Raw genomic sequence first — 283,517 nt, forward strand, 5'->3', positions numbered from 1 at the left:
CTCTAGGTTTGCCATGTACCTGGGCCGATTAAAGGCTACGTAAATTTACTATCATTCATTCTTTATGTATTTACATAGTAACGGGCCGGCCCACATTGTACAGTGGCCGGGAAATCTGGTGCTTCAGATGGCCAGCCGTGCTCTGCAGGGCAGTGTCTCTGTAGGCACACCACAACATACTTCTAGTGGATAATAAGTAATGATTGAGAGGGATTATCATTGACTTTATTCTAAACAAAAATTAAGGTGTAGGGGGTCATCTTTACCCTATACCCATAGGGTACTATTTGATTAATGCTAGAAGCGAAACTGGAGATCAACCAAACATGGGCCACTTTTCCTTTTTATTATTTTTATTGATGCTTTGTGTAAAGATTTGTTAGTTATTGGACTTCATAACATGTCACAGGTTCTCTTGTACAGTTATTACAGAGACAATTAAATAGCACTCCGCCATTTAAGCAGATTTAACACCAGGTAATTATAATTTTCTTAAATAAGAAATGACTGTTGAACACAAACCGTACAAAAATGTCCAATGATATTTTGGATATAACTGAAGTAGTCATTCTCCTCAGATACATGAATAGATTAGAACATGACCATGTTGATCTCATAAAATGGGAGCACAACATAAGTTTTAGAAAATGATCAACAACATTTTTAAGCCACAGTATATTCTGGGAATATAACTATAACGTAAAACATAGTGTTGCCTTGTAGTATTTTTGCATGATCCCAAGATGACAAGCATGTTACCCAGATTTTTGTGTAGGAATCTTTAGATCAAAATGATCTCACAGTCATCGTAGTCATAGTCTTCAGCAGAACATGCCATTGTTAAAGTTTAACATGGATGATTTCTGTTTGGACTGAAGACATGTAACTGTAACAAAAAATTCCATATGTATGGGAAAACAGAGGGAAACTGATTTTAAAAGCAGTTAGGTTTTCCTGCTATGCTGATCATACCAAATTTATGACAATACAGAAATTGTCATAATTTCTAAGAGTGATAGGAGCATGGTACAAACCTCAGGAACAAATAAATTACAGAGAAGATGAGACAAGACCCACATGCCAGAGTTCTGGCTCTGAAGATTTCACAGTGTTTGTGAGGCATCCATCCGTCAGGCTGATCTATGGGTTCAGAGACTCCTCATTTTTGCGTTCCAGATTTCTCGCACAGCGTGGACATGTGGTCGAGTTATCATAGTAGCAATCCCTGGGCAAGATGGCAAAATAAAAAACAAGAACAAAACTTAGAAAGAATGAATAAGGTACATGAATGCAAGTGCTTCTAGCTACACAAGCTTTCAGAAATGTGCAGTTTCATTCAGCAGCACAAGTACATTGTTGTTTACCTTAAATACTCAGAATTGTCACAAGGGTAACTGTAAGGGATAGTTCACCCAAAAATGAAAATTAGCCCATGATTTACTCACCCTGAAGCCATCCTAGGTGTATATGACATTCTTCTTTCAGACAAATACAATCAGCGTTATGTTAAAAAAGATTCCTGTCTCCTCCAAGCTTTATAATGAGAGTGAATGGCTGGAGGAAATTTGAAGACCAAACAAGTGCATCCATCCATCCAAAAGTAATCCATATGACTCCAGGGGGTTAAAAAAGGCCTTCTGAAGTGAAGCCATGCGTTTGTGTAAGGAAAAAACCCTTAAAAAACCCTATTTAAAACTTTATAAACTATAATCACTAGCTTCGGACAGACGGCCATCGATTTACGATGGAAGACTAACCCCTGACCCGACGCACAACGTAATGACAAACGCAGAAGCTCAGAGGAAAGAGCAAAACAAAACACCGGGCGCACTATCCATTTTGAAGTGAAATGTAGGAGGCCTTTATTAACACCCCGGAGCCGCGTGGAGTACTTTTATCATGGATGGATGCACTTTTTTGGGCTTCAAATTTTCTCCAGCCATTCACTCCCATTATAAAGCTTGGAAGAGCCAGGACAATTTTTAATATAACTCAGATTGTATTCGTCTGAAAGCAGAAAGGGTGAGTAAATCATGGGCTGATGTTCATTTTTGGGTGAACTAACCATTTAAGGGACATTTTCTCTTTCAGGTCAACTTCTGTCATAGCAAACCAACAGTGAAGACAATATCGCTGAGCAAGTTAGGAAGAATAAAATATGTTTATATCAATCTACCTTTAGGGCAAGGGTCTCCAACCCTTCTCCTGGAGAGCTACCGTCCTGCAGACTTCAGTTCTAACCCTGCTCCAACATTTCTACCTGTAATTTTCAAAGTAACCCTAAACATGTTGATTAGATGTTTCAGGTGTGTTTGATTGGGGTTGGAGCTAAACTCTGCAGGATAGTAGCTCTCCAGCAGCAGGATCACAGACTTCAAAGCTTTAGGGGATAAGCTATGGAAAGGCACAGACATTTGTAGGACTCTATCGCCCTCTTATTGAGATTTACAGTCAACACTGTAATATTAAAAAACATAACATTAAGTGTAAAGTAGCAGTTTATGGTGCCTGGGAAGTGACAGTTTGGCTTACTCTCTTCACACTTTTGTTTCTCAGAAAAAAAATTATACAGAGTGAGTACACGACACAAAGGTGAGCAAATTATGTAAATGATGATGTCATTTTATCACTGTAAAGCCACTTTGAATCTGTATTGTAAAAAGCGTTATATAAAGTCTAAAGGTGACTTGAACTTACTTGAAAGCATTTTCACTTTTGGGTGAATTGTCACCTAAAGAATGAACTTCTTCGATGCCTTCTGACTTCATCTTCTTTCTGATTATCACACATTGCTGTAGTCATACAGGTCTGTTTTACTTATTAAACTCAGAAAAGGATATGGTTCCCTCATCATAGGATCTCACGGTCATGACTTCACACTGCATGGCCACGAGCTATGAATGTTATTTTGACTAAATTAATCTTTATGGCTTTTATGGCCTCAAAATAATATCTTGTGGCCAAGAATATATAATCAAGTTCCCTTGAGTTAATATGATTAGCGAACCAAATCTATGCCTTTCCAGGCCCTATAACAGTGCATATGGAATGTGGTAATTGGAGATGTACTGTATCTGATGTGTTCAAAAGCAAACCTGTGGAAAACAGCGAAGCAGTCGTTACAGATGGAGGTGTGGCTGTCGAATGGGAAGAGAATGTCACCCTCTTTGCACAATTCACACATGAAGCCTTTGGCCTGGCATTTCTGATGGTATAAAAAAGAGAGAGTTCAGACAGAAATGCTGGCGTACACAGCAGAATTGATTTCACTTCAGAAGCTGCTCACTTTCAAGGGGTCATACCATGATAACATTTTTGTTTCAACTTTTGAGACATTTAATTCAGAATTAACTGAAATTGCTGGGGTAGATTGTTTTACAGAGCATAGGCACAGAAAACAAACAATTTCTAGCCATGAAATATGAACTGAACAAAATAGGAAAAAAGATTTTGTTTTTCACTGTAAAAATGTGTTCTAATTAATTTTGATGAATCAGGTCAGGATTTGTGTACTTCATCCACCCAGGTTATCCCCCAGTTTCACAGACAAGTCTTAAGTCTAGTCCCATACTAAATTGCATTTTTGAGCTGTTCTAACTTAAAGGGCCCTATTTTAACGATCGCATGGTCTAAAGCGCACGGCGCAAGTTCACTTAGGGCGTGTCCAAATCCACTTTTGCTAGTTTAACAACGGGAAAAAGTAAAAGGGTTGTCCCTATTCTCATAATGAGTAATGGGTGTGTTTTGGGATTTACGTGCGTTAAACCAATCAGAGTCTCATCTCCCATTCCCTTTAAATGTCAGTTGCGCTCGCCCCATGGCAGATTCGCTATTTACATGACGGAATTTGATAGTGGAAAGACCGAACGCGACTCCAGAGCCCAAATGGAACTGCTCGTGCGCGAGGTAAAAGTGATTGTCCAGACCATCTACGGGACAAGCCAGATTCCACCATATCTTTATGTACACAATAATAATATTTTACATTGTAATCCTTTTATTTTAAATATCTGGCATGCTTGTGTGCTGCTGTGCATCCCTGTGTGTTTAATAAGCAGAGTGTACGCGCGTTGTGGACTCGCCTATAGGCGCACATTACTAATGCGTTCATTAAATGGCAAAAAAAAAATTTGCACCATTGACTTTAGACCAGGTTTCAGTTGGTCAATGGCGCAGTCTATTTCTGTTGCCTCAAAATAGCAACACGCCAACAATGCACCAGAATACACCTCATTTTCAGACCAGCATGCCCATGGGCGCAAATGCATTTGCTATTTAAACAACGTGGCGCAGGATGTGAAAATGATAACTGCGTCAGACTGAAACTAGCAGAAAACACCTGCGTCGCACACTTGGCGCTGCATTGCGCCGGGTGTAAGATAGGGCCCAAAATATGTCAGTGCCATTGTTTTGTCTCAAGATGCACACCAGTAATTTTTTTTTTCTAAGGCACGTTTATAAAAGCTACTTAAATGTCCTAAGTGAACTAAGGCCTAATCCTGGCTTAATCTAAGCCCTGTCTGTGAAACCAGGCCTATATTATATAAATTATGCTGAACTCAACAGCATACCCACATTCTGTGTGTGAGCGCAGCAAAGAATTTCACACATGAAGATGGTATTTACAATACACCCAAGTCTTAAAGAAATGATTCTGTCATCATTTACCCTCATGTTGTTTCAAATCTGTTTTTTTTTTTTTTTTTTTATCTGTAGAACTGTTTATCTGTAGTAGTGTCCAAACAACACTGGACCCTCACTGGGAAAGAGGGGGAAAAAACAAGAACACATTTTTCAAAATATACTTTTTTGTGTCTAGCAAAAGACAGAAAGTCAGGTTTGGAACAACATGAGTGTGAGTACATGGTGACAGAATTTAAATTTGAACTAAACCTTTAAAGTTTTACAGTCTGTTTAATAACAGTTCACAGAGGTTGGTAACAAGATATGGTGTGAGAAACCTTGACTAATATTATCAAGTCATATCAGGTCACCTTTATTTATATAGCGCTTTATACAATACAGATTTTTTAAAAGCAGCTTCACAGTGATAGCATGAAAATAATACAACAAAGTTTGTTTCTAGAAGAAAATGGTGTCATCGTCCACCTTAAGTAAGGTAGATCAATAATATTGTTTAATATTAAATGTCCCCAACTAAACAAGCCAAAGCTACATTATAACTGGAACAAAATGATCTGACCCCTTTAAAGACTTTGAATAAACTTTGTTAGCTTTTTTTCTTCATTGTCTGTGCTTCTATGTTCAGAGCATCACCCACAAACTTACCTCACAGTCCAGTTTAATATGTTTGGCAAAAGTTGTGTGAATTTCAGTGAGGGAACAACTGAGATGCCCACTTGAGGTGTCAATCAGGTCCTGTAGGCTGTACATGTCATCATTCTCCACAAAGTGCTGACGGTCTTGAAGCTGTGACATAACAGTTATACCATCAGTTATTTAAAATTCCACCCTCTTTATCCTATTGCTAATTAATGATAAGTTATTTAGGGTTCAACATTTCAAATAATTCATATGCAAGATTACAGAAAAAATACAGATGTGAAACTATTCATTTTAGGGACCGTTCGGTATTTATGGAAAGGACCATTGGAGGAAAATAGGGGAGGGTCATGTCTTTTTATTCTTTGTTGAGGGGAGGGTCACCTAAACTTTTTTTAGTCTAGGGGGAGGGTCACCCAACTTTTGTATTCATGAAAACAGCAAGATTTTGTGGACCCCTTTAGAAAAAGTGCATCATGTCAGAACAGAATGCCAATGAAATGTTTACCCATCAAAGCTACCCATTAAAGCACGAGCAAATAATGAACTTTTGTGATTGCTAATAAGTGCAGTGTCCTCTGAGTGTAACTCTACCGCTGCATTAACATGTGATGTGAATGTACGTCGAGTTTTACAGTATTGGGACTGAAGCGCTAGAACGTACTCTGTTATAATCGTAACCTCGGTTCCCTGAGAGTTAGGGAACAAGTATTGCGTAGCTATACGCAGTGGGGAAACTCCTTTTCCTCGAAAAATTCTGAAGCCTAAAATGTAAAACGCATTTGCAGCTGTACAGCTAGCACAGTGAGTGTCTGGCTCACTCATTGGCTGTGCTGCGGCAACTGCACATCCAATGGCGCGGGCCATTTTATAATAAAAAATGAATGGTGTGCTTATGAACATTGACATGACATGTGGATAAGACCAGACACTTGTCGAGTCTAAATCATACAGAAAGGACCTTCGCCTGCAGGGAAGGTACCTCCATGTTATAGAATTTCACAAATGTGGAAGGTGAGGACCAATCGGCCGCCGCACAAACGTCCTGAATAGGAAACCCAGAGGACCAAGCCCAAGACGAGGCCATGCCTCTAGTTGAATGGGCTCTAGTACCAATAGGGCAGACCTGACCCACTGAGGTATATGCCAGAGATATAGCATCTACTATCCATCTGTACAGCCTTTGCTTCGTGACTGGAGATCCCTTGGATCGGCCACCGAAGAGGACAAAGAGCTGTTCTGATTGTCTAAAAGACGCAGAACACTCCAGATAGATTTTCAGTGCTCTAATGGGGCAGAGCAAATTAGCCTCCCCATTCTCTGAGGAAGGGGGAAGAGCTAATAATGTGATAACCTGTGCTCTAAACGGTGTTGAGAGCACTTTGGGTACATAGCCATGCCTGGGTCTGAGGGTGACTTTGGAGTCACCAACTCCAAATTCCAAACAAGAGGGGCTCACAGAGAGTGCCTACAGATCCCCCACTCGCTTGATAGAAGCCAGTGCCAGCAGGAGAGCAGACTTTAGCGAGAGTAGCTTGAGGTCAACCAACTGGAGCGGTTCAAAAGGTGGTCCCTTCAGGGCTCCAAGGACCGTGGAGAGGTCCCACGACGGCACGGATGGAGGCCTGGAGGGGTTCATCCTCCTGGGTCCCTTAATAAACCGTAAGACCAAGTCGTTTCTTCCTAGCGATTGGCCAGCCACCGGAGCATGATAATCTGCAATGGCTGCCACATGCACTTTGAGCGTGGACGGGGAGCGGCCCGCGTCCAACAGCTCTTGAAGGAAGGAGAGTACGACCGATACCTCGCATGACTCGGGTTCGAAGTGTTTGTCCGAGCACCAGTTGGAGAACACTGACCACTTCAGAGCATAGAGGCGCCTAGTAGACGGGGCCCTAGCCTCAGTGATTGTGTTCAGGACCTTCTCAGGGAGGTCCCCGGGTACCCGTTGAGGGGCCACACATGGAGGGCCCATAAGTCGGGTTGTGGATGCCATATCATCCCGTTCGCCCGCATGAGGAGATTTCTCCTCAGCGGGACCGGCCAGGGGACTCCTTCCATCATCTGAACCAGCTCTTGGAACCATGGTCTGGATTCCCAGAGGGGAGCCACTAGGAGGACTGGGCATCCATTCTCCATATCAGACGCACTGTCTGAGGGTTCAGGGACCACTCGCCTTGGGGAGTGTTGCCCCGTGACAGCATATCCGTACCCGTATTCCGAATGCCAGGGATATGCGCTGCTCTCAGAGAGCTCAGATTGGCTTGCGCCCAAATAAGGAGGTCTCTCGCCAGGGCGTACAGGCTGCCCAACCTGACACCATCCTGGCGGTTTATATATGACACCACTGACGTGTTGTCTGTGCGGACTAAGACCTGGTGTCCCGTGAGGTTTGGCAGAAATGCTTGAGGGCCTAACAAACTGCTTTTATTTCCAGACAGTTGATATGTAAGCTCTGCTCCGTGCTCGACCAGAGGCCGGAGACAGGCCTGCCCTCGTGCAGCACTCCCCAACCTCGGTTGGAGGCATCTGTGAAAACCACTTTCCATGCGGAATTCACCCCCATGATCACGCCTTTGTGGTACCAGTTCTGAGCCCGCCAAGGAATCAGGGTCCATAGACAACCATGATTCATGATGCGCAGGCTGCCTGACCACCATGCATGGGCAGGCACACGACGTTTGAGCCAGTGCTGCAGTGGGCGCATGCGCAGTAGTCCCATACGGAGTACTGACGATGCGGCTGCCATGAGACCAAGAAGTTTCTGAAACTTTTTCAGGGGTGAGCACTCGCCTGCCTTGAAGGAGGCTGCCAGCTATTGAATAGAGAGCGCGAGACCTGGTGTGGTCTCTTTAACTCGCCAGGTCCGCACGAGCATGAAGGTGGCGCGGCAAAAATGACCTCATTGCGGTGTGTATGTTTTTTTTGTAACAACGTGCGTGGCTCCGGATCCAAAGATGCACGACTTCGAGCCGAATCTGGCTGAGCATGTACGTCTCACCGCACTGGCACCCAGTTTGTGCGTCTTAAATTAGTTGCTTACATTTACAAAATGAGCCTATAGCAGACATAAGGCATTTTAATAAAAATAAAGGTCCATGTTTTATAAAATGTCCACGAAACGTAATGTAATGTTTAGTGAAATTAGAAAATATTTAAGAGATTATGGGATCAGTATCCCATCTAAAGTATTGTAGCCACGGATAAAAAAATAATAAGCGTGAATCAAAAATTTAAAAATGTAAAAATATATTGCACAAACTGAAAAAAATTATGCAAAATGATCAGAATAGCAAACAACGTGGTCACGGATCAAAATATAATAAGCGTGAATCAAGAAATAACAAGCATGAATAAAAACTTTAAATGCATTAAAAGTTATTTTGCACAAAACTTAAACTTATTGTCATGCTTTCTTAAAAAGTATGTTTTCCTTGGTTTTATTACTCTGTACTTTGTGCTCTCTTGCATTTTCTGCTCATATTTTACTCTTTTGTACGCTTGTGCTGTTTTTCTCTTCGCTCTTCTTTCTATGTTCTGCGCTTGCTTTCCCAAATGTTGCAGTTCGAGTTTCATGTAAATTATGGCGGACTTAAGTGTCACTATTGGTCCACTAGCTCTAGATTGACAGCTACTCCTCTAGCCAATCAATCGAAGAGGGGAGTTGACGTCACACCAATGCGACTCGTGGCTACTGATGCTTACTTATACAGGGGAAGACAACAGTTTAATTCAACTTTACAAAGACTTTCAAGCAGTAAAGCTATCTGAACTCTGGACATAAATAATTAAATTCATCTTTTTTGAGATAAATGAGAATGTTAATGTGCACACTGGTAATTGGTGTTAAACAATATTATGTTGACATATCATGATGTCAATATGCTAAGGCTGCTGTAAGTGAAACATCCTGCAGTTATGAAACGCTACAATTCTTTGCAAAAACTAAGTTAAAAACGGCCATTGTCTGAAGACTTTAGGACTTTGACCTGTCACCACTACGCATTGCCTACCTTTTTTATTTACTACGCCAAATTTGACAAAAGATTATTGAAAATTATTGTGTTACAGAGAAGATATACAGAAACAAGTTGGATTTAATATACAGTGATTTATTACATACTTATTGTGTTTATTTACATAGCTACATAATTGCATATTACTTTAGGATTAATGTTTTAAATATAGATTCAAATTTGAATACAGCAACATCTCCATCAGGGATAGGAAGCGTTGTTTCTGGATTGCCGCTGTCCTACAGAGTTTAGCGTCAACTCTGATAAAAACCTCACCTTTCTGTAGTATTAATTATCCTAAAGACGATGATTAGCTGGTTCAGGTGTGTTTGATTAGGATTGGAGGAGCTAAACTCTGCACCCAGGACCGACATTGCCCATCCTTGTTATTGATTAAATATGAAAGTAAACGGCTAGTAGGTGGTGGCAAGTTACTGTTTTTACGAGCGAGTTATTCGTTCAAACTTCTCGTTCAAATTGGCAATTCTTTGATGAAACACTGTTGTGTTGCTCAGAGAAGATCGACGCTCGTCCAGAGGTAAGTGCATTAGAGGTGAATGATGGATCATCAGACAGGCCCGACTGTGACAGATCGTCGTTAGGATGACGAATTTAATGATAACATATTGCCAGGTAGACTTATATACCGGCAACAGGTTGAGTTGCAGGCACACATGCAGTTTAAAGGTGTCCTGCCACGGAAAGATTTTTGCCAGCTGAGTTGATGGTCGTCTATAGGTAAGCATCAGTAGCCCCATTGGTGTGACGTCGACTCCCCTCTTCGATTGATTGGCTAGAGGAGGAGCTGTCAATCTAGAACTAGTGGACCAATGGTGTTGCTTAAGCCCACCCTAATTTACATGAAATTCGAACTGCAACATTTGTGAAAGCAAGCGCAGAACATAGAAAGAAAAGCGTAGAGAAAAACAGCACAAGCGTACAAAAGAGTAAAAGCGTATATAATGCTTTTAAATGTGTTTAAAGTTTTTATTCATGCTTGTTATTTCTTGATTCACGCTTATTATATTTTGATCCGTGACCACGTTGTTTGCTATTCTGATCATTTTGCATTATTTTTTTCAGTTTGTGCAATATATTTTTACGTGTGTTTTAAAATTTTTGATTCACGCTTATTATTTTTGATCCGTGGCTGCAATACTTTAGACAGGGTATTGATCCCATAAGAGATCGTTAATTTAGTTGTATAGCCTATATACATGTGACATTAGAACAAAATATGTGGATATAAAAACAAGTAATAATCTCAGGATTTACTGGATTTTACACGATTCTTTTTGTAGTGTGGTATTGGTGGTGATGTACTAAAATAAACACTGCCACGTGTGGACCTTCCTTCTTCTCACCGTTGATTCCTGATGGTTAAGAGGACAATTACTTGAGTCGCCCCTGTCTTTTCACAGAATAGTAAAACGGCGAGCGCGTCGAGTATAAACACCTCGTCCGTTTGGGGAGGTGCCCGCGCAGTCTGCGGAGACTCACGCTGAGGAGCAAAGCGAAAGTATAAACAAGGCTTAACCCTAACTCCTAAGTATATGTTGTTAATTATTATTACTCCTCAATTACTCTATACAAGGACACCTTAAAATAAAGTGTAACCTAAATTAACACCAATGTTATTTATAGAGCACAATTACATCAACAGCTGTTTACAATGTGCTGTACATAACATAGTATACAGATAAACACATACAAACAACCACTAATAGTCCTTGGTTTGAGGATCTCAGAGACTGATCAGTGTATAAACACAATGTACTGATGTTACTCAACCAGAATGTGTTTTTTGCCGCCAAGGTTATACCACCGCAGTTGCGACGGGAAATCCATTTCTGCTCTTGACCACCAAGTGGCGCTATAACTATAGATTTTCACATGTTATGGAGTGGACTATCACAACTTGTTTTCTCGAGTAGCAGACAACTGCACCATGTGAGTGATAGATTAGTTTTCTAATAGGCTACATGAATTAAGCTCTGCATGGGAGTATTAGGAGTGATAAGACAATAGCCTAGTAGGCAGCACTACAACATGTGGCTTCTCAAACCAACATCATAGTTAGGTCACAAAATGTAGCCTCTAGTTTAATATTTGTGACAAATAAAGACGTTTGAAAGGTACATGTGTTGTTTCATCTTTTACTCCCTTGCTGACGCATGCCGGGTCTCTCTCGTTTAGGTAATGAAATAAAACGTTTCAGGGAAGACACACTTCATACTATATTGTAGGCTAGATAATAATATTGTATATGCCTGCGCCTGGACGCGATGACAACGCAGTCCTGAAGTGTCAACTAGTCTTTCCCATGTGAAGACCTATGGAGTTTCCTTTGTGTCTTTTTTATTCAATCAAACATACTGCATTTGAGAGTAAAACTAATTATTTTGTAATTAAAAAAATTAAAAGATTGCAAAAAAGTCTTCTTAAGGCTCAAAAATAAAGAAGTAGATACAATTATTTGCAGTGCATGTAAATCTTTGAAAACCTTTATTTTACTTTTCATCACAAATGCACAAATTTTTGCTATCTTTTCTGCTGTCTCGTGCGGGTCTAAATCTTTTGCTTGCAAGTTGTAAAGTTCTGCTGTGTCTCAGTGGGCGGTCTCTACCAACCAGGATGGAAGACCCTTTTCTATTGGTCACCCTGGATCGAAGTGACAGGTTAACCACACACACTATGTTTCCCGCTGCTGCCGTGCAGATGACTGATTTAATATCACTGTGGCGAGCAGGACGAGGCCGGTGGCGTGATTACTGATGAGAGCGACACCTGTGTGACGCACCGGTCTCATGTCTCTCATGGAGGAGCGGAAGCATAAGAGGAGCGATGACAGTGAAGATGGAGAGAGGACAGGCCTGGAGTTTTGTGTTTTGTTTTATTATGTGTGACAGCAGTCGTCCGTGAGGGACTGCTGCCTTTACTTTCGTTTTGTATTTGTTCATTTATTAATTAAAGTATTTGAACGTTCGCCTCCTTCTTCCCACAATAACGAACTGTGTTACAGTCACAAACTCAGTGACAAGTGAACTGAATTATTCTCTTCTTATGCTCTCCCATTTAAATACTTGGCTAAACCAGTCTGTTAGTTTTACCGCAGAATAGATTTTATTAACCAACACAACAGCATAGCTAGCAGCCAGAGCCACCAATAGTAGCCTATACAAAAATTGGTTTAAAGTCAAGTCATCTTCATTTATATAGCGCTTTTAACAATGTTTTGTTCCAAAGCGGCTTTACATTGATAATAGGAAATTAAAGTAACAGAGATTGTTTTGGCTTTATAGCAGCTCTAGAATAAAGTTATTGTCCAGCTAAAGTTAGTTTTGATTGATTCACTTCCGTCGCAACGATCATGAGTTATTAACTTAGGGGCCGCTAACACAACACCGTTTTAACAGAAAACTCTTAAGTTCTTTCTGCGCAAACTTTAAAAACGCGAACCCGTGAGAACGCTGATGGCGTGCACATGCGTATTACGAGTTCAGTCTATAGTATGCGCGTTTGAATATACACTCACCTAAAGGATTATTAGGAACACCTGTTCAATTTCTCATTAATGCAATTATCTAATCAACCAATCACATGGTAGTTGCTTCAATGCATTTAGGGGTGTGGTCCTGGTCAAGACAATCTCCTGAACTCCAAACTGAATGTCAGAATGGGAAAGAAAGGTGATTTAAGCAATTTTGAGCGTGGCATGGTTGTTGGTGCCAGGCGGGCCGGTCTGAGTATTTCACAATCTGCTCAGTTATCGGGATTTTCACGCACAACCATTTCTAGGGTTTACAAAGAATGGTGTGAAAAGGGAAAAACATCCAGTATGCGGCAGTCCTGTGGGCGAAAATGCCTTGTTGATGCTAGAGGTCAGAGGAGAATGGGCCGACTGATTCAAGCTGATAGAAGAGCAACTTTGACTGAAATAACCACTCGTTACAACTGAGGTATGCAGCAAAGCATTTGTGAAGCCACAACACGCACAACCTTGAGGCGGATGGGCTACAACAGCAGAAGACCCCACCGGGTACCACTCATCTCCACTACAAATAGGAAAAAGAGGCTACAATTTGCACAAGCTCACCAAAATTGGACAGTTGAAGACTGGAAAAATGTTGCCTGATCTGATGAGTCTCAATTTCTGTTGAGACATTCAGATGGTAGAGTCAGAATTTGCCGTAAACAGAATGAGAACATGGATCCATCATGCCTTGTTACCACTGTGCAGGCTGGTGGTGGTGGTGTAATGGTGTGGGGGATGTTTTCTTGGCACACTTTAGGCCCCTTAGTGCCAATTGGGCATCGTTTAAATGCCACGGCCTACCTGAGCATTGTTTCTGACCATGTCCATCCCTTTATGACCACCATGTACCCATCCTCTGATGGCTACTTCCAGCAGGATAATGCACCATGTCACAAAGCTCGAATCATTTCAAATTGGTTTCTTGAACATGACAATGAGTTCACTGTACTAAAATGGCCCCCACAGTCACCAGATCTTAACCCAATAGAGCATCTTTGGGATGTGGTGGAATGGGAGTTTCGTGCCCTGGATGTGCATCCCACAAATCTCCATCAACTGCAAGATGCTATCCTATCAATATGGGCCAACATTTCTAAAGAATGCTTTCAGCACCTTGTTGAATCAATGCTACGTAGAATTAAGGCAGTTCTGAAGGCGAAAGGGGGTCAAACACAGTATTAGTATGGTGTTCCTAATAATCCTTTAGGTGAGTGTATGTGCGCAGATGTGAATATATGCACGCAGGTAGTCCTTTCCTACAAGCCAACCCTCAACAAACTACTTGTCTGGCCTTAAAATTTATAATACAGAATTTTTATTGCTTCCACGCAAACCGGAATTATCCCGACAACGCTTTATCTGTAGAGAGATAAAGGGATGGGAGGGAGGTCTTCACAGGGGAGAGACTAGTTGACACTTCAGGACTGCGTTGTCGTCGCGTCCAGGCGTATCCAGTTCCTTCATCAGATCTGGATACAGCCTAGATCCGGCGGACTGCGGTAAATCTCGGGATAAACAGAGAGACTAATATTAGCGTAGACGCCATTCTTCTTATGATGTAACGAGTACATCAGGATTTATGGGAAGTGTTCCCGGTTCCGGCTGACCTAAACTATGCAGCCTAACATTGAATTATAGAAGCCTATAATGTGTTATGTGTATGCTAGGTGTATGCAGCACTAAGATCGAGTAACACTAATAGCAAGATACAACCACGATCGGATGAGAAGAGCAAATCATTTGTAACTCTAATGAGAGCAGTCTCAGTACTATGGTATGGTCTAAATCCTGGCTGAAAATCCTCGCAGATATCATTTCTTTCTAAAAAGGAACATAGTTGTGAGGATACCGCCTTTTCTAGTATCTTTGACAGAAAATGTAGATTCGAGATCGGTCTGTAATTGACTAATTCTGTACGCTCAAGTTGCGTTTTTTTAACAAGCGGTTTAATCATAGCCAGCTTAAAAGTTTTTGGTACGTATCCTAATGACAAAGATGAATTAATGATATTAAGAAGAGGACCTATGACCTCTGGAAGCATCTCTTTCAGTAGCGTAGTCGGTATAGGGTCTAACATACATGATGTCGATTTAGATGATTTAACGAGTTTAGCGAATTCTTCCTCTCCTATAGCAATGAATTAATCAAATTTTTCCTTAGGGAGACTACAATGCACTCCCTGATGCGATACTGTAGTAGACGGTTGCATAGTTATAATTTTCTCCCTGATATTATCAATCTTATAAATGAAGAAGTTCATAAAGTTATTACTGCTTTGCTGCTTGGAAACTTCTGGGCTTCAAGCTTTGTTTTTCGTTAGTTTAGCCACTGTTTCAAATAAATACCTAGGGTTTTGTTTATTTTCTTCTAATAGGGTTGAAAAATAAGCAGATCTAGCAGCTTTTAGGGCCTCTCTGTAATGCAATAGAGCTTTCTTTCCATGAAATGCGAAATACCTCTAGTTTGGTTTTCTTCCAGTTGCGCTCCATTTTAAGCCAGTTATTTTTTATATATCAATATTGTTAGTAGGAAATATCAATTTACATTTCCAAACATTTCAAAATTAGTTGATGTAACAAATCTATAACATTCAGAAGCATTTATATGTAACTGTGTACTTAGTTTTTGACTAAATAAAAATAAGAGATAATTGATTACAAATTAAAATCACTTTTATTTCTTTACTTCAAGGTACACTATTTAACTTTTGGTGCTCTAGAGACATGCAGTTTTGTTAACAGGCAGATCGTGCACATGACATATAAACCAGCAGCTAACAGTAGCAAGTCACACTAAGCAACAGCCGGATTCTTTTCTGATAGTCAGCATTATTTAAATCTCTACTTAAGATTAAATATGAATATGAAAAAGTTTAAATGCACTTACATACAGTAACAGCAAAAAGTTAAAAACTGCAGGGAAAAATATCTAAAACCAGTCTTGCTAGATAAGTGCATGTAAAACAATTTAATCTATATATCATTAATAAAAGAAAACCTGTGAAGTAATTTATATTTATATTATGTATTTTATGTACCTATATTATCATTATAATTTTTAAGCCTAATATTGTTAAAAGTCAATGTAACTTCTCTTCTGCTGCAAGCAGAATGACGGGTCCGAGTAGTCTAATGAAATGATCCGGAAGTTATGGTAGATCAGACATGATTACCAAAACCTGACCCTTTGGCCCGACTTCACTGGTTTAGCCAACATTGAGTATTTAAATGGGAGAGCATAACGTGAATAATTCAGTTCATGATATTAGATCAGTAAAGGACCTGTTGCTCACCATGTTACAAGTTCGCACGCTCTTCTCTCAGACACAGCAGCGGAAAACGAAGTGGGCGTGGTCAACCTGTCACTTCGATCCAGGGTGACCAATAGAAAAGGGCCTTTCATCCTGGTTGGTAGAGACCGCCCACTGAGATACATCTTGAAAGTCCACCGTTAGTGCAACGTGAATATTCACATTTTTAATTGTCCATAACAACCCGAAAACTTGCCTGCTTGCCTTGCACATCTAACGTTAATTAATGGGCAGCCTCCTCCAATAGTACTGACAGCTGGGCTCAGCTTGCAGGTTCGCTTAGTGGCAAACATTTTTCATTTGATTGGTTCAAGCGCCACCCGCCCGAATTTAATTAAAATATTTTTTTTCGTCACGTCATCCACCCCAATCGCATCTTTAGAGTGTGTGTGTGTGTGTGTTGGCTCGACCCTCCCTCATGTTAATTGGTTGACATCGCGTGTATGATTGACAGGAACAGAATGTGAGGCTGATCAGACAGTCGTAACGAATGTGTGTGCGCCTTTAGGCTAAGCCTATGTAACGACAATGAAAAGAAACCAACCACAGACTAATTTTCTTCCAGAAAATTAATTCAAACTCTCTACTTCCTGCCGAACAAAACAGAAGATTTGTTCAGAACGTCAAATGATCCTCATCACTCTGGCTATTTAAAAGAGCCTCCCCCAACACTAACTAAATAGCTGGTCAATACTAAGCTTTGTTGCCAAAACGCTGACTGTTTAAGAGAAAGACAGAGACCAAGGTCTCACACAAGAGTCCTCACATTCCAGGGTCAAATCACCAATCCGGGGCCATAAAATCAGGCTCCAGCTGGTCTACGCTAACCAACGAAAACCCCCAACTTTTATGAGCCCAGCTAAAGGAAGAACTTGTCAATGGGAGGGGGTTTTTAAAAGACAAATTGGTTCAGAAATGACGCCACAGCATTCCTGACCCCTCCCCCGTTGAGACCTCTGAACGAACAAACAGAGTTCTTTCTCTCTAAAACCAGAAAACTGAGATTCTTCCTACAGTATACGTAAAACTCATTCAAGAACAATTTTCAATGGACTTATAAAAACATCATACATCATACTATGTGTTTCTACGATATATGTGTTCATTTAATATGCTTTAATCCCATGTAAGTCATTTAATGGTTATAACTGTTTGAATGAGAGTGTGTTGTGTTTCATATCAGTATGATCGTATGCTCGTGATTCAAAAGATGGCTTGAATGATATCGGTGTAATATGTTTTGATCTTCTTTTAATTAGAAATCATGTCTAAACTGTGGCCTCTGTCCTCTCTGCTTAAGAGCTAGAGAACACACCAACACCCCAGATAATGCATGATTTATGACTTTGCAAACAAAGCCAGTGTCTAATTGGTCTAATCTCTTCAGGAGGGGGGACAAACTTTTAGTTTAAAAACCTTAGACCCAAAAACTCTCTCTCTCTCTCTCTCTCTCGCTGCTCTCTCTCTCTCTCTCTCTCTCTCTGTGCTCTCGCTCTCTGCAAGAAAGGCTCTGCTATCACTCTCAAGAGAGATGGGCAGAAAAAGATGGAGATCTGAACCAGAGTAACCATGTAACTGAGGAGCAGACCAACCCAAATTAAGATCAGATGGGTTAGATTTATTCAAGCCATCTTACTACTCTCGTCTAAATTTTCTTTTCTTTTCTGAGTTATCATTTCCTTTATTTTCCGTTGTGAGTCTCGGTTCTAAGTTAAGTTTTGCGACAAGATTTCGAGCCACGTTTCTTCTGCAAAGCCAGCTTCAGACAAAGACTTTCAATTCATCCGCCAGCACAACACGTGACTGGAACGCCGCAGACCCAGGCACGAGGAGACAACCAACGAACGAACCCCTTTGACGCTGACCAAAGGAATTCCCAAAAGGAACGCAAAAGCAAAGACGCAAGTACCTCCAGACTAAAACTCAACTGGTGTATTCATATAACTTTAATAACCTGCCTAAAACGATAGAAGGGTTAATTTAATGTTTGATGGTTCGTTCAGGTCATGTCTAAGTGCATATGGAATCGTGAGATTTCATCCTTTCACTCTTAAACCCACTCTTTCCTCACTCTCTTCCTTTCTGCAACTCGTATGAATGTGTGTGTGTGTGTGTGTGTGTGTTTGTGTTAGACATTAGCGGTATGTGTTAGTATATAATCAATAAAGCATTGTTTGTATTTGAAAAGAGATTGCTTGTGTATCTGCTTACAAATTTATTGTCTTGAACTTCGATTTTAAGTTACCTATGCTTTTACCCTTAATATATTTTTTAATTTATTGTTAGCTGGGGATTATTCTTTCTTGGCCAGGAAGATATTATATTTCCTAGAGTTAATAATTGGTTATGCTTTCTGTTCGTAGGATGAACTGATAAAATGATCATACTATTGATTCTGCTACAGTAAATTATGAAAATAATTAAATTATTAATTATTGTTCATAATTCGTTATGAATAATAATTAATTATATTTATACGTGGGCGTATAAACGCTACACCTATATAATTATTTTTTTGTTGTTCTTTGAATGAGTCAATTATTTTAAATAAAATTTAAATCATTCATTATTTCATTATTACATAATGATGTAATTTCTATAGGCTATATTTTTAAAAATAGATTCGGCTCTTTGACACTGTTTTTGCTTTTAGATCAACAAATAATAGCCCAAAATGATTGTCTTGATAATGTCATGCATAAGACTTTTTTTTTTCCTGTCCTGGACTCGGTCTTGAATTGGACTCAACCTTTTAGGACTCGGTCTTGTCTTGGACTCAAACCTCTTTGGACTTGGTCTTGACTTGGACTTGACTAGTCCTGGTCTTGGACTTGTCTTGGACTCGACAAAGGTGGTCTTGACTACAGCCCTATTAATCACTTACGTGCAATAGGAGTCGGGCCTCCATGGCCTCCTTGCAGGTGATGAAATATGGCTTCATTAGCAAGATATCTTGACGTAATTTCTGCAGTGCAAGAATTATCAGAAAATTACTTTAGATTACTTTTTATTGAATGATGTTTATGTTCAGCAAATATTCTGCTCATATACGTCATAAATTAAACAAACAAATAGGTTTACAGCGTCATAATTTAAAAAAAGTTGCATGATTGAATTGTTGGTTACAGTCAAGAAAGTCAAAACCTCAGAACTTGAACAGGTGAAAAATCACTATTTTGAGGTGGGGTGGGGAGGTGTGGATATTTTACCAGTTGTTTTGTGGATACTCACTCTGATCTCCACCAGCTCCTCCACAAAGTTAAAGAGCAGAGGGTTGATCTCTTTCAGTCTGAGCACAGGCCTTGACATCATCAGAGCAAGATAGCGCATGGATGAACGACACACCTGAACACATCAATACACAAACCAAAATCAGAGGTTTTTACCAAACTGAAAAATAGCGAAAGGACAGCACTTTGGATGGATATGCACACACATACATATATATATATATATATATATGTGTGTACATAAATATGTACATATATATGAAGAGTTCAGATGCAAAAGCCTCTAAGTGCCATCTGAAATTTTCTTCTAGAATGATCATTTTTTATCAAGCTTGTATATTTAAATTCAGTAATTTCACTTTAATGGCAATGAAAATTACCTATTAATTGTCATTTAAGTGAAATTACTGAACTTTAATATATGAGCTTGATAAAAATGATCATTCTAGAAAAAAATTTCAGATGGCACTTAGAGGCTTTTGCATCTGAACTCTTCACATGTACATATATATATACAGTGCTATGCATAAGTTTAGACACCCATGCTAAAGTTGACTAAAAAGAGGAATAAAAAATCATCTTTTGGAAACTGAACTTAATGCCTTAATTAAAAAAATTAGGAAAAATCCAACCTTTAAGGACACCAATTTTCTTTGTGAATGAATAATGTATCGTAAATAAATAAATGTTCTTCCTTAAAATACAGGGTGCATAAGTCTGGAGTAATTTAACATAGGGGTGTCCAAACTTATGCACCCTGTATTTTAAGGAAGAACATTTATTTATTTACGATACATTATTCATTCACAAAGAAAATTGGTGTCCTTAAAGGTTGGATTTTTCCTAATTTTTTTAATTAAGGCATTAAGTTCAGTTTCCAAAAGATGATTTTTTATTCCTCTTTTTAGTCAACTTTAGTATGGGTGTCTAAACTTATGCATAGCACTGTGTATATATATATATATATATATATATATATATATATATATATATATATATATATATATATATATATATATATATATATCTGGCCATAGGCATGAGGCAATCACAGCTGTGCTTAAGTGTCTTAACACTTTTTTAAATCTTAAAAAAACCTTGTGTGCGTAACTACCTTCTTCTGCCATGGATTCAAATCTCAAGTTGACAGTCTCTGTTACTAATATGAAAATACAATCAGTGCCATATTAGTGTATTATTGAGATTATTAAAAGTATTATTAGATAGACAGACTAAGTGTGTGTGGTTTCAGTTTTAAGGGGCCGGCATGACAAACATCTTTGCATACATAACATAATTGCCGAGTGCAATTAAACTGTGCAAAATGAAAAAAAGTGCGATCACCTTCCTTTGTTATATAGCTTTCCTCAGTTACTAGGTCAAGTCATAAATTTGTAAAAAAAAAAAAAAAAAAAAATTTGTTTGCCATGTCTGCTAATGTAATATCTTTGTCATAGCATTCTTTCAACGGTTAAGGGGATTTCACATGATGGGTGTCAGTGCTGTTCAATGCATTAATCTCTATGAAGTGAAGCATCAGATTCAGCGTTATGTAACAATGTAACCTGCATTGAAGTCACTGAAAAATCAAGAAGGGTATAGCTGCAGCCTGGAGATCTCCAAAGTGGGAGCTACAAAACGGGGCTAGTCTAAAAATTCCACTGGTCTTGTCAATCAAATTGCTGATTTCCTACACAATGCTAAATACCAAACCCCAAACTATACCATACACCTCACCTTCTGCAAAATCTTGAGTCCCAGGACAAACTGTTTATATTGATCTGTAAATGTATCAATTCAGATGCAGCTTCTGAAAAAAACATGGCCCTGTAGCCTAAAACTTTGTGTAAGTTGAATCAAATAAAATATTTCTTTCTAAAGCTACTTTCTGTAATGTCTATATAATGCTTTTCTCATTTAACACAATGAATTCAAATTATCTTTTGGGGGTAATTTCTTAGCCAAATTTGATGTGCGATTAATTTGCGATTAATTCGATTAATTAATCGGCATATGTAATTATTTAGATTAAATAAAGTAATCGCTTGACAGCCCTAATTTAAGTATTATTTCATTAAATTGTCTGCATTTGGATCCTCTCTGTTATCTCTGAGTCTCTCCTCGTCAGAAATTATTTTATCACAAAAGAATAAATGATTAGCAAGATTTTAGAAAGGCTGCAAACAAGACACAGCTGGGAACAATCAGGAACTAATCAACAAGAAAAACTTGTTGAGGACTACAAAACATGGTGCAAAACAGGAAATAACATTAGTCCACACAAGACAAGGGGAAAACAAGACAGGAATCATTACAGATAATTGGTAATAAATACATAAATAAATTATCAATTATCTGAACTGAAACCCCTGAACTGTCGGCGCCACCCTGGAGGCTTCCTGTTCTCCTAAGCCACACCCTCGTCAGCCTCTACTGTTACAGTTTGTATTTATTTGTTCACTTTAGAGTTTGTTTTTGATCAGTTCTGCTCATGTCTGTTTCTAGGTTGGTTTTCAGTCTGTTAATTCTTCTTCTTCTTCTTTAGGGTTTATCGGCAGCTTGCATCCATTAATGTTGCACTACCGCCATCTTCCGGATTATTTTCCTTTCATGTCCATTTACATTATATTCTTCTCATCAGACCTGTTCTTGATAAAAAAAAGAAAATATTTCCTCTGCTTTGTTCATTCTCCCCACTTTGCAGTATTTCCCTCACTCCTGTCCCTATTATTCCAACTTTTCCTAACTCTTCTATCATATTTTTCCTCTGTTCTTCATATTGTCTACAACTCAACAACACATGCTCTATAGTTTCTGCAACCTGACAACAACCACAAAAACCAGTTGGATGCTTCCTTATAATGTATAGTGTGCTATTCAAATTACTATGACCTATCCTTAATCTTGTCATAACTATTTCTTCTTTTCTATTCCCTCCCCTGTTCTTCACAACCCCTACTTTATTTTGAATAGCATACAAATGTCTCCCTTTAGTTTCCCTGTCCCACTGATGTTGCCATTCTCTAATGGCTTCTTTCCATATTACACTTTTTCCTTCAGACTTTGACAACTTAATATTTACTTCAATATTCTCTTTTTTAACAGCTTGTTTAGCTAACTTGTCCACTCTCTCATTACCCACAATGCCAATATGAGCAGGAATCCACGTCAGTTGAATCTCATAGCATTTTTCCTTCATTCTTGTGTACATTATCAATATTGAATACAGTAAATCCTGATGGCTATTAGATGTACCAGTCATGAGACTGTATAAAGCTGACACTGAGTCACTTCCAATCAAAGCTTTTTTAATTTTGTTTTCCTCAATCCATTCTAGTGCCATCATAATAGCGTATAATTCAACTGCATACACACTCAGATCATTTGTTGTTCGTCTGCTTATCTCACCTCTTTGATTAAAAATGTAAACTGCAGATCCAGTCTTTCCTGTTTCTGGATCCTTTGATCCATCTGTATAAATCTGGACATACTCTTTATATTTAAAATCTATATTTCTATAAAATTCCGCTACCAGATCTGTACTATTACTTACTGCTTTGATTCGAAGTAACTTAAAATCAACTTCCATTGTTTCTAACTTCCATACCGGTGTATCAGGCCATGTTACAGTTGGGCAGAATGCCTTTTCATATACTCCCAATTCTCTCGCTGCCTCATCTCCTATCCACCCAAAACTGAACTTTTGTGCTCTCTCCCTTTCCCAATTACCTTGTAGTATTCTTTTAGTTGGATGACTATCTCCGTGTCCTTTTAGATTTACCCAATAATTTACTAGCAATTGTTTACGTCGAATGTTCAATGGCATTTCTCCCGCTTCCACCTGTAGAGCACACACTGGTGATGTTTTAACTGCTCCTAAACATAATCTCAGTGCTTTAGCCTGTATTACATCAAGCCTCCGAAGTACAGATTTGGTTGCTGATCCATATGCCACACTTCCATAATCCATCCTTGATCTTATTAAACTTACATATATATATTTCAGTGACTTATAGTCTGTTCCCCAATCTAGTCCTGTTAAACATCTCATTATATTTATTACTTTTTTACATTTGTCTTCTATACTCCTAATATGTTCTACCCATGTTCAGTCTGTTAATTGGCCCAGTTCTCTCCGTTTGTCACTGTGGTTTCTAATTGATTGTTAGTTCTGTTCAGGTGTGTCTTGGGAATTAGCTCCTCAGTTGCTGTTATTTAAGCTCTGTTTCTTTCAGTTCTTTGTCAGTTCTACGTTGCATTAAGTTGGTTGTTCTGTTCATGTTCCTGAGCATCTGTTTTGTGAAGTTTTGAGTTTGTTTTCTGAATAAAGCTGCTGCACTTAGATCCTGTTTCTCTGCTGCTACCAGCCTGTGACAAAAAAAAAAAAAAAAACTACAAAGGAAACATGGTGCAAAACAGGAAATAAAATAAAAGTTCATACAAGACAAGGGGAACACAAGACAGAAATCATGACAAGCCTATTAAGTATCTAATCTTTAAGTATTTGGTGCTGCGATGAACACCACTGTGAAAACAACAATCTGAAAGGCTGTTTAAAACATTTAAAGACTGTTCAGAAACAGAAAGTAGCATTGCTGCTTTGTTTACAGGGTTACCGGGGTAACGGCTGCATTTCTGCAGTTCCATAAGAGCCATCATCTGCCAGAGAGTGAATGTGCATTTTCATTCAGCACGTCTCCTTCACTCATTCCGCCATGCTTCTCGTCTGTGTTGGGCTTGTTTACATCAGAGTAAGCATGCCTTGATACAACAAAGAGCAGTGTTGTGCATTTTAACCGGTTGATGAGAAAAGTATTCTTAAAATGCCTTCTAAAAATCTGAATAATTCTTAATAAATAACTATTCACTGTATTTTGAAGTGCCTATGATAACAATAAAGTGCATTTTCATTATCGTGATATATCGTGATATATCGTTATATATCGTACTACCGTATATCTGCACATGTCTACAGCCTAACAGGTATTTTTTGTATTATTTGGTAGAATTCATTACTCATTTTAAACCCATTATTCATGCCTTTCCAAATAATTTATTTGGCTTTGGGTCTATATCTACTTAATATAGCAATGTGCTGTTAGCTTTGCAAAATGCTAAAGCAAACTCTATTGAAATCAATAGTGAGTCAAGTCTAAAATTTTCTGCCTTTGTAGAGTGTTCCATATTAGCCACTTATAATAGCCACTTTCCATTTCAGTCAAGATGCAGCCTTAGAAGGTAGCAACAAGATAACTCTAAGGGTGCTTCTCAATATCCCTCCTCATCTCCTCGCTCCTCCGTCCTCCATCCTATGACCCGGAAACCGTTCGAGCTCAGCCATCTTGAAGGATATCTCAATTCTCTAATTGCACTGCAAGGAGTCGAGGATCAAGGAGTGATGAGGCTTCTTAAGGAGTGATGAGCGAGGATACACAGGTGTACCCTATGCAGAAGAGTTTTATCGACTAAAACGTGACGCACGTATCAATTCTCCTCCCCCTTCACATCGGTCATAATCATTTTAATTTATAGTTTTGCAGTTTTGCAGTTTATATAAACCACACATCTCACATATTTCAACAGGGTACCTTGCTTTATTATTATTTATTATGAATTTCTTAAACAAACTTCAACAACATAAGGGCAGATCCTTTGAGCGCTGCTGATGACGCTGTGAAGTGACGCTCAAGTGATCAAGTATTCCAATGTATAAAAAAAAGCTTACATTCGATTCCTCTGTCCTCCTTTTCTTTCCTTGCAGCCTTCCCTCGCTTCCTACAGGGGGTGGAGCTGAGACGCGAGGAAAGGAAGCGAGGAAAGGTAACGAGGATGCACAAATAAGAATTGAGAAGCACCCTTGGATTCAGTATATTTTCCCACTAAGATTAAATGTTAGTGTACCTTACGGGGCTCAAACTCCCAGTTGTGTATGACTCTAGCTGGAACGATGGCTGTGTCATTCCAGTGGCAGCTGTTGCAGTAATACTGACCCGTATAATCACACTGTCGTGCCTCATTAGGAACACCCCCTACAAAACACAACACAGCACAACATTAGACTACTTCCTGTGCCAAAAGTAAAGTCTAAATATCAAAGTTATAACTCACAATTTTTTCCTATTCTAAAGCAATCATACAACCCTGAATCTAACACTTCTGACAACAACCACATAAAGAGTTCATCAAACAAAAAACTAAAAATATGTTTACATTCGTGTCGTCATCAGAGAAAAAGATAAATGGCAGAAAAACAAAAGAAGCCGTGATGCATGTTTGGAAAAAGCCTCACGCAAAGAGATGGGTGTCCGGCACTCAGCACATCTGTAGTCTTGCTTGTCCAAACCGACCTCAGGACAAATGCTGAGTTCATACTCAGACTGATGGCTGACCTTTGACCTCACACATGGTTTGTTGATAAGATTCATGCACTTGCTATGGCAACGGTAATAACAGCCTGGAATGAGAAATGGAAAGCAATTTATGATAGTTTTGAAACCAAATGTTAAGTTCTGTTCCCCATAATCACACAGTAAGATCTGAATCCATCCATTTATCCATTCTCCAAAATGCTTGTCCTATGTAGAGTTGCGGGGATGCTGTATGGCGTTAAATGTGTGCCTCAATCCTGAGCGAGTAATTGTAAGTTTTGAGCACAGAGAACTATATTTTGCAAGCACATTATATTTTGAACAGAAATTAACAAAAAACAAAAACGTTTGAGCAAAGAAAAAACGATTCCGTGCTCAATAAATGTATTTGCTTGTTTGCTATTATCCATATTAACGTGCAATAATAACCCCTCTCACGCAGTTTACTCAGGTGCTCTCTCACAAACTTATTCTCTGCGCTCCTGTCAAATCCCCCTCTCTCTCTCTCAACCTCTTAATTCTGTGCGCACTCAACTCTTGACAAACACGCTCGCTCAACTTGCAACAGCGTTACAAGTGTGCCACAAAATCAACCAATCGGAAAATTAAAGGTCAATTGTGATTGGCTGTTAGTCTCCAATCAAATCGCTAGTAGAACCAAAGCCCGTCTTGTAGAACTATCCATAGATATCCATATATCCATATATAATCCTTTATTATATGATATCTATGGAACTATCTACAGCATCCCGGAAGCTTACTAAAAAAAAATCGAATAAAATAACTGACTACAGCGAGACTAATGAATTAAAACACATTTTGGTAAGTATTTTTTTTTTTATTATTAACTTAAAAGTGCCTTGTTAGTTTTGTGTATTATAAATTATAATACACAAAAATAATAATTAAAATAATTATTATAATGGTGGTTTTCTTTAGATCACAGACATTACAGACATTAGCCTAGTATTTGGAGGGCAAATTTTGTTTAATTGTTCGGAAAACGTCTCGGTTACGTATGTAACCCTCGTTCCCTGAGTAGGGAACGGAGATGTTACGTCGGATGACGACGAATGGGGTTTCGCTTAGAAATCCTATCATCTTCGAGTATATAAAACGAGCCAATGGCAAAGAAATGCCATGGGTCTGCGGAATTTGCATAGCGTAACTCCGCCCCACGCAGGGGGTATATAAGGAAGTGCGCGAGCAACATGCAGATATGTCTTCGCTGAGGAGCCGAGACTGAATTCTTATTTGTGCATCCTCGTTACCTTTCCCCGACTGACTCGCGAATGTTTTAGGTGTCGCCCAGCCTGCAGCTCTGCAGATGTCTGTTAGCGAGGCGCCATGCGCTAGAGCCCAAGAGGATGCCACACTCTGGGTGGAGTGGGCCGTCACACCAAGGGGGCATGGTCGACCTTGCTGCTGGTATGCAAAAGCAATGGTGTCCACAATCCAGTGAGACAACCTTTGCTTGGAGAGAGCCTTTCCCTTCAGCTTCCCACCATGACAGACAAAGAGCTGGTCTGAGGTCCTGAAACACTGCGTCCTGTCAACGTAAGCACGGAGTGCGCGTACTGGACAGAGCAGTGTCAAGGCTGGGTCTGCCTCCTCCAAAGGCAGCGCTTGCAGGTTCACCACCTGGTCTTGAAAGGGTGTGGTGGGAACCTTGGGCACATATCCAGGCTGGGGTCTCAGGATCACGTGAGAGTTAGCCGGTCCGAATTCCAGGCACGCTTCGTCAACCGAAAATGCCTGCAGGTCCCCTACCCTCTTGATGGAGGCCAATGCAACCAGGAGCGCTGTCTTCATTGACAGGAACTTAAGCTCCACTGATTGCAGAGGCTCAAAGGGAGCACTCTGCAGGGCAGTTAAAACCACTGAGAGGTCCCAAGAGGGTACGAGGGGAGGACGAGAAGGATTCAGTCTCCTGGCTCCCCTCAGGAACCTGACGATCAGGTTTATATACTCGAAGATGATAGGATTTTTTAAGCGAAACCCCATTCGTAACTCGGAGTGACAACGAAAGGGAATGTCAGTTTTAAGAGTGAGGTAATTGTGTGAGGTGATTGACAGCTATATGTGACAGAGGAATATTATGACACTCCTCCAGAGATTCAGCTTATAATTTATAATGCTGTTGTGTTGTTTAACTTACAATATTATATCTCCTATTGTGACTAAAGTGGTGTGTTATTTAGGTGTTGCTGTTCTGATGACATTGTCTGCGGCTGTGCTAGCGTTAGAATGCTTGAAAAGGATAAGTCAAAATATAATTTAGTCACAATAGGAGATATAATATTGTAAGTTAAACAACAGAACAGCATTATAATACACAAAACTAACAAGGCACTTTTAAGTTAATAATAAAAAAAATACTTACCAAAATGTGTTTTAATCCATTAGTCTCGCTGTAGTCAGTTATTTTTTTCGATTTTTTTTTCAGTAAGCTTCCGGGATGCTGTAGATAGTTCCATAGATATCATATAATAAAGGATTATATATGGATATGGATATATATGGATAGTTCTACAAGACGGGCTTTGGTTCTACTAGCGATTTGATTGGAGACCAACAGCCAATCACAATTGACCTTTAATTTTCCGATTGGTTGATTTTGTGGCACACTTGTAAGGCTGTTGCAAGTTGAGCGAGCGTGTGTGTCAAGAGTTGAGCACGCACAGAATTAAAAGGTTGAGAGAGAGAGAGAGAGGGACTTGACAGGAGCGCAGAGAATAAGTTTGTGAGAGAGCACCTGAGTAAACTGCGTGAGAGGGGTTATTATTGCACGTTAATATGGATAATAGCAAACAAGCAAATACATTTATTGAGCACGGAATCGTTTTTTTTTTTTTTTTTCCTCCTTGAACTGCCACCTTACCGTGGTGGAGGGGTTTGAGTACCCGAATGAACCTAGGAGCTATGTTGTCTGGGGCTATATGCCCCTGGTAGGGTCTCCCAAGGCAAACAGGTCCTAGGCAACGGGTCAGACTAAGAGCGGTTCAAAACCCCTTATGATGCCCAAAAAAAGGAGGACCGTGACGTCGCCCGGTATGGCGCAGCCGGGGCCCCACCCTGGAGCCAGGCCCGGGGTTGGGGCTCGTATGCGAGCGCCTGGTGGTCGGGCCTCCCCCCATGGGGTCCGGCCGGGCTCAGCCCGAAGGAGTGACGTGGGGCTACCCTCCCGTGGACCCACCACCTGCAGGAGGGACCGTAAGGGGCCGGTGCAAAGTGGATCGGGCGGCAGTCGAAGGCGGGAGCCTAGACAACCCGATCCCTGGACGCGGAATCTAGCTCTAGGGACATGGAATGTCACCTCTCTGGCGGGGAAGGAGCCTGAGCTTGTGCGTGAGGTTCAGAGCACGGCTTGGGCTCTGGAACCACATTCCTCGAGAGAGGATGGACTCTTCACCACTCTGGAGTTGCCCATGGTGAGAGGCGGCGGGCTGGTGTGGGTTTGCTTATAGCCCCCCAGCTCAGCCGCCATGTGTTGGAGTTCACCCCGGTGAACGAGAGGGTCGCTTCCCTACGCCTTCGGGTCGGGGATATGTCTCTCACTGTCGTTTGTGCTTACGGGCCGAACGGCAGTGCAGAGTACCCGGCCTTCTTGGAGTCTCTGGGAGGGGTGCTGGAAAGTGCTCCGACTGGCGACTCCATCGTTTTACTGGGGGACTTCAACGCCCACGTGGGCAGCGACAGTGACACCTGGAGGGGCGTGATTGGGAGGAACAGCCCCCCTGATCTGAACCCGAGTGGTGTTCTGTTATTGGACTTCTGTGCTAGTTACAGCTTGTCCATAACGAACACCATGTTCAAGCATAAGGGTGTCCATCAGTGCACATGGCACCAGGACACCCTAGGCCGGAGGTCGATGATCGACTTTGTGGTCGTTTCATCTGACCTCCGGCCGTATGTCTTGGACACTCGGGCGAAGAGAGGGGCGGAGCTGTCAACTGATCACCACCTGGTGGTGAGTTGGATCCGATGGCGGGGGAGGAAGCTGGACAGACTCGGCAGACCCAAACGTACTGTGAGGGTCTGTTGGGAACGTTTGGCCGAATCTCCTGTCAGAGAGATCTTCAACTCCCACCTCCGGCAGAGCTTCGACCAGATCCCGAGGGAGTCTGGAGATATTGAGTCCGAGTGGACCATGTTCTCCACCTCCATTGTCAACGCGGCCACTCGGAGCTGTGGCCGTAAGGTCTCCGGTGCCTGTCGAGGCGGCAATCCCCGAACCCGGTGGTGGACACCGGAAGTAAGGGATGCCGTCAAGCTGAAGAAGGAGTCCTATCGGGCCTGGCTGGCTTGTGGGACTCCTGAGGCAGCTGATGGGTACCGACGGGCCAAGCGGACTGCAGCCCGGGTGGTTGTGGAGGCAAAAACTCGGGCCTGGGAGGAGTTCGGTGAGGCCATGGAGAAGGACTATCGGTCGGCCTCGAAGAGATTCTGGCAAACCGTCCGGCGCCTCAGGAGGGGGAAGCAGTGCCCTACCAACGCTGTTTACAGTGGAGGTGGGCAGCTGTTGACCTCGACTGGGGATATCACCGGACGGTGGAAGGAATACTTCGAGGATCTCCTCAATCCCGCCGTCACGTCTTCCATTGAGGAAGCAGAGGCTGAGGGCTCGGAGGCGGACTCGTCCGTCACCCAAGCTGAAGTCACCGAGGTAGTCAAGAAACTCCTCGGTGGCAAGGCACCGGGGGTGGATGAGATCCGCCCTGAGTACCTCAAGTCTCTGGATGTTGTGGGGCTGTCTTGGCTGACACGCCTCTGCAACATCGCGTGGCGGTTGGGGACAGTACCTTTGGACTGGCAGACCGGGGTGGTGGTCCCTCTTTTCAAGAAGGGGGATCGGAGGGTGTGCTCCAACTATAGGGGGATCACACTTCTCAGCCTCCCTGGGAAAGTCTATGCCAGGGTACTGGAGAGGAGAATCCGGCCGATAGTAGAACCTCGGATTCAGGAGGAATAGTGTGGTTTTCGTCCCGGTCGTGGAACAGTGGACCAGCTCTATACCCTCTACAGGGTGCTGGAGGGCTCATGGGAGTTTGCCCAACCAATCTACATGTGCTTTGTGGATTTGGAGAAGGCATTCGACTGTGTCCCTCGCGGCGGCCTGTGGAGGGTGCTCCGGGAGTATGGGGTCCGGGGCCCTTTGCTAAGGGCTATCCGGTCCCTGTACGACCGGAGCAGGAGCTTGGTTCGTATTGCCAGCAGTAAGTCAGACTTGTTCCCGGTGCGTGTTGGACTCCGGCAGGGCTGCCCTTTGTCGCCGGTTCTGTTCATAATTTTTATGGACAGAATTTCTAGGCGCAGCCAGGGGCCGGAGGGGGTCGGGTTTGGGGACCACACGATTTCATCTCTGCTCTTTGCGGATGATGTTGTCGTGTTGGCCTCATCAGACCAGGACCTCCAGCATGCACTGGGACGGTTTGCAGCCGAGTGTGAAGCGGCTGGGATGAAGATCAGCACCTCCAAGTCCGAGGCCATGGTTCTCAGTCGGAAAAGGGTGGTTTGCTCGCTTCAGGTTGGTGGAGAGCTCCTGCCTCAAGTGGAGGAGTTCAAGTATCTTGGGGTCTTGTTCAGGAGTGAGGGAAGGATGGAACGGGAGATTGACAGGCGGATTGGTGCAGCTTCTGCAGTAATGCGGTCCCTGTACCGGTCTGTCGTGGTAAAGAGGGAGCTGAGCCGCAAGGCGAAGCTCTCGATTTACCAGTCAATCTACGTTCCTACTCTCACCTATGGTCATGAGCTGTGGGTCATGACCGAAAGGACAAGATCCCGGATACAAGCGGCCGAAATGAGCTTTCTCCGCAGGGTGGCTGGGCGATCCCTTAGAGATAGGGTGAGAAGCTCGGTCACTCGGGAGGAGCTCAGAGTAGAGCCGCTGCTCCTCCACATCGAGAGGGGTCAGTTGAGGTGGCTCGGGCATCTTTTCCGGATGCCTCCTGGACGCCTTCCCGGGAAGGTGTTCCGGGCATGTCCCACCGGGAGGAGACCCCGGGGAAGACCTAGGACACGCTGGAGAGACTATGTCTCCCGGCTGGCCTGGGAACGCCTCGGGGTCCCCCCGGAAGAGCTGGAGGAAGTGTCTAGGGAGAGGGAAGTCTGGGCATCCCTGCTTAGACTGCTGCCCCCGCGACCCGGCCCCGGATAAGCGGTAGAAGATGGATGGATGGATGGAATCGTTTTTTCTTTGCTCAAACGAATTTTTTTTTGCGATTGTTAATTTCTGTTCAAAATATAATGTAATGTGCTTGCAAAATATAGTTCTCTGTGCTCAAAACTTACAATTACTCGCTCAGGATTGAGGCACACATATAACGCCATATGCTGAAGCCTATCCCAGAGTCTCGCAGCGAAGGCAGTAAGCAGTAAGATCTGAATGTGCTGAAGCAATTAAAATAATAATTCATCACAGCCCAGTGTCAGAATAAAAAGCCTGAAGTGTGAATTACTTCACTCAAGATTTGTCCAAGGTTTTGTGAACAGTGTACCACAAATCACACTAAGTAAATACACATGATTGAAACATCAAGGAATGGTCCACCCAAAAATGTCTCATCATTAAAAAAAGTCTCTCAGTATTTATACACCATCTTGCCTTTCCAAACCTGTGTGCTATTTTTTTTCCCAGTGGAACGCAAACATCAAAATGTTTGAAGAATGAAAACGCAATATGGCAATACACCATTTTTAAAATTCTAAATGTGATTTCTGGCAAGATACAAGGGGGAAAAGATAACGATTATGAGTAAACAATCATTTACATTTCTGTCTGTTCTTTGTAGAACACAAATAGCATCAGAAGGCTTAAAATATAGCGGACTAGTCATATGGACTACTTTCATATGGAGATATTTATGATAGTTCTATTGTACTTTATACTGGGAACTTTAAGCTGGAAAAGAGCTGTGGAATATTTTTTTCTTTTATGTTCTGGTTTGGAAAGATAGTATAAAATGACTGAGTCATGTGTCTTCTTCATAAAATTGTTTGCATTAGGTTCAGCTAAGATGGTCTGACCTGTGCAGGTATACCAGGTCTGAATGAGACCCCATATGATGGTGCTACACTTGTCACATGTCTGCTTCACACTCTTGCTCTTCTCCTTTGAGAAGCGATGTTCTAATAGAACCTGCAGGTTTGGCTCATCTTCCTCTGGGTCCTGTTCAAATCCAACACAACAGTAAAACACAGAATTACACAATTTATGTACTACTAGCCAATAGTTTGGACACACTTAATGAATTTATATTTCTCATTAACACAAACATGTTTTGATTGTGATAGGGTTGATGTGTGTAATGTCGTAAGCTTCAAATTGGATTGTTGTTATGACTTGCGCATACTGCAAAAAGTTCCCCGCTGTTGGCACATACTAACCACTCTCATACCACTGCTTCTTTTCTTTGTTTTAATAAGCAGACTTTTTATTTATCTATTTCAGGTCCCTTCCGGTAGATGACAGGCACACAAAGCTTTGTGCTGTGCTGCTAATCAAGTGGTAAAAAGGCCCTTCTTGCACCCAAAACAAGGCATCTGTGTATGAGAGTCCAAAGCAAGACATGGGACAACGTTGTCTTGCAATACTTTACATACGATGAATGAAAGGAGAATATTAGATTGACACGACAGTAACACTAGATTCAACAACAACAACAACAACAGTTCATTCCGTGCGTCATACGTCATTACGCCATTTCTACATCATTGCATATGCGTAGAACGTTACAGTTACGATTTTCAATCTGATCAAGTGTTTACATGTCCAATCGAATGGATTAGAAAATGTTTAAACCACCCCTTATAATCCAAATGAAAATTTAAATCGGATTTGACCCATTAATTCTGATTGACGTGGTTACATGTGACTTTTTGGTTACACTATATTTTAAGGTGTCATTGTTACAGTGTAATTATACATTTACTGTGTGTACTGTGTACTTACATGTACTGAGGAATATTAAGTGACTACATGTACTTACTATAGGGTTAGGGTAGGATTAAGATTTGGTTGAGGGTTAGTTGCATGTAATTATGCATAATTTACTGTTATTACTATGGTAAGTGCATGTAACATAGGTAACAAGGACACTGTAAAATAAAGTGTTACCGACTTTTTTATTCTGACTCTGCTACTAGTCCGATTACAAAATTGGATTATTAGGGTCCATATAAAGGCAGCTAATGTAACGTGTATAGTACCATATTAATGTATTTGCATATTTTTAGGATGCTTACATTGTATTATTGTAAAATAATAAGTATGTACAAAGTCATGTGTACATTACATTTTAATTAATGTTTACATTTTAATATGGTAGAGACAACAAACATTTTGCTCAACTTTAGTTTTGACTTGAACTTATTGACTGGTTATTTTTTAAATCAATATTCTGCGTGCAAACCTTTAGTTCCTGTAGTTTGAGCCGAAGGTGGATTAGTTTGACCACTGTGTCCTTCTGTTTCTCAGAATGTTCTGGCAGTTCCAGGATCAGTCTCTTGCACTCCTCTATTGCCTGTTTCAGCTGCTCTACATCAGACGGCACAAACGAACCCTGTGCAAACATCCACACACTTTAGTGCTTTAAAAAAATAGTATGATCAACTCTTTCTGAAACAATTACTTTATGAGAGGTTTCAAAACTTGAAGGAATAGTTTATCCAAAAATTTTAATTTTGTCACCATTTACCTTCATGTTGTCCCAATCCTGTATGACATAAAACAAAAGAAAGATATTGTGAAGAAAGTTTCACCTGTTTTGTCTATACAGTGAAAGAAGATTTAATATACTGTATTACTGCAGCGATCAATGCTAAAAGTTTTTTCTGCTGGCCCAATCTGTTATGACAACAACATTTTATAAACCAGTGAAATTTCCCAATTCTCGATTCTATTTTCTATACCACAACAAAAACTACTAAAAGTTGTAAAAAGACTAATAAAAAGTTCAAACATCATTAAAACAAGTAAACTAATAAAATTAGAACAAATAAATACATTATAAAAGATAGCAAAAACAAATACAACAGAACAGATATGTTATGTATCTGAAACGCAAGTATCAAACGCGAAACGCAAGTAACTTTGTGGGAGGATCTCAGACGCTGTTGCTATTATACCGGCGATAAATGACTCTTGCGCCCGATGCAAATCTAAAATGGGTTGGTCTGAAGTAGCTACATTACTCATAGGTGTGGATTGGGCGTAACGTGAAGTTAACCAATCAGAGCATCATCTCACATTCCCTTTAAGAGCAGGCGTGCTTGTTCCATGGCGGATTGCTATTATAACGGCGGATTTGCCAGGCGCACGCCAGGAGCGGTTCATAGCCGAGGAGACCGACGTTCTCGTCAGGGCCGTAAAACACAGAGAAGTGACATTGTATGGGGATGGGAGAAACCCACCCAAATAAGCTACGGTTAAACAGGCGTATAATAATTTGGGTAAATGTGTAAGCTAGATTTATGCCTATTTTTTCACATCTTCATGGACACCATAATGATTTTTCCTTGTAATTATGTATGGTTTGCAAAAATGTCAACTGCTGCGTTTGTGTAGATGAGAGAAGCAAAGTATATGCACGTTGTGCACACGCTACATTATGGCCAAGCATGCGCCCTTAAAATAGCATCTGAACGCCACTGAAAATGCGCCACTGACTTTAGACTAGGTTTTTCCTGGTCTGAGGCGGAATTGTTTTCTGGAACTGCAAAATAGCACCAGGGAACGTTCGCGCCGGAACACGCCTCCTCTTTTCGCTGAACCGCCCTCGGAGAGCAAGTTCATTCTACAAGTCTGCTGTGCGTAGGGTGCAAAATAGGAATGATGCATGCATCGGTGTATAAAGTCAATTGCGCTGGGTGCAAGATAGGGCCCTATAACTGTAATAATAGGGCCAAAACAGCAGAAACATTCTTCTATATATACAGTATATATAAAAACTTTTTTGCTCACCAGCCACTGTGGCTAGTGGTATTCCAAAGTTACTAGCCACTGTCATTTTCACTGGCCACAATTTTGACATCGATACCATAGGGGAAAACTGCCATACAGATATTTTTAATATTATCTCATAATTTGGAAGCCAGTATATTAGGCTACTGTCACGTTAAGACCTGACGCACGGACCCATTATACTGTTTTATCTAGCCAATAGGACTATACTTCTCTTTATGTGCACACACTTTTGGTGTGAGCACAAAATCTGCGGGAATGAGTAAAATTATGCTGAATACGCGCAATCCCACGGCAAAATTCAAGCCCTGTAACACCAACATCCGGAGGAAATGAAATGAGTGAGTATGGGGTGAAATGAGTGAGTGGGTTTGTGTGTCAGCTTGTAGTCGGAGAGATTAGAGAGCAAGAACGTGTGCAGCTGGTATTGTGTCTCCTGCAGAAGAGTTTCAGATATTTCAGTATCGTATCGGAAAATCTATATTTTTGATCAACCCGCCAAAGTGCCTGGTAGGAATGGGTTGGCAGGTGTTAATGTCAAGCCCTGTATATATAGCTCAAATTTAGAACCACATGGGGGTAAGTCAATTATAATAGAATTTAAATGTTTGGGTGAATTATTTGAAGTCAAGTTATTCTGAGTCAAGTGAAATGCTGTGCCTCAGAGGACCACAGTGTTACATACATAAACATATATAATAGAGATGCACCAATTGCAATATTTTGTACGTTTTTGCTAGAAGTACAGACTTTTGTCAATACCGATCTTATTTCTAAGAACTATAATTGACAGCATATACAAACAAAAACCTTTTCTTTAAAGGGGGGGTGAAATGCTATTTCATGCATACTGAGTTTTTTACACTGTTAAAGAGTTGGATTCCCATGCTAAACATGGACAAAGTTTCAAAAATTAAGTTGTATGTTTGATGGAGTATTTCTGTGGCAAAAATACTCCTTCCGGTTTGTCACAAGTTTTGGAAAGTTTTTTCGAGTATGGGCATGTGTGACGTCAGATGCGGCAGAATTTCCTTATACGGGTCCTAAGGGCACTTCTCCCGGAAGGGCACGTGCGCACCCGTAGACCAGAGCGAGAGAGCGAAAGCAGTACGCCCATCAAAGCGCTGTGCTCGCTGCAGTCACAGGACTATGTTTGTCCTCAGTACAGACTCTTATGGACAGCTTCATCTAATGCCAAGTTCACACTGAACGATTTTAGGCCCGATTTTCGCACGCCAACAGGTTTTGTGAGATTGCCGACAAATGCCAAAATCATAGGCAAATCGGTGCTCATGAACACGAGTGACAATAACGCAGTGTGAATGATCAAAGACGCAATCTGAGAGAATCGCCGACGAATTAAAACAAAAGAAAAGAAAAGAAAACAAAACTAGAAGTATTTCGCATTTCATGGAAAGAGAGCACAATTGCATACGGAGAGGCCTTAAAAGCTAGATCTGCTTATTTCTCAACCTTATTAGAAGAAAATAAACAAAACCCAAGGTATTTATTTGAAACAGTGGCTAAACGAACAAAAAATAAAGCTTCAAGCCCAGAAGTTTCCAAGCAGCACAGCAGTAATGACTTTATGAACTTCTTCACTTATTATTATTGGATTGATAATATCAGGGAGAAAATTATAACTATGCAACCGTCTACTACAGTATCACATCAGGCATTGCATTGTAGTCTCCTTAAGGAAAAATTTGATTCATTCATTGCTATAGGAGAGGAAGAATTTTCTAAACTCATTAAATCATCTAAATCGACAACATGTATGTTAGACCCTATACCGACTAAGCTACTGAAAGAGATCATAGATCCTCTTCTTAATATCATTAATTCATCTTTGTCATTAGGATACGTACCAAAAACTTTTAAGCTGGCTATGATTAAACCGCTTGTTAAAAAAACGCAACTTGAGCGTACAGAATTAGTCAATTACAGGCCGATCTCGAATCTACCTTTTCTGTCAAAGACACAAGAAAAGGCTAGCCTGGCAAGCCAGACCTACATCAAGATGTTAGGTCTGGCAACTCTCCATAGACACGGCTCAATCCGAGGGGCGGGATAAACGGCTGTCTTTCAAATTCCCTCTGCACGCAATAGGACAGCGCTTCAACCAACCAGTATGAGGTGCCGTCTAGGGCTTAAATCAAACTTCATTCACACACACATATATTAAACGCTTGCAAACACATATACTAAGTAGTCACACATACATATATACTGCTGAATGCTCAAACTAATACATATGAAATGCACAACGTCACACCTAAAGTCGCTCACGCACACACACGAGACGCGCAGAACTCTCCGCGCACATACTCATCTGAGACGCGAACACACACACACGCAAACTCAGATGAGTATGTGCGCGGAGAGTTCCACGCGTCTCATGTGTTAGTACTACTTAGTATATGTGTATGCAAGCGTTTCATATATGTGTGCGTGAATGAAGTTTGATTCAAGCCCTAGACGGCACCTCAGTGGAGCTAATGTTAGTTGATAGATTCAACTTTTGCCATATCTGGCCGGCAAAAAACTAATAACACATCTTCTTTTTTTAAGATTGACTTAGGTGCCGTTCTTTGCTCTTTTCTCAAAGAAAAACTTAACTCCAAGTCATAGACTGTAAAAAATATAACTTAACTCCAAGTCCTCCAGAGTCGCGGCCAAAGCCGATTCGAAAGACTGTTCTCCAGCAGCCGCCATTCTTTGTTTTCAAGTAGCAGGGGGAACCGTTGCAACTCTGTCGTCATTATGTCAAGCCCGCCCCGCCTACTCTATACACGATGTGATTGGCCTGACCCAATTTAGGTTTTTGCAGCTCTAAAGTCAACGGAGAGTTGCTAGACTACCCTGGCTGCAAAATACATTTTGCTGCCGCTAGGGTGCGTCTAGATTTCTAGGCTAAGAAAAGGCGGTATCCTCACAACTATGTTCCTTTTTAGAAAGAAATGATATCTGCGAGGATTTTCAATCAGGATTTAGACCGTACCATAGTACTGAGACAGCTCTCATTAGAGTCACCAATGATTTGCTCTTATCATCCGATCATGGTTGTATCTCTCTATTAGTGTTACTCAATCTTAGTGCTGCATTTGACACTATTGACCACAACATTCTTTTAAATAGACTCGGAAATTATGTTGGCATTAGTGGAATTGCATTAGCATGGTTTAAATCATACTTATCTGACCGTTATCAGTTTGTAGCAGTAAATGAAGAGATGTCTTATCGATCACAAGTTCAGTGTGGTGTACCACAAGGCTCAGTAATAGGACCGTTGCTGTTCACTCTGTACATGCTACCCTTGGGAGATATCATTAGGAAGCATGGCATTAGTTTTCACTGTTATGCTGATGATACTCAGCTCTATATTTCTGCACACCCTGACAAAACTTACCAAAATCACAAAATTAACGGAATGCATAGGTGATATAAAAAACTGGATGACTAGCAATTTCCTACTACTTATTTCTGAAAAAACAGAGATTCTAATTATTGGACAAAAAACTTCCTTACGTAATAACCTAGAATACTGTCTAACACTTGATGGCTGCTCTGTCAAGTCCTCGTCGTCGGTTAGGAACCTGGGTGTGCTCTTTGATACCAATCTTTCATTTGAATGTCACATGTCTAGTATCTGTAAAACCGCATTTTTCATCTTAAAAATATATCTAAATTATGTCATATGCTCTCAATGAAAAATGCAGAACAATTAGTTCATGCGTTCATGACATCAAGGCTAGATTATTGTAATGCAGTTATGAGTGGTTGCCCTGCACGCTTGATAAACAAACTACAGCTGGTCCAAAATGCAAAAGCTAGAGTTCTTACCAGAACCAGGAAGTATGACCATATTAGCCCGGTTCTGTCAACACTACATTGGCTCCCTATTAAACATCGTATACATTTTAAAATATTGCTGATTACTTACAAAGCACTAAATGGTTTAGCTCCCCAGTACTTGAGCAAGCTCTTAACGCATTATAGTCCTTCACGTCTATTGCAATCTCAAAATCAAATATCAAAATCGACGGCTGGCGGTAGATCCTTTTCCTATTTAGCACCAAAACTTTGGAACAATCCTCCTAACATTGTCCGGGAAGCAGACAAACTCTGTCAGTTCAAATTTAGACAAAAAACACATCTCTTTGGCCTAGCATACACATAACACATTATAGACTTCTATAATTTAATGTTAGACTGTATAGATTAGGTCAGCCGGAACTGAGAACACTCCCCATAAATCCTGATGTACTTATTACATCATAAGAAAGATGGCGTCTACGCTGATATTAGTCTCTCTGTTAATCCGAGGTTTACCGCTGTCCGCCAGATCCAGGCCGTATCCAGATCTGATGAGCCTGAGCCTGATGAAGGGCCTGAGCCTGGACACGATGACAATGCAGTCCTGAAGTGTCAACCAGTCCCACCCCTGTGAAGGCCTCCTTCCCTTCCCTTTACCTCAGTACAGATAAAATGTTGTTGGGATAATTCCGGTTCTCATGGCTATGCAGACGTGATAAAAAATTTCTGTATTATAAATTTTTAAGGTCAGACAAGTAGTTTATTGAGGGTTGATTTGTAAAGAAGGACTACATGCCTGCGCACATATATATTCAAATGTGCATACCTTTGGCCTGAACATGTGCGTTTTCACGGGTTTGCGTTTTTGAGGTTAGCGCAGAGATAACGGATAATCGTCTGCACCTTCTAACCTATTTCAGGGAGTGCATTCTCAAGACACCAGGCACTGTTTTGTGCGGATAGGCGGCTGGAACGCGTTAAGGGTTTTCCTGTTAAAACGGTGATGTCACACGTAGGAGGCAGCACAATCCTAGCAACCTGCGTACCTTTCTGGTTTCTTCTAGTACTTTATTCTCTTTTCCCATTGGTCTCTGGAATTGTCAGTCCTCTGTAAACAAAGCTGATTTCATTACATCTAATTCTAGTCATTCAGGTCTCAGCCTATTGGCCCTGACTGAGACCTGGACCAGACCAGAGGACACTGCCACACCTGCTGCCCTCTCCACTAACTTCACTTTCTCACACACCCCTCGTCTGACCGGAAGGGGTGGAGGTACTGGTCTTCTCATCTCAAACGATTGAAAATGTTATCCTTTACCACCTCATTTGAATCGCATTCAGTTACCATCACTAGGCCTATTAAAATCCATTTTGTAGTATCGTCCACCAGGTCAACTTGGCAGTTTCTTGGAGGAGCTTGATGTGCTACTCTCATAGGGCTGTGCGATATAGCAAAAAATATTATCACGATATAATGTTTCATTGTTCAATGTATCGTTCGTGTATCGATAATTATTGACATTTTTTATAACCTTTTTTTTTTAAAGACAAGTAGAAAAGTTTGAATTTAAACCAGTTTTTTTTATTTATCCACATTATTAAGGCAAACAACAAATTGTATTCAATTTAGCAGTCAAAAACAAAATAAAATGTAAACAAAAATATCTTCTTTATGTCTTATATTAAAATAAAAAAGTATGTGTTAAAGAAACTCTTGAACTTAAAATGTTACAAAATGTGTGCAATGTTAAAGTGTAACTGTAGAACAATCAAGGCAAACTTTGAGGTATCAACATCTGAAATAAGTAGGGGTGTAATGCTTCACAAAATTCACGGTTCAGTTCAGTTTGATATGACACAGTGGAGTTACGGTTGGGTACATTTTCGATACAGCAAAAAGAAAGAAATGCCAGAGAAATTTCCTTGATTTAAAAAATAAAAGACAAAATGTATTAAAAGAAAAAATATTTTTAAATAAATGTGAGTTTTCTTACATATTGAAACATTATAAATGGGGGTAATCTTTGAAGGATGAAAAAATAATGTTTTGGTCATCACATTAAAAAATAACATTTAAATTTGACAATATTTGAGTTTTGAAGTGCTGGAAAAAGATGTGTGACATACTTGAGAGCATTTTACTATTCCTGCCAAACTTCCATGGTTACAGTTAGTGTTACTACATTAAATCCATGGTGAATGTTGCTGATCTGTGGACTTAAAGCCTATAACTAGCTCATTCATGGCACAATGTTTCTCCTGGTTTCCACGTTAGCGGTGTTTGATCCGTTTGAAATTTTAATGTTTCTCACTAGATCTCACAGCAACACCAAAGAACTTTTCCTCTTCGGTCCCCCTACAAGTTGGAAGCGGAATTGTCCATTACCACTGTCGTAAACAAGGGGGTAATCCAGCACCCGGAAAGCGTACCTTCCCTGGGGGCCGCCATTGGTTAGCAAGCCATCACCTGCTGTTAGCATTCCATTGGCTCCCATTCATTTTGGCATCTCTTTGACAGCGAATAACTTTACATCTGAGGCGTTTAAAGACTCTATTTATCCACTGTTTATTTCTAAAGAAACACAACAATGTAAAAGACTCTATTTATCCATTGTTTATTTCTAAAGAAACACAACAATGTATAAAAGGCTCCATTACCTTGTATCTTACGTTATGGCCCCGTAGAAGCAGTTTTTGTAAAAATAGGCTAACGATTGCATCATAACCACGTGACTCTCTGTCGCACAGTAGAGAAATTACCGTACAGGAGGAGAAGCTTGCAGGCAATCAGGGGGACATGGAGGCATAAAGTCTGATAAAGTCAAGGGAGAAGCCCATAGAGAGTCATAAAGTTGCTCCTGCTCCTAGCTCATGGACAGCTCCTACTCACGCTCTCCGTCTCTGCAAGTTTCGGAAGGGAATGATTCAGATTTCTCTTGGCACAGCTACTAGAAGACTTACAACTGTCAGACAGGTTGCTCATGTCACATCTATGTCGTCAAGCTCAGTTTGAGGCTGCGCAGTATGCTCAGCCATCAGGAAGTGAGTGCTTCTAATAGATTTCACTTTTCTCCATTGAAGTCTACGGGGTCGCTGTGTCCATTTCTTAAACTGTCTATGGTCGTAAATAATTTAGCCTACCGCAGCCTACTGTTGCACGCACACTCGCTGTTTATCCAGCACCGGCTTTGGAATGAATGATGTTCACAGACAAGGTAGAGTATGTTGCATGATTTTATGAAAGTATGATGTATTGACACATCAGAAACAAAGAAAAACAAAATAATGACTATTGTAACCCTTGCCGTAAAGCAAGTCTGTAAAAGCAAATCTGTAGTTTCTTATGTCTCATTCGAACTACAGAAACGCTACCTGATCTGGCAAACTTGCATAGTGCGGTTATAGCAGATATAGGGCCACAAAGCGAATGCAGAAGTGCCTTTCCCCATTGCGACTTGATGAACCACTGAAACAATTTTGGAAACATTATTTTAAGGTAAAAAATATTCTTTAGTGTTGCTTTAACCCTCTGGGGTCTAAGGTGTTTTTGGGGTCCTTGAGATGTTCTGACATGCCCTGACATTTTTGCTTTTTTCAGTTGCTTATAAACATATTAATGGCAAAAAAAATTACACACTATTTAGCACAAACAGGGCTACCATGAAATGTGAGCAACAAGAATGTACATGTCTGCATTTTTGAGAGAATAATGTTTATGCGTGGTTATTGAAAAAACGTACTTGGTTACTTACGTAACCTCGGTTCCCTTAGAGATAAGGGAACGAGTACTGCGTTGCAAACGCTGTGGGAAAACTCCTTTTCTCGAGAATATTGAAGCCTTTATTTTAAAACGCATTGCATGCAGCACAGGCGAGAGAATCAAGCTCGCGTGAGCGAGCTGATAGGCTGTGCTGTGGGCAACTGCACGAACCAATGGCGGATCGGCAGAGGCGCGCGAACCAATCAGGGAGCTTGGCACACTGCCAGTGTCAAGCGCGCGAAACTGCACGTGACCAAAGCATATAAATATAGACAATATTCCGCCATTTGACAGATATAATCGACTGAAGCGAGAACACCTGACATAAGAGAGATTGCACGGCAAGGCAACGCAGTACTCGTTCCCTTATCTCTAAGGGAACCGAGGTTACGTAAGTAACCAAGTACGTTCCCTTACGAGAACGTTCTCTCGTACTGCGTTGCAAACGCTGTGGGAACGCTTATTTAAAACGCCGTGCAATTAATCTCTTATGGCCGCTCTGACTCACCAGAAGTTCCGGGAAGTTACAGAATAGCCAGGATAAAACGAGACCGCATTTCGGGCCCATAAAATATCCAATAATAAAGATCTGGGCCAAGGGCCAGATTAACTTCACCACAAGTCCAGTGACAACTGAGTGTCCAATTTCACAACTAGTCTGGGTCCACAGAGCCAAAGTCTAGAAGGAAAAATTGTGTCTGCAAAGCAGAGACATATAAGTTGAAAAAACTCACAAATGTGGACGGAGTGGACTTAGCCGGCCGCCACACAAATATCCTGTATAGGAACACTCACGTGTTCAGGTCTGAAGTCAGACTGAGTCCGCAGAGCCAGGTTCTGAACAGAAAAGAGCTCGTGCCTGCAGAGCAGGAACATCCAAGCTATAGAATCTAACAAATGTGGACGGAACGGACCAACCGGCCACCGCACAAATGTCCAGATAAGAACACTCATGTGTCTGAGTCCTAAAGTCAGCCTGGGTCCGCAAAGCCAGGGTTTAGACAGAAAGAACTCGTGCCTGCAGGGCAGGAACGTCTAGGTTATAGAATCTGACAAATGTTGACGGAACGGACCAGCCGGCCGCCGCACAAATGTCCTCGATAGGAACACCACTCGACCAGGCCCACGAAGAGGCGACACCTCTCGTGGAGTGAGCTCTAACACCTATGGGACAGGAAAGGCCCAGTGAAGTGTAAGCCAGAGCAATGGCGTCAACTATCCACCTGGACAGCGTGAGCTTAGTAACAGGAAGGCCCTTGGTTCGGCCCCCGAAACAAACAAAGAGCTGTTCAGACTGTCTGAAAGAGGCCGAACGCTCCAGATAAATTCTCAAAGCTCTGACGGGGCAAAGCGTGAGAGAATCACTGTCCTCTTCGGAGGAGGGAAGAGCTGACAGAGAAATAACCTGGGCTCTGAACGGAGTTGAGAGCACCTTAGGAATATATCCATGTCTTGGCCTAAGGATGACCTTGGAGTCATTAGGGCCAAACTCCAGACAGGAAGCGCTAGTAGAGAGCGCCTGCAAGTCCCCTACTCTTTTAACTGACGCCAGTGCCAGAAGCAGGGCGGTCTTCAGAGAGAGGGGCTTGAGATCTGCTGACTGAAGTGGTTCAAAGGGAGGTCCCCTAAGAGCCCGCAGGACCAGTGAAAGGTCCCAGGCCGGCACAGACGGTGGCCGAGGCGGGTTAAGCCTTCTGGCACCCTTAAGGAAACGAACTATAAGGTCGTTTTTACCTAAGGAGGCTCCGGCTACCAATACATGAAAAGCAGCGATGGCTGCTACGTACACTTTGAGAGTGGAGGGGGAGCGACCCGCGTCCAACATCTCCTGTAGAAAAGAAAGCACTTTTGGCACTTCACAAGTGTGTGGGTCGAGGTTTCGAGCTAAACACCAGCTGGAAAACACTGACCATTTTAGGAGATAGAGGCGTCTAGTAGACGGAGCTCTAGCCTCCATAATAGTGTTTAGGACACCTTCTGGGAGATCCTGGGGTACCCGTTGAGTGGCCATACATGTAGGGCCCACAAGTCGGGACGAGGATGCCAGGTTGTCCTGTCGGCCTGAGCCAGAAGGTCGCACCTCAGTGGAATTGGTCAGGGGTCTATTACAGACAGTTGCATCAACTCTGGGAACCAGATCTGGGTCCGCCAGAGAGGAGCCACCAAGAGGACCGCGCTTTTGGTGTTCCTGATCCGTTCGATGACCTGAGGGAGCATCGAGACCGGAGGAAACGCATAGAGAGGGAGGTTGGGCCAGTTGTGGGCCAACGCATCCCTGTTCTTTGAAAAGAATATTGGGCAGTGACAGTTGTCTTCTGAGGCGAAAAGATCTATTTCTGCCTTCCCGAAGATCTCCCAAAGCAGGAGAACCGTCTGAGGGTGGAGAGACCATTCCTCTGGGGGAACTCTGCCCCGAGAGAGCATGTCTGCTCCTGTGTTCAACGTGCCTGGCACGTGAGCTGCCCTGAGCGAGCGCAGGTTGGTGTGAGCCCATAGCAGGAGCTGCGTGGCTATGGCAAGCAGGTTGTGGGACCTGAGGCCGCCCTGGCGATTTATGTAGGAGACCACTGACATATTGTCCGTTCGGACCAGCACGTGGTGTCCAGCCAGGTGAGGGAGGAAGGTTTTTAGGGCTAGAAAAACTGCTCTCATTTCGAGGCAGTTGATGTGTAGGCGTTTCTCCGAGCTCGACCAGAGGCCGGAGGCAGGCCTGCCCTCGTACAGCGCTCCCCAACCTGAGTTGGAAGCGTCTGTTGAAATCACCCTCCTCTCTGAGACCACCCCCATGCTTACGCCCTGCTGGTACCAGCTGGCGTCTTTCCAAGGGGCCAGGGCTTGAACACAGCGCTGGTTCACCTTGATAACCAAGTGGCCTGAATGCCAGGCGTGGGGTGGCACCAGAGGTGCTAGCCACAGCTGAAGAGGACGCATACGCAGTAGGCCGAGTTGGAGTACTGATGATGCGGAGGCCATGAGGCCAAGGATCCTCTGGAACGTTCTGAGGGGTACACAAGAGCCCTCTGTGAACGATGCTGCGAGCTGCTGAATCGTTAGAGCACGGGCCGGTGTGGGCCATGCTCTCATAAGTACGGGGTCGAGAACTGTTCCCAGGAACGTGATACGTTGGCTGGGCAACAGAATACTCTTGGCAAAATTGACCTTGAGCCCTAGACATTCTAGATGTCTGAGGAGCCAGGCTCTGTGAGTATGTGACTCCGCCTCTGACTGGGTCAATATGAGCCAGTCGTCGAGGTAGTTCAGGATGCGCATTCCCCGCTGTCTCAGGGGGGAGAGAGCTGCATCCATGCACTTTGTGAAAGTACGAGGTGCCAGTGCCAGTCCAAATGATAGGACTGTGTACTGGTATGTCTGCCCCTCGAAGGCGAATCTCAAGAATGGCCTGTGGTGGGGGTTCACTTGAATGTGAAAGTAAGCGTCTTTTAGATCTATTGAGAAAAACCAGTCGCCTGGGCGAATTTGCACCAGGATGTGTCTGGTCGTGAGCATTCTGAACGGCCGTGACATGAGAGCCTTGTTCAGATGTCTCAGATCTAAAATGGGTCTCAGGCCGCCGTCTTTCTTTGGAACAAGAAAGTAACGGCTGTAAAAACCTGACTCGCTCTGAGAAAGGGGGATCTTTTCGATGGCCCCTTTGGCCAGCAGACTTAACACTTCAGTGCAGAGGACATGACTCAGTGTGCTCCTTACCGTGGCTTGTATAACCGCATGGAAACGCGGTGGTCTGCGGGCGAACTGAAGCGAGTAACCGCGCTTTATGATGTTCATTACCCATTCTGAAACTCTGGGGATAGCTTGCCAAGCTAGAGCCCGCAGAGACAGAGACATTATCATATCTGGAACGCCCAGTGTTGGGGGTTCGAACTGACATGTATGTGAGGGAGAAATTTTGCTCGATTTGTGCTTTTTGTGGGTCGCTGTTAAAACAGCGTTTGTGTGCAGGGGTGCGTGACAGGTGACGGGCCCATGTTCTGCATTTAATACTGCTCCAACCGCCTGAACTGAAGAGGGGGCTGAGAGTAGCACTCGAGCGATCTTCGGGGCTGGTCCGGCCGCGGCGGGACAATGACCCCTCTTTAAGCCGGTTAGGACGGCTTCTTGGGCTCGTGATCGAGCGTGAGCTTCGGCCGCGGGCCCTGGCGCTTAGGGAACGGGAACCGTTTTGCAGGCTTCATGCGCTGGCTAGTCTCAGCCACTGGGCGGGGCTGGAGGACTTGTGAAGCTACCCTCTCAGGTCGCAGCGTGCTCTTGGGGCGCCGTTGGACCGAACTAGAGCGTTTAGGGAGGAAATACTTCATGGCGCTGGAGGCTTTCTGAGCCTCAGTGAAGCGTTCGGCGAAGCCGCTGACAGATGGGCCAAAGAGACCAGATGCTGTGACCGGAGAATCGAGGAAGGCGGTTTTGTCTGCGTCCCTGATTTCGGTCAATGTCAGCCATAGGTGGCGCTCTAAAACTACTAGGCTGGCCATGTTGCGGCCCAGTGCTTGAGCGGTGGTCTTAGTGGCCCGTAGCGCAGATCTGTCGCACTTCTGAGGTCCTTAAAAGTGTCTGGGTCAGGGCCTGACTCATCCATGGAGCGGAGGAGCTTTGCCTGAAACACTTGGAGGGACGCCATGGCGTGGAGAGCAGAGGCGGCTTGACCGGCGGCAGCATAAGCGCGGCTGGCAATGGCCGAAGTAGTTCTGCACGGCTTAGATGGGTGCACAGTCTTAGACCTCCAACTTCCTGCAGTGGGAGGGCATAAGTGTGCAGCGACCGCTTCCTCCAGTGGGGGGAGACACACATAACCTTTTTCTTCAGCGCCGTCAACAGTGGAGGGCGTTGAAGAAGCAGATGAGCGCGTTCGCGCTGAAAAGGGCGCGCGCCAGCTTTTAGTGAGCTCTACGTGGACCTCAGGTAGAAATGGAGCGGCGCGCTGACGAGGGGCCTGTTGGCGCCCCGGCAGGTACCACTCGTCGAGGCGGCTTCTGGCAGGCTCAGCTGGAGAAAAACCAGTAGAGTCCCAGCTCGTTGACAGCGCGAGACATGACGCGGAAGAGTTCGACGTCGATGTTCGCTCGAGTGTCAGAAGGGTCTAACTGAGACGGGGGGAGGGGTCCGCGGAGCCCAACAATCCTCGTTCTCAGATGCCGCCACGGAACTGCGTCATGCATTAACATCAACAGATCCGTCAAAAGAGACGAATCCCGCCGCTTCAGACAAGGGGCGTTGGTCGCTCTGAGAGAACAGAACTGAGAATAGCGTGGGGGAAGCACGTGGAGAAAAGCCCAGCGTGCATCCGCTAAACTCACCGCGTTCAGGACGCCTCATGCGCCGCTTCTTCCTACGGGGCTCGCGGGGCGCCGAAGACGGAAGATGGGCGGGATAACTCACCGACGAAGCGAGAGCGAGTCTCGAGCGGAGAGTAGAAACAGGCATCCCGTCGCAGAGAAAGCAGCCGCCTATAGTGAGCGCTGACTCGGCGTGCTCAGACAGGCAGCACACAGAGTGTGTGTCTGTAAACACAAGCAGGGGAAACCCGCAGTATTCACAGATAGAGAGCGGCATTTGAATCAACACCGCGCGCTGTGAAAACAGCGAATTTGCTCTTTTAGGATAGAGAGAAAGAGAAAAAGGATACTCGTCGGATGCCACAGGGAAACGCTCAGCTGGCAGATGCCGGGATGCGAAGCTGTTCCACTGGACGGCTGTTCAACGACGAGCGGCTTCTTTATCCGGAGAAGATCAGCGACGAGGTGAGTCGAGCTGAAGGAGATAAAATCTGTCAAATGGCGGAATATTGTCTATATTTATATGCTTTGGTCACGTGCAGTTTCGCGCGCTTGACACTGGCAGTGTGCCAAGCTCCCTGATTGGTTCGCGCGCCTCTGCCGATCCGCCATTGGTTCGTGCAGTTGCCCACAGCACAGCCTATCAGCTCGCTCACGCGAGCTTGATGCTCTCGCCTGTGCTGCATGCAATGCGTTTTAAAATAAAGGCTTCAATATTCTCGAGAAAAGGAGTTTTCCCACAGCGTTTGCAACGCAGTACGAGAGAACGTTCTCGTAAGGGAACTAAAAACTAAAGTTTCTGAAATAAGGCCATAAAACACATTCTAAATATGTGCCAATAAGACTTTTGTCTAAAAGATGTCATCGCCTAGTGTTTTTTCTTCAAAATGAAGTGAAAATCACCCTGCCTTATCATTCACATAACACAATACATTGATTTGAATTTTGCAAAGCACTTTCTGTTTGGAAAGGCCATATGCGGAGTGGGCGTCAACGGTCATGTATATGTAGTGGTTCACACCTGAGGAGACAATGGGGCACGCATACTTAATTAGCCATTCATTCAGGTGTCACTGAGCCACAAGAATGCAAGAGCAACAGTTGGAAGCATCTCAATTCTTTTTTATTTTTCCTCATATTGTGCTTGCAATTTGGCCTATAATATCCAAGGAAAACATGTCTAGTAATTGTGCAGTTAATTCTCATACTGTATTTTCAGTTTTGGAATATTTATGTGCTTCCCAAATTTGTCAATAATAAAACACAATAAAAGTTATTTAAAGAAAAGGCTTATATTTACCTTTTAATAGTTTGTTTACATCTACCTTGTAAATATATTTTTTTATTAAAAAGGTTACAATTACAACAACAATTCAAGTGTAATCTTTCTTTGTAAAAACTAAAGTATACATTTTATCATACATATTTCAAAGTTAAGGATTTGATTGATTATTTGATAACTTTATTTTTGACAAAACATATTATATTTAACATAAGCAAATATTGGCAAACAAAAGCTTATTTGAGGTGGCAGATATTTTACATTAAAAATGTATAATCTATCCAAAACTAATCAACGAAATGTTGTCTTTCATATGTCTGTAACATAGGTCTTTCATTTTTATTATAAGAAATATAAATGTTAATTTGCAGTTTAAATCCAGGAAATTTGTTAATGAAAAAATTATTAAAAGTAAGATACAATTGATACAAAACGAAATTCGTTTTAAAGAAAGGATTTGTACTTTCTGTTTTGAGGTCTCTGTGAAAGTTTGAAAGTCTTTTAGTGATTTTTTTAGAGCGCTCGCGTCCATAATGGAGAACTGTCACGTAATATTGTTTTTTCCTCATAAATGCGAACACGAAAAATAAAAGACAAAAGACTTTTAAGTAAAACTTACTTCGCTCTTCAATATGCTGCCGTTCGTCGTCTGAGTTACAATCTTCCTCTGAGGAAAAGGTGCATTCTTCCTCGCCGTCCAGAATCATCTGAAGGGCTCTTTATTACCGGAGAAGCGTGTCATACTCAAAACGCGATGAACTATCAGTAAGTCTGATGAAGAAACTTTTTATGGCATTGATCAGGGGGCGGGTGCGCTGCATACTAGATCATCTAACGATTTACATGTGAATCGCGCCGGGGGCGGGGCGGCCGCAGCTGATTATAGAGATAATGAGGCAGAAGGAAAAACGGTACCTCTCCTTGCTTTCAAACGGATTACATGAGTTGAAAACATTTGTTTTTTATATAAATTACTTCATTACTTCAAAAGAGGAGATTTCAAGCTTCATAAAGACATATCTCACATGCCTGTGTGAGAAGTATTCGCTGAGTTATGATTCATTTTCGGACGCGTTTCAGAATGGACTACACGGAGAGAGAGAAGGCAGAACTCGCTTCGTGTTTATTTTTCTTTATTTGGCGAAAAGCACAACACTTTGTTTTTATTGTGAGTGTACACAAAAATAATACACACTTAACAGGATAGATTGATGTATAACACAAGCATATAAGATAAAAATGAATATTTTTATTTTATTATTTTTTTGTACTCATACGGAAAAAAACGAGCCTATCGCGCCGGCGCGATAGCCGACCTCAGGGGGTTAAGGTTACTTCAGTGGCGAATTCAAATGCTTTCTTTACTGGATCTCTTAGCGCTTTGTAGTAACAGTGTCGCTTGATCAAGATCAGCTCGCGCTGCACAGACAATGGTCCAAACTGAGCGTGAAGCACAAAATAATAGTAGGCTGGCGCAGTTTTCGTTCCACTTTCATTACGTTTGCCTTTTGATGTTGGGCAAGGTTGTGGTGGTCGCGCCATCTTTAACTTTGCAGTCCACTTACGAATCACAGATGAATGGAACGCACCTTTATTCATCATGATGTGGAGTGCGCAGTTCATGGTTGCATAGCAATGACAGACGCCACGGGAACGCAAGCGCTTTCCACGCGTTTTTAGACGCGATATGTGAACGGCCCCTAAGATCTACGGGCAATACGCACGCATTTTAATGAAAATATCGAGCGCTATATTGAACATTTTTTATATCGTTACCGGCAATGGTGTACCGTCGATAAATACCGATACCGTTTTATCGCCCAGCTCTATACTCTCATCCTTCCCTGAGGATGGTACTCCTCTCGCAGTTCTTGGAGACTTCAACATCCACCTAGAAAAGCCTCAGGCTGCTGATTTCCACACTCTGCTTGCCTCATTCGACCTCAAATGAGTATCTACTGCAGCTACTCACAAATCAGGCAACCAATTAGACCTTATTTACACGCGCTACTGCTCCACTGACCATACACTGGTCACTCTGCTGCACACCTCAGATCACTTCCTCCTCACTCTTAACTTCAACCTGCCTCAGAACACAACACACACTCCTCCACAGGTCACCTTTTGGAGAAACCTATGCTCACTCTCACTCTCTCTGCCTATCCTCTTTGGTCTCATCCACACTTCCTCCACCTGATCAGCTCTCAACACTAGACACTAACAGTGCAACTGATACTCTTTTCTCCACTATAACATCCTGCTTGGACAACTTCTGCCCCCTTTCCTCCAGGACAGCCCGCACCACCCCCTCTGGTCTGATGTTCTCCGCGAACATCATTCTAAACTCAGGGGTGCAGAGAGGAAGTGGCGCAAATCGAAAGATCCAACTGACCTTGGTCTTTATCAATCCCTCCTCTCTTCCTTCTCTGCTAATATCTCTACTGCTAAAATGACTTACTATAACAACAAAATAAATAAAAAAATGTGCATGCTTTTCAAAACCTTCACCTCTCTTCTCAACCCTCCTCCTCCTCTGACTGCCCTGCTCTCTGTAAATGAAGCTCTGAGACTGGTTCCAAATCCTCAGTTCTCATCCTGCTGGATCTGTTAACCACCAGATCCTCCTGTCAATTTTAAAGACGAAGGGCATCTCAGAAACCGCACTACAATGGTTCAAGTCTTACCTCTCAGGTAGGTCCTTTAGGGTATTGTGGAGGGGCGTGATGTCTAAGACCCAACATCTAGCTACTGGAGTGCCTCAGGGCTCAGTGCTTGGACCACTTCTCTTCTCCATCTACATGACATCACTAATATCTGTGATTCAGAAACATGGCTTTTCCTATCACTGCTACGCTGATGACACACAACTCTACCTTTCATTCCAGCCTGATGATCTGATGGTTGCTGCTCATATCTCAGCCTGCCTGACAGACATTTCTGGCTGGATGAAGGACCACCACCTTCAACTAAACCTTGCGAAGAAAGAGTTGCTTGTGGTCCCGGCCAACCCAACACGTCACCACAACTTCACCATTGAGCTAGACTCGTCATCCATAACTCCATCTAGGTCAGCCAGGAACATTGGATTTGTGATTGATGATCAATTGAACTTTACAGACCACACTGCCAGGTCCTCCAGATTTGCCTTATACAACATTATGAGGATCAGGCCCTTCCTATCAGAGCTTGCTACACAACTCCTTGTCCAAACACTTGTTCTATCCAGACTGGATTATTGTAATGCTCTCCTGGCAGGTCTTCCAGCTTGCACTATGAAACCTCTGCAACTGATCCAAAATGCTGCAGCTAGAGTAGTCTTTAACGAGCCGAAGAGAGCACACGCCACTCCTCTCCTCACGAAATTGCACTGGTTGCCAGTTGCCGCTCACATCAAATCCAAGTCACTGACTTTTGCCTACAGAACAACCACTGTCTCTGCTGTACCTACTAAACTCATTTACTCAGTACAACTCAAACTCAAACTCAGTACAACCCTACTAAACTCATTATTTCAGACTTACCTGCCATCCAGAAACTTGCTCTGCAAGTGAACGCCGTCTTGTGGTGCCATCTCAAAGAGGCACAAAATCTCTTTCTCTGACCTTTTTCTGGTCTGTTCCATGCTGGTGGAATGACCTGCCCAACTCAACCAGAGCTGCTGAGTCCGTGGCCCTTTTCAAGAAACGGCTAAAGACGCATCTTTTTCGGCAACACAATACATTAATACTAACACTTTATCTTCTATTCTATATCTATTATCTTTATTTAAAAAAAAAGTGTTAGATTATAGACATACTGTGTTAGATTAAACTGGGATGGGTTTGCACTTGCATATTGCTGTCCTATTGTTAGTTTAACTGATTCTATTGTTCTCATTTGTAAGTCGCTTTGGTATAAGCATCTGCTAAATGAATACATGTAAAAGTAAATGTGTACATATCATTTGCTAATATTAAATAGTTTTATGTATATATCAGCATTATAATGGCCATCTGCAGCATATAGATACTGCTAAGCCTATCTGCAAACAGTATCAGTCAGATCCTGCTTAAAGGAGACATATCATGCTTTTAAATTGTTCCTTTTTACATATAAATCATACATTTGTAGTCTATATAAAGCGGAACTGCAATGCTTGGGTCTGAATTCCTCATTATTATAGCTCCACAAGCCCCCTTTCTACTCCTTTTCTGATGTGCGTCTGAGAGCAACTCGTTTTGGTGCGGTCTCTTTAAATAAAATTGAGACACTTCATACCTCGCCCCCTCTCCAGGTTGCAGAGGTTCAACTCCACCCCGTTCGGCCATTTTTGTAGTCTGATAGCAGAGATAGGATTATCTAGCGGCACATAAACTTTTTATTCACACGTTATTAACAAAATGTCAACAACGGAAGACTTGTCCAGCCAGCCTTACATGTTCGAGCCAGAGTCGGAGCCGGAGCGAGATAAAAATGAAGACGACGAACCTGCAGAACAACGTCTTCATATGGATGTATCAGGTGTGTTACTGTATTTAACTGTTACACATGAAACTTTGGTCTTCCGACCTTTTACCACCGTGTCGATTTATTTTGATTAGTATGTGCGAGGGAGAGAGAGCAAGACAGCGTCTAGTTTGGAGACGGTGATGTCTTGTTTACACTTTCGCCTCTCTGAAGAGAGAGAGTGAGCGCGCGCGCGCGACCGGGTCTCTCTCTCTCTGCTCGTTCTTTTAGTCAAACATGCGCCACAAGCGCGGCAGTTCATCTACATTAGATGGTGTAATAAAGCGTGTGGGTTACTACATCCAACAACCGAACATTTTAACTTACCCTCTCGTAACTTCTGCATCCTTTAGCTTGGACTACAAAATTGCAGCGAGAAATAATAATGGCGGATTGCTCGAAGTGTTGGGCCGGAAGTCAATGTCCTTATTTGGCAGTTCCGCTGCAAATACTGTGACGTTATAGTTCAAAAAACGTCATAGATAACAGAAAAATCGGAACAGGTTGAAAAATATGACCAAAACAGAATATAAAGATATCAACGAAGCACCTGAAGAGAATAATTTCATCTTTTCTGTACTTCTAAACACTCCAAATATACAACAAAATGCATTTAAGGGCTAAAAAAGTGGATTTAGCATGATATGTCCCCTTTAAGCACAAATAAAAGCAATAAGTGCTTACCACAGGTCGAGAGAAGTGGTCTTCAGCCAAGCCCAGATCCATTGCACGGTCTGAACTCTGAGTTTTGGATTCAGAGGAAAAGATCTCCGACCTCACCTCTGTGGACACAGGATATTGATTCAGATCACACACATCTTTACTCTGAGCAAGAGCTCCTGTTTACAACGGTGTGCAAAAAAAAAAAAAATACTTGTACATAAAATAATGATTTGAGCTATTTGAGTTAAATTATTTTAAAATGTACCTGTGTATTATCTTTGTCATGTCTTTCCTTCTTAGCAATAAGAACGACTGACGACTTGAATTAAAATAAAATGAACCATTTACTATAATGAACTACTAAAATGAACTATTTTACAAGTTTCTGAACAGTATTACATGAGGATCATTCAGTGCATATTGAATCATTCACTCAATTCTAACAAAGCATTAAAGGAAAGTTAGGTAAAACTTCACTTAGCCAAAGTTAAAATGCATTATAATATTTGCAGATTCCTTGTTACATCTGAAATTGGTTGTTTGCCATGTGTTTTATTGCATTATACTTTCTAAAGGTGTGTTCAATTAATAGATACATAACATATTATAATATTCCATATAATATAAACTGATCAGTTTCATCTCCTCAGCATCCCAGATAACTTAGAAGAACTTGATATTGCGACAGAAACTTTTGACTCTCTCTTTTCCAGCACTTTAGACACAGTTGCTCCTTTGCGCTTAAAGAAGATTAAAGAAAATAGTCCAACGCCGTGGTACAACGAGCACACTCTGACCCTTAAGAGCGGCCAGAAAAATGGAGTGCAACTGGAAGAAATCAAAACTAGAGTTTTTTCACATTCATGGAAAGAGAGCACAATTGCATACAGAGAGGCCTTAAAAGCTGCTAGATCTGCTTATTTTTCAACCCTATTAGAAGAAAATAAACAAAACCCTAGTTATTTGAAACAGTGGCTAAATTAATGAAAAATAAAGCTTCAACCCCAGACGTTTCCATGCAGCACAGCAGTAATGTCTTTATGAACTTCTTTACTTACAAGATTGATAATATCAGGGTGAAAATTATAACTATGCAACCGTCTACAGTATCGCATCAGGCATTGCATTGTAGTCTTCTTGAGGAAAAATTTGATTCACTCATTGCTATAGGAGAGGAAGAATTTTCTAAACTCAAAATCATTAAATCATCTACATCAACAACATGTATATTAGACCCTATACAGACTAAGCTATTGAAAGAGATGTTTCCAGAGGTCATAGATCCTCTTCTTAATTGAATTTATTCATCTTTGTCATAAGGATACGTACCAAAAACTTTTAAGCTGGCTATGATTAAACCGCTTGTTAAAAAAACGCAACTTGATCCTACAGAATTAGTCAATTACAGGCCGATCTCGAATCTACTTTTTCTGTCAAAGATACTAGAAAAGGCAGTATCTTCACAACTATGTTCCTTTTTTAGAAATAAATGGTATCTGCAAGGATTTTCAGTCAGGATTTAGACTGTACCATAGTACTGAGACTGCTCTCGTTAGAGTCACAAATGATTTGCTCTTATCATCTGATCGTGGTTGTATCTCTCTATTAGTGTTACTCGATCTTAGTGCAGAATTTTATAATATTGACCACAACATTCTTTTAAATAGACTCGGAAATTATGTTGGCATTAGTAGAATTGCATTAGCATTGTTTAAATCATACTTATCTGACCGTTATCAGTTTGTAGCAGTAAATGAAAAGATGTATTATCGATCAAAAGTTCAGTATGGCATACCACAAGCCTCAGTACCAGGACTGTTGCTGTTCACTCTGTACATGCTACCCTTAGGAGATATCATTAGGAAGCATGGCATAAGTTTTCACTGTTATGCGGATGATACGCAGCTCTATATTTCTTGACGTCCAGAAGAAACTTACCAATTCAAAAAATGAATGGAATGCATAAAAAAAACTGGATGACTAGTAATTTTCTACTACTTAATTCTGAAAAAACAGAGATTCTAATTATTGGACAAAATACGTCCTCACGTAATAACCTAGAATACTGTCTTACACTTGATGGCTGCTCTGTCAAGTCTTTGTTGTCGGTTAGGAACCTGGGTTTGCTCTTTGATACCAATCTTTCATCTTTCATTTGAAAGTCACATGTCTAGTATCTGTAAAACTGCATTTTTCCATATTAAAAATATATCTAAATTACTTCATATGCTCTCAATGACAAATGTGGAACAATTAGTTCATGCGATCATGAAATCAAGGCTAGATTACTGTAATGGGTGATTGCCCTGCACGTTTAATAAACAAACTACAGCTGGTCCAAAATGCAGCAGTTTACCAGAATCAGGAAGTATGACCATATTAGCCCGGTTCTGTCAACACTGCATTGGCTCCCTATTAAACATCGTGCATTCCTATTTAGCACCAAAACTTGGAACAATCTTCCTAACATTGTCCGGGAAGCAGACTCACTCTGTCAGTTCAAATCTAGTCTAAAAACACATCTCTTTTACCCAGCATCCACATAACACATTATAGACTTCTATAATTCAATGTTAGGCTACATAGATTAGGTCAGCCGGAACCGGGAACACTTCCCATAAATCCTGATGTACTTGTTACATCATAAGAAGGATGGCATCTACACTAATATTTGTCTCTCTGTTTATCTCGAGGTCTGCCGGATACAGGCCGTATCCAGATCTGATGAAGGACCTGAATAGACACGACGACAACACAGCCCTGAACTGTCAACTAGTCTCTCCCCTGTGAAGGCCTCCTTCCCTCCCCTTTACCTCTGTACAGATAAAACGTTGTCGGGATAATTCCGGTTCACGTGGCTACACGGAAGCGATAAATTCTGTATTATAATTTTTTAAGGCCAGACAAGTCACTTGTTGAGGGTTGGTTTGTAAAGAAGGACTACACGCCTGTGCACATATATATTCAAACGAGCATACCTACAGACTAAACACATAATACACATGTGCATGCCGTCAGCATTCTCACAGGTTTGCGTTTATGAAGTTTGCGCAGAGATAATTATTATAATTTTTTTCAAGGCTTGTACCTTGGAACCTATTTCATGGTTTGCGTTCTTGAGCCACCAGGCAACTGCTTTGTGCAAATGAGCGGCTGGAGCGCATAGATGGGTGTCGTGTAAGAGGCCACTAAGTTAATAACTAATGATTGTTGCGACAGAAGTGAATCAATCAAAACTAACTTTAGCTGGACAACAACTTTATCCTAGAGCTGCTATAAAGCCAAAACAATCTCTGTTACTGTAATTTCCTGTCATCACGGTAAAGCTGCTTTGAAACAATATGTATTGTTAAAAGCGCTATATGAATGAAGGTGACTTGACTTGTTGGTTCCAGAATTATTTTTTCCATTCATTTCACCCATAGGGATTTAAAAAAAAAAGTATTTTTTTAAAGAGTTATAGACAATGAACCAAGCCAACCAGCTACAAGGGTGATCACAAAATTACAAACTTGATTTCAAGCAAAAAAGTATTTGAAAATCGAAAAAAGGTACAAATGGGTGTAAGTATTGTGCCAGTATAGTAATACGATACAGTATATCACGATAATGAACATGCACTATATTGTTATCGTGGGCACTCCAATATACCGTGAATAATCATTTATTACTACTTTCTCTTTTTTTTTTTTTACTCTTACTATTTTTAGAATGCATTTTAAGAATAATTTTACCATCAACAATTTTAAATGCACAACACCGCTGTATGCTGCGTCTAAGAGGCATGCGCACTCTTGTTTAAACAAACCCAACATGGATGAGCAAAGCATGGCGGAATGAGTTAAGGAGACGCGCTGAATGAAAATGCAGACTCTCTGATATCAGATGGCGCTGACGGAACAGCAGAAATGCAGCTGTTACCCCAGTAACCCCGTAAACAAAGCAGCTACGTTGCTTTCTGTTTCTGAACCGTAAATGTTTTAAACAGTCATTCAGATTTTTGTATTTGCAATGTTGTTCATTGCAGCACTTAAAGGTTGTATCAGGCCCCGGTTGTGAGGTTTTGCGCTCGTGCACGGCTGCCTATGACGACTGCTTTGAGTGTTGGTGAAACCAACTGTTTTTGTGTGCAGATTTCAGAGCCTAGGCTGCCTAAAGAGACACGTTTTTTTGATGCCATGCTTATGGGGCGGGCAGCTAGCGGATCATTAGGAAAGATTAGATGAATGTGATCATTTATGTTTGGGCCTGAAATCGCTGATACAACCTTTAAATACTTAAAGACTTTTATATTTTTTAAGATTTTTATATTTTAATCTGAACAAAAACATGCCCTAGATATTGATTGAAAATGTTGTGATTCTTTATTATTGTTCGGTAACACATTAAGGTTCCATTAGTTAACATTAGTCAATTCATTAGTTAACATCAAATCAAATCACTTTTATTGTCCATCAAAAACAGCACGTTCTGTGGGGAGTGAAATTCTTGAAAGCGAGCTTACTTGTGACAGTGCAGAAACATACTTGTAGACAACAATATATAAATGCAAATGCACAATATACAATTAGATATGCTCAATTTACTGTACATAGATTACAATTAGACATACTTTATAGATAACAGTACAAATTATACATAATATATAAACAATATACACAATAAATATAAGAAAAGTACAGATTATACATAAAATACACTTAAAAAATACACACAGGTACACATAATGCAGTATAGATGTGAATTGGATTGGGATTGGTGATAGCAGATAGATTATTGTATTAAAGTGCAATGTGTGCTACAGTAGAGTCCTGTATGTTGAACTGTGGTGTTGGAGTTAAAGGGTAACTCTCGCCAAAATTGAACCTAGGCTCTTTTTGTTAATCTACCCGAGTCAAACTTTTGTGTAAAAGCATAATTAGAATGGAAACGCCACTTTTAAGATTGACCGTATTTTTGTTTTAGGTCAAAATGCCTTTTGAATGGGAGTGCATGGGGCACGTCTATGATAGCATCAAAATCACTATTTTTAAAACACTAAGAAGGCTCGACACAAAATAAAACTGTGCTCGAAGTATCACCAGGGGCTCTACACATGAACTTGAGCATTGACTACATTGTTTGTGTACACAAAGTTTACTAAAAAGAAAGGTTTTGTACGACTCAATTTATCAGTTAGTGTTTCAGGTGGCTGGAATTTTGTCAGTCAAAAGTAGTTGATCTCCGAATGCAACGTAACATGAGGAGAGTAAAGATGGAAAGCTCCTAAAGCTTGTTTCCATATAAATTCACAGATAATTTTGTATCTAAGTTATCATGCTTTTCATTGAAATTACAAGTTCATGACATTTCCTCATATGGAGTCAGTTCATTACGTTGCATTCGGAGATCGACTTCTTTTGACTGACAAAATTCCAGTCACCGGAAACACTAACTGATAAAGTGAGTCGTACAAAACCTTTCTTTTTAGTGAAGTTTATGTACACCAGGGGTGTCAAACTCATTTTCACTGAGGGCCACTTCAGCATTATGGCTGCCCTCAAAGGGCCGGTTGTAACTGTAAGACTTTTAAAATGTTAATATAGTGTCTCTTTATTTGATTATTACTTATTTAAGTTACAAATATTGTATATGCATTTGGAGGGGTGTTTCTAGGTTTTAAAAACATCAGGGGATGAGCCCGAAACATCAGGGGCTGGGTAATAATGATTTGATACAGAGAATAATGTATTATTGTATATATGCAAGGGTAAACTGGCTCAAAAATTCAGCCCTGGCACTGTAGCCACACCAGCACACATTACCACACAGTCATGCTTATTCAAATGTGAGGTAGTTAGGGGGGTTCGGGGACATGCTCCCCCGAGAAAATTTGGATTTCTCGGACCTACATATGTGCATTTTAAGGTGTTTAAAGGCCAAAAAATTTGATAACAATAGCTTTAAAAGCATGTCAGTGGGCAGTAGCATAAATTATTTGTCAAGATAACAGATTCTTAAAAATGAGAATGAGGATAAATATTGCAATGAATGATCCACACTACAAAATGGAAATGCAGAATGTTTCTGCTTATTGTTGACAATACACAATCACATATTCCAAACAGGAATGGCCTTAAATGAGAAATCTTTCAAGGATTATTTTGCATAGATGTTACATTTCAATCGAACACCAGTGCAATCTTTTTGTGTCCAGAGGCAAATGAGCAATTTATATTAGCATTAAAGATTGGTTTCAGCAACTTGTTTCTTTCCTGAGTTAATCATTGTTTTTGGCACTAATCAGTTTTAAGTTCAATTGTTTACTCATAAAGACAGTCACTTGTCGCCACCTACTGGCTTAATGATGCAAGTGGCGCAAACACAGATAAGCGGAGTGATCCAAATGGTGCAAAGGTTAAGTATACAGTATATTAAAATATATTAAAATAATATAAAATATCAATATATTATTCTTCAATCAGTTCTATGCAGCAGAATCAGATTTAACAGATTTATTTTTTGACCAATTGTCAAAATAAAGTATAGTCCTACAAAGCTATTTTTAATCAAACCATGAGCAGAGCAGGGAGAGGACCAGTGAACGAGAGTAATTTTACCAGTGTTGCCCAGCACGGCTATACACACCATGACTATACACATGTTACAGCACAGTAGTGCTATTGCAAAAAGAAACAAGTCCAGAGAAATTTCATGTCGGCACGTTTTTTTTAGCGGACTTTGCCTTTCCGGTGAGCGTGAGCAGAGCTCGCAACACACACACACACACACACACACACACACACACACACACACGGAGGTTGCTTGCGGAACATTGAGCAGAACGCGCTGTGAACACGGAGCGGAGAGCACAGCGCACACACACAGCGGAACGCGCCTAGAAGTTATGCATCTTCGGAAGCGGACTCGCACGCAAAGTCATAAAACACGTTGAGCCAGTCAAACCATCGCCGAACACGGAGGGGCGCGGCGGCTTTTTAGTATCTTTCGGCCAAAAAACGAAAATGTTATTTTCGGCCGAAATTTTTCGGCAGCCTAAATTTCCATATGCTCTCGCGGGCCATATAAAATAACTTGGCGGGCCGGATTTGGCCCGCGGGCCTTGAGTTTGACACATGTGATGTACACAAACAATGTAGTCAATGCTCAGGTTCATGTATAGAGCCCCTGGTGATACTTCGAGCACAGTTTTATGTTGTGTCGAGCCTTCTTAGTGTTTTAAAAATAGCGATTTTGATGCTATCATAGAAGTCCCCCATGCACTCCATTTCAAAAGGCATTTTGACCTGAAACGAAAATACGGTCAATCTTAAAAGTGGGGTTTCCATTCGAATTATGCTTTAACATGAAAGTCTCGGGTAGATTAACAAAAAGAGCCTAGGTTCAATTTTGGCGAGAGTTACCCTTTAAAGTTCAGGGCATGGCATAGAATATAGTGGGGGCATGCTGTGTAAAGGTGTATCAGTTCTGGCTGTTCAGTAGCCTGATATCCTGAGGAAAAAAGCTGTCTCTCAGTCGGCTTGTGTGGGATTGGATGCTGCGAAGATGTATGCCTGAGGGCAGCAGAGCGACCAGTCTGTGGGATGGGTGACTGGAGTCACTAATGACCAGTGACTGGCCTTTCCTCATACACTGCCTGGTGTAGATGTTCTGGAGGGATGGAAGATCACGTCCTAGAACGTGGTGGGAAAACCCGCCAGGCATTTCCAAAACCAGGCAGTAATGCAGCCAGTCAGGACACTCAACAGTGCAGGTGTAAAATGATCTGAAGATGCTGGGGTTCATTCCAAACTTCCTCAGCAGTCTCAGGAAGAATAGGAGTTGATTTACCTTCTTCAGCATTGCATGTGTGTGAGCAGACCATGTGAGATCCTGAGTGATATGAACACAGAGGAACTTAAAGCTGTTTACCCGCTCCACAGGTGTCCTGTCGATGGTGATGGGGATGTGTTCTTTGCTCTGTCTCCTGAAATCCACCACCAGCTCCTTGGTCTTGTCGATGTCGAGTGAGGTGGTTCCCTGGCACCATTAGGTCAGAGTGCGCACCTCCTCTCTCCTCTCAACGTTGTCAGTGATCAGGCCAACCACCGTTGTGTCATCAGCGAATTTGAAGATGACGTTGGAGCTGTGTGTAGCTGCACAGTCTTGTGTGTACATGGAGTACATGAGTGGGCTAAGAACGCAGCGCTGAGGAGCACCAGTTACATGGTACTGCCCATTCTGATCACCTGACGTCTGCCTGACAGGAAGTCCAAGATCCAAATGCACAGAGCACAAGCTCAGGCCCAAAGCTTGGAGCTTCACAACGAGCTTGGCAGGTACTATGGTATTGAATGATGAACTGTAGTCCACAAACAGCATTCTCACATTAGTGTTCTTATTTTACAGGTGGGAGAGAGCAGTGTGAAGGGTAAAGGTAATAGCATCATCAGTGGGTAAACGGTAAACAAACTGAATGAAAAATACTTCTAAAGCATTTATTATCTTAGTTAATGTTAAGCTATTGCTCAATGTTAATGTACTAACATTAATGAGATTATTGTCAAGTGATACCTATTGTTGTTTATAATTCTATTGTTCTTTAATCTGTTTGAAACATTTGTTTACTTCATATATTTTTTTGAGTGTTGCTTTATTGTACTTATATGTTCAGTTATTTTTGTTATAAGAAAAAAGTTATTAAACCTGTCATTGTCACAGATTCTTAGTTTCATTATCATGGGCTTTGTTTATTTTCACCAGTTTCCTGTCTTCATTTGTTCAGTTTTCCCACCACTCTTTAGTTGTCATGTTAATTCATTACATTAGCACAGGTGTTTATCAATATTTCATTCATTTGGCTTGTACTTAAGTTGCAGTCTTTTCAGTGTTCTGTGGTCCGTTCTCATTAATGCATGAGTTGAATTATGTCTGTATTTGTTGATTACCTTCTGAGTTTGTTATTAAAGACTTTTAACCTCTTCTCTTCGTAATCGTCTGCTTTTACTTTTTTTTTTACAACTTTGCGTGACAGTTATAGTATAACAACACTTTTTTTGCAACTTATTTCAATATCGTGATTATACCGTATACCATGATAAAAGCTCCAGCAATTATTGCAACAAATTTTTATACTGTCACATTAGTTGCAAGACAGTGTACTTCTCGGCTTTAGTGAGGAAAAGAACTACAATCCAATGAAGTTTTGCAAAAAGCATAATCGAATTAAAAATATTGGAGAAATATGAAACTACTCATTTAAAAAGGTTGATTATATATATAAATCAAGTGCTTTGGCCAACGTGTGACTCCTCAGGTCCTACTAGCCCCGCTCTATGTGTGCCTCGAACCTGGGTCTGCATATGTTACAGCCCCCTTTAGTCTTACAGAATCTTGCAAGTGCTTTGGCCAAAGACACACAAAGCATCATCCCATTTTCATCAATTTGTCTTTCCGTGAAGCAATATCAGTGTTGCAAAAGCACACTTCTGTTTTGTGTGATTAACTGTCACAGTCACAGGGAATTCAGTATTCTGCTCTGTCCAGTGATTTACAGTACTGCAGCTGACGGCATGTGGTTTTTCTGCTTCTCTTGACGAATCTTGTTTTTATAATGGCTTCTGGTAGCTTTGGCTGCCTTTGGGAATACTTGGCTTAATCAGTTGTGTGGTCTTTCCTCTGTTCAGAATTTCAGAATCATAACTTCTGAGACCTTCCACTAATTTCTTAAGTGCATATTGAATCATTCACTCAGTTCTAACAAAGCATTATTAAAAAAATATTCTTACAGCTGAACAACATAATATCAAGTTTCAGTTATTATTATTTTAAAAAAAGATTATAAATGATATTATTATTTAGGAATGCACCAAAATGAAAATTCTTGGCTGAAGCCGAATTTCAAATGCAGTTTTTCAATTTTTTTCCATTTATCAAAATGTTTTTTACTATATTGTCTTGCTTTTCAAGGCAATTGTGGACTAATGGTTAGAGAGACTGCAGGTATTGAGAATCGAACAGAGGTGCCCTTGAGCAAGGCACCTAACCCCCAATTGCTCCCCGGGTACTGCAGTGAATGGCTGTCCAGTTCCCCGCTGCTCCGGTATGTTCACTACTAACTGCTCCTAATGTGTGTGCACTAACTTGGATGGGTAATAGGCAGAGGACAAATTATCAGAGTATGGGTTGCCATATTTGGCCTTTACATCACTTTCACTTCACTTTCAAAGAAAAAAAAAATCAATTACAAAACTACAATTTAAAAATATTAATTTAAAACTGAATATTTTTTTTAACATTCCAGCAGACATTATACCAAAGCACAATATAACTTAAAATAAATAAATTAGTCAAATAAAAATATTTTTTATTTGGCCATCCTTTTTGAGCCCCCTTCTTGAATAGCCTATATTAGGCCTATAACTGACTGCTGAAAGAATGTAACATACTCTGTACGCCTACAACAAAAAAGTGCATTAAAAAGTGCATTGAAAAGAGTGCAAAAAAGTGGATGAACCCACAGCAAATGAATAATTGTCCTAGACAGGAAAAGTGTCTAATTCTTCTTTATGAAATGTTGCTTCTCTGTTTTCTCACATGAAAGTTGGTTCCTCTTCTCATCGGTGACATGAGATGCAGCGCTAAACAGTCGGTGCCTGACTGTGCATGGAGCAGACAAGTACTTAGGACCGGAATTGTTAAATATTTAAAGATTGCAGTTTTTTTTGACAGTTGATCATTTCAAAACAATGATGCCTCAGAGATAATGAAATGGTTCAGCCACAGATGGAGTGGGTGTGCTGGGACTGAGGAGGAACTTTCCTTTTCTTTTTCAGAAACTTTAAAATGATTCCACACTGCCGACATGTTAGCTGCATTTATAAAGCATGCGCGTCTCTCACTCTACGCTGGTTGCTATATGAACGTGTCATCAAAAGCATCATTGTTCTGTCAAATTTATTTTCCTATTTTCGGCCAAATCACTTCGGTTGCCGAACATTCAGTGCATCCCTAATATTATTACGATTTTATATAGATTATTATTACTCTAATGAATTTACCAAAATCTTAAAGCTTCAGCTATTAAAATAGTCCATTACAATGTACAAAACAATCAAAATTAAGTATTCCAGAGAATAGGAATTAGTACACCAATATCATAGAGAGCCAAAGTACTGTGTGTATACGTATATAAGAGCTCTTCCTCAGGAGCTACGTCTACCAGGACATTTTCAGAGCACTTCATGCTTCCTTCATTTTCCAGTAGGATTTGCACCTGCCCACACTGCCAAAAGAACCAAAACCTGGTTCAATGACCATGGTATTACTGTGTAAACTGTGTGATTTCATAAGCTGTAAGCCATAATCATCAAAATTATAACAAATAAAGGCTTGAAATATCTCACTTTGCATGTAATGAGTCTATATAATATATTAGTTTCACCTGTTAAGTTGAATTCTTGAAATAAATCAACTTTTTGATGATATTCTAATTTTATGACCAGCACCTGTATATATATATATATATATATATATATATATATATATATATATATATATATATATATATATATATATATATATATATACATATATACAGTACTGTGCAAAAGTCTTAGGCATGTTAATATCCCCACCCCAAAAATGTCCCCAAAAATGGTTGTAAGTCAGTTATTTATATCTTTTGCTGTAGCCTGTCAGTAGGAAATATCAGTTTACATTTTCAAACATTCTTTTTGCCATTAATTGTAATAGTCCAGTGAGATTTCTGTATGCACAAGGAGTCTGACAACAGCTGGTATGATCTGATCTCACCATCATCGAGTCCGTCTGTGATTACATGAAGAAACAGAAAAAAATAAGACAAACTAAATCCAGAAGAACTGCGGGAACGTCTCCAAGATGCTTGAAGAAACCTTCCTGCAAAGCTACAGTACTGTGAAAAGTACTGGCACTTGTGTTAAAATGCTGTAAAGTGAGAATGCTTTCAAAAATAAAATCACAAATTGAATTTATTTATGATTTAACTTCTATTAACTAATTCAAATCAATATATGATGTAACGACCCTTTGCATTTAAAACGGCTTTTGTCCAGGTACACTTGCGCATAGTTTTTCAGGTAGCTTTGCAGGAAGGTTTCTTCAAATCTCACTGGATTATTACAATTAATGGCAAAAAGAATGTTTGGAAATGTAAACTGATATTTCCTACTGACACGCTACAGCAAAAGATATAAAGAACTGACTTACAACCATTTTTGGGGACATTTTTGGGGTGGGGATATTAACATGCCAAAGACTTTTGCACAGTACTGTATATATATATATATATATGTAAGGAATAATTGACGACAGGCCGTTGAATTATTAGAAAAATAATGCACACCCGAGGTGGTAATGCGGTCACGACGCGAAGCGGAGTGGCCGTTCACCTCGGGTGTGCATTATTTTTCTAATAATTCAACGGCCTGAAGTCAATTATTCCGCTTATACTACAGTTACCACACCTCGAAACATTGTTCAGATTATGTATTTCAAGACGTTTGTAAAGTTTTTGTCATTAAAACGCTCTTGTATGTAGGACTAATTTATTACGCATCTAATCCAAAGCCACCGTTGCTAATTCCAAAACGTCATTTTAGAGTTAGTAACGGAGGTCTGAGCCACTGATAGCAGACTAATGCTGGAGACACACGACTAGCTGACACATTCTCTGACTGTTTTCATCGCAGCATATTTTAAACACCGACTTTGAACCGCTTTGAACACAGACTGAACGCGCTGAACACGCGTTTGGGCATGATCAGTCATACGTATCAAATTACATTCATAACCGGCCTTAAAGTGTGTCCCCAGTTATTAATGCAATTATTAGAGAGAGAGATGTTGCAATAATGAGACAGAAAAGCATGTGCATCAATATTATTATTTATTTATTAATTCAATTCCTTGTAATTAATTCGAATTCATTCTTTTTTTTTCTATTATTGACAGATGACAGTAGACTAGCCAAATAAATGAAACACAAAGCCCTTTTAACAAGTAGGCCTATCAATAATTATTTATTTGTTATATTATCTGCAATAATAATCCGTGCTGCAGGACTATCCATTTATTTAGCCTATATTCAGTTTAATTTTCTATTGATTAGCCTATAGATAGGACTATATACTTTATTTATTCAAATTAAACTGCATGTTTCCATTGATTGTGAAGCTAGACACTGAAAATTCCAGATCAAGCGCATGCGGCTAAATGTTTTTTCTTGTTATGAATTGTATCCTATTTTCCGTTATTACCGTTAACTACGCGAAGTGATATGAAACTGTAATGCGGTCAAGACCTGCCTGGAACTACTTTAGCTGTGCGTTTCCCTGAAAATAATGCACACCTTAGAACGTTCGTCAACCAATCAGATTCAAGCATTCAACGGCCCAGCAGTATAAATATATATATTAGTGGTGGGCCGTTATCGGCGTTAACGCAGACAAAATATCGCCGTTAATCTATTCCCCAAGTTGGGTTGGGAGATGGCTCTACTACACAAGCTATGATGACGCAATCTACCCGCGGCCGCGAGGTAAACCCGGCTGCAACGCATATTCGTCGTCATCTTAAGTAAACACGGCTGAAACTGAAAGCTGCAACATCCATTATTTGGACTTGGTTCGGCCGACAAAACAGCAGCAAACTATTCGAGTGTGTGGGGTAACGGTTCGGTAAGTTTACACACGACTAATCCGTTCTACCACCTCAAATTCAAAACGAAACATGATATCACTGAATACCAGCGCGCGCGTATTATTCTCATTCCAATATATCTTAGTGGTGTACACTACTACAATTCTTAAAATCGGGCGTAGACAGAGATTATGTGCTACGTAGCACATAATCTCTGTCTACGCCCGTTTTTAAGAATCTTTTAAGATCTTTAAGAATTGTTGTTGTGTTTCTTTTTAACTGAAAAGACATCAGTTAGACAATATTATAACTTTAAATTTGGGGTTTCATAAGCTCAAAGCTATAATAAACATTAGACCTACTTAAGATCTCTGCAGCTAGTGTACTTAAATTTTATTTATCTGCAAAATTATGTTGTATACTTACAGTTTTGCACAATATATGTTCTCAAAACTACATATACCCTTTAAAAAAATACATTTAGCAGTTGTTTAGCAGGATCTGTGTAACCTGTTCTGAAATGGTTTTATTATAATATTGTATATCATTATCGCAAGAGGCTGCAATGTATATCACAATATAGATTTTAGGCCATATCGCCCATCCCTAATTGATAGCCTATAGTAGTTGATAATAACATAGGCCTATGTTGCCTACGGACAGTAACAATACAGGAGTAACCTTTTACAGTCTATGAGTAGAACAGCTTTCTCAAGCAGTTTGTGATGCATTTTGGAAACAGGAGATGAGCCCCTGGTCTAATGCGCCACCTGGCTTGAGAAACCCGTTCTCAAAGACTTACTTTTATAGTCATTATTTGGGAAGCACACATATTCTGAATGCCTTCGGCAGAATTCAAATGAGCCATTTTAATCTAGATTAATCTAGATTAATTTCAAAATTAATCTAGATTAATCTAGATTAAAAAAATTAATCTATGCCCACCTCTAATATAAATATATATATATATATATATATATATATATATATACACATACATATATATACATACATATATATATATATATATATATATACATATATATACATATATATATATATATATATATATATATATATATATATATATATACACACATATACATATATACATATACATATATACATAAACATATTAATATATACATATACATATACATACATACATACATATACATATATACACATATATACACATACATATACATATACATATATACTATGGGGGGCCAAACAGTTTGGGAATAATTCTCTGTAAATCCGAATATATAGTTAAAACTCTGAATATATAATTGTAAATCCTGAATACATAAATGTAACCCTGTCACAGTGTCTGGTTTGTGTCTCGTTTTCACGGTGTCCTTCAGATTGACTACAATTCCCAGCATTCTGTCTGTCACTTATCACTGTTCATTACACTCAGCTGTTGCCCGTAATCATTGTCCCAGCTGTTCATTGTTAGTCCTGTTAGATCTGTGTGTATTTATTCTCTGCCTGTTTCTGTAGGTGTACGGAGTCGTTAATTTGTGTCACCACACTTCTTGTCTGTTTATACCTGTTCTTGTTTGGATTGCTTCTCTGGATTTTTGACCTCTGCATGGATTACAATGATGTTGGATTGCCCTCTTAATAAATTACTGCGCTTGGATTTTCCTGCTTCCCGTGTGCATCCGTGACAGAACGACTCAGTCACCATAAATCCAGCGGTAATTTTCATTTTTTATTACTTTTTGTAGGATCTCGTCCCCAGTTACTATGTGGATTCCACGTAGCGAACTTTCTCCCGCAGAGAGAGAGAAGGGCATCTCTTTACTAGAGTATTTTTCTAGATGTGCACAAAGGCATGAGGAAATCAGGATAGCTGAAGCGTCACCACGGGTCTCATCGAGCACTGGGACTTCGTCGATGGTTTCGTCCAGTTCAGAGACGGTACACATCCGTCAGAAGGGAAGAAGGAGGAGGAGACCTGCGTCGGCCCAGTCAGAGACTGTCCGTGTCCCGTCTGCCCAGCCGGAGACTGTCCGTGTCCCGTCTGCCCAGCCGGAGACTGTCCACGTCACGTCTGCCCAGTCAGAGACTGTTCACATTCCGTCTGCCCAGCCGGAGACTGTCCACGTCACGTCTGCCCAGTCAGAGACTGTTCACATTCCGTTTGCCCAGTCAGAGACAGATCAAGAGATGCCCATTCGTGTGGCTGCCAAGGCTATGATGGATTATTTGGAGCGTCTGACTCTGATCCTGGACATGCCAGTGTCCGTTCCTGAGCCGGAGCCAGTGTCCGTTCCTGAGCCGGAGCCAGTGTCTGTTCCTGAGCCGGAGCCAGTGTCCGTTCCTGAGCCGGAGCCAGTGTCCGAACCTGAGCCGGTGGTGTCTGTTCCTGAACCTGAGCCGGTGGCGTCTGTTCCTGAACCTGAGCCAGTGGCGTCTGTTCCTGAGCCGGTGGTATCTGTTCCTAAACCGGTGGTGTCTGGGCCGGTGGCGTCTGTTCCAGTTCCTGAACCTGAGCCGGTGGTGTCTGTTCCTGAGCCGGTGGTATCTGTTCCTAAACCGGTGGTGTCTGAGCCGGTGGCGTCTGTTCCAGTTCCTGAACCTGAGCCGGTGGTGTCTGTTCCTGAGCCGGTGGTATCTGTTCCTAAACCGGTGGTGTCTGAGCCGGTGGCGTCTGTTCCTGAGCCGGTGGTGTCTGTTCCAGTTCCTGAGCCGGTGGTGTCTGTTCCAGTTCCTGAGCCGCCGGCGGTGTCTGTTCCTGAACCTGAGCCGGTGGTGTCTGTTCCTGAGCCGGTGGTATCTGTTCCTAAACCGGTGGTGTCTGAGCCGGTGGCGTCTGTTCCTGAGCCGGTGGCGTCTGTTCCAGTTCCTGAGCCGCCGGTGGTGTCTGTTCCAGTTCCTGAGCCGCCGGTGGTGTCTGTTCCAGTTCCTGAGCCGCCGGTGGTGTCTGTTCCAGTTCCTGAGCCGCCGGTGGTGTCTGTTCCAGTTCCTGAGCCTGCGCCGGTGGTGTCTGTTCCTGAGCCGGTGGTGTCTGTTCCTGAGCCGGTGGTGTCTGTTCCAGTTCCTGAGCCGCCGGTGGTGTCTGTTCCTGAGCCGGTGGTGTCTGTTCCTGAACCTGAGCCGGTGGTGTCTGTTCCTGAGCCGGTGGTGTCTGTTCCTGAACCTGAGCCGGTGGTGTCTGTTCCTGAGCCTGCGCCGGTGGTGTCTGTTCCTGAGCTGGTGGTGTCTGTTCCAGTTCCTGCGTCGGTGGGTTCTGTTCCAGTTCCTACGCCGGTGGTGTCTGTTCCAGTTCCTGCGCTGGTGGTGTCTGTTCCAGTTTCTGTGCCGCCGTGGCCGCCCGAGGGGTCGTCTCCGCCTTGGCCGCCCGAAGGACCTGACCCGTCCCGGTCGCCTGCACAGCCGGATCCGCCGTGGCCGCCCGAGGGGTCGTCTCCGCCGTGGCCGCCCGAGGGGTCGTCTCCGCCGTGGCCGCCCGAGGGGTCGTCTCCGCCGTGGCCGCCCGAGGGGTCGTTTCCGCCGTGGCCGCCCGAGGAGTCGTCTCCGCCTTGGCCGCCCGAAGGACCTACCCCGTCCCGGTCGCCTGTACAGCTGGATCCGCCCTGGCCGCCCGAGGGAAAGTCTCCGCCCTGGCCGCAAGATGAACTGTCACTCCCTGTCCCCGTTTCCCTCCATGGACCTGGCCCACCTTCCCTCCCCCTGATCCTCCACCATTCCACCTCCCTCCTGAACTCTTGTGTTGTGTTTTAGTGTTGTCATGGAGCGTCTGGTAGCCGCTCCGTAGAGGGGGGGTTATGTCACAGTGTCTGGTTTGTGTCTCGTTTTCACGGTGTCCTTCAGATTGACTACAATTCCCAGCATTCTGTCTGTCACTTATCACTGTTCATTACACTCAGCTGTTGCCCGTAATCATTGTCCCAGCTGTTCATTGTTAGTCCTGTTAGATCTGTGTGTATTTATTCTCTGCCTGTTTCTGTAGGTGTACGGAGTCGTTAATTTGTGTCACCACACTTCTTGTCTGTTTATACCTGTTCTTGTTTGGATTGCTTCTCTGGATTTTTGACCTCTGCATGGATTACAATGATGTTGGATTGACCTCTTAATAAATTACTGCGCTTGGATTTTCCTGCTTCCCGTGTGCATCCGTGACAAACCCTGAATATATAGTTATAACTCTGAATATATAAATGTAAATCTGAATATATAAATGTAAATCACGAATATATAGTTAAAACTCTGAATATATACATGTAAATCCTGAATATATAGTTAAAACTCTGAATATATAAATGTAATTCATATAGTTATAACTCTGAATATATAAATGTAATTCTGAATATATAGTTATAACTCTGAATATATAAATGTAATTCTGAATATATAGTTATAACTCTGAATATATAAATGTAAATCCTGAATATATAGTTATAACTCTGAATATATAAATGTAAATCCTGAATATATAGTTATAACTCTGAATATATAGTTGTAAATCCCGAATATATATTTAAAACTCTGAATATATAAATGTTAATCTCAAATATATAGTTATAAATGTAAATCCTAAATATATAGTTAAAACTCTGAATATATAAATGTAATTCTGAATATATAGTTATAACTCTGAATATATAAATGTAAATCCTGAATATATAGTTATAACTCTGAATATATAAATGTAAATCCTGAATATATAGTTATAACTCTGAATATATAGTTGTAAATCCCGAATATATAGTTATAACTCTGAATATATTAATGTAAATCCTGAATATATAGTTATAACTCAGCATGTGAGCTCCGCTCAATATTCCGCTCTATGCCAGTGCGCTCCACTCAATCGCTCACGGCCCAAGCGCTCAAATCCCGGTCCGACATGAAATCTCAGTGTAATGTAGGCTACTGTACTATAGCCTTTGTTGATTATTTTTAAGGCATTGTTGGGGGCATTTACCATTTTGCATAGGTGGCCTCAGCACATTGTTTGTGTGATAATAGGCCATTCTTTAAACTTTATTAGTTTCAGAAAGATTCTCGCGGATACAGAGACAGTTGAAACAAAGGCAGATCTTTATTTTACAAAGCACAAGGTTTTGGTGCTATTGTAAATGTACACAAATAAAAGTAGACCCTTTGTAGTTGTCTTACACACTAATCTGTATGGCCAAAAATTGACGGAGTTTCTTCCGCTGTCATTAAAGAAAAATCCATCAGAACGTGCTGGCGCGTTCGTTGTACAGGGTTAGAGAAAAGCTTATTTAGTTTCATATTTATGTTTAAACTAGATGTACCGCATGGCGGTACAAAATATGACCGCCGCTCAGGCCTGCACTGGCTTTCCACAAAAATAAATGACGTGGAGCAATTTGGCTGTATTGCGTGTTTATGTATATAAGTTGTATATTTTAAAAGACTGTCTGGAGTATTCCTGTGGATCATGGATAATTTAGAGTTTTGTAATTATTTGCCATTACTATTTAAGTTTTATATCAAAAGTCATTAGTTTAGACACTTAACATCCATAATGTGAAAACGTCACATCCATAACAGTGGTTTTCCCTACATAATGTATTACAAAAATGAGTTTCAAAAACACACATTGTGTTCAAGCAAGTCTTTTTCATGCTACATCGGCAGTTTGTTTAATAATTCACAGAGTTTGTAGGACACTTGTAAAGTGTGTGTATTTCATGTTATGTCCATAACGCTGATAAAATGTATTCATAGGATGTAAAATATTTTTACATCCTATGTATATTTTCTTTGCACGTAGAAGAGACCCGAGGCCCAGAGAGAAGGAAATGAAAAGTGGAATAAAGTCGTTATTTTTGTTTGTTTTTGCGCACAAAAAGTATTCTCATCGCTTTATAAACTTAAGATTGAGCCACTGGAGTCACTTGGACTATATTAACGATGTCTTTAATACATTTTCTGGGCCAGCAAGTTTCAGTCCCTTAGAAGCCTATGGAGGAGTTAGACAACTCTCAGATTTAATCAAAAATATCTTAATTTGTGTTCCGAAGATGAACGAATGTCTTACGGGGTTGGAACAACATAGGGGTGAGTAATTACTGACAGAATTTTAATTTTTGGGTGAACTATCCCTTTAACGTTAATAAGTGTTTCCCGAAACGTTCTTAGTTAAGAATACCTTCTGTAAGTCATTCGTTCGTATGGTTAGTCTGGAGCACTCTTAGCTATACCTTATCACTATTGACAGTTCATTGCGATAGTGGCCACCACTGTTTCTTTACATCTCAGTCTATACGAATATATTTCTGCTAATTGAAGTGTTTTCATGCAAAGAACATTGTCATTACACTGATGTGATTTTATGTTGTTATTAATTATATTATCCAAAGTTTTATCAACTGGCAAACCGTTAGGCAGTAGATTAGCTATAGGAGTATGTTTAACCTCTTAAACTCTGAGACCATTTTGAGGGATTTCCGTCTGGATTTGGCCTACCCAAATTGAAAAGCTTCAAATACCCACATACAGTGGTCTAAATACACAATTTTGGTGTCATTTTAAAGGAAACCCTTTGAAGTTTCATAAACCACTGCTAATAGTGATAAACATGCAAGCAGGGCCGGTGCGCGGCGTGCCTATAGGCGAACTAGGCAGCCGCCTAGGGCGGCAAGAACATTTATATATTCAGAGTTTTAACTATTATATTCGGGATTTACATTTATATATTCAGAGTTTTAATTATATATTCGGGATTTACATTTATATATTCAGAGTTTTAACTATATATTCGGGATTTACATTTATATATTCAGATTTACATTTATATATTCAGAGTTACAACTATATATTCAGGGTTACATTTATATATTCAGGATAGGGCTGGGCGATATGGGCAAAAAAAAAATATCACGATCCTTTTTTTATATCAGTCGATATCGATAATTATCACGATAAAAGTCAAATCTTTATTTCTTTCAAGTTTAAAGGCAGATTTTTGCTCCAAAGTAAAAGCGTTAACTGTGGTTTTAAACTACTCTTTATTGTCAGAACATATCATGACAAACACTTGCCAAACAGGTGATCATTTCACAAATCTGAGGTAGAACATTCAAACATTTGTCATTTTTCCTTAACAAAATAAATATATTTATTGGACAATTTCTTAGTTTCTGCATGTGCTAATTTTTTTTTTTTTTTTTTTTTGGTAAAATGTAACATTCTGACTGTTTGAGTTTTATTAAACTTAACTATTGGTTATCCAGTATCATGCATTTAGATCATGACAACCACAGATGAAACCAGGCATAGCCTGTAGCACCTCACTATCATGGCAAAGTGTAACTTTATGGTTTCTATGGTATTTGTATGAAAAAAGTAGCCTAAATACATTATTAAATACTGTAATTATATTCCATTAGTCCTTTAATACATTGTCTACATTAATAATATAATACAATTTAATATGTATATCCCAGATTTCATGGTGCAGTTGATATTACTAGGCTAACATTACGTTACAGTAAATCCATGGTAAATGATGGGAATTTGTAGACGGAAAAGCCTTCAGACTGTATCAAAGAGTATAGAAGTAACAAGAGGCGAAACTCAATAGAACGTTCCATTGCAACAAACTCACCCATGCGCAGAGCTGCAGCTCCGCCATCTTGGACTGAACGCAACACCGCTGTCATAGGATTGAACTATACCGGTTCAAATTCAAAAGCGGTTAAATGAACTAAAAAGTAGTTTCTAGTTTTTAATATCTCTAGAGCAGACATCCCATGTCTCCCGGAAGATCCGGGAGTCTCCCGCATATTTATAGCGGCTCCCTGATGCCCGCAAATTAGCTAAAATCACCCGGAATCTAGAGCGAGCGAGCAAGAGCGCGCAGCTCCAAACCTAGCAGTAACGTTAGAGCACACGGCAGAAAGGGTGAGGGAGCGAGATATCAACATATCAACCTAAAATGTGGAACACAACTTGTTCAGATTTTTTGCTTTCATTTTCTTGCAGTTCTAGAGTAAAATATATTTTGTAATATATATATATATATATATATATATATATATATATTATATAAAATATAAATAATTATATTTTAAAATTTGTACATTTTAATAAACTCAAACTTATATAACTTTTTTCTGTTTCACTTTCATAATTTATTTCACTTCAACAATAATCTGACAAATTAAAACAAGACCAACCATAGTATTAACGTTACAACCATACTAACGTTACAACCATTTAAGTTTGGATAGTGATTTTCATGTTTAAGCGAAAAAAAGGTGACAGTTAAAGGGTTAGTGATAACAATGAATTAATAAAGCGGTCATTTGCCAGGTTAGGTGTTCATATATCTCTGAAAGTATGCGATTTAAAAAGCCCATTTCGAGTCTTGACAATTTCGACCAAATACATAACGTTAGCAAACTGTTACTGCGGTTATGGGATAGCTTACATTAACGTTACAGCACCTGTTATCGTTGACGTTAGCTCACTTTAAAGTTAATAAAACCTTTTCTACTTTACCTCTCTGGATCTTTTGGGGAATCTATGAAATGCTAGTAGATTGGTTGTACACTGGTAGTTGTTGCAGTTGATGGCAGAACACTGTTTTCTTTGTTTGCAATTATTTTCAGACATAATGTTAATGCTGTACAGTAGTTGTGCTACCAGTAAAGCCGTTGGTTCAGTCCAAAATGGCGGCCGCGCTACCGAAGCGCCACCTAGTGGCTGTTGTCAAAACTGCAACGGAGTTTCGCCTCTTGTTACTTCTATACTCTTTGACTGTATCGCTGCACACAGTGTTTCTCCAGTTTGTCAGCGCTGTTTCATCTGCCTTTAAACTGGTTTAAATCACGGAGACATTTGTGTTCTTCGCTGAACTCAAGCGCTTCTCACTGGATTTCGTGACCGAGACCGATCAGTAAACGCATCTGCACTAGTGAGCTCGCGCTCGCGCTGCCGTTTGGACTTTGAGCCGAGCGGATAAACGGTCCATGTGGCGCGCGGTTCAAATGAGTTTCGTTCCGCTTTTGGCGCATAAACATTATCGAACATTTATCGACCTCTTGATATCGTTTTATCGAGAAAAATTATATCGCGATAATTATCGTTATCGTTTTATCGCCCAGCCCTAATTCAGGATTTACAATTATATATTCAGAGTTTTAACTATATATTCGGATTTACATGGAATTATTTCCTGTTTGGCCCCCCAATATATACATATACACACACACATACATATATATATATATATATATATATATATATATATATATATATATATATATATATATATATATATGTAACCAGAATGAGTATGCTATGCCTTTAAGTGGGCAGGTGAGGCGATAGGGCCGGTGAGAAATATTTTCTGAACCACAGTGTTACCAATCAGGTTATTCACTATATCTGTGAAGGATTGTATCTGTCATTTTAATAAAGTATCAACTTTTTGTACTCCGGCTTCTAGTTCATTTATTTGAACTGCCTGTGTTAAAATCATCATTGTTAGGGTCCCCCATCCCAGAAAGTGGGGGTGGCGTAGTCAATTTGGTCGACACAATCTAATAGCCACCAAGTCTAGGTCACATAAGCCCCTTTCACACAGCGCATTGAACCCGGGAAATTGCCGGCAATTTGCCGGAACGCCTTCTGTGTGAACGCAAACACGACCCGGGTTTAATGCCGGGATCGATGCCGGGTTGGGGACCTAGTAACATTGCCGTGTTCAGTCCCGGGACGCGCGCTGTGTGAACAAAAGCCGTAATAATGCCGTGTCGTAGTGATGACGCTGAAGCCGGGATCATTCGCCAGCTGTGAAACGGTACGAAATGCGCAATTTTATGATCGAATCAGAGAAATAAATGCACAAGCGTGGTTTCTCGAGAGAGAAATCGCAGCTCATAAGCAAACTGAAGACACTGCTGAGACATTACAAGTCACATCGATGTCACGTGTCTTTCCGGGACATACACGGGTTGTGTGTGAACGCGCTCTCTGATCCTGGAAAATCACTGGCAGTGTGAATGAACCAAAATCAAATGAACCCGGGTCAAATCCCGGGTCACTTTATCCGTGTATTTTCCGGAATCTCTGTGTGAAAGGGGCTATATATATACAAACATGATGAACACTGCCAGAGCCCTACAAAATGACATCCAGCAGGCCACTGGTGTGAATGTCTCTGACCAAACAATCAGAAACAGACTTCATGAGGGTGGTCTGAGGGCCCGACGTCCTCTAGTGGGCCCTGTGCTCACTGCCCAGCACCAGGGAGCTCGATTGGCATTTCCCATTGAACACCAGAATTGGCAGGTCCGCCACTGGTGCCCTGTGGTTTTCACAAATGAGAGCAGGTTCACCCTGAGCACGTGACAGACAGGAAAGGGTCTGGAGAAGCCGTGGAGAATGTTATGCTACCTGTAACATCGTTCAGCATGACCGGTTTGGTGGTGGGTCAGTGATGGTCTGGGGAGGCATATCCATGGAGGGACGCACAGACCTCTGCAGGCTAGACAATGGCACCCTGACTGCCATTAGGTATCGGGATGAAATCCTTGGATCCATTGTCAGACCCTATGCTGGTGCAGTGGATCCTGGGTTCCTCCTGGTGCACAACAATGCCTGGCCTCATGTGGCAAGAGCATGCAGGCAGTTCCTGGAGGATGAAGGAATGATACCATTAAGGGGCCACCACGCTCACCTGACCTACATCCAATAGAACACCTCTGGGACATTGTGTTTCGGTCCATCTGACATCACCTGGTTGCGCCTCAGACTGTCCAGGAGCTCAGTGATGCGCTGGTCCAGATCTGGGAGGAAATACCCCAGCACACCATCCGTCATCTCATTAGTTGTCAGGCATGCATACAAGCATGTGGGGGCCATACAAACTACTGAGTACCATTTTGAGTTGCTGCAATGAAATTTCAGCAAAATTGACAAGCCTGCTGCATAATTTTTTCACTTAAATTTCCGGGGTGTCTTTGAATTCAATCCTCTGTAGGTTGATCATTTTCATTTCCATCAAATGATGTGGCATCCTTTCGTTCATAACACATTTTTGTTCATAACACATTACCCAGTCCATATTAGTATAGATATCCAGCATGATATTTTTCCCCATTGAGATCTGATGTGTTTTCAAAGTGTTCCTTTATTTTTTTTGAGTAGTATATATATATATATATATATATATATATATATATACATATATACATACACACACATACACACACACATGCATACATATATATATATATATATATATACACACATACATATATACATACATACATATATACATACACACATATATACATACATACATATATACATATATATATATATATATATATATATATATATATACATATATACATACATACATATATACATACACACATATATACATACATACATATATACATATATATATATATATATATATATATATATATATATATATATATATATATATATATATACATACACACATATATATATATAGGGTGACCAGATTTCTCATTGAGGAATACGGGACAGATACAGAACCCACAGACCCACAACACTTACTGCACACATACCAGTATTTACACTTAATAATATTGTTAGCTATGTAAAAAAATAAATGTAGACTTACATGAAATTGCAGATCAGTGGGAACAAGATGGTGCAACAGCATCATCATGTACTGTTGCCGTTTTGTATTTTTCACTGGAACCAATTTTTGCCAGTGTGCGCTTGTCTTTCAAGAGTTTATCATAAAATGCGGAGCAGTCCAGTCCGAAATTAATTCGTACGAAAAGCATTGCCTTCATTGTTGTTACACTCAGTCGAGATTTTTCATCTGTCCATGATGCATTCATTAATGAGAACACGCGCTCCACAGGTGCAGATGTACCAGGCAGGCATAAAACAAACTCCACAGCCAAAGATAAGACTGCAAAGTTGAGTGACTTGCTCCCCATCTCACTAAATACGTCTGTCCATCTTTCAGACACAGCCACCTTGTTTTTGTTCCACTCAGTGATGTGACAAGTGACAATGTTTTTGGCACAGGCCCACTCATCAAAGAGCATGGTTTCGTCAACTGATGTGAGAGCAGGTATTCTTGAGTAGAATTTGCTGAGGCTGCTCTGAATGTCTCTCCATTCTGGAACACTTCTCAGTAGGACCCACTCTAGTTCTTTTGTATTCTCCAGTGAGCAGCTCCAATTATCAAGGTAATCCACTGATGCTGAGTAAAAGCTTCTCACTGCACAATAAAAATCATCAGCTTTTATGTCACCAGCTTCAACAAGCGTGTCTAACTGTGTTTTGATGTCAGAGGGAATAAATGATTCCTCCAGCCTGGCCTGCAAGACATTTCTCAGATCATATATGTGCAAAGCCACTTCTGTGGCAGATATATTGTCTTGCTCTACTGTCTCCAGTGCACGATGGAAAGCTGCAGTTTGCTTAAGTGCAAATCCAAGCCAAAGTTTTGTGCAAGGGTTGCTGAATGTGTCTCTTAGAAACTTTGGGCACTTTTCCTGAGAAAGAAAGTATGCACGTAGACCATCAAAAAGGTGCAGAATTCGTTCAAGAGATGGACCAAGAGAGAGGAAACGTGTGCTACCATGCTGCAGTAATTTCTGATAGTCCAGCTGTACAAAGTCACAAAACTCCTTGAGCTCCTTTACGCGCACTGTATAGATATGAAAGTATTTGTATACCTTCACAGCAAAACAGTCCAAGTCAATCGGTAAGCAATCCACTGCTGTTTGCAGGGTATTGTGGATGATGTGTGCACTACAGCCAATGCCCAGAATATCCCTTCCTAGCTGCATTTGCAGCTTTCTCCAGATGTTGCCTTTACCAGCTCTTTTAACACCGCCAAAGTTTGTGTTAGTGTTATCAGCACAAAGTGCAACTATTTTCTGAGCTAGGCCATGTTTTTCAATGACATGGGAAATGTAGGCAGTTTGCAAATCTGATGTCTCACCTGGCAGAGATGAAAATTCTATTATCTTGACCTTTACTCCCTCTAGTGGCTTGAAGTATCGCACAAGCACAGGGAACAATTTAATGTCTTTGTGGTTGGATGCATCCACAGTTAATGTGACAAATGAGCACTTGTCCAAATCATGCTGCACTTCTTCCTCTGACAAAGGACCAAGAACGTTGCATATTATAGCCTCAGATTTAGTGCGAGCTGAAGAAAATTTCGGATCATACAATTTCTTAATCAATTTTGCAGTGCAGTCAGCTGACCGAAAACTATGGCCATGAATAACAGAATGGTATGCAAAAAGTCCTTCACTTGCATGTACTTTATCAGATTCGCAACTTTGCTTCACAAAAAATTCGCTGACACTTGGAGTAGCACACTTACTTGTAGCAGCGTCCATGTGCTTTTTTGTGTGCATATGCTGCGTAATGTCGGCTCGGCCTCCGTGAGCAATGGAAAAGCGAGCCCCGCAAATGTCGCATCTTAATTTGCTCGCCTCTGATTGTGACTCTCTTTTGAGAAATTTAAACTCTTTCTGAAGATCATCGTTAAATGTACAGGAACGCTTCTTTGACATCTTTGCACTTGAATGAGTCAATTAAGCTTATCCGTGGTCTCGTCTCGTATACATTACACTTAACTGTGACGTCGGATTCCGCCTTCACTCAAGTTCAGATTGATTGAGGGAATTGTGATTGGATGGAATTGTCCTTCTGCCTTCTCTTATTGGATGGAATTTGTTTTCCCCTCTAAAATATGCTATGAGGTGATTTGCTAGTTTTATTAGGCTATTCCAAATACGCATGCTATCACTCAGAAGAAAAAAAATAAAAAAAAAAATATATATATATATATTAACAATGAAATACGGGACAAAACATGCTTTTTTCATAATAAGTCGGGACACTAAAATTAGAGTTGAAATACGGGACTGTCCCGGGAAAAACGGGACGTCTGGTCACCCTATATATATATATATTTGATGAAATCTGAGAGCTGGATCACTTCTCCATAGGCTGCTAGGTGACCGAAACTTGCTGGCCCAGAAAAGTTATTAAAGAGATCGTTAATATAGTCCAAGTGACTACAGTGGCTCAATCTTAAGTATATCACGCGACGAGAATACTTTTTGTGTGCAAAAACAAACAAAAATAACGACTTTATTCCACTATTCATTTCCTCCTCTCTGGGCTACTGGAGTTTACTTATGTAATTGTTGCATTAGGCTATGAAGTAATAAATGTTTATTGATAAGATCTAGCCTAGCTATTTCATGTCTTTTCATTTACAGTAGCATGAACCACGAGTAGTCGAGTAACGTTAACTCGAGTATTGTTTTGATAAGAAATCGACCAGTAGTAGTCGTGCAACCCCTATTAGAGGAGTGTTGTTGTTATTGTACAAATTGGGGTCTAACCTCCTGAGGAGAGGCCTTAAGGAATTGAATTTGTCAAATAAATGAATTACATTTTTCTTTGCGTTTGTGTGTGTGATATAGCCTATATGAGTTCGAGTCCGGTGTGCGACCCCTTTAATGCTGTAATTTTGCAGCAGGCATGGATGTTCAGGCTTATCATGAAATTTGTTCAGATGTCACGGCCTGTATCTTGCACTTTTAATTCCTTTCAAGACCTCTATATTTATAGTTCAAAAGTAACATTCAAAAACTACCATTCAAATTGCAATTTGTTGCATGAAATGTAAACACTTTGTTTTTAGCAGTTTTAGTGTTCATTTTTTAATGATTCCCAAACAAATGTACTGGTGCCTGTTACAATTTTTTTTTTTTTTTTATGTGCAATGTTAAGTCAGCACTTTTATATGCAGTTTTAGCACTGTTGTATTAGGGATTCACTCAATTCCACTCAACTCAGCACTTCTGTTTTTAACATTAATGGAGTTTTAAGGATTCACAAACAAATGTTCTGTGGCCCATTGCCACATAAGGGCAATGTTGATATGTTGGATATTTATGTGGCCAATTGTATAATGTAAGTTTTAACATTTCTACAGAAAGGGTGTTGTACCCACAAAGAAACTGACTGTTAATTAAACATGTTCGCTATTTAAAAAAAAAAAAAAAAAATTGATGCAGCTATTAAAGATAAGATTAAAACAAAGTCATTTCTGTGTGTATTTGAAAGACGTTTAACAACCTCTCATACTGTCAATTAAATACTGCTGTATATGTTTAACTAGTAGATTAAGCTGAATAATTTTGAACACTCAAAATAAATAAATAAATAAATAAATAATTTAAGTAGAAGTAACAATTAAATGGGGTGGAATTATAAAAAAATTTATACTAATGAAACTAAATAAAATTGATTAAGTTCAACTAAATGTGTTGAGTAGAAGTAACAATTAAATAGGGGTGGAATTACTAATTTTTTTTATACTAACGTAACTAAATAAAATTGATTAAGTTTAATTGATTTTACCTACATTTAAACAAATGCATTGAGTGCAACCAAAAAATTGATTGAATTCAACGAATCATTTTTTTCAGTGTATTTCATAGAGCTAATTTGCTACAACTGTAAACAGAAAGCAAACAAAACTAATAATAATAGTAATAAATAACACCAGGAGCTTTAAATAATAGAATCTATCATGTTTATAATACACTGTGTCAGTTTGTCAGCACAGATTATATATATAAAAAAAAACATACTGCAGAGTAGAGAAATGTTCCATTATGAATATATAGGGTTCTGTTTTGACTAACCTGCATAGATGTCACAGAACAGCATTTTGCCACATACACCTGTTTAGAGACGTTACTGAGAATTTCAAATATTCCAACTCAAGAGCGAGACTGAGTCTTTGTGTGTTTTTGTAAATTTGCATATTTGCTGCTTTATCTAGGAAGTGATACAACAGTCACCACTTCTGTCTTCTGGTTCCAATTCACTGTTCCCTCTCACAGTTTCACATCCCTTTACAACTGATTGTCTCAAAGGCATTTTGTTTAAGTGACCTGGCTGGCAAACATCCATTTTGTCATTCTTTTACATTTTCTGAATAAAATATGATAACCATATATACAGTGCCTTGCGAAAGTATTCATATCCCTTTATTTATTTTTTCACATTTTGTTATGTTGCAGACTAAACTGCTTTAAAGTGTCATAAAACCCTCCTGTTTTAGCCTGGTCATTCACACCTCAGCTTTGAAAAAGACTAAATAAATAAATAAAGCTGTGGAAAAGTAGGAGTGTAGAGGGTGAGACGAGGGGAGAATGAATATTAAAATATAAGCAGAGAAAAAAGAGAAAAAAAACAACAGAGTTGGGGGAATAAAGAATAAAGTTACTTTTACTTTTTTGTAGGGTGCAAAATTCTGGGCATTTTCAAGGCTGGAAACTTTCCATGGGAATTAATTTGAATAAACTGGGAATTATCCCAGCATAATCTTGGTAAAAACAACCAGATTTAATGCAATTTCAGTTGAATTTCTACCCTGCACATTCTTCAATCCCATGCACACAGCACACTACTTACTGCAGTGCTATTGATGCCACACTACCTACATGCACTGTGCATTCCTCCATAACATGAATAACATGCACATTCATGCAAAAACCGCAATATTTTGAAATGTTATTACAATTTAAAATATTGGTTTTCTATTTTAATATACTTTAAAATATAATTTATTTCTGTAATGCAAAACTGAATTTTCATCAGCCATTATACAGTCGTCAGTGTCGCAGGATCCTTCAGATATCATTCTAATATGTGGATTTATTATCAATGTTGGAAACAGTTGTGCTGCTTAATATATTATTTTATTAATAACCTGTGATACTTTTTTCAGGATTCTTTGATGGGTCACACTTTAGATTAGGGTCCAATTCTCACTATTTATTAACTATTAGCTATGATTTTTGCCTCAATAAATTCATAATTACTGCTTATTAATAGTTAGTAAGGCAGTTGTTAAGTTTAGGTATTATAGGGTAGGAATTGGGAAGGATTAAGGGATGTAGAACATAGTCATCCAGAATGAGGCATTAATATGTGCTTTATAAGTACTAATAAACAGCTAATATCCTAGTAATATACATGCTAATAAGCAACTAGTTAATAGTGAGAATTGGACCCTAAACTAAAGTGTTACCCTTTAATAAACAAAAAGTTAATAATTAACAATTTATTTAAAAATAAAAATCTTTTGTAACAATTTACACTAACATTCAATAGTTTTTTTTTAAAGAAATTAATACTTTTATTCAGCAAGGATGTGTTAGTGATAAAAAGTGATAGTAAAGACTTACATTGTTTTGTTTTTTTTAAATATTGACAAGAATTAGTTAGTTATGTTAATTAGTTATGCTGATGATACTCAGCTCTATATTTCTTCACGCCCTGACAAAACTTACCAATTCACAAAATTAACGGAATGCATAGCTGATATAAAAAACTGGATGACTAGTAATTTCCTACTACTTAATTCTGAAAAAAAAAACAGAGATTCTAATTATTGGACAAAAAACTTCCTCACGTAATAACCTAGAATACTGTCTAACACTTGATGGCTGCTCTGTCAAGTCTTCGACGTCAGTTAGGAACCTGGGTGTGCTCTTTGATACCAATCTTTCATTTGAAAGTCACGTGTCTATTATCTGTAAAACCGCATTTTTCCATCTAAAATACGTCATATGCTCTCATTGACAAATGCGGAACAATTAGTTCATGCGTTCATGACATCAAGGCTAGATTATTGTAATGCTATTATGAGTGGCACTAAATGGTTTAGCTCCGCAGTAGTTGAGCGAGCTCTTAACGCATTATAGTCCTTCACGTCTATTGCGATCTCAAAATTCCGGCCAGTTGATAATACCTAGAATATCAAAATTGACAGCCGGCGGTAGATCCTTTTACTATTTAGCACCAAAACTTTGGAACAGTCTTCCTAACATTGTCCGGGAAGCAGACACACTCTGTCAGTTCAAAGCTAGACTAAAAACACATCTCTTTAACCTAGCATATACACATAACACATTATAGACTTCTATAATTCAATGTTAGGCTGCATAGGTCAGCTGGAACCGGGAACACTTCCCATAAATCCTGATGTACTCGTTACATCATAAGAAGAATGGCGTCTACGCTAATATTAGTCTCTCTGTTTATCCGAGGTTTACCGCAGTCAGCCGTATCCAGATCCGATGAAGGACCTGTACCTGGACATGATGACAACGCAGTCCTGAAGTCTCATCCAGTCTCTCCCTGTTTCCTGAAGTTAGCTGGACCCCGGCCGTATCCAGATCAGATGGTGGACCTGCACCTGGACCCATCCATGATGCATCCCTGAAGTGCCAGCCTCTTCAGCCCTGACTTCTGACCTGTAATGCTGCCTGGATCATAATTATACACTGTTCGCTCGTTGGCCAGAGGAGAACTAGCCCCAGACTGAGCTTGGGTTCTCCCAAGGTTTTTTTCTCCATTCTGTCACCTGATGGAGATTTGGTTCCTTGCCACTGTTGCCTTGGTTTTTGGCTTGCTTAGTTGGGGACATTTAATATTCAACAATATTATTGATCTGCCCAGGGTTCGTACAGATTCTGTAAAATGAAATTCCAGGACTTTCAAGGACTTTTCAAGCACTACTTTTTTGGATTTCAAGGACTTCAATCAGCACTTATCAAACAATATCTTTATTTTATTTTTTTACTCAAATTACATATGATATCTAATGTTTCACGTCATAGAGATCAATCCATTGACCAGCGCTGTCAGGCATGGGAAAATCACCTTAACCATTGAAAGGATATTGAAATAGATTTTTTTCCTATGAAAATATGATTGACCTGAAGAATGAAAGTTGTATTATATACGTATCATATACTTAATATCATGCTCATAGCCATGCGAAATAGCTCTATATCTCAGACGGGCTGCAGCGTTAATTTAGCGTGAAACGATTGTATTTTTTCAACAACAAATTTTTTTTAATTAGGGATGCACCGATACCACTTTTTGCAGAACGAGTCCGATACCCATACTTTCATTTTTGGTACTCGCCAATACCAAGTACCGATACCGATACCTGAATTGTCATTGCATTTGTAATTTTCAAATGTAGTAGATGAGCCAAAAGAATATAAATCATATTAGTTGGCTTAATTTGTTCATCAAATATATATTTATTTCAGTTATTTTCATGCTTAATTAAGCCTGCTAAAATGCATTGTATGAGCTTCTGTTACTGTTACTGTCACTGTTCATTCTATTGCTCTATCATATTTTATCTTTTATTTAATAGCACAGCACATATTTAGAGCTGATTCAGCAGGGCTCAGTGCTGAGGATTGGGTCAGTGGTACAAATGTTTAGATACCAGTGAAATATCAATTATTTAATCCAATTTTTATACAACAAAAACTACCAGCCTAATTAATATGAACTTAAAACATTATTAAAGACAAGCAGTCAGTAACAAAATAAGAACAAATAATCGAATTACAAATAGGACAAATAAATACAATAGAACAAAGAAAGGCTACAAATGAAATAAACAGTGTTTTTAGAGTTTTTCGGGTAGATCAAACAGGTACAGAAATTTGAATAAAGTCATCAAATGTGAAAAAAATGCATGCTCATTACTGTATAAATTAAATATAGATGGATATTTTTGTTTTTAATTATATTTTTATTTTAAGTTGAAAAGGGTAGCCTATTTAGTCAAGAGCAGTGAGTAATTTATTTGTCCTTTGTTTGATTAACATTAAAACACAGCAGCAGGTTTATTAGACTGCTGCTCTTTTAAGACCAAACGCATGGACCCCAATTGAACATGGCGACGTTCACTTGAGATATAACCGACTTTGTTTTCTGGCATACTCATCACGACGGGCGTTTTTACATAAACTTGTGTGAATTCGTCCGTTCAAGCGCAAGACGTGAAAGACAATTCAATTCAATATTCGCGCGCTGTCTATCAAGACGTTGGTTTGAGGGGCACGCGCTTCGGATGTTTGCGTTCATTGAACTTCTTGACCGGCAAACATCCTGTAATAATGTAGGTGTGATGCCCAGTAAATTGTGATCACATTTGTGGTAATCTTTGTAATTTTATAAAGAAATGTTTTTGAACTTTGTTCAGGGGTAATTAACCTGTTTCTACCCTTTATTTGCACTAATATATTTTATATAGAAATCAGGAGTAATTGTGGAGTTTGTCAGCAGGGGGCAGTGTGGCGCTTATTGTGCTTCCGCGGCGTTACGTCAGTTTGTCACCGCTTTGCGGTCTTTCTCTTTCTCTCTGCTGAGCGAGATGAGAAACGGACGCAGACTTTGCCCTGTGTCATTTATTTCTCCTGTTTCAGAGCGAGAGCATATAAGCCGTTTACATGATACCAGCCGGTACCTGTAACAGTTTATTGGGGGCTCGTCCGGGATCACTCCCACCTTGTAGCCGGAAGCTGATCCAGTGATACTGCAACCTCGGACCAAAAGTGACCTGATGCAACCAGCGAGCTGCAGCCAGTGAAAGAAATCAACAAATAACACCGATCCTGTCTACTAATGAAGAGGTTACCGGTAATGAAAAACGAATGATGACTGTGCAGTGCTGAAATCACCACTCGTCAAGAACAGCGTGTGAATTGTAATCCTGGACTTTGGTGACCAAGTGCGTGGAATTGGGAAGCAGTTATGGTGGATAGTGAGAGGAAAAGGTTGGTGTGGGACATCAAAAAGACCCTGCTCACTCTTTCCGTAGATGAACTGTTCCAGATTGCCAAGTCAGTGGGTGCAGTGCCAGGAACGGATGAGTCTCGCGTCAATCCTACAGATGAGGAGGGTTGTTTTGAGTACATTTGCAGTTTCATGTCCAGTGGGCCTTTACTAGAGTTAGAGGATTCTGGGATGGCACATCTATTAAACCTAAGGGAGGTAATCGACAGGTTAGTCAATTGAGGTTAGTCAGGGTCGTACTTCACAAGTTGCAGTAGCAATTGATGTATCGGGCAGTGGGGATGATGTAAGTCATGTTAATGATAATGTTAACCCAACTGATGAAAGTGATGCTACTGATTTTGGGATTGCTAGTGCAACCCACATGACACACTCTACGGCTAGTGACACACATGATACAGAGCTGCAGAAAATGCTTACTAGTTATGAGGAGCTGAGTAAGAAAATTATGCAGTACAAACACACACCCACTCCACAGTCTGTACCTCAGTCATCTGTAAAGATAGGACTCACCACACAGAGTAGTAATGTAGCAGGTACCAGAGGTTCAAGTGAACACTCAACACCATTAACACATGACAAGTTGCTCTCCTTAAGAGAGTTGTCTTACCTTCATCGCAGGGAACTGAAGATCCAGGGGGGTCAGATTGGGGACCAGGGGTCAGATCTCAGCTATAACAGTGTCTGTCGGCAGATGGAAGACGGTTTAAAGGAACAGTTCAGTGATGCAGAGGTTGTAAGAGCCGTCCTCAAAGTCATCAAGCCAGGAACTTTTAAAGACATGTTGATGAATAAGGATGATCTGACTGTAGAAGAGCTAAAAGCCTTCCTTCACTCCCACCTGGGTGAGCAAAGTAACACCGAGCTGTTCCAGGAGCTCATGTGCACCAAACAAAAAGAGAATGAGACACCCCAACAGTTCCTGTACAGAGCCATAGGACTTAGGCAGAAGATCATGCTGTCCTCCAAACATGCTGACACAGATGTCAAGTACAGTGCAAGCACAGTGCAGGATGTGTTTCTCCACACCGTGTATCAGGGCCTAGGTCATAAACATGATGATGTCCGCAGAGAGCTGAAGCCATTGCTTGTGGACACTAGAGTATCGGATGAGGCAATCTTAAAACAGATGAAGAAAGTGATGTGTGATGAAAGTGAAAGGCAGCGAAGGCTGGGTCCCGCCACCCGCCAAAAACTAACAAATGTGCACAGTGCTCAGTCTGAAGTCAACGCTGCACAGTGTCCTAGTGTAAAGGAGAAGGTGCCAAAAACAGATGTGATCCAGCAGTTAACGGAAAAACTTGAACAGCTTACAAGTACGGTTGAGTTCATGAGACAATCAATGCAGACACAGGTGGCAGGACAGTTCAACCACAATGGGAAAGGCAGAGGAGACCACATGAGAGAGAAACCATATGGCTGTGACAAGTGTGTGGAGCAAAATCGTCCCGACTGCCCTCACTGTTTCCTCTGTGGTGAAGAAGGCCACCGGGCAGTGGGCTGTTTAAAAAGACCACCACGTCAGGGAAACTGGAGCCGGTCCCTGCCGAGGGACAAACAGTGACCAGGTCTCAGCAACCGTCCCAACCTGACACTTGTCATACTGATCCACCAAAAGACTCAAACACTCAAACAAAAGACAAAATAACAGAAAAGAGACAGAAACAACCAAACAAGACAACCAATCCATTCACTCATGACTTACCTCACAGCAAAAGGGAATGCCTAGCCAAACTCATTGGAAGGAGAGCTCTCACCCATTGTAACCTAAATGGATAAGCAGTCAGTGATCTGCTAGACACTGGGGCTCAAGTCAATATGATTGATAGAGACTGGAAGAGTAAATATCTACCTGACACTCCTGTTAGACCACTCAGTGACGAAGACGAGTTGCGGGTGTATGCAGTGAACGGTGAAGTCCTCCCGTTTGATGGCTGGGTTGCTCTTACAGTCAATTTGATGGGGAATGAAGACCCTAATCTGTCAATCACTGTGCCTTTTCTTGTCAGCAGTCTCGCTCTGGAGAGACCACTGCTAGGTTTCAACGTGCTGGAAGAGATGATACAAGAACAACCGGAAAAGCTGATTTCAACCCTCGTCATCCTACTCTGTAATGCCTTGTGTATACCAGCAGAGAAGGCAGAGCTAATGGTAAGCTTCATCCAAGCCAGCAAACCCTCTGTGCAGTGCGGGCGCCTACGGACAGGCAGACAGGACATTATCTCAGCAGGTCAGGTAGCCTGGGTCAAGTGCCAACTTCCTCCTCACATGAGTACATCTGACACAGTCTTCGTATTTGAGCCTGATGACAACAATGTGCAAGTGACAGAACTGGACATGGGTGAAGGTCTGTTGGAGGTACAAAATCCAAGAAAACCCTATGTAGCTGTACCCGTGGGTAACAACACTAAACATACAGTAACTCTGCCGAGAAAAACAGCACTTGGTAGCATCCACTGCGTTGAAAAAGTGACCGCCATAGACTCACCTGAAACACCCAAGCCCACAGTGACTGTCAACAGTGCTGTATCAACACCTGTGGATGCCCGTCCATCGTCATGGCAACCTTCCATCGACCTCAGTGAGACCTTGACGAGACACAAAGGGAAAAAGTCAACAAAATGCTGTGTGAAGAAGCCGGAGCTTTCGCACGTGACAGCAACGATATTGGATGTTTACCAAGCCTACAAATGTCGATCACCCTCACAGATGAAATCCCTATACAGAGAGCATACTCAGCAGTCCCGAAGCCACTATTTAAAGAGGTAAAGGAATACGTGCAGGAGTTGCTGATGAAAGGATGGATAGTCAAGTCCAAGTCCCCATATGCTGCCCCAGTTGTCTGTGTTAGGAAGAAAGATGGCAGCCTGCGGCTTTGTATTGATTATCGCCTCCTGAACAAAAAGACTGTACCTGATCGACATCCGGTGCCCAGAATACAAGACCTGACAGATACACTGGGGGGCTATAACTGGTTTAGCATCCTCGACCAGGGAAAAGCTTACCATCAGGGTTTCATCGCTGAGGGTTCACGTCACTTGACTGCCTTCATCACCCCGTGGGGCCTCTACGAATGGGTCCGTATCCCATTCGGACTCTCAAACGCCCCAGCAGCATTCCAATGGAGCATGGAGGAGGTGCTAGGCACACTCAGGGATGAATGCTGCATCCCATATCTGGATGATGTGCTCTGTTATGCCAGAACATTCGATGAGCATGTGGAGGCTCTCCGTAAAGTACTCCAGACTCTTCAACAACACGGAGTAAAACTGAGGCCTGAAAAATGTGAACTGTTCAGACAAGAAGTCAGGTACGTCGGGTGCCTTGTGTCAGCTGATGGTGTCAAGATAGACCCAAGGGACTTTGAAGCAGTCAAAACCTTGACAAGCAAGACACCACAGACAGTTGGTGAGGTAAGGAAACTGACGGGTTTCTTAGGATATTATCGCTCATACATCCAGGATTTTTCCAGGATCGCAAAGCCAATCTATGAATTGCTCCAAATCAAGCCAGGGAAAGCCCAGATTCCAAAATGTGGGAAAACCACCAAACGCCCACAGCTGCCTTCCCGAGAGCCTGTTGACTGGACTCCTCAACATCAGGAAGCCTTAGAGCAACTGGTAGATCTCCTTATAACTCCACCTGTTTTAGCCTATCCTGACTTCAACCTACCTTTCACGCTGCATACAGACGACTCAGACCAGGGCCTGGGGGCTGTCCTCTATCAACGCCAGAATGGAAAGCTGAGAGTCATTGGCTATGGCTCGAGGACTTTGACACCGGCTGAACGTAACTATCACCTGCACAGTGGAAAACTGGAGTTCCTCGCACTGAAATGGGCTGTGTGTGAAAAGTTCCGGGACTACCTGTACTACGCTCCCCATTTCACTGTGTACACAGACAACAACCCCCTGACCTATATCATGAGTACAGCAAAACTCAACGCTGTTGGTCATCGGTGGGTGGGAGAACTATCAGACTTCCGGTTCGACATAAGGTATAGGCCTGGAAAATCAAATGGAGATGCATATGAGGTGGTTTGTACAGAGGAGCTCTCGAACGAGGCAGTACGTGCTACATGGGATGGGAGTCAGGCAGCAGAACGGAAGGGTGTGGCCTGGGTTGCAGCACTTAACATGCGTTCCCCGGATCCTCCGCAACCTCATTGTCACCTGCCAACTATCAGCCATGATGATCTTGTTAAAGCTCAAAGAGAGGATCAAGCAATAGGCAAGATTATTAAATTAAAGGAGTCAAACACAAAACTGACGGATGACATACGCCAAACTGTAAAGTGGAGCCACCCGAAAGCTGTTGCATGAGTGGAGTAAGTTGCACCTTGAAGATGGTCTCCTGTACAGAAGGACGACCCAGCACAAGCAGTTAGTCCTCCTTCTGAAACACAGGTCAATAGCTCTGAAGTACCTACACAATGAGATGGGTCATGTAGGCACAGAAAGAGTACTCCATCTTGCTCGGGAAAGGTTTTACTGGCCCTTTATGGCGAAAGAAATTGAAGACCATGTCACCCGAAGATGTCCCTGTATCAGATCTAAGAAACCCACAACACACACTCGAGCTCCTATGGGCAGTATCACATCTAATTTCCCTTTAAAGCTTGTGTGTATTGATTACTTGCATCTGGAAACCAGTTGTGGAGGATATGAATATATCCTAGTAGTAATTGACCACTTCACTAGATTTGCTCAGGCATACCCCACGAAGAACAAGAGCGGGAAAACAGCTGCTGAGCGCATCTTCAATGATTTCATAACCCGGTTGGGATATCCCTCCAAACTACATCATGACCAGGGTCGTGAATTTGAGAACAAACTGTTCCAATCATTGCAGCATTTATCAGGGGTTGGCCACTCGCGGACATCGCCCTACCACCCACAAGGCAACCCAGCTGAGCGGTTGAAACGCACCATCCTCCAGATGTTAAGAACATTGACCGATAGTGAGAAACTATGGTGGAAGGACCACCTCCCACGTTATACACGCATATAATTGCACCAGACATGAATCCACCGGCTACTCACCGTTTTTCCTCCTCTACGGCCGTCACCCACATCTCCCAGTCGACTTGCTGTTTGGACTGGTTGGAGAAAGGGAACCATACTCACCAAGAGGATTTGCAGAGAAATGGGCTGAAAAGATGACAGAAGCCTACCGCATTGCTAGCGAGAATAGTAGAAAGTCCAGTGCAAGGGGAAAAGTGACGTATGACAAGAAGACAAGAGGGGTGGGACTGCAACCAGGGGACAGAGTTCTGGTCCGTAACCTTAGTGAACGTGGAGGACCAGGGAAACTAAGGGCGTACTGGGAGAAGACTATATACATAGTCGAACGTCAACGTTGTCTGCCCTGAAACTGGAAACAAACAGAAAAGCAGGACACTGCACCGTAATCTCCTGTTGCTGGTGAACGACTTACCGGTTGATGATACTCCATCTGACACCAGACCGATCCCTGAGAAGAAAACACATAACAGACAAAACCAAGACAGAATGACAGACACTCAAATACAAGCAGACACAAGTGAGGATAGTGAAAATTATTCAGATGATGATTCTGGCTCGGGATACTGGTTAAGGAGACCAATCGTAAGGACAGAGGAAAGACCTGCTAACTACCAGGAGCAACGCACCAGGTATCCAGAGATTCGGGGGTCAGGACCGACATCTGTAAGAAGAGAAAGTCATACTGTACCTGAACACTTACAAAATCCTACTGAGACAAGACACAACGGTGATGAAAACCTACCTTTATGCACTGAACCTGTGGAGGAAGAAGAAAACAATGGACACCAAGACTCTGACTCAGAAGTTCGACCGTTGACCCCTCCTGTAGAAAACACTCAGTCAGACGTTAGAAGGTCCGCTCATGAGAGAAGGCCACGCCGTTTCCTCACTTATGAGTCATTAGGTGAAGCATCAGTTCAGGCACACCCCACAGTTAATTCAATGACTGGTTACACAGCACCTTATGTACCTGTCATAGAAGCATCTCTTCACACTACACCTGCGCACTCAATCTTTCCATACATACCGCCTTATTGTATGCCATATCCGTATCCACTCCATTACCCTCAGACACCATACTTACCATATCCTTACCAAGCTCCAGCCACATACATTCCACCTACTTTGCTTGTTCATTGAATAGAGATTTGAGAATCAAAGTTAAGAGTTAAAAGGGTTAAACAGTTTTGAGATAAAGGTTTTTGGAAATGTCAGAAGCCATTTTTTTTTTGTCAGGGAGCGTGTGATGCCCAGTAAATTGTGATCACATTTGTGGTAAACTTTGTAATTTTATAAAGAAATGTTTTTGAACTTTGTTCAGGGGTAATTAACCTGTTTCTACCATTTATTTGCACTAATATATTTTATATAGAAATCAGGAGTAATTGAATTATTTTTTTTTTTAGATATATTAAAAAAGGTTTAGATGTCTGAGTGAAAATGTAATTATCATTAAAATTATTACTGTAATTGCCCTATAGTAAGCTTTATAGCCATTTCTGTCAAGATCATATTTTTAAAACACAGCTGAGCTGTGACGTCAGAAGAGGGAGACGTGCAAAAAAAGTTCTATTCAAGTATGGAGAGTTTTGAGTCTGAGGAGATCCAAAATCCCGCTCAAACCTACGATGGCCCACAGCCATACAATTTTGAGTCTCCCAGGAGTGAGACAGATGAGGAGCCAAACAGAAATTTAAATAATTCCTATCGAAGAAACATAAATATCTGGTGTGAAGAGAACCAGTGGAGAGTTAGTCAGGTGTCTTGGTAAGTATAGGCATAACTTAGAGGTGGAACGGTACATGTATTCGTATTGAACCAAAACGGTACGGGCGTTACGGTTCGGTGCATGAATATACACGGAGAAAACACTGTATAAAAATAAATAAAACTCGCTGCAAATTAATTAATGCAGAACTACTGTTAGATACGCGGGTTATTTAGGGACACCTAATCTGTAGCTCCGCCTTAGCTCTGAAGCTCCGTGGCTATAATGAACAGGCTGCGATGTCAAGATTGCAATGCTGGAATAGAGAAAGAGAGAAAGAGAAAGAGAGAGAGAGAGAGAGAGAGAGAGAGAGAGAGAGAGAGAGAGAGAGAGAGAGAGAGGGGCGCGGGCGCGATCGAACAGTGGAAACATAAAAACATACTCGGGCTGTTTACACCTGGCCACTTCATGCGTTTTCTCAGATGGGATAGCTATCCGATCGTGAAAAGACCAGGTGTAAATGCCCTCCGAAATGCATTCAAGACGGATTTGAATCCGATCGCTCAAGCCACTTCAGGAGGAGATCTGAGACGCATTCCAGACGAAACTGGACAAGAGTAGATGCATCTGGTTGTTGAAACCACATATGTAAATTGTACTCCTCCCAAAAATGCTTAAAAAAATAAACGTGTGAGAGCGTGTGATAGGCTATATGTAATGTTATAGCCAGATATGACGACGCTACTGGAACACGCATCACCGCAGATAAGAAGCTGAGCATCTATTCATTAAGACAACGTGCAAACTAAAGCAAATCAAAGTGAAAGTAAGTCACAGACGCTTAACACACAATCATCATCATTAAAAGTAAAGAAATGAAATGATCTTACCAGGGCTGTTGCCGCTGTCTCTTATTGCGGTCTTTGATTTTGAAATATTAGCTGATGATCAATAAAATGCAGCTCATATCTGTTGCTTTCGGTGATGTGCACTCCATTAAATCTGCATATAGCGTGGGAATTGAAGATCGGATTTAAATCCGTTTCGCAAAAAAACAAACATTTCTGTGACCAGGTGTAAATGGAATCGTTTTGATAAATCAGATAGTTATCCGATCTGAAAAAACGCATGAAGTGGCCAGGCCAGGTGTAAACAGTTCATACAGGACATAATTCAAACTGCAAAGCAGGAGACACACAGACACTCCCAGTCCCAGGCACACACACAGGTACGCGTTCAGACCGGGAAAACAGAGGAAACACTGGGGACAGTCATATAGACATCTGACCGATCTGACAGATAACAGCTGTGGTAGCCTACAACTCAGCTCCTACATTTTTCTCAGCGACCTGGGGAGACGTCTCCCTCTTATGACGTCAAGCGATTCGTTTGGGGGGAGGAGCAGTTTTAAGTGAGTACTGAAAATAACGAACTTTTTCATCTTATATTCTGCCTTTAGGTATTGAAAAACATACAAAACAATACATCAACTTGTAAAACGTGTATTTCCCCTAACTATTTTGTGTTAATCTAAAAAAAAAAAATTACCTGACATACACACTTAAAAGCCACCAGACTACTTTGACAAAAACAGTAATTTTTCATCTTTGTTATTGTGACTTTTGCATTTTAAACGGTTAGGAACTAATAAAACTAACCGACCAAAGCAGTGGTAGACCAGCAACTCTCGTCTTCTGTGAGGTAAAAGTTTTTGTCAATGGAACCTAGTGGCTTTAAAGGGATAGTTCACTTCAAAATGAAAATTCTGTCATCATATACTCACCCTCAAGTTGTTTCAAACCTGTATGAATTTCTCCTGAACACAAAGGAAGATATTTTGAAGAATGTCAGTAACCAAACAGTTAACTGGAGCCATTGACTTCCATAGTATTTTTTTTCCTACTATGCTCAGCTCAGGAGCTGGACCTTCATATTGTTTTTTCTTTTTATTGTTTGCTTATTTGCTGTTGAACATCTATTTTCTTTATCATTTAACCCCTAGACGTAAAATAAATATTTTGTTGAATATAATTTTGGACTCTGATCCCTTTATTTTGTTACTTCCTTGAGCCGGAATGTAACAATAGCATACAATTAAACTGATATTAATTGATCTAAAATACTTTAAGCAGCTGCCTCCATCCACAACAGTACAGCTTCTGTGTCAGTAACTCAATAAAACCCCACTTCAAATATCTGAACTATCCCTTTAATACATAGATACAGAAAGACAAAAATGATGTGGCAGAAGCACCATGTATGGCACATACCTCAACTGCTGGACCCAGTTTGCAGGTACATGATAAGCTGTTTTTTGTCGCGTTCATTTCATCAGGTGGAAAGCACTAATTGCTAATGGGGGTGTTCCCTTTCGTAGTCACTCCGAGTTACGTCGGATGACGACGAATGGGGTTTCGCTTAGAAAGCCTATCACCTTCGAGTATATAAAACGAGCCAATGGCAATGAAATGCCATGGGTCTGCGGAATTTGCATAGCGTAACTCTGCCCCACCCTGGGGGTATATAAGGAAGTGCGCTGGCAACATGCAGATATGTTTTCGCTTCGGAGCCAAGTTGATGTACTTCACTCCACAGCCAATCCTGAGATTCATCACTCCTTCTCTTCGAGACGAGCCTCTCCCCAAGTGTTGGTGTGACAGCGAGTTCCAGCGAGTGCACATTCCCTGCTTATCTGTGCAGTGATTTGCCAGTGTTTGTGTGTTCTCTCCCTGGTCGCTTCAACATTTGAGGAGAAATCTCCTTTCTAAAAGAGCTTGCACGCGGCACGTCTTTTTAAAGATGCCTCGCCCGTGCACTTCTGGTTGCGGTCTATTCATTTCTGACTCTGATGGGCACAATCGCTGTCTTGTGTGTCTGGGTATTGAGCACGCTAAGGCAGCGTTTGTGGATGAGTCATGTTCCCATTGCGGGAACATACCCATCGCACGGTTGCGGTCGAGACTCAATGACCTTCATGGTAGAGTCCCCTCATCCGCACCCCGATCTACGAGCTCCACAAGAGCTGGTACTTCGGCTGGCGGCCAGGGTGACCTGAGGGTTACGGTGTGGAACAAAGCGCCGACTATTCCACGCTCCACACCTCCGTCTAGCACTGTGCAACCCGTGAGTGTTCCGAATGAGCCCGCTGTACAGTCCTCTGACGCGGGTCTCATTCGGTGCTCCAGAGGAAGATGTGATGTCGATCGCTGCATCACAAGGTGGGCAGGAGTCCTTGGGAAGTGACGATTCAGCTGTGCTGCCACCTTCGGGTGTTCCAGCATTGCCCGAGTCTGATCCCGAGATGACGACCATGCTTTCCCGGGCAGCCGCGGCCATCGGTCTTGAGTGGTCCCCGCCACCTGGTCCGGTGCGCTCGCGGCTGGACGATTGGTTTTTGGGCGCGGCCGCTGATCCTCGTCAGCGTCCAACCCCAATGCCTTTCTTCCCGGATGTGCATGAGGAGGTCACGAGGTCCTGGAAGGCACCCTTGTCTTCCCGTGATCGCTCGGCGACCTCCTCCGCCTTGCCTCCTCTCGGTCAGGCGGCTGCCAAAGGGTACACTGGGGTTCCCCAGGTTGAACGCTCTGTGGCCATGCAATTGTGTCCCCAGGGTGCTTCTTCCCGTGGCGACCCTAAGCACCCCTCCAAAGTCTGTAGGTTCTCCTCCACCCTTGTGGTGAAGGCCTATAGAGCTGCGGGGCTGGCGGCCTCCTCACTGCATGCCATGGCAACACTCCAGGTCTACCAGGCCCAGATGTTGCGTGACATGCACGAGGAGAGGACTGACCCAGGGCTCTTTGACGAGCTGCGCGCCGCCACCGACCTTGCTCTCCGAGCAACGAAGGTGACCGCACGCTCCCTGGGTCAGGTGATGTCCACTTGTGTGGTCCAGGAGAGACATCTGTGGCATAACCTGGCCGATATGCGGGAGGCCAAGCGAACCCGTTTCCTCGACACCCCCATATCCCAGGCTGGCCTCTTCGGCGGGGCGGTCGAGGAATTTGCCCAGCAGTTCTCGACCGCCCAGAAGCAGACTGAGGCTCTCAAGCATGTCCTGCCCCGACGGCCCGCTGCTGCCTCCACCCAGCCGTGGGCACAGGTGCCTCAGTTTGCTCGCCGCCGAGGGCGCCCTCCTGCGGCTCCCGCCCCTCCCGCATGGCCCCAGCAGCAGCCTCCATCTGGGTTGCGTCGTGGAGGAAGCCGCAGGAAGGCGCCACAGCCCTCTCCCGCCCAGTGCCCCGCTAAACGCCATGCAAAGCGGCGCTCCTGAGACGGGCTGCTCAGAGATGGCACTGAGTTCTTTTCAGGAGACGGTAGCAGGGCCGCTCCTTCCCCCGGTGGAGGGCCGGGGGAGAATCCTTGGTTTTCCCACTCCCGCTGCTCGTCCCTCGACGGGCAGCACCCTATTGTGGTTAAAGAAAGAATTCACTCTCCCATCTCTGAGCACACAGAGCTCTCGGATGACAGTGCGCGCCGCTCACAAGCCTCGCGTCTCTCATCCCCCTCTGTCGCCAGCCCCCTGCCAGAGCACGCCCCGGTGGGACGCTGGTCCTACCCTGGCCTCCTCTGGCAGGACGTGGTTAATGACCGTGCCCCCGCACCGGGCCGCTATGCCACCCACGCCTGGGCCAGTCATTCTGCTTCGCTGCACCACCGAGGGTACGTCTGTGGTCCGCATGACCCCGCTGGTACAGTTCCTGGAAGCCTGGTTAGAGCTTCCCAGGCTGTCCCGCTGGGTCGCGAGGACGATCAGGCTCGGCTACGCGATTCAGTTCGCGCGGTCTCCTCCCCACTTCAGGGGAGTCCGCTTCACTATGGTCGGTAGCAATGCCCCTGTCATGAGAGCGGAGGTCGCTACCTTACTGGCGAAGGGTGTAATCAAGACTGTCCCTCCAGCCGAAATGAAGTCCGGCTTCTACAGCCCCTACTTCATTGTACCGAAGAAATCCGGTGGATTACGACCGATCCTGGATTTGCGCGTCTTGAACCGCTCCCTTCACAGGATGCCGTTCAAGATGCTCATGGCCAAACGCATTTTCGAATGCATAAGGCCGCAGGATTGGTTTGCAGCGATCGACCTGAAGGGCGCCTACTTCCATGTCTCCATTCTTCCTCGACACAGACCGTTCCTACGGTTTGCTTTCGAGGGGCAGGCATACCAGTACACAGTTCTCCCTTTCGGGCTAGCCCTGTCTCCTCGCGTCTTCACGAAGGTCGTCGAGGCAGCCCTTGTTCCTCTTCGGGAACACGGGGTTCGCATCCTGAACCATCTCGACGACTGGCTGATCCTAGCTCACTCTCGAGACCAGGTTTGCGAACACAGGGACCTAGTGCTCCGGCACCTAGCTCGTCTGGGCCTTTGGGTCAACTGGGAGAAGAGCAAACTCTGCCCCGTACAGAGGATCTCTTTTCTCGGTATGGAAATCGACTCGGTCGCCATGTGCGCACAGCCTACGAGCGAGCGCGCACAGTCACTGCTGACTTGCCTTCGTCAGTTCGAGGGCAGGAGTGCGGTTCAACTGAAACTATTTCAGAGGCTCCTGAGGCTCCTGGATTGCTTCATATGAGACCGCTTCAGCTTTGGCTTCGCGATTGAGTCCCGAGGTGGGCATGGCATCACGGCACGCTCCGAGTTCCAGTGACTCCGACCTGCTGTCAGACCTTCACCCGGTGGTCGAACCTCAGTTTTCTTTGGGCCAGAGTGCCCTTGGAACGAGTTTCCAGGCATGTTGTGGTCTCAACAGATGCCTCCACCACGGGTTGGGGCGCCATGTGCCTGGACAGGACCCCAGCGCCTTTGGCATGTCAATTGCCTCGAGTTGTTGGCTGTGCGTCTTGCCCTGCACCGCTTCCGTGCGTTGCTCAGGGGTCAACACGTACTAGTCCGATCAGACAATACCGCGACTGTAGCGTACATCAACCGCCAAGGTGGTCTGCACTCCCGCCGTATGTCACAACTCGCCCGCCACCTCCTCATATGGAGTCAGAAGCATCTGAGGTCGCTTCGAGCCATTTATATCCCGGGAGACCTGAACCAGGTGGCCGACGAGCTGTCTCGGCTTCGGCCTCTCGCTGGAGAATGGAGACTCCATCCCCAGACGGTTCAGCTGATTGGGGATCAGTTCGGGGATGCACAGGTAGACCTGTTTGCCTCCCACGACTCGTCCCACTGCGACCTGTTTTATTCCCTGACCGAGGGCACGCTCGGCACGGATGCACTGGCGCACTCCTGGCCGCGGGGCCTCCGCAAGTATGCGTTTCACCCAGTGAGCCTTCTTGCGCAGACCTTGCGCAAGATCAGGGAGGACGAGGAGCAGGTCATTTTGGTTGCCCCGTATTGGCCCAACCGCACCTGGTTCCCAGAACTTATACTCCTCGCGACAGCACCTCCCTGGCCAATTCCTCTGAGGAAGGACCTTCTTTCTCAGGGACGGGGCACCTTGTGGCACCCTCGTCCCGATCTTTGGAACCTCCACGTGTGGCTCCTGGACGGGACGAGGTAGGTTTGAGTACCCTACCACCAGCGGTGGTGGCTACCATCACTTCCGCTAGAGCATCGTCCATGAGACATGCCTATGCGTTGAAGTGGAACCTCTTCGTCAACTGGTGTTCTTCTAAACATCAAGAACCCACGAAATGCCCGATCAGTGTCGTGCTTTCCTTCCTGCAAGAAGGGTTGGAGCGTAGGCTGTCTCCCTCCACCCTGAAAGTGTATGTTGCCGCCATTGCCGCACATCACGACGCAGTTGATGGTAAGTCTCTGGGAAAGCACGACCTGATCATCAGGTTCCTGAGAGGAGCGAGGAGACAATCCTCCTCGCCCTCCTCTCGTTCCCTCTTGGGACCTCTCAGTGGTTTAAACTGCCCTGCAGAGTGCTCCCTTTGAGCCTCTGCAATCAGTGGAGCTTAAGTTCCTGTCAATGAAGACAGCGCTCCTGGTTGCATTGGCCTCCATCAAGAGGGTAGGGGACCTGCAGGCATTTTCGGTTGACGAAGCGTGCCTGGAATTCGGGCCGGCTAACTCTCACGTGATCCTGAGACCCCGGCCTGGATATGTGCCCAAGGTTCCTACCACTCCCTTTCGAGACCAGGTAGTGAACCTGCAAGCGCTGCCCTTGGAGGAGGCAGACCCAGCCTTGGCACTGCTCTGTCCAGTACGCGCACTCCGTGCTTACGTCGACAGAACGCAGTGTTTCAGGACCTCAGACCAGCTCTTTGTCTGTTATGGTGGGAAGCTGAAGGGAAAGGCTCTCTCCAAGCAAAGGTTGTCTCACTGGATAGTGGACGCAATTGCTTTGGCTTACCAGCAGCAAGGTCGACAGTGCCCCCTAGGTGTGAAGGCTCACTCCACCCGGAGTGTGGCCTCCTCTTGGGCTCTAGCGCATGGCGCCTCGCTAACAGACATCTGCAGAGCTGCAGGCTGGGCGACACCTAACACATTCGCGAGATTCTACAATCTCCGAGTGGAGCCAGTTTCTTCTCATGTACTCGCTTCAACTAGCCGGTACTAGATTCTGCTCAGGTGTCTTCGCTTGCTCGCCATTCCTCTCCACGGACTGGATACATGCGATATTCTCCTCAGGTGAGCCTAATAAGCCCTGAGTTCCTCCAGCACTGTTGACGTCAACGGCAGAGTTATGCCACCGGCAGCTTTCGCGCTTGGCTAGGTGCTTCCATGTGCATGGTTCCCCCTCTGGGCGACCCCCACATGTGTATTCCACTGTAAACCTCTCTGAGCATGTGTCTTTCCCTTGGCAAGCCACCTTGCCACCCCTGGGGTTGAAATATTCCACCTGCAGCTGGACACCCCAGTGATACTCCATATGCAGCCCCCCGGGGTCATATGTGTATTCCAAGTCCCCCTCTTCAGGTTGGGCATGATTGCATATTTCCACTGAGATATGCTTCCCAGTGTACCTTGGTATTCCTGTGTTAAGTAGGAGTCCTTCGTCTGTGCCAGTCTCACGACAGGGAGCTCAGACGTACGCAGGGCACTGGAAGACAGTCGAGTTGGCGTGATTACACTGGGAACCCCATTCGTCGCCATCCGACGTAACTCGGAGTGACTACGAAAGGGAACGTCCCGTTACGTCTCCCTGCCACTTCCGCTGTACCGCTGGAACGCCTGAGTTCAGTCTTTCGTTCAGCGCACTTCCTTATATACCCCCAGGGTGGGGCGGAGTTACGCTATGCAAATTCCGCAGACCCATGGCATTTCATTGCCATTGGCTCGTTTTATATACTCGAAGGTGATAGGCTTTCTAAGCGAAACCCTATTCGTCGTCATCCGACGTAACGTCTCCGTTCCCTACTCAGGGAACGAGGGTTACATACGTAACCGAGACGTTTTCAGAGCACCCCTGTTTCACAGGTAACAGTCTGTCTCCAGAACACCCCCCTTGTTTTCACTTTTGGATTAGCCCAACCCACTGGAGAAGAGACAGATTGAAGAAAGTAGGCTACTAGAAGGTTTGCTGAATACTATTTATTTAATTGTCAGAGCGTTTAATTTATAGTCAGTCCTCTTCTATCATGCCAACAAAGACGTCGACAGCGTGGCAGCATTTCTTTAAAAATAGTAAACAGGGAAAAAGTCGAATGCAAATTTATATTTGATTATATAAATTTATACACGCGCAGGTGCACGTGATGCAACGCTGTCAGAAATTTCAGGACTTCAGTCGACCAAGATTTTCTTTTGTTGATTACAGCCCTACTGTTTTGTCTGTCTGTCTTCTTGTTAGTTTCTTGTGAGTAGGCTAACATACATTCTTCTGTGCTTTTTAAATGCTGTATGCAGTCTTCCAGAACACAGCTGCCTGTGGATGACCGTTCTGTCTGTCTGGTAAGTTATATTCACTAATAACAGAAGTATACTATTAAGTGGGACCAGGGAACTTCTGCAAATAGAAATCTGAGATAAATAGGAAGATAACAAAATTATTTTAGTTGTCCCCTTTGAACCCTAACACGACTATTTCATAACAAGCTTTTGGTAATATGACCCAATGTGATACCAAAATATGTTCTTAGGATATTCCGCAGGCAATCGGGGACCGCTGCAACAAGGTCACAGCAGCTAAATATACAAACGATCTGACGCATGGTCTGTACACCACTGCATTCATGGCATCTCACAGTGTGACTGGGCTTGGGTCATCATGCAAGGGGGAGACACTTAAGAAATTAAGGTAACCAGGTATTTTGCAAAGCAGGTGTGGGTATGTGTTGCCCTTACTGTTACTCTTTCACTATCAATAGTTTGTCATTGTATCTGTAATATCTGTGTCTGTATATGTACCTGTTTGTACTTTATGTCTATGTATCTATCTGTAACGTGTCTGTTCTCCTTTCCTTTCCTTCTTTTCTCTCTTTAGGTGAAGTTAAATCTGTCTTCCCAGAAAAGTCGGATGCTGAAATTAAGGGATTCATTCGCCAGAAGTTGTCAAATCCGGCCAAGATCATAAAAAGACAATCATGCTAAATCTATGGAAAAAATAAAATAAAATGGGAAAAACATTTTGGCGTTGCGTTGCCGTGCCGTTGGCGGAGCAACATATATTCACTTATGTGCTGATTTCCAGCAAAAGACAGACATCTGATCCAGTTGTACTTACATGAATAGGGTCTTTTATCACTGGGAACGCTCCACGTTTTAATAGCAAACGATCTGCAAATCCAGCGTCGACCTGGGCCTTGTTAATAAAACGTTCGTCACTGAAATGACCACACACAACCGCACTTGCAACACTCCTCCCAATACCGGAAAAACAAACTGCATCCACTGTTCCTGTAACGCTGGGTTCTTTCGGAAGCTGAACACGGTAAGCTTTCCCTCACATCCAAAAACACACTTTGAAGAGAAATTCTTGAACAAATCCTATGCAGTGCTGCCGATGATTTCCTGTTGAAGCGCCTTGATGTGCGCGGTCTCGCTCTCCTCTGGTCGAAGTGTGCGCGGGCGAGCTTTTCCGAGAGAAATGCTCATATAAGGAGTTCCACTCTGGTCTACGTCATTAGATCCACGATCGAAAAAAAACCAGGCGAAACTTGTACCAACCCGGAAGTAAGATTTTCGGCACATAAAATCTCCGTTATTCATCCAAAATATTTTTTTAAAACTTTGGCCATGTTTAGCATGAGAATCCATCTCTTTAACACTGTAAACAACTCTGAATACATGAAACACCATTGTACCCCCCCCTTTAATAATTCAAACACTTTTCAAGCACCTCTTCAAAAATATGGCTGTTTTCAAGGGTTTTCCAGGACTTAAATTTCAATAAGTCAAATTCAATACTTCAAGCACTTTAAGCACCTTGTACAAACATTGTCTGCCTTACTTAGGGTGGACGATGACGCAGTTTTCTGCTAGAAACAAACTTTGTTGTATTATTTTCATGTTATCAATGTGAAGCTGCTTTTATACAATCTGTATTGTAAAAAGCGCTATATAAATAAAGGTGACTTGACTTGCTTGACTTGTTTTTGATAGTATTATAATGATTGATTTTGAATAAATTATGTTCATTTGAACTTTTTATTCATCAGTAAATTCCTGAAAAAAGTACCACAGGTTCCAAAAAATTAAGCACAATAAGCAGCACAATGTTTTCAACATTGATTACTGAGTATCGAATCAGCATTAGAATGATTTCTGAAGGATCATGTGAATCTGAAATAACACATGCACAACAATTTCTGCTATAAAAATACATTTTACATTTTTAATAAATATAATTAATTGGAAAATCTATCAATATGCACAAAACAATTACTAACATGTCCGCTTACGACAAAACAAAATGTTTGTATGACACAGTTTATTTTCCAAAATTTCCAATTAATTCCCATAAATTCTCATACATTTCCGTAAATTCCTGTTATGTTTCCAACTTGTAATATATCCAAAATTCCCCAGATTAAGTTGCCATGGAAATTTTCCACCCCTCTGCAACCCTACTTTTTTGCCCATTATTTTTTGAATTTTTGGTCTACATTATTGTCTTCTGTATATCAGAATAATCCATCTTGTCATCGCATTCATGATCAAACGTACCGCTGTATCAGTGTCGTTATTTGCACATATATATTTCAGTTAAAGACATGATGAAATATGTGCACATACATAGTGCTGGTTCATGTTTGGAGAAGGAGAGTATCTGAAATATGTCACTCGAAACACGCTTGCTCTGGTCCGGAAATGAACTGTGATCTGCATTGCCAGTATTGTTAAAATCATCAAGACTTTCTGTGCATATGCCGCTCTCATGTGCGCACACAAATTAAATATTCTAAGAGTCTTATTTTCCATGTGTTGGTAGCCAAACTCCTGAACTGACCTCTAATGCAAACACCACTTTTGTGTTACTGTACTGAGGAAACATACACTTACTTTGCATGTCCATATGCAAAGCTGAACCAGCAGAGATGAACGAACAGACTAGTGCCGAACCAGTCTTGTCACATTTGAATTTTCTGCTGTAATGTGATCTCATGTGTAAAACAGCGCAGTGATTGGATTAAATGAGCCTATTCTCATAAATAATATGTAGAAACTAATGATGTAGACATGTACTCTCCAGCCACAGCAGCCAATCACCACACCAAATTAATGCATATACCTCACTTGTTGTGACGTTTCAACTTTGATTTTTAAACCGGAAGAATGAAATAGCTCAGAAAAACAGAGAAAATAAAAACCACTTTTCCCTTAATAATAAACATTATGAGTGTTATTGTTATTTTCATTGACATGAACTACATATCTGTTAACATCTCAAAAAAAATTGTTTAAATGCCTTTTTTTCCACATCAATTTTCACTCCATACACCAGGCATCCTCATATCCTCGCTATATCCTCTAATATTTGTATCTAGGGCCAAATGTTCTAGGGCCATTCATGCCCTTAAAGGAACACTCCACCGTTTTTTCATATTAAACTATGTTATTCCCTTAACTAAGACGAGTTGATACATATCTCTCTCGTCTCAGTGCGTGCACTCAATCGCTCTGGCGCGCGGCGACACTTTGATAGCACTTAGCTTAGCCCAGTTCATTCATTAGGGACCAAACAGAGATGAAGTTAGAAGCGACCAAACACCTCCACGTTTTCCCTATTTAAATACAGTTACACGAGTAGTTACATGAGTATGGTGACACAAAATAAAACGTGGCGCTTTTCTAAGCGGGTAAAAAGGATAACTATAATGTATGGCGGAATAGCACTTGGGAGCACTTCGACTCGGCGCAGTAATATCATCACTCCTGAAAAATCCTCTCCCCCTCTCCCTCTCACTTCTGTCATTAGAACCAACGTGACTTTTTACTGCGCTGAGTCGAAGTGCTCCCAAGTGCTATTCCGACATACATTATAGTTATCCTTTTTACCCACTTAGAAAAGCACCAGATTTGAGAGCGATTGATTGCACGCACTGAGACAAGAGAGGTATGTATCAACTCGTCTTAGTTAAGGGAATAACATAATTTAATATGAAAAAAACGGTGGAGACGGTGGAGAAAAACGGTGCTTTAACCTTTAAAGCATTGCTTGGTGGCAAATAAACACTCTTATTTAAAGGGGTCATATAATGGTACATGCACTTTTACAAGTTGATTGTACTGAAATGTGTGTTGGCAGTGCCTGTACACAACCATCATAAAATGATAAAAATCCATCCAGTGTTTTTTTTTTAATCTTCTTATATGTTTCCCCCTCTCCTGAATCAAGCTGTTTGATTTTGTGACGTCACAAAATCGACGCCCCTCCCACAATGGTTGATTGACAGCAGCGTTTCAACACAGACCCGCCCTCGCGCCGTCGTGAGCGAGCTGTCAATCATAGCCCGCGCCGACCGGCGCGTTCATTACTGATAGATAGCTGGAGCACTGAGTAGAATGGCGTCTAAGCGATTGTGGTGTTCTTGGGTGTAATAAGGAATACAGCAGTCATTTTGATGTTCCTAAATCCGAACCACTGAAGACGCAGTGGCTGAGTTTGTTTTCGAAGGGAATTCCCCACGATCAACGTCAATGCTTTCATGTTTGCGCGAATCATTTCACCAGGCTGTTTTACAAATGAGGGTCGGTATAAAGCTGGTTTTACTAAGAAGCTGCTCCTGAAAAAAGGATCTGTACCAACTATTCGTGTTCCTGTACCCCCAGAAGAAGTGAGTGAGTGTAACGTTTTATTAACCTTTATATTAATCTTTGCAAATCGCTTGCTGCACGCTTCACGATGAATGTGGCTATTTTTACACTCAGGGTACATTATGGCTTGTTTTCTATGTACGACGTTCTCAATATAATTCATAATCCCATGTTTATAATAAACAACGCGTTATGGATATGGTGTTATTGTGTTAGAAACGGTGCACACACAGAACAGAGGGGCGGGGTGAGCAAAGCTCATTATCATTTAAAGAGATACTCCACCGTTTTTTCATATTAAACTATGTTATTCCCTTAACTAAGACGAGTTGATACATACCTCTCTCGTCTCAGTGCGTGCACTAAATCGCTCTGTCTTGTGGCGAAACTTTGTTAGCACTTAGCTTAGCCCAGTTCATTCAATATGGGCCAAGCAGAGAAGCTACCAAACACCTCCACGTTTTCCCTATTTAAATACATTTACTCGCGTAGTGTAACTCGACCTATGACGGTGACACAAAACAAAACAGTGCGCTTTTCTAAGCGTGTAAAATGGATAACTATATTGTATGGCGGAATACCATAGCAAGTGCTTGGAAGCACTTCGACTTCGGCGCAGTAATATCTTCACTAGAGGGAGCGGGGGCCGGTGAAAGGATTTTTCACGAGTGAAGATATTACTGCGCCAAGTCGAAGTGCTTCCAAGCACTTGCTATGGTATTCCGCCATACAATATAGTTATCCATTTTACACGCTTAGAAAAGCGCAACGTTTTGTTTTGTGTCACCGTCCTAGGTCGAGTTACACTACGCGAGTAACTGTATTTAAATAGGGAAAACGTGGAGGTGTTTGGTAGCTTCTCTGCTTGGCCCATATTGAATGAACTGGGCTAAGCTAAGTGCTAACAAAGTTTCGCCGCAAGACAGAGCGATTTAGTGCACGCACTGAGACGAGAGGGGTATGTGTCAACTCGTCTTAGTTAAGGGAATAACATAGTTTAATATGAAAAAACGGTGGAGTATCCCTTTAAAGACCCATGCACTTAAACGGCGTGCTGAAAACAGAGCTGTTTTTGACCAGGGAAAATGAGTGTTTTCTTACAATACTAATGAGAATTTTTAATTAAAGTATATTACAAACTTTTAATTTAGACCCTAAAGAATCATATTAGCTTGTACAAAAATGACATTATATGACCCCTTTAAAAATAAAAATACATAAAATTACCACTATAACCAGTAGTTGACAGAGGAGCACTTTGTGAGTTATTAGCCATTTCCACTTCCTAATATTTTTTTTTTTTTCACAGGTTTTGCTTTTGAATTTATATTTAGACATTAAGAAAACACAATTATAAAATATCAAATCATCAAGAAATACATTTTTGTCCAAGTTTGACTCTTTTGGTACTGAAGTATGAAGTAGGAAAAGTCACAAAATCTCATGAAAAACAAAACGTAAAGAGCGCTCCTTTAATCACTGAAGCTGTCGGTCAGTTCAGTATGATACTATAGAAACACTACCAAATCAGGTTCTGGTGCCACCATCTGTAGAACTTAGTGGCACTGGTGCTACTGCTCTCAAATGTTAGTCTGGAGCCCTGTTGTTTGATAAACACCATAACAGATACAAAAATCAGAATTGATATTTGAAAACATGTTTAATTTTTGGCTTCCTTTCTTTGTGACAAGCGGATGCCAGAAGCTGTTTTGAAAACAGGGGTAACCGCTGTATTTCTGCTGTTCCATAAGCACCACCTACTCCACCTCCCTACTTTATTTAGCCTGTCTGCCATTTTAGTTCAGACCAATGCGAATATCAGACCGAATATTCATACAGCATATTGTGAAGTATGTGAATCTTCATTACTGGAACATATATATATATATATATATATATATATATATATATATATATATATATATATATATATATATATATATATATATATATATATATATATATATATACATTACTGAATACTGGCACGTCTAAGACTTTTTTTAGACATTTTTCAGGTTTTTGTCCCCATACAAAAATGTAATATATGGCCATATATGTACTTATATTTTAAATAGCATGACATATATCTCTACATATATTTGACTTATCTGAGAACACAATATATGCCTGCAACATATATCTATATATATATTTCACTTATCTGAGAACACAATATATGCCTACAACATATATCTATACATATATTTCACTTATCTGAGAACACAATATATGACTGCAACATATATCTACATATATTTGACTTATCTGAGAACACAATATATGACTGCAAGTCTGCAACATATATCTCTACATATATTTGACTTATCTGAGAACACAATATATGCCTGTAACATATATCTATACATATATTTGACTTATCTGAGAACACAATATATGCCTGCAACATATATCTATACATATATTTGACTTATCTGAGAACACAATATATGCCTGCAACATATATCTAAACATATATTTGACTTATCTGAGAACAAAATATATGACTGCAACATATATCTATACATATATTTGACTTATCTGAGAACACAATATATGACTGCAACATATATCTATACATATATTTCACTTATCTGAGAACACAATGTATGCCTGCAACATATATCTATACATATATTTCACTTATCTGAGAACACAATATATGCCTGCAACATATATCAATACATATATTTCACTTATCTGAGAACACAATATATGCCTGCAACATATGTGAACATTTATGTGTCCAAACATGTGAAGAAAATATTTGAGTTCATCCATATATGATACCATATATCTGCATATATTACAGTATAGTATTGGTTTCTCGCATATATGGACAACATTAATTATAAATATGTGACATACATATTTGTTTTCAACATATTTAATAAATGTATGTAAACAAACACTGTAACCCTTTACTGTAAATTTACAACGAATTTCTTACAGAATTGTACTGTATTTCCATAATACAGTATTAAGCTGTACCTTTTACAGAACAGCTGTAAATATACAGCACATTTCTGTTTTCGTCCTGATAAATTCGTTACCATCATACTGACTGAAAAGGCATTGCATTGTGGGATTGATTTCTTTCGCGCTCAATTCAGCTCAAAAATGTGACGCGTCATGCGAGCAGACAGTAACGTTAGGCAGCTACAACAGGCAAACTCGTTTTGTCAGCGGGATTCAACTGAACAAATAATCATTCCTGTTATCAAGATAAACAATGTCTGCGAACCTGTGAGCAATTTTAAAGCTTTTTTGAGGTTCGGTTCGGTTCGTGTTTCAAACATTAGCTGCCTGTGACGCAGCAGAAAATGGACGACGTTAAAAAAGGGGGGGTGAAATGCTCATTTTCACTCAATCTCCTGTTAATCTTGAGTACCTATAGAGTAGTATTGCATCCTTCATATCTCCAAAACGTCTTTAGTTTTATTATATTTATAAGTTAAAGATTGGCTGTACCGAGTCTTTCCGGAAAAAACCGAGCGGCTGGGGGCGGGCCGTGTGGGCGGTGTGCTATAGCTGTGCTAACTGATCTAACAACAACACAGAGAGACATTTGAAGTAGTTTACTCACCGTGACTGCTCGATCCTTAAGCATTAGACGATCTGCAAATAAGTCGATCTGGGCTTTGTTTATAAAACAATCATCGTCGAAATGCAGGGAACAAAGAGTCGTGCACAACCTCCGTTGATGCTTCGAAAAAACAAACTCCATCCACTATTACAATATGCAGATAGGAGCAAAAAACAGACTTAGACCCTTTGACCTCACATACACAAAACTAATAATGTCAAGTCAAGTCAAGTCAAGTCAAGTTTATTTATATAGCGCTTTTCACAACACAGGTTGTATCAAAGCAGCTTCACAGTAATAAATTAGAACAATACATCAATGTTTGTTTCTAGTGGAACGTCTACGTTCGGTAATGCTGATCAATAGTATCGTTGATTGATTAATTTAATTAAATATCCCCAAATATCCCCAACTGAGCAAGCCAAAGGCAACAGTGGCAAGGAACCGAAAAACTCCATCAGGTGACCTAATGGAGAAAAAAAAAACCTTGGGAGAACCCGGGCTCAGTCGGGGGCCAGTTCTCCTCTGGCGTTTATGAACTAGAGGTCGGATTTAACTGTAGGATTAAAAGTATTATATGAATGCCTGGCTGAAGAGATGCGTCTTTAATCTAGTTTTAAACTGGGAGAGCGAGTCTGAGCAACGAACAGTATCCGGAAGACTATTCCAGAGTTTTGGTGCTAAATGTGAAAATGCTCTCCCTCCTTTGGTGGACCTAGATATCCTAGGTATGACCAAAAGCCTCGAATTTAGTGACCTTAAAGAGCGCGATGGATTATAGGGCGATAGAAGATCGGTTAAATAGACTGGAGCTAAGCCGTTTAGGGCTTTATAAGTCAGTAGCAATACCTTGTAATTAATACGGGACTTTATAGGTAACCAATGTAGGGATGATAAAATCGGTGTTATATGATCATATTTTCTTGATCTAGTTAGAACTCTAGCGGCGGCATTTTGGACTAACTGTAGCTTGTTTATTAAGGATGCAGGACAACCGGCTAATAACGCATTACAGTAATCTAGTCTCGAGGTCATGAATGCATGAACTAACTTTTCTGCGTCAGAAACTGATAGCATATTACGTAGCTTAGCAATGTTTCTAAGGTGGAAAAAGGCTGTTCTTGTAACATATGAAATATGATTTTCAAAAGACAGGTTGCAGTCTAATATAACACCCAGGTCTTTTACTGTAGAGGATGAAGTAACAGGACATCCTACTATGTTAAAGTTGTATTGTGAGAGGTTTTGTGGGTGGTTTTTTGAACCGATAAGTAGTACCTCTGTCTTGTCTGGATTTAATAAAAGAAAATTATGCGTCATCCAATCTTTTATATCTTTAACACACTCTGTCAATTTGGATAATTTAGCGTTTTCATCTGGCCGTGATGAAATATAGATTTGAGTGTCATCAGCATAACAATGGAAACTAATTCCATGTTTCCTTATAATATTTCCAAGTGGTAGCATATATATTGAGAATAATAGAGGGCCTAACACAGATCCCTGCGGCACTCCATAGTTTACTGGAGTTATGATAGATTTTTCTCCATTTAAATAAACAAAATGGTAGCGGTCAGATAAATACGATCTAAACCAGCTTAATGCTTGTCCTTGAACACCAGTATAATTTTGTAGTCGATCTAAGAGTATTGTATGATCTATAGTATCGAACGCAGCACTAAGATCAAGTAAAACTAATATTGAGATACAGCCTTGGTCAGAAGCTAAAAGTAAATCATTTGTGATTTTAACGAGCGCAGTTTCAGTGCTATGATGCGGCCTGAATCCAGACTGAAACTTTTCATAGGTGTCATTTTCTTGTAAGAAAGAGCCCAGTTGAGCGGACACAACTTTTTCTAGTATTTTAGACATAAAAGGTAGATTTGAAATGGGTCTATAATTTACTAGATTATTCGGATCTAATTGTGGTTTCTTAATGAGAGGTTTTATAACTGCCAGTTTAAATGTTTTTGGAACATAACCTAAAGATAAAGACGAGTTAATAATATTGAGGAGAGGCTCTTCCACTACAGGTAACACTTCTTTCAATAGTTTAGTTGGTATGGGATCTAATAAACATGTTGTTGTTTTAGAGGAAATGATAAATTTATTTAACTCTTTTTGTTCTATAGTTGAAAAGCACTGTAATTGTTCTTGCGGCGTGATAATTGAGGCTGAATTATAAGGCGCGATTGAGGATTGAACGTTTACAATTGTGGTTCTGATGTTTTCTATTTTCTCAGTGAAGAACTTCATGAAATCATTACTACTAAACTGTAATGGAATACTTTGTTCAGGAGACATCTGTTTATTTGTTAGTCTCGCCACGGTGTTAAATAAGAACTTAGGATTGTTATGGTTGTTTTCTAATAGTTTGCGTAGATGCTCAGCCCTGGCCGCTTTTAGGGCCTTTTTATAACGTGACATACTGTCTTTCCATGCGATTCTAAAGACCTCTAAGTTGGTTTGTTTCCATTTACGCTCTAAATTACGGGTTTCTCTCTTTAGAACACGCGTAGTACTGTTGTACCATGGTGCTTTACTTTTCTCTCTGACCTTTTTTAATCTAATGGGCGCAACAATATCCAATGATCCAGAGAGAATGGTGCTCATAGTGCTAGTTAATTCCTCAAGTTCATCTGTTTGTTTGGGTTCACTGAGCAGCTGAGACAGATCCGATAAGCTGTTTGAAAAATTATCTATGGTGGATGGAAGGATTGTTCTGCCTAATCGATAACGCGGCGCAGCATGATATATTACAGGAGTACGTAATATGCAAGTTACCATGTAATGGTCAGTGACATCGTCACTTTGTGGAATGATATCTATATCGGTTGGATCGGTTCCATGTGATATAATTAAATCGAGTGTATGATTAAATCGATGAGTCGGTCCGGTAATGTTTTGCTTGACCCCAAAGGAGTTTAATAAATCTGTAAACGCAGCCCCTAACGCATCATTTTGATTATCTACATATATTAAAGTCTCCAACAATTAATGCTTTATCGAAGTTAACTAATAGGTCTGAGAGAAAATCTGCAAACTCTTTTAGGAAATCAGCGTAAGGCCCAGGCGGTCTATATACGGTAGCCAAGGCTAGAGATAATAGGGATGTTTTTCGAACATCTAAGAGCGTAACATTTAGTACAAGTACTTCAAATGAAATAAACTTATAACCCGTTTTCTGAGTAACATTGAGAAAATCTCTATAGATTGTTGCAACACCGCCGCCACGACCATTCAGACGGGGCTCGTGCTTATAGGAGTATCCTGCTGGAGTAGACTCATTTAAACCAAAATAATCATTTGGTTTAAGCCAGGTTTCAGTAAGGCAAAGTACATCGAAGCTATTATCTGTGACTATTTCATTTACAATAACTGCCTTAGGTGTGAGTGATCTAATGTTTAGAAGACCTAGCTTTAAAAATTGTTTTTGATTACCAATAGCAACATTTTCTGGTTTAATAACAATTAGATTTTTTCTAGATCCTGCAGTAGATTTATGATTTGATCTCACTAAACGAGGAATAGACACAGTTTCTATGCAATGTTCTACACTATTTATATCAGTTAAATTGGTGCAGCAGAGACTATGATTTGGACTTTTGTTTACTAGTCAAAAGGTATTTAACATTTTGGAGATGTTATCTGACAGAAGATCCGATCCGAATCTGCTTGGGTGTAAGCCATCAGCACGGTAAAGCCTAGGACGCTCCCAAAACAGATTCCAATTATTTACAAAGAGAAGTTTCTGCTCATTGCACCATGACATTAACCATCCATTAAGCGCAAATAATCTACTAAACTTTTCATGACCTAGTCGATACGTGGGAAGCGGTCCTGACACAATAATCGTTATATCAGGCGATGTGCTGCGTACCGTATCGATCAGATTCCTGAAGTCTTTCTTCAAAACCTCCGTTTGGCGCAGTCTGATGTCGGCCCCTCCCGCGTGCAGGACAACGGTTCCGACGCGCTCGTTCAGAATCTCGGGAACGTGAGCAGCGATTTCAGAAACACGAGCACCAGGAAAGCAGTGACTATGCACCTTACTTTTATTTAACGTAACGTGTACGTGTCGAACGATGGAATCGCCGATGATCACAGCATCGCGTTCTGTTTCGCGAAGAGGGGAGAAGCGGTTTTGTGTGGATATCTCGAAAACCGGGAGGGTCGGAGAGAGTTTTCTTGGTCTAGACCTGACTCGCGACTTCCGCTGCGGAAAAATCCAGGCTTCGTGATGGCATGTTGGAGCCGGAGTGAACGAGACCATGACTGATCGCGACCTCGACGTTCGGGACCGATGTTGAGGAACGCACGGAGTAGACGAGGTCGGAGTCAGCGGGTTAGTAACATTAATCTCTGATTTGTGTGCCTCGGCACGTGATGTTTCGAGAGCCAAACGCCGGTCTATCAGCTCGGCTTTTCTTACTAAAAGGTCGTGGATCTGTTTCTCAACAGCTTCCAGCTCAGACTGCACCGCGTGCAGCTCAAATGTGTCCTCACCTGCACCAAAAGGTAGACTACTTACATTTGATATATTCGCCATTTTAACAGATGGACAGTAAGTTAAGTTAGCAACGACGCTACCAGTGGTGCTATCAATATTAATACTAATTTATGGCTTAAGTCTTGGATATAATCCGTCTTTTCAGTGGTACGGGTGTAGAGTAGACGCACGATAGGCGAAAAAATGTTTGTTTGTAACTTAAATGAGTGCGGAGAAGACGCGTTCAGCCGTGATCCACGGACGTAACCTATAAGAGTATCCAGCGTTGGATCACAAGGCTTGAGACGCGTCTGCTCAACAATCCGCGTTATAACTATGAGGTGAGGAAAAGTAGAAAATGTTCGTTGTAAGTGAGTTTAACCCTCTGGGGACCAAAAACGCGCCGGCGCGTTTTGCTCGTTTTTTTTTTTAGCAATGAAAAATAAACACAAAATGCTCTGTTAATTTTGATCTTTAGTTTTTGTGTTATACATCAATCGATCCTGTTCAGTTTCTATTTTTTTTCTGTATATTCAAAATAAAAATAAAGTGTTTTGCTTTTTGACAAATAAAGAAACTTTAACATGATGCGATTTCTGCCTTCTCTCTATCCGTAAACTCCCATTTGAAACGCGTTCGAAAATGATCTATAACTCCGCGAAAATTCAGTCAAACAGGCAAACAGACCCACGGGCATAAAGCTTGAGATCGCATCTGTTAAATGAAGTCATTTATATAAAAAACAAATATTATCAGCTTCTGTAATCTGTATAAAAAGAGAGCGACTCCAGTCGACCTCATTACGAGCTAATTCACAGTAATGTGACACGCCCACGGAGAGCGCGTGCTATTCAAACGCAAATTCTGAGAACTATTGAAGATCTGTGAAACGCCCACATCAGCTGTAAACAAAGCGCGTCGCGATCGAGTGAGGCATAATATAGCCTACCTTATGGAGAAAAGATTCCTCAGAACAGTGCTGATATGAGGAACAATATATCCTGATATGAGGAGCAGATCCCGCTGAGGAGTGAGGTAGGCTGTTTTCTTTTCTCACGTGTGGAATAACGTTATGGAATAACGTTAGTGTAGGCCTATGCAAACCGCAAAAAGATGAATCGCATTTCTATAATATGACTCGCCTTTCTGTGAGATGAATGAAGGGTACATATTTGTAAAGACTGTTTAGCCTAAATATAAATCGCGCGTCTGTGTGTGAAAGAATAAACTGCTTTGCTATAGCCTACTGAGATGAGTAAAAATCGACTAGAATATGTTGAAATAAAATGTATTTGTACAAGCAACGTATTAAACTGCAAATTAGCATTTATATGCCCTAATATTTCATAAAAACAACGCTACAGTCAGTCACTTGTTGACTAGATTTGGGTACAGTTTTTAGGCTACTGTAAAATATACTGCCACATAAAATAAGCTTTTGTTTAGCAATTTCTGCTCATATCTAACGTTATATATATATATATATATATATATATATATATATATATATATATATTTGTCAAAAATAAAGTCATAGACTAAGATGTTAGATGTTCCAATGCGGCTATATTCAAACTAATGAATACATATGATAAAATGTAGGCCTATAATCTTTTTTTCGTTTTCTTTTTTACAAAGAAAGAGTACACTTGAAATATTGTTGAAATTGTAATTATTGTTGTAATTGTAACATTTTTAATAAAATAGCAAAACATATTTACAAGAGAGATGTAAGCAAAATCTTAAATGGTCAATATAAGTCTTCTTCTAAATACATCCTTTGTCCTTGTATTGTGGCTCAGTCAGTGTCACACCTGAAAGGATGGCTCATTAGGCAGAGTCATTATGCAGAGTGGGTGTGAACTACTCCTCCCCCTCGCATATTGGCTTTCCAAGCAAAACCTGTTTTACACCATTTAAATCAATGTATTTTTTTTGTGAACGATAAAGCAAGACTATTTTCATATAATTTTGAAGCTAGAACTCAAAGGGACCACATCCATTGGTCAAAAGTCTTGTGGACACATATTTAATATGTGTTTTGTGGTCTTAATTCAGCAACTTTCATTTTTATTTTTTCCAATAACCACGCATAAACATTATTCTCTTAAAAATACAAACATCTACATACAAGTTGCTTGCATATTATGGTAGCCCTGTTTGTGCTATATAGAGTGAATTTACACCTTTGTCATTAACATGTTTATAAATAACTGAAAAAAGCACAAATGTCAAGGCATGTCAGAACTTCTCAAGGGCCCCAAAAACACCTTGGTCCCCAGAGGGTTAAAGAGAAATCAAGAATTATAAATCAATCGATGGAGCTCCAAAGACAACAACGCGCTCAGACGCGACGCATGCGCATTCGAAACAGGAAGCTATAATTCCTATAATGTGAGTTATAATGTAATGAGTGCCACCTACCTTTGTATGTTTGGCTAGAACGAAAAGTAATCTCAGAAGTTCAAGTAAACCTTACACATTCAGAAAAGTATATTGAAGTAACCAGTACATTGAACTGTAGATCATTGTTGCATGTGCAAGTTCAGTACAAATCACCAGTTAGCTTTGCACATCTCGCACTCTACGGATCATCTGAGAAAGGTCATCAACTCTTTGAAGTGGATCTGTGTAAAATCCCAGTGACTATTCCCTTAACGCTGGGTTCTTTGGGAATCTGTGCAGGGTTGTCTTGCCCTGCCAACCAAAAACCCACTTCTTTGGTGACATTGACTTCCCTAAAAGCCGAGCATAGCGCTTTGAGGTAACGTACTGCTTTCGCTCTCTTCTCTCTCTGGTCTGCGAGTGCGCGCGCGGCCGCGGAGAAGTGCCCTTAGGACCCATATAAGGAAATTCCGCTCTATCTTACGTAAGACAGAGCCATACTCGAAAAAAACTTTCCGAAACTTGTGACAAACCGGAAGGAGTATTTTTGGAACAAAAATACTCCTTCAAACGTACAACTTAACTTTTGAAACTTTGTCCATGTTTAACATGGGAATCCAACTCTTTAACAGTGTAAAAAACTCAGTATGCATGAAACAGCAATTCACCCCCCCTTTAACGGTAGCAGCTACCTGAAGACGGATGGAAGAATTTGTCATTGAATAATCTAACCTGCGCGTGACGATAAGTGGGATTTAGAGTTTGAGAAGATGGAGAATTGTTCAACTGAGTGATACGGTAAGCCAATATATAAGGTTTTTTTTTTTTTTTTTTTGCGTTCTCATTTCTACATTGTTTTCACGTATTTGGTTTGATTTTGCGAACGCGGTTTACTACCGTGGCCGCGCAAGCAATTCACTGACTCTGTTCCACCTGTTTACCAAGTAACGTTAACTTCGACATTTCATATAATAGGCAACCTTTACCATGCTATTTGCATGACGTGCATTTGATATATATTTTTTTCGTTTTAGGCTTTGATGGCCATTGTTAATGTAAGTGCTTTTAAGTAGTGTTACAGTAGTCTATGTGGTAAAAAAAAAAAATGCTGTCAAATTCTGTCAGTTCTGTGATCGTGCTTTTGAATCGTTGTCAGAATTTTGCTAATGCTGTTTTCAAATGTAGTAGGCCTATTCCTGATTGCCATCCCATGGTCCTACAACTACTCCCTAATTCAAAGAAGTTAGACGGTGTTATCCTTCAAGCAGATAAGTAGAGATTATTCAGCAAATCTCATTAATTTGTAATATGTTTTATGTTTTGGTTCTGTTGATCAAGGTTGTGCTGTCCTTTTAAAAAATTGTTTCAGGAATTTGCATCGCTGATGTCCAGCAATCTACATTTGCCAGAAAGTCCACGACTTATTTCCTGGTATGTAAACATTAAAGGGGTAGATGAAACCTAAAATGAAAAGCCATCATTTACTCACCCCACTGTAAAATATGTTTTTCTTAATTAGTGTTTTTATTTTGTTTCCAGTCCAGATATCTACAATTCTTACATGAAGAAGCATTTAATAGACACGTAAAAATTGTCTTGTTTTCTGAAAGAATAAGTCAAAATTAAGTGAGTTTATGCTTAAAACAAACAAAATTATATGCCAGTGCATTTTAGCATTCTAACCAATTTTAATTTTTAGTTGAAAAATTTAATTCATAGAACTATAAATAGACAACTACATCGAACCACAGTGGAACCCACAGTAGTTATTTTAATTATTATTATTATTATTTATTTTTTATTTTTTATTCCATTACAGGTCAATCATTAAGCAACCAGTGCTGGATATTAAGTTTGGAAGGTCAAGGTGTGTGTGAAGGATCACAGCCTCTTCATCACTGGCCTGGCAGCGCTGTTTGCCTCCTCCTATAACTTCAGCTTGCAGTACCAGGAAGAGGCAGCACCTTGAGTTTGTTCAGAGGTTAGTCATTGGCATATTTGCCATTCATATATATATATATATATATATATATATATATATATATATATATATATATATATATATTAAACTGAATTGTGTCACTAACCTTGACTTGACAGTATTTATTATGTTGATTACTGGTATGAACAATATGGCCCTGGTTTCCATACAGGGCTTGGCTTAACATCCTTGATGTGTCATACAAGTGCCCAGCCAATGTGAGTGATTCCTTCAGAGTGAACACGGGTGAATCTGACTGCAGTAGATGTGAAAGATATCTTGTTGAAATATCTACAAATGTCCATATATAGGTGAAAATGCCCCTTGAAATCAATTTAAGGTGGCAAATATTACCCCTTAATAAAAAATGTTAATTTCTGTCACTGCTCTAAACTGACCACTGCATAGAATATGAAAAATATGTTAGAAATTATTAGAAATTATTTCTGTCACAAAGGTTTGGGCTGGATTCTAGCAGTGTGTGCTCTATATAAACGGAGAGTCTAAAAACTGCCTTTCCACTGATACTCTGATGGCACCGGATGAGGGCATGATATTGTTAATGAGCTGGGTGATGAGTAGACAAAAGTTGTAGAATAAAACTTTAAATCTGGCAACCCCACTTCCAAAAATTTTGTTAGTTGACAGTGTGCATGTAAACAGACACATTAAGTTGATGTATTTTACCAGGGCAGAAAAAATATCAGTTATTGATCACAACATCCAACATTGCATTTTTTTTTTTTTTTCACAACATCCAACATTGCATTTTTTTTTCATGTTGTTCAGTTTTAGACAGCTTTTGTGCTGTCTCTCTTTGTCAAAATATATACACTCAGTTAATAATATTTAATTGTTGTTTTTTTCTGCCTTTTAGACGCTTTCTTGACATCAATCCTGAACGTGGATCAAAAACAAAGAAAGGACAAGTAACTTCAAAGAAAACTGGCCAAGTTGTGCAAAACAAGAACACCACTGTAAGCCTACAGGTGTCCTCACTTCTGCGAAACCTTGCAGACTTTGAATGGGATTTCGTTTGCACTTTTATGGAAAAAAGAAACAGCATTTCACTGTCGTTATAAAGCTTGGAAGAGCCAGGACATTTTTTAATAGAACTCTGATTGTATTCGTCTGAAAGAATAATGTCATATATGCCTAGGATGACTTGAGGGTGAGTAAATCATGTGCTAATTTAAATTTTTGGGTGAACTATTCCTTTAATTAAGTGCTAACTGTTACCTGTTTGTTGTTAAGTGTTAAAATTGCATTTTGTGTTTAAAAAGTAATTCAGCCAACATGTTCACAGATGGCATTTTAACTAAATAAATGTTTTAAAACCCAGAAAATGTTGTTTTCTTTTTCCTAGTGTGACTACTCTTATGAAACCTTAAAGTATAATATTTTAATTATGTAATAATAAAAGCAGTATTCCCTGTAAAAATACAATTTATTGCTGTCTACAAGTTTAATAATTTAAAATGTGGTATATACTGTATTTGGTAATTACAGTGGAGTACTGTAAATGCTGTTTACTGTAGTAGTAGTGTTGTAAAAATACAGTATGTGGATGGCAACCCAGCTGCCAGTATTTAACTGTAAATTTACAGTGAAAAGTTTTACAGTGTACATGCATGCGATACTGATGCATTTTTAAAGCTGTGGCTTATGGTACTTTGTGGATGTATTTGTCAAAAATGACAAAGAAAACACTGCATTATTGTATTAAAATACTATATTTGGTATTCACACAATAGACAAAATCTCCAACTATAGGCATTTAATTTCAAGGCATTCAGATATAAGATTTGTATCCCTAATATGTGAAAGTATGTACTATAGAAATAAGTACATATATGCATGTATACATATATGCGTCATATATGCATGTATACATATATGCGTCATATATGCATGTATACATATATGCGTCTTACATATATTTCACATTTATGTACATATACGGGAAAATATATGGCACTTACATGAAAACGGCCATTTTTGATATATTTTGAAATATATGTTTCATATATGTATATGTGTTTTACATATATGAATTTTGCATATATTCTCATATATGCAGCAGACATACATGGGCACTAACATTATATATGTAATTTACATATATTGACATATATTACATTTCTGTATGGGTCATTGAAATACTATTGTGTAGAACTAAGTATCTCCCTTGCAAACATCCCAAGCCTCCATTACTAATTCTAAAGTGTTATTTAAAACTAGTAATAAAGGCTTGAGCCACTGACATGTAGTTATTGAAAAAAAACATAGATATTAAGGGCCCTATTTTAACGTTTTAAGCGCATGGTCTAAAGCGTAGGGCGCAAGTGCACTTAGAATCCACTTTTGCTAGTTTGACAGTGGAAAAAAATGATCGGCTTTGAAAAGGGTTGTCCCTATTTTCTTAATGAGCAATGGGTGTGTTTTGGGCGTAATGTGAAACAAACCAACCAGAGTGTCATCTCCCATTCCCTTTAAAAGCCAGTTGTGCTTGCGCCATGGCAGATTCGCTATTTACATGGCGGAATTTGCAAGCGGAAAGAACGAGTCTGCAGAGAGCAAACGGATCTGTTCGTGCGCGAGGTTAAAGCGCACAAGCATCTACGGGATAAGCCGGATTACACCATATCTTTATATACACAATATTAATATTTTACATTGTAATCCTTTTATTTTTAATGTTTGGCATGTTTGTGTGCTGCTGCGCATGTATGTGTGTGTGTGTGTTTAATAAGCAGAGTGTGCACGCGTTTGTGTAACCGCCAATAGGCGCACATTACTAACATGCTCTTTAAATAACAAAAAAAAAAGCTGCGCCATTGACTTTAGACCAGTTTTCAGTTGGTCAATGGCGCAGTCTATTTCAGTTGCCTCAAAATAGCAACGCGCCAACAATGCGCCTGAACACCAGCGTTTTCAGACCAGCACGCCCATGAGCGCACAGATGGGGGCAAATGCATTTGCTATTTAAACAACATGGCGCAGGACTTGAAAAAGACAACTGCGTCGTACTGAAACTTGCAAAAACCACTTGCATCAAGCTTTGGCGCTGCATTGCCATTTGGCGCTGCATTCCCTGTATGATAGGGAAATTGTCATTTTTATCCTGTTGTTTGCCATATTTATTTACCTAGTCAGTGTTATTGTGTTTTGCTGTGGTAGGCTACAAGAGCGTACATTGTGTGACTCACAACTATCTCATTCACAACACAAGAAATGTCCTTCTCTGTAAAAACTGTATAATATACAGTGTATATTGACATGTACCTTCAGAAGAGGAGGAGTGCATATTTAATGTAAAAGTTGACACACCATGTTTAGGAAGATTCTTTCCCTCAGTGCTGCTGTCGTTCTCTCCCCTGTCAAATGGGTTGACAAGACCCTGACGAAAGCGAGCAAGTCTTTCATTATATTCCATGACACTGGTTACATCTGTAGAAGACAGACACATAATCAATGTCACATAATACACCTAAAGGGATAGCTCAAAAATGAAAATGCTGTAGTCATTTCATGTCACATCTTACTCTCTTTTTAGATTCTAGTAAAGAACAAACTTTCTGCTCTTTGAGAAATACGTATATGTAGGCTTGGGCTTATGATAGCGAGGATGTGCGCTAAAATCAAGAGAGAAGGTGCACTAAAATAGATTTTTTTATACTCTGATATCATGTGTATAAATAGTGCAATCTCTATATGGGACAGGTGATTGATGACACACACACACACACACACACACACACACCCAAGGATCAGATGTATGAAAGAAGACCCGGAGTCAGAATCTATATCTATCTATCTATCTATCTATCTATCTATCTATCTATCTATCTATCTATCTATCTATCTATCTATCTATCTATCTATCTATCTATCTATCTATCTATCTATCTATCTATCTATCTATCTATCTATCTATCTATCCATCTATCTATCTATAAATTACAGAAACGTCTGTCTGTCTGTGTGTGTGTGTGTGTGTCTGTTATTCGCATTGTAAGACTGAAAATACTGGTTGGGGCCCTGATCTGAGACAAAAGGGCCTTGCTGGCTAATTAGCATTCGACCTCCCCATACAGCCTGACTTCCTCCAAGAAACAACAAAGAACTCACAAAAGAACATAGTTTAATGTAAATGTTTATGATTGACTGGTATGTTTTTGGTGTCATTTGAAATGTCTCAAAGTGAGTGGTACAGATATCTCATATCCAGATAGATAAAATAAAAGGTAATAAGGTTTAGAGAAGTTTAGAGAAAACTGGTTAAGCCATTTGAGGGTGGTCTTCCCCATCCCCCATGTCACCTGGGCAAACAGTATAAAGGAAGGTGTGCTTGCTCTATCTGGTCTCTTGTACTTGACTGGTGAGAAACGGAATAGGTGGTAGCTCTCTCTCTCTCTCTCTCTCTCTCTTTCTTTCTTTCTTTCTCTTTCTCTCTCCCTATCTCAGGTACAAGTTGGGTAAGATTCTTTGGTGTAACCAATGTATAACCATGTTCTAGATATTTGAATTGATTGTGGAATTAATTTCTGATATCTGAAACATTAAAATGTTACATTCGATTATTCTAACGGATCTTGACATTGTTCATTTAATGGCTAAAAGGAATAGTCAAATATTCACTCACCTTTAGTGAGGCACAGATATTATTAAAACCTTTCATTTATGGAGTCAGATGAATTAACGAGAGAATACAAAACTAAATGTATTGTAAATTTAACCAACCAAATACTTTGCATGGGTAAGGACAGAGCACGTGATAACCTTCCCTGTGTTATTGGTGAACCGGCAATTGGACCAATTTCACGGGCCTTACAGCATATCTCTCGAACCGTTAGTCTGATGGATTCCAAACTTGACAGGTGTCTTGCTACGGGCACGAGTAAGTGCAGTGCCAAGTTTGGCGTTGTTTGGATTAGAAATGCAAAAGATATTGTTAAATATATCGGTAAAAGAAACACTTAGAAGGTTGTGGTTTGAAAATAAACATTCTGAAATTAGAGGGTTGTGGTTTAAAAATAAACACTATTTACTTCTGAATATATTTTATTCATGGCCATCATTTGTAGTAGCCTATTCGCAAACTGTTTGCTCAAGCGTAGCATTTTTCCAGAGTTCACTGTGTAGCCTGCTCCCTGAATCGTCGCACTTATTCATTTGTGTATGTTAACTGAATCTCTAACGCCCGTACACATACTCCGTTTGCAGTGCATATGCGGTGCGTATTTTTTTCCGTACCCATGTTAACAGGTTAGAACTTTCAAACTGCACACGGATGCAGTCCGTCGATCCGTTCTAGTTGCGGTGCGTATACAGCTGTGCAGTACGGTGACCGGGAGGGGACATGTTCGGTTCACTTATTTTTGTCGTGGCCACAACATATAAACTCGTGGGAACGTGATATTAAGTCGTAGGAACGTCATAATATCTCGTGGGAACGTCATATTAAGTCGTGGCCACGAGATCATTTTGTTGAGGTAACGACATCATGTCGTGGCCACGCGATGCAAAGTCGTGGCCTCGAGATCATATGTTGAGGGAACGATATATTTTTCTCGTGGCCACGAGATCATTTTGTTGAGGTAACGACATCATTATGTCGTGGCCACGCGTTGAGGGAGCCACAGCGGCCAATACTGTAACCATACCATAGACTGGGCTACAGCAGAGATGGAGATGACAGAAGAAATAACATTTTACTTTAAATTAGGAATGTCATATAAAGATATAGTGCGGTCTTTGGCATTAAGACATGGGTACGTTATAAAGATAAGCGCATTCTTAGACTTTTTTTGTCGCACGCATATTTAGGGACCGTCTCAAAATTACATGCGACATTGGCATAAACGTTTCTAACTTCAATAGCATTTGAAGACAATGACTTACAGTCATAAAACCAATTGTACATTGTTCACCCAGGTCTCATGTATGATGCACACCTTTTAGATTTTTAATATTTATTACAATAAACTGCTAACTCATATGCAAATATTGTAGGCCTATTTCACATACTGTATGGGATCATACACAAAATATGACAATATTTAAAGCTCAATATCATTTGAAGACAATGACTTAGTCATAAAACCAACTGTATATTGTTCATATAGGTCTCATGTATGATGCACACCTTTAATATTTTTGATATTTATGACAATAAACTGCTAAATCATATGCAAATATTGCTATGAATTTCACTACTGTATGGGATCATATACAGAATATGACAATATTTAAAGCTCAATAGCATTTGAAGACAGTGACTTACAGTCATAAAACCAACTGTACATTGTTCATATAGGTCTCATGTATGATGCACACCTTTAATATTTTTGATATGTATGACAGTAAACTGCTAAATCATATGCAAATAATGCTATGTATTTCACTACTGTGTGGGATCATATATAGAATATGACCACATTTAAAGGTCAATAGCATTTGAAGACAATGACTTACAGTCATAAAACCAACTGTACATTGTTCATCTAGGTGTCAGGTATGTGGCAGTAGTGAAATATGCCAACAATATTTGCATATGATTTAGCAGTTTGTTGACATAAAAATCTAAAAGGTGTGCATCATACATGAGACCTGGGTGAACAGTGTACAGTTGGTTTTATGACTGTAAGTCGTTGTCTTCAAATGCTATTGAAGTTAGAAATGTTTATGCCAATGTCGCATGTAATTTTGAGACGGTCCCTGAATATGCGTGCGACAAAGTCTAAGAATGCGCTTCATGTGTCTTTCACTTATAACGTACCCATGTCTTAATGCCAAAGACCGCACTATATCTTTATATGACATTCTTAATTTAAAGTAAAATGTTATTTCTTCTGTCATCTCCATCTCTGCTGTAGCCCAGTCTATGGTACGGTTACAGTATTGGCCGCTGTGGCTCCCTCAACGCGTGGCCACGACATAATGATGTCGTAACCTCAACAAAATGATCTCGTGGCCACGAGAAAAATATATCGTGCCCTCAACATATGATCTCGAGGCCACGACTTTGCATCGCGTGGCCACGACATAATGATGTCGTTACCTCAACAAAATGATCTCGTGGCCACGACTTAATATGACGTTCCCACGAGATATTATGACGTTCCCACGACTTAATATCACGTTCCCACGAGTTTATATGTTGTGGCCACGACAAAAATAAGTGAACCGAACATGTCCCCTCCCGGTCACCGTAGTGCAGCGATCGTTTCTGCACCGAGTCTATTTTTGCTGTGCTGCAAACGCTGAATTAAAGTGACAGCGCATGTTTTGTGGTTAAAATTAACACAGATTGACATGAAAATGTAGTAATTTCACCATAAATGCGTTTAATTAAATAACATGTAGTAATCTCACCATAAATTTATTTAATTAAATACTAATTTTTTTCACAGTCATCTTTTTACTTTAAAGGGATAGTTCACCCAAAAATGAAAATTCTGTCAGTAATTACTCACCCTCATGTTGTTCCAACCCCGTAAGACCTTCGTTCATCTTCGGAACACAAATTAAGATATTTTTGATTAAATCTGAGAGTTGTCTAACTCCTCCATAGGCTTCTAAGGGACCGAAACTTACTGGCCCAGAAAATGTATTAAAGACATCGTTAATATAGTCCAAGTGACTCCAGTGGCTCAATCTTAAGTTTATCAAGCGACGAAAATACTTTTTGTGCGCAAAAACAAACAAAAATAACGACTTTATTCCACTTTTCATTTCCTTCTCTCTGGGCCTCGGGTCTTTGCACGTAGTGTAAAGACAACTCTCAGATTTAATCAAAAATATCTTAATTTGTGTTCCGAAGATGAACGAAGGTCTTACGGGGTTGGAACAACATGAGGGTGAGTAATTACTGACAGAATTTTCATTTTTGGGTGAACTAACCATTTAAGACCAGGGTAAAGCAAGGAAAACTACAATTTACCTCAACAAGGCGACATAATGAACAGCACTTGTCCCATTCGTGGAGGTGGAAAAACAAGTTCTTCGTGACATGCAAGATCTATTGTACTAAAATTTAAATGCAAAAGAAAAGGCATGAGAGTCGGCTGTTTTTGTCAATTTTAAGTTTTAATTTAAAATGTTTGTGATTTTAATATAAGTACATGATTAAATATTTGACCACTGGCTTGAGCAACTTAATATAAGTAGAAGTAATGCATGGAATAATAGCCCTACGTTGTTTAAATTGTGTTTAAACGTGCAAACGTCCATTAAAGAGTGTACATGTGTACAAAGAGAATCGCAATGCTGACAAACTTTTTTTTTTTTTAATAAAAGTTGCAGCATAACTTCTGGATTTGAAATAAAAATATTAAGTATGTTTGTGGTACAGCTGCGGATCAGTTATTCACTGCAAACGCAGCATATGTGAAAGCACTATAGCGCGCGCTGCTCCTGCTCCTGCACCGCATACGCACCGCATACGCACTACAACGCTACGCCGCTACGCTGTTTACTTCTGAATATTATATCTATCTATAAATTACAGGAAGGTCTTTCTGTCTGTGTGTGTGTGTGTGTGTGTGTCTGTGTTATTCGCACATCTCTCGAACCGTTAGTCCGATGGATTTCAAACTTGACAGGTGTCTTGCTACGGGCACGAGTAAGTGCAGTGCCAAGTTTGACGTTGTTTGGATTAGAAATGCAAAAGATATCCTCAAATATATCGGTAAAAGAAGCACACATTGGCTTTTGCCGCTCTAGCCGCTGGCAACTCCCTCTCTCACACTGCACACTGAGTGAGCACAGTGCAGGACCAGAGACAGAGAGGGTCGAAGAAAGCAGCGGAGCATAAGTAGCGTTTTCTCGGAGTTCACTGTGTAGCCTGCTCCCTGAATCGTTGCGCTTATTCATTTGTGGATGTTAACTGAATCTGGAAGTCAGCTACACTGTTATTTATTTCTGAATATTAGATTTTATTCTGGTGCACTTAACATTATCGCTACTGTGTAGGTCTAATAGTAGCCTATGCTATTCACAAACTAAACATATCCTATTTAATGCGTTCACAGTCTCTTTCACGGCCATCATTTGTAGTAGTCTATTCACAAACTGTTTGCTCAAGCGTAGCGTTTTCTTGGAGTTCACTGTGTAGCTTGCTCCCTCAATCGCTCAGTAGTTAAATTTTCCATATTTATTGTATGTCATTATGTCAGTATCAGTATTTGCTTTCTACCATGCACAAATAAAAATGTCACTGAACTTTTGCTGTGTAATTGTAACAATGAGCACTCAAACATACCAAACCAACAATTACTAAAAACACACACAAAAACTGATTTTGCACTAATTTGCACTAGTTATAATAAATTGAAGAAAAGTTTTACTGAAGATAGTTTGCAGTTTCATCAGCAGAAGTCAGCTTCAAGACTCACACAGGAGTTCATAGGTTACAGTTACAAAGATCACAGCAGTTATACCCTACACCAAGGTCTAAGCTAGAATGCAGTTTCTGATTGGCAAAGAAATAGATAAACATAGTAATTTTCCACACATATACAGATAGACGGAAGCATATCTCCATCGATTAGGCAGCTGACACTCGGACCCTGAAGTTAGGCATGTCGTGACCTTCCTGGTCGCAGATTCGGGTTGCTGGGTGCCAGCATGTCCCGAACAACAACCAATCTCCAATAATGCCAGTGGTTCCTTAACCTGTAACCAAGAAGACTAACACACATACCGACACGCAGCTTTTCCAAGGTTGGAGTTGACCAGGCTCTAACTATAAACAAGAGCATCCTCTCAAAACATCAAGATAATGCGTTCTTTCTCTAAAGGAGAGCTACACTGGAAAGTAAGGCTTTAACAAAGAAATGGTCCCTTAAACTATTGACTTCAATTACCCCTATATGTTTGAACGCATTGAAGACCTCTCTCAAACACAAAACAAGTCCCTATTTTATTTCTGGAAGCCGGGCTAAATAAGCAAGCACTGTTACTGCATTCAGATATCAAATATAGACATTAAAGAATACATGAAAAGAACATTTCAGTAATCACACTGGTAACTTCTATAACAAAGTAAAATCTCACAAGCTTAGAGAAGTCATTCAACTCGTGATATTTAGAAGGAAAATTATTGATTAATACCTTGATTATAATCACTCATTACATACACATTGAAGCAGCAGTGGATTCCAATCCACCCCCTTCAACATCAATGTAAAAAAAAAAACACTAAAAAAACAGCAACAAAAACAAAAAACTATTTAAATACCAACCACTCTTTGCTCTACTTGGTGATATATAGTTATATCAACCTGAAGGCTTAACAAGCAATAACATCCAGGTAAACAAAAACACCTGAAACTATGGGTGGACGATTAGTTATTTTTATTGAACTTTGTTATTAAAATAAGAACAAAGAGGCAAATTACAAACAATAGGGCAAATACAACAAACAAACAAATAAAACAAAGATACAAATACAATAAAGGGTGTTTTAAGCTTTTCAGGTAGGCCTACATTAGATCTATTTAACAGCAACATTCATGTAAGAAACTATACAGAAACTGAATAATCAAATGTAAAAATAAAACACTGCATAGTCTTCACATTAAATAAATATACATTGATTCATGTTAAAGCTACAAAAGTTATTCAGTCATGAGCAGTGAGTGATTTTCTCTTTTTGTTTGAAAGACAGCAGCAGGTATGCAGTATCAGGCTGCTGTCACTTTAAGACCTAATGCACGGATCCTATTGACACACATCCAAATTCTTTCCTAACCGTTTACGTTCACTTAAGACATAACCGACTGTATTACACTACCGCCAAGACAGGCACTTTGACATAACTGTCTGTGTGTGTATTTGACCGTTGAAGTGCAATAAGCTGTGAAAGAGAACTGAATTCAGGATTGCACGCTGTCCGAAAGGCGGCTTTCTGTGTGCTTCAGATGCGTGTCAGACAGCGCGAGTACCGCAATGTGTTGTCTTCCGCAGCTTATTGTGCTTAAAGGGGTGGTTGATTATGATTTAACTTTTCTAACTTTATAATAATAATAATAATAATACATTTTATTTATAATGCGCTTTTCTAAAACCCAAAGCGCTAATTCCGTCCACGGAACACGATTTATAGATTATCAAGACAGAATATGCTAATCAATGACTAGAAGATAACTACACATAAGATACATAAATTCATCAACTAACCAATCAGAAATGTTGTCTACATGTTGTCACTTCTTCTTGACTCCGGGTGTGAACATAAAAGGCTAAAAGTGTTTGGAATGTTCAGTGCATGTCTGTGTGAGTGCAAGCTGTTGTAGCTCCACCCTCTGTGCCTAGAGCAGCAGCTCATTTGCATTTAACCCTTTAACAGACACAAAAACGGTGCGTTTTTGCTCACCATCAAAAAGTGACAATTTTAACATGCTATATAAAAATATCTGTGGGGTGTTTTGAGCTAAAACTTAACATACACACTCTGGGGACATCAAAGACTTATTTTACATCTTGTGAAAAGGGCATTATACCACCCTTTAATAACTATTTTTAACACCAGTAATGCCGAGTTCACACTGCACGATTTTCAAAGTAGTCGGGTCACTGTTCTTTTCACACTGCACGACTATCTGGGGTAACATTCAGTTGCTGCTGTGTTCACACTGCACGATGGATTGGCGACAGGGGGTTTCACACTGCATGACTTTACAAAAGAAAGAACTTCTGTCTGGTCTGCAAACTACGTTTCACAACCAAACACACGCGAGAGAAGTGATAAGGAAATAACGCAAGATTACATGTGTAATGAAGTGACGTTGGATAAATGCATTGTTATGACTGTCGTGTGTGGGGGGGAGGGATTTGAGGGAAGAGTGGGTTGAGTTAAGTGATTGTTCGCACCTGACCACTGATGAGCGTGAAGGAGCAGGAGCTTTGGAACAGTGATTATCGTGAGTTTCAAGGAGAGGAGAGCCATTAAAAGAAGAGCACAGCGAAGGGTGGGGAACTGAGAAGGGGTGTGCTGTTGCTAACGCCGAGCTGCACTCAAGGTTGGGGGGTGGGTGCCGTTCGCATGCTACTTAGGGCTGCCGGCGGCGCCGATAGCTTAATGGGCTAACCTGTTGATAAGGCCGGGTGTAGTAGTGTGTGGGCGGCGCGGCTTCTCAGGAAGGGGTGCTCTGTTTCCGCTATAGTTCGGAGGCCTCACGAGCGCTGGACTGGTGTCTGCCTTCTCCCTTTGCCAACCAGCGCCAAAGACTAGACCCCGGGGAGGGTTTCGCATCCCGGGAGAGTTAAGTGTTGAACATTTTGTGTGTGTGTGTGTGTGTGTGTGTGTGTCATTTTAAACCTGGCAGTATAGCCATTTCATGATGGGGTGGGAGGGTTATGATGAACTGGATTCTTATGTAGTAGTCTGATGGCGTCTTGGGTGTGAAGTTTACATGCATTGTGAACGTGTGCAGTGTCCTACGGGTGTGCTATAGCTTTTGCCTATTTATTGCGTGTGCGCTAGCTTTTGTATGGCCTATTTATTGCGGTGTTCTCTGTGTAGCATGCTCCATCGTGGTGTTGTTCGCCCAGGCTGATTAGCATTTGTGTTTGGGACTTCAAGAACCTGACCCAGTCTGACATGTTTGGTAACTGCATGAATTATATTAAATAAAGATTATTGTTTCTACCTCTGTGGTGCTGCTTGCTCTGTAGAGTAGATTCCTCTAGCCGCAACAATCTGACCTCACCTTCTAGGTTTATTACACATGTGCGTAAGACCGAAGTTCTCGCGCGAGACTGGAATTGTTATTAAAAATGATAGCCTGCAAGAAGATTGCGATCCAAATTTTCTGTGCGCTAATTTGCAGCAAAAAGGAGAAAAAGAAAAAACAGATTATGCAGGAGGAAATGGTTGGGTAGACAAGGGGAGCAAGATTGTGTGTTCTGCAAAGAGAGTTGGGGGTAAATAAATTATTTTGCAATGTGCTGCTGTTGCTGCTGGTCAAGCAAATGTTTGTGCTTTGTTTCTGTTTGATATAATTGTAAATATATCTATTAAAATACTGATATTCTGGTCAATAACTCCTCCTGAACTCCCGCTGCCCTGTATCTTGCTCTTTCATTGGCTGTAGGACACGTGCCTAGTCTATTCTCTGACATATGCGTCAACCTAAAACTTTTACTTTTCTGAACTTTTTGAAGTAGCCTATTAAAATCATTAATATATATATATATATATATATATATATATATATATATACACTCACCTAAAGGATTATTAGGAACACCTGTTCAATTTCTCATTAATGCAATTATCTAATCAACCAATCACATGGCAGTTGCTTCAATGCATTTAGGGGTGTGGTCCTGGTCAAGACAATCTCCTGAACTCCAAACTAAATGTCAGAATGGGAAAGAAAGGTGATTTAAGCAATTTTCAGCGTGGCATGGTTGTTGGTGCCAGACGGGCCGGTCAGAGTATTTCACAATCTGCTCAGTTACTGGGATTTTCACGCACAACCATTTCTAGGGTTTACAAAGAATGGTGTGAAAAGGGAAAAACATCCAGTATGCGGCAGTCCTGTGGGCGAAAATGCCTTGTTGATGCTAGAGGTCAGAGGAGAATGGGCCGACTGATTCAAGCTGATAGAAGAGCAACTTTAACTGAAATAACCACTCGTTACAACCGAGGTATGCAGCAAAGCATTTGTGAAGCCACAACACGCACAACCTTGAGGCGGATGGGCTACAACAGCAGAAGACCCCACCGGGTACCACTCATCTCCACTACAAATAGGAAAAAGAGGCTACAATTTGCACAAGCTCACCAAAATTGGACAGTTGAAGACTGGAAAAATGTTGCCTGGTCTGATGAGTCTCGATTTCTGTTGAGACATTCACATGGTAGAGTCAGAATTTGGCGTAAACAGAATGAGAACATGGATCCATCATGCCTTGTTACCACTGTGCAGGCTGCTGGTGGTGGTGTAATGGTGTGGGGGATGTTTTCTTGGCACACTTTAGGCCCCTTAGTGCCAATTGGGCATCGTTTAAATGCCACAGCCTACCTGAGCATTGTTTCTGACCATGTCCATCCCTTTATGACCACCATGTACCCATCCTCTGATGGCTACTTCCAGCAGGATAATGCACCATGTCACAAAGCTCGAATCATTTCAAATTGGTTTCTTGAACATGACAATGAGTTCACTGTACTAAAATGGCCCCACAGTCACCAGATCTCAACCCAATAGAGCATCTTTGGAATGTGGTGGAATGGGAGCTTCGTGCCCTGGATGTGCATCCCTCAAATCTCCATCAACTGCAAGATATGGGCCAACATTTCTAAAGAATAGGGATGGGACGATTACCGGTTTTACGATTAACCACGATAAAATGTCCTGACGGTTAGTATTATCGTTTCAAATTTAATTATCATAACAACCGTGTTTGATTATAGTGATTTTGAAACTCGCGATAAATCCTGTCCAGCCAGAATCAGTTTGACGCATGCGCGCGCATGCAACATTGTTTTTTGCACGAGAAGACATGGCGGAAGGCAGTGACAGCGCACGGGAGATTTTTCAACCATCCAAGAGGACAAAATCTGAGGGGTGGTCGTATTTTGGATATTACAAGAGCCCTGACGGCAATTTAATCGAGGATGGGCACCCTGTCTGCAGATCTTGCAAGAGGAAAATCGCTGCAAAAGGGGGAAATACGTCGAATCTGCTAAGTCATCTTCGTGACAACCACCCACTCTTATATAGCGAATGCAAGGTAAGTTAACTTTTACCTCAGTACCAAAGCTAACTTGGGCAAATAATTGGACAAAAAATAATGATTCGAGATTAAATATTATTTCATTATCTCACCTGTGATTTAACGCAAAGCTTCCGCGAAGAAAAGGTTTACAGCAAGTGGCTTTGAGCCATAATGAACAAACATGTTCAAACTATTAAGGGTGATATTTAAGGGATAATGTATTGTATTAATTCACAATAAACCTTTTTTTTTTACCACAGAAATAATTTCAGGGACATATTGAATTGTGATAAATGTTTTTAAATCTTACCGGTTTCTAAATCCATTAAGTTATGCACGTTACAGTGAGTGTACAAAACAATCGTTGAGACAATATGATCACTTCAACATTATTATAGTATTATTAAATTACTCTGATTTGATTTTCAATACAATCAAAAACTGAGACGCAAGACATACATCTGAATGAAACCAGAGATCGCGCCCGCGGTGATTCTAGACATGCAGGCGCGCTGTGTTATAATGTGTTGCTATTTATATATAACGGTCATTTTAAGTATTCTCTGTGTGTGTGTGTGTGTGTGTGTGTGTGTGTGTGTGTGTGTGTGTGTTTGTGTGTGTGTGTGTGTTTGTGTGTGTGTGTGTGTGTGTGTGTGTGTGTGTGTGTGTGTGTGTGTGCGCGTGAGAGAAATTTATTTATTATTATTATTATTGATATTAATAATAATATTCGGTCATGCACACACATATGCATAGTGAGTTAATAATATTATCATTAATGATAAGAATACATTTGCTATTTCTTTGTTTACAGAGTGGGCGTGCAGCAGGCAAACCCAGTGATGCTTCTGGTCCCTCGACTCCCTCCTCATCTACAGTTGTGACACAGACACTTGAACAAGCATTTAAAAGGCAGACTGCTTATGCACCCACATCAAAAAATGCACAAGACCTCACTGCAGTCATTTCATATTTCATTGCAAAGGACATGATGCCATTTCAAATTATTAAGAGGCCTGGTTTTCTGCGGCTGATGAAAGTTGCTGTACCACACTACAAAGTGCCATCACGAAAATATTTTTCCAAAACTGAAATACCAAACTTGTACAACCAGGTCAAAGCTGCTGTTGTAAAAAAATTAGCTCAAGGAACATGGTTTGCTGCAACTACTGACCTCTGGACTAGTGAAAGCGGTGGTGGTCAACCCTACATAAGCGTCACTATCCATTACCTCACCCCAGTCTGGCAACTGGAATCAAACTGCCTCGAAACTCAGATCTTCCCAGAAGATCACTCAGCTCAAAACATCAGCGAGTTTTTTGAGAACATGCTGGAAGAATGGGGGATCAACAAAAAAGACCTGGTCTGCATAACCACAGACAATGCAACAAACATGATAAAGGCTTTTGAAGATTTTTCAGAAGTGTGGCTTGGGTGCTTTGGCCATAATTTGAACCTGGCCATTTCAAAGGCTTTGAAAATTCAGAGAGTTGAAAAAGCAGTCAAGGCCTGCCGTCATCTGGTCCAGGGCTTTTCACGGAGTTGGAAGAGAAGGCGAGAACTGAGGGAAAAACAAGCTGCCCTCAACATGCCACAGAAGGCTCTAATTCATGATGTGGTGACTCGATGGGGATCTACACACAAGATGGTTGAGCGTTTTCTTAGTCAGCAGCAACCAGTCTGTGCAACACTGGCTGGAGAAAGAGGAACATGGCATCTAATGCCCAAGGATACCGAAATAACTGTCATGGAGCAACTGTGCCAGCTCCTCGAACCTCTGAGCAAGTTAACAGATGCACTTGCCTCAGAAACATGAGTAACGCTGTCAGCAATCAAGCCTGTCCTGGACCACATTAATTCTGATGTTTTGGAGGAAAAGGACACAGATACATCCCTGACCAAGGAGATGAAAAATTTAATGAGAGAAGACCTCAAAAGCAGATACTCAGAGAAGGCTAAGAGAGTCATGAACATGGCTTGTTTCATTGACCCCCGCTTCAAAAGGAGCGCTTTAGATGAGTCTGAGGTAGAGCCCGACCGATAGATCGGCAGGCCGATATTATCGGCCGATATTAGGCATTTTCCTAACTATCGGTATCGGCATTTATAACGGCCGATAAATTAATATTTAAAAAAATGCAGCGTGCAGTGATTTCTGTAAGGATGGCGCTGCCAAAAAAAGCACCTAAAAGCTGTTACAAAGAACTGGCAAAAGTGGCAAAAAAATAACAGCCGCGTCCAGTGTAGACACAGTGTTAAAGCTCATTCTGCTACGTTACAACATCAAGCAATATTCCAATAATTTATGTAATTATAACACTTTATATAGGGCCATTTTGCATTAAAAGTAGCCAGATGGAGACGCGACACGTTCAGAATTAATACACTTTTAGTAAACTACAGAACAGCGCGAGCGGGGAGCGGGAAGCGGCGCACCTCACGCGGGCAGAGAAGGCGTCCGAGAACGGACACTGTTAGTGATATAAAAAACGCACACACAGGTCTGTTAAATTAAGCAATACTTAAGGTAGTCTAATATTTTTCTGACTAACAAAATTACTGACACAGTAAAGGGTAGATTTAAATAAAGAAAAACGAAATTTAAATAAAGAAATTAAACGAAAATTAAATCAAGAAAAACGAAATTTAAATCAAGAAAAACGAAATTTAAATAAAGAAACGAAATTTAAATAAAGAAACGAAATTTAAATAAAGAAACGAAATTTAAATAAAGAAATTAAACGAAATTTAAATAAAGAAATTAAACGAAATTTAAATAAAGAAAAACGAAATTATGTTAAATTAAAAAACGAGATTAATTTAGATTGATAATAACAGGCAAAAAGTCTAATACATTTTGTTTCTATTATTCTATTTTCCACAATGTCAAAGCAACACAGCTTAATCCAAAACACAAGCTCAGGCATGCACTTCGGTCCATACAAACTCCGCTGTTCTGCGCTCTTGCCAGAGAAGACTTGCGCGTCGGTTCTATTTCTGGCATGCACGCGTTTTCCGCGTGGCTCAAGCCGCGCCTGAGAGACGCGTGTCTCACGCAAGCAGTGTGCAAACTCCAACCTGTTAACATGGGAGCCGAAATAAAAACGGCCATGCCACGCAGTCAGTGTGTCGCCGGCCTTATTTAAGCGCGAATGAGAACCGTTTCGCGGGGGATCCCAGATGTGAAAAAAAACAACAACAAATATTCGAATGTCAAATTTTCAAATCAAATACCAACCCACCGAACGAATATTCGGGTCCAGCCCTGTAGCCTAGTTTCACGTTTAGTACATTTTGCTTACTACTTATTTAAAATAGTATAAAACTACTGTACATATATGTAATTATAAACGTTTTCATTATATTATTAATTTTACTTTACTAAAAAGATCTGAGTTCTTCCTCCACTAAATTAAGATTAAAAATAGAAGAGTATTTAGAATATAATATAAAATGCAATGCAAACTAGTTTGGTTACAGCTCAAATTCTCATTCTATCATTCACCCTGCCTCCATTACATATCTTTGTCACACAAGTGTTTAATCACCACATTTGAGTTATCATTGCAAAACGTTTATATATTTATTCTGTTTATACTGTGTATTCTATATACAGTACCCATCAAAAGTTTGTACACACCAATTGGAAAGTGTGTCCAAACTTACTGTACTATAATACACATAAATAGTATTGCTACTGTATTATAATATACACACAAATAATATCGGCCGATATATCGGTATCTGGCTTTTTTTTATCGGCATCGGCGTCCAAAAATCCATATCGGTCGGGCTCTAGGAGGCTTCAAAAATTTAAACTGACTGTGTCCAGGAAGCTGTGAAGCTGGCTGCACAAGTCAGGGAAGAACCACAAAGCACCTCCACCAGCAGCAGCACCTCCACCAGCAGCATCGGAGGGGAAAGGCCTAGCCGGGTTGCTGAGTAGGATTACTTCAACAAGGCAGCAAAGAGGTGAAGAGGGTCAGATTCCAACCACTCTAGAAGACAGTGTGAAAGGAGAAATCAAAGTCTACCTGTCTCTGCCCCCAATTCCAGCAGAAGAGGATCCACTGGTGTGGTGGAGGAGCCATGCATCAGAGCTGCCTCACCTTGCCAGGGTTGCCAGGAAGCTTTTGTGCATCCCAGCAACCAGCGTGCCATCAGAGAGAGTGTTCAGCGCCAGCGGGCATATTGTCTCTCCTCAAAGAGCACTTCTTAAACCAGACAAAGTAAATATGCCATTTTGCATTTCAATCTCAAGTGAACGAAGATGCATATATAACACTATGTTAGGTCAACTGCACTTTTTTCTTTAGAAGAAGAGAACAAACATACAACCAATCATTGCTGTTCATTTGATTTGTTTACATATGGTTGTATTGTTGTTACATGATGCACAGATTGCTTTACTTGTGTTGTTTTTATGTGTGCATTTGATGTTCTTATTTAAGGTACTGTTCATTAAAACCTGCACTAGGAAAACTTATACCTCTCAGGGCTCTATGTTAATGTTAATTTAATGTTCATGCTTAAAAAAGTTCATATAGCTGCTAATTGTATTTGTTGTTTGTTGATTTTCAAAAAATAAAACTTGTTCAAATGTTTTCAGCGTGTGTATCAGTTCTTTTCGAACATTTCCATCTTATTTTAACAAAACCGTGATAATATTGATAATCGTGATAACTTTGGTCACTATAATCGTGATATGAAATTTTCATATCGTCCCATCCCTACTAAAGAATGCTTTCAGCACCTTGTTGAGTCAATGCCACGTAGAATTAAGGCAGTTCTGAAGGCGAAAGGGGGTCAAACACAGTATTAGTATGGTGCTCCTAATAATCCTTTAGGTGAGTGTATATATCGCTATATTTACATTTACAATTTTCGATAATTTCTAAATATCTATCTATCTATCTATCTATCTATATATGAGAGAGAGAGAGAGAGAGAGAGAGAGAGAGAAACGGTACAACAGGGCTAAAGGAGCACCGGGGTAAAATGTGCATTTGACTTTATTCTCTTTTAAACCTCTAGATGGAACAGAAATCCCGCTCAGCACTTTTCTTAACCGCTTTTGATGATGCATATGGAAATTTGGCTGATCCTTGATGCGATCGCGGACAGCAACGCAAAGTTGATTCTGCGCTAATTTGATCTAATATTTATTGTTTTTTAAAATGTTGTAGACTTATGTAGCAAATGAGAACCGATCAAATTATGGACTATATTTTGAGACAAAGGTCTTGTTAATGATTTTCAAAGTATTCCATTTGCGGTAAAAGGCGCCCCTGCTGTTGGGGCGAAAGGCACAATAATTAACATGATAATAAATAGCTGGCTGACTTTTCCATTTGTTGACATGACATGGCATTCAGATTGTAATTATCATATATCAAGTTGGGTGTCCTTTAGTGATAATCACCATATTTATAATGAAATACATCATATTTAAAATTTAAAATATTATTATATAAAATATATAAATTATAATAAAACATATTTATTTGTTACTACTGTAAAGCTATATTCAATTATTATGGGATCTCTTAATGCTTTTAGAACCTTTGTTTCTTTAAACAATTTTATTTCTGTATTTTTAAAATGTAAAATTAAAAACAATTGCAGCGCTCCAAACAGAAAAAAAGTTCTTGTACTGCAGGTCCTTGTACTACAGGTGCGTAGAGCCAATGATATATTGAAGATTGAACAAAAAAGGTGGTAGGCCACACACTGATCCACTCAAGACTAAAAGTCTAAAAAAAAAAAAAAAAAAATATATATATATATATATATATATATATATATTTTTTTTTTTTTTTTTTTTTTTTTTTTTTTGCAACTGATAAAATAATGCAATTGATAAAATAAAAAATATTTTTGTAGACTTTTAGTCTTGAGTGGATCAGTGTGTGGCCAACCACCTTTTTTGTTCATTCTTCTGTATTTTTAAAATGAACATTTTAATAACAGTATTTCCATTGAATAAAAATGTATTATTTTATTTATCAAAATAAACCAAAAATAGTACAAACTTTGCTAAAAGTGATTGTTTTGAACAGGTATTAACTTAGACATTTAAAACATTCATTTATTTGTATCAATACTTTGTGAGCCTTTTACCTCATGTGTGGGGTAAAGGGCCCACCTTGCCACCTCATTCATTTATACGATTTTTAAACAAACAAACCACTTTTATGATTTATTTTTACACAAAATCTGTTGCTCCATCAATGTTTAATAAAAAAAAAAAACATTCTGCATTCATACACTATGGGAGGAGTGAAAAGCACATTTTTCTTAAGGTGTCCCATTGTCCCCTATAATTTGTCTTTGTTAAAATTTACTTAAAATTTATGGAAAACCCGTCTTTGTAGGGAAATTAAATTACTGGTACTTTGGGTGTCTTGTTCATCATATGTGTCAGGACCATAACCAGTACATGGTGAGATGCAAGTAGCTAATATTTAATTTTTGACAACTGTAATGATAGAAATGTAAAAAAAGACAAGAAACGTTATGCGTTTTCAACCTATTGAAAATTCAATATTTCCTATTCCCCCTGTGGTGAAAATCAAGCTTTTAATGTTGGTGTGAGTGAGTGGAGACAGGGCTAATATATTCATACAACCGCGTAAATGAGGCACATTGTGAGTGAGTATGAGTGTAACATGAATCTTAAAATTCAAGCTATTTTAACCATGACAAAAAAAAATTAAATGTCATTTTGGTGATCAAAGATTACTTTTAAGGGATAACATTTAAATAAACTTTAAGACATATGTGTTTTATACATGTATAGAGTGTATTAGAAAGAGTGAATGTGTGTATATTTTAAAATAAAATATTCTTTTAAAGTTAGTCAAATAGTTTAAATTCATGTTCGGGTGGAGTATCCATAGAAATTGCATGTGATATGAACTTTACGAATAGATCAGATATAAACTTAACAAATATCTCTAAAACTGAACAGGCAACCACACTACCCTTGCTTCAAACCTGTAGCAAAATTACACCAACGTATCAATTTTCAGGACTTTAGGTTAGCATGCATATCCCATAACATGTGAGCACAGTAAAAAGGGAACAATACTGTATTTGAACTATCAACCAGGCTGAAACAGCTAAAAATCAAAAAATGCATTCTTCCAAATATTCTTGAGACAGGTCCAAACAAAACAATTTATGAATATTATGCCTATATTGAAAACAAGAAAATATTTGAATATTGAATATTTGAAAATATTGACTAAGATTTGTACATTCACATGTATCCAAGGTACAAGGAAAATATGTAGCCTAAGAAATGATTATTAAATAAGGAAAGTATTTCACTCCCATTATACATGATGACTTTTAGTTCTCAGTTTACTGTGATGTTCATGAATGTTCATGTTTTATGCAATGACAGCAGGATGCGATCTGAATGACAGTTGGCGACATTCTCTAAATCAACAAAATAAATTATATATTTCTACTGAAACTGTAATATCATGCAGTCAATTAATATCAGCATGAGCTGCATCATCATCATCATTTACCAGACACAACTGAAAATAACACTGACAGTGTTCAGCTTGACATCAGTACAAAATAGTCAAATTGATGAAGAATAAATGTTTGTGTAATACACAGTTTATATGGCGACAGCCAAAAACAAGAAATGTAGCCAGCGTGCTAACCGCTTGGCATCACATCTTGATAAAAATGTGTGATATTGTTTATCTTACGCTTTACACAGCTTCAGCAGCGCATCTTCGTCATCTTCATCATCATCACAAATAACAGGCTGATAAATAATCAATGGCAGCTGTCATTTTTTCCTTCGATATGTTCTCTAGTAGCTTGTGTGTTGTCGTTGTGATGCTTGCTTGTTCAATGCGAATGTGATTGTAGCGACCTCTACATGATGGGAGAAACGAAGCTTTTCAAAGCTTTGAATAGCCGCAAAATGATTCACTCTCGAAGTGTTCGAACACCACACGCTGGTGACGCCTGCTGGTCAAAACAGTGCAACCAAAAAAATCATGCCAAACATGCAAGAAAACAGCTTTTGGCTGCAACATCCATGGACGTGCAGAGAGTTCCTCAGGAGCAGGGCTCAAACGTAAAAAAGGGGTATACACACAATATAAAAGTACCAGTCAAAAGTTTGGACACATTACTGAATTTATTATTTTTGAAAAAAATGACCTTATGCTCATCAAGCCTGCATTTATTTGATAAAAAACAAAAAACAAAAAAAAAAACAGTTTAAACAGTCAATACAATTTAAAATAATGGTTTTCTATTTTAGCTTACTTATAACCTTTGATACTTTTTTAAGGATTCTTTGATGAATAAAAGGTTAAAAAAGAACAGCATTTATTTAAAATATAAATAGTTTGTACCAATATACACTACCGTTCAAAAGTTTGGGGTCAGTAATTTTCTTTTCTTTTTTTTCTGTTTTTGTTGAAAGAAATTCATACTTTTTATTCAGCAAGATGAAAAGTAATAGTAAAGACTTATAAAATAATTTCTATTTTAATTAAATGCTGTTCTTTTTATTTTTTATTTATCAATGAATCCTGAAAAAAGTATCACAGGTTCCAAAAAAAATATGAAGCAGCAACTGTTTCCAACATTGATAATAAAACAGTATATTTGAATGATTTCTGAAGAATCGTGTGATACTGAAAACTGGAGTACTGATGCTGAAATTTCAGCTTCGCATCACAGAATTAAATTATATTTTAAAGTATATTAAAATAGAGAATCATTGTTGGCACCGATAGCCTCAAGGGCAGCGGACACCGACATATAGCGCCGCTGCATTTTCATTTTAAAACAAATAACTTTTGCTATGGTTACGCCTACTGTCCACACTACTCCGGAGTTTTCGACCCTCGAAAACGGAGACTTTTGAAAACGCTACAGACCCCGTCAGTCAAGACCGAAGCAAGACACGCAACCAGTGCAACCTGTTGAGACTCCTCACGGACCCTTTCAGAAGGTTGCAGTGGATATCATGGGACTGTTTGAGAAAGGGAGGTATGATTGTCATTTTGCCATATGTTTGGTGGATTACTTAGCAAATGGCCTGAAGTTGTGTTTGCCACTGATGTCACTGCTACAATCCCAACCCTTTAGTTTAAACGTGCGCATGTGAAATACCTTTACAGTAGTTCTTTTGTGATTGTCTTATGTTTGTTCTGAGAATAGACATGATTTTTTTGTCCTCACTGGAATTCCTACATAACTTGTAATATTATAAAACAACATTCGGACACATAATAAATACTACATTAAGACGATTCTAAGATGGCATTCTATACGTTTGTCATGTGTACAAGTCTGTCAATCATCATTAGAGAGTTATCCTCAGGCTGAATTATGCAAGGACATTAGAATTCTACCAAAAGTGTGTCCGATGTGTTCAGCGATTAGGATATAGCTTACAAAATGTTTATCATAAACTAGTGCTAAGACCCAGAATCTGCCCTACATAAGTTTATGGCCAGGAGTTTTGATCGCTACTGCCATCCAAATTGCTTTCATTGCCGCAGCAGTGTTATCTCCTCTGCTCTTGAAAGTTATGCTATGCTGACACACACAGATATCAACAATCAGCACATGAATCTCAACAACAGAGACAATCAACAAAATATTCAGATAAACAGATCAACTCTGAACATCACAAAAAATCTACTAAATGTCACAACAAAAACAACAGCAAAAAAAAAAAAAAAAGCAAATATTTAGAATTAAACAAAATAATAGGACAAAATTCAGATGCATAATTTATTCATGCTGCAATGCATGCTGGGAGTTTTGTACTATGCTGGTACCCAGAATGCATTGCAGCATGGCACTTTTGATTGTCACCATTGTTGAGATTCATACACTGATTATTGATGTCTGTGTGTGTCTGCATGTCATTGTAGATCATTTTTTTGTGCTCATGTTTGTTAAAGTCTTCTTACTAATTGTCATAATGCTGTTGGGTTTCCTGTTGCAATAACACAGGGTTGGTAACCTAAATATATTAATGCACAAAACAATTGTTAGATTCAAATGACATCAGGCTGACAAAAGATGTAATAATACAAGATAAGAGCCCAACTAATGGAAACACTAATCACCATTATATCGACTTCAAATTAAACATTAGAGTTAAACCTTTGTTAATTCTCAATAACAGCTTCTGTGGATGTCTAAAAGAAATAAAGTCAATCTGGTTAGTAATAAGTTAAGCTGGTAATGCTGTTTGTGGAGTTGTTTAATCGTCCTCTGCTGAGATCTTGAGAGATTTAATGTCTTCTTTTATTTTCAGCTGATTTCATATAAGGCTGTGGCTGGAAGTCAGTTGTTGTTCTTGTTGGCTTATTAAGGCGGAGATCACTCCAAATTTAATATACACAGATTTTGCGGCTCAGATGTCCAGTTATGGTTTATTTCTTTGCTTTTGGCTGACATGTGGCATTGCTATAGCCTGCTTGTGGCCCAGATCTGGCAAACAGGAGTGAGCCACCCAAGGGCCATCATTTCACGCTGCATGTGGGCCAGATCAACATTCTACATATGCCAGATGTGGGCCAGATCTGGGACGTCACAATGTTGCTATGTGGGTTCATGGCCACAGAAGTGTTATCGCCTCAGCACCTACAGGAGCTCCGTTTCTCTGTCGAACTTGCTTTCACTGCCGCAGCAGTGTTATCTCCTCCACTCCTTGCAGGAGTTTTGTTTCTCCTTCCAGCTTGCTTGTTGGATAGTTGGAAAGCAAGTTGATTTCACTGCCATAGAAGTGTCATCTTCTCCGCTCCCGCAGGGGCCCCGTTTCTCCTTCCAACTTGCTTTTTACTGTCACAGCAGTGTTATCTCCTCCACTCCTGCAGGAGCTTTGTTTCTCCGTCCAACTTACTTGTTGGATAGTTGTAAAGCAAAGTTGTAAAGCAATTTGCCTCCACTGCCACAGCAGTGTTATCTTCTCCACTCCCGCAGGAGCTCTGTTTCTCTATCCAGCTGGCTTTCACAGCCATAGCAGTGATATCTCCCCCACTCCCGCAGGAGCTCCATTTCTCTGTGTAACCTCACCTTCACTGCCACAGCAGTGCTATCTCATCCTGTAGTTGTAAGCTTTCATTTGATTTCATCCACCTCACAGGTGTGGCATATCAAGATACTGATTAGACAGCATGATTACTGCACAGGTGTGCCTTAGGCTGGCCACAATAAAAGGACACTCTAAAATGTGCAGTTTTATCACACAGCACAATGCCACAGATGTCGCAAGTTTTGAGGGAGCGTGCAATTGGCATGCTGACTGCAGGAATGTCCACCAGAGCTGTTGCCCATGAATTGAATGTTCATTTCTCTACCTTAAGCCGTCTCCAAAGGCGTTTCAGAGAATTTGGCAGTACATCAAACCGGCCTCACATCCGCAGACCACGTGTAACCACACCAGCCCAGGACCTCCACATCTAGCATCTTCACCTCCAAGATCATCTGAGACCAGCTACCCGGACAGCTGCTGCAACAATCGGTTTGCATAACCAAAGAATTTCTGCACAAACTGTCAGAAACCGTCTCAGGGAAGCTCATCTGCATGCTCGTTGTCCTCATCGGGGTCTCGACCTGACTGCAGTTCGTTGTCGTAAACGACTTGAGTGGGCAAATGCTCACATTTGATGGCGTCTGGCACTTTGGAGAGGTGTTTTCTTCACAGATGAATCCCGTTTTACACTGTACAGGGCAGATGGCTGACAGCGTGTATGGCGTCATGTGGGTGAGCGATTTGCTGATGTCAATGTTGTGGATCAAGTGGCCCATGGTGGCGGTGGGGTTATGGTATGGGCAGGCATATGTTATGGACAATGAACACATGTGCATTTTATTGATGGCATTTTGAATGCACAGAGATACCTTGACGAGATCCTGAGGCCCATTGTTGTGCCATTCATCCATGACCATCACCTCATGTTGCAGCATGATAATGCACGGCCCCATGTTGCAAGGATATGTACACAATTCCTGGAAGCTGAAAACATCCCAGTTCTTGCATGGCCAGCATAGTTACTAGACATGTCACCCATTGAGCATGTTTGGGATGCTCTGGATCAGCGTATACGACAGCGTGTTCCAGGTCCTGCCAATAACCAGCAACTTCGCACAGCCATTGAAGAGGAGTGGACCAACATTCCACAGGCCAAAATCAACAACCTGATCAACTCTATGCGAAGGAGATGTGTTGCACCGCGTTAGGCAAATTGTGGTCACACCAGATACTGTCTGGTACTGACTGATTTTCGATGGATTATCTCGGCAAAGGAGAAGTGCTCACTAACACAGATTTAGACAGATTTGTGAACAATATTTGAGAGAAATAGGCCTTTTGTGTACATAGAAAAGTCTTAGATCTTTGAGTTCAGCTCATGAAAAATGGGGGCAAAAAAAGTGTTGTGTTTATAATTTTGTTCAGTGTATTATAGTTTTATGATATTTTCATACCCATTTCAGCTAAAATGTTGCACAAGTGCATACAATACGAATATTTACAAGAAATAAAAAAACAATTCTTGATAGGTGTGGATGCATAGCTAACTGATAAATCTGTATAATGTCTTACCTTGTTTTTACACAAATTGTTTTGCTATATTTTATTTTAAAATTTGGTTGTATTTACATATTTGTATATTTACAGTAGGCATAATTGGTCGGGGAATAAGACATTGCCTATGTACATGCACCATGATTGAACATGATTTCACCAAATGCAACATGTTCCTGGATCAACATGTTTGATCTTTTTAAACAACTATAAAAGATCGTTCTCGATTTTCTCCCGGCTTTCTGCACTGGCGTCAGGCGCAATCGGAAGAGTCAATGAACACACTCGCTAGATCGGAAATCCAACATGAAAACACAATCCAACATCCAACACAATCTAACAATATCCAACATAGCCCATTAAGGCCAATTGAGGTTCCTAACTGCAACGATATATATAGTCTAATTTAGTATGGAAGCTACTGGTTTACCGGATTTATTTTACCAATGTCAAGTTAAGTCATCTTTATTTATATAAGCACTTTATACAATACAGATTGTTTCAAAACAGTTTTACATTGATAACAGGTTCATGAGTTCACACTCACTGTACATATATTTAGATAGAATAGGCTAAAGCTTTATGCGTATTTGGCGTGTTGTCCGGGGGGAGGGCTCCGAGCTCAGAATTTGGCGCGAACCCAGAGTACCCCCCCCCCCTATTAAATATACTGAAAAATATATGAAATAATATATTGCATTAATATAATGTGTTACATATTACAATATATTGAATAATGCATAAGGAATTGTCGCTTTTCATACACTGAACAATATATTTACACAGTAAAATGTAATTAGTTGAGTGAACTTCAAAGTCGTAAGTTTCTAATCTAAAAACACACAAAAGGGTGTTGGGACACTAACAGATCTCTCAAGATCTCAGCAGAGGAGGGTTAAACAACAAAAACAACATTACCAGCTTCACTTATAAGTTATTACTAACAGTTTGACTTTATTTCTGTCATACGTCTACAGAAGTTCTTATTGAGAATTAACAGAGGTTTAGATGTTGATGATTTATTAAAATAATATAATTTTACAGTCACCATTATGGTGGTCAGTGTTTGCTTTAGTTGGGCTCTTGACTCTTGACTTTATAACATTAATTTTTCTCTGGCTGCTTTAACTGTGTTGTTTACAAGACACAATCGTTATGGCAAAAAAGCCAAGAGAAATTCTGGGGAAAATCTGTTGGGTATTTATTGATGATGTTATCTTCGATACTTATACTGAGTCACAGATCACATCCCAATATCTATCACTGTATTTAAACTATTTCACCATAATTGTTATTTAAACAAAATATCAAGTGTTGTGATAATCAGATAATTTTTTATGCTGCAATGCTTTCTGGGAGCCACCATAGGATAAAACTCATCCATGGGTCCCATCATGCAATTGCAGCATGAAGCATGTCACCATTGTTGAGATTCATATGCTAATTCTTGATGTCTGTGTGTGACTAAATACAGCTGAAGTTTAAAATGTTTTGTGCACAATGTGTTTTTAAAAAACATCTGACTACCACAAAAACATTTAATATCTTCTTATAGTTTCACCGTGTTTATAATTTTTCAATGCATTTAATGATCACCATTAAATGCCTTGATGCATGCATTTGGGATGAGATTGGGATACACTTGGGATAATATTTTTGGTCCAAAATATTCAATGGTGATTATGGCATCATCAGTAAATAACCATCAGAGTATACCAAGCGTTTCTCTTAGCTTTTTTAGCAATAACAACAGTGTTTTAAAACACAGTTACAGCAGCCAGAAAAAAACTAAAGTTATAAAGTCAAGAGTCAAGAGTCCAACTAATGCAAACACTAATCTCTATCATGGTGACTGTAAAATTATATTCTTTTCAATAAATCCTCAACAACTAAACCTCTGTTGATTCTCAATAAGAACTTCTAGATATCTGACAGAAATAAAGTCATTCTGGTTAGTAATAAGTGAAGTTGGTAATGCTGTTTTTGTTGTTTAATCCTCTGCTGAGATCTTGAGTGTAACGCTCAGGGTGGATGATGGAGGCAAACAGGTGGATGCTAATAAATCCAAAGGTTTAATATTCAAAAGGCAAAATACAAAGAACAGGAACGACACAGTGAGCTGATGCTCAACTACATCCCTGCATGTAATGCCTCATGCATCACCGGCCAAACTGGCTAGTAAGTTTTTATTAACACCCGCCAAAATGAATTTTAACCCGCATTTGGCGGGTTGGCGGGTGTTAATTTAGAACCCTGTGCAGCAGTTCTCGGATCACCAGTACAGAACCGAGAACTGTTTCTTTCGGACACGTTCGATATGGAGAACCGACGAGCTGGAGAGACTGCGCATGCGTGATAGCACCGCCTCTGAACCAGGCTCTGAACCGAACTTTCTTTTGGCCAGCTGATGCTGTGCTGTTACATGAGCACGGGTGAACCAAGGACTGAATGAGGGGTCGAATTTGGCGAAATGTAAGTTTATTTAATTACAAACAAAATAAAAATGATGAAGACCAGTTTATTAACTTTAGATCTTTAAGACATGTAAAACATCCGCGTTTGCGCATCGCCTTAGGCCTACTACAGGGTTCATTTTCAAAACATAAATGTAATAAACTTATCCAAAATGATTATGACGATGCGTACTATTATTTAACTTAAGTTATGATTACAAATACCTTTTTTGAATGAATATTTATCCGCCGGGATGATAGAATGGACGTCATTACGTGATGACGTAAAAGAACTGGTGAACCGGTTTTTTGAACCGGTTCATTGAAACGAAAGGCTATATTGTTCGACTTCATGCAGCTCTGCGCAGACCGATCGGCGGCTGACTTGAAGCAGTGCATGCCGGTTAGAAATTTTGTCCAACTTGATACAGCGCCGACGCCACGTGACTGTGACGTATGCCATCAAAGTACCGCGAGAGCAATTTGAGAGTAGCCGGAGAACTCTCAAGAGCGGCTGCACGAGGGCTGATGACGACACAGCTGTTCCACGATTGGCCGGATTCACCGCATGACAACGATCACGTGTGTTTCGTGTTTATTCGAAACACCTTTAGTTCCTCTAAAGCTCTCAAATCAGCAGAGGTGGGAGTAAGTCACACATGTGCAAGTCACAAGTAAGTCTCAAGTCTTAACCTTCAAGTCTCAAGCAAGTCCAAGTCAATTTTGTGAAAAGCAAGTCAAGTCAAGTCAAGTCACTGCTTTATGTCAAGCAAGTCAAGTCAAGTCGTAGCTTGGGTCACAAGTCACTAGCAAGTCATACAAACGTTTGATGATTTCACAGAATTTATATATTAAAATAAGTTAAAACCATAAGTTGTGGACTGTTTTATTTGCAACATTTTTTTAAATATGCATTTCCACATACAGCTGAGTGGTTAAAAATCTAAAAAAAGAAATTAAATTTCAAACTACATAGCCTAAAATGTAAATGTAACTGAAATTAGGCCAACATTAAAGCATGAAAAATAAATATGCCTCAAACATTGCAGTAGACCATTAAAAGATATTAAACAATTCACAATTCAAGTATAATGGTTTCTATGCCACCAAATGGCATTCTTCAAACTGGCATCCCATTTACACATCCTTAACAACAAGTTAGATCTTTCCTTTTTAACAAAAGAATAACAAGAAAAAAACAGTAATAATTGAATTGACACAAAACTTGAGTGATTTATTAATATTTGTGAATGATGTGTGTGCATGTGTATGAGTGAAAGGTGTATTGGTTGCATGTCCATGGTTGTGTTTGACTTTGTGTGTGTGTGTGTGTGTGTGTGTGTGTGTGTGTGTGTGTGTGTGTGTGTGTGTGTGTGTGTGTGTGTGTGTGTGTGTGTGTGTGTGTGTGTGTGTGTGAGAGAGAGAGAGAGAGAGAGAGAGAGAGGTGATTTGATTGAGTGTGATTGATTCATTAATATTTGTGAGTGAATGTGTGTGCGTGTGTATGAGTGAAGAGTGTATTGTTTGTTTGCATGTGTGCATGGTTGTGCTTGCAAGTTTGAATTTTTGTTTTGTTTATTTGTGTATGCATGGTTCGGTTCGAAAGTCTGTATGTTTTTTTTTTTCTTTGTGTGTAGGTGTCTTTTTACAATCTTTTATGTGCATACCCAAAAACTATCCAATTATTAGACACTGTACACATGATATTATGCTACTAAAAGAACGAATCCGGCGCAAAATGAACCTGGGGTGTAATAACACATGGGAACCGAGTTGACCGTTCTCTGGGATTTGTTTTCATGATAATCGAATGAAAAGAGTTTTATCTCTAAAAACTGATTAGCTTATAACGCTAGTATATAGGGCATAGAGTAAGTAAAAAGAAATCGCTAGTTAATACCACTAACAAGGCTCAAAATAGCCCCACACTAATACGGTAGCATAATGAGGGTGCTTGTTAGTGGTATTAACTAGCGATTTCTTTTTACTTACTCTATGCCCTATATACTAGCGTTATAAGCTAATCAGTTTTTAGAGATAAAACTCTTTACATTCGATTATCATGAAAACAAATCCCAGAGAACGGTAGACTTTGTACCAATGTGTTATTAATTATTATTAAATTAGCCTACAGTTAAACATTTTTTATATTTCTTTTAACATTCAAATCAACCCTGGGATAGCAGACTATATTGGTAGCATATAACTAGACAGTACAAAGGGATGTATGCAGGTAAGAAAAACTGGAATATGGCATATTTTAACATATTTTAACCGATTTTAATTTTCAAGAAATGTTTTGTTTTTCACTGTGCTTTTGTATGTAAGGGATTATTCAGATCATAAAAAAATCATTAATCCAAGGCACTCGAATATTATTAAAAATATATATTGAAAGCCTTTATTTCATCATGGCTTCAATATTTTAAAATCAGGTGACAATTAGCTACTTGCACACCTATGCGTTGCGGCTAATGAGCCTTCGTCAGGGTGTGTGACCAGGGTCCGAAATTAACTTTTTGGCTCACCTGCCACGGGGACTGGTAGATGAAAAAATCCACCAGCCAAGCATATTTTTTACCGGCCAAAATAATAAACAGCCTTTTTTTTTTTGTCACATATACATTCATTCAAGTACTTTTAATTGAGATTATAAGGTAGGCAAATTATGTTGAATACAAACGTAAAAAATTGTCCAGAGCAAAATTTGAAATGTATAATAAAAAAATAAAAAAACTATATATATTGATCAAAATATATGAAATATTACTATCATTGGGGTAAAATAATTATTATTATTTTTTTTTGTCAGTTTTGTTTCCTGACTCATGTGGAAGGGAAGGCAGAACGTCCTCGGTTAAGTTACTTACACTGAAAAAAACTACTTGTAAGATTTACTTAATAAAATCCTCGTAACAATTTGCACAAGTATATTTTAAGTAAATTTTACTGCTATAATATCAAGTACAACTTACGTGTCATTATCAAGTAAAATCTACTTAGTATTGAACGTAACGCTCATGAAGAAATTAAGTAAAAATTACCTATTTACATTTCATTTAGAAGCAATATTTATTTAAAGTAATTAAGTAAAGTTCATTTATTGTTTTATAATTAGGAAGCTTGCTTTTATGAAATTATTAAGTAAATCTTACCATTTAATGAAGTAAATAAGTAGATTTTATTTAAGTTTTTTTGTTTTCATTTACTTAGTTTTATGAAATAATAATACTCCCTATAATTATGTAAAAATTGCTAATTTCTTTTTTATAAATAATCATTAACATAAATAAATGAACATTTTCTCTATATTTTTCACAAATCACACAATTAAAATACAATTAAACAGTTTATTTCAGTCATCAAAAAATGTTCTTCATACAAAAATGGACATTCACAGTCATCTCTTGACACAGGTGCATTCAGTAAAACTTCAGAATTATACTGTAACCCTTGTTTTAAACATAAAAATGTATTTAAAAAAAAATGAAGCAAAACATTCAACATTCAAAACAGCACTCTGAAATAGTGAACTTTAAAGAATACCATTACAACTTTAATGTATTAAAACATCAACAGCTGAATGTTTAAACAGTTCTATCATACCATAGCATTTAATACAACTTCATCTTCAATCTTTGAACTTTTGGGTAAAGATTAAAGGAGAACTCTGGTCAATTTTAACATTAAGCTAATTTTTTTTGTACATTTGGAGTGCTGTCAGTACAGAGAACAACGACAAAAATCGGTGTTGCCTACACCATGTTATCCTCTTTTTAAAATTTGCACCCTGTTGACTTCAATGGGGCAAGTTTTATACCTGCTTTTAGCCTCTTAACATCCTTGATGTGTCATTACAAGTGCACCAGTCATGTGAGTGATTCCTTCAGAGTGAACGTGGGTGAATCTGACTGCAGTAGATGTGAAAGATATGGATAAAAGTGATGTTAATTCAGCCAGCGCACATACCTGTATTTACTTCCCGTTTTCGGTCGAAGTCCATAGTAATCGATTGTCGAGTTCTCCACTGTTGCTGAGTTTCCTATGATCTACTGCAGTCAGATTCACCCGTGTTCACTCTGAAGGAATCACTCACATGACTGGTGCACTTGTAATGACACATCAAGGATGTTAAGAGGCTAAAAGCAGGTTTAAAACTCGCCCCATTGAAGTCAACAGGGTGCAAATTTTAAAAAGAGGATAACACGGTGTAGGCAACACGTATTTTTGTCGTTGTTCTCTGTATTGACAGCACTCCAAATTTACAAAAAAATTAGCTCAATGTTAAAATTGACCAGAGTTCTCCTTTAAGAAGGATGGATGCATCAATTGGATCTTCTCCATCAGCACCATGGACGAACAGTATTTGAATGATGTGCTGAGTGATGTCACTGCAGCTGTCCTCCTGCATACAGTTTAGAAGAAAAAATATAATTATTTTGAGAAACAAAAATAGAAAGTGACTTTATTATCACAACAGAATGAACACTACACATACTAAAAAAAGACCATATGGTTTCCATTATGTTAACCCTTTGATGCTACGATTAAACCGGTGTGATTATATAGTGCATTTCAGGCATTTAAATAACACCTAAGTACAGTTACCACACACATTGTGTAGGTAACTATAAAGTTTACTCTCTTTTTTTTTCTCCCACTTCACTGGCCTCTTACTTTAACGTATTTTGGGAGAAGTGGATGAATTTACGCGTTGTAAATCTTATCCAACAGATCCTATTCTCTAAATTCCAGTGCATAGGGCCTAAGTTACTAACATGGCGATGCCCAGTAACATGATTAAGTTACTTGGTCCATGATTGCCACCAATTATCTCTACGATCAACTTAGCGCACGATGCTTTTAGAAACGCAGCCCTGCTTATTTTGAGACCTCATTTATGCACGATTTAGTGCGATTGAAAAATTGTAGCTTTATGTGTAGACCTTCCTGGGCAATATTCATTAAGAAAATTCAAACTTTTCCATAGTCAACAGTATAACGTTAACGTAAGTTACAGCAGGAAAGCGGTTAATTTTAAGGCCTTATTTTAGCAAGCTAATGTTAGCAGTTACAACAGTATCCAATCAGTTTGAACTTTTTACACGAAAAACAGTGCTTTGTGAAACTATAAAACTATGGAAAACTTTTCCGATTAAATATCCGTTAACTAATGAAGGCAGTGAAATGTAAGGGTTATAACGTTAATGTACTATGGATAACGTTAACCCAGACCCGTTACACTAATATGAGGTCATGTTATAAGATGAGCATTAATGTTTATTGAGTCAAGTAAACAAGAATCATCAATCAAAATCCACACAGACCCATGTTTTATTAAATGTAAAAGTACAGAAAGACAAACTTACCTCAAACACGACAAAAAGCAGCCACGCAGCAGCTCGTCAATCCATCTGACCCAAAGTGGCAGTTAGACTGTCTTGTCCAAACACGCATGTGCGGATTCAAACGCGCAATATTTTTCGATTAAAATTTACTTAAAATTACTATGTTTATGTGAAGTGACTATAAAATGTTTAAATATTACAAGCAAATATATAATAAGATTTACTCTTTCCAACCAGTTAATTTATTACATGAATTAAATGTGTAGATATTTAAAATTTTACTTAGAAAATTCTAGTTCTCATTGAATTTTAATTTTATAAAGTAAAAATTATGATGGTTAATTTAATATATATTACTATACCAAAAAGTTCGTTTTTACAGTGTACGTAACCTCGGTTCCATGAGAGATAAGGGAACGAGTATTGCGTTGCAAACGCTATGAGAAAACTAATTTTATCGAGAAAAGAACGGCCAAAATGTAACTTAAAGCAGAAGCAGCCTGGCCAGCGGCGGAGTAAGCACGATCCGCGAGTGCTGAAGACGCTCTGCACGGCTTTTTTGGGGCGACCGCTTCTTCCAGTGGCGGCAGCTTCACATATCCTTTTTCCTCAGCGCCGTCAACAGATAGAGCGTTAACTGTACGTACACACCACCGCCGACTTGAGCTGCAAAGAAGCTCTGTCAAAAAGTACAGGAAAGCTTGACGCTTGTCCGCTCTGAATAGTGAGTGCGCGCACGCGGCCGGGGCTCATTCACTCGCGCGCGCTCTCTCTCTCTCTCTCTCTGCTCGGAGGCAGAAGAGCGCGTGCGCGCTGACAATTTTATTATTTTGGTATGAACATTCACCCGCCACTGTGGCGGATAGCCTTTTGAGATATACTCGCCAAACGGAAAATCTACCCGCATTTGGCGCTTGGCGGGTGTTAATTTCGGACCCTGTGTGTGACCAAAGCCCCTTTCACACAGAGATTCCGGAAAATACACGGATAAAGTGACCCGAGATTTGACTCGGGTTAGTTTGATAGTGCTTTTTACAATAGCCTACAGATTGTTTCAAAGCAGCTTAACAGGAAAATAATGCAACAAAGTTTGTTTCAGCTGTAGCCTACAGCAGATCCAGAAGAAAATAGCTTCATTGCTTAAGCGTTGATTCATTTCTGTTGTAAAAAAGTTAATTATTAATTTAGTTATTTATCTATATAGCAGCTCTGGAGAAAACAATGATGTCATCGTACAGCTCAGTTCAAAGGATGTATTCCAGAAAGCTGGGTTAATTTACCATCAGATTAACCCTGAACTCTGGGTTGATTAACCCAAAACCTGCTTACTCGGGGTATGTCGGTTCCAAAACACCTGTGTCGAGTTAGTTTAATCAACCTACTGCTAATAACCTTGAGTTAAAGGAGAACTCCGGTCAATTTTAACATTGAGCTCATTTTTTTGTAAATTTGGAGTGCTGTCAATACAGAGAACAACGACAAAAATCGGTGTTGCCTACCATGTTATCCTCTTTTGGATAACATGGTTACCTATGATCACGCGCGTGAACTCGACAATCGATTACTATGGACTTCGACCGAAAACAGGAAGAAAATACAGGTATGTGCGCTGGCTGAATAAACATTATTTTTATTAATATCTTTAACATCTACTGCAGTCAGATTCACCCGTGATCACTCTGAAGGAATCACTCACATTAGATGTGCACTTGTAATGACACATCAAGGATGTTAAGAGGCTAAAAGCAGGTTTAAAACTTGCCCCATTTAAGTCAACAGGGTGCAAATTTTAAAAAGAGGATAACATGGTGTAGGCAACACCGATTTTTGTCGTTGTTCTCTGTATTGACAGCACTCCAAATTTACAAAAAAATGAGCTCAATGTTAAAATTGACCGGAGTTCTCCTTTAATGCGCGCGCACGGCGAACATATAAGGCATTTTCAATGGAACGGTGAATTCAGGAGTCACCATGGAAACTAAGGGTGAAAAGTTACGTGCCGCGTACTTCTCCGAAGCGGAGTTAGAAGTTTTAATGTTGGCTTATCAGGAGTTCAAGCCCATTATAATGAAAAAAAGCAATACAGCTGCATATGCGAGGGAAAGACAATTGGCTTGGCAAAAAATAACTGACAGAGTAAATGCGTAAGTTTTTTAGTATTATTACATTTTAAATATGCTTGCCTTTCTTTTGTTAATTTGCAAAGTTGAACAATTGTCTTTTTGAGCATGTGGCATGACTCGACAAGCATTTACTTTTCTCTACATCAGTTTCGTAAGAATACAGAGCAATGTATATTGACAAGAAATATTTAGGCCTCTTGTTTTATAAGGTGTAATCCTTCTGGAGCCAAAAGAACTCTTTCCCAAGTCAAAATGAAACACAAAAACATTCTCCAAAAAGGTAATATTTTATTTTAACTGTTGTAAGATCAATGTCTTAAGTTACTTTTACAGTATTCTTCCTATATAGCTAATAGAAAGAAGGCTGAGGCCCGTCTAACTGGCGGGGGTCCACCTCCACCTCCTCTCACCCCATCTGAGGAGTTGGCTCTTTCACTTAATAAAGGTCACCCTGTGGTCGATGGTATTCCAGAGGGCACTTCGTCAGACTTTGCTACCTCCCACAACAACTCAAGTGACTTGGTACAATGTAGGTATACCATATTAGTATTTATGATTATTTAATCATACGTTTGGACAAAACGAGCATTAACTCTTGTCATTAGGAAGAAGGCTAAATGCATTCCAAATGCAGTCATTGTTTCACTTGTGCATTATGCATACATATTCTATTTTACAGCATATGCTGTATACAGTAATCTGTTTTTTTTTTTTTATTCTTGCATGTTCCTAATGCCTTTATTCAGTGTCTGTCATACTTTAGTAATTTACACATTGAGTATCTTTTTTTCTTGCAGTTTCTGATGGTTGCTGTATTATTGGATCCTCCTGAAACCACACAGTCTGTCACAATTGTTAGTGATGCATTTTAAGAACCAGTTGCTTTTAGATCTTTCACTTTGTCTGCCAGACAAAGTAACCTTGCATATTTCCACTCTAGGATGATGATGAAGAGACCACATCTGCTGTGACTGAGTTAGAAAGTGCTGGGAGACCCACAGAGGTATGATGCATATACTGGACAATGCATAGCTTTTTAGATGGAGTGAAAAATGTCATTTGTCCTGTGACAGAATCTAGCTGGGGATGTACATGCAGATGAGGGTCCATCTACCGCTACACATAATCTTAGCAGTGTAAGAACTTGTCCCTGGTTCTCCTTATTTACATAATGTTACTATGTGGCAGATTTTCTTCTTTAACCATCTTATTTACTTTGCCTTCCTAGTTGTCTGCAAAGGAGCTGTATAAGGTCCATCTATTAAAGGTTGTCTAAGCGATGTCAGGCCAAAACATTTTTTGTCACATACAGCAAACATCTCCTCACTATCCGCTAGCTGCCTGTCCCCTGAACACACTGTAAAAAAACGCGGTCTCTGTAGACACCACAGGCTCCACAAACGGCAATAAAAACAAACTGTGCTCACCCGCACCACGAAACATAACAAACAGAGCTCCAGCCAATAACCGACAAGAAGTGTTTGGAGGGTGGGGTTTGCGCGTTTGCGGGGTTAGTGCGCGTGCACATGAGGTGGGTGTGTGGAGGAGAGAGATGAAGAGGGAAGTTTGAATTATGGCCGACACACGACCAAAGAGACGACGTTCCGATGAACAGAACAACTTGCAAGAGGGACAAGGATAAGGAACGCGCGAAGACCCGAATTTACATCGGAAAAACCTTTGAAATGTGGCGAGACCTCCGCCGGCAGTAGGGATTAGCTACTATCCGACATTCAGTTGCTCTGTTTTTGCAGAACAGGTAAATCCACTTTTCTTTCTAAACTGACGTTCATGTTCGCCAAACCAACACAAGGATGTAATTAGCTAGATTTATGCAGTCAGCGTTAACTTTGGTGAATACAACATGTATGTTTCTAGCAGCGACCAATCTCTATTGTAAATGATCAAGCAAATTCACAGTAGGGCGACAATTTGTGTAAGTTAAGGGTTGTTTTCACCCACGGTTTGTCGTGAATTTGAATGTTCATTGATAGGCTATTGACAACTTTGACTAAATTGGTTTACAACGCCGCCGTTGTTTATGCTCACTGGGAAACGCGAAGCTAACGTTATCTTGCTATCATTGCGTCCTTGTATGGGAGCTATTTATAACCTCAGGTGGCAAAACGATTTTAAGATAATGTTTCTCTTTTTCTGCATTCTGTTCTGCAATAGGCTATATAAAAGCATTTATCTAACTTGGCGACATTACACATTGAATGAAGTATCAGTAAAACTTAACTTTGTAGTGACTATTTTGACTTTCCTTTAGCAGCTATGCCGGAAGGGAGGGGAGGAGGGAGGAGACGGGATGAGGAGGAGGGAGGGTCTAGCCAGCCTCCGTTTTATTTGACAATAATTCGAATGTCAACAAGAAGAAACGTCTCCCGGGATCGCTTAGACAACCTTTAAGGCAAATTAAAAAAAAAACTGACATGGACATGGACCTTATACAGCTTCAGCTAGAGAAAAGGCTGGCCATTAAAAAGGCCCAACTTGAAATAGAACTACTGGAGCATCGCCTTAAGGTGAGAATAATATGTGAACATGAATCTGTTCTTTTTTTGTATTTGTGTGTGTGTGTGTGTGTGTGTGTGTGTGTGTGTGTAAATACAAATCTGTCATGTCTCTTTTATTTCAGGATATGAAGAAATCAAACACATTAAATAAAGTGATTTTGCCATAGAAGTGTCCTGTAATGTTTGAGGTGTTTTGTAAATGTAATAAAGACTACAAGCATTTGTCTAACAAAACGTACCCTGTTGAAATTTGTTGCACAGAGATGACTCTCTAAATATTCTGGCATGTACAGACCCAGGCCATTTTGCCTCAACATTAGTGATGAGGTGGGTTGCATCACATATTACCTGTGGAGAACAATACGTTTATTATTTGTAACACCAATATTAAGGAGCCAAAATATAGCTATTACCTGCACATTGATGCTATGCACAGACTTCCTATTAACATAGTCTCCCTCATTGATAGATGGAGCTTTAATAGGAATGCGGATGCCAGCAATGCACCCAATCACATTTGGGAACCCTGAAATTAAGATTAATTACAAGTTTAAGAAGTCTGTGAAGCCTTTACGTGTGTGTGTGCAGTCAAAATAAACCTATTAAGAAATGTCATTTAATTGAAGTAGATGACAGAATTTCGGAGAACAAACCTGCCACCCTGTGGAATTCTTCTTTAATAAAGTGCACAGGTTTATGGCCAGGGAACTGCACAAAAGTGTGTAGAAACCATTTCAGTGCCATGCATACTGTACGAACGGCTCTACACACTGTTGCTTTCCCACATGCTCTGCATCGCCCACATTGTAGAGAAAACTCCCCGTAGCAAAAAAGCGCAGAGCAATACAAAGAATTACAAAGAATGACCCGCGGTTTGTCACGTTTTAGATGTGTGGTTTTAGTAGGTTTGTTAAATAAATTAACGACTCCCTAGAAAAACGATAGCGCTCCTGCAAATATTCGTTAGAATAAGAAAAGACATCGATACGTGGTCTTATCACCCTCTCACGACGAAAAAACCCCCGTATAATCTGTGCCTCTACGTCCACAAGATCCTCATCAAAAGGGCACGCCATGCTCGGAAACCTCTCTGAAACAAACTAACCCTGCAACATAACCTGCTCCGGAGCAGGTTATCCTCAGAGAGTCAGTTGTTACTTACATAACCCGAAAGTTACCTCCGTTTTTGGAACCGAAAGCAGAGGTTATCCGCTTACTTACTCCTAAACTTACCCGGGTAAGTCACATAACCTGCTTTCTGGAATACACCCCAGTTCTCATACAACAGTGTCAGTAGTCAGATCAATAATATTGTTGAATATTACAGTTTTTCTGAATTGCTAAAAACACATTTCTTGAAACCATCACTCACTTTCTCAAAACCTTAAACACAAAACCAAATTTTCAAACTACATTCAGAGACTCTTTCTGGCAAAAAGAAACAACTGCCTCAACTATTTTATCTGTGCTCGAAATCAAACAATGCTTTCAGATCATACACAGCGAGTGTATACAGGTGCTGGTCATAAAATTAGAATATCATCAAAAAATGTATTTATTACAGTAATTCCGTTAAAAAAGTGAAACTTGTATATTATATAGACTCATTACATGCAAAGTGAGATATCTCAAGCCTTTATTTGTTAAAATGTTGATTATTATGGCTTACAGCTTATGAAAACCACAAAATCAAAATCTCAGAAAATTAGAATATTACATGAAATCACACAGTAATTACACAGTGATACCATGGTCATTGAACCAGGTTTTGGTTCTTTTGGCAGTGTGGGCAGATGCAAATCCTGCTGGAAAATGAAGGAAGCATGAAGTGCTCTGAAAATGTCCTGGTAGACGGCTGCGTTGACTCTGGATTTAATAAAGCACAGTGGACCAAAGTCCTCTTTTCTGATGAGAGCAAATTTTGCATCTCATTTGAAAACCAAGGTCCCAGAGTCTGGAGGAAGAATGGAGAGGCACACAATCCAAGATGCTTGAAGTCCAGTGTGAAGTTTCCACAGTCTGTGTTGGTTTGGGGAGCCATGTCATCGGCTGGTGTTGGTCCACTGTGCTGTCCACTCAACGCAGCCGTCTACCAGGACATTTCCAGAGCACTTCATGCTTCCTTCAGCAGACAAGCTTTATGGAGATGCTGACTTCATTTTCCAGCAGGATTTGCACCTGCCCACACTGCCAAAATAACCAAAACCTGGTTCAATGACCATGGTATCACTGTGTAATTACTGTGTGATTTCATGTAATCTAATTTTCTGAGATTTTGATTTTGTGGTTTTCACAAGCTGTAAGCCATAATCATCAAAATTATAACAAATAAAGGCTTGAGATATCTCACTTTGCATGTAATGAGTCTATATAATAAACAAGTTTCACATTTTTAACGGAATTACTGAAATAAATCAACTTTTTGATGATATTCTAATTTTATGACCAGCACCTGTATATAAACACTAAGTATCAAGACACTATGGAGAACACAGAATCCAAAGCATGCAGTTACAGAAAAAGTATATGTAAACAAATTTTGCAATTACGAAAAAAAGTATAGTAATGACAACTTACTATGAGAATGAGAAGGTGAATTAATTTTATACTGTATGCACTGCAAGTATAGTTTTGTAATGAATATTGTACAGTATTGAATGTCTGTATATTCAGCACTTACATACTGTGAAAAAACAGTTACCCAACTGCAAAGGTTACAGTAAAAAAACTCTAAATGAAAAGCATGTTACAGTACAATCAGAAGAGTTGTGCAACTGCAAAATCAAGAGAGTTTGATTTTGCTTCAGCATCATGTCTTCATGTTGGGTCTGGCTGGAGGACTTTGTCCACTTTACAGACAATGTCATCTCTGCAGGCAAAGGGAAAACCCCTAATGCCAGATCCAGCCTCGACAACATTCTCCAGACCTTGCTCTTTCTCATCCTCTTCCTCCTTGTTCACCTCCTCATCCTCTTCACCACCTCTTACTCATACTCTTCCTCCTCTCCCTCTTATATTGTTTCCATCCATTGTTGGTATCAACATTCAAAATTTTGAGTCAATTTTGGCACTCTGAACTGACTTGTATTATGTACAGTTGGTTTGGTCACATCATTAGAAATAAGTGTGAACAATTTTGAGTCGTATGTATGTAAACGATGACAACTGTGTTGTAGTTGTGTTTAACTTTTGCCTGCTTGTGTTTAGCGTTTTGAAACATAAGTGCATCACAGTGCAAAATGTGTTTTAGTGAGTGAGAATGTGTTTAGAGTTTTGCAAAAAGAGTGCATGAGATTTGCAGACTGTTTTAACTACCTGAACTTGTTTAATGTTTTACAGAAAGAGTGATTTATTCAACAAATTGGTTTAGGCTATTGAGAATTTGGTTCAGAGAATGGGGTTTAAAGTTTTAGCAATTCAGAAAAACTGTAAGTGTCCCAAATTAAGCAAGCCAGAGGTGACAGTAGCAAGAAACCTAAACTCCATCAGGTGACAGAATGGAGAAGAAAAAAAAAAACCTTCAGAAACCAGGCTCAGTCGGGGGGCCAGTTCTCCTCTGGCCAACAAACGAACAGTGTATGATTATGATTCAGAATGCATTACAGGTCAGAAGTCAGATTGGATCGCACAATATTGCACGATCAGATTGAATCGCACATTATCACAATGTCCTCTAGATATGCATGTTCATTCATAGGTTTCATATGAATTAATGAAATAAGTCTTTTTTTATAGAAAGTGTGCATCCCTAAGTCTTTCTATGCATGGCCTGATCCAAAGTGAGTCCAGAGAAAAGCTTACCAGCCGTATCAGATGGTAACCAAAGGCCTGGTTGTATAAAATCCCTGTCAACTCTTATTTTGAATTATTCTGTGACATCACATGTGGGCGGAGTCGGGGACATGAACGAACAAGTTTAAATCTGCCGCTGTTACGACATCATTGTTTGTTTGATGTGTGTGCGTTCTTGACAACGTAAGTTTCCATCAATATACTTTAGATGAACATGTATGTGTATAAGTAGACATATGTATGTTTATTCAATGCTATTGTTGTTTTGTCGTTATATTTATGCATAGTGTAGCGATCGGAGAAAATGACAGACTCGCTTTATAGTCCCAAGGCTCTTTTATTAACGTGAGCACCTGTGTGGCCGATGCTCTTGCCTCACATCACACACAAGCGTGAACACCAATCTTCCGGAACTTCCTCGTGAACAACCCCGCCCAGCATAACTGCGCAGGCTCGTTCATCAGAAGAACAGCCCACGCCTTAAAGTCCCACAAAACCAGAACACATAAAAGAAAAATACATGCATCAAGATTGCACCTGATATTGAACATAAATAGTCTTTAGACTTGCTACACTGCTCCCCCTTCACAAAGTTCCTCGACCTCGAGGGAACAAACAAAGTCCCTAAACCGTCTTGGCGGCCTTCTGACACGCTGAGGCCGCAGTTGCCCTTTCTGTGTAACTGAAACCGGGCTATATGAATGCGAGGTTTGCAGCTCAAGAGCTGGTGTGGCTGTATGTGGGTCTGCCAGAGGACTGGAAGTGCTCGCCTGGGGTCCTGGTCCACCCTCTGGGGTAGGCACAACTGTAGAGGTGGCCGGTGTTTGGGCTGTAGCGGCACCTCCTCTATAAGGTGCCAATCTGTCTCGGTGCACAGCCACCTTCCTACCCCTCGGAGGCAACTGAACTCGGTAAACCACTTCTCCGATTCTCTCCAGAACACTGCATGGTCCAATCCACTTGGAATCCAGTTTAGGGCACCTGCCCTTCTTTCTCTGAGGGCTGTATACCCACACCAGCTCTCCTGCTGTGAAATGCCACCCTTTTGATTTCAGGTCATAATTTCGCTTCTGCCGAGTCCCCGCTTTTAACAACTGCTTCCTTGCAAAATTATGAGCGGCTTCCAAGGAGTCCTGAAGCTTCCTAGCATACTCAGGGCCCGGGGGCACAGCAGGCGCATCAGGTGGCCTCCCAAAAGCCATTTCCCCAGGTGTTCTGATCTCCCGCCCCAACATCAAAAGGGCGGGTGTGCAAGAGGTTGAGTCCTGCACAGCGGATCGGCACGCCATTTGGATAAATGGCAAGTGCGTATCCCAATCTCGCTGATGCTTGGCAGACACAATGGCCAGCTGTTCCGCCAGTGTCCTGTTAAACCTCTCAACGAGGCCATCACTTTGGGGATGCAAAGGGGTGGTTCTTGTTTTGTGAATCCCTAATTTCTCACACATCAGGGAGAAGACACGTGACTCAAAATTTCGGCCTTGATCGCTGTGTATGGATTCAGCAACCCCGAACCGACTGAACATGCCATCCACCAACGCGTTCACCACTGTCTCGGCTTCTTGGTCAGGTAGTGCGTAAGCTTCTGGCCATTTAGTGAAATAATCCATAGCCGTCAGCACAAACCTGTTACCCCTCTCCGAACATGGAAAAGGACCCATTACATCCACCCCCACTCTCTCCATTGGGCCTCCTACGGGGAACTGTTGTAAGGGAGCGAGGGACTGGCCAGACGGGCCCTTGCGGGCAGTGCAACCATCACACCGCCGACAAAAATCCTCCACATCTCTCCTCACAAGCCCCCAGTAAAAACTCTTTCTGACACGTTTGAGTGTTTTTGAAACCCCAAAGTGTCCAGACCCCACCATCCCGTGGGCAGCCCTTATAACCCCCTCCCGCAGCGACATGGGTACCACCACCTGCCACCCCCCCCCCCCCCGTAGCAGGGTCTTTCCACTCTCTCTCTAACACCCCGTCTTGCAGACGCAGTTCTTTGAATTTTGTCCATAAGTTTTTCGTGGACAAAGAGAGAATGGCCACTTCCTCCCACAGAGGTCGCTTTTGTGTTTGGACCCATTGGATTACAGGCTGCAGGTCCGCATCTTCCTCTTGCAGCCGCCTCCAGTCTTCTACTCCCACTGTCCCCACCATCAGACACGCTGGCGTATCGCCAAGCTTGCAAACCACAGAAGCCCCACTGGCATCCGGGTCCTCCAGCTCTCTTTCCCTGGCTTCTCTTTTATCACAGTAGCGACACCCGTCAGCAAAGCATGGTCGACGAGAAAGAGCGTCTGCATTTGTATGGCCTGACCCTGGTCGGTGGACTACTCTCATATTGTATGCCTGGAGTTCCTCAATCCAGCGTGCTAGCTGACCCTCTGGCTCTTTGAATGACATTAGCCATTGGAGAGCTGAATGATCAGTACGTACAGTGAAAGGTAGCCCGCACAGGTAATACTTAAAGTGTCGGACTGCAAACAGCACCGCAACAAGTTCCCGTCTGGTGACACAGTATCTGCGTTCGGCCTTATTGAAAACTTTACTGAAGTAGGCCACAACTCGCTCTCCCCCAACCCCTGCCTGAGAGAGAACCGCCCCCATGCCCACATTGCTGGCGTCCGTGTCAAGAATGAAGGGCAGTGCGAGGTCAGGGGGAACCAGTACAGGGGCTGTGACCAGAGCATGTTTCAGGGCGTCAAAAGAGTTTTGACACTCCTCAGTCCAAGCAAAGCTCTTGTCCTTCTTCAGCAGGCGGAAAAGTGGGTCTGCGATGCTGGAAAAACCCTGCACGAACCTCCTGTAATATGAGGCCAACCCTAAAAAACTTTTGACCTGCTGTGAGGTTGTAGGAGTGGGCCAGCTGCTTACCGCCTGCACCTTCTCTTCCATCGGGCCAATCCCTTGGCCCCCCAGCTTGTGCCCCAAAAACGTCACCTCCCTCCTAAACAAATGACATTTCTCTGGGTGCAGTTTCAAGCCAGACTCGCTTATGCGAACCAGCACACGCCGGAGTGCCTCCAACGAGGTCTGAAATGAACTGCCATGGACCAGGATGTCATCCAGGTACACCAGACACTCTGACCGCGGAATACCCGATAACACCCTGTCCATTAACCTGGCAAAAGTGGCTGGTGCATTGCAAAGGCCAAAGCAGAGCACCCTGAACTGCCATAGCCCCCTGCTCGTACAAAAAGCAGTTTTCGGTCTAGCATCGGGAGAAAGTGGTACCTGCCAGTAACCAGTGCGCAGGTCCAGTGAAGTGAACCATGACGACCCGGTTACGAGGTCCAATGACTCATCCACACGAGGGATAGGGTATGAGTCCTTCCTAGTGACCTCATTAAGGCGCCTATAGTCAACGCAAAACCTCCACTGCCCCCCCTTCTTAGGAACCATGACCACCGGTGCGGCCCACGCGCTCTCGGACGGCTCAAAAATCCCAGCTCGCTGCATGTCTAACAAGGCCTTATCAGCAGCGTCCTGGCGGGCAAAAGGGAGCCTCCGGGGCCGCAGCCTAATGGGCATGGCATCACCAGTCTCAATTTCGTGCTGCACCAGGTGTGTTCGCCCCACATCTCCTTCCCCAAATGCAAAACAATGTTGGAAATCAACCAACAAATCCCACAACTGCCCCCGCTGACTCTCATCCAAGCCCTCACAATTCTTCAGCCACAACTCCTTCAAAGCAACCAACACCTTTCCCTCCTCAACAGCCCGAAATGGAATGCCGGTTGCCTGCTCATACCTGCTGGGGAGGTTCGAGGATGGCTCTAAAGGTGACTGTGTGGCCGCCCCAGGGAAGAGGTCAGCTGGGGTGTTGGGTAAGGGGGTGGAGTAAACATCTACCTGTGGTGGACTGACGACAGCGCTGGGGTGGGTTCGCGAGTGCAGTGTGTGGTGCTCCAAACTAGTGTCCTCAGGTGCAGCTGCTGCATCCAGCAGACCTGTAAAAGACATATCAACATTCCTTTCAGTGGACATGACAACCTCAGGACCCCCTTCAAAACGGAGCAGGCCATCTCTCAGGTCTAACTGGCAACCTGCACTTCTAAGGAAGTCCAGACCAAGAATACAAGGGTCCTGAACTGCAGCCACCCACACTGAATGACGTAATGTCTTTCCCCCTACAGTCAGCCCCACCACGCCTTTACCCTTCATTGGCGCCAGTTCACCTGTCACTGTGCGTAGACGGACAGTGGTGGGTTCCAGACTGGCATTGACAGGAACTACCTCCGGTCTTATAACTGTCACAGTTGATCCCGTATCCACCAATGCTAAACATGGAACCCCCTCCACCAAAATTGGCACATGACAAAAATCACTAACACATGTCCGTCCCACCACAATCACAGACTCCTTTGGCTCACATTCACCCTTCCCCAACAGTCCTTGATCATTTTCCCTCTGTCCATCTCTTGAGACTCCTGCTGGTGATGACTCATATTGGGGATGAGTGCTGGGGGTCCGCATGGCCCCGATCATGCGGACCCCGTCCCATTTCCCTGGTTACTGGCCAGTTTAGGACACTGACGAACTAAATGTCCAGTCTGCCCACACCCCCAACAAATCCTCGGTCGTGTGCGGGGACGTTGATCAGGTTGCAGCGCCACAGCGCGGATTAATTCAGTAATCTCAGAAACCCAGGCTGGCCTTTCGCTTAGCACCTCCCCCACGTCAGCAGACCTTACTGGCACAGATGTGCGCTGTCTCTCGTCCGGCACGCACATTCCCCAGACAATCTCCCTCTCCAAAGCCATCTCCAAAGCATCCTGCAGGGTTTGAGGGTGGGCTAGTTGTGTCTGTCTACGGAGCTCCACAGGGGTAAGGGCCTGTATGAATTGGTCTCTCGCAAGCTCCCCTTGAACTGACGGTGGCATGTGGGCATATGCTCGCCGAGTCAAATTTTCAATATCATTAGCCAGGACTCTCAGTTGCTCCCCTGGCTGCCTGCGTCTATTACTCAGTTCAGAACGCAGGAGCCCTGGCTGCTCAAATTGCCCAAAACGCCGTCTCAGTGCCCCGACAAGTGCATTATAATTGTGTCTATCTTCAGGGATAAGCAGTAACAAACAGTTCAGAGCATCATCAGTGAGACACATAGCCAATTCAAGAGCTTTGCGGTCCTCTGGCCAGTTTGCAGCATGAGCCAACAGTTCAAATTGTGCATGAAAAGCTTCCCAATCCGCTTTACCTGAGAATTTGGGGGTCTTTACTGCCACTGTAGCCGCGGCAGCGCGGGCGCCGCCATGTTCATTCACGTTGGAAACCAGCGCCGCTCCGTGGGCGCCGCCATGTTTGTTTACGTCCGAAGACAGCGCGGTTCCGTGGGCGCCGCCATGTCTGTTTATGTCCGAAGACAGCGCGGTTCTGTGGGCGCCGTCATGTCTGTTTACATCGGCAACCAGCGCGGTTCCGTGGGCGCCGCCATGTTTGTTTGTTGAACTCGTGAAAGTTCGGCGATACTCGGCGGCACTCGGCTCCGGCAACGAAAGCCCGGCGTCTGCAGCCATTCTCCTAGTAGCCTCCCTCACACGAGCCTTGTGTGATTCCAGAAAGTCTTCCTCTGTTGCGAATTGATCGGAGGCCCATGCTGAAGCGCCTACAGCCTCACGAAACATTCGGCTTGCTTCTGGCTCAGACTTAATCTTTTCTTTAGTCTGCTTCCGCATCGCGTTTCAGGGACACTAACGAGAGCAATCTCGTATACTAACTGGATTCAAACAGTTCACTTCTGACACCAGTGTAGCGATCGGAGAAAATGACAGACTCGCTTTATAGTCCCAAGGCTCTTTTATTAACGTGAGCACCTGTGTGGCCGATGCTCTTGCCTCACATCACACACAACCGTGAACACCAATCTTCCGGAACTTCCTCGTGAACAACCCCTGCCCAGCATAACTGCGCAGGCTCGTTCATCAGAAGAACAGCCCACGCCTTAAAGTCCCACAAAACCAGAACACATAAAAGAAAAATACATGCATCAAGATTGCACCTGATATTGAACATAAATAGTCTTTAGACTTGCTACAATATGCTAAGAAGATAGTTTCGATTAACAGACATTGACAAATAGACGATCACGTTCTGTGTTTATTGCAGATGCATATATTAACCATACTGATATTGATCGCTGGAATATTTGTTTGATGTTATCATTTATTATTCTATTTACAATTTGAGGGTATTTTTAAGTGATTTATCACGAGTAGGCCCATTTGATCTTGTTTAGCACCAAATCTGGTGGCTTTGTTCTGTTACTGGAGCAAGAGCTCCGCCTAGTGGTTATTAGTTTAATTTCATTTAATATTGCAATTCCCAATTCAGTGTTTCTTTATTACTGCAATATATATATTTGCCAGCATTGTATTTAAATATTTGATACTTTATTTAATTTATTTATTGTTATTCATTTATTTCAGAAACCACACACAATCACACATAAACCTACAAACTACTTGTGGATTTATTGGAATAAATCAATGCTTGGGAACTGGAGCTGTCATGAACTATTTTGCTTACAAACCTTCTGATCGAGGTTGAGGATTAGATGTTTACAAACCAGTACATCTATGCACATACATCTTTAACACTGGTCCTGCCTGTTAGCTGCAGTTTTAGGGGATGTTTCACAGAACTCTAATACAGTTTTGTTGGGAGAGAGTTCGCTGAATTATTCATTAAATATAATTCAATGTAACGAATAATTGTGTGTCTGATTGGTCCAGACAGATGTGGAAATTGGAGTATACCCAGGCCTTTAATCTAAGGTGTACTTAACACATTGAACAACCCTCTACAATGAGAGTAAATCACTCGTATGTGACTAAATATTCACTCTGGGCAACTAAATAATGTCCATCATTAGCTATTGGCTAATACATTCTTAGATTTTACTCACCAGTGTGTGTGTGTGTGTGTGTGTTAGAGGCTAAGTATAAGTAAAGCAAAGATTTATTTTCACTCGCTGAACACTGAGCGCTTGAGAGTTTCACTCTCCGTCAAGCCATCTGTACTATTTCAATTCACCTCAATGGATGTACAGCGTACCTGTATTTGACATACCGTAAACTCTTTTGTGCAGACGCATGACTCGTCGTCGCTTTGCTGAGAGAGCTGTTTCTCACACACATGCAGAGAGAGAGAGAGAGAGAGAGAGAGAGAGAGAGAGAGAGAGAGAGAGAGAGAGAGAGAGAGAGAGAGAGAGAGAGAGAGAGAGAGATACTGATCCAGTATCCCAGATCCGCTGATGAGGACCCAAGAGAGTAACACGCTCTTATCCTGACTGACTCAAATGGGAAATATGTCAGTGAGAAACTTCTATTACCAAACACGAGAGCCAAGAAAATCTTGAAAATACCCAAACACAAGAAGTGCTTTTCAAATCCTGTCTGAGAGAAACCTCAATGAAAACTATAAGAACATCATAATCCACACAGAGGCTAAAATAAATCTGACCACACTGCCACCACGCACTGATGTGCCATTCACGTGATCCATGGAAATAATGCGGAACTCTCCAGAAGTTGCACACTTATTCCTAATGTTCATCTCGCCCATCACAAAGACATACAGCCTCATCATATGTATAAGTGTCTTATGTATCATATGTATCTTCAAGTGCTTGTAAGCACTTCGAATTGGCGCAGTAATATCTTCACTAGAGGGAGCGGGGGCCAGTGAGAGGATTTTTCACGAGTGAAGATATTACTGCACCAAGTCGAAGTGCTTCCAAGCACTTGCTATGGTATTCCGCCATACAATATAGTTATCCATTTTACACGCTTAGAAAAGCACAACGTTTTGTTTTGTGTCACCGTCCTAGGTCGAGTTACACTACGCGAGTAACTATTTAAATAGGGAAAACGTGGAGGTGTTTGGTAGCTTCTCTGCTTGGCCCATATTGAATGAACTGGGCTAAGCTAAGTGCTAACAAAGTTTCGCCGCAAGACAGAGCGATTTAGTGCACGCACTGAGACGAGAGAGGTATGTATCAACTCGTCTTAGTTAAGGGAATAACATAGTTTAATATGAAAAAACGGTGGAGTATCCCTTTAATGATAGCCACACATGTGGCTCACATCTCTCTCTTCAATGAGCTGGCGCGTATGTGACGTCAGCACCCATCGACGCAATTCTTTATTACTTTCGTCAATCAGCGAAAACAAAATAATAATAAAAAAAAAATTATGTCTGAACATTTCATGCATTAGGCAAGGAAAAATATAAAATCAAAACAAACCAAAAAAATAATACATGAAAAATACATCAAAACACAGCCTCAATTAATTGGGTGGGTTACAACAACATCATCCGCAAAGAGCAGAGACGAAATCGTGTTGTCCCCAAACCTGACACCCTCCGGCCCCTGGCTGCGCCTAGAAATTCTGTCCATAAAAATTATGAACCACTTTCAGCATAGCTTAGCATAGATCATTGAATCGGACAGGGCCATTAGCATCTCTCTCAAAAAAATGACCAAAGAGTTTAGATATTTTTCCTATTTAAAACTTGACTCTTCTGTAGTTACATCGTGTACTAAGACTGATGGAAAATGAAAAGTTGCGATTTTCTAGGTTGATATGGCTAGGAATTATACTCTCATTCATGCGTAATAATCAAGAAACTTTGCTGCCGTACCATGAGTCCAGCAGACGTAATGATATGACGCAGCGCCTGAAAATAGCCCCCAGCTCAGTAACATCCAACGTGACCGGGACTAAGTTTGTCTAACCCAGAGCCGTGGTCTAACCTATTAGACCTATTTTCAGGCGCTGCGTCATATCATTACGCCTGCTGGACTCATGGTACGGCAGCAAAGTTTCTTGATTATTACGCAGGAATGAGAGTAACTTATAGTTCCTAGCCATATCAGCTTAGAAAATCGCAACTTTACATTTTCCGTCGGTCTTAGTACACGATGTAACTACAGAAGAGTCAAGTTTTAAATTGGAAAAATATCGAAACTCTTTGGTCAATTTTTTTGAGAGAGATGCTAATGGTCCTGTCCGATTCAATGATCTATGCTAAGCTATGCTAAAAGTGGTGCCGCCAGACCCGGAGATCGGCTGAATGGATTCGAAAACGGTAAAACTCAACTGTTTAACTCTGGGGGAGTTGTAAAATGAGCCTATTTCCAAAAATAGTGGAGTATCCCTTTAAGCAGTTTCCCCGCCGAACACGAGCCCAGCTCGTGCAAGAGATCCAGCACCACTACCGTGGAAACGGGAGACCAGAGACCGGTTGATTACTCTTGAATTGCTTTTAAATGTTTAACTTTTGATTTTAAAGTGTGTGTTAAACAAGTTTAAATGTAGGCAGTATATGTTAAAACGAAAATAAAATATATGCTGTATTAAGAAATGTTCTCATCTGAAATAAAGGAAGATATCAGCCAGATGATTACGTTAATAATGTTTTGTTTTTTTTACAGTAAGTTTGATTTGAGTCAGAAGTATGTGGTAATTCTTTATTAATTACTAATGGGTTCCCTATATTTTCATTTTAAAACACTGTTTTCAGGTTATAAGTAGCCTAATTCCTGGATAATTATTTATTAATTACTAATGGGTTCCCTATATTTTCACTTTGGAATACTGTTTCAGGTTCTAATCAGGTTCCTGCAGAATTATTTGATAATGATTTATTAATTACTATAATAAGTTCTCTATATTTTCAGTTTCCCTCAGTCGTTGCCTCAAATACATGAGTTTACTCAATGGCATTCTATGCTGAGGAAAACAGACACACACAGTACTGTATTTAAAATATAAAAACTAATCTGAGGTTAGTTATGGCAAGGCACTTGGGTGGGGTTCCTTCCTGAAGTTGATTTCTTACAGAACACACTCATAAAACCACACAGGCAAAAACCTCTTTAACATTTAGATGTATTTGTTAAAATTGTATTTTCATAATACTACTATTAATAACATTAGTAAATAAGCAAGATCACAACTCAATGTAGTTTTGTAGACTGTAGAATGTAGACTGTTCATTAGTTACTTCTTAGTTATTTTTCTTGAACCTTAATTAGTAGATAATTAGTATAGTTCTTCAGGAGGTATGACAGAATTCATTAGTTATTGATTAACTAACTGTTACTTAACACAGTCATAAAATTCTATAACATACTGATTAGTTAACACATCTTCCTTAGTAGTTAACAGTAGTGAAGAAGTAGTTAATGAAGAATTACCTATTAGTTCTTCAATAATTCCTTATTAGTTATGCAGTAAGTAAGAAACAGTATTCTAAAGTGTTACCAACATCATCTGCTCCAGACTAAGGACATAACCTGCATTATACACACACACAGACACACATTACAGAAAAACATATCCATGAAATAATTTAAAATCAGTTGTTGGAATATACAGGGTCTGCACTCTTCTACTTTTGGTAATAAGACTGCAGACCAAGATCTACTCAGCAGTGTAACAGATATGAACATCTGTATCTTTCATGAGACATGGTGTCGTAGTAATAAGACTTTACATTGTCCAATAGGATACAAGGAAATTGTTGTTCTCTAATTAAACACTAATTTTAGGCCGAGACTTAGGTGGAATAATTATATGGCACAAAGACAATTTGGAACATTCAATTAAAATTTGGCTTGAGGTGAAATCCGTCATAATCACAGTCTAATCTTTACCTCTGTGCAATCTATATTCCACCTCATGACTCTCCCTATTACGAAGAGCAAAGCTTTCCAAAATTACAGACTGACATCTTACACTTTCAGTCCAGAGGAAATATCCTAATATGCAGAGACTTAAATGCCAGAACAGGGAGAGAAATTGATTATGTAAATATTGTAGATAATGACCACATATTCAATGACAACACGTTTTCATTCCTCATCAAATATCACACCAAGAAACAGCTACGATAATTCAGTGAACATGAATGGAAAACAAATGTTAAAACATTAGAGATACATTAGGTAGATTCACTTACTGCTCCAGATTAGGAACCAGTGTGGTTGATTGTTCAATAACAGATATTGATCCAAACTTTATTAATGCCTTCACAGTCAGACCTCAGCTCCCGATTTCTGATCACTGCCAAACTGGCCTTTATCAGAAAACCGCCATGTGAAAGAACTAAAACTTGTCCACTCAAGTCTGAAAAACTGTTTCCTTTGAAACCTAAACTCAAATGGAATCAATCCAGCTTGGATCAATTCAAAGAAAACATGAATAGTCCTACTAGGGTAAACGTACCTATTAAGCTCACCAAAATCTACATTGAGACATTTTTAGTGCACAATATATTGGTTTTAGTACAATAAGTTATTTTAAAATAAAATATTAATCTCTCACACTATAATATTTCATTTTATTTTAAATGACAAAAGTATTTCAATTAAGATGTACATCATTAAATATAAAAAGTCTGGCTGTGCTTAATGGGTACGTTTTGTACCCTTTAAGCACACCCCTGTTCCCAATAAGCTCACAGCAAGTTTTATTAAAAATTCTTGTTTATTTTAAACAACCTTTTTAAGGAATAATTGAAAAAAAGTTTTATTTGAAGGTAAAGAGTCAATCACAAAAAAACAGAACACTAAAATCAAGCAACAAGGCATTCAATTTGATCAGGTAGCCTATCCTATTCATAGTGACGTGTCATTCAAACTCATTGCAACATCTAGACTAGTCCACGTTCAGCTATGTAACCCATATTGAAAAATCAAATAACAAAACAAACCAATGTGCTCCTTAAAGGGATACTCCACTTTTTTTGTAAATAGGCTCATTTTACAACTCCCCCAGAGTTAAACAGTTGAGTTTTACCGTTTTCGAATCCATTCAGCCGATCTCCGGGTCTGGCGGTACCACTTTTAGCATAGCTTAGCATAGATCATTGAATCGGACAAGACCATTAGCATCTCTCTCAAAAAAAAGACCAAAGAGTTTCGATAATTTTCCTATTTAAAACTTGACTCTTCTGTAGTATCATGTAATAAGACCGACGGAAAATGTAAAGTTGCAATTTTCTAGGCTGATATGGCTAGGAACTATACTCTCAAAATCGCACCTTTTCATTTTTCGTCGGGCTTAGTACATGATGTAACTACAGAAGAGTCAAGTTTTAAATAGGAAAAATATCTAAACTCTTTGGATTTTTTTTTTTTTGAGAGAGATGCTAATGGTCTTGTCCGATTCAATGATCTATGCTAAGCTATGCTAAAAGTGGTACCGCCAAACCCGGAGATCGGCTGAATGGATTCGAAAACGGTAAAACTCAACTGTTTAACTCTGGGGGAGTTGTAAAATGAGCCTATTTCCAAAAAAAGTGGAGTATCCCTTTAACTCTCTGGGTCAAAGCTTTCCTGTCTACTCCAAACTTCTTGGACAGATACGACAGGTTTCTGATGGCTCCTTCTTTGTATGACATGCCTCTTTCATCTTTGGGCATACACTATAGTTTCGTCTAGCTTTTGTCATCTTAAGACTGTGAAAATAAGTTTATTAATCATTTTTTTGAAGATTAACATAGTGACAACCATCAGTTAATATTTAAATTCTGATTATTAAGTATTTACATAGACGTTTAATGTGGGTGAGCTTAAAGGGAGCACACACTGTGCTTAATTGGAGCAAAAACAATTTTTAATTAATAAATATTAAATTAAATTTAAAGGAAAATATTTAGCTAAATTAATAATCTAGGTAATGTATTAAGTTTATACCAATTTTAATATGAACAACTATTATTGACAATATCTATGAAATTATGCTTTTTCTAATTGATGTCACACTGAAGCTGTGTGATTGTCATAGTAGTGTACCCTTTAAGCTCACCTAACAATAATATGAATTCTTTAAAAATTACAGCAGTTTAAAACCACAGACTATCAATAAAATGTAAAATTATAATATTATGGATTTAAAAGTACAAGCCATTAATGCCTGTGAAGTAATATATTAATGTAGCACACAATCTTATACAGCTAGTAAGCTAGCTATGTTCGTAGCATCTGGGCTATGTTGCTAAAACAATCTTTTAGATCTAACTGTAATTATTTCCCATATCCAGGTTCCAGGTTATAATATGCAAAAGTCTAAACATTAATCTCTTAATTTTGCAATTAGATGATGTACTTCTTCAAAATAAAGGCTTAAACATATAAAAAATGCACATTTGAGGGGCTCCTCTTCTGGTGAAAGTTTTCAGACAGCTTTGAAAATAGCCGCCAGACAGTGTGAACACATGGACACACATATCTCAGTGTGCAATGGTCTGATTGGTTTAAAATTACAGGAGGTATATAGTAACAAACACATCAATTGGTTAATACATCAAATAGGATAATGCATTGCTGTTTCTTTTTATAATCTGAGCTCCATGATGGTAGTGTGCTTAATGGGTACTTGAGCTTAATAGGTACGTTTACCCTATATTAAAAATGCTGGATGAATTTATGTCCACTGATTTCACTTTAGATGTTAATGGAATAAATTTAGCAATAAAAAAACTTACATATTCAATACATTGGCGACTATCTAACATTAAACAGCAAAGCAAATATAAAACAAATCAACAGAAAATAAGAAAGGATGTTTGGTTTGATGATGAATGTGCAGATCTCAGAAAAGAACTAAGGAAACTTTCTAACAAAAAGCACAAAGATCCAGCCAGACTTATTCAGACTGTCACAAAAGACTTTTGTGGAACAAAAGAGAAAACTATTTTAAAACCAAAATTGATGAATCGGTAGATCAAAACACTTTCTGGAACCTATATATAAAACTCAAAAAACCCAAATTAGAGATATCACTCCAGAAAGGCACAATTTGGAAATCTTACTGTAGCATATGAGCAGTTCATTCATTCTTTGAGTTTGAATTAAGGAATCATGGCTCGTTGAATCTAAAACAATGGACATTTCTTATGAAACCCAAAGCTTTTAGCCTCTGAACTCATGTATGTAAATCAAACTCTCTGCAGGCTAACTGACAGGCCTGATGCCAGCATGGCTGGGTTTAGATGGCTCTCTGACCACTTTTACGGCTACCCCGAGACTTTATAGCACCCTAGACACACTCCAGAACACCACTTCTCCGTGCTTCGCAAGATTGATTATTCATATATACAATCTTATACCTTAACCAGCCTCAGGGTAAAATAAAGAAAACACTAGAAGACTTGGTGAAAACAATTACAAATGATCAAAATCCATTAGATAAATCTATAACAATGTCTGAAATATTAGAACATATAAAAAATATTAAAGAAAGCATTAGACAAGATAATATTAGTAACGAAATGTTTAAACTCAGCAGTCCCAGCTCTTTAAAACTCTTGCCAAATTATTCAGTCTGGTTTTATGGTCCGGTAACTTCCCTGAGATCTGGTCTGAAGGACTTATCACCCCCATTTTTAAGAAAGGTGATCGATTCGTCCCCAATAATTATTGCGGCATCTGCGTGGGCAGTGCTGTAGGAAAACTGTTCTGCAGTATCATAAACAGCCGCATTGTCACACACCTCAACACTAAATTTTAAATAAAGCACAAATTGGGCTTTTACCAAAACAGCACACATCCGACCACATCTATTCTCTTCACTCTAATTAAAAAAAAACATCAAATATGTATTTATTATATATATATATATATATATATACATATACACATAAATAAAATTATATATAATTATATATAAATATAAAATATATAAATAAAATTGTATATAATTATATATATAATATATATAGATAAAATATATAGCTTATATATATATAAAATATATAAATACATAAATAAAATGATATATATATAAAATTATATATATATATATAGATAGATAGATAGATAGATAGATAAAATATATAGATAATATATACATGAGTATATATATAAAATATATAAATAAAATTGTATATAATTATATATATATATATATATATATATATATAGATAAAATATATAGCTTATATATATATATAAAATATATAAATACATAAATAAAATGATATATATATAAAATATATAGATAATATATACATTATATATATAAAATATATAAATAAAATTGTATATAATTATATATATATATATATATATATATATATATATATATATATATATATATATATATATATAGATAAAATATATAGCTTATATATATATAAAATATATAAATACATAAATAAAATGATATATATATATAAAATTATATTTATATATACATATATATAAATATATAATATATATAGATAAAATATATAGATAATATATACATGAGTATAAATATATACATGAGTATATATATAAAATATATAGCTAATATATATATAGATAGATAGATATGTATATATATATTAGCTATATATTTTATCTGAGTATATATATATAAAATATATAAATAAAATTGTATATAAATATATATATATAATATATATAGATAAAATATATAGCTTATATATATATATAAAATATATAAATACATAAATAAAATGATATATATATATAAAATTATATATATATATATATAAAATATATAGATAATTTATACATGAGTATAAATATATACATGAGTATATATAAAATATATAAATAAAATTGTATATAATTATATATATATATAAAATATATAGATAAAATATATATATATAGATAGATAGATAAAATATATAGCTTATATATATATATATATATATACATATATATATAAAATATATAAATACATAAATAAAATTATATACATAAATAATAAAAAAAAAAATATATATATATATATAAATAAATATATAAATATACATAAATAAAATTATATATATATATATATATAAATATAAATAAATATATAAATATAAATAAATATATATAAATATAAATAAATATATATAAATATATATATATAAATATAAAATATATATATATAAATATAAAATATATTGTATTTTGAGCACCTCTTGTGTTGTGTGGTGAATTTTTAATAGATAAAATAGTAAACTGTATATTAAACTAACCATGTTTCTAACACTTAACCTTATTTCTCTTTTTAGGCCGAACATAACACTTTGAAACACAATGTACTAAAACATTCTGTCCTGTTTTTGAATGTTGTATGTTGTGTTGCCATACCCCTTTTACTTTGGTTGTGTGAGTGTAAAAATAACATATGGTAATTGAAACTATGACTAAATTTGAACCTTTTGATTAACAATGAAGCAATCATTAAAACAAAGTTTGCTTTACCTGGTAACAGAAGGGTTTGTCTATGAAAACCAATCAAATTGTGGGGAAATTATGTAATGCAGCATGACATTTTTGCCAAACCTCCTTATTCTATAAAAACTGTTGTACTGTTGTAAAAAAAAACTGTTGTATTCTTTTAGCTGGTGGGATTCTCAATGGAATTTGTCTGAGATCCTCCGGCCTTGCTGCTTCTTGGGGGAAATTCTCTGAGAACTGCTCGAGAGATCCTCCGACCGTGATTAAAGCATTTAAAAGACATTTGCTGAGGTCTGTTTGTCGATTATTCCTGCGCAGGAAGTAAGCTAGTTACGGGAACAGGTATTAGCACCCAGCCGACGTTGATGCGTAGACTCGCTAGGGTATTGGATTAGACTCAGCCGCCGTCGATGTGTAGACGCACAAGAGTATAAAATTAGACTCAGCTGACGTCAATGTGTAGACGCACAAGAGTATAAATATTATAGGCCCAGGTAGACTTAGGTCAGATGAGATAGGACTGACTTAGGTTTAGGGAAAAATCTACGACAGATGTTTTTGCCTTTTCGCGATGACCCGCTTAATTTAGTCCTAAATTTTAAGTCGCTTTGGACAAAAGCGTCTGCTAAATGACTAAATGTAAATATAGTACACAGTGTGAGACAAGCAAAGCAACTGATTTAACAAGAATTTCTCAAAATTTTGTTTAAGGCTTTTATTATGTAAACAGTTGTATGTCTCCTCAAAAAAAGTCCACACAATCAAAAATATGAGGCCAGTTCCAATTATTGCAATAACAATAGATCAGAAATGTCCACCGTATTTTCAACAAGTCTCTAAAAATGTAGCAGCATTGCTGCAATGTGTTGTTTGAGGCAAAGAAAAATGCAAGAGAATCTAAGACACTAAACTAAAACAGAAACCGTATTTAAATGAAGAGTTCCTGTATCACCACAGATCAAAGTTCTTTGGCCGTGATTGTGTTTTGGGCTGGACAATTGATCTGTCAGTCATAGTCATGCCCTGGTCAGCAGTCACACCAGAGTACCAAAAGTACTGTGAGTACAGAAACCCAGCTGACTTATGACACCTGCATTTAGTCATCATCCTCTTCATCGGAGTCCATTACCCGACGTCGGTTAAACTGGAAACAAAACAGAGACATTCACAGAACATGTTTACACTTTCATTTTTACAATCTTGAGAACAGATTTTTAATGATAGCTAAGTACTTACCTTTACAGTTGTTTTCTTCTCTGTTTGTTGACTAACTTTCTCCAGGATCTCTATTAATCCAGCCTCTGTAATCTAAAGATACAACACTCGATGCTAGAAAAATGTACATTCTAAAACACATTATTAATGATGCTTCATCTGGCATCTTACTTTTCCTCCAAGCTGTCCAATGCGAGCCATCTGAATCAGGTAATTCTCCACTGCTTTTGCTTTATCTGGCTTTACAAGAGCCAAATTACTCACTAAAGAAAAAGCAGAAGCAACATCATCAATATTAAAAGTGTACATACAAAAATAAAAATTCTATCTTTTACTCACCCCCATGTTTTTTTCCAAACCTATAAAACATTTGTTCATCTTCAGAACGCAAATCAATGCACATGCATAACGCACATCAAACATAGTAAATGGATACAGAAAAATGTGACCCGTGCTGTCAAAAATAATCGCAATGAACAAATTTCCAAAAATTTGGCTATTTTCACATACATCTATTAAAAAAATCTTCAAAATGATTTATGATTTGTTGGAATCAGACCAAAAAAAAAATATGACTGAGTTGCATCTATTTGAAGTTTTCTGATGGTTCCAAAACAAAATCATCAAGCAACCATACCTTAAAATCCCTGATAATACCACCAAATTTCATACACACCAAGTCAAAACCAAGTATCTATAGGAAAAACATATATTGAACTTTTTTCCCCATGATATCACAATTGTTTGATTAACATTAATGAGACTGCTACTGTAGCTGTAAAACAGTAATTATTGATATTATAATTACTTAATTGACTGTAAAACTTCTACTGTAAAATGGACAGATCTAATATAATGTTACACATAAGATTTTTTTTCACAACAGTTAACAAAATGTTCACTTAATGCCTGGCTCACACTACAGGAGTTTTAGGCCTATTTATCCCTGATTTTTCCCTCCCGAGAATCGGAGAAAAAACCTTGTCGACGACCTCGATCGGTTCTGATGTTCGGCGCAGATTATCTGGTAATGTGAGGCGTACACAGATTGAATCTTGCACCTCCCGATCTGCTCTCACACAAATCGGGCTCGCCCCGATCACATCAAACATGTTTGATATTTAGGATTTTAAATCGGGATGAGCAAGACTGTGGTTACATCAGTACTATCAAAATAGCCAATAAGAAACAAGCAGGGCTGTCGTGGTGAATGAATTTCCCTTGAGGTAATTTTGAGTGACTCAACAGCACGATATACGTTTTTATCTCCATTTATTTATTGCTAAATAAATAAGTGTTATGCTGTGGTCAGCAGTCACGAAGACGAGTACATGTTCAGTAATGAAAACGAAACTAAAAAGCACGTTAAAACGAAGTGGAGTAAAATGAAGATACAAATGTCAAAATATGGGTCGGGTCCACATAATATAATAACCACAACATAAACCTGACAATGAGCTTGTTAGGCCATTGCTATATAACAGTTAGTTCCTTGAATCTCACTTTACGAGAGACTTTCTGCTGATATTTCATCAGTATTGGCATTGATAGTCTCTGTGCTTTCTAGACCGGCTGTCACTCAGTCCAGTTACATTGTTACGCCGTCAGGTGGAGGGAAGGAGCAGTCTTTGAGTGAGTCATTAAACTGTTCATTCAACAGAAATGTAAAAAAAAAAAAGCGAATTCATTCAAAGATAGATGTAATGAAACAAGCTGTTAATTATTGTAATATTTAATTTGAACTTTGAGTTCCACTTTACAAGGCTCAGCTGAGCAGCAATGCGGCGCATGGGCAACGCTGAAGCTGATGCCTCACTTCATGATCAATGGCATTGATTCATTGTATTGAACAGCGCTGACGCCAATCATTAGACATCCTTAAATGTTAAAAGGATGATTTTTGAAAGATTTCGCTTTCCTTGGTCACGGCTACCTTTTCACAAATATGATTTGATATGAAGGACAGATATTGTGTTTACGTGCTTTTCCGCTTCAGATCTGCAGCGTGAGATCGCGTGAGGCGCTCACTCTGGCACGATAATCTTGATAACATTTTGTAGTGTGTGATGCGCCGCGATTTTCAAATCTTGTAGTGTGAGCATGTTAAAGATTTGAGCGAAGAAAATCTGCAAAGATTCTCCTTAAGTGTGTGCTGCAACCAGATTTTTCAATCGGTTAGGGATTTTAAAACTCCTGTAGTGTGAGCCAGGCATAAGACATAACAGATAATGTTTGCATGAATACACTCCAAGACAAATATTTTGAAATACTGTAATTTCTGAATGTAAATGAATATTCACAAAGTTGGAATTCTGCACTTTACAACGATACCAAACTTGTGCTGAGGGGAAGCATCAGTAGTCGAAAAGCAAGCAGAGAAAAATAAAACATTTAAAGGGGTGTGACGGCTCATGCGTGTCATCCCTGTGCCGCCTTCCAAAGGAGTTATCGGTGGGCGTTCTTATTGTGGACACCTGCTGCTGTTTTCCGGTCTCTTCCTTTAAAAAGGGCCTTATGACAAATGACTGCGGGAGGGGCGCGGCTGCATTTCGGACTCTGTTTTGTTTGCTTTCTGTTTACGTTTCGCATCCAACATTACTACAGCCCATTACACTTCATGCATTCACTTAACTTTACACCACTGATTCCTGACAGTCTCATGTTACTTTATTCTTTTTCTGTATAGTTCTCTTTTGTTAATAAATTTCGTATATTTTTTGGCACTTCTGCGTGTGTCCCCGTCTTTGTTGCGTCCCTTTGAGCCATAGGGCGTAACAAATGGGGGCTCGTCCTTTTTTGTTTGATAGTTTGCGAATGATGGAAATATTTGATAAACTCATTTGTTTCGTCGAGTTTTTGTTTTTGGTTTCGGTTATTCGTTTAAACATAGTTTGAGACGGTTGTTTGCTCCTGACGTTTTGAGGGAAACCCTATTTGAATAATTTGATGTCACGGCGCAATTTAGTTTTGTGTTGGGGACCACCTGACAGTGATTTGTGCAGTTCGCAATGATTCGATCGCCGTTCGAAGTCACAGACGGGTAAGTAACTGTTGTGCAAAATTGTTTTTTACTTGGAGTTTTTCCCGGTTAGGCTAAGCGACTTGTTTCCTTTGAGGCATGTCGGTTTTGTTGTTTTTGTAGTGCTGTGGTGAAAGCGGGTAGTAGCGGTTGTCTCGGGAGCACTTCCGTGGTGTTGTGATTTGTCGCTAGTTTAACTAGTTGCAATTGCACCCATTGGGTTCGTGTGCTTAATTTCCCCCCGCCTGTAACTACATGAAGATTAGGGTCTAGTAAGTTAGATTGTTTGGAAAGGTAGATAGGGGGGAAATTCTGAGTGTTTGTTTGCACAATTAGTTGCTTGCGTTCTGTGATGCGTTTATGGCGGATGTAGAAAAGTTTGCTAAATCACCTTCACGTGAATCATTAGATAAATGCACGAAAGAGCAGCTTTTAAGAATTGCTGAGTTTTATGAAATTACAATTAGTGACAAGAGACTTAAAGAAAGTACTATTAAGATTGAGTTGGAAAATAAATTGGTGAGTAAAGGAATTTTGTCGTCTACAATGGAGCAAATTCAGGACGTACAAGCACAAAACGTACCTGCTTCACAGTCCGTTTTAACTTTTGACCAACAAAAAGAGTTGTTGTTGTTGCAAATAGATCATGAGAAAATTAAACAACGTTCTGAACAAGGTAAACTTGAGTTAGAGAAGGCGAAAATGGAGCTGGACTATTTAAAGCTCAAACTTTTACAGGAAAGTAAGGAGAATACTGATAGTTCACTGGAGTTTGGTGCTTCTGGAAGTTTTCCATTGCATCAAAATTTAAAACTTGTTCCTAAATTCAATGAACATGATCCGGATGTGTTTTTTTCTCTTTTTGAACGTGTCGCTGAGATGCAAGGTTGGTCCAACACAAACTGTGTATTGTTGTTGCAGTGCGTGTTAGTTGGTAAGGCACAATTAGCTTTTTCTGCTTTAACTATTGATGAGTGTAAGGACTATGATACTGTTAAGGCAGTGGTGTTGAAAGTTTATGAGTGTGTGCCTGAAACTTATCGACAGCGATTTAGATCGTGTAAGATGATTCCAGGCCGGACCCATTTGGAGTTTGTACGGGAGTTAAGACGACAGGTTACGCGTTGGTGTTCATCGCTTGATGTTAAAACATTTGAGGGTTTGCTTGAGTTGATTATAATTGAACAGTTTAAAAACTCTGTTCCAGAGCAAGTTGCAACGTATGTTAATGAACACAAATTTCAGTCTCCTGAAGAAGCGGCATCATTGGCTGATAACTATGTGCTTACTCATAAGAGTTCGGCTGCTGTTTGGCAGACACGGGAGGGGCGCGGCTCCCTGGAGGAAGTCTACTCACTTATATCATGTAAATCTGTTAAAACCGTACTATGAGAGTTTTAAGTCAAATAATGATGGATCCGTTCATTCAGTTCTACTTGCGACGTCTGAGGTTTCAAACTTTTGTTCAGGGGAGAAAGAGGGTTATGAACCTGATGATAGTGTTTTACATGGGCGATTAAACAATACTGAATCTTTGGAAAAACTTGATGCTACTCTAGTTCACTTGTCACCGTTACAGTCTGTAGATTTGATTTCTTTGTTACAGAGTTTTCCAGAATTGTTTGGGGACACGCCAACGCGTACTGACTGGGCTGAACACGACATTGATGTGGGTAACGCATCACCTATAAAACAACGTTATTATCGAGTGTCACCAGAGAAACGAAAGCTAATGGAAGCAGAAATCAAATATATGCTGGAAAATGATATAGCAGTTCCTTCGAGTTCAGACTGGGCATCGCCTTGCTTGTTGGTTGCAAAGTCTGATGGTGCGGTAAGATTTTGCACCGATTTTCGTAAACTTAATAGTGTGACAAGGCCGGATTGTTTCCCACTCCCACGAGTGGATGATTGTATTGATCAAGTTGGTTCTGCTAAATTTGTAACAAAGCTTGACCTGCTGAGAGGATATTGGCAGGTGCCTTTGAGTCAAAGAGCTCAGGAAATTTCCTCATTTGTTATTCCATCAGGCCTCTACTCATACCGGGTTATGAGCTTTGGGTTACGAAATGCACCTGCCACCTTTCAACGGCTGATGAATCGTGTAGTTTCGGGCCTTGAAGGGTGTGCGGTGTATTTAGATGACCTTGTAGTGTTTAGCGACAGTTGGGATTCACACTTAGAACGCTTGGGCGCTGTCTTACGGCGTTTGTCAGCTGCCAAGTTGACAGTGAATCTTGCAAAGTGTAGCTTTGCTCAGGCTACTATAACTTATCTTGGCAAAGTTGTGGGTAGCGGGGAGGTACGGCCCTTAAGTGCTAAAGTTCAGGCTATTTGTGACTATCCTATTCCTACTACAAAAAAAGAGCTGATGCGCTTTTTAGGATTAGTAGGATATTATCGTTCCTTTTGCCGCAATTTTTCTTCCATTGTCGCATCACTCACTGATCTTTTAAAGGCTAAGGCAAAATTAGTTTGGTCGTCGAATTGTGCATTGGCTTTTGACAATGTTAAGTCTTTATTGTGTTCTTCCACTGTCCTGGCTGCTCCTTGTTTTGAGAGGCCTTTTTCGTTACAGGTGGATGCAAGCCAAGTTGGTGCAGGGGCTGTCCTTCAACAGGGCGATGAGGAAGGTGTGATCCACCCTGTCAGTTTCTTTTCTCGCAAGTTTAATTCCTATCAGTTGAATTATTCCGTAGTGGAAAAGGAAGCTCTGGCTCTGATTTGGGCGTTGCAACATTTTGAGGTCTACGTTGGTTTGGGTCAACCCGTTGTGGTCTTTACGGATCACAACCCGTTGACGTTCCTGAATTCATTCCATTGTCCGAATCAAAGGCTTATTCGTTGGTCTCTGTTTTTACAGGCTTACTCCCTGGATATTCGACATGTCAGAGGATCTGAAAATGTTGTTGCTGATGCCCTGTCGCGTGCTCCTCTGGGTAATTAAAGTGCACTGATATTGTTGCTAATTTTTTTTTGTGTATTACAGGGTTTCTTGATAGACCCCTGTCTTAAGGGGTGGGGTGTGACGGCTCATGCGTGTCATCCCTGTGCCGCCTTCCAAAGGAGTTATCGGTGGGCGTTCTTATTGTGGACACCTGCTGCTGTTTTCCGGTCTCTTCCTTTAAAAAGGGCCTTATGACAAATGACTGCGGGAGGGGCGCGGCTGCATTTCGGACTCTGTTTTGTTTGCTTTCTGTTTACGTTTCGCATCCAACATTACTACAGCCCATTACACTTCATGCATTCACTTAACTTTACACCACTGATTCCTGACAGTCTCATGTTACTTTATTCTTTTTCTGTATAGTTCTCTTTTGTTAATAAATTTCGTATATTTTTTGGCACTTCTGCGTGTGTCCCCGTCTTTGTTGCGTCCCTTTGAGCCATAGGGCGTAACAAAGGTCATATAATGCCATTTTTGTACAAGCTAATATGATTCTTTAGGGTCTAAATTAAAAGTTTGTAATATACTTTAATTAAAAATTATCATTAGTATTGTAAGAAAACACTAATTTCACCTGGTCAAAAACAGCTCTGTTTTCAGCACGCCGTTTCAGTGCATGTGTCTTTAAATGATAATGAGCTTTGCTCACCCCGCCCCTCTGTTCTGTGCGTACACCGTTTCTAACACAATAACCACGCGTAGTTCATTATAAACGTGGGATTATGAATTATATTGAGAACGTCGTACATAGAAAACATGCCGTAATGTACCTGAGTGTAAACCTTAGATGCATTCATCATGAAGCGTGCAGCAAGGTTTGCAAATTTGCAAAGATTAATATAAATATTAATATAAAGGTTAATAAAACATCACACTCACTTCTGGAGGTTCAGCAGGAACACGTTGGTACCGATCCGTTTTTTCTCGTTTGTAAAGCTGTCTGGTGTGAAATGATTCAGCAAACAGGAAAGCGAAGACGATCGTGGGGAATCCCCGTGAGGGAATCCCCGCGTCAATCCTTTGGGCATATCCCTTCAAAAACAAAACTCAGCCACTGCATCTTCAACTGTTCGGATTTAGGAACATCAAAATGACTGCTGTGTTCCTTGTTACACCGAAGAACAATCGCAGACGCCATTCTGCTCATAGACAGCGCTCCAGTGAGGGTATCAACAATGACGCGCGGACTATGATTGACAGCTCGCTCACGAGCGAGGGCGGGTCTGTGTTGAAACGCTGCAGCTGTCAATCACAATCGTGGGAGGGGCGTCCGACCGTGTGACGTCACACGGTCGAACGGCTTGATTTCAGAGAGGGTCAAACATATAAGGAGATTAAAAAAAAAAACACTGGATGGATTTTTATCATTTTATGATGGTTGTGTACAGGCACTGCCAACACACATTTCAGTACAATCAACTTGTAAAAGTGCATGTACCATTATATGACCCCTTTAATGGATTATTAAAACAAAAGAAAGATTCAGGAAGGTACACCTCTCAGAAAACATACAAATAAAGATAATTTTAGATGTTTAATCACTATTTAGAGCATTGGGATCACTAGCTTAATGAACAAATTTTTAAGAAAACCTCAAATTTGACCAAAATTGAGATTTTTCACTTGTTTTGCCTGCAGCTCGTAATTGGCCCATGCGCATTCCGACTCATTTTGCCAGCACGGGTCACAAATACTTGCTTAATGCGTGAGAACAGACCAGAGATGATATGGAGTTAAACATAGTTAAGCCAAGTCAAGTCAAGTCATCTTCATTTATATAGCACTTTTAACAATGTAGATTGTTTCAAAGGAGCTTTACAGAGATAAGCGTATAATTTAAGGTAACAGAGCAGTTCTTTAATAAAGTTATTTTCCAGCTAAAGTTAGTTTTGATTGATTCGCTTCCGTCACAACGATCATTTGTTATTAAATTAGGGGCCGCTAAGACGACACCATTCTCTCTACACAGACTTTAAAAGCGAACCTGTGATAAACGCTGATGGCGTTCACATGCGCATTAAGAATTGGTTCTATAGTTATGTGCGTTTGAATATATGTGCGCAGGTTTGGAATTCCCTACAAAACAAGCCTAAACAAAGTACTGGTCTTTCCTTATAAATTTTGATACAGAATTTTATTTTATTTTGTCACTTCGGGGTAGGTACGTGAAACGAATTTTCCCGACAACGCTTTATCTGTAGAGTGGTAAAGGGATCCTCCATAGGAAGAGACTAGTTGGCACTTCAGCACTGCGTTGTCATCGGGTCCAGGCGAAGGTCCTTCGTCAGATCTAGATACGGCAAGCTGCGGGAAAACCTCGGGATAAACAAGGACACTAAAATTAGCATAGATGCCATTCTTCTTATGATGTAACGAGTACATCAGGATTTATGTGAAGTGTTCCCGGTTCCAGCTGACCTAATCTATACAGTCTAACATTGAATTATAGAAGTCTATAATGTATTATGTGAATGCTAGGTCAAAGAGATGCATCTTTAATCTTGCTTTGAACTGACAGAGAGTGTCTGCTTCCCGGACAATGTTAGGAAGACTGTTCCAAAGTTTTGGTGCTAAACACTAGGAAAAGGATCTACCGCCAGCAGTCGATTTAGATATTCTAGGTATTATAAACTGGCCGGAATTTTGAGATCGCAATAGACGTGAAGGACTATAATGCGTTAAGAGCTCAATCAAGTACTGCGGAGCTAAACCATTTAGTGCTTTATAAGTAATCAGCAATATTTTAAAATTTATGCGATGTTTAATAGGCAGCCAGTGCAGTGTTGACAGAACCGGGCTAATATGGTCATACTTCCTGGTTCTGGTAAGAACTCGAGCTGCTGCGTTTTGGACTAGCTGTAGTTTGTTTATTAAGCGTACAGGGCAACCACCCAGTAGAGCATTACAATAATCTAGCCTTGAGGTCATGAACGCATGAACTAATTGTTCCGCATTTGTCAATGAGAGCATATGGCGTAATTTAGATAATATTTTTAAGATGGAAAAATGCGGTTTTACAGATACTAGACACGTGACTTTCAAATGAAAGATTGGTATCAAAGAGCACACCCAGGTTCCTAACCGACGACGAAGACTTAGAGCAGCCATCAAGTGTTAGACAGTATTCTAGGTTATTACGTGTGGGAGTTTTTTGTCCAATAATTAGAATCTCTGTTTTTTCAGAATTTAGAAGTAGGAAATTACTAGTCATCCAATTTTTTATATTAGCTATGCATTCCGTTAATTTTGTGAATTGGTAAGTTTCGTTAGGTTTTGAAGAAATATACAGCTAAGTATCGTCAGCATAAGAGTGGAAGCTAATTCCATGTTTCCTAATGATATCTCCTAATGGTAGCATGTACAGAGTGAACAGCAGCAGTCCTAGTACTGAGCCTTGTGGTACGCCATACTGAACTTGTGATCGATAAGACATCTCTTCATTTACTGCTACAAACTGATAACGGTCAGATAAGTATGATTTAAACCATGCTAGTGCAATTCCACTAATGCCAACATACTGTTCAAGTCTATTTAAAAGAATGTTGTGGTCAATAGTGTCAAATGCAGCACTAAGATCAAGTAACACTAATAGACAGATACAACCACGATCGGATGATAAGAGCAAATCATTTGTGACTCTAACGAGAGCTGTCTCGATACTATGGTACGGTCTAAATCCGGACTGAAAATCCTCACAGATATCATTTCTTTCAAGAAAGGAACACAGTTGTGAGGATACTGTTTTTTTCTAATATATTTGACAGAAAAGGCAGATTCGAGATCGGCCTGTAATTGACTAATTCTGTAGGATCAAGTTGCGTTTTTTTAAAAAAGCGGTTTAATCATAGCCAGCTTAAAGGTTTTTGGTACGTATCCTAGAGACAAAGAATAAATTAATGATAGTAAGAAGAGGATCTATCACCTCTGGGAGCATCTCTTTCAGTAGCTTAGTCGGTATAGGGCAGGGATCAGCAACTCCGGTCCTGGAGGGCCACTGTCCTGCAGAGTTTAGCTCCAACCCTAATTAAACACACCTGAACAAGGCAATCAGTGTTTTCAGGATTACTAGATAGATACAGGCAGGTGAGTTTTTATCAGGGCTGAAGCTAAACTCTGCAGGACAGTGGCCCTCCAGGACCGGAGTTGCTGATCCCTGGTATAGGGTCTAACATACATGTTGTCGATTTAGATGAATTAACGAGTTTGCAAAATTCTTCCTCTACTATAGGAATAAATTAATCAAATTTTTCAGGAAAAAGGGGATCGCGCATATTGAACTCAGGGACAAAAATTTAAAATGAGCGAGTACATCATGAATCCATTTTCCTAACCGTTTTTTGGTCTTATCCTGAAATCACTATGGTCCACCAATAATAAGTGTTTATATTCTGACTATTTTAGACTGGTTCGGGTCGTACTGCTGCGGAGTAGCCTAGTACCTGCGTGACTCATCATAGACAAACAGAGAAAAGTAGCTCCGGCTACAATGTTCTTCCGCAAGACGCATGCAGTTCTGTTTAATAACCGCTAGAGCGCCAAAAGTTAAGTACTGCAGCTTTAAAATAGCTTGAATGCAACTCTACACCCTTGCTTCATTTAGTATACACTGATCCATGAATATTCTAATTAGCCCCGCCTCCACTCACGCCAGCTCACAGATTCACTCAGCCAACTTGTCGAGGTAAAGGATGGTATTGCTCTTTACAACATCGGACACATAAGCTAATTAAAGGGATGGTTCGGACTAAAATCAACCTACTTACACAGTAGTACAAATAGGTTCTATACTCATAAAACGAGACATTGGAAAGTTTGTAAGTACATCAGGAGTTTATTTATATAACACTTGCCTGACGGCTCATGCTACTGCTAACCCGGACGTCGACGTCACTTCAGTGGTTTGGGAAAAGCACGTAAAAGTCCTAGTAGAAAGCGATGCATAAGGATGTAGTGTAATGACGCCCAGTTCCAGGAATGCACTAATATTTTGTTGGTAGTACCAGTTTGCAACAATTATTAGTTAACACTAAGTTGTTAACACTTCGAAAAAAAAAAAAAAATTCGGCGTTACACTACATCCTTAAACTACATTGTAAACAAGCAATTTTTTTTTTTTATTTCTTGTAGTTCCCTCTCTGTCACATTCCACATTGAGGCTCATTATAGGGGAGGGTCTTTATCTCCTCCTTATTTAAAGGGTTAGTTCACCCAAAAATGAAAATTATGTCATTAATGACTCACCCTCATGTTGTTTCAAACCCGCAAGACCTCCGTTCATCTTCGGAACACAGTTTAAGATATTTTAGATTTAGTCCGAGAGCTTTCTGTCCCTCCATTGAAAATGTATGTACGGTATACTGTCCATGTCCAGAAAGGTAATAAAAACATCAAAGTAGTCCATGTGACATCAGTGGGTTAGTTAGAATTTTTTGAAGCATCGAAAATACATTTTGGTCCAAAAATAACAAAAACCACGACTTTATTCAGCATTGTATTCTCTTCCGGGTCTGTTGTCAATCCGTGTTCACGACTCCGCAGTGACGCTGCTGACGTAAGACGCTGCTGACGTGTCAACAGATATCAGACAACTACACAGAATAACATGTTCCAGTCTATTTATAAAAAAAACTAATTTGAATCATTAATTCAAACACGTTTAAAACAAATTAATTCAGTCTCAGCAGTAAAGCAGTATCGGCTCCAAATATCGGCCCAAGAAAATCGGCAGCCAATATCGGTCATCGGCTAAGGCTGATGAAAAAAATATCGGTATCGGCACTAAAAAATCCATATCGGTCGATCCCTAGTACACTTGCAAGTGTGCACATGATCAGGATTTTACCACCTCAGCCTATTTTTGAGCCAGGAAAAACCCTGGTATCATTGCATTTTTTCCAACATTTCCTATATGTATATTAAAAAAGAATTCAAAACAATCTCATAAAATTATTTATAAGGGAGTACCAATAATGAAAGTATCGGTCTCATTCTGGAAAAAGTGGTATCAGTGCATCCCTAGTAACAGACCTATAGAGTCATATTATTAACATTGAATTTAATGCTCAAATGTAAGAATTTGACATGAAAGATGACGAATACATTTAATAAGATAAAAAAGGCCTTTATAAAAGTAAATAATGCCCTGGGGTAAATATAAAAAATATGAAGATTTAAGCTAGTAAAAGCTGACAGAACACTGATGACAGTTACACAAATGTTGGATGTAAACAAACAAATAAATAGATACAGTATCGTCAAACATAATATTGTGATTTTCATGTGTATCGATATTTTCTTACACCACTAAACAATAAGATGCACAAAAATGATGAAAGAATATAAAAAATATCTTCTTTGTTTTCTAAAGATGAACAAAAGCCTTATCGGTTTGGAACAACAGCAGAGAACAATTTCTGCTAAAAATAGAGAAACAATATTCGAAGGCAAAGCTGTCCCGGTTAAATTTAAATACATGCTTACATGATAATACAAGTAATAGCTTATCAAAGGTTTGTAAATGGACTTACACCTGGCACGGGCAGACTGATCTAAGAGTTGAGCCAAAACAGAGTTCCTCATTTCAGTCTCTCTGTGAAAGAAACAATAGAGTTGAATCACTGTTCTATATTAATGCACTGTCATCATTTAAACGCATACACACACACACACACATCACTCGGTTACATTCAAACTCTGGCTGTGAATGTGAAAACAACACAGACACGGGTGTGCACTTGTTCAGGAAGTAAAGTAACCTACGCATGCGTTTTAGCCGATTACGTATTTATTTAGTTCAATAATGTAAGGGATGATGGTGTTGTTGATTTATCTTGGATACGAGAGAAAGTGAGTCTGCAGTGTATTTGCGCATAACGCGCGCAATCAGGACAACAAATTAATGGCACTCCACTGTCTCCTCAAAAGAGACTTTTTGCAAGCATCAGAATGCGATGCACATACAGTAAACCCAAGTGTCGTTTACTCAGCTGCGCATAATAGCACCAAATTAATAAAAAATACAATATATTGACCTGAGCTCTGTTTTCTATCATGAGCCATGCACGTTTGTGATGACGTAAGATGAACACAAATGCACCAGGGTTCAATAGAATCAAGTTGAGTGTAAAACCAGACCAAAGCTGTGGGGGGCACCGGGAACAGTCATGCTCAAACTCAGACCCCAGCAAACGTGCCCAGTGCGAAAGCCCTCTAAGTTGTCAATGCTTGGTATAAGCAGGATAATCCATGACTAGCTGTGCATTAAACCGGTGTTTCTCAACTGGTGGGTCGTGACCTAAAAGTGAGTTGCAAAAACATTTTGAGTGGGTCATGGAGTGTGCAGTAAAATAAACAACAAAAAAACATAATCCTATGATTTTATTTTGGAAGACGTGGATGAAATTTGTTAACACTTCTTATTTGTGACTGATATTTTATAGACATACCTTATACTATATATTCATCAGTGTTAGTTATATTCTCACAATTTGTGTGTATGTTAAGTGGGACAGTACTTGTATGTGTCAGTCATTTTTGTGAAATACATTTGCTTGTTTAAAAAAAAAAAAATTATTAGGCTACAATTTTATAGGCAAATTATATACTGCATTAACAACTATTTGAATTCACTCCGCTTTGTGTCGGGTGGTTCTTAGCCTCCACGTCCTGCATTAAAATCGTTTAATGCACTGCTAGCCGTGGATTATCCCTTAATCAAATTGAGCGTTACATTTTATTTTATTAAAAAGGTGTAAGGTGTAAATTTAACTATATAAACAAATTTAAGAGACCTTCTGATCTTGAGTAACAGTAATGTAAAAGTACAAAATAATTGTTTAAATTTTTTTCCAAAGACCAATAATTATTAATACAATTTCATATGCAACACAGAAACTTTTGTTTGTTATTATTGTTGCAAGTTACCTCTGTTTGGCTTCCTGTTGCCCCTGTTGGTCACTGGAATGGTCCTAAAAGGGGATATGTAAAATTCACACAAATCATATTTCATCATTCTATTCCAATTAAGACTTTTAATCTAAATGAAGCCTATAAATTAAGAAACGAAACCATGTAAGGAATTTGACTGTTAATCGTCCATGTATGCTAGGACTGACAATTGAACTTCGTGTTTTGAAAACATTTAAAATGTGTTATGGTTGCTTCTGATAAGTATCCCTTAACATTGCAGAAAAATAAAAGTTTTGCATCTTTATTTCTAAATGAACGCAATTTTAGGATGAATATTTCAGAGGGCTGTCGCTTGATGTAACGTTAGCCTTAGCCTAACTAATAGCCACTGCTAGCTAGCTTCCGTTTACTCCACTGAAATCATAAAAATAACTCTTTATAACTGAACTTATGTTCAGTATGAAGCTCTGGAGCCCATGAATATACATATAAAAAAAGCATTTATATTTTTAGCCTGTATAACATTTCACACTTGATTAGCTCAATGGCTACAATTTGCTGTCGGTTTACTAAACAACAGCTCGAGAACGAGACTAATAGATATTAAACAAAACAGCTCGAGAACGAGAACAGATATTAGAGAGCGAGATGGACTTTAGTGCGGCCCAGGCAACAAAAATACGAATGATGTAACGTTAAACTGATTTCACTCATATTTAAGGGCCGGACATGTGCTGTTCAATTTACCGCTATAAAACGCGATATTTTGGTCGTTGCGTTCTGTTTCTCTTACCCCATGTTTCGCCTGCAGTTCTGCCATACGTTGCCGTCTAATGGCTTCCAAATCTTCATCAGCCATGGTTTACACAGAGATCTTCCAGAGAGAAATATGACGAATCGTGTGTGTTCACTGTTTTGTGCTTATTGATGGAGAGACACAGCAGATGAAGCTATGTTGGGTCCAGGTTGTATTAATCACAACCAGAGCGATCGAACCTCACCGATCCATTCATAGGGCAGAGTTTGGCGGTATCTTTTAGCACTTATTTATTTTTAACACTTATGACGCTCAGACTGTATCATCCCTTTCCTAACATACTTATGCCGCGTTCCAGACGAAGTCGGAGCTGGGAATTTCAGCGGTGAAATGTCCCACTTCCGACCAGCGTTCCAATCAATCGCACGTCAAATTTGCATAATCACCACATGATGTCGCCATGAGACACCGAAAACATTTTGTGTTAGTGTGCCAAGTATGGCAAAAACAAAACAGAAAATGCTCGCTGTCGCTTTGAAACCAGCCGACGAAAAGCAAAAAATAATGTAACATTATATATTGCACTATAAAGCTAATCATCTCAGAAATAGCCTTTTGGGTTCCCAATGACCAAAACATAAAAAAAAAAAAAAATCATATATATATATATATATACACACACACACACACACAGGGCCGTTTCTAGGCATAGGCAAACTAGGCGGTCGCCTAGGGCGCAAACAGCTGGGGGGCGCCAGTGAGAGCCCCCACCACAACAAGAGATTTTTTTCTCGCCCAAGCGAGTGGAAGAAAAATCCTTATTTTTTTACATTTCCGATAATGGAGCGTATATTTGCACTAAGCGCCCACCACTAAATATCTACAGTGGCATAGGTCATAGGGCGTGAGGTGCTTGAAAGTAGCTTTTGATGCGTTCGAATCCGCCTTTTGCCGAACTCGCTCTTCTCCCTTTTCCCAACACATGAGATGTAAAATTTATAGCCTAACATAAAGGTCTCTAGCGTTATATTTTGTCAACGAACTAAAATCGAAATCGTGATATGGCTTTGTGCCTTTATAAAACAACACAAGACTTTAATTAAGTAGCCTATACAGGCATTCTGTTTATGCTGCGTGATTTAAAGAAAAGTGCGCACTTTGCTCACGCAATCAGCATGGTGATCTGGTGTTTTTCTCCAAAATAAAAGCTAAAGGGTTTATTTCTTGCAAGTGAAGAAATTAGGACAAAAATATTGTAATTTTCCTATACTATAGTGTAATGTAAAATATACTCTTGAAATATTCATTTTAATTTATACAGTACATATTATTGGCTATATGGATTTTACGTCATAGGAATACTTATATATTTGCTCTTAATTTTTAGCTCTCAAAGTTCTAATTGGGGGGGGGGGGGGGTTTGGTTCCTTATTACTCAATAGGAATCTTGCCTAGGGTGCCAAAAGGCTAGAAACGGCCCTGTATACACATATATACATATATATATATTGTGACGGCCTGTTGGCCTGGCCTGTTTCCTTGTGTCTGGTTTGTTCTGTGTTGCAGGGGGCGTGGCTATAGCTTGTCAATGAGATTGGGGACACCTGGGCCCAGGTGTTTCTTTGCCTTCATAAACCTACCACTCTCCTTGTTCCAGCAGAGCCCTTCTCTCCCGTGCATTAATTGTTTTGTTCATGCAACACGCAACAGCATACATTCCATTCATCTAAACACGCACCTCACTCTACTGACCTTACTGATTTTCACACTTCATGGTTGTATTATGTTACGTTAGTTGTTGTATTGGTGTTTTTGTTTAGTTAATAAATTTTATTTTTGTGGTTTAAAGCTGCGTCTTACTTTTTTTGTCATGGCTTTAGAGCTAGGCCATGACAAAGTGGGGGCTCGTCAATTGGTTTTGATCCGTTATATCGCTTAATTGTTATTTTATTAAGTTTTGGAGTGGGTGTCGTGTTGTTTCTGCTTTTGTTTTGCGATGTCGGGTCAGAATTTTGTGAATGGTGTTCGTCATAGGTGAAGTCAGCTGATGATGGAGATTCCTTGTTGCTCCGATCAGGTGTTGGAGTCCTGAGGCGGCAAGGTGGCTTTGTTTGAAGCGGACGCAGTTTTTGAAGACTTTTGTTGCGCAGTGCGCAAGAATTCAGGTAAGTGAGTGTATGACTGTGTTACTGAGTATTCATTGTTTGCAATTGGTGTACCTGTTCGGTGTAGCGGCATTGCTCTTTTGGGTTTCGCTGGGCTGGGTTCTGTAGTGTTGTGGTGAAAGCGGCTAGAGCAGTTGTCTCGGGCGCACATCCGTGGTCTGGGGCGAGTCGCCAGTTTCTGGTTGCTTTTCCTCTCCATCGGGCTTTGGTGCTTAATTGCCCACCCCCGGTAACTGCATGAAGAGCTAGGTTTTAGTTTAGGTAGGTAGCTTTTGGGGCCGAGTTAGCTAGAGGGGCACACTTTGCTTTGTTTAGATCTTGGCCGTTGTGTGCCTTGAGTCATACACTTGCAGAGCTGTTTGGCGCATACTGATAATAATGTCGATTGTGGAGGAATTTATTGCTTTGCCGTCGAACGAGGCCTTTGAGCAATACACAAAGGAGCAGTTGCTGCAGTTAGCAGACTTCTATCAAGTTGAGGTTAGTAGCAGTTTTAAAAAAGAAAAAAGAAAAGCCAGTGTTAAGAGTAAATTGGTTGAACAGAAAATTTTGGTTGAAGAAAAACCGGCTGCTTCGTGTTTTACGCCTGTGTCAATAGAGGGATTGAGTTTTGCACAGAGGAAAGAACTTTTTATGTTGCAAATAGAATATGATAAATATAAAGTTAACGCCGCAATAGAGAAAGATTTGGCTGTGGAAAAGTTGCGTCAGCAAACTGAGCAAACGCATTTGGATTTTGAACATCAACTCAAGGTGATCCGCGAGGGTAAAATCCCATCTCGACCTGGAGTGCATCCTGATTTAGTGTTAGGTTCTCAGCAGCCTAGCCCTGATTTTGACGTGTTGGAAAATTTGCGAGAGGGGGTAAAATCTCTGCGTGGTAGGGGGAGCTGCCACTCGACCTGTCACTCAACCCGTCACCGCTAGAGGCAGCTGCCACTCGACCCGTCACCGTTAAATGCGCCTGCCACTCGACCAGTCACGGATATATGTGCCTGCCACTCGACCAGTCACCGTTATATGCGCCTGCCACTCGACCAGTCACGGATATATGTGCCTGCCACTCGACCAGTCACCGTTATATGCGCCTGCCACTCGACCAGTCACCGTTATATGCGCCTGCCACTCGACCAGTCACGGATATATGTGCCTGCCACTCGACCAGTCACCGTTATATGCGCCTGCCACTCGACCAGTCATGGATATATGCGCCTGCCACTCGACCAGAAACCGTTATATGTGCCTGCCACTCGACCAGTCACCGTTATATGCGCCTGCCACTCAACCCGTCACCGTTATATGCGCCTGCCACTCGGCCAGTCACGGATATAACCAGTCTCGGCACCTAAGAGTCGCACCTGCCACAAGATCTCTCACTGTAACTTACATCTACCAGACACTCCGATTGATTCACGAGAGCACACAGACAGTGCAATCCTGCTCTTATTTACCTTTTTGTCATATTATCTTATATTTTATTCGCTCATTTTGCCCGTAATGGAGCGCGTTTCGTGGCTCTTACTATAAGCGTCGCTCCGGCCACTATAGCGTCGCACCTGCCACAAGATCTCTCACTGTTTACATCTACTAGACACTCCGATTGATTCACGAGAGCAAACAGACAGTGCAATCCTGCTCTTATTTACCTTTTTGTCATATTATCTTATATTTTATTCGCTCTTTTTGCCCGTAATGGAGCGCGTTTCGTGGCTCTTACTATAAGCGTCGCTCCGGCCACTAAAGCGTCGCACCTGCCACAAGATCTCTCACTGTTTTCATCTACTAGACACTCCGATTGATTTACGAGAGCACACAGACAGTGCAATCCTGCTCTTATTTACCTTTTTGTCATATTATCTTATATTTTATTAGCTATTTTTGCTTGAATTGGAGCGCGTTTCGTGGCTCTTACTATAAGCGTCGCTCCGGCCACTATAGCATAGCACCTGCCACAAGATCTCTCACTGTTTACATCTACCAGACACTCGGATTGATGTACATGTGCAAACAGACATTAAAACACTGCTCTTATTTGCCATCTTATCTTACATTTTATTCGCTCTTTTTGTCCATAATTGAGCGCGCTTGTTGCGTCGCGCCAGCCTCAAGATCTCCCACTGTTTTACTGGCTGATACTCCGATTGACATGCTGAAGCGAAAAGCAGACGAAGAGTCTTCTTCACTACATCGATTTGTTTGTTTTATAGGCTATTTTATTTCATTTTATTTACAGAATTGCAGAATATCAATATTTAAGGATGAGGTCTTTGAATTTGTATGAGTCTGCACATTCAGGCAAAGAACAAAATTTAATTTTAATAATTAAAAAAATAGAAATTAGTGCATGGGGTTTTACCAATCGGTGACTCTACCAGTGGCCGTTAAAAAATCAACACCTCTACGGCAAATCCAACACAAATGGACTCATATACTGAATTTAGATTATGAAATTGACAGCATTTTAATGATTAATCTAAAATATTAAAATAAAAGAGAGGACACGGCAATATTTTGGACTTACAATTGTTATTTTGACAGTTTTTCACACAAACATCTAATGCGAAAGATGGGAGATAGGACATTACTTGGTTGACACAATCGTAATTTCTACATCAGAATATCGATCACAAGTAGCCTATAATTATGAACTACTATAAAAACAATAATTTTCAAAAAAAAAAAAAAGAAAAAAGCAAATAAAATAAAATAAATTCAAATAGATAGGCCTGAGCTATAAAACAAACAAACTGATGTAGTGAGTAATCTCATGCTTTTCCTTTCATAAAAGTAAAGTATCAGGCAGTAAAAGTGAGAGATTTTGAGGCAGGCGCGACGTTTTTTTTTTATGAACAAAAAGAGGAATAAATATAAGATAATATGGCAAATAAGAGCAGTATTTTTTCTGTGTGTTTATACATGTGAATTAATCGGAGTGTCTGGTAGCCTATGTTAGAGATCTTGAGGCAGGCGCGACGCTAAGTGACGCGCGCTCCATTATTGACAAAAAGAGCGAATAAAATATAACATAAGATGGAGCAGTATTTTACTGTCTGTTTGCACACATGCATCAAGTGTCTGGTAGATTTAAACAGTGAGTGATCTAGAGGCAGGCGCGACGCTTAAGTGAAGTGACGCGCGCTCCATTATGGACGAAAAGAGCAAATAAAATATAAGATAAAATGGCAAATAGATAAATGAGAACAGGATTGCATGGTCTATTTGCACATGTGCATAAATCGGAGTGTCTCTGGTACGTAAACAGTAGTTCATAATTATAGGCTACTTGTGATCGATATTCTGATGTAGAAATTACGATTGTGTCAACCAAGTGATGTCCTATCTCCCATCTTTCGCATTAGATGTTTGTGTGAAAAACTGTCAAAATAACAATTGTAAGTCTAAAATATTGCCGTGTCCTCTCTTTTATTTTAATATTTTAGATTAATCATTAAAATGCTGTCAATTTCACAATCTAAATTCAGTATATGAGTCAATTTGTGTTGGATTTGCCGTAGAGGTGTTGATTTTTTAACGGCCACTGGTAGAGTCACCGATTGGTAAAACCATGCACTAATTTCAATTTTTTTAATTATTAAAATTAAATTTTGTTCTTTGCCTGAATGTGCAGACTCATACAAATTCAAAGACCTCATCCTTAAATATTGATGTGGCGAGCAGGACGAGGCCGAGGGCCGTGGGAGGACGGCGCGAGGCCGGTGGCGTAATTATGATGAGCTACACCTGTGAGACGCACCGGTCTCGCATCTCTCACGGTGGAGCGGAGGCATAATTACGCCACCGGCCTCGCGCCGTCCTCCCACGGCCCTCGGCCTCGTCCTGCTCGCCACATACGGGGGGGGACCCCTCACGGACGACTGCTGGCAACACAAACCAAAAACAAAACATCAACTAAAACACAGGCCTGTCCTCTCTCGCTCTTCACTGTCGTCGCTCCTCCTTTATGCCTCCGCTCCTCCGTGAGAGATGCGAGACCGGTGCGTCTCACAGGTGTAGCTCATCATAATTACGCCACCGGCCTCGCGCCGTCCTCCCACGGCCCTCGGCCTCGTCCTGCTCGCCACAATTGATATTCTGCAATTCTGTAAATAAAATGAAATAAAATAGCCTATAAAACAAACAAATTGATGTAGTGAAGAAGACTCTTCGTCTGCTTTTCGCTTCAGCATGTCAATCGGAGTATCAGCCAGTAAAACAGTGGGAGATCTTGAGGCTGGCGCGACGCAACAAGCGCGCTCAATTATGGACAAAAAGAGCGAATAAAATGTAAGATAAGATGGCAAATAAGAGCAGTGTTTTAATGTCTGTTTGCACATGTACATCAATCGGAGTGTCTGGTAGATGTAAACAGTGAGAGATCTTGTGGCAGGTGCGATGCTATAGTGGCCGGAGCGACGCTTATAGTAAGAGCCACGAAACGCGCTCCATTACGGGCAAAAAGAGCGAATAAAATATAAGAAATGACAAAAAGGTAAATAAGAGCAGGATTGCACTGTCTGTGTGCTCTCGTGAATCAATCGGAGTGTCTAGTAGATGTAAACAGTGAGAGATCTTGTGGCAGGTGCAATGCTATAGTGGCCGGAGCGACGCTTATAGTAAGAGCCACGAAACGCGCTCCAATTCAAGCAAAAAGAGCTAATAAAATATAAGATAATATGACAAAAAGGTAAAAAAGAGCAGGATTGCACTGTCTGTTTGCTCTCGTGTATCAATCGGAGTGTCTAGTAGATGTAAACAGTGAGAGATCGTGTGGCAGGTGCGACGCTTTAGTGGCCGGAGCGACGCTTATAGTAAAAGCCACGAAACACGCTCCATTACGGGCAAAATGAGCGAATAAAATATAAGATAATATGACAAAAAGGTAAATAAGAGCAGGATTGCACTGTCTGTTTGCTCTCGTGTATCAATCGGAGTGTCTGGTAGATGTAAACAGTGAGAGATCTTGTGGCAGGTGCGACGCTTTAGTGGCCGGAGCGACGCTTATAAGAGCCACGAAACGCGCTCCATTACGGGCAAAATGAGCGAATAAAATATAAGATAATATGACAAAAAGGTAAATAAGAGCAGGATTGCACTGTCTGTTTGCTCTCGTGTATCAATCGGAGTGTCTGGTAGATGTAAACAGTGAGAGATCTTGTGGCAGGTGCGACGCTTTAGTGGCCGGAGCGACGCTTATAAGAGCCACGAAACGCGCTCCATTACGGGCAAAATGAGCGAATAAAATATAAGATAATATGACAAAAAGGTAAATAAGAGCAGGATTGCAATGTCTGTTTGCTCTCGTGAATCAATCGGAGTGTCTAGTAGATGTAAACAGTGAGAGATCTTGTGGCAGGTGCGACTCTTATGCCGAGACTGGTTATATCCGTGACTGGCCGAGTGGCAGGCGCAACGGTGACTGGTCGAGTGGCAGGCGCATATAACGGTGTCTGGTCGAGTGGCAGGCGCATATAACGGTGACTGGTCGAGTGGCAGGCGCATATAACGGTGACTGGTCGAGTGGCAGGCACATATATCCGTGACTGGTCGAGTGGCAGGCGCATTTAACGGTGACGGGTCGAGTGGCAGCTGCCTCTAGCAGTGACGGGTTGAGTGACAGGTCGAGTGGCAGCTCCCCCTGCCATGCAGAGATTTTACCCCTACTGAAATTTGCTCCAGGTTCTCATGTGAAAGGCGCGGGCTTGGCTGCACCTGGGAATCTGACCACCGGAGATTCGGGTTACCCTGTAAAGAGCTCGTGTTCAGCTGCTATGAAATAATATTTGCCGTTTGTTAGAAGGGGTTATGTGAATATGGTTGGCAGTGATGTAAAAGTGCCGGTGAATATTTTGAGGGACACAGGAGCATTTGATTCTTTTATTCAGGCAGGTGTGCTACCTTTATCTAAAGAGTCTGAAGTTGGCAGCTGTATTCCAGTTCGGGGAATGGGCTTGAATGTTTTGTCTGTACCATTACATAGAGTGATTTTTGATAGTGATTTGTTTCAGGGCGAAGCCGCGCTTGCTGTGCACCCAGCGTTGCCAATTGAGGGAGTCTCTCTGATTCTCGGTAACAATCTGGCAGGTGCTCGGGTTTGGCCTGATGTTATTCCGCCCATGGTTGTCGAGTCGGTGCCGTGGTTGAGGCAAGATCCTGATGAATGCCAACGGGATTGTCCTGAGGCATTTCCAGCCTGCGCCGTAACCCGTTCTATGGCGCGTACCAACACTGAGCATGAACCTGTTTTTCACACTGGTAAAAGTAAATGTTTACAGAAGTTGTCATTGCCTTTGGCTGATTTCCCTGTATCTCTGTCCCATAGCGAGTTGGTAGTGGAACAGCAAGCAGATCCTTCACTGACAGGGTTGTATGACCAGGTCAGGCCTGACGGTGAGGTCGATGACAGCGCCTGTGGATATTTTCTGCAGAACTCTCTGTTGGTGAGAAAATGGACTTCGCACAGGGGTAACGTTGTTGGGGATGCTATCTTCCAGCTTGTTCTACCAGCTAAGCTTAGGCAGTCAGTGTTCAGGGTTTCCCCAGGTTTTATCACCCCAAATTTAAGACTTTTTTAAGACCTTTTTAAGACCACTTTAATGAAAATTAAGACCTACATCGCACCCATTATGCAGTCGTAAAACACCAGATAAAATCACAATAATGACTATTACTAACAAATGTTTTAATTAAAAATACATTTATTATAAAAAAAAAACTCATTCAACAACACACTGCAAAGTGATGTTTTGGTAAATATCAAACATTCATAACAATAAACAGATAAACCAACTTTTCAAATCGTCTTAGTAAAGTTTCTCAGCATTCAAATAGCTTCAACCATTGCTTCAGAGGGGTAGACAGATAGGTAAGAGAGATATAGATAGTAGGGGTGTAACGGTTCACAAAATTCACGGTTCGGTTCAATACGATACACCGGCGTTTATACTATATTTTCCCATGTGAATATTCATTTGATCCTTGTGAGGCCACTGTAGCTGCACAAGGTTTGGTTTTGCTTCAGTAAGACCACGATTGTGTTAGATTCCACCCATCTATAGTTTTTTTTTTTTGTATTTTTTTTGTATTGTAACTAGGCTCTGTCATTTAGAAACATGGCTTTTCCTATCACTTAATGACATATATCTCTACCTTTCATTCCAGCCAGAGGATCTGACGGTTGCTGCTCGCATCTCAGCCTACCTGATGGAAAATTCTTGCTGGATGAATGACCTTCACCTTCAACTCAACCTTGCCAAGACAAAACTGCTTATGTTTCAGCCAAACCATGCGATCCTGCTGATTTGCCTTATACAACATCAGAAAGATCCGGCCCTTCCTATCGGAGCCACACAACTCCTTGTCTAAGCTCTTGTTCTATCCAGAATGGACTATTGTAATGCTCTTCTGGCAGGCCTTCCAGCATCAGTCAAACCTCTGCAACTGATCCAGATGCTGCAGCAAGACCTAAACTCACTGCTTCAGATCTTTGTGTCTCCAGAAGCTTGTGTTCTGCAAGTGAACGGCGCCTTGTGGTGCCATCGTCCCAAAGAGACACAAAATCACTTTCACTGACCTTTACCTGGACTGTTCCCTGCTGGTGGGATGACCTGCCCAACTCAACACATTTTCAAGAAACTGCTAAAGATCCATATTTTCATAAACACTTGACCCAATAATACTAAATCTTTGTTTTAATAAAAAAAAAAAAAAAAAAAAAATGCTATGTGTACTGTGCTACACTAACTGGGACTTGTCATCCCAGGTGAAAAAAAAGTGCACTAAAATACATTTTATTTAAGTGCACTTAGTACACTTCCATAATACACTTTCATAATGTACTTAAAGTGCTCTATTTTCGACACACTTATTTTGCACTTAATATACTAAAAGCTCATCTTTAGTACTGCTTAATATAAACTTAAAATCATCTTAGTGTACTCAATTGTGTCACGGTTGGGATGATTGCAAAAAGGTGCGAGGACTCAAGTGCAGAGATATGATGGTTTATTTACAGACGGGAAAACAAATACAAAACAAAACCCACGAGGGGGAAAAACATAACTGGAAAATACAAAACCAAAAACAGAAGCAGAACTTACTAGGGATTTACAGGGAACAGGAAACATCAGACAACAAACCGACACAGACTGCAAACAAGAGGGGACTAATAAAGGGAAACTAATCAAGGGGGAACAGGTGGGAGAACTCAAACAATAATCAGATAACAAGGGGGAGGGACCAGACAATGACATGAGCACATGGCCCAAAATAACAAAACACCCATGTGCAGCACAAGACAGGACAGGCATGTGACATTACCCCCTCCCTACGGAGCGGCTACCAGACGCTCCATCAGACCAGGGCGGGACGGGAGGGACAGACCAGGGCGGGACGGGAGGGACAGACCAGGGCAGAGACAGTCCATCGGGCGGCCAGGGCGGAGCAGACAGTCCATCGGGCGGCCAGGGCGGAGCAGACGACCCCTCGGGCGGCCAGGGCGGAGACGACCCCTCGGGCGGCCAGGGCGGAGACGACCCCTCGGGCGGCCAGGGCGGAGACGACCCCTCGGGCGGCCAGGGCGGAGACGACCCCTCGGGCGGCCAGGGCGGAGACGACCCCTCGGGCGGCCAGGGCGGAGACGACCCCTCGGGCGGCCAGGGCACCTCGGGCGGCCATGGCGGATACGACCCCTCGGTCGGCCACGGCACCTCGGGCGGCCATGGCGGATACGACTCCTCGGGCGGCCACGGCACCTCGGGCGGCCACGGCATAGTCGACCCCTCGGGCGGCCACGGCGGAGACGACCCCTCGGGCGGCCACGGCGGAGACGACCCCTCGGGCGGCCACGGCGGAGACGACCCCTCGGGCGGCCACGGCGGAGACGACCCCTCGGGCGGCCACGGCGGAGACGACCCCTCGGGCGGCCACGGCGGAGACGACCCCTCGGGCGGCCACGGCGGAGACGACCCCTCGGGCGGCCACGGCGGAGACGACCCCTCGGGCGGCCACGGCGGAGACGACACCTCGGGCGGCCACGGCGGAGACGACACCTCGGGCGGCCACGGCGGAGACGACCCCTCGGGCGGCCACGGCGGAGACGACCCCTCGGGCGGCCACGGCGGAGACGACACCTCGGGCGGCCACGGCGGAGACGACACCTCGGGCGGAGACGACACCTCGGGCGGCGGCTCAGGAACTGGAACAGACACTACCGGCTCAGGAACTGGAACAGACACCACCGGCTCAGGCACTGGAACTGGCACCACCGGCTCAGGCACTGGAACTGGCACCACCGGCTCAGGCACTGGAACTGGCACCACCGGCTCAGGCACTGGAACTGGCACCACCGGCTCAGGCACTGGAACTGGCACCACCGGCTCAGGCACTGGAACTGGCACCACCGGCTCAGGCACTGGAACTGGCACCACCGGCTCAGGCACTGGAACTGGCGCCACCGGCTCAGGCACTGGAACAGACGCCACCGGCTCAGGCTCAGGAACAGACGCCACCGGCTCAGGCTCAGGAACAGACACAGGCTCGACGGCGGCCATCTTGTCAGGGGACACAGGCTCGGCAGGCGTGACGTGAACAGGCTCGGCGGCGGCCATCTTGTCCGAAGACACAGGCTCGGCAGGCGTGACGTGAACAGGCTCGGCGGCGGCCATCTTGTCCGGAGATACAGGCTCGGCGGTGGCCATCTTGTCCGGGGACACAGGCTCGGCGGACGTGCCGTGGACAGTCTTGGCACTCTCCAGGATCTGATGTAGTCTTTCGAAGTAATCCAACAGAGTTTCAGCTGCTCTGTCTATCTCAGACTGCACGGGGACCTCCGAGACTGGGACCACCAGACTCGGGATCACCGGAACTGGGACCACCGGACTCGGGACCACCGGCACTGGGACCACCGGAATGGCCACAGAGGGGTTCTTCCTTCTCCATTTCGGAACCACCGGAACGGGCTCTGTGCTGGACGGAACCAGTGGCGAATGGGACCCTGGGTTGGTGATGTCCAGCCCAGGGTCGAAGAGGGGCCAGAGTGGAGAGTGGTGTCGGGACTCCTCTCGACCACCTCCTCCCCTGCGGCCTCCACGGGTCCCGCGAAATATGACCAACCGGGTTCCCAAAAACGACTGTCCTCTCTCCCGCTCGGTGACTGGGGAAGAAACACTGCCGGACATGCTGCTGGATAGTGAGTTCTTCTGCTGAGTCCTCAATTGGTCGGTTCGTATTGTCACGGTTGGGATGATTGCAAAAAGGTGCGAGGACTCAAGTGCAGAGATATGATGGTTTATTTACAGACGGGAAAACAAATACAAAACAAAACCCACGAGGGGGAAAAACATAACTGGAAAATACAAAACCAAAAACAGAAGCAGAACTTACTAGGGATTTACAGGGAACAGGAAACATCAGACAACGAACCGACACAGACTGCAAACAAGAGGGGACTAATAAAGGGAAACTAATCAAGGGGGAACAGGTGGGAGAACTCAAACAATAATCAGATAACAAGGGGGAGGGACCAGACAATGACATGAGCACATGGCCCAAAATAACAAAACACCCATGTGCAGCACAAGACAGGACAGGCATGTGACAAATTGTGCTTTTTTGAGACACACTGAAGATGAATTTAAGTGTATTTTTAATATACTATTTCATATTTTTAAAAAATGTATTTTGTTACCACTTTAAGTATAATTGAAATCATCTTTAAATACAATAATAAACTATTTAAATTATAATAATAATAATATTAAATTATATACAAATTATACTTAGAATGTATTCCTAGATTAAAAAAGTGCACTAAAATACATTTTATTACACTTCCATAATACACTTCCATAATGTACTTAAAGTGCTCTATTTTCGACACACTTATTTTGCACTTAATATACTAAAAGCTTACCTTTAGTACTGCTTAATATAAACTTAAGATCATCTTAGTGTACTCAATTGTGCTATTTTGAGACACACTGAAGATAAACTGAAGTGTATTTTTAATATACTATTTCATATTTTCAACAAATGTATTTCGTTACCAGTTTTAGTATAATTGAAACCATCTTTAAATACAATAATAAACTATTTAAATTATAATAATAATAATTTGTAATTATATACAAATTATACTTATAATGTATTCCTAGATTAAAAAAAGTGCACTAAAATACATTTTATTACACTTCCATAATACACTTCCATAATGTACTTAAAGTGCTCTATTTTCGACATACTTATTTTGCACTTAATATACTAAAAGCTTACCTTTAGTACTGCTTAATATAAACTTAAGATCATCTTAGTGTACTCAATTGTGCTATTTTGAGACACACTGAAGATGAACTAAAATACGCTTTTAACATACTATTTAGGCTTTAATTTATTTTATTTTGTTACCCCTTTTAATACAATTGAACCCATCTTTATTGCATTTTAAATACACTTAAATTATTTAAAATTTAAGAATATATAATATATACAAATCATATTTATGTATTGCTCACATTTTTTTATATAGTAAATCATTTCAAATATGTTTTAATACTGTGAACAGTACCTTTATAAAACAATTAAATATGTTAATGGTGTATTAAAACACACATAAAAAAATTGTATAAAACACACTTTGAAAGCTAGTAAACTTTAATGTATTACCCAGTGTACATCAGTACAGCAGCATATGTAAACTGTAAAAAAATACATTAACAAAATACAGTGATCTGCAGAGGTATTATAAACAACAAAAAAAAAATAACTTCAATAAACCTAACTAGTCAATAAAGTGCAATCATTAATAGCTGCAAACAGTTACAGTACTGTTACTGATTGGTCTTTGAGTTTGCCTTATTGTTGCATTTCCTTCGAATCAGTGCTCGCACCTCAGACGTGTAGGAAATTGTTTGATCACAGTGTCTGTGAAAGGGGAAAAAGAGGAGTTTATTTTTATATTAAAGCAAAATTAACCTCTGTTAAAAAAGTAACTCTTCCCTTTCAAAAGGGAACTTGCACTGCTTCGATGATGCTATTGGGGAACAATGTTCTCTAGGCGCCTCTTTAATTCTTCTGAGTCGCACTAGTCGTGTCATAGGCTGTCGCCAGTCAAATTCTATTGCCGAGATTGTACAGCTTTTCAAACACCGGTTCACATGGAGGGTGTTCCCCATAGCATCATCAATGCAGTGTCTCATTCCCTGTTCTCAGGGAACAGAGGTCGTAACCTAGACGCTTTTTATTACAACACAGTATGACGTTTTGACATTTCCCTCTGTTGTACATACAAGGTGAAAAAGACATACTGTTAAATGTATTATAAATGCATTAAAGTATATTTGTTTTGTACTAAAAACATACTTAAGTACATATTTATTACATTTAATAGTAAGTCTTTTTCACCTAGTAAAAATGGAATTCTTTAACATAGCATGTAATGCTTAGTTCATATATTTTAACAGTAGACATTTAATATAACATGTTAATTAAGAAAAGGAGTTAATAAAATAGCTCTTGAACAACTGTTAAGTCTACATATGTCACTGTATCACAGCAAAAAAGGGCAATTTAGGCTAACCGTTTAACTGAAAAAGTATATGCAGCCAACAAGAATAATAATTAAAATGTACAACAAATGCTAATCTTGTTTTAGTCAGCCCCCTTTGACTTTGAGAGCAAAAAAAAAAGTTATGTGCAGAAACACAAACTCTCAAACTCTTCAAAGAGTTAAGGAAATTAGAAGTAGTGCAAAATATTGTAAGCCATGACAAGTGACTTGCAGCTGTCCCAAAAAAACAATTAAATAGATTTTTACATGAATGAACACAAATTAAACTAAACAGTGAGCTATTTATTTATGCAAACAGCAACTAAAACTTACCAGTAACTTCTGATAGCAGTATCTTCATCTCTTCGAGATTCGACTTGGAAAAAATAAAAACAACACTAACAGTTACTTTTTCTATTAACGTTAGAAAAAAAATCTAAATACTGTCATGATCACTCATTAGTTGCAAAACATTTAAGAATTCCGTTAATCTTAGAAATAAAAACTGAAATATCGTAGACTAATGAAACCTTCACGTTTGAAAAGGTTAATCGCAAAAAAACTCACCTAATCCATATGAATCGCGTGGTTTCCTCCAAGTCCTCTAAAGAAACACGATCACTCTAGTTTGAATTTAGACTTCTATGTCTGAATTTGTCATAATCACTAGATGAGACAGGAAGCAAGTGCAAGTATATTTATTACGACGACACAGTCAACAGTACAAGCAGATGTGAGATGGGTGACGCAGGGACAAGATGGTCAGGATCCGTGATGAAGTGCTGTGACGGTGACGGTGAGAAGACGACAAATCCACGGAGAACGGGAACAGGAACACAAGGCAGGAACGGACACCGGAACACCAACACGGAGGACATCAACAAACGATCTGACAAGGATGATACAACAACGGTGAGTATATATAGAAGGGTGAATTGCTTGCAGCTGGTGAAGTGATGATGATCAGCTGGAGCGGATCAGGTGATGTCATACACTCACACCCACTACACACGCGCTCACACAACAACATAAACACGAGACTAAAAGGAACAGAGAATACGTCTACCGTGACAGTACCCCTCCTCCTAAGAACGCCTCCTGGCGTTCCCAGGCCCCCCTACCTGTCGATTGAAATCATCGATAAGGGAGTGATCCAGGATGTCTCTAGCAGGTACCCAACTTCTCTCCTCCGGACCGTAACCTTCCCAGTCCACCAAGTACTGAAATCCGCGTCCCCTCCGCCTAGAGTCCAGAATACGATTAACCGAATAAGTGGTCTCCCCATCTACGAGTCGCGGTGGGGGAGGAACCGGGACAGGCGGATTAATGTGAGAATGAAACACTGGTTTAATTTTAGACACATGGAAGGCGGGATGAATCCTCCTGTACGCGGGAGGCAATTTGAGGCGGACTGCCACCGGACTAATGATCTTGGTGACAGTAAACGGGCCAATAAATTTAGGTGCAAGCTTATTAGAGACGGTACGCAAAGGAATGTTCTTAGTAGAAAGCCACACTTTTTGACCCACGACGTATACGGGAGGCTTCGACCTGTGGCGATCGGCCTTGGCCTTGGTGCGCGCTCCCACTTGGAGTAGAGTCTCACGGGCTCTAGTCCAAGTACGATGACACCTCTGGACAAAGGCGTGAGCGGAGGGAACCGCAACCTCGGATTCCAGACTGGGAAAAATAGGTGGCTGGTAACCTACACTACACTCAAATGGAGAAAGGCCCGTGGCCGACACTGGCAACGTGTTGTGAGCGTACTCCACCATAGAGAGTTGTTGGCTCCATGAGGAAGGATTCTTGGACACCAAACATCGCAACACCCTTTCCAAATCTTGGTTGGCTCTCTCGGTCTGACCATTGCTCTGGGGATGAAACCCTGAGGACAGACTAACCGTCGCCCCCAGTAATCTACAAAACTCTCGCCAAAATTTGGACACAAACTGGGGTCCCCTGTCAGAGACCACGTCAATCGGGAGGCCATGTAAGCGAAAGACGTGGTCTACGACGGCCACCGCTGTCTCCTTAGCTGAGGGTAATTTGGGTAAGGGGACAAAATGGGCTGCCTTCGAGAACCGGTCCACCACAGTCAAAACGACCGTGTTCCCTTGAGAGGGTGGGAGGGCGGTAATAAAATCTAGAGCGATATGGGACCAGGGTCTCGAAGGAACCGACAGCGGTTGAAGTAACCCATCAGGAGGTCGATTGGAAGTCTTACCAGTGGCACAAACCGAGCAAGCCAAAACAAAATCGTGAATGTCGCGAGCCATACGTGGCCACCAGAATCGTTGCTTGACTAAAAAAGTAGTTCGATTTACTCCTGGATGGCATGCCACGTTGGAACCATGACCCCACTGGATAACGTCGGACCGTAATCCCTCCGGCACGAATAAGCGGTTCGGTGGACACCCGGGCGGAGGCGTTACCCCTTCTAAGGCCTTCTGGACCCTCGATTCGATCTCCCATGAGAGTGTGGAAACGACTAGAGTTTCGGGCAAAATGCACTCGGGAGTAGTCGGGCGTGCGGAAAAATCAAATATGCGAGATAGAGAGTCGGGTTTGATGTTCTTAGAACCCGGGCGGTACGAAATAGAAAAATCGAAACGACCGAAAAAAAGTGCCCACCGAGCCTGCCTGGAGTTCAGTCTTTTAGCCGTGCGAATATACTCTAAATTCTTGTGATCAGTCCAGACGATAAAAGGTACCCCTGACCCTTCTAACCAGTGGCGCCATTCCTCCAACGCTAGCTTAACTGCCAACAACTCTCTGTTGCCAATGTCGTAATTACGTTCTGCCGGGGACAACCGATGAGAAAAAAACGCGCATGGATGCACCTTGTCGTCTACAGGGGAGCGTTGGGACAACACTGCACCTACTCCCACCTCTGACGCGTCGACCTCCACCACGAACTGACGTGATGGATCAGGGGCGACAAGAATGGGGGCTGAAACAAAGCGGCCCTTCAGTTTGGTAAACACAGCCTCGGCTGTGTTAGACCACCTGAACGTCGTTCTGGGGGAGGTCAAGGCGGTCAGAGGTGCGACTAGTTGGCTGAAATTGCGAATAAAACGCCGATAGAAGTTGGCGAACCCCAGAAACCTCTGCAGGGCCTTGCGAGAATCCGGGCTTGGCCAATCTATCACAGCCTTGATCTTCTCAGGGTCCATCCGCATCCCCTCAGACGACACGATGTACCCCAGGAAAGGAACTGACTGTGCATGGAATTCGCATTTCTCCGCCTTGACAAAAAGCCCATTCTCTAGCAACCTCAGAAGCACTCGTCGGACGTGTTGCACATGTTCCTGGAGAGAAGAAGAAAAAATCAATATGTCGTCCAGGTAGACATATATGAACTGATCGATCATATCTCGCAACACATCATTGACCAGTGCTTGGAAAACTGCCGGGGAGTTGGACAGCCCGAAGGGCATGACCAAATATTCAAAGTGCCCCCTAGGGGTGTTAAAGGCAGTTTTCCACTCATCCCCCTCCCTAATGCGAACCAAATGATAAGCGTTACGCAAGTCCAATTTAGTGAAGATGGACGCTCCCTGCAACCTCTCGAAGGCTGAAGACATCAACGGCAAAGGATAAGTATTCTTTACCGTGATGTTATTCAACCCCCGGTAGTCAATACAAGGTCGCAGAGAACCGTCCTTCTTCCCCACAAAAAAGAACCCCGCCCCCGCTGGAGAAGAGGAAGGGCGGATGAACTTGGTTGCTAGAGAATCAGAAATGTATTTCTCCATAGCCTCCCTCTCCGGAATAGAGAGTGAATATAACTTGCCTTTAGGCGGAGACTTACCTGGCAGTAGATCTATCGCACAGTCATAGGGACGATGCGGAGGAAGAGAAGCAGCACGAGACTTACTGAACACTTCCTTCAGGTCCAGATACTCCGCGGGCACGTTAGACAAATCCCCTGTTTCCTCCTGAAAAACAGAAACAGGCACAGACGAACAAGCAGACACGAGACAAGACTTATGACATTCCTTGCTCCACTCCAGCACGACTCTATGATGCCAGTCCACTCGAGGGTTGTGTTGAATGAGCCAGGGATGTCCGAGGACGACGGGTGCCAGAGGTGAATCCATGATGTAAAAAGAAATAGTCTCAGAGTGGTTACCAGAAGTGATGAGGGTTAATTCTTCAGTGGATAAAGAAATGGTGGGAAGTGTCTGTCCATTAAGAGCGTGAACTGCGATTCTGTGAGTGAGGGGTTTGAGGGGAATCTGTAACTGTTGTGCGAATGAATGGTCCATAAAATTACCTTCAGCCCCAGAATCCAGAAGTGCTCGACAGTCGTGCTGGTGGACTGACCATCTTAGTCTTACCGGGAGGAGCGTGGAGGTAGATGTAACAGCTGATGAGGTCTTCCTGGCGGAGATCCCACCCGATAGTAGCCTCAAGTTTACTATCGGGCTTGGCCTTTTACCGGGCAGTTGTATGAAAAATGTCCCGCTCCTCCACAATATAGGCAAAGGCCCTGGGACCTCCGCCTCTCCCTCTCCTCCCGGGAAAGCCGAGCTCGACCCACCTGCATGGGCTCGGGATCGTAGACTGGGCTGACCACGTCCCTGCCGTTGGATCTTGAACCGTCGACCCCTCCGAAGGTACGGGTGGACGGGACTCGGCGTTCGATCCTGGATAGCCGAGCGTCCACCCGCAGAGCTAAGTCGATCAACCCGTTCAGTGTGGTAGGTAGATCCAAGGCGTAGATCTCCTTTTGGACGTGGTCAGCCAACCCATGCAGGAACATATCCCACTGCGCCTCCTCGTTCCAGCCGCACTCCGCCGCCAGGGTCCGGAATTCGATAGAAAAATCAGAAACTGATCTTTCACCTTGACGAAGATCCGCCAATGTCCTGGCAGCCTCTCTTCCTGAAAGTGCTCGGTCAAAAACCTTCTTCATCTCGGCGGAGAGGGTCTGGAACGAGGCGCAGCATGGATGTTGATTCTCCCACACCGCCGTTCCCCAGAGTGCCGCCTTCCCAGTCAGCAATGTGATAACAAACGCCACCTTGGCCGTTTCAGTACTGAAAGTCTGTGGTTGAAGAGCAAAGTGCATAGAACAACGCGTCAAGAATGCTCTACAAAAAGCTGGTTCACCTGAATAGGTCTCCGGTGTGGGTAGACGAGGCTCGGACTGGGAAGGTCTGGCAGGTGTAGCGGGAGGAACAGCCGGTGTGGGCGGCGCAGCGGGAATCTGTAGGCGATGGATCTGCTGGGTGAGCTCGGACACCTGCGTCACCAGGGCTTGTACTGCGCGACCCGTGTCGCCGATCTCTTGTTGTTGCGAATCCATTCTTCGCATACTGTGATGAATGAACTCTTCCAATGATCCAGAAGACGCGCTCGCTGCTTCCATTCCATGGTCAGATCGTTCTGTCATAATCACTAGATGAGACAGGAAGCAAGTGCAAGTATATTTATTACGACGACACAGTCAACAGTACAAGCAGATGTGAGATGGGTGACGCAGGGACAAGATGGTCAGGATCCGTGATGAAGTGCTGTGACGGTGACGGTGAGAAGACGACAAATCCACGGAGAACGGGAACAGGAACACAAGGCAGGAACGGACACCGGAACACCAACACGGAGGACATCAACAAACGATCTGACAAGGATGATACAACAACGGTGAGTATATATAGAAGGGTGAATTGCTTGCAGCTGGTGAAGTGATGATGATCAGCTGGAGCGGATCAGGTGATGTCATACACTCACACCCACTACACACGCGCTCACACAACAACATAAACACGAGACTAAAAGGAACAGAGAATACGTCTACCGTGACAGAATTATTACACCGTGTCCTAACTACACGCGACGCGACGCCGAAATATAATCACATTCAATGAACGCACAGCCGTCAGCAAGCTCTGAGTGAGGTGTGAGCTCATAATTACACCAGAACCAATCACAGACGTTCAACAGCTGGAACCAATCAGGATTAGTCACGTGTGTTATTAGCGTTTTTCAAATTCAAACAAGTACAACATATTTTTGGACAACATTTAAACATATTTGGAAAATGTATCTATGATGCATTTAAAATAATATGATGTTGATATCCATGTGGGAATTTCAGTAGTAAAAACATATCATGTAATGGACAACAGCCCTTTACAAGTAGCCTACAAACAAGTAAAAGTGAACAACATTCATTTTAAGTGCTTATTGCAATGCTCAATAATAGTTGACAAATGTTTATAATACATTAGAAGTTGGTACATTATACAAAAAAATCTAAAATATTAAAATGGTAAAATGATAAATATTACAAATATATTGCAGTAGGCCTAAGTGTTTAAAGTACTTTAAACACATTAAAAGCTTTTTATATTTTAGATTAACCATTTTAATATTTTAGATTTAGCTATGTTCTTACACAAGTTACACAAATGTACTTTAATTAAGAGCAACATAAGTATGTTTTCTTTAAATACACTAAAACTTCACACAAATGGTAGATTGTGTTAGCATATTTCTTAAAAATTTAACTAAGCATATTTATTAACAATGTACTTGTAGTGCTTTTTATTAGAAATATATTAAAAGTATGCCTGTGTTTAGCATATTTATTGAAAGTATAATTAATCATATATTTATTACCAATGTACTTGTAGTGCATTTGTTAGAAATATATTAAAATTATGCTTGTGTTTAGCATAATTATTTAAAGTATAATTAAGCATATATTTATTACCAATGTATTTCTAGTATACTTTTTAGAAATATATTAAAATACAATTCAATGTATTTTTTATGCACTTCAAATAAGCATGTTGGTAATACAAATGTATTATACTATTTGTATTTCAAGTATATTTTTAATACATTTAATACTATGTCTTTTTCACCTGGGAGTACCTTATACACTTAAAATCAATTTAAAGAATTAGTAATATTTAGTTTATTTTTATAAAGTGTACTTAAATACTACTTTTGGGAAAATTTAATTTTTGACTATTACATTTTGAATATATTTTAAGTAAAATCAATTTAATTTAAACTTATAATAGCTTTCTAAAAGTGCACTAACAATGAACTATTTTTAATGTGTTAAAAATTTACTTGTAAGAAATACACTGATAAAACACTTCTGTGTATTTTTTCAATAGTATATCTTTTTTCTTATGCACTAAAAATACATTTAAAATATCAATGTTATTTAGTATACTTTTGCAATTACACTTAAGTACTACTTAAGTAAAAATATACTTTTAATTAGTGTATTTATAGTGTATAATTTTTAAACTTTTCTTTAGCACAAAAAATAGGAATGTACTACAAATGTACTTTCTTGTATTTAAGTGTTTTTTTAGTGCACTCAAGTACACTTTATTTTCACCTGGGATTGCACTTGTTGCTTATATTGTTCTCTTAATTTAAGTCACTTTGGATAAAATGTAATTGTAAATGTGTAAAATAAGTTATATTAGAGTATAAAGGCATACAGCAATTGCCTTTTAATGTGGATATTTTTACATGTTCTGAATTTATATACTAAGATTGTATTTCCTATCATTCACGTATCTTGATGTTCAGTGTTTGTTTAATGAGTAATACTGTAAATGTGCAGGTATTCTGTACTTATACGTTTAGTTAATTTAACAGAAATTGTCTGTACATTTGCTATTATTAAGTACTTAATTAGAGATTGGTCAAAGTTGTGAAATTGGAAATGCAAAAATTAAAACTGTAAATATACAAACTTTGTATTTGAATTTATGTACTTATTGCATTTTTATACATAACGTCATAGTTATTATACACAGAAAAACTATATATCAAAAGATAATTACTGTAGATAGACAGCATTATTATAAAATAACTTTATAAAACCCTAAATTTACAGTTTAACTTGAAAGTTAAATGTTTTTTTATGTAATTTAATAATAATAATAATAATTCATTACATTTATATAGCGCTTTTCTCGACACTCAAAGCGCTTTACATAGAAGGGGGGAATCTCCTCAACCACCACCGATGTGCAGCATCCACCTGGATGATGCGACGGCAGCCATATTGCGCCAGAACGCCCACCACACCAGCTTACTGGTGGAGAGGAGACAGTGATGAAGCCAATCAGTATATATGGGGAGGATTAGGAGGCCATGATGGACAGAGGCCACTGGGCAAATTTGGCCAGGATGCCGGGGTTACACCCCTACTCTTTCGAAAGACATCCTGGGATTTTTAATGACCACAGAGAGTCAGGACCTCGGTTTAACGTCTCATCCGAAGGACGGTGCTCTTTTGGCAGTATAGTGTCCCCATCACTACACTGGGGCATTAGGACCCACACAGACCACAGGGTGAGCGCCCCCTGCTGGCCTCACTAACACCTCGTCCAGCAGCAACCTGGTTTTCTCAGGAGGTCTCCCATCCAGGTACTAACCAGGCTCAGCCCTGCTTAGCTTCAGTGGGCAACCAGTCTTGGGCTACAGGGTGATATGGCTGCTGGCCATTTGACATAATTTATCCGTTTTTCAATGGTTTAATAAGCCATTATCAACAGTAATGTACTGTAGTTTAATTAATTTGGACTGTAAAGTCAATTCTGTATTTTTACGGTTTTTGCCTGTAATTTTGTGAAATGGTTATTTGCCGTAATTTAATGGAATCCGTCTGGAAACTTTGCTGCCAGAGATTTACCGTTTGTATACGGGATTTTTTTTTTACAGTGAGTAGCTATGGATTTTAATAATTTTACTAATATATAGGTAAACATATACGTGCATATATAGGTGAACATATAGGTGCATATATACGTGTGTAATGAAGTGATGTGGGAAAAGTGTACTGTTATGATTGTTGTGTGTGTGGGGGGGGGGGATTTGAGGGAAGAGTGGGTTGAGTTAAATGATTGTTGCACCTGACCATTGATGAGCGTGAAGGAAGAGAGTGATAAAAAGAGGGGCGAAGCGTGCGGGGGTCTGAGAAGCGGTGTGTTTTTACTAACGCCGAGCTGCACTCAAGGTTGGGGGGTGGGTGCCGTTCGCACGCTGTTTAGGGCTGCCGGCGGCGAAGATAGTGTAGCGGGCTAAACTGTAGATAAGGCCGGGTATAGGAGTGCGTTGGGCGCCGCAGCTTTTCAGAAGAGGGGTGCTCCGTTTCCGCTATTGCTCGGAGGCCTCACGAGCGCTGTATTGGTGTTTGCTTTTTCCCCTTGACCAAACAGCGCCAAAGCCTAGACCCTGGGGGAGGGTCTCGTCTCCCGGGAGAGTTAAGTACCAAACTGTATGTGTGTGTGTGTGTGTGTTTGTGATTTTAAATCTAGCAGTATAACCATATCATGATGGGTGGGAGGGTTAGAATGAACTAAGTTCGTATGTTGCAGTCTGATGGCGTCTTGGGTGTTAGGTGCACGTGCCTTGTGAATGTGTGCCGTGTCTTGCGGTGGTGATGTGTTTTATAGCTTTTGCATATTTATTGTGTGTATACTAGCTTTTAGATAGTCTATTTATTTGCGGTTTCCTCTGTGTAGCATGCTCCATTGTGGTGTTGTTCGCCCAGGCTACTTAACATAGGTATTTGGGACATTTAGAACCTGACCCAGTCTCTGAAATGTTTGGTAACTGAATGAATTATGTTAAATAAAGATTATTGTTTCTAATCCCGTGGTGCTGCTTGCTTTATAGAGTAGATTTCTCTTGCCACAACATTAGCCCCTGATTTTTTTTTTTTGAACCCTATTAAACCTAGACACTGTTGCAAAGATGCTACAGGGGGAGGATAATGTTGTGCCCGAAGGTGGAGACCACGTAAGGGATGTGGGAACATTAAGAGCTACTGCGCGGCCAGTCTTTATGCCTGAGACATTTACTGGTGTAGGCCCAGAGTGGTCTGATTGGTCAGAGCAATTTGATCTGGCAGCTGATGTAAATAATTGGGATGAACCCTTAAAACTTAAATTTATGTCTCTTCTGCTCTCTGGGCGTGCAAGAGATATTTATAGTGGTTTGTCCAGTGAGGCTAAAGGAAATTATGTGCTGCTAAAAGCTGCTATGGCTAGATGTTTTGAGCCCTGTGACAGTAGCGATTGGAGTAGGGCTACATTTACAGCTCGCAGGCGTATGCATAATGAGACCGCAAGAGAATTCGGAAATGCCTTACGGCGTCTTGCCACTAAAGCTTACCCCACAGCCGATAATTGTACTCGTGATATGTTGGCAAGAGATCAGTTTCTTACACATTTTGCATCTGGTGACTTTCGTATTAGCTTGCGCAGAGCAAAACCTGATACCCTAGAAGATTCAATTGATCTTGCTTCTGAACTAGAGCTTCTTAGGAATATGGAGCAAACCCATCTGATGCCTGATGCAAAAGTAAGGGGAGTGGTAGAGAATAAATCTAAAAGTGATGAACAAATGCAAATTATGTTAGGAATGGTGGAGGAATTGAGGCAGGAAGTAAAAACTCTTCGTATAACAGTGAGTAACATTCAACAGGCTATGGTAAACCATACTCCTTCTCAATTTTCCAGGGAACCCGTACAGGAGTCCAGGAATAGTGGTTTGCAAGGGGCTGTTGATCGAGCCAGAGGGGCAGGGGGTGGTTGCTGGGAGTGTGGGTGTACCAGACACATAAAACGAGACTGCCCATACTCGCAGGGAAACTACAGGGGGCAGGTACTGTAGGCCCGCTGCCTGCCCCCTGGCGAGTTGGTACATATGCGGCCTCTGCAAGCAATCAGGGTGGCTCTGGATACATCGGAGCCAAAATAGGTGCGTCAGACTCCCTTCTCTTGGTAGATAGTGGGGCAACATTATCAGTTATACCAAAACAACGTTGGCTTGAAATTACTAAAGGGGGAACAGAACTGTCTGGATATCATGGTGATGTGTCTGCAGCTAATGGAGGGTTGATGGGGATTTTGGGAAAATGGCAAACAGTCTGCCAGTTTGATTCATTGGCATTAATCGTAGAGTTTTTGGTAGCTGATGTACCATCCCAGGATATTCTTTTGGGTTTCGACTTTTTGAGTAAATACGGTGTCATTGTGGATTTTGGTAAAAATGAGTGTCGAATTATGGGTAAAATGTTCCCCCTGATTGTCCCGGCAGATATTGATAAACCCCGGACCGTGGTCGTCTTTGAAGATACGGTAATTCCCCCACGTAGTGAGGCAATCATTGCTGGAAAGGTGGATGATTCCTTCGTGGCCGGTTTTGAGGGTATGTTGGAACCATCAGACACATTATCAAATCAATGTGAGGTAATGATAGCTCGGGTGGTCTGTAGGGTGGAGAGGGGTAGACTGCCGGTACGAGTGATTAATGTAACGAAAGATGCCCTCACATTAAAGGGGGGTATGAGGTTGGGAAATTTACATACGGACATTGAGGTGGGCTGTAAGGCTGAACATTTGGGGATGGGTGAGGATGAGGCTGGCCCAAAGGAGCCTTGGTCTGTTGACAAGCTTATTGCTCATTTTGGGTTGCATCAGAAGAATTTTACTCCATCTGACTTGATAGAAATTCGTGAGCTGTTGCAAAGAAATATGTCTGTGTTTAGTGAGGGGGAGAGGGATTTGGGGAGAACACACTTGACACTGCACCAGATTGATACAGGGGATGCAAAGCCTGTGAAGTTGCCACCCCGTCGTGTTCCCCTCCATTTACAACATGAGGTTGCTGACCATGTAAAGCAAATGTTGGCAAATAACATAATTCAGCCTTCTCATAGTCCATGGGCAGCTCCGGTAGTTTTGGTGCGTAAGCGTGACGGCGGCCTCCGCTTTTGTGTGGATTATCGTAAGTTAAACGATGTAACCCGGAAGGATGCGTATCCGTTGCCACGGATCGATGATGCTCTTGATAGTCTGAATAAAGCTTGCTGGTTCTCCACTCTTGATTTAGCCAGTTGTTACTGGCAGGTGGATCCTGGAGATAAATATAAGACTGCTTTTATCACTCGCCAGGGTCTGTTTGAATTTAATGTCCTTAGTTTTGGTCTTTGCAATAGTCCAAGTACATTTCAGCGACTGATGGATCTGGTGCTGGCAGATCTTCAGTGGACTACCTGTCTGGTGTACTTGGACGACATTATTATATTTGGACGGACCTTTCAGGAACATCTAGGCCGTCTGGACGAAGTTTTGATAAAGCTACGCCAGGCTAACCTTAAAGTCAAGCCCACTAAGTGTAACTTGTTTGCCACTCAGGTGCAGTATTTAGGACATATCATCTCATCGAAAGGGGTAAAAGCAGATCCCGCAAAAGTGGAGGCTGTGCGTCAGTGGCCTCGTACTATCGGAGGTTTGTAAAGGGGTTTGCTGAGATAGCTCGCCCCCTGCACCAACTCACTGAGAAAGGCAGGCGTTTTAAATGGACAGAGGCATGCCAAACAGCTTTTGAACAGCTCAAAGTGAGTTTAATGTCAGCTCCTGTTCTTGTATACCCTGATCCCTCTAAAACATTCATTTTGGACACGGATGCTAGCGACGCTGGTATTGGGGCTGTGTTGTCACAAGAAGATGGGGGGTTTGAACATGTTATAGCATATGCCAGCAGAGCCCTTACTAAGCAGGAAAGAAAATATGCCACAACCAAGAAAGAGCTGTTAAGCATGGTCACGTTCATCAAGCATTTTAAACATTACCTGTTGGGTAAGGAATTTGTCCTGCGAACTGATCATAATTCTTTGAGGTGGCTGCATAATTTCCAGGGTTTAGAGGGACAGTTAGCCAGATGGGTGGAGCAGTTAGCAAGTTTTCAGTATAAAATTGTTCACCGCCCTGGACGAGGGCATGCTAATGCTGACGCCCTTTCTAGGTTGCCTGCTTACCTGTCAACTCCAGTGCCCTTGGAGCTAGCTCCACCGACACGAGGGGCACCGGTAATAGCTGCAGTACAAAATGTGCCTCTTAATGTAAACCCGGGGGGGGGGGGGGGTGAGCTGGCTCGGGCGCAATGGGAAGATGCAGAGTTACAATGATCATTGAAAAAAAAAAAAGAGGGAGAGTGTGGGGTGCAACCACCGGATGATCTACAAAGGTATGCACCAGTATGGTCCCAGTTACAAATGAAGGGCTTCCGGTTGGTGAGGTTTCCTCCATTGAACTCAGATGCCGCAAACCAGGTCCAGGTGGTTATTCCCACTGTAATGATGCCAGACATCTTAAGACAGTTGCACAATGATGTTACGGGTGGACACTTGAGAATACAGAAATTACAAGCAAAAGTGAAAGACCGGTTTTATTGGCTGGGCTGGTTTGGGGATGTGAAGCGATGGTGTCGGGAGTGTGTAGATTGTGGGTCCAGAAAAGCTGTAGGGAAACAATGGCGGGCCCCACTCCAATCGGTGGTAGCATCAAGGCCATATGAGCGGGTGGCGTTAGATATTTTGGGACCTCTCCCCGAAACCCCCAACAAAAACAAATATATTGTAGTTATTGGGGATTACTTTTCCAAATGGACGGAGGCGTTCCCTCTTGCTAATCAGGAAGCAGAGACAGTGGCTAAGTTGTTGGTTGAACAGTGGGTGTGCCGCTTTGGAGCCCCCAGGATAATCCATACTGACCAGGGCCGAAAGTTTGAATCCAGGTTATTTAAAGAAGTGTGCCAGTTGTTGAATATTTACAAGACCAGAACGTCACCGTACCATCCTCAGTCGGACGGGATGGTCGAAAGGTTTAACAGAACATTGGCTTCTATGTTGTCTCTTTTTGTAGACGATAACCAAGCTAACTGGGATGTCCTGTTGCCGTATGTGATGATGGCCTATAGAAGTAGTGTTCACTCCAGCACTAGGTTTACACCCTACAAAGTTGTTTTTGGGAAAGAGATAGTCCTTCCCATGGATGTAATGCTTAACTTGGGTGGGGAGGAAAGATTCTCTTCTACATCAGAATATGTGGCTAGACTGTTGGAGACATTGTCTACAGTGGTAGAGGCGGTAAAGGGCCATCAGTTAAGAGCCGCTGTGAAGCAGAAAGGAGGTTATGACTTCAGAGCACATTTTCAATATTATTTTGAAGGAGAATTGGTCTGGGTTCGGGGGAAAGCGAGGAAAAGGGGGCTCTGTCCAAAATTACAACGAAGGTTTAAGGGGCCTTATAAAGTCACAGAGAGGATAACCGAAGTTCTGTATAGACTGGTGCCAGTTGACGGGAACAGAAATAGTGGTGCACTTCAACCGACTTAAACCATGTCTTTCTTCTGTGACAGAGGTTACCAGCCAAGAGGGTGCAGAGACCCCACCGATAGATGGCGTTCCACCTAAGGAGACCTGGCTGCAGACTTCAGATTCTACAGCGGGTCGAGAGAGCGAGGTGGCAGTGCCAGGGGCCAGGTCCGAGGGACCCCCAGTCACACCTATGAAAGGAGCAAGTGATGTGCCAGGAAGCAGTGCTACCTCACTGAGATCAAAAGGGCAAATGGACAGGCCGGCCCTGACCACCGAGGACCAAGGTGGTCAAGGATCTTCACACACGGGGCATATGCAAACACCCATGACTAGCCAGTTTGCAGTGACTGAGGTCCAACAAGGTGCAACGTTATTCAAAGACTCACGCCAAGGATGATCAAGGAGAGCACCTGTGTGGTCCCGGGACTATGAGATGTTTTGAATTGGACTCGAGGACGAGTCTGCCTTATGGGTGGGGGGAGTGTAATGAAGTGATGTGGGAAAAGTGTACTGTTATGATTGTTGTGTGTGTGTGTGGGGGGGGGGGGATTTGAGGGAAGAGTGGGTTGAGTTAAATGATTGTTGCACCTGACCATTGATGAGCGTGAAGGAAGAGAGTGATAAAAAGAGGGGCGAAGCGTGCGGGGGTCTGAGAAGCGGTGTGTTTTTACTAACGCCGAGCTGCACTCAAGGTTGGGGGGTGGGTGCCGTTCGCACGCTGTTTAGGGCTGCCGGCGGCGAAGATAGTGTAGCGGGCTAAACTGTAGATAAGGCCGGGTATAGGAGTGCGTTGGGCACCGCAGCTTTTCAGAAGAGGGGTGCTCCGTTTCCGCTATTGCTCGGAGGCCTCACGAGCGCTGTATTGGTGTTTGCTTTTTCCCCTTGACCAAACAGCGCCAAAGCCTAGACCCTGGGGGAGGGTCTCGTCTCCCGGGAGAGTTAAGTACCAAACTTTATATGTGTGTGTGTGTGTGTTTGTGATTTTAAATCTAGCAGTATAACCATATCATGATGGGTGGGAGGGTTAGAATGAACTAAGTTCGTATGTTGCAGTCTGATGGCGTCTTGGGTGTTAGGTGCACGTGCCTTGTGAATGTGTGCCGTGTCTTGCGGTGGTGATGTGTTTTATAGCTTTTGCATATTTATTGTGTGTATACTAGCTTTTAGATAGTCTATTTATTTGCGGTTTCCTCTGTGTAGCATGCTCCATTGTGGTGTTGTTCGCCCAGGCTACTTAACATAGGTATTTGGGACATTTAGAACCTGACCCAGTCTCTGAAATGTTTGGTAACTGAATGAATTATGTTAAATAAAGATTATTGTTTCTAATCCCGTGGTGCTGCTTGCTTTATAGAGTAGATTTCTCTAGCCACAACATTAGCCCCTGACTCAAGGTTTATTACACGTGCATATATGCACACATACAGTATATACGTGCATATATGTAGCCTACCTATATACAGTAGGTACATGTATGCACGTATGTACACATATATGTACACATATGTGCATATATGTACATATAATATAGGAAAACGGCCAATTTTATATATGTCACATATATTAAAAACCTATATCAAAACCTATATTAAAACATATAGGCTATGTTTATATAGGTTATTTCCATGTGGGTGACTTTAACCGCTTAGGTAACTTAGGTAACGTTAGATAACTTACGGTCGTTTCACTCACCTCTTTCGGTGGACCTTTTCCTCGTTTTTGCTCTCCTCTCCGGTTCACATATGGTTTCCCAGCATCCCTCAAAGACTTCATTGCTCTGTCCTTCCATTCATTCATGTTCGCTCTCCTTTTTTTTGCCGAGGTTTTGCCTTTTAATGTCCGCAGCGGACATAAAAGCAACCGGCGTCTCCATTCGTTAGTGGTTAACGGTTTTTCCGCGTGAGACTATTTTAAAGTTTAAAATACAGAGTTTTGGTCGCGCGAACACCCCCCCAAAGTGATTCTGTATGGAAGCCCGTTTCCGCCACGTTGAGTAAAAAAAAAAAGATTCTTTAAGTCATAATAATGAGAAACTTTCTCATAATAATGACTTAAAGGTCCCATGACATGCTACTTTTTGTAGGCTTTAATATAGGCCTTAGTGGTCCCTAGTACTGTATCTGAAATCTCTTTTCAAAAATTCAGCCTCGGTGCAGAATTATAGCCACTACAAGCCAGTCCCAGAATGAGCTTCGTTCAGACAGGCCGTTTCGGTGTCTGTAGCTTTAAATGCTAATGAGGAGGAGAAAGGCGGCGCAAGGTGGAGGGTGGGTGTGGCCTTGACCATCTTGCGCAACGGTACCGGTCCGTGCATGTTTACGTTGGATATAGCAATGGCACGAAGACACGCAGTCGTTCAAGCATTTCAGTTTGACCCAGAATCTGATCCGGATGGAGAAGCAACAACTCAGCGGTTCCAGCAGGACGTTTCCGAATGGTTAGTTTAAAATATTATGTCTGGATACGGTATTCGGATGGTTTACAGTTATTATCATGTAGCTAACGCTAACCTACTCTTGCCTTTTCATGAGAGATCTGTAACATCTGTAATTTATCTTATTACAATTACATCATCAAGCTCTGCGATCTTGAAATGCGGATATCGCGCGCGCCGTATAACCAACAGGAAAACGGTTATCCAAATAACAAAGAAGTGTACAACACTCGCGTAACAGTGTGTGTATTCACACACATAAACTGCATAGCTAATGTGACAGCCACATTCTACTTGTAACAGTCTAGGCAACCATAAACAGTAAAGCAACACACTTATATATCTTTAGTTGACTTACTGTTCCGAGGTGTGTAGCTGAGCCAAAGAGAGTGATCCAGACTTTAGTTTCAGACGTTCAGCAAGCCCAGCTCTGTATTAACCCTTCGGTGTTCATTTGTACATCCAATTATTGAGCAATTGTTCTGCTTCGCTCGCTCAAAAGCCATCATATCTCTCGTGGACAAACTAAAATCGCGCACGCGCGTTCCTACTTAGCTCATTTTCTCATGGGCGGAAAATATTCTCTGGGCGGGCAAAGCAGAGACAGGGGAGGTAACATTTCCTCCTTATGACGTCACAAGGAGGAGATTCAAGATCAGCGCGATTGAGCTTCCATTTTCTCAAAGGCAGAGAAAGATAGCAAAAGCTCGATTTACACCGATTGAAATTTCTAGAAACTTGGGGACCATATACAGGCTAGGGGAACTCATATTAATGTTAAAAAAACTCAGAAAGTGAAAATTTCATGTCATGGGACCTTTAACATCTCATAATAATGACTTAACATCTCATAATAATGAAAAACTTTCTCATAATAATGACTTAACATCTCGTAATAATGAGAAACTTTCTCGTAATAATGAGAAACTTTCTCGAAATAATGACTTAACATCTCGTAATAATGAGAAACTTTCTCGTAATAATGACTTAACATCTCGTAATAATGAGAAACTTTCTCGAAATAATGACTTAACATCTCGTAATAATGAGAAACTTTCTCATAATAATGACTTAACATCTCATAATAATGACTTAACATCTCGTAATAATGAGAAACTTTCTCGTAATAATGACTTAACATCTCGTAATAATGAGAAACTTTCTCGTAATAATGACTTAACATCTCGTAATAATGAGAAACTTTCTCGTAATAATGACTTAACATCTCGTAATAATGAGAAACTTTCTCGTAATAATGAGAAACTTTCTTGAAATAATGACTTAACATCTCGTAATAATGAAAAACTTTCTCGAATAATGACTTAACATCTCGTAATAATGAGAAACTTTCTCGTAATAATGACTTAACATCTCGTAATAATGAGAAACTTTCTCGAAATAATGACTTAACATCTCGTAATAATGAGAAACTTTCTCGAAATAATGACTTAACATCTCGTAATAATGAGAAACTTTCTCGTAATAATGACTTAACATCTCGTAATAATGAGAAACTTTCTCGAAATAATGACTTAACATCTCATAATAATGAGAAACTTTCTCGTAATAATGACTTATTTACGCACTTCTACGCATGCGCAAAGCAGCGGAGCAGAAGGGCGTGCCACACTAGCGACATCCGCTGGTCAAAGCCGTGTAAATGCATCACAGCAAAAATGGCACGCTCTGCAAAACAGTTGTTTTCATTAAAGTCAGTTTGATCTACTAAGTGCAATCTGTAGTATCATTAAATAACATCATCAGTAGCCAGGCCTATATCTTCCATACTTTTCCATGCGCACGATAAGTGAAAGTGGAATGCAGAAACAGGACGGTTACCATGGTAACGAAGGACGCCTGCTTGTGCACACTGATGGAAATTGTGTTACATGAATTTACAAAACTATCAGATTAAAGTTGGAATATTACATTTATTCGTCAAGTTTAAGTGTAACATCTTCATAAAATATATGTATGTGCTAATATAACACGTATTTTGCAGATGCTTCGATGTGCAGGTTCATCTGGAAGATATCAATACAGAAATCACCTTTAAGATGTTTATGACTTTGGGGACATTTACACACAAGTGGGCAGTGGTATGGGGGAAAACGTCTTGAGACGTGTTTTTAAAAGCTGAACTTCTTTTCAATTGAGCGCCGCGTTTTCAGAACGCCGTGTCATGCGCGAGACGCTGCAAAAGAGCGAGCGCAACGTCCGTCTAGTGGGCGTTTGCCTAGAAAAGCAATGAAAAGGCGCGTTCTGTATGAACGGACCCTTACACAGATTTCCAGATGAAGTGTTCTTAAACAGATTTGGAAAGGTGTGCTGTCTTATCATTCCTCCATCTATTTGAAATCCATGGATCACCCTTCTGTGTTGCTGTTTGTTCATACACAAAAATACAAATGAATATTACAAATGAATAAAAGACTATCTAGTATGGAAGCCCGTCTCATATACTGATTTGCTGTGATGCATTTACACGGCTTTGACCAGCGGATGTCGCTATAGCGTGGCACGCCCTTCAGCTCCGCTGCTTTGCGCATGCGTAGAAGTGCGAGAAAATAAGTCATTATTATGAGAAAGTTTCTCATTATTACGAGAAAGTTTCTCATTATTACGAGATGTTAAGTCATTATTATGAGAAAGTTTCTCATTATTACGAGAAAGTTTCTCATTATTACGAGATGTTAAGTCATTATTATGAGAACGTTTCTCATTATTACGAGAAAGTTTCTCATTATTACGAGATGTTAAGTCATTATTATGAGAAAGTTTCTCATTATTACGAGATGTTAAGTCATAATTATGAGAAAGTTTCTCATTATTACGAGAAAGTTTCTCATTATTACGAGATGTTAAGTCATTATTATGAGAAAGTTTCTCATTATTACGAGAAAGTTTCTCATTATTACGAGAAAGTTTCTCATTATTACGAGATGTTAAGTCATTATTATGAGAAAGTTTCTCATTATTACGAGAAAGTTTCTCATTATTACGAGATGTTAAGTCATTATTATGAGAAAGTTTCTCATTATTACGAGATGTTAAGTCATAATTATGAGAAAGTTTCTCATTATTACGAGAAAGTTTCTCATTATTACGAGATGTTAAGTCATTATTATGAGAAAGTTTCTCATTATTACGAGAAAGTTTCTCATTATTACGAGATGTTAAGTCATTATTATGAGAAAGTTTCTCATTATTACGAGAAAGTTTCTCATTATTACGAGAAAGTTTCTCATTATTACGAGAAAGTTTCTCATTATTACGAGATGTTAAGTCATTATTATGAGAAAGTTTCTCATTATTACGAGAAAGTTTCTCATTATTACGAGAAAGTTTCTCATTATTACGAGATGTTAAGTCATTATTATGAGAAAGTGTCTCATTATTACGAGATGTTTAAGTCATAATTACGAGAAAGTTTCTCATTATTATGAGAAAGTTTCTCATTATTATGAGAAGGTTTCTCATTATTATGAGATGTTAAGTCATTATTATGAGAAAGTTTCTCATTATTATGAGATGTTAAGTCATTATTATGAGAAAGTTTCTCATTATTATGACTTAAAGAATCTTTTTTTTTACTCAACGTGGCGGAAACGGGCTTCCATAGGTTGTGGCATGAACACATTTAATAAGTTGGTTATAGTGAATTCCTGGCACCCTGCTTGTAATTCTTCCTTAAGAATCCTCCTTTCTTTATTATAGCCGCCTAAGCCTTACATTTCTTCATGTTCTGTCTCCTCTGTTAAACAGACATCACTTATACCAGTGTTATGCTTCCCTATAATGTGTAAAGTATGATTTAGATTTGAATGTCCTGTTCTTAATGTGTGAAAATAACTTGTTCTCTTCTACTTAACCCTTTCGCACGTACGATCACACCGGTGTGATCAGTCTAGGCTGGTCCCTGGAGCGTACCATAGGGAGCGTACGATCACACCGGTGTGATTAGAAAGGTCAGTGCATCACGTGATCAACTGCTAAATTTAATGTGCTTTCGCGCTTGGCTGGCGCTGAGCCAGAGACAGGCACCTCAGAGCTGTCATATATCACAACTTTTCAGTGTTTTCAACCACATAATGTTTAGGCCTATTTTAGGTTTCAGACATATAAGTACAAAAAAAAAACAATACATTTAGAGTATAAAATACACACTGATGTCAAAGGAAGAGGCAATAATAATCCTTTCCATTATAATTAGACACGTTTTATTCATATCAGATACACATTGTGTAAGTAACTTTAAAGTTTACTCTATTCTTCTCCTAGTTCACCAGCCACTTACTTTTATGTATTTCGGAGAAAAGGGATGAATTCACGTGTTGTAAATCCAACAGATCCGATTCTCTGAACTGCGTCTGCAGCACAAACTAAAGATGGCGGCGCCCATCGCACATACAGCTCAACTAACGCGATCGTTATAAAGGTGTTTAAACAACAAAACACTTCCACTTGCATATATTTGACAATCGGAATATCAGATATTTCATGTCATATCTAACAAATTTGTGAATATTTTGAATAAAAAATGGAAAATGACATAAAAGCAGATCATCATTCATTCAGCTCTGTTGTTGCTGCGGTGTGTCACGTGACAAGCAATGACGCGTCACCATGGAAACCATAAAGTGACACGTTTTAAATAACGGTCCCCTTGAAAAACTCACGCTGGGGGGTCAGCCAGAATATTTTAAACTTACGTGTGAAAGTTAAAGGTGCAATGTGTGATATTTCTGAGGATCTATTGACAGAAATGCAATATAAGATCCATAACTATGTTTTCAGTGGTGTATAAAGACCTTACTTAATGAACCATTATGTTTTTATTACCTTAGAATGAGTCATTTATATGTACATAAGCGAGGCCACCCCTTCTATGAAGGTCGCCATATCGTGACGTCATGTTTCTACCGTAGCCGACAGGGAACAGACAGATGCGTTTGATCACTAACTTGAATGAGAAGCAGCAGAAAAAGACGCGGCTTCCTACGTCGGCCACCGTAGCCTCTCATTCGAGTTTGAAATTTCAAGGAAAGGCCGCGAATTATTGACCGATTGCAATTCGCAAATCTCACCACTAGATGCCGCTAAAAATCACACACTGCACCTTTAAGTTGTGAATTATATTGCCTCTCTTTATGGTTTTTTGGACCTTGTAATAGTGCCGACCTGTATGACACGAGTTCCAATGTCTGCCATTTCTTATTGCACGCTTCTAAAATAAAATGTGTTCCTTCTGATCTAATGAGTGAAATGTTTATATTTGGTTCTTTCATTTTTAATGATTCTTTGGCTATTTTGTCTGCTTCCTCATTACCTTGAATTCCCACATGTGCTGGAACCCACATAAATCGAATTATTATTCCCACCTGTCATAAACTGTATAACCTGATCATGATTTCTGTTAAAATGTCAGTTCTATTTGTTTCCAATGATTGTAATCTCCCAAGAACTGCCATTGAATCAGAGCATATTAATACTTTATCAGGTCTAACTTCATAAACCCACTCTAGTGCCATTAGAATAGCTGTCATATACTGATGTACCATCTGTTATCCTTCCAGCCTTCCTCACCTTAAACTCTGGAATATAGAATGCAGTCCCTGTCCTTCCAGTCTCTATACTCTTTCTTTGAACCATCTGTAGCCTATTTGAAGAAATGAGTAGTGTGAGTTTTTTATATACTCATTAACATATTTGTTTATACTAACAACTTCATCCATTTCCCTTCTATTCTCGTGTAATTTTAAGTCAATTTCAGGTTGAGCTATATCCAAGGTGGAATTGGGGATATTATACTGTTGGTGCAAATAATATTGAGTCTAGACCATCTTCATTAACCCACCCCTTTATTTTCCATGCAAAGCCTTTACCTGTTGTATTTAAAATTTCCCAGCAATCATTCAGGACTTCCCTTACAGGATGATTATCTCGTTGTCCCTGTAAATTTATCCTGTATGCCATAGCCAATTTTTGTCATCTTATAAATAATGGCATTTCTGATGTTTCTACTTGCAATGCTGCAATGGGTGTGGTTTTAACAGATCCTAAAATTATTCTTAATGCCTTAGCTTGCATGACATCTAGTTTCTTTAACAGCGTTGATGATGCTGACTCATAAACAATGCATCCATAGTCTAATGTTGATCGCATAAGACCAATATAAATGCCCTTAAATGACTGTTTGTCAGCACCCCAATCTTGTCCTGATATTGCTCTCATTAAATTTTTAAACTTTACCACATTTCTTTAATATATAATCTATATATTACTTTTCCAAAAATATCGTTAATCATAATATTAAATAATAGGACACTTCCCTGAGGCGTTCCATTTTCCACACTTAGAGTTTGGGATACTTCCCTGCACTTGAACTTGAATTGGTCTGTCAAATAAAAAACTTAAAACCCAATTAAACATTCTTCCTTCTATTCCAATTCTCTTCATTTGAATAAGTAATCCCTCTTTCCATAACATGTCATATGCCTTTTCCATTTCAAAGTAAACTGCCACTAATCCCTCATTGACAGCTTTCTTTACATCTGTTTCCAGCTTTAGGCATCTAATGCATCTAATGTTGATCGGCCTTTCCTAAAACCATATTGATTAAGTGCCAATGCTCCCTTACTCTCAAGTACATATGAAGAGTTCAGATGCAAAAGCCTCTAAGTGCCATCTGAAATTTTCTTCTAGAATGATAATTTTTTATCAAACTCGAATATTTAAGTTCAGTAATTTCACTTAAATGCCAATGAAAATTACCTATTAATTGTCATTTAAGTGAAATTACTGAACTTAAATATACGAGCTTGATAAAAATGATCATTCTAGAGGAAAATTTCAGATGGCACTTAGAGGCTTTTGCATCTGAACTCTTCATATATTAGCCTATTTACAATTATTTTTTCCATCAGCTTACAGAAATTTTATGTAAGCGCAATTGGCCTGTAATTCCCTGCTATTGATGCATCTTTCCCTGGTTTAGCTATTGGAATTATTATTGCATGTTTCCATCCATGACTTTGGCATTCTTCCTTCTACCCATATCTTAAGTCCAATACTACTTTAAGAATTCTGTCATTTGGATATTTGAGCATAATATAACAAATTCCATCTTGTCCAGGTGCTGTTCGTTTTATCCTGTGTAATACCCTTTTAAGTTCCCATATTTCGAAGTCAGCATCTAATGCTCCTTTTCCATTAGGTCTTCTGGGCTTCTTCGCCCGAAAACGGGCGAAAACTTGAACGTTTCGAATTGTTTAATTTTTTTGCTTCTTCAGATGGGGGTGAAACTTGGTGACTTTTGTTTTATTACCTATATGAACACACAAAAAAATCAAGGAGATGATTCTGATATGTTAAAGGGTCGTAAAAAAAAAAGTCACACTTAGCTTCCTCCCGCCCGAATACGGGCGACATAGGAAATGAATGGGAAATACGAAAAAATAGGAAAACTCAGAGAAACTTTTGGTGGTACAAGCTACAGATCAGCCACTGTGCTGAAAAAAAGTGTACAGCAATGAAGGGGTGACACTCTAAAACATCAAGAGTGCAAATAAGACACCCCCCCCACACACACACACACACACACCCCCACACCCACACCCACACACACAGAGAGAAATGAACTGGTAAGACTGAAACAGCAAATTTTGCCCCAAACTATATAAAAATTATATAATCATAATAACTCCAAAACTATAGCAAGGAGAGTCAAAAGGTAGGTATCGTTTGAAAGAACTCTTTTTAAATTTTTTGAAAATATAAATTACATTACATTTGGACATTGTCCTGCCAAGAAACAGCGGATAAAAGAAAATATATATATATAATTTTTATTATGATTTTGCATATCTTTCATATTTGTCATGGAATAACTCAGGAAGGAAATAAGGTAGGAGGAAAATTCTTTTTTAGTGAAGTCCCCCTACATGTTAGCTGCATCTGGATAAAAAAAAATAATAATTTTTGGATAAAGGAATCAAAAGTTACAGCATTTGGAAAAGAGACAGCCTTTTTGTACAGTCTTTGACACCCCCTCATGGGCAATTTTTTCTCCATGAAGAATATCTTGTCATAAAAGCAATAGATTATGTTAATTTTGGGCTCATTTTAATTGTAATAATATGCTGTAAAAAATGAAGTGCCATTTTCAATTATCTGAGAATGTTTCATGAGCTGTATGATGTTTTTGACACATTGCAGTACATTATTTTATAGATTATGAAAAAAAAGAAATTCTATTTATCAGCAAATAACTCAGCAATACTTAAGAGTTTTTCAAAGTGGATACATTCACTGTAAAGTTCAGACTCTAAGCTTTCAAATGACATCAACTTTGTGTTAATCAAGGCAAGATTTTTTAAAAATATGGTAAAGAATATTTTCGCAGCTAGGTGGCGCCTGCTGGCGGTACACTCGGTTCTGAGCGCGTTGTTGTCTTTGGAGCTCCATCGATTGATTTATAATTCTTGATTTCTCTTTAAACTCACTTACAACGAACATTTTCTACTTTTCCTCACCTCATAGTTATAACGCGGATTGTTGAGCAGACGCGTCTCAAGCCTTGTGATCCAACGCTGGATACTCTTATAGGTTACGTCCGTGGATCACGGCTGAACGCGTCTTCTCCGCACTCATTTAAGTTACAAACAAAATTTTTTCGCCTATCGTGCGTCTACTCTACACCCGTACCACTGAAAAGACGGATTATATCCAAGACTTAAGCCATAAATTAGTATTAATATTGATAGCACCACTGGTAGCGTCGTTGCTAACTTAACTTACTGTCCATCTGTTAAAATGGCGAATATATCAAATGTAAGTAGTCTACCTTTTGGTGCAGGTGAGGACACATTTGAGCTGCACGCGGTGCAGTCTGAGCTGGAAGCTGTTGAGAAACAGATCCACGACCTTTTAGTAAGAAAAGCCGAGCTGATAGACCGGCGTTTGGCTCTCGAAACATCACGTGCCGAGGCACACAAATCAGAGATTAATGTTACTAACCCGCTGACTCCGACCTCGTCTACTCCGTGCGTTCCTCAACATCGGTCCCGAACGTCGAGGTCGCGATCAGCCATGGTCTCGTTCACTCCGGCTCCAACATGCCATCACGAAGCCTGGATTTTTCCGCAGCGGAAGTCGCGAGTCAGGTCTAGACCAAGAAAACTCTCTCTCCGACCCTCCCGGTTTTCGAGATATCCACACAAAACCGCTTCTCCCCTCTTCGCGAAACAGAACGCGATGCTGTGATCATCGGCGATTCCATCGTTCGACACGTACACGTTACGTTAAATAAAAGTAAGGTGCATAGTCACTGCTTTCCTGGTGCTCGTGTTTCTGAAATCGCTGCTCACGTTCCCGAGATTCTGAACGAGCGCGTCGGAACCGTTGTCCTGCACGCGGGAGGGGCCGACATCAGACTGCGCCAAACGGAGGTTTTGAAGAAAGACTTCAGGAATCTGATCGATACGGTACGCAGCACATCGCCTGATATAACGATTATTGTGTCAGGACCGCTTCCCACGTATCGACTAGGTCATGAAAAGTTTAGTAGATTATTTGCGCTTAATGGATGGTTAATGTCATGGTGCAATGAGCAGAAACTTCTCTTTGTAAATAATTGGAATCTGTTTTGGGAGCGTCCTAGGCTTTACCGTGCTGATGGCTTACACCCAAGCAGATTCGGATCGGATCTTCTGTCAGATAACATCTCCAAAATGTTAAATACCTTTTGACTAGTAAACAAAAGTCCAAATCATAGTCTCTGCTGCACCAATTTAACTGATATAAATAGTGTAGAACATTGCATAGAAACTGTGTCTATTCCTCGTTTAGTGAGGTCAAATAATAAATCTACTGCAGGATCTAGAAAAAATCTAATTGTTATTAAACCAGAAAATGTTGCTATTGGTAATCAAAAACAATTTTTAAAGCTAGGTCTTCTAAACATTAGATCACTCACACCTAAGGCAGTTATTGTAAATGAAATAGTCACAGATAATAGCTTCGATGTACTTTGCCTTACTGAAACCTGGCTTAAACCAAATGATTATTTTGGTTTAAATGAGTCTACTCCAGCAGGATACTCCTATAAGCACGAGCCCCGTCTGAATGGTCGTGGCGGCGGTGTTGCAACAATCTATAGAGATTTTCTCAATGTTACTCAGAAAACGGGTTATAAGTTTGCTAGACCGCCTGGGCCTTACGCTGATTTCCTAAAAGAGTTTGCAGATTTTCTCTCAGACCTATTAGTTAACTTCGATAAAGCATTAATTGTTGGAGACTTTAATATCCATGTAGATAATCAAAATGATGCGTTAGGGGCTGCGTTTACAGATTTATTAAACTCCTTTGGGGTCAAGCAAAACATTACCGGACCGACTCATCGATTTAATCATACACTCGATTTAATTATATCACATGGAACCGATCCAACCGATATAGATATCATTCCACAAAGTGACGATGTCACTGACCATTACATGGTAACTTGCATATTACGTACTCCTGTAATATATCATGCTGCGCCGCGTTATCGATTTGGCAGAACAATCCTTCCATCCACCATAGATAATTTTTCAAACAGCTTATCGGATCTGTCTCAGCTGCTCAGTGAACCCAAACAAACAGATGAACTTGAGGAATTAACTAGCACTATGAGCACCATTCTCTCTGGATCATTGGATATTGTTGCGCCCATTAGATTAAAAAAGGTCAGAGAGAAAAGTAAAGCACCATGGTACAACAATACTACGCGTGTTCTAAAGAGAGAAACCCGTAATTTAGAGCGTAAATGGAAACAAACCAACTTAGACGTCTTTAGAATCGCATGGAAAGACAGTATGTCACGTTATAAAAAGGCCCTAAAAGCGGCCAGGGCTGAGCATCTACGCAAACTAATAGAAAACAACCATAACAATCCTAAGTTCTTATTTAACACCGTGGCGAGACTAACAAATAAACAGATGTCTCCTGAACAAAGTATTCCATTACAGTTTAGTAGTAATGATTTCATGAAGTTCTTCACTGAGAAAATAGAAAACATCAGAACCACAATTGTAAACGTTCAATCCTCAATCGCGCCTTATAATTCAGCCTCAATTATCACGCCGCAAGAACAATTACAGTGCTTCACAACTATAGAACAAAAAGAGTTAAATAAACTTTTTACTTCATCTAAAACAACAACATGTTTATTAGATCCCATACCAACTAAACTATTGAAAGAAGTGTTACCTGTAGTGGAAGAGCCTCTCCTCAATATTATTAACTCGTCTTTATCTTTAGGTTATGTTCCAAAAACATTTAAACTGGCAGTTATAAAACCTCTCATTAAGAAACCACAATTAGATCCGAATAATCTAGTAAATTATAGACCCATTTCAAATCTACCTTTTATGTCTAAAATACTAGAAAAAGTTGTGTCCGCTCAACTGGGCTCTTTCTTACAAGAAAATGACACCTATGAAAAGTTTCAGTCTGGATTCAGGCCGCATCATAGCACTGAAACTGCGCTCGTTAAAATCACAAATGATTTACTTTTAGCTTCTGACCAAGGCTGTATCTCAATATTAGTTTTACTTGATCTTAGTGCTGCGTTCGATACTATAGATCATACAACACTCTTAGATCGACTACAAAATTATACTGGTGTTCAAGGACAAGCATTAAGCTGGTTTAGATCGTATTTATCTGACCGCTACCATTTTGTTTATTTAAATGGAGAAAAATCTATCATAACTCCAGTAAACTATGGAGTGCCGCAGGGATCTGTGTTAGGCCCTCTATTATTCTCAATATATATGCTACCACTTGGAAATATTATAAGGAAACATGGAATTAGTTTCCATTGTTATGCTGATGACACTCAAATCTATATTTCATCACGGCCAGATGAAAACGCTAAATTATCCAAATTGACAGAGTGTGTTAAAGATATAAAAGATTGGATGACGCATAATTTTCTTTTATTAAATCCAGACAAGACAGAGGTACTACTTATCGGTTCAAAAAACCACCCACAAAACCTCTCACAATACAACTTTAACATAGTAGGATGTCCTGTTACTTCATCCTCTACAGTAAAAGACCTGGGTGTTATATTAGACTGCAACCTGTCTTTTGAAAATCATATTTCATATGTTACAAGAACAGCCTTTTTCCACCTTAGAAACATTGCTAAGCTACGTAATATGCTATCAGTTTCTGACGCAGAAAAGTTAGTTCATGCATTCATGACCTCGAGACTAGATTACTGTAATGCGTTATTAGCCGGTTGTCCTGCATCCTCAATAAACAAGCTACAGTTAGTCCAAAATGCCGCCGCTAGAGTTCTAACTAGATCAAGAAAATATGATCATATAACACCGATTTTATCATCCCTACATTGGTTACCTATAAAGTCCCGTATTAATTACAAGGTATTGCTACTGACTTATAAAGCCCTAAACGGCTTAGCTCCAGTCTATTTAACGGATCTTCTATCGCCCTATAATCCATCGCGCTCTTTAAGGTCACTAAATTCGAGGCTTTTGGTCCTACCTAGGATATCTAGGTCCACCAAAGGAGGGAAAGCATTTTCACATTTAGCACCAAAACTCTGGAATAGTCTTCCGGATACTGTTCGTTGCTCAGACTCGCTCTCCCAGTTTAAAACTAGATTAAAGACGCATCTCTTCAGCCAGGCATTCATATAATACTTTTAATCCTACAGTTAAATCCGACCTCTAGTTCATAAACGCCAGAGGAGAACTGGCCCCCGACTGAGCCCGGGTTCTCCCAAGGTTTTTTTTTCTCCATTAGGTCACCTGATGGAGTTTTTCGGTTCCTTGCCACTGTTGCCTTTGGCTTGCTCAGTTGGGGATATTTGGGGATATTTAATTTAATTAATCAATCAACGATACTATTGATCAGCATTACCGAACGTAGACGTTCCACTAGAAACAAACATTGATGTATTGTTCTAATTTATTACTGTGAAGCTGCTTTGATACAACCTGTGTTGTGAAAAGCGCTATATAAATAAACTTGACTTGACTTGACTTGACTTTTAGAGGGATTACTCAGCACTCGTTAGGAGTTAATAAATGTAATTAGATGCATTAAAAAGCTGAGATCTAAGCTTTAAAATGATATATAATATATATATAATATATGATATATATAAAATGATATATGCTTAGTAATCATTTTTTTTCTTTCCGAATGGGAATAAATCAAATAAATAAATAAAAAAGCTATAGGCCGCCTATAGGCGGTTATAGGACATGACACAAATTAATACATTTTGAAGCCACTAGATGGCGCTCTTCTCACTTGAAACTTTTTTTTTTTTAGGCCTGCACTCTATTTTGATGTGAAATGTTGCATTTATTGAAAAATAAAATAAAATAAATAAAATAAAAAAAATATATATTAATTCTAATGGAAAAAATAGCTCATAAAATTATATAATTAATGCAAAGTATCATAAAAAATTCAAAAAAGTCTAAATAATAATCAGAAAACATTTTAGAACAAAAATATATTTGATTGGTTATCCTGGGAAAAAGTAAAGTAAAATTTTAAGGCTTCGCCCGTTTTCGGGCGGGAGGAAGCTAAGTGTGACTATTTTACGAAGAAGCCCAGAGGGTTAATATGTCTTGATGTTGATTCAAAATTTCCTGTCTTTTCATTCTATAATTCTCATCGAGATTTTCTTTACTATGTGCTTTCTGAAAGGTTTTAACTAATAATTCTGCCTTGTCCTTTTCTGTTAGCTGTCTTTCCTGCTCCCGAGATTACTGGCATATTTCTGGTTTTATATATTCCAATCATCTTCTTTCGCGAGCTCATTCAAACCCTGCGCGCGCGAATGACATCTCGTCTGCACGCAATACAAGCCCTCGCCACACTCTCGCGCTTGCTCTTTTCTCGCCTGCTGCTTTTGCTCGCTCGAACAGTTTAAAAGCAAAAAATATTTATCCAACCCCATTTAAAAACAGTCTGTGGGTGCCATCTTTTGAACATTCATCATATTGCATTGGTTTTCATTTATTGTCCTCAAAAAGAGGACTAATCTGTTAAGTTAATTTTTAAGTTACACATTCTACATTGATTAAAAAAGAAAATCAAATGTGTTTTTAATGGTAGTATTATTTTATACAGATATGAATTATTTATAATTCAGATGAGAATAAAGTTAGTGTTAATTAAAATTTTAAGGAAAACAAATATATTGATCTGAAATATAGCAAATTAATTTTAAATTCATTCAGGTACAATTACCAAACATATCTCAAGGTCTCTTTGTCTTTTTATTAATTTAATTAATAAACTAATTATATAAAACTATTGTTAATGCACTACAAATAAACTGGTTCTATGCCTTTACTTTATTAATAAAACCTATTTAAAAAATACAAGGCTTAAGACATTAATTTTCCTTTGGTGGTACAGCCTGAGACATGCACAGTAAAAAGAAATTGCCTTCTACATTTTTGTTTTGCTTTTCCCTCCATTGTACCGAACTCGTACCGAACCGTGATTTCTGAACCGAGGTATAAACCAAACCGTGAATTCTGTGTACCGTTCCACCCCTAATGTAAACGTATTGTCGATGTCAATTTTGCTCGTCATGGTGCGGCGCCATCTAGTGTCTGGCACCCTGGGCAGTTGCCCAGTTTGTCCAGCGCTTCCGTCGGCCCTGAGCGTCACCCAGCATACCCAGTTTAAAAAGTCACCGCTCACCACTGATGTATATGCATGTGCAGATATGGAATGATTTTCCGGACATTTTTCAAAAGGAATTGCAAATTGTATTTGCAATTGCGTTTTCCAATTGTGGACGCATAAAATGTGACATAATCCAAACGCAAATGCAAATCGCGCATTACCGTTTGCATTTTCGTTTAAGCGAACGCACAGTGACTGCCAAATTTAAAATGGAAATGCAAAGTCCGTTTGCAACTGTGTTTCCCATATCTTATGAGTCTTGACCCTGTCATATTTAAATAGCAATTTCAATTACCACGTCTGCTTTTTCACTTTCTCAGCGTCGTATGTAGCCAGCCAAAACTCAAATGAAATCGCAATTCCCTTAGTATTTCCATTTCCGATGCCTTACACGGAAACCTGTCAATCAGCGTCAAGGGTGGGATTATGCTATGGGGCGTGTTTGTGTTGGGACGTGACGTCACCCACAGTCGACGGTTAAGAGGTGATGCCCTGAACAGATAGACGCCGATTTATTTTAAACAATGGAGGTAGTTGGTGAAATTGTGGAGGACCTTATGATGCTCGCGCAGCAAGTTGATGACAGTACATCCTACGGTGGCCCAGTAGTGCACAACACAACGAAATGTAAAAAGCAAACATAAGTTCACAACACAACGGAAACAAGCCACAACACAACGAAATGAAGCCACAACACAACGGAAATAAGCCACAACACAACGGAAAATCCACAACACAACGAAATAAAGCCACAACACAACGGAAATAAGCCACAACACAACGGAAAATCTACAACACAACGGAAAATCTACAACACAACGAAATAAAGCCACAACACAACGGAAATGCTCCCCCGACCACTAGAGGGCTCTTGGAGCCCAGTAAAGTTAGTTTTCCAAGCCATTGTTCTAGAGTCAGCAGTCTTTATATATAAATACCACGATTAGTTTTAACAGTGTATATCAACATAAAATATTACTTCAAAATAACCTACATGAATTATAGCTGCGTATTTGATTTATACTCGAGAATGCTTGGACGCGCTTCCACAGCGCAGGGCACGTCTGGCAATTCCACCAAGTGGTTAAAACGTATAATTTATTATAATATAATTTGATAAATAAAAATAAAAACCATTTGGTGAAATAGGAAGGAATTGGCACAATTCCACCTATAATAAGTCAGTCTGGTCACTAGGAACATGATAAAAGAAAAAAAAACTTTTACAGAAATTTCCTAAAAAAAATAATTGTTAATTACTGTAAATACATGAAGGGTATTGGAAAAAAAGTCATTATTAAGTCATTATAAAAGTCATATTAAGTCAGTCTACTATCAAATACAATCAAGCTTTGGATTTTGAATATGTCTGTTTTTGAATGTTAAAAGTAATTTTAATTAAAACAAATTATACGTTTTAACAACTTGGAGGAATTGGTAGACGTTCCCTCAGGGATAATGCGCTGTGGTAGCGCGTCAAAGCATTCTAGAGTATAAATATGCAGCTATAATGCACGTAGGTGATTTTGAATTAATAAATGTCGATAAACAATGGTTAGCTACATACTGTTAAAACTAATCGTGGTGTTGATATATTTTTATAGACTGCTGACTCTCTAATGAACAATGGCTTGGAAAACTAACTTTACTGGGCTCCGAGAGCCCTCTAGTGGTCGGGAGCATTTCCGTTGTGTTGTGGCCTTATTTCGTTGTGTTGTGGATTTTCCGTTGTGTTGTGTCTTATTTCCGTTGTGTTGTGGCTTTATTTCGTTGTGTTGTGGATTTTCCGTTGTGTTGTGGCTTGTTTCCGTTGTGTTGTGGCTTTATTTCGTTGTGTTGTGAACTTATGTTTGCTTTTTACATTTCGTTGTGTTGTGCACTACTGGGCCACCGTAACATCCTCTACAGATGTCCTCTTACTCAGAAGCCATTTCATTTTGGATAAGTTAAATGTTTTCGTGGCCTTGACCAACAGCAACATCAGTAATGTTGTCTTCGCCAACCTCAGTGAAGTAGCTAACAGGCTTTTTGTGAAGGACAGGACAACTAAAGAACCTGGACGTCCTTTACTGGACATACCACAAGAGATGAGTGTCGGTGCTAGGTCTCACCCCTTCAAATAAGTGTTCTCAATTTGCGAAATTCAATAAAAAATGCTGTCTGTTGCAGTTAAACCTGTGTGTGTGTGTGTGTGTGTGTGTGTCACAAGCGGATTTTGATTGTAGGTGGGCCTCCAGAAAACTGGATGGACCAGTTAAAATAAGCCAAAAAAAAAAAAAAAACGGGCTCCCCTTCATCTACGTTTCAGTGCTTTTCTGCGGCACTGAGGACAGCGACTAACTAGCCTACCTGAATTTAATGCGTAGTTAGCATATAGGTTTAAAAAACAAACCGGATTTTTTTGCTGCTTTTTTAATACAATTACAATTTAATTTAATTTATTGTTTAATAAAATTATAGGCTTATTATTTTTTTAGTTTATTAACAGCAACAACAGCTGTAAAGATGAAGTTGACGATCGTCATCTCCGTATAGTGAACGCGCCTATAGAGAGAAATGCACATCATGGATTACATAATCAGAGAGTAGCCTTTTTCTTTTCGTTTTAAATTGTTAAAAAGACATTTTGGGCTTTCTTAAGATATATTTCATGTCTGTGAGGCATACTTGAGTTTCGTTAAGTTAGGATGAGATGCGCTCCTGTTCACGAGCAATGCAATGACCGCGCGCGCGCCTCCATGATTTTATTGTCTGCTATATTTCCTTTTTAATTTATTAAATCCAGGCAATAAAAAAATTATTGGTTGATAAAAAAATTATTAACATTAAGATACAATTTATACAAAATGAAATTCACTTAAAAAGGCTTTCTACAAAACAAAAAGTGGTCAAAATCATGTCTGACCCACATCTCTCGATATATTGCGCATCCTATCTTACTCGTGCGGTTCACTTTTCATAATCAACATAGATGAAAAAATAACATTATAATATTTTAACAAATATGAAACTAAATGAGCTTATTTAATGGCTACAACACGTATAGTATACAGACTCTCTATTTGTACAAATTGCTGAACATTCATTTTATTCTGAATTTTGCACGCATAAGTTGAAAGGCATTTTGCATGCAGAGTAAAACATATCTGCAACATTTATCAAGTTCACTGTTAATTATCTGTTATTAATTATTATCTTAATGAATAATGTAACAAGGACGAAGCATGTAAACTGCGTTGTTTAGAATGGAATGGATCGCAAATAGATCCGAATGAAGAAACGTACAAAACCATAGTAGAAATGGATGGACCCGGGCCTAAAATGTAGCGCCGCGGCTGGTGTGTGTGTGTGTGTGTGTGTGTGTGTGTGTGTGTGTGTGTGTGAGAGAGAGAATGTTTGTTCCATTTTACATTTATGGGGCTCGTTCTTCGTAGGTCGCTAACTCAGTTAGCTGGATTTGATTGTTGACGATTTGGCATGATCTTGGATCGTTTGGTTCTTCGAAGCTCATCCTGGACTTGCTGTCATAGCAACAGATGCGCAAGCTCAAACCTGCTCGGGAGCAGGCTTATTTCATGTAAACAGGATTAGATCGCGGCTTCATAAGCGGAGCTGATACGGGAAGTCCAGCGCAGCGCGATAGTGCACTTTCTGAGATGTTTTTTTTTTTTTTTTTCTCGTGACTCGTGAGATTGTCGTTTACATTATTAAATTGTTGGAAACGCACATTTATTTTCGACTTGTCGGAGTCTGGCTTTAAATACAGCACAAACTGTTTGCATTGCCCTAAGATTATTTGCGAGTGGCTCTTTCCTTTACACTATTGGAGATACGGAGAATTTGATGGAAAGTGCTGTCTGTCGTGTCATTTGGAGTTTACCTTGCGCTTTTAGGTTTAAAAAACAGTTTTTTTTTTGTTTTTTTTTTTGTTTTTGCATTTCCAAGCCACTTAAGACCCAATGTTGTAAAGCAGTTTTTTTTAAAGCAATTTCTTTAGGCTATCATCATTTTTTATGAAGATCAATCATGACCAGATATGTCACTCAGGCTTCACTAACGTGATTGGTACCATAGACTATAGGCTGCCATCAAGGCCTCAATGAAGGGGATTATGTGAACAGAAAGGGGGTTCACAATGTAAATGTGCAGCCCAGTTACAATTGGGATTCTTAATATTCCAGATTAATAATATTATATCAAATAAAAAAAGGCAGTTGACTAAAATCTTCCATAATCACAAATGTGAAAGCAAAACGGCCAGGATCTGTGCATGACTTAAGAATTTTCAGAGATTCACATTCCTGCACATTATTTGAAAGTGGTAAGGAAAGTTCCACAATTAAATATCAAGCTCACTGTATTACATACACTTATTGATCCTAACAGAACTGCATTTTTTCATAGGTGATTATGACATGTTCCTGCAGACAGGTGTTTTATGACCCCATTCCCTGACACAAACCAGTTACAATGCAGCTCTAGCCAGGACAAGGGCACACAATAAAAATGAACTTCAGCTAACTAAAGGGAAGATTTCAGTGTCTGAAAAGTCTGAGGGTTGCACACCTGACAGGGCCTGTGACATTGCTGCATGTGCCATATTACACAACATTGCCAAAAAAAAAAAAAAAAAATTAAATGTTTAATAAAAGACAAATATGCTTAGTTCCTTGAGTTTTATTTAAATTGTTCTTCATAAAGAAAAGCCAGTGGTCAAGTGCCTGCAACAAGAGATATTAGACACATGCCTCATGCAACAAATAAAAAGGAAAAGTTGGCTATACACTGCCCACCTGTAGGCCTATGTCTCCTCTGTCTGTGCAGACTCTTCTGTAGGCCTTTCTATAGATGTGGAATCCTGCAACTTATATTGCAGCCATAAAGCATACAAGTATAAATGAAGTAAAGTTATTTATGCACTTGCAGGTAGGCTAGTTCCTCCATATGACAGTTATCTGAGAGGCTTTATTCAGTGTCCAGTGCAATGGAAACAAATAGACATTACAAAGTCTTATACTTTCTTTCCTTTGGAAAGGTAGAAAATGTCCACTTACTGCACATATTTCAGCCACCACTTTCTTGGGAACAGATACAAGTGTGTATTATGTAAAAGTGCACAAAAGAGGAAAACACAATGTCATTACAATGAACTACACTCGGGAAAATGTGATCAATAACTCATGGCAAAATATTTTTACATTAACATAAGTTTATCAGTTTTCACTTTCACAAGTCAAAGCAATTCATCACTTTTAATGCGGCCTTCATTTAATGCAGCAATATGTACAATTATTTTACAGTGTAGGCTACTAAGATCTTTTCTTTTTTTCAGCCTTTTTCTTGGTTGCTTTTATAAACAGACAACCATTTATTCAACAGTGCCTTTTATAGAAGAGAAGAGACTATAATATAACTAAAAATTACCATTAGGCTATGTAGAATATTTTTGTACTTCACTTTTATTTGTTCCCATGTTCTAGTGTGGTGACTCTGACATTACAATGAAAAAAGTAGCCTAATTATGCAATTATTAAAATACAAATAAGGCTAATAAGTGATTAAAACATCTAACATGGCCACTTCTAACTGATTTAAATTGTCTGCTACTTTTTGCCAGCCCTCTCTCCTGGCTTTTGCAGACTTTGTGTTCCCTGGCGTTTTGATTAAACATTAAAATTCCGAATAAACTTCGACTATTAGTTCTTGCTCTGCTGAGGAGAAAAACTGTGCGCGCTGTTTGGCCACGCTGAACAGCCAATAGCAGCGTTGCTGATCAATGTTTCTACGATCGATACATATCCCCTTTTAAACCAGCGCATGAACGCGCAGTTATCTCAGATAACTCAATCCAGCGATACTAATCATAAACAACAGGTGAGTTCGAAGAACCCAATTAGCCGGATCATGATTAGCACGATGATATCATCTTGGATGTGTCATTTGATCTCGGATGTAATAAGCAACGTACGAAGAACGAGCCCATGGTGTAGTCAATTTGTTTAGATTTATGTGGGATTTAATCATTTTAAATTAATCTCAACTGTGAAATGGACAAAAACAAAATTATACATAGGCTACTTTCAGACCAATTAAATCAAACCCAGGTTTTTTTGTGTGTTTAGACAAATAATGTAACAAAAGTCACAAAATTCCATGACACTGAGATAAGGGAGATATGTTTTTTTGAATGGGGGGGGGGGGATATCAAATGAGATCCAGAACCCAAAGACAACATGAGGGTTTAAGAAATATTCATTTTAAACTAAACCAAAACCAAATCTTTATCTCAGTGTCATGGAATTTTGTGACTTTTGTTACATTACCTACATCTGTAGAGGATGTACTGTCATCAACTTGCTGCGCGAGCATCATAAGGTCCTCCACAATTTCACCAACTACCTCCATTGTTTAAAATAAATCGGCGTCTATCTGTTCAGGGCATCACCTCTTAACCGTCGACTGTGAGTGACGTCACGTCCCAACACAAACACGCCCCATAGCATAATCCCACCCTTGACGCTGATTGACAGGTTTCGTGTAAGGCATCGGAAATGGAAACACTAAGGGAATTGCGATTTCATTTGAGTTTTGGCTGGCTACATACGCGACGCTGAGAAAGTGAAAAAGCAGACGTGGTAATTGAAATTGCTATTTAAATATGACAGGGTCAAGACTCGTAAGATATGGGAAACACAGTTGCAAACGGACTTTGCATTTCCATTTTAAATTTGGCAGTCACTGTGCGTTCGCTTAAACGAAAATGCAAACGGTAATGCGCGATTTGCATTTGCGTTTGGATTATGTCACATTTTATGCGTCCACAATTTGAAAACGCAATTGCAAATACAATTTGCAATTCCTTTTGAAAAATGTCCGGAATATCATTCCATATACATATGTATACCAAAGGAATTAATGTACAATTTGTAATTTTATTTCGTGTTTATTGTACTTCAGTTTTACAAAAAAAGGATAAGAGAAATCACAGAAGTAGGCTAAATATTCTGGAAATTATTCTGGAAACTGCTTTGTGTGTGTCTGTTGGCTAGTTGTCTTCAGAGTGATGTAGTTGCGAGGACAGCATATGTATCAAGAATTACTACAACAAATTTGTGAAATACTTATTTACTAATAATTTGTAATCATTTCATGAGTTACAAAAACATTTTTAGATGACTTACAACACATTTGTCACGTTAACATATCAATAATAATATCTAACTTCCTCTATATGTACTGTAAGAGAAACGGCTCAGAATCAGAGGAACATGGTACTTCTGTGAAGGGTCAGTGATGGTGAAGACAACCTGAAAAAACAAAACATACAATAATAAATAACACACTAACAATTGTTATTAGAAAGAGTGTAAAGCAGTGGTTTACAATCCTGGTCTCGGGGACCCACTGATCTGCATATTTTGTTTATCTCCATTATTTAACTCACTTGATTCAGATCATCAGCTTTTTAGGAGAGAGCTCCATGAATGGAACTGAGTGTGTCAGATAAGAGAAACACACAAAATGTGCAAAGAAGTGGTTCCCTTTCATAGGTTCACTCAACCCATGTCAACTGCTGATGCTATGGGAACACCCCCAGGTGTTATGATTGTCTGAAGCCTGTAGAGTCACTGCAATTTATTGGCTGTTGGTGCTTACACTGCCTCATGACGCATATGTCACGTTCGCCTCAAAATGTCATGCTCATGCCATCTCACTCAGATTTCATTATTTTCAGGAAGTGGTTTATGTGTTGCCCTTAAGGAAGATTTGTCTCGCATTCTCTTGCCATATTTTCGTGCAGTTTTTCCAACTCCTCTAAGTGAATGTGATGAGTTTTTGGAAAGTGTGTGGCTCTGTGTCCTCAGTTTAGTCCTGAAATGGATACACATGACACACGAGGTGCGTACAATGTTTGAGTGTTAAACATGCTCAAGCAGTGCTTAACTAATTGTCTGATTGTCGCCACTGTCATAGCTTAAAACGAAAAGTATTGCACTCTAGACTAGCTTGGGGTGACAATGACGAGTTTGAGCATATGGAGGGAGAGCTGATGTTTTTTTTCCCTCCGCACACTCTCTCCCCGGATCATGTGCATTCGGCAAAAGAGCGCTTTTAGACCCCACGCATTTATTTAAATTATTGCTGATTTGTGTCCTGAACCGGAAGCTCGTAATACTATCTATTTTTATCTTTTCTCACGCCAACTCTGGAAGTCTTGGCCATTGCTGCCCTCTAAGCCGTGCAGGGTCACCTCCACTTTGGAGCAAGTTTTACATGGCTGCTGGTCAGGCAGGAGCAGCCCTACATACAATAGCAGTATTGCAGGTTTACTAGGTAGATGTCTTTAAAGAACTTGGATGGGGGTTCAGGCTTGAATGCTGAGACAGTTTAGACAGGCTGATGACTTGGCGCTCCATGGCTGCATTAGTGCTGGCAAAATGTCACCTCTGGCTAAACCTGACTGACATCCGGGAGAAAAATAGGACCTTCCTTTTGGATGCTCCTCTGTCTCAGGAAGGCCTTTTTGGAGATGCTGTCACTGCAGCAATCGGCTCCTTTTCAGCAACTTATTCCTTGTAGGGTGCGGGAGTTTGAACAGCATATGATCACGATCAAGTTCTCTGTAGCGCCTTTGTGTGGAACAGAAGAGTGAGCCATCGGCTTTGGTGCCACCTCGAAAGGATTGGGACCCCAGGACTCACCCGGTGGTTCGGTCACGGCTAATGCCTCTCATTCTCAGGGCCCAGGTTGTAGCTCCTGATTGCTTGGCTCATTGACGGAGGCCAGGTCGCCCATTGATGGACTTCAGCAGAGTTTGGACGAGCCGCGGAAGCTGTGGCCTCCTGGGGCCTGTTCCACTGCTCATTGCGTCTTGGACAAGTCTTGCTCAGACCTCCCCCTGTGAGCAGTACTCCGTGCTCTTTAGCCTTCGGTGCTCGAGAAACCGTTCTAGAGTCTTGTGCGCACGGTTACCCCATCCATTTTCGATGAGGCTCGTATGATTTGCTCATATTGGCCCAAATGCTGGAGTCAGAAGTTGGTCATCTAGAAATGGTCCTCGACCATCCGAGGAGCCTCAGGTTGAGGATAAACCTCCAGAAGAGTGTGCTGTTGCTGAACCTTTGGTGGGTTCAGGTCTCTCTGCAGAGATAACTGATACCAGTTTGAACTCTAAGGCCCCTTCTACGAGGCAGCTGTATTCCTTTAAGTGGCAGCTTTTTGTGTCGTGGTGTACACAGAGCAGTTCACCTCGCTGTTGGTTCAGTGCTGGAGTTTCGGCTTAGGCCTTTCCGTCCTTCGAGGGATTTGTCAGTTGTCCTGCAAGGGTTGAAGGGTCCCCCTTTTGAGCCATTGGAGTCAACCTTGGATGAGCTTCTGACTCTTAAGACGGCATTGCTGTTGGCCTTCTCGTCTTTGAAGAGGATTGGGGATCTTCAGGCCTTGTCTGTTAGTCCTTCCTGTTTTTTGGATTCCACTCCAGGTTTATTAAAGGTGTTGTTGAGACCTAGGGCGGGGTATGTTCCCAAAGTTGTCTCAACCACATTTCACTCACAGCTGTTGGACTTGCAATCCTTTTTCTTCCTCCTTTTGAGTCTGGGGAAGATGAGTGGCTGCATGGGCTTTGCCCAGTAAGGGCTTTAACCCTCTGGGGTCGATGTCTCATTCTGTTGAATCTTTTCACATTGCAGCGAAATCGACTTTAACTACTCCGTCAGCAGTTGTTCGTGATCGATGCCTCTAGGTCTGTTAGTTCCTCCAGTATACAACGAGTATATTCCCATGGTTGTTGGTTGTCAGTATGTAATATTAAGTGTTATTTGATATTAATACAAGATGTTTCATGTACAGTTAGTACAGTTGGTACAGTTAGTACCACTCCCTCAGTGACCAGCGCCCAAAGATGAATCTCACCCTCTCTTCGTGAAGTCTTGTGTTACTCAGAGCCCATCGCTCCCTCCACCTGTGATGTTCACATCATTTTGTAACAAAAACTCTAGTCTACAACATCCAGTAGACCAGTACTCAAAATTCTTGTGAACAAATTTTGACTATGTGTCATGGCCTTATTTCAGTGACTTAAAATTTTTGTTTTTTCAATGCATAAACGTTATTTTCTAATTTTTTCTCAAAAAAAAAAAATTCTCTGCATGTAATTTACATACATGTTGCTCACATATTATTGTAGCTCGTTTTGTGCTGAATACAATGAGACCTTACTTACTGATATATTTTTAAACAACAACAAAAAAAACCCACACAAATGCCAGGGCATGTGCCAGGGCAAAACTTCTCCAGGGCCCAAAACTCCCTCAGACTACCTTTATCCTCTGCTGTCACCAAACAGAGGATGTCTAATTGGGAGAAAGATGCTATCTTTACAGCCTATGAGGTGCATGGTTTACACCTGGAATTAAGGTTACATTCTTAAAGGGACACTTCACCCATTTGCATTAAGCTTTGTATCGTTAGAAACCCAGTCATATTTTTGAATGGTCGTGCATTATTCCCTCATTTTCCCCTGAGACGGGAGAAATACGGATTTCAGTGTTGCAGTTCCTGCTTATAATGATGTAAAAATCATAATTTTGCATCATTCTAAGCAGGAAGTCCCATATCTTTGTAGAGGGGTTGAGACTGCAAACACTCGTTCCTCATTTTTCCAGGGGGTGGGACCCACTCACGCTAAAGACCTATTACAGATCAGTGGGTGGAACTTCAATTGCAGAAACTAAAAGCAATATCCGCCATCTTGTTTGGAAGCTAAGCTAACATGCGCTGTGGAGCCAGATGTGAAGTTACGACAATGGCGGAAGGTACTCAATATGAAATGGAAGAAGAGGATTTCGAAAGTCTGATGCTCGAATCAGATGTTCGTGGCTACCTTTGCGAGCCTCAATATAGTGAAGAGCAGCTTAGGCTGATTGAGGAACAGGAGGCGGCTGCTGCGGCTTCTGCAGCCGAGGCAGAAGACCTGCCTGTCGCGGAAGAGGAGCCCGGACTGGCTCGAGCTGGGGTGGACTGGTGGTGCCTGTGCTCTCACTGTGCGCCTACGGACACAGAGATAGAGTCCGTCTGCTGCAAGGAATTTCAACGATGCCAATTTCTCCTGGACGAAATCTCTGAATCAAACGAGAACACGGACGTTTGTGTTGTGAACTGGATTAGTGGGAGTGGCTTGCGGAGCTGTGCAACGTGGTGCATTGTGGGAGTTGTTGTCTTTCATACAAATGCGCCCTAAAGTTACTTTCTGTCTTTCCTCGGTCAAGAAGGCACCAAATTAGAAATTTATGTTCTAACATTTTGACTACATATATGACCCACTTTCAATAAAGATTAATGTTTCCACGGGTGAAATGCTCCTTTAAGAGAGATGGTCCCCAGGACCAGCATTGAAAACCACTGGTGTAAAGTATAGCTAAAAATACAGCCCCCCAAAAAAAATTACTCCAGGTGATTGTTTGAAATAGTACATTTAATTTTTTCATACCTCTACATATGGATAGAAGCACGTCTCCCCCAAGGCATCCCAGTACTTTCCAGTCTCAAAACGCAGTTTATACACACCAGCAATGAAGCTTTCTTTTTTAATCAACCCAGGACACCGTCCATCCTCATTAGTTATCCTATAATTAACACAGTATTCATTTTCATGACTTTGAGAGCATTTTATTTTACTTGGTTAGCCAAGACCTCTTCATACTCTGCATGCTATCAGTTTGGTTGATAGAAAACTGAAGAGATATCAGTCACTTGAATAATTTAACACTGCAATTTATGCATTTACCCTGTTGTGAGTAAGTTCCACACCGATGAGATGGGGTCTAGGAGATAGAGGATAATGGTCATGTTGGCTCCAGGAACTCCTTGGGCTATATTCAGCACATGAGTTGTGAGGGGGCTTGGCAGGGTAGCGGCCATGTTCATATACTGTGACAGAATGTGATATTTAATTAACGCACTATAAACCTGCTGCTGTTAAACTATAAAGCATTTTTGAAAATGACAGATGATCTGTTAGTCTGTCCCAATTCGCCTAAGTTACACTACGCCATAAAAGTATGTACTCTTTTTGTGAAGAAAAGGTATTTACTTTTGAATGTGTAGCAAAAAAGTAGGCAAGCTTTGGGACATATTGCTTCGTCATCTTTATTGGACGGATCTGTTGCGTGCATCCTGTCACGTAAACTGCCCTGTCAATCATCTTGTCACAGTTAAAATCCTCTATTAAATCTAATTTAATTTCCTACCGTTTCGGAGAGAAATGTAGTAGCACGTTCATCTGCCAGTGGGTCTTTCATGGAGACTGTTCTCATGTGTTTGCAATTTGAATATAATAATGCATTTAAAAGTTGAACGGATGTCGCTCAAATGCCTCTGGGCGCAATTGGATAGACAGAGCGATCAGAGCGATCGTCATTGTGTAAAGCCCACCTCAACGTTTCTGATTGGTGCGACGATTTCAACGGATTAGAAATGGGCTTGAATGAGCTCTTTGCCAGACTACTTGCAGAGCAAATCTAAATTTGCCGGAAGTTGTCTGGGTTTTCCCAGGCTAATGATCTGTGGCTTAATGATTGGATTCCTGCTCAAACTTCCAAGATGTTTGTTAATGTACAGTGCATTTTTTTCTTGACATAACATATATAAAAACTGAGTTTGGATATTATCTGTGTTGTTCTCCTTCTGTATCATGACACTATCCCCCTTTTGAATTAATTAATTTGTAAATTGATGTGTATGTGCTCTTTTTGTTGTTATTTCTCTGTTTAAAATAAGTCTGACTATTTATAATACTGTTTATATTACTCTCCTATTTTGTTATATCTCAATAAATAAATTGTTAAAAACTATTCAGTTACAGTTTTTATATATATTTAGGCAGATAAACAATTACATTTCTACAAGTGAGGTGCATACATCAATGAGGAACTTTCTTTTTCATAGAGAAATTATAGCAAGTTTGTATTTATACATCTTATACAGGATAGCAAGTGTTTTGTTAGTTTGTTCTAGTCTGTGCTTGTGGAGAGCTTGTTACTGGCTACTTAAATCTTTTCAAAACTTTTTAGTAAGGCTAAATGATCTTCAAATATCATTCACAGTGTGCATACAAACAGATAGAAGGAATTATTTATTCTATAATTATTTATTATTACTATATTCATAACTATACTATATATAATTATTTATAATTATTAAAATTGTCAGTAAAACTGGTTTTAACTGAGTGTGTCAGATATTTGTTATAATGCATCAAATAGATGATATTTTCCTGATGTCATTCACTGATCTACTATTCAGGTATATTAAATCATATGTCATGCTGGACCATAAACATTGTGTCAGGTTCATAATATTTACCACATATTTGCCACGATGGACAGTTTTTACCCACAGAGTTGACACACAATTACATTCCCTGTCAATTCAGAAGCAGAAGCTTCTTGTTTTGCAGAAGATTAATCTTTTGTAATTCATAAATGACGCTACTATAAAATACACACATATTATTCTGGTAAGATCTGGACATTAAAGCACTTCGATTAAAAACTGTAAAAAGCTGTTACATAAGAAATTATTTTGTGAATGATTCTTTCTCATCAGGCAGTGGAATTACTGCTTACTTTGTGTAGAGACACAAAGAAATAGTCTTACCTTATCTGTCGACACAATATGACCCCTGATATGTTGAAGTCTGTTCATCAGAAGTGTGTCTTGTGTTTTGCACACCACTTGTTTAAAATGAATATACACTGCAGTGTGGAGCAATGTAGAGCAGAGACAGAAGCAGAGGGGGTGTAGTGTGATGAGATCACAAATGAGTCAGCACTCTAAGACTGTCTTGTGACAAGAAAGTTGAACCAATTGATTCCTCAACAGAGCACAAATGCTTGTTTTATTTCAGAGTTTGAGAGATGGACTGTGTGCCTGCAGAAGTGTAAACATATAAGCCATTGACCTCTGGGTAATTTGCCTTGCATTGATAATGTGCAGAATGTGTTTGTTTTTCTTCCCTGTCACTCAATATGGTTCAGGAATGTCTGATTCAAAGAAATTTGTACCGTCAGGTCAAAAAATAATCTAGTTTTGATTAAAATAAATAATGATTTAACAATAACAGATGGTGTTATCTGGGGATAATAGCAACTAATTCTTCTGGAAAATATTGAAAATTGGAAAACTGTAGTGGACTTCGTCTCACACACCACAGAGAAATTCCTCAACTTTGTTAATTATTAAAGACAGGACAGGAATTAAAGGGATAGTTCACCCAAAAATGAAAATTAGCTCATGATTTACTCACCCTGAAGTCATCCTAGGTGTATAAGACATTCTACTTTCAGACGAATACAATCAGAGTTATATTAAAAGATGTCCTGGCTCTTCCAAGCCTTATAATGGGAGTCAATGGGTATTTTTAAGTCCATCAAAGCCTATCAATTCATGATAAAAGTGCTTGAAACGGCTCCGGGGGGTTAATAAAGGCCTTCTGAAGTGAAGCGATGCGTTTGTGTGAGAAAATTATCCATATTTAAAACTTTATCGACTAAATAACTAGCTTCCGGCAGACGGCCTACGCAAGTCAACCCACGCCAAAAGAGTAACACTTGACGATGTATGATGTAGGATGAAGGTGACGCCTCTCGCAGTTCAAACAAACAGGGCTGGGCAACCGCGTTCGTTATTACATTGTGCGTCAAGTTCAAGGGTTACTCTTTTGGCGTAAGTCGACTTGCATACGTACTTTATACATATTTATACATACTGTATTTGAAAAAAAGTATCTTTTGCTCACCAATAGGGCTGGGTATAGTTTTAATTTTGTCGATTCTGATTCCGATTCTGCTTATCGATTCATAGTTTCGATTCCAATAAGAAAAAAAAAAAAATACAATAAAAAAATTTAAGTCCAACATTTAGATGTCAAACTTATTTTTCTCTCTTTTTACAAAGTGTTCTGGTGCATCTGAATAACTTTTACGCTTAGGAACTTTTGCATTTAACAAAAAATTGCCTATGGCTTTAACAAAAAATACCACAGCAAAAACAACTAGACTAATATACATTTCAAACATTAAATTACTAAAGACCGGTGAATCAAAAGTTTAAAAACACTATAGTTTTCTATTCATAAATATAATATACATTAATCCTCATTAAAGTTACAAAATATATTCAGTCAAGATCAGTGAATGATTTTGTTTTGTTCTTTGATTAACATTAATGACAGGCAGCAATTTATTAGGCTGCTGTCTCTTTAACACCGAATGCATGCGGATCTAAAAATACTGTTACACATGTGTTTTCTTTCACAACTGTTTTTAGACAAAAAAACGGCTGTGTTCAATGATAACTGTGATGACGATGATGATGATGTATTTTTTGTGCATATTGGTCGGTAAATGTGAAAGAGAAGCACTGATCTATATAGAATGACTATATATTCTATATAGATCAGTGAAGAGAAGTCCTTTTCTGCAGTTGAAATGCACAGAACAGTTCGAGAATGGACACAGGCAGGGAACCCGAACCGGAACCGTTTTCTGTGGTCACTCTTCAGATCGCTTCAGATGTGTGCACGCCACACAAACAGTGCACAAGTTATTTCCTTTCCTGTGCTTAAATCGGGGGACGGCAACCCGCGGCTCTTAAGCGCTGCCGTAGTGGCTCCCTGGAGCTTTTTCAAAAATATGAAAATGGAAAAAATATTTTTTTGTTTTAATTGGGGCTGGGGGAATTAACGCGTTAATCTTTGCGATTAATTTGAAATGTTTAACGCGTTAAAAAAAAAATAACGCAATTAACGCAGCACTTTTTTTTTTTTTTGCCTCGTTTTAATGATTTCCTGTTGTGGCCATTTTTTTACAGTCTATGGTTGTGGCTGCTATTGAGAAGGCCGAAAATATGCCGCCCCGCCTCTCTGGAGGCGGGGAGGGAGGGAGGGACATTGCAAGCCATATCTCCTTGCCTCTGGAACTCACAAGTGGGCCATCAGCAATTACTAAATTGTGATTGACAAGATGCTTATTCTATGCCAGGGAACCACGTCATTAGCAGTCTTTAATTAACTATTTAAAGCGCACTTCGTTTTCAGTGTAAGCTATGATGACGCTCTCAGCAACATGTACACATTCCTCCAGACAATATTCTACAGTATAGATATTGACACCACTAAAGAAAGTCCAAAGGTGAAAAAACTGAGAGTCAAGCACATAAACAGAAACAAAGAGTCAGTGTACAATGTTTAAGTGTTACATTTGCAGAGCATTGCATAATGCACCTAGTGCATTAATTCAGCACCTCAATTTTTTTCATGGCTTATATCCGAGCAGAAAATGTGTTCTTGTTTGTGCTCAAGAAGAATGTTCACTACAGTTTAAAAGTTTTAAAGGTTTTAGAAAGCAATTAAATAGTTGTCATAATACTGTTGACATGGACACAAGCAGTGATGTTATGCAAATGTCACATCAGTCAGACTTTGGTGTACAGAGCTCACAAGAAGATGCCTCTGAAATCGACCTAGATATGATAAATCAACCTTCAACATCTCGTTTGTTATATATCTGGTCAAAAAAACAGGCAAAAGATATGTGTGCATTGATTATAGCAAAGTTACAGAGCAGTGGTGTTGCCAACAGTCTTGTGTTATCTGTTGTTAAAAGTATGGAGGAGTATATTGATGAAGTTCATGCAAGTCTTAAAGAACAAGTGCTAAGTGCAGTGCATCCTTTTTTCAGCTTTTTTCAGGTTTTCAGCAATAATTTCAATCCATTTAGTGACTTAAACACAACCTGTAAAATGACCAAGAATTTTAGTGAAAAATGGGGTGTTGTCGAACCGGTGTAAATTCATTTAGGAGTGAGGTGTATGTATATGAATTATATGTGTCAGGATAATAAACAGAGGATTCAAGTGCAAGTAAAATATGTATTTATTAGAGAATGGGTCAGATGCAGGAAGAGTGATGAAGGGAAGTAGTCTGGTATGATGGCAGTTGGCAGCACAGGGACGCTGAGGACAAACCCGGACTCTCCGGTGATGATGAAGATGAAGGTGAAGACGATGATGACGATAGCAGTCCGGGGAATACGGAGATGGATCGGAAACTGGATATCAGGAAGTAGACTGAGTGAATGACAGGAATGCAGGAAACGAAACACACACGGACACAGGAACTGGAGACTGGCAGGAACACACAGGAACATCCACAATGCTCTGACAAAGACTAAATAGAGATCGCTAATCATCTGCAGCTGGCGTGCTGATCAGACGCGGCTGGTGTGCTGATCAGCGGCAGTGATCAGCGACCCCGCCCAAACACACACACAAGACGAAAAAAGGAGACAGCGAATTCATAAACCGTGACAGTACCCCTCCCCCTAGGAGCGCCTCCTGGCGCTCCCAGAGGAACATACCAGTTGATTGTAATCATCGATAAGGGAGTGATCCAGAATGTCCCAAGCAGGAACCCAACTTCTCTCCTCCAGACTAGAGCCCTGCGCGGGACTGTTTTCTTCATCCCGCTCCCGCCCGCCGAATTTCTGACCATTACCGCCCGCTCCCGTAACATATGTGTTACACTCCCGCCCGCTCCCGCAATATGTATGTCCACTCCCGCCCGCACCCGCAAAACTCTGAGAATTTATTCCCGCACAATAATAGAGATGCATTGATTTTGTGTCTTCTCCCGTCCTGCAGGAAAAAAAACACGTATTTGTATTGCTATTAAAGAGATTCATGGGGTTGTTTGTTTCGTTTCCCTGGCCGGCATGTATTCTGGACACATACACACAGGACAATGGAGGAAATCGAGTGTATGCTGTTTTTGGATGGTTTTGTTTTTGCTGTTTTTTATACTCTGTCTGGCCAGTGAAATGATGCAGTGAGTAGAGATGATTCTCTCCGATCAGCAGTCTGCCGTGTTTTCACGTCACATTTTAGTATCGCCTCAGCTCGCTCAGAACCTCGCCGGAGGTGGTATGAAAAAAATACAGGTACAACTTTTACACTGTGGAAAATCAAACAAACGCGAGGCGAGCCGAGCCGGTACTGTGTAGTGGAAAAGCACCATTATTGACATCTCCATCATGTCGCTAGGCTACCTCCCGATCCCGCAGTGTATTTTTTTAGCCACCCATTCCCGCCCGCAGCAAAGTTCAAACCGCCCGCTCCCGCGAGATTTGCGTTGGGTCCCGCAAGACCCGACGGGACTCAATCCCAATGCAGCCCTCTACTCCAGACCATAACCTTCCCAGTCCACCAGGTACTGAAATCCGTGTCCCCTCCGTCTTGAGTCCAGAATACGATTGACCGAATACGTGGGTTCCCCGTCTATGAGTTGCGGCTGTGGGGGAACCGGGGCCGGCGGATTAAGGTGAGAATGAAATACAGGTTTCAATTTAGAGACATGAAAAACGAAATGAATTATCCTGTACGCCGGAGGGAGTTTGAGTCGGACTGCCACCGAACTAAGGATCTTGGTGACAGTGAACGGGGCGATGAATTTGGGAGCTAACTTATTAGACAGGGAGCGGAGCGGAATGTTCTTAGTTGAAAGGCACACTTTTTGACCCACGACGTATACGGGAGGCCTTGACCGGTGGCGATCGGCCTTAGCCTTAGTGCGCGCCCCCACCTGGAGCAGAGTCTCACGGGCTCTGGTCCACGTGCGGTGGCACCTCTGGACGAAGGCGTGAGCGGAGGGGACCGCGACTTCGAATTCCAGACTCGGAAAAATTGGTGGCTGGTACCCTAGACTACACTCAAACGGAGAGAGGCCCGTGGATGACACTGGTAGCGAGTTATGTGCGTACTCAACCATAGAAAGTTGTTGGCTCCAGGATGAAGGATTCTTGGACACCAAACGTCACAACACTCTCTCCAAATCTTGGTTGGCTCGCTCAGTCTGACCATTGCTCTGGGGATGATAACCCGAAGACAGACTGACTGTAGCTCCTAGTAATCTACAAAACTCCTGCCAAAATTTGGACACAAATTGACACAAAACTCCCCCTGTCGGAGACCACGTCTATCGGGAGGCCATGTAAACGAAAGACATGATCTACGACAGTTACCGCTGTCTCCTTGGCAGAGGGTAATTTGGGCAAGGGAATGAAATGTGCTGCCTTCGAGAACCGGTCCACTACGGTTAAAACAACCGTCATGCCATTAGAGGGCGGTGACAAAATCTAGTGCTATGTGGGACCAGGGTCTCGAAGGGACAGACAGCGGTTGGAGTAACCCATCAGGAGGTCGGTTAGACGTCTTACCAATGGCACAAACTGAGCAAGCCAAAACAAAACTGTGAATATCGCGAGCCATTAATGGCCACCAGAATCGTTGCTTTACTAGACAGCTGGTGCGTCTTACTCCTGGATGACAGGCCACGTTGGAGCAATGACCCCATCGTAAAACTTCAGACCGTGACTCCTCCGGTACAAACAATGGACTCGGTGGGCAACCGGGATGGGGGCGTTACCCCTTCTAAGGCCGTCTTGACCTTCAATTCGACCTCCCATGTGAGTGTGGAGATAACTACTTTCTTGGGTAAAATGTACTCGGGAGTAACCGGGCGTTCGGAAGGATCAGAGATACGAGATAAAGAATCGGGTTTGATGTTCTTAGACCCCGGGTGGTACGAGAGAGAAAAGTCAAATTGTCCAAAAAAAAGCCCATCGAGCCTGCCTGGAGTTGAGTCTTTTAGCAGATCTAATATATTCAAGGTTCTTATGATCAGCCCAAACGATAAAAGGTACTACCGACCCTTCTAACCAATGGCCCCACTCCTCCAACGCCAACTTGATAGCCAACACATCTCTGTTACCAATGTCATAGTTATGTTCGGCAGGTGATAAATGGTAAGAAAAAAATGCGCAAGGATGCATCTTGTCGTCTGCGGAAGAGCGGTGGGAGAGAACTGCACCTACCCCCACCTCTGACGCGTCGACCTCCATCACGAACTGACGTGAGGTATCAGGGGCGACTAAGATGGGAGCCGAAACTAAGCGACTTTTGAGGTTGGCGAATACAGCCTTGGCTGTATTGGACCACCTGAACGTCGTTCTGGGGGAGGTCAAGGCGATCAGAGGTGCGGCTAGTTGCGAATGAAACGACGATAGAAGTTGGCGAATCCCAGAAACCTCTGTAGGGCCTTACGGGAATCTGGACTTGGCCAATCTATCACAGCCTTAATCTTGTCAGGATCCATACGCACTCCCTCAGAAGAGACAATGTAACCTAGGAAAGGAACAGACTGTGCATGAAAAGTGCATTTCTCCGCCTTGACAAAAAGCCCATTCTCTAGCAACCTCTGAAGCACTTGTGTGACGTGTTGAACGTGTTCCTGGATAGACGAAGAAAAAAATCACTATGTCATCCAGGTAGACATATATGAACTGATCTACCATGTCTCTCAACACATCATTGACGAGTACCTGGAAAACCGCTGGGGAGTTGGATAGCCCGAACGGCATAACCAAGTATTCAAAATGGCCCCTGGGGGTGTTGAACGCGGTTTTCCATCCATCCCCCTTCCTGATGTGAACCAAATGATAGGCATTACGTAAATCCAATTTTGCGAAGACGGAGGATCCCTGCAAACACTCGAAGGCTGAAGACATCAGCGGCAAAGGATAAGTATTCTTTACCGTGATGTTGTTCAACCCTCGGTAATCAATACATGGTCGCAGAGAGCCATCCTTCTTCCCCACAAAAAAGAACCCCACCCCCGCTGGAGAAGAGTTCCCTTTCCGGAACAGAAAGTGAGTAAAGTTTGCCCTTAGGTGGAGACTTCTATAGCACAGTCATAGGGATGATGCAAAGGGAGAGAGGCAGCACGGGACTTACTGAACACTTCCTTCAGGTCGAGGTACTCTGCGGGCACGTTTGATAAATTCACCGCCTCCTTCTGAAAAACAGAACTAGACACTGACGAACAGGCAGACATAAGACAAGACTCAATAACATTGAGTGCTCCAAGATGAAACGGATTTGTGTCCCCAGTCAACCCTCGGGCTATGCTGTACCAGCCAGGGGTGACCGAGGACGATGGGAGCCAGAGGTGAGTCCAGGAGGAGAAATGATATCTGTTCAGTGTGCTGCCCTACAAAGGCAAAAGACCTTAGGTCGCTAGAGTGTGGAACTGAGAAAAATGACTTTAAAGATTTTTAGTTGTCCCGCCAAATTAATTATAGGTAGGACACTGGAAATCTGGCAAATAGATGTTTTAGTAATGGAAATTATATACATAAAAAAATCTTGAGCTCAAACTTGACTTTTGACCACTATTTTAAAGTTACTGTACTCTGCCTTTGTATTGTCAGCAAAAAGTGAGAAGTCATGCCAAGGCAAAAGGCAGTAACTTCCACATTATCAATATTTAGTTGCTGATCACCATTAACAAAATCATTATAGTAGCCTACACACCTGTATAAAATCTAGTGATCATGGCATTTTTTTTTTTTTGTATGATTTACAATTATTTATAGCCATCTACTTATTGCTATCCTGTGCTTTGGTTGCATTCTGATGGCATTATTAATACATTTGACATGACAAAATACCTCCATAGATATATTAGTCCAGCGTTGACTCGACCGCGTTTAGGGCGGGGCTGAAGGCGAAGTTTTGGCACTCTGCCAGCTAGTTTGCCAAGCTTTAATTCTTGGTTGTATTCATCTGATACGGCAATGTGTAACGTTTTTCTGTCAACTCTGCATAATCCTTCGCGATCGATATCGCACGTTTGTCGATGGAGCGGGTTCAGACCATACTAAATGTTCTGACCGCCCTGAGGACATCAGAAGTTAGAGCGACTGATGGCAGCTGTACAAAGTACACAGGCTACACCGTAATTTTAATTTTAATGGACATTAAAACAAAGGCAGATAACCGTACAATCTGGTAGGTAGCATTATTAGATTGAACACCGGCACAGTAACTTCATATTGACGCGCGGCTAAACAAAGGCAGAGCACTGTAACTCAATTTGAGCATTCCAAAACAAAGCCAAAGAGCGGTAACTGATGTTACGGTGTTCTGCCTTGGTTTCTCATGGGCTTTTGGAAGTTACTGTTAAGACAAATCATTATTTTCTCGAAAAAAAAAACGGAATTGATTCAAGATACTTATCCACATGATAAAGAAGGTCTTGAATGTGCCAAAAATATAAATAACTCATTTTCGACCAAAAACGAAGTTACGGTCTTTTGCCTTTGCACGGCAGTGTGGTTGCCAGATGAAACGAGTGTCAGAGGGTTAGTGGTAAGTGTTATGGCGGGAAGTTCTTGACCGTTAAGTGCACTGACAGAAATGGTGTCCTTGAGAGAAGTGATGGGTATCTTGAGTGTCCGAGCCAACGATGTGTCCATAAAATTACCTTCTGCCCTCGAGTCCAGAAAAGCTTGACTTGGGTGGGACCGGGTTGCCCACAGCAGTCTTACCAGAAGGAGAGTAGAGGATGAGGTCTTATTCACGGAGATCCCGCCCGACAGTAGCCTCCTGGTCAGGTAGTGTCCGGCTCCGCCACAGTAGAGGCAAAGACCCCTGGATCTCCGTCACTCTCTCTCCTCCCGGGAAAGCCGAGCTCTACCCACCTGCATGGGCTCGAGATCAAAAAGTGCCTGGAACGAGGAACAGCATAGATGTTGGTTCTCCCACACCGCCGTTCCCCACAGAGCCGCCTATCCTGAGAGTAGCGTGAGCACAAAAGCCACCTTAGATTCCTCTGTGCTGAAAGTCTGTGGCTGAAGGGAAAAGAACATTGAACATTTCGTCAAAAATGCCCTACAATAGTTCGGCTCACCATAATACAACTCCGGGGTAGGAAGAAGTGGTTCAGGTTGGCGGCTGGATGCTGGTGGAGTGGTGGGAACAGGCGGTGGACTGGGCACAGTGGGACAAGCTAGGTGTTGAAGCTGTTGGGTGAGCTCGGACACCTGTGTTACCAAGGCTTGCACTGTTCGTCCCGTGACGGCCAGGTTTTCCTCTTGTTGATCCATTCTGGAAATGCTTCGTGACAGGAACTCGTTCAGGTCTGGAGTACTTGCTGAATCCATCTTGGTCAGAGCGTTCTGTCAGGATAATAAACAGAGGATTCAAGTGCAAGTAAAATATGTATTTATTGGAGAACGGGTCAGATGCAGGAAGAGTGATGAAGGGAAGTAGTCTGGTATGATGGCACTTGGCAACACAGGGACGCTGAGGACAAACCCGGTCTCTCCGGTGATGATGAATATGAAGGTGATGAAGACGTTGATGACGATAGCAGTCCGGGGAATACGGAGATGGATCGGAAACCGGATATCAGGAAGTAGACTGAGTAAATGACAGGAATGCAGGAAACGAAACACACACGGATACGGACACGGACACGAGAACTGGAGACTGGCAGGAACACACAGGAACTGGAGACAGGCAGGAACACACGGGAACATCCACAACGCTCTGTCAAAGACAAGGTGACAAAAGAGAGACTAAATAGAGATCGCTAATCATCTGCAGCTGGTGCGCTGATCAGACGCAGCTGATGTGCTGATCAGCGGCAGTGATCAGCGACTGCGCCCACACAAACAAGACGAAAAAATGAGACAGCGAATTCATAAACCATGACAATATGAGTATATGAACAGGTGCCAGTAAATGACACTTTCATATATGTACCCCTGTTAAAAACTTTGGAGTTCAATTTCCAAAGAATAAAGAAGTATGTTGTCGAATGAATCTGCTGCTCTTTGAAACATCTCCCAAGACTTCTGTGAATGGAAAATACTACAAGCAACATCTGTATTAAAAAAAATAAAAATAATAATCATTGCAAATTCAATTTTTTTATGATGACTTTGAAACTGCAAACCCAAAACAAGGCATTCATAATGTTTATGTTTTACACTCCACGTTTGTAATTTACCACCACGTTTAAATTCATCTCTGATTAATATCCATCTCATCTGTTTGTTTCATTCCCAAGGTGCTAAGAAATATGGCATTGACAAAATTCTTACTCAATTTGTAGAAGATGTTAGAGTATTAGAGCAAAATGGAATGAAAGCATAATTTACTGAACAACCTCTCTATGGAACCATTGCTCAAGTAACAGGTTACAATTTAGGTCTTAAAGGGATAGTTCACCCAATAATGAAAATTAGCCCATTACGTTGTGCGTCAAGTTTAAGTGTTACTCTTTTGGCGTAAGTCAAATGCGTACGGCCGTCTGCCGGCAGCTAGTTATTTTATTTGAAAAAGTTTTAAATATGGATATTTTCCTTACACGAATGCATCACTTCACTTCAGAAGGCCTTTATGAACCCCCTGAGATGCGAGGAACACTTAAATCATGAATAGATGCGCTTTGATGAACTTCCAAAGACATCCAGCCATTCACTGCCATTATCAAGCTTGGACATTTTTTTATATAACTCCGATTGTATTTGTCTGAAAGAAGAATGTCATATACTCCTAGGATTACTTCAGGGTGAGTAAATTATGGGCTAATTTTAATTTTTAGGTGAACTATCCCTTTAACTCAATTCTTGGTTATGTGGAATCTTTCTCTGGAAACTACTACCGCAGATTGTATCTTGTTGACAAAGCATTGGCTCAAACAGTGTATAGTGAAAATGATCCGCATGTAGTATTGCTCACCAGATTAACCACCCAGCAAACATTTCAGTGTGGGCCCACTGTGGGTAAGTGTGGGTTTTCTGTGGGACAGTGTGGGCAAGGGCAAACCCTCTGGGGCCCCATGTGGGCTTTCTGTGGGCAAGCCAGGGGCGTGTCTAGAGGGGGGGCACGGGGTGGCACCGGCCCCCCTTGGAATATGATTGGCCCCCCCTGGTGCCCCCCCAACGTCATTGGGCTAGATTTACTGTCAACATGACAATGCCCAACGCCATTGGATCAGAGCGCTGTCAATCACTGCTTGATTTGCGATTCGCAAAGCAGAATCTCTGGTCCACGTTTTTCAAACAGGAGAGAGACACCTCGACATGTCACTGTTTATGGTATACACACTCAATTACAGTATATATATATATATATATAGACAGATATATATATACTGTATATATACACTGCTCAAAAAAAATAAAGGAACACTTTGAAAACACATCAGATCTCAATGGGGAAAAATATCATGCTGGATATCTATACTAATATGGACTGGGTAATGTGTTATGAACAAAAGGATGCCACATCGTTTGATGGAAATGAAAATGGTCAACCTACAGAGGATTGAATTCAAAGACACCCCGGAAATCTAAGTGAAAAAATGATGCAGCAGGCTTGTCAATTTTGCTGAAATTTCATTGCAGCAACTCAAAATGGTACTCAGTAGTTTGTATGGCCCCCACGTGCTTGTATGCATGCCTGACAACGTCGGGGCATGCTCCCAATGAGACGACGGATGGTGTCCTGGGGTATTTCCTCCCAGATCTGGACCAGCGCATCACTGAGCTCCTGGACAGTCTGAGGTGCAACCAGGTGATGTCAGATGGACCGAAACACAATGTCCCAGAGGTGTTCTATTGGATGTAGGTCAGGTGAGCGTGGTGGCCCTTCAATGGTATCATTCCTTCATCCTCCAGGAACTGCCTGCATGCTCTCGCCACATGAGGCCGGGCATTGTTGTGCACCAGGAGGAACCCAGGACCCACTGCACCAGCATAGGGTCTGACAATGGATCCAAGGATTTCATCCCGATACCTAATGGCAGTCAGGGTGCCATTGTCTAGCCTGCAGAGGTCTGTACGTCCCTCCATGGATATGCCTCCCCAGACCATCACTGACCCACCACCAAACCGGTCATGCTGAACGATGTTACAGGCAGCATAACATTCTCCACGGCTTCTCCAGACCCTTTCCTGTCTGTTACGTGCTCAGGGTGAACCTGCTCTCATTTGTGAAAACCACAGGGCACCAGTGGCGGACCTGCCAATTCTGGTGTTCAATGGGAAATGCCAATCGAGCTCCCTGGTGCTGGGCAGTGAGCACAGGGCCCACTAGAGGACGTCGGGCCCTCAGGCCACCCTCATGAAGTCTGTTTCTGATTGTTTGGTCAGAGACATTCACACCAGTGGCCTGCTGGAGGTAATTTTGTAGGGCTCTGGCAGTGCTCATCATGTTCCTCCTCGCACAAAGGAGCAGATACCGGTCCTGCTGATGGGTTAAGGACCTTCTACGGCCCTGTCCAGCTCTCCTAGAGTAGCTGTCTGTCTTCCTGGAATCTCCTCCATGCTCTTGAGACTGTGCTGGGAGACACAGCAAACCTTCTGGCAATGGCACGTATTGATGAGCCATCCTGAAGGAGCTGGACTGCCTGCGCAACCTCTGTAGGGTCCAGGTATCGCCTCTACCAGTAGTGACACTGACCCTAGCCAAATGCAAAACTGGTGAAAAACAGTCCAAAAAGATGAGTAGGGAAAAAATGTCAGTGGCCTCCACCTGTAAAACCATTCCTGTTTTGGGGGTTGTCTCACTGTTGCCCATCTAGTGCACCTGCTGTTAATTTCATTAACACTAAAGCAGCTGAAACTGATTACCAACCCCCTCTGTTACTTAACTGACCAGATCAATATCCCAGGAGTTTAACTGACTTGATGCTATTCTCTGATTAAAAAGCGTTCCCTTTATTTTTTTGAGCAGTGTATATATATATATATATATATATACACATTGTTAATTTTTTCGACATTTTTTCACAGACGAACACGAGACAACAACTATATAAAAAACAGTTTTAAATGACGACAACTATGACGAAAATGTATTGACATTTTCGTCAACGAATAAAAAATAGACGAAAATGTTAGGGAGGGACGATTGGGGAAGAGATCCAGTCAGAACTGATTTGCGTTTGTGGTAGATGCGCACATTTGAATTGTAACGTGCTGATCTACCCAGCGGCACACGAGTTGGAATGCGCTTGATGCTGCATGTCTCAGAAATCGTTAAAAAATGTAAACGTCTGGGAGAAAGAGAAGGGCAGATAAGAGTGACGACGCGAAAGAGAGCTTTATTCGGTATGTTTTTCTGTGCGAACACACACACGCGACCCGAAGAGTGCAGCCCTGCACATAGACAGCAATAGATGTGTTTCCGTTTCTCGAATTACCCATTATCCCCTGCGGCGCGCCGCCATGTTGTGTGTCAAAGCTGTCATGCTCATGTTTACTGCCTTTTCATTTACCCAAGTATTTTTGACTCTTTTTTGTTGAGATAACGATGACAAATTCATCCAAACCTGGCAACAAGGTGAAGGTTATTTACAGGGACACATTAGACGATGTTTGCAAGGCAAGATATGATGAGAAATTGAGTTATATCGATGGAAGGGATCCTTACTCAATGTCGAAAGAGGACTGGTCATGTAATCCTACGGCGTACCCCGATATTCAGGAAATGGACATTGCCAAGTATCTCATCCACACCGTTAGTGCGTACACTTTTTAATTTTTGTCCCGCCAAAGTCTTATTTGATCGGTGAGTAATGTAGATGAACTGCTGCGCTTGTGACAGGGCGCATGTTTAACTGAAAGAACGAGCAGAAAGAGAGAGAGAGAGACGGTCGCGCACGCACTCCCTCTCTCTTTGGAGCCAGGCGAAAGTGTAAACAAGACTTCACCGTCTCCAAACTAAGCGCTGTCTTGCTCTCTGGAGCCCTGCATTGACGGTTCACATCGCTGTAGCCAGACGGCTGATATCTGTACAGCCCTTATTATACGGTACATTTAGACTCAGTGTCAAGACAACACCATCTGGGTAAAAAAACAACAACAACAACACAATGCTCCGAACTAATTTAGTGTAGGAGAGAGATGGAGAGCAGAGGCACGCAGCGATGTGTTCCAGGTGTAACGTTAGCCTCTGCCTCTGGCTCGACCAGCTGATGTGGCCACAGAGAAGTTAAGTGATGAAGGTGGACAATCGTCAGAGTGCGCTTCTGCCCAGCCAACACCTCTCAAGGGCTGTGTCGATAGTAGCCGCCTGGGTACAGCGATTTGACAGCCGATGAGAGCTAGCGCATTTAGCTAGCCCATCTTGGAAATGATTAGATAAAGTGTCACATCTCCAGAGCACAAAACCTCTAAATGTTCACAAGAGCAGCACTGAACATTAACTCCAGCCAAACGGAGAATAATCGTATGCTTTTCATGATCAGAATAATGCATGATTATCATGCTCCATAACACAAATGCTTGACCCACTTGACACACAAGATGGCGCCGTAAGGAGTTGAGCTCTCTTTCGCGTCTGAATGGACAAATACACACAACATGTTGTCTAAATGTCCGTTTTTGAGAGTATTCACGTAAACACAGTCGGTTATGTCTTTACAGAACGTACAGTTGTGAGAATATCGGATGTGCATTAGCAGTGCAATTCTACAGATTCTTCATCTTCAACTACAATTCTACAAACTACATGGAAGCCTCCGTGGCCCTACCCGTCCCATGTATATAAAGATAATAAATTCTTCGTTTACGAGGATTAGTCTGATCGTTGGCATAGGTATTTGTACATCATTGAGGGCATATTTATTAATAAAAATATTGATTTTAGATAATAAAATACCTAAAAAGCTACACACAGTCCCTTTAAGTACAGATACTCAAAAAGTGTACTTAAGTACAGTACTCAAGTAAATGTACTTCGTTACTGTCCACCTCCGTATATTTCTGAGAACCGAAGTTTATTTTTTGTTAACGGAACTGGAGACTACATTTGTAGAACATTTTCATGCTTTTCATGTTGTTGAAAATGTACATAATGTTTCAATTGTTGCATCTCATGACTTGAGATACTTTAAGCCATTCGATATTCAAATGTCTTATGGTACAGACTCATTGTTTTATATTGTGCCAGACATCTGCATCATATAGACTGCAATGGTATGGTATGAGCTTTGTTTTATAAAGTTTAATGTTGTAAAATGACGTCCCTTACGAAAAAAAAGTATACTTCAAGTTCATTTTATGAAGTATACTTGAGTAAAGTTCAAGTATATTTTTAAGTATACTTTATGTAGTAAGTATACTAATGTCAATATGTACTAGTAGTAAACTTGTAAGTGTACTATTTTAATACCGCTTGGGACTAAATTGGCCCACTTGAAGTATATAAAAGTATATGTTTAAGTGTACTATAAGTGTAACAGTAGTAAACTTTAAGTGCACAACTAGTTTATAATTACGGAGGGGGTACCAAGATGGCGGCGGAGTAGACAGTCGCGTTTTTGAGAGCTCTCTTCAAGACCGCAGATTTTCATGATTTAAACTAATTTACTCCACCCGAATTGAAACGATGAATATTCAGCAGATACTTAAACCAGCAATTCTGCAGCCGCCGACCTCTTCAAATCCTATGATATCAGAAAAGCCAAAGGAAGATGAGCATAAGTATTGTGCAATGGATGTAACTTTGCAGTCAAAGCGGGAACGCGGACCAGACTCGACGCCGCCAACTCCAAGTAAGACTTTAAAAGAAAAGAAAGCTAAGCCAAACATTGAGAGCGGTCATCCTCAAGCTTCAAATAATGATATTTTGGAAGCAATATTGGAGCTGGGAAAACGTGTTACTGGAATTGAGTCGCAGTTAGGAGACATCAAAGAACAAAACCGACAGAACACTGCCATGATTGCTAGTTTAACCAGGACCGTGCAGTTCAACTCGGAAGAGTTAAATGAGATTAAGAAGAAAGTTTTGGAATTGGAGAGGGCTAATAGCCATTTACTGGAGGAAAACAAAGAATTGAAGAAACAAGTGATGGAACAGAAACGATATAGCATGAGGCCGTGTCTCCGAGTGAGGGGGCTAAAGGAGAAGAAAGATGAAAACCTCAGAGCGAACGTTATTCCCATACTGAAGAAAATTGCCCCAGAATATGCGGTAGACATGGAGCGCGCGGTGGATGTTGTTCATAGACTTGGCAAAGGAGAGGATAACCGCACTAGGCAAGTCATTATCCTGTTTGCATTGAGACATGTGAAGGATGAAGTTTGCCTGAAAACCAAAGACTCGCCAATATGCAGAATGGAAGGTATCAGCTTTGCGGAGATGTTACCCAAAGAGGATTTGGAGGCACGACAGCGTTTGTGGCCGTTGGTTGACCAAGCAAGAAAAGCGGGGAAGCGAGCCTTTTTCCGGGGGCCCTGCGCGTACATTGATGGACGTCGTGTTGAGGACAACGGGCTAAAGACTTCTTCAGGTTGATATAACTCTTCTCGGCTGAAAAGTGGACTCTTTTTCGGGGGTCGTGCGTGTACTTCGATGGACGTCATGTTGAGGACAACGGATTACAGACTTCTTCAGGATAAGACTTTAAAGGTGGAGATTTCATGAGCGGTTTGAGAGCTCTAACATGGAGCATTTTTATTTTATTTAGTAGCACAGTCAAAGTATCTTAATTTATTTTTATTTTTTTATTATATATTTTTTTCTTTCTTGATAGTTCATGTTTAATGTTAAAATTTCGTTTGGTTCATTAAATGTTAGGGGCTTGAAAGAACTCGTTAAACGAAAGGCATTGTTTTTATTTTGTAAAGGGCAAAAATCTCATTGTTTTTTTTGCAAGAAACTCATTCCTCCGAAGCTGATGCATCGTTCTGGTCGAATCAATGGGGCGGAAAAATCCTGTTCAGCCATGGCTCTTCAAGATCCAGAGGAGTAGCGATATGTTTCAATAACTTTCCTGGAGATGTTATCACACATCAGACTGATACAGAAGGACATTGGTTGACAGCTGTGGTGAAAATTGAAGGTTCTTTTATAATATTGTTTAACGTATATGGGTATAATAATGATAAACAAAATAAGTCAATGCTAGATGATATAACAAAGGTGATTTCTGAGCTTAAAGGTCGATATCCTACAGATTATATTTTATGTGGAGGGGATTGGAACATGACTCCAAATGAGTGGCTTGATAGGTGGCCAGCTAGAGTTGGAAAACCCCAATATAATATCCTAATTAATAACTTTATGGCTAATAATAATTTTAGTGACATTTGGAGAAAAATATACCAGGTGAATAACCTCCGTGAAGTTGGCACCCCATAAAACGAAATCATTTCCAAAACTATGCCATTCGTTTGTGCTGCGTTTGTGCTGATTTGTGCCGCAAAAAACAACGTTTGTGCTGGTTTCGTGTTTGAGATATTGAACATTCTTTTTTGGGTTGCGTGACGTCACTCTCCACCCCATGTCCTTCAAATCGCTCCAAACCGGTGTCATTCGTTTGTGCTCGGTTTGTGCTGGTTTGTGCCGTTAAAACAAACACTGTATCTGTTTTCCTTTCGCAGATATAACAAATTTAATTCGGGAGCTGTGACGTCACTCTCCACCCCACCTCATCTAAATCGCTCCAAACCGGTGTCGTTCGTTTGTGCTCGATTTGTGCTGGTTTGTGCCGTTAAAACAAACACTGTATCTGTTTTCCTTTCGCAGATATAACACATTTAATTCGGGAGCTGTGACGTCACTCTCCACCCCACCTCATCTAAATCGCTCCAAACCGGTGTCGTTCGTTTGTGCTCGATTTGTGCTGGTTTGTGCCGTTGAAAGAAACAGTGCAACTACGATCCCCTCTTAAACATAAAAAAAAATAAACTTTTTAAGTACAGTTACATAACTGTCCACCCCATATGGTCCAAATCGTTGCAAAACTGTGCCGCTCGTTTGTGCTCGATTTGTGCCGGTTTGTGCCGTTACGATGAACATTGTATCTCTTTCCCCTCCTTAGAAATAACACATTGGATTCGGGACAGTGACGTCACTCTCCACCCCATGCCGTCCAAATCGCCCCAAACCGGTGCTTTTTGTTTGTGCTCGATTTGTGCTGTTTTGTGCCGTAGAAATAACCATCATAAATGATTCCATTCTTTAGACATCACAAAATCTTTGGAGGAGTAGTAACGTCACGCAAGCAAGCCGCGCTCTCCATCCATCTCGTCTACAAACCTGTCCGGTTCGTTTGTGCTCGCACAGGGCCGCAGCTGTCAGTGTTCTTTTCTTTAGATATGGGAATGTTTTATTTTAGATTTGTGCTATTGACATTTGGTCTTTATATAATCACCAATGCACTACGATATGTAATGTATAGCAGCGGCGGTTTCTTCATTAGGGCGATCGGGCGACGCACCACCGGACTTTTTCAATCACTATCTCATTCAACCACAGAGTTACGCTAGCAGTCACTCACTGTTGTTCTGCCTCTGGATATAGCAGCTAGTCCAATCAGCGCCGAGTCACGTTCTGTGGAGTACCGCCTCTTTTTGGGCGATTTCACTCTGGCTGAGAATCGCCCAGAGTCTTCCCATAGACTTACATTCAAAGATTTTTTTTTTCGAACTGCAGGCACTGCAATGCATTCTCTATGGGTTCCGGGAGGGCTCGCACTAACGTGCTTTCGTCATCATACGTAACCTTATCTTGTGCAGCGATTGGTGGAAACAAATGTTCCTCTAATAGTATTTAGCCATAAGCTGAAGTGACATCCAATAATTTCCTCAGTGCATAACTTACATTTCACGGACATATTCTCCATCTGTAAATGTTAGAAAGTCCAGTTTGCTGTCATGAGTGGGCGAGCTTTCTGCAAGCTATACTTCCGTGAACGAGCGCCCCCGCGTGCATGCGCGCCGAACAGACGGAGCGCAATAGAATAGGAGCGCAATTATTCTGACTAAAATATACATTAGCACTAAATTATAAATATATTTAGCTAAAACATTTGTTGTTGAATATTTGTTGTTGTTGGTGAACATAAATGTGCTAGAGAATTTCAAACCTACATGTGTATTTTTATGATATTAGCTTTTTTTTTTTTTTTTTGGTTTAGTAAATTTAACTACTTCTTTAAAAAACATTATTTTGTTTTTAGATTGTAATGTTGCAATGTTAGAATGTAATGTGATTTGACCCCTTTTTTGGATAGACTGCAGATAGACAGCAAGGTTACACTATGTTTGTTTTTATAACCTTCAATATAAACATTGTTTGTAGGACAATATCGATCTGGATATTAAATATAAAAAAAAAAAAAATTAAATACAGGTTTTTTTTATTCAAATAGAAAAATAATAATTAAATACTCAGATTATACTATACATCGCCATTTAGCCCAAAAATTCAGATTTATTTGGCAATTGGCTACCCTACCGGCTGAAGTTTTAGCTAAACTTTAGGCTAATGATAGCTACATTATTATCACTGTTAAATTGTTATTTAACAATAAGCCTACATTCAGTCCTGAATTAAAAATTCAGTTTGTTGTGCCCCCCCAAAAATTTTTAGCACCAGCCGCCACTGATGTATAGGCTACTGTCACTACTCTGGCTGTAAGCTACGTGTGACTGAGGCTTAATTTTGTATTAAAATAAATTAAAATAACCAATAAAAAAAATAAATGTATTAAAAAAAATTGTGTAGTGTCTTAAGTTTTCTGAATAGGCCTACTTTTAACAGCTTACAGTGCCTGTTTGTGCTGTAAAAAGTTTCGTTTGTGCTGCTTCGGTCTTTTAGATATTAAAATCTATGAATCTATTATAATCTATAAAATCTAAAATATTAAAAATTTGTCATTCTGTTGGCACTCAAGGCACTCCAAATTCAACCCAAATAGGCTCGTTCGTTTGTGCTTCGTTTGTGTTGGTTTGTGCCGGTATAATTTCCGTTTGTGCTGCATCGGCCTTTAAAATATTAGGCATAGACAATGACGTCATTTGTGCTGGTTTGTGCTGCAAAACGTGTCGTTTGTGTCATGTCATTATATTTTCTGAGGTCACTCAGGTTTCACGGTTTCCACAAAAAAATATTAAACATAAATAAAAAAAAACAAGCAATGTGTAGGCCTAGGCCTATTAAAATATAAGAGCATTTCTTAACTGAGCAGTGAGCACCAATAATTGAGCACAAAATCAACATCTTACGATTTCTAAAGAATAATGTGACATTGAAAACTGGAGTAATGATACAGAAAATTCAGCTTTGACATTACAGGAATAAATTACATTTTAATTACATTAAAACTGAAAAAAATATCACATTAAAATATCTAGGCTATTTATAGGCTAATCGTTTTTCACAATGCAGTGTTGTGCAAGTTACTTCCAAACTGTTATACATTATACTTTGTTACTTTTTACCAGCACAAACGAAGCACAAACGAACGAGCCTATTTGGGTTGAATTTGGAGTGCCTTGAGTGCCAACAGAATGACCAAATTTTTAATATTTTAGATTTTATAGATTATAATAGATTCATAGATTTTAATATCTAAAAGACCGAAGCAGCACAAACGAAACTTTTTACAGCACAAACAGGCACTGTAAGCTGTTAAAAGTAGGCCTATTCAGAAAACTTAAGACACTACACAATTTTTTTAATACATTTATTTTTTTTATTGGTTATTTTAATTTATTTTAATACAAAATTAAGCCTCAGTCACACGTAGCTTACAGCCAGAGTAGTGACAGTAGCCTATACATTACATATCGTAGTGCATTGGTGATTATATAAAGACCAAATGTCAATAGCACAAATCTAAAATAAAACATTCCCATATCTAAAGAAAAGAACACTGACAGCTGCGGCCCTGTGCGAGCACAAACGAACCGGACAGGTTTGTAGACGAGATGGATGGAGAGCGCGGCTTGCTTGCGTAACGTTACTACTCCTCCAAAGATTTTGTGATGTCTAAAGAATGGAATCATTTATGATGGTTATTTCTACGGCACAAAACAGCACAAATCGAGCACAAACAAAAAGCACCGGTTTGGGGCGATTTGGACGGCATGGGGTGGAGAGTGACGTCACTGTCCCGAATCCAATGTGTTATTTCTAAGGAGGGGAAAGAGATACAATGTTCATCGTAACGGCACAAACCGGCACAAATCGAGCACAAACGAGCGGCACAGTTTTGCAACGATTTGGACCATATGGGGTGGACAGTTATGTAACTGTACTTAAAAAGTTTATTTTTTTTATGTTTAAGAGGGGATCGTAGTTGCACTGTTTCTTTCAACGGCACAAACCAGCACAAATCGAGCACAAACGAACGACACCGGTTTGGAGCGATTTAGATGAGGTGGGGTGGAGAGTGACGTCACAGCTCCCGAATTAAATGTGTTATATCTGCGAAAGGAAAACAGATACAGTGTTTGTTTTAACGGCACAAACCAGCACAAATCGAGCACAAACGAACGACACCGGTTTGGAGCGATTTAGATGAGGTGGGGTGGAGAGTGACGTCACAGCTCCCGAATTAAATTTGTTATATCTGCGAAAGGAAAACAGATACAGTGTTTGTTTTAACGGCACAAACCAGCACAAACCGAGCACAAACGAATGACACCGGTTTGGAGCGATTTGAAGGACATGGGGTGGAGAGTGACGTCACGCAACCCAAAAAAGAATGTTCAATATCTCAAACACGAAACCAGCACAAACGTTGGTTTTTGCGGCACAAATCAGCACAAACGCAGCACAAACGAATATGGCATAGTTTTGGAAATGATTTCGTTTTATGGGGTGCCAACTTCACGGAGGTCCAGGACCTACAGGTTTTTCATGGTTTAGACCAAATGGTAGTTGTAAATCTAGGATTGATTATTGGTTGGGTACTGACAATATAATGAGTCATGTTACAAAGACAACTATGTCAAATGCACCTTTATCAGATCACTGTTTCATAGAACTAGTATTAGAACCTACAAATAAATCAACATATAGGAAAGGCTTTTGGAAATTTAATGCCAAATTATTACAAAATGAAGAATATTGCAGTAAAATCCGAGAATTAATTACTGAAATCCAAAATGATGACGCAATTATTGGTTATAGTAACAAATGGGAATTCATCAAATTCAGAATTAGAGAAGTCAGTATTCAGTTTAGTAAAGTACTAGCCAAAAAAAATAAAGAGTTGAAAGCAAATTATTACAAGAAATACAGACATGTTGTAGCAACACCAATTTAACCTCGGAAGAAAAAAGCAAACTAGTCGAATTGCAGAACAAGTTAGATCAACATTATCTTGACAAAGCACAGGGAGCCTTCGTGAGATCGCGAGCAAGGTGGATTGAATCGGGTGAAAAGAATTGCTCTTATTTTTTCAATCTAGAAAAAAGCAGACAACAAAAAAATTGCATCTCTAGTCTCTTAGTAAATGGTGAGGTAAGGAAAGATTCTAAATTAATAGAAAATGAAATCTACATGTTTTATTCTAAATTATATTCTTCTCAGTTCTCGGAAATAGACTAATAATCTCTTTCAAAATCTTTGTCCACTAATCCCCCAGATTGATTTATCTTTTAAAAAGATCTGTGACTCTGAACTTGGAATTGATGAATTAGACGCAGTTCTTAAGAATATGGCTTCAAATAAATCCCCGGGATCAGATGGCCTCACAGTTAATTTTTATAAATATTTTTGGGATGATTTGAGAATTATATTATTTGAAGCGTTAAAAGAATGTATAGTTAAGAAAGAATTGATGACTAGTATGAAACAGGGTGTAATTACTCTGATTCCAAAGCCGGGGAAAGACAAACGGCAATTAGACAATTTAAGACCGATTACGCTATTAAATACAGATTATAAAGTATTTTCAGGATCCATTGCATCTAGACTTAAAAAAGGGATAGCAGACATAATAAGTGAGACACAGTCAGGCTTTATAAAAGGAAGAGTCATTCATAATAACATCAGACTTGTTATGGATTTATTAGACTATAGTGATTTAATTGATGATGATGGTTTTATACTCTTCCTTGATTTTTATAAGGCCTTTGACTCTGTTGAGCATGAGTTTATTTTAAAAACACTTCATTATTTTGGTTTTGGTGACAAATTCAAAGATATTATACATATGCTTTATTCTGATATAAATAGTTGTGTGTCTTTGGGACACGGGACTTGTAAAAGATTTAATATTGGTAGAGGAATAAGGCAAGGATGTGGAAGCTCTCCCCTGTTGTTTATAATGGTTGCAGAAATTCTGTCTATTTTAATTAAGAACAGTGTGATAGAAGGTCTGAATTTGATGGGCAAACAAATAATTATAAGTCAGTTGGCTGACGATACAACTTTGTTCCTTAAAAATGAGTTCCAAATTCCCATAGCATTACAAGCTATCAATATTTTCTCAAAAGCCTCCGGACTTCAGTTAAATTTAAATAAATGTGAATTATTGCCATTAAAAGACCAATTTAGGCAATCATTATATAACATAAAGGTAAAAAAAGAAGTCAAATACTTGGGTATTGTGGTGACTAAAGACAAAACGATCTCTGAAAAACGAAACATAAAAGATAATGTTGATAACTGCAAATCATATCTAAATAGATGGCTTCAAAGAGATCTTTCCATTTTTGGTAGAATATTGTTAACTAAAATGGACAGTTTATCTAGATTAATATATCCAGCTTACTCCCTTCCAATACCACCCCAAATAGTTAAAACTATCAACAAAATAAATTTTGATTTCATATGGCGGAATAAATGTCATTATATAGCCAAGCAGGATTTAATTAGAACTTACGAGGATGGAGGTGGGAATGCAATAGATTTTGATTGTATGAATGGTATGTTGAAAATTAGATGGTTAAAAAACTATATTCAAAATCAAAATTCATTGTGGTCTTATATTCCTAATTGGATTTTTGAGAAAGTAGGTGGCATTAATTTTCTTCTAAAATGTGATTTTGATTTTAAGAAGCTTCCTATAAAACTTTCAGATTTCCACCAACAGGTCCTTCTGTATTGGAAACTAATTTTCAAGCATAACTTCACACCACACAATACACCAATTTGGAATAATAGGTATATATTGGTAAATAGAAAATCTCTTTTTATTTCAGAATGGTTCTCTAAAGGTGTCTGGGCTATTTCCCACTTCATGAATGGGGAAGGAAATGTTTTACAACATGTTGAATTCTGTGACAAATTCCAAATTAGTTGTACCCAAAAGAAGTTTAAACAGATCGTGAAAGCTCTCCCAGTATCACTTGTAGCTATGATTAAGCAGGATATAATGTATTCAAAAGTCACTCCTACCTTAAGACAACTTTACATTAATGGTATTAATTTTCAGAATTACAAATGTAACAACAAATTTATAAGAAACAGTTTACTTAACTGCCAAACATGCTCTCTCAAAAGAGATTATATTCTCAAAGACTTTGGAAAGGAGATAATAAAAAAGATTAGATGTAAATACTTAAAATTCCCAGTCCCACCAAAAACGAAAGAAATGCAGTTTAAAATTATAAACAGGATTTATCCAACTAATGATTTCTTAAAACAGAGATTTAAAATGGATGTAGGAAACTGTAGCTTTTGTGAAGATGAACCCGAAGATTTGGATCACCTTTTTTGTTTGTGTGAAGTTGTACAAAGGTTTTGGCAGGACCTTCAACAATTGTTCATCTCCAAAGGAATTCAGATGATGAATCTAACAATTAATGATATAAAATTTGGTATTTTTCGCAATGATCACAATGATTTTGGTATTAATAATGTCATTTTGTTAAGTAAACATTTCATACATAAATGTCGATTTTTCAAGATAAATCCTAACATTACGCAGTGGAGGAATGAGTTGAAACTTTATTATAATTCTTTATTATTGATTAATAACAAGAATGCAGTGAAACTGGGTTCTTTTATAAACAATCTTATTGAATAATTGCCCTTTTAATTCATTTTCTTTTGAATATGTAAATGCCATTTTTGCCATTTATAATATGCTCCCTGTTCTTTTATGTATTTGTTTTCTAAGATGTGCACAGGTTGTAGTAAGACTTTTACATTGTACCTGATTTGTTTGTATTTGCTTTGTTAAAAAAAAAAAAAAAAAAAAAAAAAAAAAAGTTTATAATTACGTTTCTCATTTGTACTGCAAGTGAACTTATGAGTATACTAGTAGTTTACTATTTTAATACTTGTAGCAACTTTGAAGTATACTCTCAGTAAACTACTAGTTTAGTAGTTTTATACTACAAGTTTTATTTTAATGTACTCTCAGTAAACTACTTGTTTAGTAGTTTTATACTACAAGCTTTCTTTAAGTGAACCTAACATCATGCTTATAGTTTACCATTTATATATTATTTATTTTTACTCTTTTAGTGTACTCTCAGTAAACTATTAGTTTAGTAGTTTTATACTACAAGTTTACTGAGAGTACACTAAAAGAGTAAAAATAATATAGAAATGGTTAACTATAAGTATGATGTTAAGTTCACTTAAAGAAAGCTTGTAGTATAAAACTACTAAACTAGTAGTTTACTGAGAGTACACTAAAAGAGTAAAAATAATATATAAATGGTAAACTATAAGCATGATGTTAAGTTCAATTAAAGAAAACTTGTAGTATAAAACTACTAAACTAGTAGTTTTCTTTAAGTGAACTTAGCATCATACTTATAGTTTACCATTTATATATTATTTTTACTCTTTTAGTGTACTCTCAGTAAACTACTAGTTTAGTAGTTTTATTCTACAAGTTTTTTTTTAAGTGAACTTAACATTATACTTATAGTTTACTATTTATATACAATTTTTGCAGTTGCAGTAGGCCTACAGTATACTACTATGTTCAAATGTTATTTTTTATACTTGAAAAATACCTTTAACTCTACTTTAATTTTAAAAACATTTGATTAGCTTCATGCATCCTTTTTTATCAACACTCGAATGTCAGTAAGTTTCATAAAGTAAGACAACATTTTGTTAAAATGTTGAGAAAATAGTTGAGAAAATCACATTTTTGTCAAAGACTACGCCTTGATCAGATCCAGAACGATGATCAAAACACAGGTGGAGTAGGTCGAGTTCAACACCCCCAAAGCTTCACAGTCGTTTTCTCTTCATGGGTTAGGCATACGCTTCATTTCATTTGAAAACATTAAGCAGTTTTGATTTGCAAGCTGTTTAATGTTTGATGATCACATTATTTTACATTTGAGTGAGCAATCTTCTATCACATGGTTCAGCTTCTTCTTCTCCTGTGTTTTGATCCAGAGATTCTGTACTAGAAGATGTGTCATAGCGCCCCCTACCGTATAACAGTGAAAACATGGATAGCTGGAAATTTCAGTCAATGGTGGGGAAAAGTTTAATTAAAGTAAATATGTACACTACCAGTGAACTAGCCTACACAAAAATTCAGATACGCAGAATTAGAAACATATCTGTTTTATATCAACATTTTAATCAATATTTTCAAACAAAGTTGCATAAGACTGTATATGAAAAACAATGTAAAAAAAGTATATT

At 40.4% G+C, this 283,517-nt stretch overlaps 3 protein-coding genes across 12 annotated transcripts; all 3 read right to left on the reverse strand.

Annotated features, from left to right (window-relative positions):
- Positions 1-325: 325 nt before the first annotated feature.
- Positions 326-144,261, reverse strand: def8 (differentially expressed in FDCP 8 homolog). Of its 10 annotated transcripts, XR_014030617.1 has the most exons (14): positions 144,104-144,255; positions 124,974-125,093; positions 55,019-55,116; positions 34,439-34,456; positions 34,154-34,303; positions 32,769-32,910; positions 25,664-25,828; positions 25,276-25,403; positions 19,376-19,489; positions 19,029-19,109; positions 5,290-5,430; positions 3,096-3,205; positions 1,035-1,225; positions 359-886 (listed from the first exon to the last, which is right to left on the reverse strand). XR_014030617.1 is itself a non-coding variant. In XM_081372082.1 (13 exons), exons 2-13 carry the CDS (start codon positions 125,077-125,079, stop codon positions 1,141-1,143), a joined length of 1,338 nt encoding a protein of 445 aa, XP_081228208.1. In that variant the 5' UTR covers positions 125,080-125,093; positions 144,104-144,261; the 3' UTR covers positions 326-1,140. The 10 variants fall into 10 exon arrangements, 8 of the variants coding, with proteins under 8 accessions (XP_081228208.1, XP_081228205.1, XP_081228212.1 ...); XM_081372082.1 differs by having other exon boundaries at positions 326-1,225; positions 144,104-144,261; XM_081372079.1 differs by having other exon boundaries at positions 326-1,225; positions 124,929-125,093.
- A 37,815-nt stretch (positions 144,262-182,076) lies between these two features.
- Positions 182,077-197,689, reverse strand: pdcd5 (programmed cell death 5). Its single transcript, XM_081371993.1, has 6 exons — positions 197,266-197,689; positions 196,488-196,531; positions 195,092-195,153; positions 182,770-182,861; positions 182,620-182,691; positions 182,077-182,527 (listed from the first exon to the last, which is right to left on the reverse strand). The coding sequence occupies exons 1-6, from the start codon at positions 197,329-197,331 to the stop codon at positions 182,480-182,482; spliced, it is 384 nt and encodes a 127-aa protein (XP_081228119.1). The 5' UTR covers positions 197,332-197,689; the 3' UTR covers positions 182,077-182,479.
- A 52,494-nt stretch (positions 197,690-250,183) lies between these two features.
- uraha (urate (5-hydroxyiso-) hydrolase a) lies at positions 250,184-257,095 on the reverse strand. The gene is made up of 4 exons (XM_081372459.1): positions 256,902-257,095; positions 255,031-255,173; positions 254,734-254,869; positions 250,184-250,552 (listed from the first exon to the last, which is right to left on the reverse strand). The coding sequence occupies exons 1-4, from the start codon at positions 256,947-256,949 to the stop codon at positions 250,463-250,465; spliced, it is 417 nt and encodes a 138-aa protein (XP_081228585.1). The 5' UTR covers positions 256,950-257,095; the 3' UTR covers positions 250,184-250,462.
- Between the last annotated feature and the right edge of the window lie 26,422 nt (positions 257,096-283,517).

The sequence above is a fragment of the Scardinius erythrophthalmus genome (genome assembly GCF_964197995.2).
Source record: "Scardinius erythrophthalmus genome assembly, chromosome: 8".
NCBI lineage: Eukaryota > Metazoa > Chordata > Actinopteri > Cypriniformes > Leuciscidae > Scardinius > Scardinius erythrophthalmus.

Coding starts and splice junctions, on each gene's coding strand:
- def8 (XM_081372079.1), bottom strand. CDS start 125,079: ATGGAATATAATGAAAGACTTGCTCGCTTTCGTCAGGGTCTTGTCAAC. Junction 55,117..124,928: donor GCACTCCTCCTCTTCTGAAG/GTACATGTCAAT, acceptor CTGTGTCCACAG/AGGTGAGGTCGGAGATCTTT. Junction 19,490..25,275: donor GGGAGTTTGAGCCCCGTAAG/GTACACTAACAT, acceptor TGATGTGTTCAG/GTGTGTCGTTCATCCATGCG.
- pdcd5 (XM_081371993.1), bottom strand. CDS start 197,331: ATGGCTGATGAAGATTTGGAAGCCATTAGACGGCAACGTATGGCAGAA. Junction 196,532..197,265: donor AACTGCAGGCGAAACATGGG/GTAAGAGAAACA, acceptor ATCCCCTTTTAG/GACCATTCCAGTGACCAACA. Junction 182,692..182,769: donor TTGGACAGCTTGGAGGAAAA/GTAAGATGCCAG, acceptor TTGTATCTTTAG/ATTACAGAGGCTGGATTAAT.
- uraha (XM_081372459.1), bottom strand. CDS start 256,949: ATGAACAGACTTCAACATATCAGGGGTCATATTGTGTCGACAGATAAG. Junction 255,174..256,901: donor ATATTGTGTCGACAGATAAG/GTAAGACTATTT, acceptor ATTCTGTCACAG/TATATGAACATGGCCGCTAC. Junction 250,553..254,733: donor GCTTCTATCCATATGTAGAG/GTATGAAAAAAT, acceptor TTGTTTTTTCAG/GTTGTCTTCACCATCACTGA.